A 288,358-nucleotide genomic window follows, 5' to 3' on the forward strand; every position below is an offset into this window, starting at 1 on the left:
CTAAATCGCATACAGCAACCAATTTCCAATGCGTTTTTCACTCGTTTTCTCTCGAAAACAATTTTCGCCTAAACGGAATCCGCTCATTCGAGATCCGAGTCGTCGCGCGAATCCGTACACGCCCGCTGTGCTTTGGCCGGGTACCGTTGACGTTTATCGTTCGTTGTGATCTTTAAACGCAACCGCAACATTATCGTGACTACCATTTGTTACCTTTAAACGTTACGTGTTTCAGCGCGCGTAATGTCGACCGATTCGAAAATGTGAAGCGCTATTCGTTAAATAAATAATAATGTTGTGGTATCCGTTTTGTTTTGCACGCAACACGAATACTTATGATCGAACGAAAAAATGTTAAACGAATTATAACCGACCGGCTAACCATCCTCAAACGATTTTATTACCATGTTAACCTGCTACCGAGCCGTTACGACCAATAAAAAAGCAACGGACTGTAATCATGTACTGAAGGAAGTCGAAACGGGTTAGTTTTTTTCGGGTTTTGGTTCACGGGTCAAGACTTGGTCCACGTGTCTTTTGAGTTTTGGATTTCGATTGGTATCCGGTTTCGAGAGTTAACTAATAATTAATTATTGCTTCTAATAAGTCTGGAAACTAAACAATGTAACATTTCGATCAAAAACAGTTTTTGATGTCTTCAAGATTATTTCGGTTGAACGATTCGAAAAATGATCGTAACTGACACACACGCACACAAATTGATATAATATAAATTTAAAGTGTTATAATATACATATATATGTGTTGCGGAGGAGAATAATAAATTACACTAATCTGTACGTAAATGAATGCAAAACAGATAAAATAATAAAATGACCCAAATCAATATTACGCTTTGAAACAAATTCAAATTCATAAAATTATAAGCGATAATCCACTGTCGTTCAGTATAGTTTTAAAAACCGGCAATACGACAGCGCGCGCGCACTGCGTTTAATTAAGCTAAAAGCATCGTCCAATAGTTTTACAGATTTTCCCGACGTGCCATACGACGGCGGTCCTAAACTCTGGGCTCAAAATACTTGCGGCAGTCTTTTTTTTTTTTACTCCCCTCCATCAAACCACCTTAATAATTTCTCATATTTTGCTCAGATTTTATGTACATCATTATCCACTATCATTTTCCTTGAGCCACTTGTGTAAAAAAAAAATATTTCACCCGGTCTCGAAAACTTTTACAGTGCCTTAGCATTTTCTTCTCGCACTCCTCTCGGTTTCATTTTTAGAGTAATAAAAGAAAGAAAGAAAAATAAACGCCAGTTTCATACTTTATTCAACAGTAAACAATACTTGGTTAAATTTTAAAACTCTCCACGAAAACAATAAAAACGGATATCAGGTATGTAGGAGTTACGTATTATAGACAACTGTCGTACGACTTGTGGAAAATTAAGTTTTTAAGTAAGTCTATGAAAATTATTACACCAACATTAAAATTACTATTTCACACAGCAATTCAATTGTAATATTTATAGTATTTAAAAAACGCGTACGTGTCCCCAACCCCCCATCAAAGAAATTCTGGAAAATTTCTATTCAAATATTTTGTACCTACGTTATTTGTATGAATTTGTTTGACAGTTCTTAGAATTTGTACGACATTAGTATTCGAGCAATATTGAAAATACAGAAGAGAAACATTTGGCAAATTATAATGCAGTATAAAAAAAAAAAATCATCAAAGTATGTTCCTTCATCCAGTGAATTTTAATTTTTAATGTACATATTTAAACGATTTTTATATTATATTATATTATAATATTAACGATTTATTTATTAAACGACTATATTTATTGTTTCCTAATCAGAGTGGTGAGAATAATGGAAAATGGGTATTAAGATTATTACATAGGAGGGGGTTGCATACTAATTATGAAAATGGTCATACAAATTGAGTTCTTGAATCTTTTAATATAAAATATATGAATACTTAATTATTTACATTTGAAGGGGCTGGAGATATATGTCTTATACTATATGTCGTACAAATTCTAAGAACTATCAAACAAATTCATACAAATAACGCACAAAATATTTGAATAGAAATATTCCAGAATTTCTTTGGATGGAGGGTTTAAGACACGTAAGTATTTAAAACGTAACCAGAGACAAATCTAAGGGGTAGGGTTTATGAGGTCAGCTGGCCCATAGTTAATATTTGTTGACAAAATTGGCCTGACCTCTTGAAAACTTCTCATACTTCTCAAGCGTGGCGATTATAGATTGAAGTTAAAACCCCAATTGTTAGCCCCTTCCCCCTAAAAAATACCATTGGTTCAACTTTATAGCATAATTGTATATAATTGTACTGTATGCTGTAAATCACTAAAAATTAAATCCTATAAACATGCCCCTGACTAATATACTCGTAGAAAAATTACCAGAACGTGATTTTGAAATTTTAAAATGTTTATAACTGTTGATTTCGAAAAACACCTCGTTTCATAATATAGTTTACTGCCCTAGAAAAAAAAACCCACTATAGTAAATATATTATAATTGATTGTTCGTTGCATTTAAATCGTAGTTGTTTATTGTCTTTTGAAACCCAAGCGCAGTTCGGAAAACACACTTACTCGACTCGATTCAACAAATAATAAGTAAAACATCACGCCTTACGGATGATTTTCATTTTCTTCGTCCTAAAAATGCTTCCGTTCACAGCCATACGCGAGTAATACATTGCAATTCGTACAACAAACCGTAAGATTTTCTCGTTTCAATACTACATCGTTACCACGAAAACCGAATAACAACAGTAAACGGTCATGCACAATGCCTCTACCGACTAGTTCAGCGGTCGCACGTTCCAGGATATTGTAATATCTGTTCGTTCATCCCAGTCAATACACCCATGCACATATTCCCTCCCAACATATGATTTAAATCACCTCGGCTACGGAATATAATTTCCACGGAAGAAAATTGAACACGTACTTACTTATGCGGTGTACGTGTCGATATCCGTTGCGCGACATGATGTATCGCAACGAATGACGCGATGTTATTAGTGCACAATAATACGAGTGATATGTACTGTAATACGCGTTGTCGGATTTCCGTCCGCGACCGATTTAATCGGCAATTAAGAATAATCTCGATATCGTGTAACGAATCAGGAGGGCAAGACGATACTACGAGATTAGTTGAATAGTAATGTGAAAAATGCTCCAAGCAACGATTCCAACTTATTTGGACTAATTTCTAGCGTGAAATCTAAAATGTGTGGAAATTTGAAATTTAGTTTTTTTTTTTTTACAAAGCAAAAACAATTATATATTTTAATTATTATAGTAAGCATAATTCTTCTGTCAATCGAACTATACCTAGATCGAATAAAGTAGTATTATAACTGTAAAATGTTTTTAAACATATGTTGTTTGACTGACCGTTGCCCACTCGTACTATAATGCAACGTACGATAAATGCAACTGGTGTTACGCGGGTTGTTTCGAGCCGGAGTGTCCGACTGTACTCTGTGCGAACAAGACGCCTTATACTAGACTTGGAAACACGCAGACTTTAATTCTATGGAATCGGATTCTGTCAACTGTATAACTGATAAATGACCAAAAAATAAAAAAAAAACGTTTTTGAATAATTCAATTATTATATTATTAATATTATATATTTACAATTATTGTAAACGTTTCTTATACAGTCGAAAGAAAGCAATACAAAAAATAAATAACATTTAAAATATTATTTTAATAGTTTCATTATCAGTGGGACTGCGTAAAATCTAAAATTTAAACCGTCCGATTTATACAGATTTTTTTTCGAGTTAAAAAGATTTAAATGTCTATAAGAAACTCTATAGGAATCGCGTTCGCTCTTCAGGTTACAAAAGTTTTCGGTTGTTTGTAAATTCCGCTCTAACTATTATAATATGTCCTATTTCAGACATATCATATTTCCGTCATATCTATTATAGATCTAACGGAGTGATCGCAATTTGAATGTCCTCGCGAACCACATGATCAACATCGGTTTTTTTACCTTTTCATTTTTCGAATTTTACATATAAAACTACGAATGATAATTTTCCAATTTTCAATAAATCTTTCTCGTACGAATAGGGATAATACTAAAAATATTATAATACCTAACTGCTGGGTCCAGCCTAAACCAAATGCTTTATGACGTTTTCAAATCTTTATTGCACGTCCGTAGACAGATCGATGTGCATTGAAAATATAAAACGTCTAAATTACTGCGTTGAGCGCATGCAGTGAACGTAATATACTGATAATTGCCTTCTGATCTTAACGGGTGTATTATCGGTATTGTAAATATAATTACTGCACTTGGCAGTGATTCGTATGCCTTTCCGTCGACAAGATAATAATTCTAATTTTTTTTAAATTATTTCTTTTTAAGTAATTTGCATTGATCGTTTTACCAACCGTTACAATTAGAACGAATAACTCTAAACCGATGGAGATCAGTACAATTGGTATTCCACTCGGTTGCGGTGTGATGATATATCATGGTTGTTTATTTTATTTATCGTAATGGCTAAAGATAATAAAATATGTGTGACACGCAATGTTTATCATTTTCATATTTTGGTTATTGTTTTGTTTTTTTTTTTTCTACAAAAATAAATCGTTAAATACATAAAAACTTTATAAGATATATGAATAGCTAACTGCAGAAACGGGACAAGTCCACTTTTCATAATTTTTCAGGAATGATGAAAAACTGAACATGATATGTTCCCTTTCTGCAGTAAAGTGAAATTTCCAAACGCTATATTTAGCGTTTGGATAGTCGGATTTGACTCCTTTCTACAGTAAACGATGTATTTACGCGTACTTAACAAAAAATGATAATAAAATCAAATTTGATAAAAATGGACTTGTCCCGTTTCTGCAGTTAGCGATTCATATGCATTCCAATATTCAGTGATTTACGCTCGTGTAGCTATTTGAATAGTTGAAATGTTACAGCTCTATAACAAAAATCAAATCCACCCCAAACATTTTATTTCTTTTATTTTTATATCGATGTAAATCTACTTATATAAGTAAGTATATATATATTACAGTTATTACCTAAAATCCTTCCACGAATCTCTTTAATCAATTTTGGCTTTGATAAGTTATAACTAGAATTAACTAAGACCCTCACCGTTAAAACGAGTTTTAATTTATTTTGTTATGTTAGAATTATTTTTGTCTGAAATATATTGGTAAAAACTAGAATTATCTAGTGAAAATTCGTTATGTTTATATTGATAGATTAAGCTAGTTTTGTCTAGGAAAATGTAAAAATATAAGTATATATTAGGATAATTATTATAAGCATTTATTATATTATTTATATTAACAGAACAAACTGTTATAAAATTTAGAATTTAATAGTATTTTATTTTTCCTACATAGACAATGATATGTTCCACAAGATATTTTGCATCTGCATCTTACAAAGCCTTGTCTTGATCTCGTTGATGCATTCAAAAATGTCTTTTATTGGCAAATAATGCTTAACTGGCTCTCCATGGGTTACCAGTTTTTTTGTATCACCGAATTTCTAAACATTTAATCGTTACATCCTTCTATATTTAAATTTTTTTAATTGCTGATGTCACATTCTTGACCTCTTTCAGAAGTAAATCATTCATATCTATTGTAATGTCATCATAATGATTGTCTTTTATGCCTTCTACCGATTTCATAAGTTAGTGTCCGAAATGAATTAATATAATTGATGAGTATATTCTGTCAAAGTTATTGTTTTATAGTAATAATAGTGATAGGCAACTGATCGATGTTATCTTAAGTGCTGTGATACCCGGCCGGTCGAAGTTATCGATCAATATTTACAGATCGTTTGCGATTGCATGCATTTTAGGTTGTATGAGTTCAAATATATGCATTTCAGTTAAAAATAATTTTTACCGACTTATTTAAACCCAAATTTAGTTCTAATTTTAGTCAGTGGAAATCATAATAAACAAAAGGGATAACATGATATTAATATACGATTAAGTGGGCCATATTCAACGAAATTTTTTCTACCTGACTTAATGAGAAAAGGTTGTGAATAAAAGGCATTATTAAATTATGGTACTTTAAGATGAACTTGCTCTAATAGTTTTGGACAATTAATTTTATTGTCTAATAATTTGTGGATAAATGATATATCTGTAAACAACCATCTCGATTCTAGTGTTGGAATTTTTAATTTTATAGCGTTTTATTCAGTAAACGTCTTTAGGTTTCTTTAAATTTTTTTTAAGTCCAATTTAAAATGGATTTCAAATTACCAAGTCAAATTCAAGTATAGATCTAACTAGGGAAAAGTAAAGAACAATCAAGCAATTTATGTCATTAAATTGGAATAATTTCTTTTCAAGAATTCTAAATTTCTAATAGTTTTGCTACATGTAAGATAAATGTGCTTGGTAAAGCTTAAATCGTAATAGTAATAAAAATACAATAAAAATATAAACGATGTACATTTGTATAACAAGTAATCAATTAACAAAATCTATCAAAATTATGAAAATTAAATAGATTAGCCAAGACGTCAATAATTAATTTCACCAATCTATAGGTAAACCAAGTTCATAATTCGTTCTTTGTAATGGAATATAAAACATTTTTGCAGGCTTAGTTCGACAATAAGGGACATTAAAATTTAAGCAACTAAGTAATTCAAGACTTTTTATAAAACCATTCAGCTTTTTATGTAGAAAACTCACATCAATCATTTTTCTCCTCACAGCTAGACTAGTCATATTTAATTGCATTAATAACGGTGTATATTATGAGTGAGGTTGACGAGGGATAATATCATATCTGTACGAAATAAACCGAAGAAACTGATTTTGAATCGCTTCAATGCTTTGAGTATAAACAACGCTAATGGGTGACCTTATAACTGAATTTTATTCTAGAGTAGAATACACTAGAGAAGAATAGAAAATTTTTAAAGCATCGGAATTATTAAGATCTTTAAATGTCCTATTTATGAATCCTAATGTAGTAGAAGTTTTATTTATAATGTTTAAATAATACTTGTTGAAAGAAAAAGTTTAATCAAATGTTATGCTTAAATTGCAAATTTCAAAATTTTTTTGAAGTAAAATACTATCAATGATATAATAATGTATAATTAGTGATAAGATCTGGTAAAAGACATTACTTTGCATTTATTAATATTTAATGATAGTTAATTTTGATTACACCAAACCGATAATGTATTTATATCATTTTGAAGGATTACTAAATCAAAATGTGAATTTATTAAAAAAACAATTTTCATATATTCAGTCAAAAGTAATTATCTAGAATTTGGAAAATAATTTATAAATAAAACAAAAAATAAAGTAGCTAAATAATATTCTTGTAAATGTCTGATGGAATATTAAAAGAATCAGAGTGAACATATTTTAATTGAAAAATTTGCCACCTGTCAGTATTTTATGAAGTCAACCAAGACGAAAAAATTTCACGAATTCCGATTGAATGTAGCTTGTTTGAGATTATATGGTGACTTAATTTGTCAAATGCCTTAACAAAAATATCATCTATTCGAAATCCGGATGCAAATATACCTAGTTTATATTTTTGAAAAATTAAAATATTAATAATTGTTACTTTTCCTTTCAAAAAATCATGTTTATCATTACTTAACAGGGAACGAGGTTGGGTATATTTTTTTCAGATACAACGGCTTCAAATAATTTAGGAATAATTAAAATAATAGAAATAGGCCGGTAGTTAATTATATTAGTTTAATATTTTCCTTTATTTAAAGGCTTTAAAAAAATGATTCTTCAATTAGATGGAAAAGAACCACTAGAAAGAGATAAGTTATAAAAATATTAAAAAGGAACGATTAACAGGTATTTACAATCAATAAAGAAACATGATGAAATTCTGTGAAGATTAAGACTCGTTTTATTATTAATATTTTCTAACTTATTATGACATTTGTAATGCTTAAAATACAATAGTTAAGATATTTTATGGTTGAAGAAGTTAATCTAAAAAATCTAATCCGTAAAAAAAATTATCTGAAATAGATAATCTAGAATTTGTTTTAATATAATTTTCAATGTCAAAAAATATTATTTTTACAATCCAAGGTGGATTGATATATACATTTTGCATATAATTCAGAAAACCTATTGTACGAGTAGTTAAATCTAAATTGGTTTGTTTGTACAACATATAAAAAATTTGTTTTATATAAATTAAATTTTTCAAAATTGAACATAATCACATAGTATATTTATAATTAGAAAATATTTTTTTAACCGCAATGACAATCAATAGTTATAAAAACAATATCATAAGACACATTGATCGTGTCATATATTTGTAAATAATAAAACTCGCAATCCCGATTAACAGTACAATGGTCAAATTTTAGAATGTGATATATGTATTAAACGAGTGTACGTTACATGTTCCGAAAACAGCGTATCCTAGAAAGTGTCCACGAAAATCTTGTAAAAAGATAAAATAAATTCTAAATCACATTTTCTTGCTATATTTACGAATACTTTGAAAGTTAAATATTGGTTTATTTGTTCACACCATAGTTTTTACATGTGATATTATAAACTTCCTACAATGAACCCAAAAGGACGAATGTCCTTCCTACGACATCGATATCGACTTCCCGATCAACCATAATTTTGAATCCCATTCTCTATATCTTACATTTTAATATATATCACAGCGCATTATTGCCGTTCGACGATTCAACGTAAAGGAAATATTTATCGCGCGATTCGGTCCTTTCATTATTTTTTCACTATCTCATTAAGTATGTTAATGTGACTTGAATATGTCAGCATTAAACGTGATAAACTTTTACGTGGCCCAATGAAATATAGGCCTAATACATATTTTACTGATACGTTCAACATGGTCCTCAATATTACGTCAATATCGATTTGTTCATATGTTTAATAAAAAATTGACGTAACATTTTTATTGGTGATTTGGTTATATAATTAAACTAATAAAATATAGATAACGATTTATATTATTGGTTATTTTATAATAATGTTACTGCTAATCTTATTGTTTAATATATCAACGAGAAAAATACATGAGCGATTGTCGAAATTTTGATACTCATAGACTTAACTCCTTCGTAAATTATCTAAAACCACTGTCTCTCACCAGTTGCCAAATGATCGTACACTCATTTACCAGCTGAACAATTCTTCGCATTCAAAGCACAATCTAACTGATTTATTTCTTAAGTGTGTATTAACAATATTTTAAGTTATTTTTAATAAATTTAGCAATGAGGGGTTTATGAAAACTTCCAGGAGTTATGGCGTCTCGGATAAAACAAAAAATCATTTAACATTTTTGAAAATTAAAATGTTTAAATGCTTATAAATATTGTGTAAACATCATTTAAATAATTATATGCGACTGTAGAATGAACAGACGATGACAAAATCAAACAGCATACATAAGGACTCCGGTTTATCACCAACGTTAGACGTATCCAGTATAAACGCTTAGTTTATATTTGTTATTATCAGTTTATTTTGTCTATGTTTATTTAATCAAGAGTGTTAATAAATATCAGTAATACCGTAACAAGTATTCTTTATTAATTTTGTTTTCTCTATTAATTTAAACTAAAATATCCTTATATTGTTTAGCCGTGTCAAACTCACCACTCAGCACGCTAAAATACTTTCCAAAAATTTTGTTCCATGAATAAGTACATTCATATTAATGAACTAAGCTGGAATTCAATGGTGGAATAATAGTTAAGTGCATTAAATGTTGCTAAAATACAGTTTCGTTTATTTTCAACGTCTAAAAGTGTTCGCGCCAAATAATGTTTCTTTTTTATAAAATTCAAATTAATTATTGTCAGTCGTCAATGAGAGTGTGCAAAGAAACATCATTTTTCATTTTCATTACCGTAACACCATTAGCTGAACATTATTACGTGACATCTGAACCACATAATTTTCAAGGGTCATACTAAAATGATAAACTCTAGAAGGGATTTTTTTCTTTAAAATGATAATCTCTAGAAGGGTTTTTTCCCAACATGAAAACAATTACCGAATAACCCCGTTTTTAAGAGGAAAAAAGTTTTGAAAGTACCTTAGGTTTACGGCAAAGGTGATAGCTATTTACTCTTTGTCCGCTTACTTATACTTTAAAATTATTAACGGTAAGCGTATTATAAATATGTAATAATATTTTTTTTTTTTACCATTAATAAGTTTCAGACCAGCTGTTCAAATTATGCAAATCCGATCACAGGTCGATGTTGAAGGATACACAAATACAACTTTATTTCACTCGGTGGTTTTACAGTAGTACGTAATAAATTATTTATTTATATTTCTTCGCAGAGATACGAAAACTATCGAGAATAGATTTTTGAACACGTATAGTCATAGAATTATAGTTATAAGAAAAATATCCTTTTTAAGTTATAATAGTTTTCGGTGAATACAAAAGCAATTTGAAAGATTTATTAATAACACCACTTCATACCACTTTACGCTGTAAAACCAAACCTCACCTTTAAAATGGTGTACCTCAAGGTAGTGTTCTTGGACCCATTATATTTATAATATATACCAACGAAATTTGTAATATTAATTTTGATGGGTCGATAGTTACTTATGCTAATGATATCTGTCTTCTATTCTCACACAAATTATGGGATGAGGTATATGAAAAAGCTTGCAGAGGTTTCAATTAGATAATAATCATTTTAAACAATAGAAATCTATCTCTAATCTATCTCTATCTCTAAATGTTGATAAAACTGTGTTAACACCATTTTCCATCAATAAAACAGATTGTAAATTCAATACTATAGCAGTACATGGCTGCGTCAATAATAAAATATGTAATCAGGAAAACTGCAAAATAATTAAAATAGTTGGAAAAATTCGATATTTGGGTGTTATCTTTGATAACAACTTAAAATGGAATTTTCATATTAACAATTTATAAGAAAAGCTATGTTTTATTACATTTAAATTGATCAAACTCAAAAACATGGTACCTAAACAAACAATGAAAATAGTATATTTTGCACTATATCAATCAAATTTCCAATAGAGTCTATTAGTATGGAGTGGCCTTCGGAATAACATATTAAATGCACTAGTAGTTAATCAAAATAATATGACCAGAATTTGCCTAAATAAATTCAATCTAGAAGGATCTACGAAAGCCAACTATAAAAAACTTGGTGTATTGCCAATAAGGTTTTTATATAAAAAAAAATGCTATTCTGTACTTGGTTGAGAAATTTAACTTAGATAATTATCATAAAGAGTTAAGCAATAAAAGAGAATTGAGGAAATTTGATTTGACTATTAATTAATATAAATCTTTATATATAAATACAAATAAATCTTTTGGTCAGTGTTTTGTAGATTATCTTGGAACAACGTTTTTCAATTCTATGCCTTTTGAATTTTTAAAAAAAAAAATATTTGGGGATGAACGAATTAATATTAAAGGCTTGGTATATAAATATTTATTTCTTGAGCTATATAATGAGTTGTTGTAAATTTATTTTATATTCTAAGCTATATAAATATTAATCTATGAGATTTTATTTGTGTATCTTAGACTAATATGTTTATTTTATGTTTCATTTCTTAATATTTCTAAACTATTTGTATATTTAGCTTTATATGTACTTAGAATTTATACGCTGTATCTTGTAAATTCTATATTTATAATAATTGTATCATATATATATATTATTATATATATATATATATATATATATATATATATATATCTTTCGGTTAAAAAAAAAAAAAAATACCGTTTTGTTCGTGCTTGGAATAATTTTTAGAACTACTAATGTGCTAAGATTATTTTTTCGATAACATATGTGTCTTAAAAGTGTTAAATAATATAAAAGTTTCTCCAGTGTTCCCTATTCTAATGAATTCGATTTTTACGAATGTTTTTCACTTTACAGTTGATTGAGTACGATTGTATTCAAATCATGATACATTTATCTGATATTTACGTGTTATCCACGGTTTTTAATATAATTCCGTGAAAGATTTTTTAGATTACGAACAGTAGCGCGCGAAAACTATTGGTTTGGATTTTGTGTTTTTTTTTTTTTTATTATGAAAAACATTTATAAAAGCTTAAGAGAAATCCTATAAATCTCATTAATCAAAATAAATATATCATTATTTGAATTCTGTAGAAATTTTGCAATGTGTATACAGTGCATGTGTACGTACGCGTATGTATCACCTTTAATATTAATATAACTAAATAGTTATTATTTTTTTTAGTGCTAAAATAAATTAGGACAAACAAAAAGCTGTGGTCAAAAATGTAAGTAGATAAAATCTAGAATGTAATTTTAATCACCCCAGATCAAAGCTTCGACATTGAATTAACCAGGTGGTATATTCTAGTTTATGAACAGGAGACTCATATTTTCATGTAATTATTCCAATTCCAATAATTAAGATAATGATGAAAGACAAAAACCACTTCGAATTCACCTCCACTGTGGATTTTTGTGAAATGAAACATACATTTCCGAACTAAATGATAATAAAAATAACAAATGTTTATTTAGATTTTATTTTGTATTAAACAGTAGTTTTATAATAATTCATTGCATGCGTTTATTTAATTATATAATTATAGTGGCCAGATATTATTAATTAAACACGCAAATATTGGTTACATAACTAAGTAAAATAGAAGCCGGAAATTTTCTATGGAAATTCTGAAAACTTATAATGGCAGCATTATACAAAATCAAAAATGAACAATCTTAATTCATTTGGTTATTAAATAACAATAAGTATAAATTTTATTGTTAAGAAATACTGTCCGAGTGATATACATTTTCACCAATTATTTGAACAACATTTACTATGTCGATATGGAACAATATTTTCTTTTAAACCGATCCAGTAGCTAATCTACAGTACTCCAAAGAATAATGTCATTACATTTAATTAAAAACTATTACAACTTCATTACTTTAATGAAAGCATATATAATGGCAATTTAAAAGTTTTCAAAATAAATTACACTCATACTTCAACAGGTTTTTTTTTCAAAAAATGTTTTCGCAACTTTTATGCATTGACTGAACAATTTACACTATTTTAGTTGTTTGTCATTCCTATCGTAAAACTTAAATAGTTGTATTATTTATTTGATTACGGAAATATATTTTTGAAATTACACTGCTAACGCGTAAAATTTCCAATTTATAATTATTTCATTTTTTGATTAACAGACATTTTTATTTTATGTAAATTTTTCGAGGTAAAGAAAGAGAGCATCACTTCTAATAAGTAATATTTTTAATCATAATCAATGTTTGCTCCAAATTAATTTTTTTATACACTATGATTTATACGTTGTATAATGTATATGTGGAGCGAGCCGTTTGCTCAACATATTCATCCTTTTACTTGTATTCGAGTGCATTTACAATACATTAACTGCTGTATAATAAATTGTTTTTACACTTCAGAATGTAGTCATAACAATTCTTGTTCATGACCTTAGAAAATGTTCAGTAACGTAATTTAGGAATATAACTATAGTGAAGATTATTCACTTTGAATATGAACACTTATTCTCCCAGTGTAAGGAATATACGAATATTTGAAACGAAAAATGTTTGTATTTGTATGTACGTATGATAGGATAATAAGGTTTACCATTTGAATTTGCTGTCGTATAGCACTATCGTCTGATTTATCAATCAGCAGTTCATTAAACATTATTATCTACAAAAAATGTTATGTTAATTTTAAATTTTTCGTTATAGGCTTATCACATCAATGTGATCACACAATTGCCAGGTTTTCGTACTATTACGTGTCGAATGACCTGACGCCAAATTATATTGACTTCGGACACCAGTCACGTATAATAAATAATAAAAACTGTTGATCGACTGAAATATATATTGAAATATTTACAAATGAACGAGAAACCTTTAAAATGCAATAGTTTTATGATTTTGTTTATTGAATGATTATGAGCAAAACGTTTGTTTTTTTCGAAATAATAACAATAACCGAACAGAAATGTGTAAACTATTTACTTATTGTAGCGTTTAAATATAGGTAATATAGAATTGAGCAGTTGTTCATAGAACAAAACTAGGTTAAATAAACAATTTATCGATACGAAAAGATTCTAAATACATTTTACATTAGTAAATCAGTTTTAAGTAAGACATTAATTTTCTGTAATATTCGTGCGATCACTAGAAAATATTGTGTTTTATTAGAATTTTAGTCATTTTTTGTATCGCGTGATATAAATACGGCGACGTGAAAACGAAACATTTTTAATCTCAAGTCACAAACTTCGTAACGACTGCAGTGACTGTTATGTGTCCTCCGTACATGTGCTGTAATCGACGTGACAGTTGGGTGGCTACGTAAATAGAAATACGTTCTCTAACGTCTGTCGCATCAAGGGGAGTGGGGAGCCACATACGATTATGGAAAACGATAAAAATAAAATATTCATTTTGGTTCCTTATCGGCGGTCGCACGGTTCGAATAGTGAAAATAATAATCTTTTATTTACCGTCCTTTGGCTCGAGACCAACAGGTCGACCGCCGCCGTTTGGTGTCTCGGGATCCCCTCGCACGTGCGTTCGTGTGCGACGGGTCCGTTACTTTTAGGCCTACGTTTGTGCGACCACTGGTATCCATCTATAAAAATATATCTACCAAACGAGATGGTAAAAACAATGTTATTTTTTTATTGAAATAAACGTCAAAGTTGGCTCGAGCACTTATGGTAAATGCAATACCATGTACTGTGACAGCGCACAAAATAAGAACAACAACAAATATAATAATAACACATTAGCTAAATACCATCTGAATTCTAACAAGTTCAACGACGATTGCTCAACCAATCGGCTCGTAGTATTCGTTGAACACCTGATAACGAAAGGCCCGTTTCCCAATGTTAAAATCCCTTCAAGGCAATCATTACGCCCATAATAAGTGGTAACGATTAGGGGCTTGGTGCGAGACCGATGTTTATTTGTGAGCGATATTAACATAATACTCGTGTGTTGTGTACCGCCGGAAACGGAATCGGCGATAAAAGCAGGAATCCGTCGCGAACGTCTCTTCGACCTCTCTCACGGCGTGCAGACACCGTGTCTTTTTACGCGTTTTCGTAGCATTTTAAAAACGTCGTAATCACTCATTGCAACTGCACTCTGCGCACACACCCGTACGATGTGCCACTACCCGTTTTCGATCCGGACGTACTCTGTGAAAACCCTTCGAAAAGCGTTCCGCGTTTTCATCATTTCCGCGATAACTGCACGTGGGGAAATTTTAAATCGGTCCACTTTGATGTCAGAAAGAAGTCCGCTGTCGTACTTTCGCGCTGAACCAGACGTTTATCCCTGACAAGCACTTCTCCCTTCGCCTTTACACCTCATCAATCGGTGGTCGGTAAGATTTTACGAACAACAAATTACGATCGTTACCCCGTACCCCGTAGTCGATGCTCAACATTGATGCTGAACGACTTGTTCAGGTGGCAAGGGATGAGGGCACGGGGATGTATCGTATACGCCTCGCTTTGAGCTTGACATATAAAACAGATATTTCGTCGGTAGACCAATTTTCCGACCGTCAAATGATTTTCAGTATTGAAAATTACTCTGCGCAACAAATAAAAGTCAAAAAGGTTTACAGTTCATGAGAACGAAAATATATTATTAATAAAAGCGAAATGAAAAATGATTAATCCATCAGGTCTATCGCACACAATTTCGTGAAAAATCCCTGTAATGGTATTGATATACCAAGAAGAGACTCTTGGCTACTTCGTGCGCGTGCAACGTTCATCTGCCAATAAAAACGTATGAGACATAATTTCGCTTGGCACGCGCAAAAAATGAGCCGAATCGCAATCGAAACCATCAAAGCGATATTTAGACGGCAAATATAATCTCGAAAAATTTGCAGCGAAAATGAACGATGAACGAACGGCTCGACGAAAATATCGAGCTCATCTGCCTGCAGCATCAAAATTTTACGAGTGTCTATATTTATTAACAGCGATGGAGCATTGTTGCTGCAACGTTCGCGCGAAAAAGCTCTATAATATCATACACGCACACGCACGCACTTTTGGGTCTAAAATAAATGCATATATATTTATTGTATATTTCAAGGGATGACGTTATGATTTGTCGAAAGTATTTGGCAGGGGAATCCTAAATTATATTCACCCCCGAAACATTCGAACTGCTCTCAATCAATAACCAATAAGCGCATATACACACAAATTGAACACAGAGCGTTACGCCTGCCAACAACTTTTAATAATTTATATTTTTTAAATTTCATTTGTTAATCCTAAAACTCTTCGTGGAACAGTCCAATATTTTTTCATATTTTTTGGAACGCTTGACTTCGATATATCGTTTTAAGAAAATAAATAAAAAAGTTTTCATCAGTCGACAGAAATCTTTCATAACCAAATGGTGTATACTTACATATAAACAGGAACGATTTTTCTGATTCGAAAAGTCGTTCGTAAAAAGTATGAACCGAATACAAACTTAGAGTTTAATGAAGATTTAAAAATAAACATATTCATTGCATTTATAGACTTTGCACGTGTAGCTAGCAAACGTTCGGTTATAATTACATTGTTTTTCCACGTAAATAATGGATAGTATAGTGACGAATTTGAAACGAAACAATTGGTTTTACTACGAAATTTCGTCGACAACAAATGATTATAATTTCTTCTGAATAAAATTACTAGGTAATATAAATATGACAATTAGTAACTGAATTAAATGTAATTATTTATTTATGAATCCCTACCAATAAATCGTAGTACCACGGATTTATTTCATGTATAAAAGTGTAACATTGGCGAAAATTGGATTTTTGGTAAACTAAGAAAAAACGCCTTTATGCCGATTAAAAATTAAATGCAATGACATTTTTTGTTAACCTTTAATTTTAATTATTTTATTTTTTAATAAAACAATTTATATTTATTAGTTATTATTATACTGTACATTTTAAATTTTAAAGATGTTATAGTATTGGTTGTAAACCTAATTTTATATACCAGAATTTACGCGAGTTTTCTTTTAACCCTTTGTTTTGCTATTTAACATATGCCTCGAGTTATAAGACCTGCTTGGACCAAAATATGAAAATCACGGTTTTTATTAGGTCAAAATATCTAAAAACAAAACTCCCATACAAAAAGGAAACTAAATCCAACAGATAAAAACCCTTGGTAAAAAATAGCTACGCAATATATTATGATATGTTTAAAAAGACTTGATATGGAATCAACCATGATCAAAAGTTTAAAAAATATAAAAAAAAAAAAATAAATAAATAAAAAAAATGTCAAACTAATCATACAAATAATTGAAATAGTTCTTGTAAGACTTAATGTGTATGTACGAGATTTAATATCGGTAACATATATTTGGGCTAGTTTAAAAATTGTAAAATAATCATTCGATTATTAAAACTTTAGAAAATGACTTAGTTTCACTTAGGTTTATTACAACGAAAGTAATAATATTAAAATGCCGGACACACCGTCAGGCGAAAGGTTTATCGCAAACGAGAAAAATTCACTGTGAGTACATGACACGGCCTCAAATCGTCGGTAGGTTTTCCCTCGGTGAGGTGGCCGGTCACAGTTGAGGGAAGTGGATCGTGTTTTTTTTTTTAAAAAAAAAAAAAAAGAAGAAAAAAAAAACACGAAACCGAACAGAATATGTTTTTTACGAGTTTATTGTCAAAGCGATTAAAAACAAAACAAGTACGGAATGTGGTCCTCTGGTGACGGTGGTGGAGAGACGCGAGAAAACGTAAGTTGACAATGTGCTTCAACGACAGTCACGAGCAAAAGGTTGGTCACTTGAGGCGACCGGTCGGTACGTTGCCACTAGTTCCGATAACTTTTTCCACCTCTGCCCGGTTTTCCGAGGTAGGGGGGTAATATCGGAAACGGTGCTGTCGTTGCCCTGGTTGTGGCTGGGTAGAGAGCGGGCGCGGCTCCGCGATAGTGGTGTACTTATTGTACCCGCACCACAGCGGGACCGCGTCATACATAAAATAAACAAACACTAGAAGGCGGAACATACGTGCACGTTGTATTCAATATGTTATTAATTTTTTATCTATCATTTGACAGGCTTAATTTTAACCATTTATCGTTACATAATATTGAGAACTCGTGTAGGATGTAATATGTTTTAATATATAGATCATGAGACTATTCAACTTCGTGTGACTCTTTCAGTGAGTACATTTCTTATCGTTAATTGTATTACTTTTTCGATGAAAGCACAATATTCATGTCTTGTACAATTTTTACGAGTCTTAAAGTTAAAAAGCTTATATGTGGATGAACGGATGTTTGTTGACTTGACATAGCTTGGATGACACGGAGACAAAACCAATGTGACGACTGCTTTCGACACACTTTGTTTGATATCAAATAAGGCAGAATAAGTGAAAATGAAGAGCGTCTTGTTTACGTTTGAGTATCATACGATTTCGAAAAGTTAACTTCCTGACAAATTGTGTATAAAAAAATTTTGTTTATATTTGTTAATACAATATACAGAATGTCGTTGAGAGAGAGACTCTTAATAATTCTAATAATATAATAATAATTCTCTTAATAACAAGGGACATTCATATATTTACTTAGATTTAGTTGGATTTATTCTTCTTAATTATTTTTAATGAATTTGCTTTTTATGTAACTTATAATTATTTTTAATTTCTAGTAAAATAAATTATTTTATTTTATTTGTAACAAAAAAATTAATATTATATTTTAGGAATTTCAATTTGCTTATCATGATTTCAACAGTTTTAAAATGTATTATTAGTTACTAAAATTATAATTTATTAAATTGTTGAGTTTACTTTATATTTCTATGACTTACAATGATATGACTGAATACCCCAATTACCTTATCTTAATTGCATAACCTTTAAATGGTTATTGAATAAGATTTTCGGAAGATAAGTTAAATTTGTTAAATCCGGATAGTTCGGATAACCCATGAAATCCGAATTTCCTAAATCCTGGTATGCCCATCACTAATGAGATTCCACGGTTTCCTTGCACTGTAATTGAATCTTACAATAAATATAATTTGTAGATTTCTGTTTTAAAGCTATTAATTTAACTGTTAGTCATAAGCTTGGTCAAAATTAATTTCACGTGCTCAAAGCTTCCATGATAATGATTAGTTTTAATGGTAAACCAATGTCTTGAGTTAAAATAAAACTCTTGTGATTTTCAAAGAAATTAGAGAGAGAGTTAAATTTGAACGATCTGAAAATGTAAAGTGGTCGCGTTTATAATTGTATTGTTATTATTTTTTCTTTATTATTTCCTAGAAATAATGCCTTAGTTGACGAAAATTAATTTAAGCAGGAATTGAGCTATATGTATGTAGTTAATTTAATTTTGAGGTATTAATTAGGCCTAATTGTATACATTTTTATCTCTGAGGTATTTTTATTTTTTCTGAGAAAAAGTGAGTCTGAACTAAAGAAACTTATTTTGTTAAATTAAAATCACTGTAGGTGTGTTTATAATGAAAAAGAACTCGGAAACCTAAAATACGAAAAATAAATATAAATTTACCGAATATTCAAGTAATCTTCCTAACCGATTTTTTTCTCTAAACAACAGAAGTATCACAAGTCGAAAAATAAAAAACAAATTAAACATAATGGCCATGTTATTGTTGTATCTGTATATGGACGCAGTTTCCTGAATCCCTCAACGAAACAATATCGCCGAGACTATAAAAGTGATTCCTTTTACACCGTATTAAAGATAGGGCGATTGAATTGATTCTTCTGCAACTTTTAACCTTCCCCTTATCCTTTCCCCCTTTTTCAATGACGTGTAATAATCACGAACATTGTATTCAGTGACGGATGTCAAGTGATTTAATGTTGGTCAATATATGACGAATCTGATCGCATGATTACAAAAAAATAAATATTTTTCATGGCATCTATGTATTTATTCGGAAATAAAAATCGTTCATCGTGTACTTGTCGAACAAGAACAATATGATTTTCAATTTGAAGAAACATCATGCTGCATATGATATCATTTTTATAATACGATTTTTACGGTACACAGCACAAAACTTTCATAAAATATTCGTGTCTTGTACCTAAAGTAAACGTGTATTTGTACACACCGTGTGTTAGAAACTGTAATTGCCTTCCACAATTTCGTTGTTCGACTAATATTATACTAGCGTCGCAAATTATATTAATTCCATTTCTCCGGTTTTCGAAATTAATTTTATCAAAGATAAAACATCATTGTTCAAAGTTCAAAGGTTCATTGGCGATGAAACGAACGGAATTCGAAACAAAATATGAAATTTTATATTATTAAGTTAATTTATATACATTCATGACGGTGAAAACTTATTAACGGGTGTGTAAATTTATAAATGAAGTGAGAAATAAATATTCATGGCTCAGATTAAAAGAAGTTTAAAATGCTCACAAAATTACAGTATTTTCTGTGAATCTATACATTTTTAAAATTTATGTATTCTTTAAAATTAAAATATTCCGTTTATAAAAATTATTATTAAATTTAATTTAGATAAGAAAAAAATTATCTTGTATGCATTGAGTTGTATAATTGTATGGTTGTATCAGCAGTTTAATAATCTGTAATTAACATTTGATAATAATTACAGTACATTATTTCATACAAATAATTTCCTGTGAGGTAAACGATGGATTTTCGGTCGAATCATCATTTTGTTTGGTAAAATGAAGGATTTGAATGTGGCAGTATTTATAGAATTATATCAGTTGTCAATAAAATTTTCCATAAAACAGTTTGATTTAAGAATTTTATGTGTAAAATTATAGCATGTTTTGTTAATAAATATATTTTTTTTTTAACATTAATTATAATTTTGCATTTTCCAATTGATTTTCTGTAACACGTGTTTCCGTAAGATGTTAGTAACATGTGCGTTTTTATTTGTCTTCACTCATGCGTCCACTGTGCATGCGCTCGATCGGAATCACTATAAATTCTTAATTGACTTGATTCGATGCATAATACAAACGAGAACAATAACTGTACATTATATTTTAAAGTTCTTTGAAAAATGATTATTTTATCGTTAATGTATACTTGTTAATGGTATAGCTACGCGGACTCGAATGTGTTTGCGCTCGAAACATATTAGGGTCTTTCGAATTGAAACATTATTGCAATATTACATTAATTTTAACCATTATTATCAAGAACGAGTTTACCAAGTAATTCACGATAAAACGTACTTTAATTATGCATTTAATTTGCTCGAACGGTCCCGTCGACGTAACATATAATAATGGTTGTATTTTAGTGTTTATTCATTACTGTAACTTTAATTGCATAAACCCACGGTTTTAATTTCTTAAACATCCACCCATCGTTCATCGTATTTAAAACTTAAATTATAAAAAATGACATCGCCTAATTGTAGCAATAGAGACGCACATTACAAGGATCTAAATCGAAATAATGCTTAAAGTAATTCATACATGGCCGGTGAAAAGAAAACGGAAAACGAGACCGAGACGAATTGAAATTGTTTTTATATACACTCGTAAACGTGCGAACGGGTGTGCCGTAACACCCCTTGAAATTTTGTAAATGGGGTCCTAAAATTTAAGCCTATGAGTAAGGAGCCGATAGCTGATGTTGCTTGAATTAAATGTAATTCGTTCTAAAATATTTGGTATAAAATGAATGATGTTTTGTAATAGAAAAATTAAAACTAAATTTTCGTGCAAAAACTTATTATGACAAAATAACAGATGGACTACAAAAGTACAAATCATTAATAATTGAAGCTATCTGAAAAAAAATATAGGAGACTCAAAGAAAACATATTCGTTGGGACTGATATACAGCATTATTATTTGTTAAATTTGCCTACACGTTTCGTTAAGATAAGCCTTAAAATTAATGTAAGCACCCCTTGAAATAGAGGTCTGCGCACGCATAATGTGTATTGCAATTATGACATTGATGGAAATCGGAAAATAAAAAATGTTAAACCTCCCAAGTGTTTTTTTTTTTTTTTTTTTTCATTGAACCGTTTTTGAATTTCAGCATTTCTCCATATGAACCCGTTACCGCGATGGATTACGATAGCGTATACGCCGCTTATACGATAAATTAATTAAATACATTTAATTTATTAACACTCGGTGGTAATTGACGAAGAAGCACAATTAATAATCCTCCAATTACGGACGGTGTAATAACGGAAAACGTATTGTTGTTACCTGGACAGTTGTAAAAAATCAGATGTTCATTAATAAAATTCTCGTTTCCGATATTGGAAATAAGATATAAATGAAAATCGATTGTTATATCTAATGATATATCCACACGTTTTCTATGGTAGCAAGTCGAGTGGCTATCAATCACTCATCTGCTAGGTATGCTTACCGTGATTTATAACAAAAACACGGTGACGTTTATTTGGCAAATGACTGTAATCTCTTAGCCAAACTCTTTACCTTTATTTACCACTAATCTGCTTCGCTCTTTTTTGCATCTTAGTCATACAAGCAGCGAGTTGAGGTTTTAAAATATAATATATGATAATTGGTCTTAAGAGTTATGTTTACTATTCGTTTCAAATGCCGTGAAAAAACTATATTAATAACATAAGCGTTTATTATGATAAATAGCAAAAGTAAATAATTTGATACATTTAATGAAAACTGTTTGAAACTAGTGAACACTTTTCTACGTATACTTACTAATAACTAGGGCTAGGTACTTCATGCCCTTAAAAACCTTAAAATATGCCTGCATATTTGCCCTTAAAAATTAGCATTTATGCTATTAAAATTTACAAAAATGCTAAAATATGCTCTTAAATATGCTCTAAAATATTTTTTTATTTTTCGTAGAAAACATAAAGAAATTACAAATTTATAAATGTACACTTATACTTCATTTCTTCTTTATGCTTGCCTTTAAAGAGAAAAAAATACAAAAATTTCAATTATAAATGCATATTGTTTTAATGATTTAACGATGTTTTAAACCTTACCGAAATGAATTGCACTGCGTCACTAAAATTTGTTTTATATTTTCAAACGTATATGACCGGCGATTATTCGCTAGTAAATTTTTGTACGTTGAAAATGAACGCTCGACATCAACAGATGTTAGTGGAGTGAATTTATAGAACTGTAAATTGTTGACTTGCAAGTTTTCAATATTTTCTATAGAACTGTCTACTCCTTCTAAAATATTGGAAATTTTTTCAATAATTTTAAATCCTTCATTTTTTGACAGAATATTTTCCAATTTTTTGTAAATAGCCTTTTCTTTTTCTCCTTGTGGACTTTATAATTTTTCCTTAACAGTTTTTACGACGGAAATAGACTCAGAGAGCATCATGTTTTGTTTTTCCAAACGTGTAATATAAATCGAAAGAAAACTATAGTTTGAAGAAATAAATGCCAAGTTTGCTTTCAAATCTGGGTTGTTAAAGATATCTTTAGCTTTTTTTATGCTGCTAGCGTCATTTTCATCTAATTTATTAAAAATATTTTTTATTACTTCTTAATTCTCACGATAATATTTAACCGCATCCAACCATGTTTCCCAACGAGTTAAAATCGGTTGTGGTGGCATTGAGATGTCAGGAGCTTCATTTTTAAATATACGAGTTCGAGATGGTGCTATCAAAAATATTTTTTTTGACATTTGATATAAGTTAGTCAACTGTGTTAAAATATGAACATACTTCTTCGGCTACTCGATGAAATCCATGTACTATACATGTTACATGCACCATCTTTGAGTAAAGTGCTTGAATTGCCTTTCCCTATTTCACCATATACAGTGCAGCATCCGACAAAAATAACAAGACGCTATCATGTTGAACGCCTTGTGGCCATAACAAATTCATGGATTTATCAAAAAGTTTAAAAATAGTTTGATGGTTAGCTTTTTCTAATTCTTCTGTATTTATCAAAAATATCTCACCCGGTCCGTCGGTTAGTAAAACTCCTATAATAACATTGACTACGAAGCGTCCTTCGATGTCAGTCGTCTCGTCAATAGATACCCATATTTTGTTATTTGATACGTGATTTCGTATTTTTTCTAAAATATTTTTATAACAGTCTTCTACGTAACCTTTACGAAGAGTAGCTTCCTTTGGAATTTCTTTTCCAGTATACTCTTGTAAAAATTCTCTAAATTTTACATTTTCTAATTTGTATAAAGGAATATTAGCAAATAACATAGCTTCACATAAATCTTTTTTAAACTGACATTTTTAGTTGGCAGATTAAATTCAAGAAGTTATTGACTTTTTTTTGGCTTATCAATGCGATTAACTGACTTGACATGTTTTTCGGTTTTAAGATGTTGTAACACAGTAAAACGTTTTTGAGCACTAACTTTAACTTCACAAAGTTTACAAAATAGTACTGATTCATCAATTAAAAACACAGAACTACCGAATTCTGAAACATATGACTGTAGGCAACTACATGTATTTGTTTTTACTTTGGGCATTTTTAATTTAATCTTCAAAAAAAAAAAATACAATACGAACAAACGAACTATACTGACGCAAGACGAAAACATATTATGATACAAACGAATAAACGAATTGACTTCAACAGACCGTATTCGGCATATTTCTTATCAACCGACATACACTAACAACACACAAATAATTGGGAAAACACATTACACACACACAGTATAGATTAAATAATAATTTATATTTATTTTTATCCAATTTTTCCAATTTCTAGAAAATTCATATTAAATGTTGTATAGTACATATGTATAAAATATTGTTTTCTGCCGAATATTGTTTTAATTTTAATAAAATATGTAAAATATGCTCTTAAAATAGAAATATAACAAAATATGCTCTTATAGGGAAAAAACAGCTGAATATGCAAAATAAAAATGATTACTTTAAACTCCTAGTACAATGAAACACATTTTTATATCACTTAGCTATGTTTAGAATGATTATTGAAAAATATGCAAATTTCTATAAATCCCTAGCCCTACTAATAACCATAAAAACTTCACTTAGAATATCAAAAATTAATTACATCACGTTATTTTAAATATGAGTCAATGTAATCGTTTGTTGAATAATAATATATAATTAAGTTATAAAACCACGCACAACATAGTAAATTAGAAAATATTTGTTTAGTATTATTTTTATTAATCCATATTGTGAAAATATATAAAAAAAAAACTATTTTTCGAAATGTCTCAAAAAAAAAAAAAACATTGCAGTCAACTCGTATAATTTAATTTAATTTAATATAATATAACAAAAAGTAAAATAAAAACTAATAAAAACAATAACAATAAACAAATAGTTTATGTATAGAAATAAATAAATAAGTACTTAACCTGGAGCATTATTATATATGTAAAGTACGACCGGTTTCGAATTAAAAATTCATCATCAGATATATATGAAATAATATATAAAGTATATCCAGTATATGCATTTATTTATTTGTATATTCATATGATTTGATAAATATACTACACAAACATTTTTTTTACAATCATTGACTGTCAATAAATAATTTCAATGAATAACTTCACACAATCCATTAATTTGCATTATTCATCATAATCAGATAAGTTTTCAATTTTGCGTAGGAAAAATAAGCTATTAGCATATGAATTATATATGATGACTTTTTAAAAATATTACATTTTTTCTTTAACAGTATTAAAAGTTTAAAAAACATCAAAAGTTTTATTTAGCATCTCTATGGATTGGAAATTTTTCATACGTGGTATTTTGTAGTGGTCATTTGTTTTATCAATTGATCCATTCTAATTAAGTTGAAATGAATTTTACGAAGAAATAACGAATAAACGGTTTCATTTATACGACGGAGTCGTTTTAAATAAAATCTCTTTTGGATACTTTATTGACATTTGGAAACAACTTCGAACAATTAATAAGATATACTTATTATTTTGTAGACATGATTGTAATGCATCCCAGCATTATTAGACTCTAAAAGCTGTGTCAATGTTTTCCGCATTATTTGATATTACTCAATAGTTTTTTGTAATAAATAATTTATTACAAAAATATTGTACACTAAACAAACTAACTCATCAATAAAAAATTTCTAACGTTAAATTTATTAGTATGTCAGTATTTAAATAGCTTTCTATAATTCGATGTGGGTAGATGAAAACATTTGTAAATGCAATGCGTATACATATCTATAATTCAAGTATGTTTAGTTATTAATTAAAATATTTTTAAAAATATCACAATAAAGTTCAGAAAATTTGTGAATTTTATTTTGCATGTTTGCATTTTTTTCTTGCATATTTTGACTTTTTTTTATAGCACTTTTGTTTGCATATTTCATAATTTAAAATGTATATAAATCCGGTCTTTACTTATAAGTGTTCTTTTTGATGAATATTTTTTTTAAAACTATAAACGTTTAAAATTGTCCACAGTATCAATAAGAAAAAATGGGAATAAGATGAAAAATTTTAAAAGGCAATGTGGAATAATTTGATTTCCGATCACTTTTAAGCAAGTAAGTACTCTAAAACAGTTATTATTAGGATTTTAATTTGAAAAACAAACGAATTAATTCGTGTAACGTAACATCAATACACTGATTAATCTATTCAATCAAATGCGTCCGTATACAAAACAAATAATTACTAGAATTCCGTTGAGCCGTCGAATAAAATAATTAAATTAAACAATCGTATCGACCGACGTCGGTCGGTGCACCTATAGTATGTTATGAATTCGATTGTACTTCACTTTATGAATACGGCTTACGGTATTCGTCGGGTGCCGTACGGGCATGGACCGGGGAACAGATATCTGGTCCGAAAATAATAACCGTCAGCAACGTGCACGTTCTCTTGACGACGTGGTGTTAAATGCGGCCGTTGCGTTACTCTCGCGCATACATTTGTTTATTATTTTTCTTTTTTTGTTACCTACGTAGTAATGGTGCGTACCAGGCGCGTATCCAGGAACTTTTTATTGTGGGGGGGGAGGGTTAGCAAATGTACAACTTACTATTTGTAAAAATATAGCATTTGTTGGAACAATGAAATTAATCAATTTATTGTGTTTAAACAAACACAAAATATTAAACATTAATAATAAAATATATAATATACATGTTATATTTGAATTTCCAAGGTTAAAATAGTTATAACCTAATTATAATGATTGCTTCGATTGATGTAAAGGACGTTAAAGATTGTGTAAACAAAATACTCGATATCGACCGTTGTAATTTTTAACATAAAATGCAAGATTTTCATTTATATGGAATCCCAGGAATACCTAACCTAATCTAGCGGGGCGTAAGCACCTCTTTTCGCCTACCCTAACCTTGCGACGGCCCTGTGTGCTGTCCGCTTTCCAATGGTATCAACGTGCAGTGCGATTATCATCATTTTCCCTCGTATCAACTACAAATCTTCCCCTTCTCTCACTCTCTCTCTTTCTCTCTCTTCTTGAGTTTTTAATTTCTCCCTCATCCGTCCTGCTTTTCAAACCGTGAAACTACGGATGGGCCAAAATGAAAAAATATCGATACTATCGATATTGATTAAATATAAAATTGATCAATTGATATCAATATTTTCCCCAAAATATATCGATATTCTGATATATCACTTATTTTAATTTTTTTTTTTTTACTCTTTTATAGTATATTAAATGTGGGTTTTTATTTTTTAGTGTATTTTTTTAAGTAAAAATAGTTACACCAAATAATAACAATTATAAAGCAAATGTAATGCAATTCTCTATATACATTTATATTATAAATTCATAAATAACTTATTATAAATTATTAAAAATTCTAAGGCTATTGTCGAATGATAAATGAATAACAAACTACAATATAATAACACTAAAAACTGAACTACTAAGTTTTTCTTTATTAAATAATCTAACATGTCTAAATAAAAATAACAATCCATTGTAAATTACAATTTGTAATATGGTAAAATTAACCATCTGGAAAATCCCAATCCCTACTCTCTTCTTCCTAGTATTAATAATTGTTATTTCAGTTTGTTGTATTATACAGTGTGTTCACGCTAAGAGGTACCACGAAATATTTCAGTTGGTTGACCTTGTATTCAAATGGGGTTTTCGGGAAAAGAAAGGGAGTACCGAAATACACAATTTCAGATAAATTTCAAATTTTTAACTTTATCAGTGCGCGCATGCGCAATACAACTTACTTTTTTTTAAATGGTAACACCGTTTTTTTTCTACAGATTCGGGTGGAGAATTTTTTTTTAAACAGTTTTTGTATAAAAAATTTTTTTATAACTGCAAAATTGGCAAAGTTATAGTATGTGGAAATTTAAATTTTCGAATAATCTGTTTTTGACGAAGTTTGAACTAAATTAAACTTAATGTTATTTGAAAATCAAAACAATATTTCCGATATTATTAAATACCTGTTTGTAGACAGATAAGATAAGAAAAAGATCTTTGTCGACATTTGCCAGTAATTAAGGTAGTAAATTCAGTTCGTTATACATTTATTTTATAAATAAATGTTGATAAATTATTTTCACTGACTAGAAATAATTGTTTTAATAATTTGAAACTTGTCTTGTGAAGATACCTATTCGTGTAACATCGTGTTTTTAATCCTAGCTATGCATCACACATTTTTTTGAACAAGTATTTACCTATTATTTTAATCCATTGTTTCACATAAAATAATCTTATTAAAATGAATAATAATGAAAAAGTCGAACTTATATTAATTTTTGGAGAATGTAATCGTAGTTCTCGACAAGCAGCTCGAGTATACGCAGATCGGTATCCAGATAGGTTTCACCCAAATCATAATTATGTCCATAGACTTCTTCGTGGATTAAATGAAAACGGTCAATTTCCTAATAATCCAAATAGACAACGGCAGCCTAGACCAAATGATTTTGATGAAGACACTGAATTACAGGTAATAGCTTACATACGTGCTTATCCACGTTCATCAATAAGACATGTATCTCGACAAATTGGTATATCAGTTGGTGCAGTTCATAAAATTTTGAAAAAAAACAAAATGCATGCGTATAAACCTGAGTTTATCCAACATTTAAGAATTGGAGATCCTGAGCGTAGATTACAATTTTTGGCATGGTTTAGTATTCAATTTGAAATCGACAATTTATTTTATAATCGTATTTTGTGGAGCGATGAATCTAAATTTACAAATAACGGTATAATGAACAAACAAAATAATAGATTTTGGGACGATACAAATCCACACTGGTCTCGAGAAACTAACTTTCAGACAGTTTGGGGTATAAATGTGTGGTGTGGATTAATCGGTGGAAAACTTATAGGTCCTTATTTTTATGACGGAACCCTTACAGGTAGAAGATATCTAGATTTTCTTGCTAATCAGTTACCGTTACTGTTAGAAAACATTCCATTAGCCACTCGGGAAAATATGTATTTTCAACAAGATGGTGCACCAGCGCACAACGCCATCATTGTTCGACAACATTTAAATGAAATTTTTCCTAACAGATGGATTGGTACCCACGGAGTAATTCCATGGCCGGCAAGATCTCCAGACTTGACCCCCTTGGATTATTTTTTATGGGGGCATTTAAAAAATATTGTATATGCGGACCCACCTATTAATGTCCTAGATTTAAAAAATAAAATACGACTGGCTTGTAATAATATAGGAGAAGAACAAATAAATGCTAGCACATCAAGGGAATTTCTAAAACGTTTGGAATCATGTTTGGAACATCAAGGTGGAAACTTCGAACAATTTATTAGATAGAGCTGTAACTGTAAATAAATAAATTTTGATTTAAAATTCATAGTATGTACATTTTTATAATTTTTATTACCTTCAATTGGCTATCTTATTTCACATTAATTAATGGGAAAACTGAGATTAAATTACCATAAAAAAGTGTTTGTTATACATTATCTGTCTACAAACAGGTATTTATTAATATCGGAAATATTGTTTCGATTTTCAAATAACATTAAGTTTAATTTAGTTCAAACTTCGTCAAAAACAGATTATTCGAAAATTTAAATTTCTACATACTATAACTTTGCCAATTTTGCAGTTATAAAAAAACTTTTTATACAAAAACTGTTTAAAAAAAAATTCTCTACCCGAATCTGTAGAAAAAAAACGGTGTTGCCATTTAAAAAAAAGTAAGTTGTATTGCGCATGCGCGCACTGATAAAGTTAAAAATTTGAAATTTATCTGAAATTGTGTATTTCGGTACTCCCTTTCTTTTCCCGAAAACCCCATTTGAATACAAGGTCAACCAACTGAAATATTTCGTGGTACCTCTTAGCGTGAACACACTGTATATCTGTGTTATGATATCTTATAAAATCATATAGAAATAATATGATAATTTGATACCAAAATATGCACAAAAATACAGTGCATCAAAAAAAAAAAAAAATTATGAAAATTTCGAGTTACGAGGTTTTCGTTCGTAGTCGACAATATTAAAATTATTGGATGATATATCGATACTATCATAAATCGAAAATATACGATATCGATATATTGTTTACAAATATTGATATTTTTGGCCCATCCTTACGTGAAACGAACAGTAATCATTGTCAACACCTCCCGGCAGCTTCACACGTATAGCCGTAACGTATACGACATTTTTATAATCCATGTAATAGACGCATAACGAAGTACCTACTTAAATATGGGTCCCGCTTAAGCTTTTATTTTTCAACTACCGCACCCGAAAACTATGCCGTACACAATATACGTAATATACGACGCCGAAACATTCAACGAGTGGTTTTGGACAAAATATCTACGCGTGTCCAATAAGTACATGATAATCAGAAACGTTTAAACGTTTGGTAGTGATAAAATAAAAACGAATATGCTAATTCGACCGTGGGTGTACAATACAGACGGTTACTACTACTAGTGCCTTTACTTTGCTGTTATGTAGGCGTAATTTTAGATTTTCATTTCAGCCGCAGTGAAGCCAATCAATAGCTATATTACTAATATGTAGCCTCCACGAAAGTGCTTAAAACGTATGCGAATTGATTTTCATTAAAAAATGTCTATTCCATATCCGTTCGTCTTACTGATCCTACATAATGGTTAGGTTAGCCTAACCTAACCTAATGGTTTTATTGTTAAGAGTTTTCAAAAGACAAACTTCGAGACCTCGGAATTGCAGAAACTCACGATGTGTTTGTCCATGTTTACGTACATGTCATGTACTACAAATCAACCGTTCTTAATGTAATATCATGTATTAAAACTAATATATTTATGCGAAGAATATTGACAAAAATAATTTTACAATTAGTTACAATATTGTTAAACATTTGCCAATTACTTTATCATCGTAAAATAATCGTTTTATTTGTAATACACATTGTTCATCATAATTCATCATGCACGCAGGTAATTTCATCTTCGTATATATTACATTACATAAGATATAGGTTTACCACAACCAAAGTTTAGTGACATTGTTAAACGCTGATGTTGGAAGTGAAACACAAACAAAACACACTTTGTTCAAAGTACAAGATAAAGTTGGTTAAACAAATGAAATAAAAATATCTCACTTTGTAAATAATGTATTTGTGCCTACCACGGTTAAACATATTTTAAATACTCATTTTTGTTTTTTTCCAAATACCAATTTCACAAAAACTCATCTACTCATACATGCACAATAAACGATAATCTCAGATTTAAGTATTTATTTATTTATTTATTTATTTTTTTTAATAATAAAAAACCCTTTTTTTGCTTTTAAACGATTAAATAAGAAACTAAACAACGTCTTTTCAGTTTTTGCTGATTATCGTAATACAATAACTTTAATCAATGGTGAACATACTGTAGGAAATAAAATTTGTAATCTTGACCTATGTACAAACAAATAAAAAAATCAAGTATATTGACACATTGCACTATACTATAATAGGCTCGTAATACATTTCACTCAAATGGCAGTATTATAAAATTATTTATTGCTTGCTCAAATAAGCTTAATACACTGTGCATAATGTTTGCTTGATCAAACTTTGTTCGATAAACTCGTTTAACTGATACATCGTAGTGTTTCACGTGAGACTAATGAAGCCTTTATTTAATGTATTTTTTAGTATGCAGTGATACTTTAGACAAGTTATTTTTCTAAATTCGCAATAGTTTTTCCAGGTATGATGAAAAACTGTCTAAGTGCCCAACAAATACGCTGTAAGCAGGAATTTTACTTTTCAGATTTGATTAAATTAGTCATAATTCCAAAAATATAATTGGAAACTATTGGAAACTTGAAATTTTTACTCGATTAAAGAAATTTTTCTTCATGTTTGATAACATTTCTAAAAAAAAAAATTAAGTACTTTTGGTTTCAAAATAAAACTTTGAAAATACCTCATTTTTTAAAGTGTTTATTCATTTTTGGATATTAAGATTCGAAAATTGACTATCATCTTACTCATATAATTATCTAATAATGCTAAAGAAATTTCAAAAATTGTATGTCAAGATTTTATTTTATAAGCGTTTAAGTAAATTATTGTATGATTTTTACGGAATTTACTGTTTTTACATCAATTTTCAATTTTAAATGTTAATTAAAAATACTGGTCCATCCAATTACTATGAAACTTTGGATTGAATGTTTTGAATATTTGATTAAAAAATTGTTCTATTTCGTTGAACAAAAAAATGTAAACAGGTTGATAAAAAAAGAAACTCACTGAAAATTAAACTAAAACTGGTAAAATACAACTATACAAACGGTTTATTTGTACTCTGAAGTTTTACTAAGGGATGTTTTACTAAAGAAATTAATTATAACTTCTTTAGAACTCAATACACCCATTACCATTATCCAGTACAAGGACCAAAGTGACGAAAGATGAACTTCCACAGTCATTATTTAAACTATAAATTTATAAATAATACAATAAAAACTCCGTTTTTCTTTACATAATAAATAATGCATATTTACATTTTAATTAACATGAAAAGATTTGAGGGTGCTTATTTTGAAATTGAGGGAAATCTAGCACATCCAGACCCACCAAATCGCGCCCTCAGAGGCGTTCCTAGAATCAAACTGTAGAACTGGTCCACTTATAATTATTTTAGTTTTTATAGGTACACATAATTTCTTCTTTTTTTGTATGCTTTACATAATATTTTTACATTTAATTCCAAAATGTACGATCGTACAATAAAATATAACACAATTTCTCCTACTTGACTTGTTGATAGTATTTAATAATTTTAAAAATTAAAAAATAAGGATGTAAAAAATATTTGTAACAACTGTTTGAAATAGAGGTAGGGGTACACCCACTGATCACACCATTGCCTATGCTGGTCATTCGTTTCCGAGCATCCGTGTCGTTGCGACGGCTGATAGCTAAAACGATGTCGGAAACAAAGTTTACTGTACTGCACAACTTCCGATTCAAACCGTAACAATGATATATCATCGAAAAACGTTACCTACTCGATTGGGAATAATTTTTCATAAATTTCACAAATCTGCTCACTATATTTGCACGGGTTTTCTTTCCTCGCGTGGAGTTGTACGGCCGTAAACGCATATATCCGAGCCACCGTCCAAACGGTCACATGACGAAACGGTCGAGAGTTAGCGAATTCATGTAAGGAGAAAAATTCGATAGTCCACGGCCAATGTTGAGACTTATCTAGATAAATTCGTTTCTATACAAAAAAGGGAATTACATATTTTTATTAACAGTTAATTTTTTTGATAATTAATACTTTGAATTTAAATTGTTAAGTCATCTTAGTGAAAAATTGTATGTTCATAATAATATTATATATTAAGTATTGTTAATTATTAATTTTTACGTTAGAGGCCCGGAACTAGGTGCTCAGATATGGAGTATACCTACATTCATTGTTATACTGTGTTTGTAACTCTTCGACCGTCATTATGCCTTACCTTAGCAAATATTTAAATTACGCCCCTGCTTTTAAATTTAAGTAGGTATTAAAAAAAAATGATCTTTTTTTTATCTAGATAAAAAAGTACTTATCTAATCTCAACACTGTCCACGGCACACGCGTTCTATTTTCACAAGGCTGTCCCTCATTGTCTTGTCTCGGTTTCGACACTACGGCGAATCCGGAAGCCTCCCAAAGGTTACGGTTTAAACGTGCATTTAAGGTACGGGTGCACACGGGGTTCATGTACTTAACGTGCACGTGTTATTATATGTTTCAAGTACACTATAAATATACGTGTACACGAAACGAAATAACATTTGTCAAACAAATTATGACGCTTTAAAGTATATTAGTAAGTATTTACAACGACACGTTGTTTTTATTTATCATGCATTTAAAATAAACAAAAAGCAATAAAAATAACGTTAGAAATAATATTAATGTTAATAATAATCAATTGAACGATACTTATATTTCAATAAATTGTTTTAAACTAACAACTGTGTATCTTAATGCAAAAATACCAGTAAATTTACGTTTTCGGATGACTATGTTACCAGCCGTTGAAAGACAACACGAAAAACGAAATGAGAACTCGTGTAATCGAATTATTTCGGACAAAAAAAGGCAATTATTTAACTTTCGAGAATCTAAAACTAAATAATTCCGACAGAAAAACCATCAATTTCAGAATTTTAAATAGTTTATATTTTTTAAACTCATGCATCATATAGCCATCAAAAAATATATATAAACATTTAAAAATTAATAACATATTTACACGTGTGCTTAAATTAACGTACAAACGTACAACTCTAATGGTACGAACCAATTTACGTGTATCAAAATTACACGAATTACACGTGTAGTTACATACACGCGTAATAGGGACCACTAAATCTACCAGTCACATTACAACTAGTACTATACACGTATGCGCCTACGTATACGTTTGGTAGTTGGAGAAACTTTAGCACCGTAATTGGATACGACTGGTTTTGAAACATTGGATTTAAGTTTAATTGCACCGTCCAAGGAAGGTAATTTGAAAGTTTGAAGGTTCCAATCAAAAACTTTGATGGATTACGTTTATGAATATTGCCAAAGTCAATTGTTGTGCTGACTTAAACAAAATTTCTTCAATTTCTGTTCAACGATCCGTTGTTATGCGTAGCGGTCAAAAACAAATGTATAGTAATAATAATAATAATAATATTAGTAATAATTAGGGCTCGAAAGTTGATGACCTAAAGAACCTTAAAAAATGACCTAAAAAAACATGAATAAATGATCTAAAAATATGACTGGAAAAAATGACCCAACAATTGTCTAATTATAAAATAAAATAACTTTATTAACTAAAAAATGCAAAAAAATGACTTATTTTATATTTTTAAGAAAAAAAACCTTTTATTTTACATCTTGTTAAAAATTGTTATTTAAGTATAGCATAATTAAAATGCAAAAAAAAAAATGACTTATTTTATATTTTTAAGAATAAAAACCTTTTATTTAACATCTTGTTAAAAATTGTTATTTAAATATAAACCATAAATATCCTGAAAAAATATTTAAAACAAAATATAAAATGATCCTAATTAAATAACCTAATCAAATTTATCACATTAAACAATAAGTGTATGTTTGATATTTTCTATAGTAAATAATCTGCGATTGTCCGAAAGTAAATTCTTATACTTTGAGAAACTTCTTTCTACATCTACTGATGTAATTGGTGCAAATTGAAAATAAGCAATATCGGAATTATTGAGGTCGTCTGAAAAGTTTTGGTTCGACACTTTTTCACCATTCAAAATTTTAGAAATTGTCGTCATTGTTTTAAAGCCAGTATTTTTATCCAAAACAGATTTTAATTTATTTTTAATATCTTGTCCTACTCTATTTCCTGCTTGTTGAATTTTATTTTCTACATCTTGTACAATTTTTATCAAGTGGTGAAGACTAAGCCCAAATGTTTCTAACTGAGTTATAGAATCACTCAATGTTCTAAAATTAGAGTAAATGTATATCAAGTCACTTTTCAAATCACAATCGTCCATGAGATCTTGAGCTTTCTCAATCGATGTAGCGTCTTCTCTATTTAAACCAAGTATTATTTCTTTTGAAGTTTCGAAGTGTTCACAATAATAATTTGCGGCACTTAGCCACGTCCCCCATCAAGTTAATATAGGCTGTAGCGGTAAAGAAATATTCGGTGCCTTTTCTCGAAAAAATTGAATACGGGCAGGACACTTTAAAAAAATTTTTTTTACGTTAGATATTAATTGATCAACTTTAGGAAAATATTTACGAACTTCTTCTGCAACCCTGTGTAATCCGTGAACTAAACAAGTGACATGTTTCATTTTAGAGTACATTATTTTTATGCCTTTACCAGCCTTTACCATATATGGCGCTGCATCGCTCAAAAACAGCGAAATATTGTCATATTTAATCCCTTGAGGCCACAAAAGATAAAGTGCTTTATCCAATAATTTAGCAATGCTGGTATGATTAGCTTTTTCCAGTGCTTCTGTGTGAAGTAAAAATATTTTTCCTGGGCATCCAATTTCTAACGTACCGATAATTACATTCGCGATATACCGGCCTTCCACATCTGTGGTTTCGTCGATAGAAATCCACAGTTTTTGATTTTCACAATACTTTTTTATATTGTTCATTGTTTCTTCGTAACATTGGGCATTATACGATTTTCTCAATGTCGATTCGACGGGAATACTCTTGCTTGTTTATTTTTCCAAAAAATTACGAAAAACATCGTTGGATAATTTATTCAACGGAATATTAGCCGATAAAAGGGCTTGACACAAATCATAATTAAATGTACATTTTCTATATGGTTGTGTCAGTAAACTTTGATTTTTTTGATTTTTCAGTTTGTAAATTTTTGCGCTCAATACCGTGTATATGCTTTTGACGTGACACGTGTTGTTCCACAGTGAACTTTTTATCTGCGGCAACCTTAACGTCACATATTTTGCAAAAAAGTATATATCCATCAGTCGAAAAAATATCACTTCCGAATTCTGACACAAACGCACGTAAACGAGCACTAGTCGAAGTTTTATTTTTAGGCATTTTTCAATACAAAAATTCTTAAAACAGGACAACAGAAAACAACACGTTACGTGAAACGTCGAGACGGTCGAATACTAAATTATACTATACAAAATATAGTGGCTACAATATGTTTCAGCTGTTATTGAAAAATAATAATTTTATTGTTTAAAATAATACAGTATAAATATAAATATACGATAAATTATAAATATACCTTATTTCAAACATTGCGAGATAAATAGCTCGACCACGGCCAGTAATTTTAGTGTACCTAGTTATTTTCGTAACACTGACAACAATAAGCTATATTTAAAAGTTAAAATAAGATATTATATTTTATTTTTATGATATTTTCACATTTTATGAAAAAAAAATTTAGCATTAAAATGTACGTAAAAGAAAATTTTGCTATATTATAGAAAAATAACGTATTTGTCGAAAAAAAATGATTTAAAATGTAGGACTGTGATAAAATGATATCAATGAGAAATAATGGCAAAAAATGCAAAAAAATGCAAAATAAAAATTACAGATTATTTTAGAAGACCATCCAAATCGGATTTTTAGCTTGATTGATTAATGACTACATCAATTCAAAAAAAAAAAAATGCAAAATGCATCAACTTCCGAGCCCCAGTAATAATATATCAAAGTAAAAATTGTTCGTTTCGCTTGTTACTCGCGCAATGTGTACCATTCCAATGAATGAATAACGCAAAATAAATTATTATAGATACATTTTTCCATAAGGAACTTTTGAGAATCTTTTTTTTTATTTTTTATTTATTAATTTTTACTGTTTCAACAAATTTTTTGTTTTTACAAGGTTTTTAACAAATAATAAATAAAGTTAAAGTTTACAATTGTGAATATTTGTGTATATTATTTGAAGATTTGTTATTTATCATATTCTATGTATAAGTTATGAAATATAGGATATAAAATAAATATAAATACAGATATAATCGGTAATTTATTTTTATTTGTAGTTATGAGTGTTGAGTGTGTGTTTACGTTTGTTCGGATTCAGATTTAGATGATCCTGAAGTTGGTTCTTGAGATAGGAACATGTCCTGTGGGAGACAAGGTTTCAGTCCGGGTGTTTTTGTTCGTCTTCCGATTTCGTCGCTAAAATCCGGCTAATTTTTGAAGGAATTTTTGGTGCAAGATCTTATCAAAGGCCTGTGCGACGTCGAGGAAGACCGTGGCTGTATATTCTTTTTTTTTCAAATCCCTTTATTATTATTTTGGATATTCTTTGAAGTTGATGACATGTAGAATGTAGGGTTTTGAAACCCAATTAATGGAGTGGAATGATTTTCAGGAAGGGTTTCATTCTGTGGAGCAATATTCGTTCTAGAATTTCGGAGATGGTAGGGAGTAAGCTTATTGATCTGTAGCTTGACGGTGAGTTTTTATTTTTTCCAGGTTTGTGAATCGGTATAATTATAGCTATTTTCCAGGTGTTTGGGAAATATCCAATTCTAAGCATTGAGTTAAGAAGGCTTGCTAGGAACGCTAGGGATTTTAACGTAAGGTTTTTAAGAATTTTATGTGTTATGAGGTCGTGCCCTGGGCTTTTTTTTTGTTTGCAAGCCAGTATATTAACTGTTTTATTTCATTGGGACTGCATGGGCAGATAGAATTTATTTTTATTTGATTATGGTTTTTGTGGGTGGGATCGGTGTCTTGTAATTTGTTTACGTCTTCATTTTCTGATGTAAAGCAGTTTTCAAAGTGGTAGCAAAGACTTTGCATTTTTCTGGATTTGTTTTATAATTTGCTATTCCAATTTTAAGAGGGAAAATCGTATTTCGTTGTTTTAGGATTCTCTTTATGGCTGTACATAGGCTGGCATCTTTTGGGTTTAATTTGGATAGTTAATTTTTGTAGGAGTTGTATCTATGGTTGTCCAATTCTCATTTGACTCTCCTGGTTAGTTGGTTCAGACGTTTTTTGATATTAGTTTCTCTTGTTCTTTGCCATATTCCCCTTGTCTTGTGTTTTTCTTTAAGTAACTTTTGGATATAAAGTGGGAGTTGGGTGGCGTAATTGGTTTGTTTTTTTGTTGGGTTTCTAGGAGCTTACGCGGATTTTATTGCATCTTGAATTGATTCAGTTAGATGTTGTGTATTGCTGTCTATGTCACAGTTGTTTTGAGGGTTTTTTTTGATTTTTATATTTTTATCGAGGTTTTCTCTAAATGTATCCCAATTTATTAGTCGATTTATTAATTTTGGATTTGACACGTTTATTTTGGCTTGTTCGTATAGTGTGGTGATAACTGGTAAGTGATCTGAGTCTAGTTCGTTAATGGCCTGATGATGTTTATCAGTTGAGATATTTGAAATTAGAGCGATGTATAGTATATTAAGTTGTCTGCCAGCACGTTGAAAGTTTGGTTCCTTTGGCGGTGAAATTAAGATTCCTAGCTCAGAGATATATTTTAGTAACATGTTGTCTTTTTAGTTTATTTACAAACAACCCCAGATTTTGTTTTTGGAGTTCAGGTTTCCTAATAGTATTGTTGAGTTATTATTGAAGAGTCCGGATATGTCGTCCTTACGAATTTGTTTATCTGGTGGATTGTAGGCTGAAATTATTTTTATATCATGTTTGTCTGTTGGAACTATTATGGTAGTGACTTCAATATTAATCATTTCATGTGTGCTTGATAGATTTTCTTATTAGAATGGCTACTCCTTCGGATGAGTGAGTCATATTACTGTCTTTTCTATTGGTATTATACCCAGTGTTTTTAAGGGCTCGTTATTTATAAGATGCGTTTCTGTTATGCATGCTATGTCAATTTTATATCGAGATAAGAATTCAATAATTGTTGACTTTTTATTTTTAATACCATTGGCATTCCAGTTAACGAGTTTGATATCTTTTAGTTTAATTGTGTTCATTATTGAGAGGTATAGATAGGTTGTTAGTTACTGAGTGGAAAATGGAGCTTAATGGTCTGTATATTTTGAAGATTTTTTTTCGATAAACTTTATTATTGTGTTTTGTAGATTTTTATTTAAGAATTCAGTTTATGTGTTTTTTTTTTAGTTGTTTTGGGTTGGGTGGGTGTAGTTAGTTTTACCTCTGATTATATCCGCGTATGAGGCCTGATTTGATATATTTTTTTTAGTTTTGTTATTATTACTACTATTTTTGTTAGTGGTATTATTTATTAACGGTATATTGTCGGTTGGAAGCTTGTTTTGAATGTTGAATGATTTTTTTTTTTTTGTTTGATATTTTTAAATTAGGTGCATCCTTTATAATTAGCTGAGTGTGAGCTATTACATTTGACGCAGCGAGGTTGTAGTTTGCAGGATTTGTAAATGTGCCCATATCTTTGGCAGTTGGTACATTGGAGAAGGTCGTTTGATTTTCGCCAGGGCTCTATAGTTATTATGCAATTTAGCATTTTATTAAGTTTAAAGATTTCTTGGGCTTTGGGATTGTTTAATAGTTTTAAAACCAGTAAAGAAGTGGGTGCTTTATCTTTATTAGTTATTCATATAATTGTATGAACAGGGAAATTTAGGTTTTTTGTTCTTCTGTGACCTCCGATTCTATAATTGATATAGGTAAGTTTCTTATTATAGTTGATATGCCTTTTTCTTTTTTTTAGCCTGTATGTGTAGTATTCATATTTTTTTCCATCTAGGAATTTGAAGGAATTTCTAACCTGAAGTCTTCAATTGTTTATAAATTAATTTTTATGTTATTTATTTGAGCTGTAATGGAAAAGTCATAATGAATGACTGTAGATATTAGTTGACGAAACTTCGTAAATTCCGACATCTAAATTACGAATAGTGGTGGTATTTTCAGGAGGTTATCAGTTGATTGTATTTGTTCGTCATGGTTGTTTGGGTTTATATTTTGATCATTAGTCGATGTGCTGATTGTGTCTAATGTATTTGGAGGCGTATCTATTTGGTCTACTTCCATAGAGTCTAATGTAAAATATCGATTTGGTGTGGAAAAAAATGTTGTTCTGGTGTGAGAGCGATCTTGTGCTTTGGCTGTTTTTTTTTTTTTTGGTGATCTAAACTCATTGTCGGAGTTTGGAGACGGAGAGTTTGAATCTTCATTGTTTGAGAGAAATCATGATTTGTTAATGACGAGAGGTGGGACTTTTTTTTCTGTTATATTTATTTGGATTATCGGAAGTGTTTGATTTTAAACTCATTTTATTCGTATTAGTTGTTATATAACGAACTTATAATGATAACGGGTTACCGCCCGTGCGTTTTGGTTTATACTATGCAGTTATGTGTTATTGGATTTTGTATCTAGTGTAATGTTTATACATACCGGTTTGTCGTATTCAATACAGTTGTTTTATTACTGCTATCGAGAGCTATTAAAAACGGTTCGCGTAAATACTTATGGTCTCTACGGTGTCTCGACGCATACTTGAAAATCTTGAAATTGTATGGTTTTAATTTTTTTTTTTTTAACTATTTTTTAGTCTTTATAACCATAATATATTATATTAATGTATACACTCAGTCAAAAAAGTTTCTATACAACTCTTTTCAAAAAAATTTTTTGTAAATATTTTAAAAAGTTCAAAATATTGGGGGTTGGTATTCGTACCATAAATTAATTTACCATGCATATTTTATATTTCAATAATATAAACTATTTTTTAATTAAGATAACATAAATTACAAATTAGAAATATTTAAATAAAAAATACTCCAAAAAGTTTCCATACACTCATAATATAAATTTATTAATTAGGTTAGTTTTTATTCTTTAATTAATAACGTGTTGACCCACCTCTTGCTTATAACATTGATCAAACGATTCTTCATACTATTTACTAATTTTTTAGTGATTTTGGGGTCAATTGCATTCTATTCGGTTAAAATTGCATTTTTTAATTGCTGCTTATTTCGAACATTATGTGTTCTAATTTTTCTTCTTATTTCATCCCATAGATTTTCGATAGGGTTCATATCAGGTGATTGTGGTGGTGTATGAAGTTGTTTAGGAACATTATGTATCAACCATTCTTTAACAAATTTTGACGTGTGTTTTGGATCATTATCTTGTTGAAAGATAAATGAACTTCTCAAACGCAATTTGTCCATATTACATTATAATTATTTCTTAAAATATCTAAATAAATGTATTGATCCATTATACTATCTATAAACACTAAATGTCCTACTCCTGATGCACTTATACACCCTCATACTAATATATTACCACCGTCGTGTTTAACAGTTACGCATAAGTTTTGTGTTTTTAATTGTTCATTTAGTTATCTCTATACTTTTCCTCTATCGTCGTATGAAAATATATTAAATTTTGATTCATCAGAAAAAATTACTAAGTTCCAGAAACTTATAGGCTTATTAATATGAGCTTTAGAGAAATATAGACGTTTCCTTTTATTAACAGCACTTATAAATTATTTCTGCCTAGGAGTACACCTATTATATCCAATTATCTTCAAAACATTTCTCAGTGTTTGTGGTACTACATTTACACCATAGTATTTTTTAATCATATCCACAAGTTTTGGTGCACTTGTCTTGGAATTTTCTACAACTGTTCTTAGAATTGTCCACCGTTGGTTTGAGTTTAATTTTCTAGGACGACCTAAACGAGGCCTATTGCTCAATATTTTAATTTCTTTTTGTCGATTGCTAACATATTGAATCGTCGAGAGTGATTTGTTTACAGCTTTAACAATTTTTCTAAAATGTTGTCCTTCTTTTATTAGTCGAATAATAATTATTTGACTAAGAAATTAATTATTAATGTACGGATTTCGGTAGATGGTTAACATATGTCGTAGTAAAAGAAACGTTAACGTATAATTAACATAGTAAAAAAAAAATATTTAATGTATACAAATATGAAAAATCACAATAAATTGATTTATTAGACTCAGATAGACCTAATAACAACGAGTACACCGATGAGAAAAAAAAAGAGTGTATGAAAACTTTTTGACGAAAATAATTTAATTATAAGGGTTTTCCAAATTAATTTATTTCTCCATAAATATTTTTACCTAAATTTGCCACGGAAATTAAATAATTGATTGTTAAGGAATGATTTGGTTAATAAATAAAAATGCTAATGTTTAATTTAACATTTATTAAAATCATTTTATAAATTAAAATGTAATGTATGGAAATTTTTTTGACTGAGTGTAAGTACATTGTATATATATTTTTAATTATTAATATAGGTGGTTTTTATAGAAGTGACAAACAAGCTTGAGCATTAACGAGTTAATAAGTTAAAAGTTAAGCTAATTTAACGTATTAACTTAACTCATTTCCTTAAAAATTAACTTATTATTTTTTTCATTTATACCAATTAAGTTAATTTTGATTTTCAAGAACAGAAAAATATTTTTGTAAAATACCGCATTCTATAACAAGTTCATGGAATTTGGAAAAATATAAAATAAAAATTTAGAAGAATTTTTAGATGAGACCTTAATATTTATCTCAGTATCAACTTATTAATTGAAGTTATGTTAAGTTAACAATATTTTTTAACTTTTAATTTAATTGAATATGAACTCAATTAACTTAACTTAACTGAGTTAAAAAATATCATTAACTTGCCCAGCCTATGTTACAAACATTAATTGTTAAAGTAGATCTTATATTAATTTAATTTTTTCTACAGCACTTTGATACATACGATTAATGCAACTATAATTGTATAACAATATTAAGTTAGAAGTAAATAAGCAATTGTTATTGTGAAAAACTATTTCGTTCGGAACAGTGCTTAGATTTATGTATTCATAAATAGATTTAATTTGCTTAAAAGTTAGTAAAATAATTTTGATACGTGTAATTTTCACTGAAGTTCTGGAACGAAATCAATCCAAGAAGTAGATACAGTTCTGGTCAGAAATAAAGTCAGTGCTTATCTTGAAAATAGTTTCGGAAAATCTGTGTCGGTATATACAACAACTGGATAAATAATAAATACACAAAATATTAACCTCTACTTTGTAAATATACTCGTGGCACATCACTTATTACAAGTATTTTAGTCTACCGATATAAATTCGGAATAAAATCAAAGAACATTTACGCAAAACGTAACAAAGATTTCTGAAGATTTTCACATCTCATTGACCTAATTTTCTAGTTTTAATCATGTTAGTCTGAATTGCTTGGTCTTAAAATACATTTCGATTACCCATTTTTACGTTCGAATTTACAGCATACAGTCAAAATTTTAAATGAAATGATATTTCAGATACATACACATATATTCTTCTGTGTAATATTTTCTTTTTGTTGCATGAAAAATAATTTGATTTTTTTCACGTGCCCTTTCAAACACTTCGTCATCGATTTAGCTTATGAGACGACGTGAATTACATTCCTACACGAAATGATAGTTTTATAAAATAACCGAACGCTGGATCATGAAATCGTTAAAAAAAAATGTAAACAAAATGCTTGATCTAAATCTTAAACGTGTAATCTTAAATACCACTTGGATCGCGGAACATCAGTGTTTTATATAAGTTAATAGAGAAATATTCAAATACATTCCGCGTTTATTCAAATTATACAAACAGTAGCTATCCTCGAAAATTATTTAATGTTTAAAATAATAATTTATCATGATGAATTATAACTCCACAGAGAATCTTGATTAAAATAATAGGCAATCTAAATTATAATTTGTAAATGTTAAACACTGTAGCTAGTTATTTGTTTTTATTGCTATTTACCTGTGCCTATAATATAACTGTTGTAGTGATCAATTCCAAGTACAATATTAACTTATTAGTGTAGATCATAGCATAGAGATGTAAGCTAATAGAAAATTATTATATTAATATATTACTAAATGTACTTACACTTCCTCAGGAAATAAGCTTACAAACAATAAACTACAAATAAGTATCATCGTATTTGTACCATCAACTAACTAACACTTTATGGCACGTTCATAAAGGGAAATTAAAGTTTTGTATTGTATATTTACCACAAATCGATTCACACAACGTGTCATTTGCAGATTATGTCATGCAATGCTCGACTTAAGGGGGGGGGGGCTATAATCATAACGCTGAGGCAGTTTTGGGGACGTTATTTTTTTTTAAAGTAAATAGAGTCCCTCTTCTTTAATTTTGCCAAGTCGAGCACTGATGTCATTTTGATAGATAAAACTATACTATTCAATTCAACATAACTAGTTAAGCTTCATTTTCAGATATTTAACTGTTAAGTAAAATAAGTCCCTAAATCATGGTTAAGGATATTTTTAAATTTCATTCAACATTCGACCCGGCCATAGTTACGTGCATTTTATTCTATAACCCAAACAAAACCAAATGTAAGTGCATCAGAAATGCTATTAGATCTAAGAATGTATACAATAAAAAGTACTAAACCGCTAACAACTATCTTTTAACATCACCGTACAGTAATAGATAAGAATAAAAAATACATTAGGTATAATAAAACTGGTAACGAACAAATAACAGTTATAGTTATTAAGTGGGAGCAAGACGGAAATTCACTAACACCGCTCTCGATCCATATTAGAATGGTTAATACGATAACATGTTTGAATATTGATTTTATTTAAAAAAATTAAAAACCAATATATTATTCTCCATAATTTTCCAAATAGCAAACGATGAGGTACACTTCATCTGGCACTACAGTTGGCTACTTAACATATTGACATACAATACGGTATATAGTGAGGTACATGTACGTGCATAATACATATATGTATATGTTTACAATAAATAATCGAAATGTGTTGGTTGGGTTGAAATACACATTCGTATCTCGCAATCGCATTGGGGTATCCAACAACCATAATAATATTATCGGAAACAACGAGTCGTCTGGTTAATGTCACTCGTTCAAAATGTGTTATTGAATTTGTTTTGTATGGAAATATTATTGATTTACAGTTTCCTGTTGCTAGTTTAGCGCGAAACGTTCATACCAATAATTACATAATGTGAAATATAATATATTTTTACTACGATCATTCTAAGAGTGAACGAGGTAGAACGTGCAACTTAAAGTATTAGCAGAGAACTGCAAGATTTTGTTGGAAAAACTGAAAACACAATACAGTTTTAACGGATATTGGTGAACATTGGTTTAGAATTTCACAAAAAAAAAAAAAAATTACAAGGTCATTTAAATTGTGTAATTTATCATTCGAAAATCTTTTAATTTTTCTGCCACACTTAACAAAATTTTTTTGTTTTTTTTTATACTAATTCCTTAGGTTTTAATAAATTATATTATTTTGTTTCACGATTTAATTTTATATTAATATTCAATTATAATTAAAATTGCAGGTGAATGTGGTATAGATTTATTATACCTAAATATTAATTATTTTTAATAAAATAAACAAATGTATCCATTACCTATGATGTATCGTATGTCATTCGGGTTTAAAAATTGGGGCTCATGAATAATTTGACCTGATTACTAGAAGTTCATTAGAGTGAAATCATTATCAATAATATAAGATACTTGCAGATGATCTGGATATTCTGGGCGAATCCTTAACAGACGTAGCAAACGCAACTAAAATCTTGAGTAGTGAGGCAAAGAAAATAGGATTACACATTAGTGAAGATAAAACCAAAATAATGGAACTGCTAGAAAGTGATGAAGACCCCAGAGTTACGGAAGATTTAATGTATGAAAAAGTTGAAAACTTTAAGTACCTGGGTGCAACCCTGAGTACGAAAAATTACTGGTAAAAGGAGATAGGTATTCGTATAAGTAAAGCAGAAAAAACATTTTTTGTGTTGACAAAATTTTTTAGGTCCAAATGCCTCTCTAGAAAAACCAAAATTAGGCTGTACACAGCGATAATTAGACCAACTCTCACATACGGTTGTAAAGCGTGGACATCAACCAAGCAAACTGAAAAAAGCTGAGAACGTTTGAGAACAAAATTTGCGGTCCCATCTATAATGAATCAACAGATAGTTGGAGAAGAAAGTACAACAAGGAACTAATCGACATGGTTAATATACCACCAGTAACCAGTTTCATCAAAGGGCAAAGAATACAATGGCTTAGACATATCATGAGAAGGGGGAAAGCGATACTGCCAAACTAGCACTAGAATGGAGACCACACGGAAAGAGACCTCGGGGAAGACCCAGGAAAAGGTGGATCGATATTGTCGAAGAAGATCTAAGAAATATGGGAATAGACGCATGGAGGGAAATGGTGCTTGACAGAGATAGGTGGCGCGAGGTTGTATTGGCGGCTATGACTCTTAGAGAGTTGAATAAGTCAGAAGAAGAAAAAGAAGAAGAAGATACTTGAATGTAATTTAATGACAAAATCCTGTTACTGATCCCTCGAAATTTCTTAACATCATACGTGTAAGTGAAATTGCAAAAAAAAAAAAAATGACTAGATTTGCAAGACCCATAAAGGTAACTAAAAAAACCTCGCAGTTCGATTAACATTATAATAAAGGAAGTAAAGGAAGAATCGATAAGCTCGATAGTAATTTATAAGATCAACTTATAATACAGACATTTGCCTAGTTGTCTTATTTAATTATATACTGGCTTTCAAAAAAATATTTTGTAGAAGATTAAAGAGCATGAATTAAATAAAAATAGAAAAAGTAAAATGTAATAGTATCAACCTCGTATCAATAGTTTATTCTCGTTCGCTTCATGAGTTAGAGAAAAATGTTGATATTATTGTGCGATGATCTTTGATTGTTCAAACTGAACCTTCTCCTAACCTTGGTGCGCGCACGCTAAGTTTCCACTATTTTCACCACGTAAACTTAACGTAAAATTTTTGATTGCATATTTTATAACGTTGATTATTTTTCCCACTGAATAATCCAAACATCTTAGTGTACGAGGAACACTCATGGGGTATCCGACTGTGGCGAGATTGTTATGAGAAACGGTGTGAATGGTAACCCGTCGATTGCTACTATACAGGCTTTGCAGCGATCTGTACGCTTGCGGGGATCGATGTAAAAATAATTAAGGTATGACGACGAAATATAGTTGATTTAATAATGTCGAGTTAAATTTGTCCACATGACTCGACATTTTTTTGCTAAACGCTATTGTGCGAAGACCACAATTCAATTCAAACACGATCCGTCTTCATACACGATTAACATGTGACTCCAGCGTTTTTATCGCGCAACAAGAATTTTAATTTGTTCACCCGCTCTCGTTTTCCCTTATTTGTATTTCAGAAATTCCATCGATGGCTGTAATTTAATACAAGTTGGTATAACACTGTAGTACAGTAAAGGTCAAAAGTCTATATTCATCATGCCATTTCAAAATTATAACATTTCATTCGCTGTATATTGACATGTCATCTTTAAGTTTTTGTTTTTTCGATTTTTTTTTTTATTATGTCCGTTGTAAGCCGTTGCTAATTTAACTAATAGAGACACTTAACCTGAGATAAAATGCGTATATAAACTAGGAACATTTTTTACGCTATCGACGTTCCAAATTAATTTTCATTCGACCGGATAATCGCATTTCATGTGTTAAATTAAAAATTCTTCAATTTAAATGAAATAATAACATGCTACACGGGAGTATTCGCTTTCGTCAAATCATGGACACCTATTGCGTCAAACGTCTTACCGACAAATCCTTGTACGTGATCACGACTCCGATCAGCCGTAGCAGTTAATCCTTGCGGTTGTTCCAAATTTCTCTCGATCATAACAATCGAAATCGTAACGACGGGCTGCGATGCATGATTAGAGTACGGTGTGGTGGGCCAATGGCACGGATTGTGATAGGTTACCGGATTGTATTTCAATCATATCAGACTTACAAGCCACAAATAACAAGGCTATAAAGATCGTAGAATTTTGGAGCAACAAAATCTAAAAGCAAAATTCATATGTTACCTTTTAGTACCGCCCTTTGTTACCATTATCTATTTAGTATATTATTTCATATTTTATTTTATTGTATAAATACCAGTTGACTTTTTGACTAATCGATATATCGTTGTGTTATCTATAGTTTTTATACAATGGTATTCGTACATTTAATTACTTGTTAACATTCCGACTCGAAAAAAAAAGAAAAAAAATTTAATCTCGTTTTTGCCGGTAAGAAATGTAAAGGTTTACGAAGTCCGAAAACTGGAGAGACTTCTTACGCTACCGATGTCGGAAATTAATTAGCGATATCCGCAATACAGTACTATTATGTTGGCTACGAATTCTTTGTTTGCTTGGTACACACCGTTGTAATACGCGAACAAGAGGTTACAATATTTTTGATACACGTTCAATAGTTTAACATCGAATGAAAAAAAGTGTGTGTGTACCATACTTGTGTTTCATATTACGTTTTAAATCATTAAACGCGGTTGTTAATTATTACTGTACAAATGTTATTAACGGTCGTGAATGAAGCAAAATCTTTTACGCACCATTACAGCGATCTACACAATTTGGCATCGTTGAAACGGTTACAATGTACTGTAGAGTATTTAAGTATTTATACAAAAATCTAGCAAAGTAAAAAAAAAAAAAAAAAAACGTTTAAAACCATGAAAATATTAATTTTCTCTAAGTTTAATATGTGAAATATATTATGAGTATTTAACTATTTATACAAAAAATCTGCATTTAAAAAAAAAAAAACTAAGTTCAATATGTACAACGAGATAAAAAGAACATTTTATAAACATTGTTTTCAGTAGATTTCTAAGTAAAGTGTTTTAAGTTCAATATTGCTTGTTTTAAATTTCGTTGTTGCGTTTATCGTGTGCAATATAATATTCAGAATGGGCTTATATAATCATTATTTGGTTGTGATTTCAAACAATTGTTATTAAATATTATTAAATGTTATTAAATATTTAAGGTATTAGATGGATTGATATTTTAGTTGATTTAATATAGTACAGATTTTTTCATCGTAATTTAACATGTTATTTGTTTTTATTTTTTTAACAAATATATCCAATTTTATAAAAGGATTTTAATTGTATCTGTGTAAAAATCTATATGTGTCCATGTACCGCCAAGTAAACATATTCGTTTTAATGTATAATCTACACACCAAGCACTGTAAAGAAAAATTTTCTGCCGATTCATGCCATTTAGTTTAACATCACTTTAATACTGTGATGGCATGTGATCACACAACGTGACGCGTTCTCGACAGGCCTATTTCAAACAGATATTTTAGAGCAACGAGGATACGGATGCAAATATTTTCCAAGTTTTTTTGTCCCCTCGAGTATTCAGTATTGAAAACCAAAATAAAAATCGTATGGGAGAACCCAGTTCCTTCATCTACGAGTTGCTGTAGACTAATACACATTCGTTTTTTACACGAAGCGAAACGTATAACAAATGAAGAAATTCATAAGAAAGCAAGTAAGCAGTCTGAAGAAATCCGACATATCAACAGCTAGTAGTGTTTTAATTCATATTCAATATATATACGAGGGGCAAATGATAAGTAATGCACAATCGTGAATTTTTCGAAAATGAAGAGATATAATTGAAATGAAAAAAATATATATAAAAATACACTTTTTTAGCAAGAAATTAATACCTTTATTTTTTAATATAATCACCATTTACAGAAATATACTTCTCCCAACTTGTGTTTCTTCATACCGTCACTGAAATATGTAGCTGGTCTCTTTTTTATCCAATACTTCACTGCTTCCTTGACTTCTTCGTCCGACGTGAAATGGGTGCCTTTGAGGTCTCTCTTAAGGTCTGGGAAGAAGTGGAAATCACAAGGTGCTAAATCTGGTGAATACAGTGAGTGTTGAAGAACCTCGAATTTCAACTGTTTGAGAGCGGTACTGGTTGCATTTGATGTGTGAGGTCGGGCGTTATCGTGATGCAACAAAATGGTGTCAGTTGATCCATGAACGCGACACACTCGTCTCCTTAATTTTTTCAGTGACTTAATGTATCGGGCTGAGTTTACACTTGTCCCCTTTTCCAAATAATCCGTTAGATAAACTTGATTTCCATCCCAAAATACCGTAAGCATAATCTTTCTTGCAGAAGGCTGAACCTTGAACTTTTTGGGCTGGGGAGAAGTGACATGACGATATTCCATACTCTGTCTTTTTTCCTCTGGATCGTAGTGATGCACCCAAGTTTCGTCACCGGTCACAATTTTTAAGAGAAACTGCTCTCCTTGGTGATAACGATTCAACAATTTTTGGCTACACTCAACTCGAATTTTCTTGTTTTCCTGTGTCAACATTTTCGGTACCCAACGAGCACAAATTTTTTCGATAGCCAAGTTGCTGAGTAATGAACCCGACTCTTTCTTGCGACATCCCAACAATATCAGCTATATAGTTTTGAGTTATTCGACGATCATTTTTGATAAGCTCGTCCACTTGAATTCGATGTTTTTCATTCTTAACAGTTACAGGTCGTCCATCGCGATGTTTATCCAGAATATTCATTTTACCAGGGTCAGTTAATTTACATTTTGATACCCAACGAGATACTGTGCTTCAGTCTACAGTTTTATTAGCGTAAACAGCTTTTAAGTGACGATGAATGTCTATTGGATTAACATTTTCGGTGGTTAAAAATTCAATCACAGCTCGTTGTTTTAATTTCATTGACAATACGTCAGTACTAGGCTCCATTCTGACACACACTGATTAGAAACAAATTGAGTCATGTTCAAATGGGTATTTCTCAGTTATAAACGATAACAATAGCTATATTTGGATCTAATTTTGAAGTCTTTATCTTATTACGATTGTGAGTTATTGGTGATTGTGCATTACTTATTATTTGCCCCTCGTATAACTACTATGGTTGATGTAAAAATTTGCATTGCTATGACAAGTACATTTTCCACCACGAAGAGTTACATATAGGAACATAGGTTAAAAAGCTTTATAAATTGAAAAAGTAAAAAGGAAATAAACAATGATGCTTTAAAATTTGAGTTAAAAATTCTCTAAAAATTAGATTATTTGAACATCTTCTTCATTTAGCGTACAAACTCTCGATTAGCTGCTGAAACAAGGAATAAATACTTTAAGTGGTATAGTCAAAACTTTTCAAGAAAATGTTACCAAGAGTTTTAAAATAATGATGTTTCAAAAAGACTTGTTAAGTTCTGACCCATTTTTGAGTAGTACAAGACCAAATCCACAAAAAAATGTAAGCCTTTTTCATGAAACTTTTTCTTCCATAACTACCGTTAACCACGTACTTTTAACAGAAGATATCGCCGAAGAAGTTGTTAAAAAATACGACGAAATGGATTATGGGAATTTGAACTAATGTGTGTTGTCTTATCATAGAAATAACCAATATTTTTGGCCAGCATTTTTATATAAATACTGCACTGTACGACAGTCAAAACCATGACGTCTCGATTATGTGCAGTCAAAGGTCGTCAGCTGGTCAACAGACAATAATATAATGCCCAAAACACCATGTGGATATATTATAACTACAGAACGTGTATCAGAATACCAATACGTCGACGACAATTACATAAAAAAATAAAAAAGTTGAAGAAAAAAAAAGAAGGAAATATGCTAACGAAAAAGAAAAATGGTAAAATGGCTGTCGATAACTAGGGATGCAGCACGCCAGGGATCCGGAGAAAAATCGTACAATATGGATCATTGATAACTTTACGACGCGTTCACATGAGGTCGCAGAAAATAAACGCTGTTCGAGTACCATTGTCGTTCCATGTGATTGCTTCCGCGTCGTCGATTTACCACAGTAAAAATAATAATAATAATAATAATAATAATAATAATTAATAATAGTAATGCTATAAGACGTTTGCTGGAGATGGGCGAAAGATACATCGAGCTTGCACCGCGATGTCGATAATTAATTGTTTTACCGATGTATAATAATAGCACGTAATCATTATTATTATCTCGCAAGTCTCCCCCGGGTTGAACACGATTTCACATCGCATTAGCTGCGTACTCCGTCGTGTTCTAATTCACCAATCAGTGTCGTGGACACAAAGAAAATAGAGGTTTACTAACAACAGTGGAAAAGCATTCCATAATGGGAGTCACCCACTATTATCTGTATATATATATATACATAAAATAATTAATTGTGTCGTAAGTACCAACATCTCTCGACCGAGAAACGTAGTTTATAAATATGTAAAAAAAAAAGAAGATGAACGTTTCAGTTTAAAAATTCACTTCACTGTTTTAATTTAATAGACTGAAGATAAGTCCATCAATTTTTGTACAGAAAAATACTAATTGAACATGTAAGTAAAACGTGTTACGTTCTGTTTAATATTAACAACTTTAGATTTCAATCGAAACATTAATAATGTCAACTTCAATATCATCTACGCAAAACACTCTTTTTCTGCGTGTCTTTTTTTGGTCAGTTATTCACAAGTATAAGTATAAGATATATTTTATTAATCCGTAAACTCCGAAAAGCGAAATTAAAAATGGAAATAAAATTATGTATGAGTAGATTTAAAATTTAATATTAAAACGTCTACATTTCAAACTCGGGTTCTTGTAAACAAATAGAAAGAAACGTTTACGGGTAAGAACTGTTGTATTATTATACTAGTAGGAATATTTGCAATACAACATTTTTTAATATTATAATTTTTTTTCTTGCAGTCGTTGGTAATGTAGGTGTTAAGGTGTGTACATTGGAAAAATATACTCGCTTTAAGAATATAATTTTTTATGTATTTGACCCAAATCATATTTTTAATTACAATAATTCAAAACATGTATTTACTTATTATTATTATTATGAAATTGAATTAAAGGGATATTATATACTAATTAGTTTTCAATAATTCTATACCGGAATGTAGTTTCTACATATTTGTTATGCTACCGATGAAAAATAAATATGAAAATGTACGGTTTATTGAAGTTATATCTTCATTCGTAATAATATTGTACGGAGATAATTATGCTAGATAATTAAAATAATTGTTCCATCTTCAAAGACAAATTCACTAAGCTGGGTATATATTTCGTATATTCACTGAAATCTATTTTAATTTACGTTTTGTAAGTGTCATACAACATATAATCATGTATATACGTGTTAGCTTGGAATAAATCAGCTGGTGTTAGAATTCTTTTCATTTTTTTTGCCGTAGTCGTACTCGAACCAGCGTCGTTGTCGGGAGCGGAATATTATTGTGCGATCACATAAAACGTTCATCGGCGATATTACACAAAAACCAGACCACATTTGAGTACCGAATTCAAAATCTAAATGTGTTTCAATTATTATCATGTTTGTTTATTTTTTTTTTCAGTGGTGTCATTTGTGTCACTAAACAGTCATCAGTCATTTGAATTATTTAATTTCTTTATAAACTCTTTTTTTTTTTTTTTTTAGTAAATACTCCAATTAACATTTAGTACCCATATATATAATTTAAAAAATATTCAAATGTGTTAGATTACAGTTCTGTTAATCATTCTATGATTATTATTCTTCCGAATACGCAGTTACATATTGTTCTCTGCAAGTCCATATACTTAAAGCCCACTATGAATAAACACGTTATGTATCTACTCACATCGATTATATCATTAGTGTAACGCGTAGCACAGAATATGCCCATTCTCTTATTCTTACACTATAACACTACCTTTATTATATATGATTACAAACCCAACTATCGAAAGAATTGAATCCCGTCCGTCACGAAAATTTGGTAAAATAATACTATATCTATACTAGTATATGTGTAGCAGATTATATATTTACTATCATCCAATTGATTTTATCTGCTTTGCAAAATCGACAACACATACGATGCATATGATATTTTAATTTCGTATGTACGTTAACACTATGGTCAATGCGTGTTACTGAAGTTTATTGCGGTCGAATATCTGAAATATTATCATGCAAGAAGCGAATAAAATTAAAATTGCGTAATATCAAAAGTGTGCCCAGTAGTTCAGATTCTGAGTATTGTAAGAAAGTTATTGGTTTTACCATGACGTGTGGTTTTTTTGTTTTGTTTCGTATTTTTTATTTTATTTTAAAACAGCTCAAGAGAATATTGGTTTCCAGCTGCATCAAATCGTGTCCAGTTTTTATAACATAAAGTTTCACATACGTATATATCACTCCACCGGTTAATGAAAAAAATATAATAAAAATGATTGTTTGAATATTGAATTTTGTCATTACTTGGAATAAAACCATGAAAATCCGCAACATTTTACTTTCAATTTTAATACATGAGGTATTTTCACACACATCCGATCCAAATCCGTTTCTATCCGCCAGGGCATCCGTTTACTCGGAAATATAAACTTGTTATTTTCCAGTGCATATGTTCATACACGTTCGATCCGAGTTCGAACTCAACTCTATCCGACCAAAAAAATATTTTCAGTGACTGATTTTCGTCCGATTTTTCGTCCGACCTCGGTCGGTTTTTGACGAAATAATGCCGGATCGGACATGTATAAACACGTGTCGACTGGTATGTTTAGCATATTACGAAATATATTGACTTACGTTTTTTGTCAATATTCATACGACACTGTCATTACATTTCATCATGGACAATGAAAAATTAATTAAGCCAATAAGAAGTCATACTGAATTGTATGACTTGAGTAATTCTAAGTATAGTGACAGTACTTGGAAAGAAAAAATATGGAAAGGAATTGGAGAAAAATTGAATCAAACAGGTAAAACAATATATTTTAATTATGTTACTTTATATTTTACTTGAAATAACATGGTCATGATTATGAATGCATATATAATTATATTATTAATACTATTAGAACAATAGATCAACAATAAGAAAAACGTACTATTACAATTTTCATTCTTTATCACTAAATTCAGTAATGATAAAAATTCGAATGCAAAATGACTAGATCAACATTTGTTTTATTTGATAACAACATAAAAACTGTTTAAAAATAAGTAAAATGACGGACTCGGCTCGGAACGTTAAAAATCGGATCGGATATGTGTGAATAAATTCTCCCCTGAAACTAATCAAAATACTAAATATCGGAACGAACTAGGATCGTATTTGTGTGAAAGGACCTTATGGAAAATTGGATACAACATTTTCCATATGATTTTCTTTGTAGTCAATAAAATCATTTTCCCGAAAAGTCATAAAAAAGTTTTATAAGCATTAGAAAATTAAATTTTGATGAAATCGGGTACTTCAAAGAATTTCGATAATTAATAAATTAATCATATAGTTTTTATCGTTGCGACTTGAACCATTTACAGAATACCTAATATATATATATTTTTTTTAAATGATATAGAATATTTACAATGTATAATTTTTTTTTTTTTTTTTTACAGTCAAAGTGAGATCAATGGAATATAAATAAAAAACAAAACAAAATGGATTTACACGAGGAGTGTGGTATACTAGTGTGAGAAACTTTTGACGTTAATAAAAGTTATCTAATAATCAAAGTTCAAAAGATAGGTGTCTTTTCAATCGACGAGGGTGATTTTCTGGTAAGGATTTGCTGACTAATAAAAATACTAATAGATTTATATGGTTATTTAGTTTGTTATGAAATGTTTTATAGTAATTTATAACTGTAACTGAGACTGTCTCGATTTTTAAGTCTTTGGGAAGTTTGAGATAATATGGTGCAAAAATGATTTACTGAAGAAAATTTGATTGAAAACACTAGACGGTGCTAAACTTCTTTAGTATTTATCCAAACATTTTATTGAAATTTCGTCATTTTCAAAATATTTTCATAAAATTCTCGTTATTAATAGCTATTTAAAATGTTCGATTAAAAGTTAAAACTACTTTATTAAGAAATTGGGTTCGGCTATAATACCAACGATTGTTATTATAGATGTATAGAATATTAATATTAATGGATCCATTTACTTTCATCCAGAATTGTTTTTTTCAAAGCGATTGTAAATTGGTTTTAAGTTTTAACAGACCAACATATCAATACAGCAATATCGTTCACCCATCCCTATTTATCAGCCCATCGTGAGTGTCATACATTTTAACTATTGTTTTGATGATTCGTGAACGATTTATTTATACATGAACGTAATTTAGCAATATCAAACCATAAAATGAACGTTGGTAGTTATTTATTCAATACGCATCATAGATATTTGATAAAACTACTGCGGTAACCGTTTTGGACCTAATAGTAAATGTATTGCAACGATATAGGTCATTTGAGAACGTCACATTTTATAAATTAACAAATAACGGTTCTATACAACAGATTGCCAAATTTCGATTATCGATAACTCTAATATTAATAATATATGGAAACAGCTAAGGCTGTTTAAAAAAAATGAACTAAAACTGAAAAAGCTTCAGTAAAAGCGAACGTATTGATGTTTCACACAAGTTTATATGGTTTCGAAGTAGGGATTTTGTATCGTTCGTTAAATACCTACCAAGTAGCACAACAATAAGCACAAAACTTCAGTTAAATACGTATAATACAACGGATTAAGTAAAGAATTTTTATGGATATAAATAATGATTTGTACTTTCACGCGTGGTATTTAATTTATTAGGTAGTTATTATGAAGTGGTGGTGCGAATGGCTTGTGCTAGCGTAACACATGCACCACCCTATTTGCGGTACGCGACGGTGCGAATTTATCGTTTTGTATCACTAGAAAACCTTGGAAACCTATTACGACCAACATTTCCATAACAAATGTATGATTCCGATGCACCATAACGTGTATGGTATATTCTCTGGATAGAGATGATATCGATTCGGCTTAAGCAGTGCCGTATTACCCATTAGGCGGAGTAGGCGTCCACCTTAGGGCCTCATTCATTTAAGGGGCCTCGTGAAAAGGGAAAACTATATTTTTTTCTATTTAATAATACATGTATTCTATTAACGAATTTACATGAAAAAAGTCACTATGCAATATAATATATATTATAAGTTATAGGTGTTATATGCAATAGTAATAATTAAATTAATTCGGAACAAATAGAAATAATATAATAATTAATTCATTTTTCTTGCAAATATAAAAATTTAATGAACATGATTTTATTTATTAATTATAGTCGGTTATTGTTAAAGCTGTTAATTTTAATTATTGGGTAGTAATGTTAAAGATATACAAAAAAAATAATTTTGTAGAACCCAATATTTTAATTGCCTAGGGACCCACAAATATTTAATCCGGCACTGGGTTTAAGACTGAAACAGCATCAGAGATTTTTATTTCAACGTTTAATCACACGTTCTTCAATAAACACGTATTACAATACTTATTTTCTGGTAAAATACTTTTATTCCTTGGACCTTTAATTATTGTTTCAGCGTTCTCAAATATTGAGCTCAACTTACACTACCTATTGATATTTTAAATGTTTTTCACATAATTATAAATATTTCCTCTATTAGTATATATATTTGTATATGGTTTCATTTTACATGTAAGTCCGAGATGAATTAATTATAAAACATTTCAATTAAAACAAGAGATAAGTTTAATATTCATGTAAATGATTTATTTTCCGAGTTAAAGTATTCGCTACCATCACAAACGGAAAATCTACCTATATTTCGAAATATTTCAAATAGTTATTGTCATTGAAAAAGCGACTTAATTCACACGGAAAGTAAATAAGATAAACCTCAAATGTAATTACACTTCCGTGTCTAGGTTACGACTAGACGCGTAATCGCTTAAAATGCAAATTTGCGTCACGAACGCGTAACCGTATAATTCGAAAGACTCGTAAATTATTTTGTGAGCACTTAAAATAATTGGATAATTATAAAATAAAAAAATTGTCTCTTTTATTTCAAATGGAAAAAATTAATCAACAGCATCATGTCATTCTGAACCGTTGTACTTATACACTATGGAAGCATTAGTTGTGCAAGAGGTCTGAGAGAAACACGTAAAGAACGGAAAAACTTATAAGACTTATAGTTAGTTTCGCGACAAAAACTTCTAAACTTTTATATTATTGCAATCGTAAGAAATAGCAAAACGATGTGTTATGAAAACAATTATTTAGGTTTACGATGGTACACGTGAAGGTAATTTCCATGAATTACAAACAATTGAATTTTTTTGGGGGGTGATGCTTACAATGTCTAATATGGTATTATATATGTATCAAAAATATTTATTTTGAATTCGCAATTCACCCCGGCGCTTGTCTCCGTTTTCAAATTGCACTGGAAATTAAATTCGTCCCATCACTAAACGATACTAAACGTTTTTTTTTTTTTTTTTTATTCAAATTACGCGAGTAAGCACTATTCCAACACCTTATTGGGAGCGGGAGGGGAAATCGTGAAAAACGATTTCCCCCTCGGGCCGGTCTCAAGACTACGCGTTTCGGTTTCATTAACGGCCGTCACGGCACTGCGCGTTAGAACCGCTTCCCGACGGCACAAAATACCGGTGTATTTGGTATTTCAGAATAATACCGGGCAATATATATTATGGTGTATAGTACGCGGCGTATAACGTCGTTTCATTTTTAGTGTACCATTTTTGCGGTAATAAAATATAGACATCTACGCGAGTGTCTCCGGATACAATAAATACCCCTAGATTTCGGTGGACCGATGACGTGTGGTCGAGTAAGAAATGTGAGGCATTTCCGGGGTTTGTTTTTTATCTCCTAATAATGCGAAAATAACTCCGGAATAAAAAAAAACCGCGGGATCATAATATATAATGTGTATACCAAGAGAGAAAGAGAGAGAGAGAAAGAATTATAACAAATAAATAAATATATGTCAGCAAAAATGATTTGATGGCGATAGCCAGACAATATAATATTATTGTACCCGTGGCGACAAGTTATATGACATATTATTGCATGCATTTCACTGTGTACTTTACGAGAGTGCTGAGGCGACGGGTTTTTGTTTTTATTTGCAATAGGCAATGTTCTGGTATAGTGCATACATTCTATATTACTATTTGTAAATGGGTGCCGGGAAAAGGAAAATCGAAATATCGAAATGAGACGTTCTTAATAAGCCGCCACTTAATATGATTACTGCGAAAGCACTAAATGTTTACTTCTAAAACGTTTGGCGCGGAAAAGAGCCCCAAATAAACCACGTATAGCAGGCTCGAATTTTCAAATGAAATTGAAGAGATGACAGCACTTAATCAGTACACAAGTGTTAGTAGTGTGGTTTCTTTTTTGTTAACAAATGTTCATCAAACACTACTGATCCATAAATGTCTCTCTCTTTCTCTTTCTCTCTCTCTCTCTCTCTCTTGGCTTTACTATTCCTTAAGAATTTTGGCCGCCACCATCACCGTTCTCCAATAATCATGATCCTGGGCTCTATTTTCCCAATTCGTTACTTCAAGTGTAAATCCTTCCTTATTCCATCCATCCATCGCTTACTAGGCCTTCCTCTTGGTCTTTTGCCCATCGGTTGCCATTTGATTGCTGCTCTCGTACTAGTGGTTTATGTTTTTCTGCATATCATAACCTAACTATTTAAGTCTTTGATATTTAATGTGGCTTGTTAACAACGAAACTTCAGTGATTTCTCTCATTTCAGTATTTTTTCTTCTGCACCATCTGTTTAGCTCACTATCAAATACTGAACCAAAAATCTTCCTAAGTATTTTATTTTCAAAAATGAACAGCTTTTTTTCTAATTATATTAGTGGGCTATATTTCACATCCATAAGTTACCATTGATCGTACTATGGCCATGTACAGTCTGATCTTGGTTCTTCTGGAATATATACTGATTCATATGCACTAATATAATATAAAACGAAATAGATGACTGATATAATTCAGCAAAAAGTGTTGAATTTGTATAGGATATGAAAAAAAAATCTTTCGGAGTGATTGTATTTCTTAACTAGATTCTTTCATATGTGAGAGACAAAACAGTTTATTTTATGAAAAAAAAAAAAAGTTTACTTCTTAAAAAAAAAAAAAAAAAACAAATAATTGTTCATAAAAATGTATATAACTATTTAATCCTTCAATATTTCAACAATTATATCTGGCAAATTTTAAAATCCATGGTACTATATTTCAAGATATTTAACACCATCTGTTAATTATTTGTCTTGGGCATTGTCATTCGTCACTCCAATTCTTTACCTTACAGGTATATTATTCTTCTAGGACATATTCTTTGGCATTGGGCTCCAAATTATCCAATACTATTAGAGATGTTGACATTTTTTATCCAGTTGCCGGTCGGATAATATAGACTAATTAAATTAGATAACGAAACTGTTTTTAAAGGCATTTTCATATGGCGAATAAAAACACAAATTGCAACCAACATCACGTTATACTTATTATGGCAACTGTTGGTACATGATAAAAACGAAAATATACCGTGCGCCGCTCAATACAAAGTACTGAAGTGTGAAAGAAATCGTTTTCCGATACATTTTATAAAAAATGTACACAACGTGTTTGTTCAAAAAATCTATTGGAATTTGAACACGCCGATTTGTTGAATGCAAGTAATATATGGCTGAACTATTCTCAGATAAGAACCAAAAACTTTTTGCGGAACAAAAAGAGTTTTTGATAAATCTCGCGGGATGCGTACAGGAATATTTGCTTTCATCGTCATAAAACGTTATTGTTTACACGTGTAAATATTTAAAAAAATAAAAAAAAATAAAAATCAATATAAAACTCATTCGTAACAAAGCAATGTTGTTTTTCACTATAACGCGAACCAACAATATTTTGAACTGTTTGCGTATCAAATAGTTGAAAGATGAAAAAATGCCACTATAGTTTCGCGGTCGAAATTGAAATTCTACAAACTTGACTTCTATAGCCTCCAGTCCCAACATGTACTGAAGTTAGAATTGAATGTGTTAATGTATTTATATATGAACGTAGTGAAATTTTAACGTATCACAACAGTACATTTTTATATTGTTTATACTTGATATTATACGAGTAGTTAGTTACTCTTGATTTGTCAACTTTGTACACTTCTAGCTGTAATGGAAGAAGTTGTATCAACTTGGTTGAGAATGTTATGCACAAATCTTTAACCGAACGACTGTTTTACGTTTTTTTTGCCTTTCAAAGTGATTTTCATAGAAATAATCGAGAAACTACAAAAAAAAATATATATATATATATATTTTTATATAATAACAGGCTAAAAATATGTACCTATTAGATGTTTAATTTTTAAACTTAAGTAATGCAACTTTTAAAAGATAAAAAAAGACCGCGTAAAAAAATTTTAAAACAATATTATCGTAGTAAAATCAATAGTCTCTTTGGTCGTTTCACTTGAAGTAAAAAAAGTAAAAAGTAAATATTTTCTGAAAAAAAATAAAAAAAACCTTAACACTAAACCGTAGTTAACTTGTTTATTTTTAGAAAATAGGTTTTCTTCCTCGGAAAATATATTTTATGTAATGGAATATTTATCTTCGATAATATGACAATATTACCTAGGTATAATATACAAAAACGGCTATAAATTATTAATTTTGTGCCCATCGTTTTTCTAACGGTTTTTTCACGTCGACCACTCGACAAACACCAGTTTACAAGACTAAATATTATTATAAAACGTATTCAGCTAGATGGCTGCGTTATAATATCACCATCGCGTCATCCGAGTTGGACCGTGTATTGTTACTATAAGTATATAGTATATTGTATGGTGTTCACCCAGTGACGGATCCACAGTTACAAAACTATTTCAAGAGGTCACTTATTAGAGCTGAAACTGGATTAGAAATATTATACTTTGTAACAGAAAAATAAAATACGATCGTATAATATGTGTTTCTAAAATTATTCATTACTATCGTTGAAAACATTAACATTTATTTTATTTTATGGAACATTACGTTTTATATGGGGTCCGGAATAGAGACATTATATGTATATATTATATATTTAGAAATTATTAATTTTAACCAGTGGTGTCACTCGGGGGGTGGGAACTGGGACAAGTCTCGGATTAACTTCAATTAGATACAAAAACACTGTTTACCTACGTACGTACAATAGAATGAACATAAGATGATGTGAATTCGAATTTGTAAATAACTGTAATTTTTCCAATTAAAATGAGATTTACGTGAACATATTACCAAACTATACGGCTTTTATTTGTACTGCAGGAGAACTTAATCGACAAACGTATTTTTGCGGAGTCTAAAACAAAAAATTAAAAAACACTATTCGCGCACAACAACCGAAACGTATCCGTTTGGAATGGGAGAGTTTATGAGTTAATCAAAGTTTCTCGGGAACAATATTATACATGAACGGGCGGTCGGGTACTTCTCTTGTACCTCAGGTCACTGACGATATTTTCCACGCGAACGTTTTAGCGCATGGTTATAGAATTACCGAGAGTTTGTTTCAGCTAATTGAAGCGATTGTCATGCGCAGTTATAATTTGACTATATTACATAGCATACGGACAGAACCGATATTACATTGGACTCATTGGGTTCGACTTAGGTTTTCGGTCGAATCGATAGAACTTTCAAGGGAAAAGTTGTCATCGATCTTACCCCGTCGTTCCTGTATAGTAATAGTAATCTGTGTAACCATACAATATATACATACAATATATACAATATATACATACATATTATTGTTGCGAGTAGGTTTCGGGGCGAAAAAAATATGAGGAAATAAGGAACGCCCCCGCATTTTTTTTCCGTTCATTTTTCATTCTCAAAAAAATACGTTTTTTTTTATTAACGCATCCGAAGTGATTTTTTTTTAGATTTTCCCCCATGCACAGTTGTTAGTGATATTAAATTGTAGTTTCGACGTAGCGAATGACTTTTGAGTTTCCGTTAAAAGCTTTGTACTGCTCCCATTGGTAGTGGTTTATAAAATTCTATCGGTGGTATCCAGGGTTCATCAACCATGGTTACGGTGCACGTTGTGCAGGACGATAGGCCACGGCCCCGTGGCACTCAGAGTTGCCCAATTGCGGCCCGAATGCAGGTAGTCGTATTTTATTCCAAATATAAGTATCCCGATTGCGTCAAGACACACATTGGTTCACAAAATGTTTAATATTTATTTTAAAAGTATAATTACAAGATTGCAGTAACAAATAGTAAAATAATAAATTTTTTACAATATAAAAAGATATGAAATACAATTATGTCAGTAAATAGTCAATAAATAGTCGAATATTAAAATAATAAATTGTCTACAATAAAAAAATAGTTAATAGTTGTTGTATAGATCTATGTAAATTACCACGCCGAATATCGATTGTCGTATGAATCGTGATTACGATAGTTGATTACTATGTCAAAATACGTATCGGACGCAATTGGGATATTTATTTGGTTTTGATAATCACTTGAATAGTAATTCCTACCTGCTATGTACGGGCCGCAATCGGGATAGGTGAAAAGGTAAAAAGGTTACTTTGGGCCGCAATCGGGCGACGCCCGTGGCACCACCGTCGATTAAAGACGTTTGAGACGTTAAATCGACGCGTTTATCAACGTACGTAAAGCAACTATGTATGGTGTCCCGCAGGGAAGATCGATCGATCAAGCACAGCGGTTTCTAGATTTCGACGAATTCGGGTCACAGAGAGCATACTCCGGACGTAAAATATTTATCGACTTCTACTCGGTTCAACGTGAATTCAAAACGCACCCGATAACCTCACGCCGGTAGGGTACGCAGGTAGAATCGAGAGTTCACTTTTACACGCATTGGCGTCATCACGGACCGTCGAACACGCTGCATCCTCTTGAAAATCTATTCTCCGTTACGATTTCTTACCGCGTAACCTATCACGATTTAGCAGTTCAGACGTTGCGAACTGATGTCTGATGCGGACCCGCGCGGCAGCCGTCACCAAAACGGCTGTCACCGACCGTGCCCTTATCTCTCTCATCAACCACCAGTCCGCGGCATGCAAATTCGCCGTGACACCCCGTCCCCCCATCCATCACCGGTCAGGGAACGCGAGCGGTCGCGACGACGTCCGCTAAGTACCACCATCTGAACCGTGCTGTTTTTCCGAGACAGTCTACGGAGACACATTTCATTTTGTTTTTTTTCTCATATTTTTTGTCGTCAATAACTATATGTTATTTTGACCACACTTGTGCTCGTTAATTGTCATCCTTATTAATATATCAATTACTCAGTGCGATAATATTGTATTATTTTTTTATTATTATAATATTTTTAATAACGGTGTCCACCGCACTTGCGACACGTGCACATTTAACATCATCATCGAGACACGCGGACCAGAACCGTTGCGATATTGTGCCCATCAAATCTCACGAAAATATATTTACCACTGCGTTTACATATAATATAATATACAAATATATATATATGTCGTAGCCACTTAATGAAATTGATCATTTCATGAAATGGAAACGGCTTTTTAACACTTCGTGAAATACGAAAATATTTCATATTTTTCATGAAACGGTCGTTCCAATTTGACATCGTGTAATTTTTTTCACAATCTGGTCGTTCACTTTGCGTACCGAAAATATATTTTATATTTATCATGGTCTTATAATTATTTTTATCAGTAGATATAAAATGTGTTATAAGTTATAAGTTATAAGTTATAACTATTGATTTAAGCACGAAATTCCTTTATCACAAATTGAATTATACAATAATATCTATTAAATAAAATAAAATAACCATCTGAAATGAGCAGATTATATTTTATTGACTTTGATTTATTATATTAGATTCTTGTTAAAAGTGTATAGTCGGTAAACGGATTGCATTGTGCTCACATATTCACGCATTTTAGATACTTACTTTAAAATAGTTTTGTAGAATCATAATAATATGGAAGATTTTAATCCAAAAAGTGAATTTTACATTCGAATGGACAAGTATTATTTGGACAAACCGGAAAGAAAGCCATATACAAATATGTAGATTGAGAAAATTATGGCCGAAATTACTGATGCTAAATTAAATAATTACCTACAAGATTAATTAATTTGACCATCCATTAATCGTGAGTATCGGTAATTCATTTAAATTAAAAAATACACACTATTTTTTTCACAAAGGTGCAAAGAAAAGACGTGATTATTATATTTTACAAAAATATGATGTATTAACTATGGCTGAGAAGAAATATTTAATTCATAAAACAACTGATGACAAAGATGATATCAAGTAAGATATATTTATATCTATAAAATAAATAAGTAATTCAAAACAAATTGCGTACGAAAACCATATCCGCGATGGTCGCGTCGCAACGGTCCGAGAGCGATCACTGTACTCGAAAAGCTGAGAACGTGTGGTGCCCCGGACCGAAGGCTTGCCAATAAATATGACCAATGTGCGCTACAACAAGTGGAAATCCGACGCTATGGCACAAAGCACGTAAACATTTACACGTATCGTAGCGCACACGTCGATAAAATAAATAAATAAATAATAATGTACAATAATAAGTAATTTATTTATTTTATAGATATGTAGTGTCATACGAAGACTTGTTCAAAAGACTAAGTGATTACCACATACGTATTGGACATGGTGGTGTGGGAAAAATGCATGCGATACTGTCCAATAAATATTCGATTTCAAGACCAGCTATTGAAACTTTTCTATCAATATGCACAATTTGTAATAGTAAGAAAGGGTCAAATCGTAAATTGGTTATCAAACCAATTGTAAGCAACAACTTCAACGAGATAGGTCAAGTTGACTTGGTGAATTTCTAGTCACTACCTGAGGGATAATATAAATAGATTTTAAACTATCAAGACCACCAAACATAATTTATATCTTTATTTCCACTTAAAAGTAAACGAGCTGTTGAAGTAGCATCTAATTTATTCACAATTTTTTTAACTTTTGGTGCACCGAAAGTTTTACAAAGTGATAACGGTAGAGAGTTTGTAAATTCTGTTATTAACGAAATTAAGGAACTTTGATCGGAATGTATTATTGGACATGGGAGACCAAGACATCCTCAGAGTCAGGGAAGTATTGAACGTAACAATAAGGATGTTGAAAATATGCTTCGAGCATGGATGAAGGACAATAAATCTAAAAAATGGTCTATAGGATTAAAGTTCGTCCAATTCCAGAAAAATTCTTCACACCAACGCATAATTGGCCGATCTCCTTACAAAGCATTATTTGGCTGTGAGACTAAGGTTGGGTTAATAACATCTAACTTACTACAAGAAGTTTTAAAAAAATAAACAGCTGAAGAAGATCTTGAAAAATATACAACCGATATGAAGAAGAAATACAAGAACAAATAAATATTAAACGATATTGTAGAATTTGTAAAATTGAATCCACAAAAGATTTTTGTGATTTGTGTAAAACAAATCAAAAAATAGAAGATGAACTGGAAGCAGTGCATATAGGTCAAAAAAAAAGCCGCCGAAAGAATGTTACAAGTATCTAATTATTTATTATGTATGACAATTTGACATAAATAGTAAATAAATTAGATGTGTACAGTAAATTTAAGTATTTTTTTTTTTTTGTTATTTGTTACAGGTTATACGTATATATTATTATAATATATATATATATATATATATATTAGGTTATACGGTTTATTATTCCTACGTTCAATATTAATGACTGCATCGCAATTCCTGTTCCAAAAGTCGATAGAGGGCCTTTAGACCCATCACGCATGATTGCTGTTATAGTTGAGAAAAAAAATGAGATATATAGAGTAGGAACTGAACATCGTTTGATTTAAGGATGGTTAAGTTCTGGAAATATGCAGCGTACCACAACATATTTCATATCTGTTGATCAAGTTGACAAGCAAAACGAATTAACTTTGCGTGAAACAGTTAAAATTATATCTGGAGGTCAAGGATTTTTGAGTTGTATATGTAAAAGTACTTGTCAAACTAAACGTTGTGCTTGTTTTAAAAGTAGTATTAAATGTATTAGCCGTTGCCATAATTCATTAAATTGTTTAAATAAATAATTATTAACTTTACGATAAATTATATTATATATAAATTATTAAAATTATTATATAATTTATTTAATTACCTACATATTACTACACGTATTATTAATTATATCAAAACTAAACTTAATATAATATACTTACCATATTACACAATATAACAAACAAAAATTATTATAAAACTTTAATAAATATGAAATATAATTTCGGTACACAAAATTAACGACCAAATTGTGAAAAAAATTACACGATGTTAAATTGGAACGACCGTTCCATGAAATGGTCAATTTCACTAAGTGGCTACGACATATATATATAAATATAATATTCATATTTATTATCAGTGATAATCGTACTAAATCTCAACACTGATTTAAATTTACTATTCGTATTCATATATTCATTGTTTTCATAAATTGAACGTAGGCAAATAGTCACGAACATTTTACCATTAAACGATACAAGAGCACATTGAATTTTTAATATTCAGTGCATTTAAATTCGACCTGTTAAACGGAACTATGGATATCGTGATGTCATCATAACCTATAGTATTTAGTAAATTTAGAGATAAAACGAAAAATTTATGGAAAAAAAATAGTGGTGCCTTCTTCGGTCCAGTTTTCACCGGTAAAATACGATTGAGAACGTAATTTTTGGTAACACGATTGAGAACACTCAAGTTATTTTTTCGAACGTTGCCAAATGTAATCGATCGATAGTTTGAACACAATAATCTGTTGATATTTATCGGACTTTTATCGGATTAGCTGGATGTTAATCGTAACTTAGATACCAGATACGAGAAAATGACGGTTAAGCTTTGCAGTCGTTACACAAACTAATCGTCAATACGAGTATAATATACTACATAGCATATTTGTTAAAATGGAAAAGAACGAAATTAAAATTATAAGAAGCGAACGAGGTGAAGACCTAATATTATTAAAAAGTAATAAATTTTATAAATTCTACATATTTTAAATTTTTTATTTATATTATTATATATATTACATATTATTTGGCACTTATTTGTATACGATTATAATTATTAATTTATGACTTTTTTCAAGAATATTTATTGTATGTATACTGAATTTTTCAAAAGTCAAATAAATGATATGGCAAACTATGGCAACGTTGTACATAAATTTGTTCTCAATCGTATCGTTTTTTGGGATTTTTTTTAGGTCGGTGGTAAGTTCTATGTTAATTTTAAGTGTTCTCAATCGTTCGGCCAAAAAGGTTAATGTTCTCAATCGTTCGATAGCCGTTTTCACCGTGTTTATATCAGTGTTTCCTGACATGAGGGTTGTGAACACGTTTGTCGTCACGCTCAGTGGTCATTAAGTGTTTTTTTTTTTTTTTAAATATCTATACCAATGGACTTTAATCTTTTTAACTCATGACCCACTTTTCTTATCGTACATTTTTCGTAAGAGTTACCCGTTTCCACCATAGCCCTTTTTCATCAAAAACAAAAAATGTACGGTTCCCGTTACCGTCAAAAGCCATTTCCGCCAAAAAAAAGTTTGGAAGCCATTGGTTTTAATTTTTAAGCAAAATTGAATATATGTTATGGTATGTGTAAAAAATATTTGTAATATATTAATACAATCATAATCTTCGATAATTGTTGATAATCGTCGATAATAACAGTTTAGATATTATATTATCAAAATTAACAGTGCTCAAAATAATATAAAAAAAAAATTAAAAAAAAAAAACAAAAAATATTAAACCATTTAAAAACTACAGAAGACCCAATTACAAAAAAAAAAAAAAAATTCAATGAAATTAGTAGATACACTTTTGTCAAAACTGTTTCCTTTAATTATAAGATTTTTTAAAACCTGACCTATACTTACGAATGAAATATTTTAAAACTTGACATATACTTGTATTATAATTTATATTTTTGGTGACATTTTTAAATATTTAAAAATTACGATATATGTTTTTTCATAACTCTATCGAGACAATATTTGACATATACTTATTTTATACTTTATAAATAGTTAAAAAGAATGGACATATTATAATTAGTGGTGGGCATATCCGGATTTCAAAAATCCGAATTATCCGGATTTCACGGATTATCCGAAGTATCCAGATTATTCAACTCGATTTTGCTGTTCAATGACTCATTTTTATATACTAATAATATTTTAATAATATAACATTTTGTTAAATTTTCATTATAATAAAATAATTTATTTTATCATATATTAAAAATATTTGTAAGTCTGAAGTCACATAAAAAGCAAATCCATAAATCCGGATAATCCGGATTTGGATATCCGGATACTCGGATAATTCAGATATTCGGAATTCATGCCCATCCCTAATTATAATATGAAATTATGTAATATTATAAAAACAAATAATAATAAAATAATAAAAAATACAATATAATTGTGCCTATATTCGACTAATACGAGCATATCATTATTATCTATTTGTACTTGTATTGAAATTTAAAATGAAAGAATATGTAACTATTGTATATGGTTTCCAAACGTCTTTTCACAAAAATATATTTTGGCGGAAACGGGAATCATACCTTTTTTTGTTTTTGGCGAAATAGTGCTATGCGTAAATTAGGGAACTGGATTTTTGGTGGAAACGGACATGCCCTTTTTCGCGACCCAAAAACCAAAAACAAAATTAAAATTGCTTAAATGTATGCCATAGTAGGAGAGCTTTTATAACTGAATGAATTCAAATTTATATTTGTTTAGACATCTAGATTATATTTAATTTGTATTATAAGTAATAATACAAAAAAAAAAAAAAAATCATGTGATATTTGTTCATCATTTTTTTCACACGCAATACTTCCCCACTGAGTTTAATTTCACACAATGTAGTTAAAAGATAAATTACATGTAAATTACTTGTATGAATTATGTGGACTATTCCTATACTTTTATTTTATTTAATTGTTCATTTTTTTTTTTTTTTTGACTTCAATAAAGGTTATTAGTCAATTAGTCAATAGATGTTAAATATTATATGTGTAGGTGTACGGTTTAAAATTTAGATTTACTAATAATATTTGTGATACTTAAGAATGTGATAATTTTCAGAGTTTAGGTTTCGACAAGTGCGTATTTAGGTATATTATGTACACTCCTCCTCCACTACGTGTTAATGATTTTGTGTCACATATTGATTGAAACTCTTTTCTAATTAAATAGGAGTCTATGAGAGAGGAGTGTTATTTCTTATCTTATACAAATATAAAATAAAACAGTTTAATCGAAAATTATTTTATCTGATATTATATGAAATACATAATATAATATATGTAAATATGAATTTTTAAAATCTTTAACAGAAGTCTAATCGTGAGCCACCAGTTGAAGACCACTGTTTCATAAGGATCGAGAGAAAAAACGAAAAATTAATATCCAACTGGAATTTTTTTTTGTTACGACTCGCTATTAGATTTAAATATGAAAACGGGGGAAAAAGGTTTTTTTTTTTATTTAATTTGCTACTGTCTGAGACATAACAGAAATAAAATTAAGTGGTAATACATGGTAATCTATAAAACATACATTTATATTAATCAAATTAAGAAGACTGCGGGAATAATAAAATTAATGTTGGAGTTGAAATGATATGGGTAAAGCAAGAATTAAGGATAAAATTTGAATTGCGAATGAGATAACCTAGGGTGGATAGGAATGAAAAAAGGAGATGTCTACTAGGAGGAAAGAGACAATGAAAAATGATACGGTTGAAATCTATGTGGTGTGGGGTGCATTGAGGAGATGAGTTAAGGAAGAGTTTAAAGGAATGATAGTAGACTGTGGCCAATTTGAAGACGGGTAAATAATGGGAGAATAAGTTTTAAATGTAATAATTTTAATTTACCATTAAAAATCAAGAAAAAAAGAGTCGAGCGTTTTAAATCTAAAGCAATCGGGGTGGAGGAGCCGAGAATAAAAAAAACATATTAATCGCTCACGTACCTGTCGATGGAAATGGCCATTAGTGTAAACACGCTAGCGCATATGGACAGCACTGCCACGAACTGGCTGATCTTGCAGTAGGCCGTGCCGAAAGACCAGTTGCTGGTCAGCATGTAGCTGAAGTTAACGGACACGTTGAGCGTGGACACCATGGCGTCCGCTATGGACAGGTTGACCAGAAAGTAGTTGGTCACGTTTCGCATCCGCTTGTTGGTCATCACGATCCATATGACGATTAAGTTGCCACCCGTGGCCACCATGATCATGGGTACGAACAGCGCGGTCCACGCCAGCTGGTGCCACCACGACAACTCGAACTGGTTGCTGTCGGGCCACGCGGCATCCGCGCCCGTCCCGTTCCCGGTCGAGTTGGCAACGCCACCGCCGCCACCGCCGAAGTCCGACCCGTTCATCGTCCCCGACCCTCTAGAACACGTCAAACACAAACGACACGTTAGTCAGTGTATAGAATGTATAATAGTCATGTTAGTATCATAATATAGGTACCTAAACTGATATATAATCAGTGACATAGACACAATTTTTTTCTATTGTGGGGGGGGGGGTGGTTAACTATAATATTATATAATATAAAATAAAAAAAAATACTTGTATTTGTATTCAAATACTTAGTGAGTATTCGTGAAATACATTTTTATAATAGTATTTTATAAGTATTTTTAATACTTTTTTATTCGAATATTAGTATTAGTATTTTAATACTTTTTCAAAAGTATTTTTTACAAGACTGATGAAAATATTCATAAATGATGTGTAAATATTTTGGTTTTTTCGTATTTTTCTATTGAAAAAGTCGTTTTGTTTTTTGTATGACAGTGAAAATTAATTTTTGAACATTCAAATGATCATTATTTTCAGTAAAATAAAATTTTTATTATTACTTTATGAGTAAAATGTTGAATACATCTCATATGCCGATATTCGAATAAATAAAAAAAACCAATAAACAATAACATTACGGTATTACGTTATTGGTTTTCCTTAAACAGCAACGGAGAGAGTAACGCGTGTGCCTCTGTGTCATCTGAACAGGGTGCATGGACTATAAGTACACGGACTCCGGGCACACAGCGTCTGCGGCTTTTCTCGAATAACGAACTGCGGCCAAGAGCTAATGCGAACGAACGTTCTACGATATCTAACGACTCGCAATCAGGGGCAGAACTAGGGGGTGGAAGACGAGGATTCATCCCCTGTCGTACAATTTTAGAGGGTGTAATTTTTATAATTATTAACAACTAATTTGTTGTATTTAACTTTAACAATAAGTATGATTGTATATTAATTATTAGAAAAATATTCTTGAGAAGAGTATTTCATTATTGGTCTATGATAGGGCGTAATTTTAACATTTTCTCCGGGCGTAAAAATGCCTAGTTTCACCTTTGCTTGCAACGGTCGTCCGGTATAAAGAGACGACTAGGACACTTATGCGGTGTGTGCGTGTGTACAATACCGGCAATCAGTACGCCCACACGCGCCCCGCGACGGGTGAACATTAACGTTGGGATAGTGCGAAACGAGAAAAATAACCAAAAAAATCCCGTTTCAATCGAAACATATACGGTAAACAAATCTTGACGCGTTGCGTTACTTACTGGACCGCCTTCGCGTCACGTCATCACTGTTTCTTGTAGTTTTTCAAAACAACCCATCGGATGAACGCGATTACTTTTTGCCCGTCAATCTCCCCTTAAGTCGACCCGGCCGATATAGAGCCAAACGACAATTCTTTCGAGGCTTTCGAGAAGAAAAAAAATCCTATACATTCTCAAACATCTACGTAATATCCTGCGATTACATTGAATACTTGGTTTTCGCATCTGTACGCAACGGACGCAAAAAAAAAAATCTTCTTCCGTTAAGACACGAATCAATGCTTCCGAATCGGTACGTCGTGCATAAATATTGTACAATAATAATAAGTTGTCGACGATACAACAACAATATCAGTTAGGTTGGGTTAAGTTCGACCCTCGCTACCATTGACTATTATAAACGTTTATTGATTTTTACATTCTTACATTGTTTTTTATATCAAATGACAGAATTACCAATACCGAGTAATTTTCAGAATTATTTTTTTTTTTTCGTTTATTGTTTTATCAACATGATTTAAGTGATATACTTAGGTATACATTTTATTATATGTATATTTAACGCTATTATTTGATTTAAGTTGTGAGTACACGCCTAACTATTACTTTACACCGGATATCGTATCCAGTGCCGGATCTAAATCTCAGGAGACCGGGGGGTTCAAATATCAATTATAGACCCCTAAAAATAAAAAAAATTGTTCAACATAACACATATATTTATTTAATATATTTTGTTGTACTAAATAAATAAAAAATAATAATAGTAATTTATTATTAATTAATATTATTAATATTTATTTATTATTATTTATAATTAAGTACCTTAACTATTAGGTAAATTAAAAAAAAATAACGAAACTGACAATTTTCAATTTTTTTCTAGAGACCCCGGTGCATTCCATGCACATCCGCTAAATCCGGCAATGACCAGGTCACCGCAATATAACTTATAAGATACAATTTTTCTTATCTTATATTAAATTATAAGTTGTAAAGATTGTTACATATTATTAATGTCTACTCATGTAATATGGATATTGCTGAGTAGACATCACGTTAATTTACATGTTATTACATTAAGTCGTGGTAGTTCTGCTACAACGTTCGTCCGAGGTAGCTGAACTCCATAGTCCGTAAGTCTAATTTATATATGTATATTAAATAATAACTAAAACTAAATCAATCTACATTTATTTGTAATATCAAGATCTTTCCTCTTATGCTCCCGAGCTACGGGATAATATATTCATAAGGACTAGAAAACCTTCCCTGAATATCATATATTTAACTGGTCATCCCCGACCACGTTACAAAGTGATTCAAATTTAAATTTCTAGTTACAAATTAGTAAATAAAATACTCTGAAATATTAATTCTATAAATACTAAATGTTATGATCGTACATTTATACTCCAATTTAATTATTATTTCGAACTAAAATTCAAATTATTTCATTTTTATGAGCTGTTATTCTTATATAGTTTACCTTTATGTGCAATTTTGCGAACATTTGACCTTGACTTAAAAGAAGTATTTATTCTTACTGAAACCACTGTTTCTAATATTAAAAAATTACGTAAAAGCATAACTTTTTAGTTTCAAATATTATTTAAAGATTATCTAAAAAATTTTCAACATATATTTATACAAATAAATTGAATATAGAAAATGGTTTAGAAAAACCCTCTTAAATTTGATTTTGTTTTCTGATTTATAGTATTATAATTTATAAGCTAAATTTAACAAATATTTTTTAATACACAAATGATGCACTATTTATATTATTTATATTCTATAAAAAATATCTCATTTTTATATTGATTATTATAAAAATAATACAAAACATTTCAACTCACCCCCCATAATTCAAAATTTTTGAGCATGCCTCTACATATATTTATACATTGACTCAATAGGAAACAAAAATAAACCCTTAATAATGATGTGGGTGGGTTAAGTGGGACGAAATATAAAACACAAAATCCTTCAATCCCCACACATTTTTGTACATAATAATACAATTATACAAAGACCCGTTGGTTTATATAAAATATAAAGCTTATAAAATATATATATTTTGCATGTAGTTATAGCGAAATATTTACACAGCTCAGAGGGTTGTACCGCCGTCCAATCTAGCTTAAACTACAAGACGGTACATTATTTACTGTATATTATATGTAGTTACAGAAAAAAGATTCACCCGAAATTTCCATTGGATTCTTATCCTAGTCATCTATACAAACGCAGACACGACTACACTATTTAATTATAATAACCTAACCAATTAATATTAATTATACATTATTATTTATGTATAATTTTATAAATAACCGATTAATTAATAAAACCATCTGTGTATTGTTGATCTAAAATGTTCTTTTATAATTTCACTGTAAATGACATTGTACTTGGGGTTCAATTTATTTCAGTATAAAATATTTCGAATCTGAACCACAAACAGTTTTTCACATGCTTCGCTGACCTTTGTCAACTCTGTGTAAATATTTTTCTGAAATAGCCATCATTATCATAGCGTTTTACAAAGAGATTCGAATAGTATAATTTTTGGGGATCGCAGCGAGTTAGTCAAGTTTTAAAACGAACCTCCATCAAAACTTTTTCAAGACAGCTGGTCCATCCAAACATAACACTTTTCGAAACATCACATTAAGTACTTCAAATAATATAGCTGAAGATTTCGGGTCACATTCAACTTATTTCACTGATAAAAGTGTACATAACTTCGTTTTAAATTCAAGCTGTTTTTGTTGCTATCACGAAACTTGGTATTACAAGACTGAATAATGTTAAAATATAAGCTAAAAACAATCTTTACTAAACTGGATTGAATACTGCTTTGATTACGAATAATGAAACAGTACAGTATTAAAATTATAACTGATTTAATGTTTTATATATCTACCTAAGTAAAAAGTTTCTAGAGGATAATTTTTAACATTAAAAAAAAAAAAAAAAAAGTCTAGATAATAAATTATAATACAGTACAAAAATTATTTTGATCTATTCTGCTTACTTGAGTTTTCGACCCATCTAATAATATGTTTTAAAATTGAATCCATTATTATAATCGTAATTTAACGTCAAAATCTAATTTTTACGAACATTTAACAATGACGAAATAGTACAAAGGTCAATAGCATCAAATTAAGATATCGTTTGTGTGGAAAATATTTTTACAAACAATACGCGTTCGGAAGTTTATATTTTTCCAATTGAACGTGCAACTTTTAACATCGTATCGATATAAATTACATATAACTGGCGTATACTAAATAAAAAAAAATGAAAAAAAAAACGAGAACAAATATCATTTTTTCCCTTAAAAAAAATGATTTTATAATCGTTTGATGTTGGCTACGAACGAAAACTCTTAGCTCTTATCACGCGGATGTCCATAGTGGTAAAATTTATTTATTGACATCGTTCAAGTGGCAACTTAAAATGGAAAAACACAATCTTTGCGTAAAAAATAACTACGACGTCTTTATTGAATTAATTACGTGTTGAACGAATAATACGAAATACGTTTCGATGCTGCGTTTAACAGGAAAACTGTATAGTAATAATAACATACGGCCTACCACATATTCTTACGTCTTCTTGTTGAACATTACACTTGTAGACAGGCGTACAATAGTGAAGGATTAAAGACAGATGTGGTAGATGAGGCTACAATTATAATGGTGAAGGGTCGACGGGCCGATGACCAATGAGCCGACACAACAATTTATCTTTCGATCATTTTTACATTTTTAATTATGTTCTCGTATCTGTACTTATCTCGCGAACGATACAATTTACCCTTATCATAAAATGAACGATGGATAGATTTTTAAAACATTAGATTACTGCATATAACTATGCCGTTCATGAACTATTTTAAATTTTTAATATTTTCACTAGTTTTTTTTTTTTTTTTTAATATCCAAATATTTTGTTCATAATTTTTCACGAATGTACAAAAAAGATTTTATTTTTTTACGTTTAGTTTATTTGCAGCTCTAATCGTACTATAACTGTTTATAGTATTGTTTGAAACGATTTATTATTACTTGTACACGTAGGGTTACACAGGTAATGGCCGATAAGTTGAATAAATTATAGTGTATGTATGAAAAATTAAATTAATAAAATATACTGGATCATAATTAAACCTTGACACACCTTCGCATAGTACAACATATTAATAAACGCATGCTGTTGTTAACAATAATACACGAGTACACATATTATGACTAAAGTAAATATCAAGACTATTTGGCCGATCAAGTTTCCAATTTAATAATACCTTCAATTATTTCCTCTACCACAACGTAAATTTAACAATGTACCCACGTATAATATACACTCATATATATATATATATATATATATCATATGAGTATATTTTACATTGTATAATACAAACATAATATATTTAAACATATTTGACTTATGGTTAACTCAGTGAATCTACTTAGTAGAGGGTTTAGGAGTTTAATCCATTCACCTTGAAATATTTTTACTTGCATTTTTTTATATTCTTCTATTTGGGAAACTTTAGTGCTTTTCTTAAATCCCTTCATATGGAAACTATAAACCTTCACTAATTTTTAAGTTTCATGTGACAAATATTATGATTTATATGGGATTTATTGAAAAAAAAAATTTGTTTTTATTATTTTAATCCCTTGTTGCTTACTAGAAAAGCTTTATATATTGTTATGATAATGTCAAAAACTAGATCTGAAAATATGATTTAAAAGTGTTATACATTTATTCGTTTCTTATTGAATCGAACTCCAAGGAATACAGTAGCATTATAGTCGAAAAACGAAAAGTAATATAATAACAATTTGAAACGTTGAAAATAATAAGGGTTTCCAATCATAGAATCAATCTACTCGTCATGATAATCTATTAATATGTTCGAATACGACGATATATTATCGCATTCAAGAAACAACTTTGGACTAAGAATCCATGAAAAACCAACAAATGGATACACAAGTTTGTTTGAAAGCGGATGGCTGTCACTGTTTGTCTAAAATTCCTCACGATTTCCTCGATAACTACCGAGTATTGGTGAAAAATGAAAATGAAAAAAAATCGGAAATATAGGGTACGGTACGTCCGTATTCAATTTCCAGTCCAAAGAGGCTCCATGGGATAAAATTATTTGGTAATTGAAAGAGGGAGAAAAAGCACATGAGATATTATATGAAACCAATTTCTGCCTTAAGAAACCTAAAAAATAGTATAAACATTTTTTTCATATATATTTTTGTTCTATTTTTATCATCGCTCTCCAATTATTTCATTTGACCATTTGAAAAATTTACAAAATTAATTTTTTGGATACTGGCTGTTGACGTATATTTAAAATAAAAATGCTCTATACGTAGATATTTATATAGACTATGTGTGATATAATAGTGCAATAATTATGTCGTTCGTTCATTTTGAAGCGGTAAGGAAAGTATTTTTTCCGATCTAATTATTAAAGTAACCAGCTGTTTCTACATAACCGACGAACAATTTTCGTATGCAGTCAGTTACGAAGTACAATGTGAATAGATAAATGTTTTATACTAAAAAACATAAAACATGATGAATGAGTTATGAGAAAAAACACAGTACTAATATTGTGTATAGTTTTATTTAAATTATTTATTTTTTATACTCTATAAACGCGTCTACACTCTACAAGTGGAAACGAACAGCTATTGATTTATTATGTTATTGATTATGTTTATTATTTTGCTTATTTTATTGCACTCGTTAATTATATTACAGTTGACACCAGTGGTTAAAGTGGGGGGAGACAAAGGGGGACGGAATCCCCCTTCTTATTTAAGGTAAGATTATATGTCCTCTTTAATTTAAGTCACCAAAAGTCCGGGTGGACCTTTAATGGCATTGGTCACTAAAATACAATAATGAATAAACAATACTTATTATAATATTACAATATTACATGAAATTCATTTTTTTTGATGAATTTGAGCAAGTGGAAAAAAGAAATAATATGTAGTTATAATAAATAAAGTACTTATATTTATTTGTATTTATATATTACAGTACTAATGTATTTCAATTTATTTTTACTGAGCAGTCATATGTATAGAATTATTTTTCTTTGGGGGAAATTGTTTTTACACCCTATGAAAATAAATTTTTTAAGAACATATATGTATAACAAAAGAGGCTTAGACCTCTTGGGTTTTCTAAAAAAAGTTAGTAAGATTTAGAATTATGTAGGGCAACGCTCCTCAATTTTTGATACATACAGTCCCCCCACAACATTTTTCCCACTTTAACCACTGGTTGACACGTTATCAGTGTTTAATAATTTGAATAATTTCAATACAAAATCAATTTAACATTTTAACTACTAGCTATTGGTTAATCGTAAATGTACATGTATTGATATTGTAAAAAAAAAATGTAATTGATCGGTAGTGGTAATATTTTGTTTTGATGATGGGCGGATCGAGAGAGATTTTTTCGTTAATAATTAAAGGGCCCCGTCAGTGTAATCCTATACTAGCGCCCATGATCAGAATTTTCCTTCCGACATGTCCGAACGCAAGAACCGTAACAACAATTACTACGATATTGTGATGTCCTGCATTGAAAAATAAAAATCTTGGTTGCAATTATCAGAACGTGGTTTGTACTACCGAAATCGTTGGTTGTACCAGTGACAACCACGAGACAAGTTATAACTATAATACATTTTTGGTAAAATGTTGTAGCTGTCGATATTTACTATACCAATATTTTTGTTCCATAATCTTAACATAATTATGATTGACGATACCAATTGGTGTTTGACAGGATCGTTTTTGATAAAAATTACTGAATTTATTTTTTCCATGCAATTGCTGGTCGCTGCGTGGTCAAACGGACGACGGAGATAGTATCGATCGTCTCGTTGATTTCGTCACGACGTAACAACGTTCGCAGAGAACGTTCGATGTAATCGAAATGGCCACGTGATTGGATGCGTTATTGTTATTTCGTTGATCGTCAGACTCGGTAAAAGTTTTAACAAACTAAGTTTTATTAAACCATTGAATTTGTGCTATGCGTTGTTGATTAAATTTCAATAACTGTATGCTTCTTTCTTTTCCAAGCGGAATGCAATAGTAAAAATGCTGCAAATCGATGAGTTACAACCCGCGGGCCATATGTGGCCCTCGAATCCTTTATTTTGGGCCTCTTCCAAAGAAGACTTTATTAAAAAAAAAAAAAAAAAAATCACAATAATAGTATAAAAAATTCGTTATATGATTGTATGCTCTTTATGTTTTTTACTACAAAACGTAGGTATACGTGCAATGAGTAACGTCCAAAATCATGAATAAATTCAGGTCACTACGTTTGTAGGTATCGTGTTTTTATAGCAGCCACAGAAAATTCGATTTCTTGTGTTGGGAGATCGTGGAAGTCATTATTAGCCGGCGATTATTTACTGCAGGTTTTATGGAATAATAATATTTGAGGCCCTTAGTGTTTTTATGAAAGTGTGAATTGGCCCGTCAACTACAAAAGGTTGGACTCCCCTGAGTTACAGGAGGGTCGTTTCGAAAATCAAAAACATTTAAAACAAACGTTTTAAAATGCTTCACTTCTTTGAAACGCATGTGCTCGGCGAATTCTATTTTCGTGAGAGACTTCTATTTTCCAAAGGTTTCATACTTAGAATCTTACCGAAAAATGTTATTTATTAATTATATTATATTAATTTATTGATAGAAATCTTTGTATTACAAATTAAATATATTGGAAAGTGGAGTACAAAGTAAATAAACTCAAACGTTCATGATACTAAAATACTCGTCATTTCTACGTCATTTTAATTCTCAGTATCGTTAATCCAATTTAAATATCAAAGATATACTTTGAACTATTTATACCTCCGAAATTATTTTTATATAAAACATTTTTGCTTTAGAAGTTTCTGGACCTTAAAATTGCAAATTTTTAGAAAAAATAAACTGTTTAAAAATGTAGTTATTATTAATTTCCGTGATCTCAATTTAAGTTTTTCAAATAGTGTTATTTTATAAGTAAATTAAACATAAAAAATTCTACTATTTCGTAAAAATAAGAATTTCCAAAATATTATTTCCTGAAAATTCGTAAATAAATAGAAAAATAATAATAAATAGATGAATTCTAATGAAAATTGTAGCTCTTTTTTTTATCTTCCTCAGTTCATCCACTCTATATTTACGTCATTATTTCAGCATTTCAAAGTTTAAAGTTAATATGAGCTTTTCAATTTACTTTGATTCTAAACTTTTTATAATACAACCTACATTGTTTGAGCGCTTAAAGTTTAAATTGTACAACTAATAACTATTAATTGAATCAGTGTACAATATCCGTGCGTAGGTATTTTAATTACCAATGATTAAAAGTTTTGATCCAAGCAATCGTGGGTTTTATCAAATTTAAAGAAAAATAAAATTAAAACTTGACGGAGAAATTAAATTTGTTGAACTAAAAAAAGAAGTCACCCGACGTGCATAGTTCCTAACAATCTTTCGATTGTGCTCAGTATGTTTGTATAATAAACTTTCAATTCTAAAATTACCATTTGGACACAATGACGGCCAACTTGAAATAAGTGAAGGCAATGAAAACTAATGTTAACATCATATAAATACCGCAATTACGAATAAAAACACGATTTCACTTGATTTCGTTTTGATTAGGAAAATCAAAGGAGAAACGTTCTCGTATATTTTTAACAGATGCTCCGATTGATTAAAAAACGCGTGCCAGTCAACGCGAGTTACTGGACATCCAGCAGAACGATTTGTATCCGAATCGAAATCAGAATTGACGTAAGTCTCTCCGGATAATTAACGCGAACACTTATAACGTCAACTCAAGCACCGCAGCGTTTTTAAGACGTTAACAATGTTTTCGCACTGATTGGCCGCAAAATGATTTGAAATTGAATCCATTGCTTGACGATAAATTCTATTTACGCCCCCCCCCCCCCTCGATGGACTATCCGATATCCGACACAGGGTTCGGTTTGAGAAGACCAAATCGTTCTACGTACGACGTACGTTCAACGATAACCGACATTAATGTTCTGTACGATTTCTAGAACGTGTTTGGCACACGTTCCGAATTTGGCGATGACTAGATACGTATTTTTTTTTATTTTTTTCTGCCGAAAAATTAATTACAATTACAAGATAACAAAAATTAAATTATTTCATTAAGAATAAATTAATAATAGCTGATACGTATACCAACTGAGCTAAGCTCGTGTCTGATGTACGGAGTTCTTATAAACTATAATTCTTATTGCAGTAAGATTATTAAATAAAATACTTAAACAATTAAAAATACGACTTAATTATTTAATATCATTGATGCACTAAACACCAAATATCATTGAACATATTTTAGTAACATATTTAACGTATACACATTAAGATAAGATCTAATAATTAGACATATTGACTTTTTAAAATTTCATTAATACACGTATTCTTATCTAGATCATTAACTATTTTATTAATGGCCTTTTCCATTTGATTTTTATTAACTATACATCGTTGGTATTATTAGATTGGTATTCACAGAAGCTTTTTATTAGACTTCACATTGTTACCTAAATTGTTGAATATACGTACGTCGTTTTGTCCGACCGTTTTCCGCCGTCGAATTGCATATTGCTCTTGGATTCGCGGAAAAGTTGCATCTTATGGATTCGGAACGGTCACGCGTCGTATGTATTCTATGCGCATCCACTCGATATTAATGCCGTGCGCTCTTGTACGAGAGACGTCGGCGAGAATAAATGTCACATTTTTACACGTTCGACCCGGTGGTGCGAAGTCGACAAATGCGCATATCGAACACTTATATCGGTGACGGCCATCGCGAAAGTTTTAAATTAATTTTTTTCCTCTTTATGAAATAATTCTTTGTCATAATATAATAAGATAACGTGTTTGGCTGAGAACGGATACAATATGCGCGTCCAATAATACAAGACAAACATTGTAATGATCGTAACCAAAAAAAAAAAAAAAATTGACAAAACTAGAGCAAATACGTTTTTTAATGTGCAACTATGGTTTTGTTGTTAATCATTTAAAATGAACAAGTTACGTATACTAAACTATACTCGCGAAACATCTTGCAATATTATGTGTTCCTTAATCTTGTCCTGTATTCATGTTTTTTTTTTTTTTTTGGAACAGGTTTTATATACTTAATATTACAATCCCAAAAAAATATAATTGTAAATATCTTTTTACCAGCAGTGAACAATAAAAAGTCACCAAACTTTTGAATTGTATGATGGAGAGAATCTGTAACATTTTTATAGACAATTTTAAAACTTTTTTTTAAGCACAAAAATATTTATGTTAAAAGTTTTTAAAACTTTAAAATGAAATAGTATTAAAAACAAAAAAAAGTTTTAAATTATAAGCATTAGAAATAATTCCTGTCGAGCACAATTTTATTCAATTTACGTTGTTGTTGTTTTTAACAGCTAATTCAAAATTCAAATGTATAGAAAAAAATGTATATTAAGTATGAAATGTTAAGGAAAAATCATATATATATATATATATATATATATATATATATATAAAGTACAGAATATTATAACTATATGTATGCATTTATATAATACGTAAAAATTTGATTTCAATTATGACACATTATTAGACGATGTTTGTGTTGGAATAAATACATTTTGTGGAAATTGTTCATTTGGTTTTTTTGTTTAGGATATTTTGATGAGCTATTTTTTTGAATAATCGTTTTGCCATCAATTTCAGGACTAAAATAAAGTAAGTAAGTAACTTTCCATAAGTGTAACTTATATTAGCAGTGTTATTAAAACTATAAAATTAGAATTAATATGATTTTAAATTATTAAGATTCTAAAAATTTAAATTTATATCATTTATAAAAGTGTAACCATGTTTACAAGTGTGAACTTCAACTAATCAAAAATTTAAATGAAACTATTTACTTAATATTTGAGTTGAAATGTAATCTACTTTTGATTAATTAACGAAAAACTTCCCTCATTAAAAGATATAATACTATAACTATTAGCTTTTACTTTTAACTTAAACATTAATAAAGTACCATTATTGTATTTAGACTTTGACTAAAACTTTATAACAAACAGAAAACAGTGTAAAAATAGTCACATTTAATTTTTTTCCATATTATGTATTTCATAAGATAATTTAAATTATTAGTGATATCAACTGAATTTGTTTGTCATGCGGAATACAATTAAGTGCTAATCGAAGATGATCAACGGTATACTTGTTTACTCATAACTATGGGAGATATAATCACTAAACTCAGTGCCGTAGCAATCAAACATTGCACCCGGGGCGAAACTTCATATTGCGCTCTTATGTATTTGTAATTTAAAAATATTATCCATATTAGATGTTATTTGTCAATGATTGCTTTAATTAATATGAAGGATGTTAAACATTTGGTAAATAAAATATACGACATTGACCGTTGTAATTTTTAACATTAAATGCAAGATTTTCATTTTTGCGCTCTTTCAGAAATTGCGCCCGGGGCGTAGGCACCTCTCGTCACCCTCTTGCTACGGCTCTGACTAAACCAACCAATAATCGACCAACATTTAAGAGAGAAAATAATTATATTTTTATTATTCTAAATAACATTTTGGCATAATGGAACAATTCGATGCCCTCTTGATAAATATTCTAAAAAAGTTGTAAATGTTTTTTTTTTTTTTTTATTTATTCTGCGTTTGGTAATATTGTGTTGAAAGTTATTTTTTGTACTTCGAAATTTATAAGTTATTGTGTTTTTTGCCATATTTAACGTTGATAATGAAAACATATCTGATAGTTTAGTATTAGCATGACAGAGAGTGAGTAGTAATATTATAAATCATTCTTAGTTTTTTTTTAAAAAAAATATATAGGTAGGCATAAAAAATAATAATCTAAGTCAACTATATATTTATATACTTATTGTACCTATAGTAATATAGTCATATGTCTTTAGGTGTATTGTGATGTGTACTATATTTTGAAGTTAAATAACTAGAGGAATTTTTATCACGTTTTTTATAATAATCTTGACATAAATAAAATGTATCGGTTTATTTTAATATACGTACATATTATTAATACCTTTACAAAGACGTCTGTAAATATTTTTTAAAGCAGGAAAACATTGAACCCAAAATGATAAATCAGAGGTAGGATGACCATAACAAGAGCAACATTAATTTTTAAAAAAATATGTAGGTGAGAGATGTGATATTTCTAAATCTGATATACCTACGAGTTATCACATGCTTTTGACATCAATTAAATGTCAACAAAATCTTTTTTAATTTCGATGTAGTTGCCTACGAGTATATCGTATTCAGACTAGAATTTGTTCAGATTAAAGTGATATAATATTTTATATCACTATTTTTCATCCATTATATTCTATTTTGAATGTATTCCTATAAATTTTGTAAATATAGTTAAATTATAATTTAAAATTTTTTTTTATTAATCACATAAAATCTTGGTGTTATTTTTAAATATTATATACAAGTAAAAAGAAAAAAAAATTTGAAAGCGATAGTTAAAAATTAAAAAAAAATCTTTCGTCAGCAATTTTCATATCAAACATTCTAAAAATATTTTTAGCATATTTCAAGTTTGTGGTCTACAGTACGTACTTGATTTATTCCATCTAATTAAAAATGAGAGTTATCTATGTGTCACGTATTTTAGGACTTTAATAATGGTTTATTTAGCCAATTTAGGTCATCAGCATAATATTAAATCCATTTCAAAAAAATGCCATGTGAGTATAGAAAATTATATTTATTGTGTATCGAAAAAATTATTATGAATATCATTATGAATTCAAATGTATATTTTATTGATATTGTTTAACTTTAACCCAAAACTAACAATAATTTACATTTTACTGTCAATAACAATTATAAGACAAAAATTACCTATTTAAATCGAAATTACTATCGAAAACAAACAAATGTCTAGACGCAATGATTCAAATGTATTCACAGAACATTTATAAAACTGGTAGTATAATTATAACTTATGATTAGAAACCAAGTAAATAACTAATAAATAACTGTTCTTTTATTATACGCTTATTTTCATATTATGGTTTGTTTTTGGTTAGCTTATTCTTAAATTAGTTTGTAAAAAACTAGGTGTCATTGCTAATCGAATGAAATATTAAAAATAATTTTTACTCATTACTTTTTGAACACTAAAAAAATTGATTATATTATATAATGCAACAATTTAATAAGTTTTTATTAAATATCTTCTAAACATAATAATGTAACAGTTAGATTGTAAACATTTTAAAATAAAAGCAAAATAAATAAATACATGATATCTATTGGATTGAAATTAGATTATCATAAAATAATATTGTTTGGTTTATGGATTTTGTAGAGAAACGGAATAATTCATTTTTAATTCATTCGATTTAAAAGCTTTATATATATAAGTTCTAATGTTATGTTCTTCTCGTTTGAAATGGTGTTATGTAAATTAAGCAAATACAAATAATATTAAAATCAAAGTAAATTTAACAGCTACTGCAAACAATAATGTTGTTGACGATCTATAAGGTCATGCATTTATGTTGCAGAAAAAAGTAAATCACCGACATAGACCAGAAATCCTACTCAATATTCCTTAGATGTTAATTAACTACTATCAAACATCCACTATTTCATAAAGAACTTGTATTATTGTTTAATGTTGTCGACGGGTTTTTTGTGTGTTTTAAATTTGACCAATTTACTACAAACTCTACTCCACAGGAACACTACAGTAATAATAATAATAATAATAATAAATATCGAAAATACCAAGAGTAAATAACGTAATTGAACAATAGAAATATGCCGAGTTAAACACAGTCAAATTATACCGATAATTATCTTTAAAACTGGAGTAGTTGGAGAAGGATTATTGAGAAAAAATAATACACCTTAGATTTTTGAAAATATGCAAAAAGTGGTCATATTGTCCACGGCACGTACAGTATGGAAGGTTACAGGAGACCCGTAAAATCATAGTCTACGACATTGGATTACCCGTCGTAGACTACACTACCGCCTATAAAAGGTAAGAGAAACAAAAATAATAATAATATAATTAATAATATTAATAATAATAGTTGACTTGTCATTATTTGCACGCCCAGGCGGAATTTTGGCGACAACGACGTATCGTATCATAGAACCCGTAGGACCACTCGAAATATATCATCGGGTGCAGTGACGCGTAAGTGCGCGTGTTACATCCCCAAAAACATTATTAATCATTATGCGCTCACGTAATGCGCATAACGCGAGTGGGCAGGTCGCAGGTTGTGTCCATAAGCCCTGCGCGTGCAGACGGCGGTGCGTAACATCGCACCGAAACATGTCTCCGTCGCCGCCCGCATTATGGAAATTAAGTACCGGCTCGTTTAAATAATCGTAACGTAACGTATTCGTATTTACATATGCGAGGAGAAAAAGGTACGCCGGCGGGGTGCGGCGTGGATTATTATTAAAATTATTGCGGCTGCTACCGTGACGTTTCGGATGCGATGCCGTCGGTGGTTTGCATTACACGAGTACGATAATCGAACGGCACACGCCTGCTTACACGGGGGTAGTACAATTAAACGTTGTTTTGTCGTACAGCGACCGAACGCCCGTTTTGCGATCCGCGGTGTCCTTGTGAACAGCTCGTTACTCTGTACAGCGTCTCAATGCAAAAGGATCCACACGTTTATCTTAAGAGTTACGTGAAGGTTGCGTCCTAGAATTGTTCTTTTCTGTTGAATAAAAGTCATCGAGAGAGACCTGATGGGCAGGAAGTCAATTACCGTACCATAAAAGTACCATGGTTATAATTTACTAGCGTTTACACAGCTAGTTCGGGTGAGTAACATTAACGGTGAGAATTATCACAACTACTTGTTCGACTATCGATCTTTACCGATCAGAAAAATATTTACGCTCTCGAGTGATATGCCGAGTTCCTTGTTATAGGTCAATGGTTAACCGCACGAATAAATACAATAATACCAAAAGCGTACACAGAAAATATTTTCGGGAAAGGTTTTAGATCGTAGATTTTCATAATTATATAATCTATATACCACTATTACTTTATAAAAATATATTTAATAATTTTCCTGAATTTTGGGAGGAGTTTGAACCCCTGAAATCCCCTTGTTCACGCACCTGCCAAGAGCCAAAATGTTCTTAGATACATATTATATTGTTTGATAATTTTTATAAATTTATATTGAAAAAATTAAAATTTATAGTAATAACAAAACAATGAGTAAATTGTAATTTTATAAATTAAACGCGAACCACATCTGACAATGACAAGAGCAACATGTGGCTCGCGAGCCGCAATTTGGCCACCCCAGTAATAGACCATTGGTTTAAATCGTGATTGCGTTTGTGTAAACACAACACTGTCGATGCAATGATATACAGTTGCTCGTCGTTATCTTTCTCTATCTTTCATCGATCAAGTAGGTTTCTGCCGTCGAGTTCAATCATAAAATCTTTAATCTGAAAAACTTAATCTTAATGCAATTTCATACTGGTTGGTTTTTTTTGGATATCTCCACACTCGATATGATCATCTAGGCGCTTGTTCGTTTCCCATTATCGTTCAAATAATTTTATTCTCGAAAAGTTAGTAAACTCGCACCGCACCATTTCGCAGACGATTTTGTTTCTGGTCAAAAATCGTTAGTTATATTTTTACACTTTATCATAATGATTTTCTAGTCGTTTCACTTGCACGAGCGTGAGGGTGTTGCAGGACTGGAGGACTGAGCCACCCGCATACATTTCTCTTTGTCATGTTCTGCCTGAAAATTATAGGTTACTATATGATATGGGCTTCGGTCGACGGTCCACGCTCTGCAGCAAATATATTTATATATACCATGGGGAACGAGCAGATCTACGACGTTACGAATACAACGCAGACCGAAACGTCTCCTCTATCTATGAAGGGATGCCGGACTAATTATGCAAATTCGTGCAAAAGGAATTACAATGAAGCGAAGTCCGAGATATTAGCAAAACTACTAGCAATAGCGAATGGACGGATTCCTTGTCAGGGCGCATGCACTACAGACGTAGCGACGTGAGGGCGAACTCGAAATAACAGAAACATGGATATTATGCCACGGCTGGACTATGATCGGATTGTTTAATTTTCGGAAGTTGCAAAAAGAATTTGATTTAAAACATTTGAACAAATTACGAGTACACCCTTTCTCTTCGTGTATTATTTTGAAATGTTAACTTTTGAGCCGATATGATGAGCGTAAGATTTCTTTTTACTTTTACGCTACGTCATGGAATTTTTCAATTATTACCGAAAGAAAATATTGCTTTGAAAAATACACCAATATAAAATAAGATAAGTGAGTTGTAATATTAATTACTTACGTTTGCGCAATCATTTCTAAACTGCTGATAAAATATGTCAAATAAAAAATTATCTACTAACACCTATAGATTTCCACAATTTTGCATATTTTTCACTAGACGTTACGATATTTTTCTGTCAATAAAATGCGTTAAAAGCATACATGATTTAAATAACGGAAGTTTTTCGAATTTTTCATTTTCAAACAATAATTTCATTTCCCGTTAGAAAATATGTCAAAAAAGGACATTTTAACCGAATCGTAAATATTAATACAAATATTTTTTGTTTTATTATATAACGTAATCGCACAATTTTCCCATTCTAGTCCGACATAACTATCAACTTGATTTCACAATGTGACAGCCCTCGGATCTTGTTTACTATCTTAGTATAAGAAAAAAAAAATAAAAAAAAAAAAAACTCGTATAAAATGGCAAATTAAAGCCTAAAATTTATTGAAAACGAAATAGTTTTTATTTAATTTTATTTTTTACGTAACCATTTTATTTTTTATGAATAACAATTAATTTCCAAATAATTTTTATAGAGGAAGATTTCAACAGGTATGTCAAATCTTAATATGTTTGTAGAACATTATATTTCAGGCCGTATATTTAACCAATTTAATTTGCATAACATATATTACACTTTTATAAAGAAACGGACGAAAACAGCATAATATTTTCCTGATAGTATCTACCAACTTCATTAGATACTTTAGAAGTCTACCCGAGTTACAAACAACAGTTTTTATTTTTGTAACAAAATATAAAGTATTTTTGAAAATTCGCTCACAACAATTACATTATAGTGTTCGAATAAAATCATATACGGTAAAAATAATAATGAAAATTAATTTTAAATCACTTATCTGAACACTTATGTGTATCATATAAATTAAGTTTTGAAGAGTTGGCGCATAAATTTTTTCAACACATTACGTTTCATACCATTCCTTTGTCTGTTTACTAGTATTAATATTTGCGTATAATTTGATGAACCAACAATGCATTTGTAATATTTGTCGTCGTATTCAATGTCTATACATGTCTATATCCAATAATAGATTTTCACTTAATTAACGATAATTTCCTCATCGCTTAAATCCTATTATATTTGCACGGAACAAAAAAAAAAATGATTGCAAGAATTATTCAAAATATTTCAAATTGTATATTTTTATATATACAAAACTTTTGATATTACAGTATTATACAGTAAAACTTACATAAAACTTACAACAAAACTTAGATAACATACATATTAATAACAAAATAGAAATTTACATTATTAATATTATCATATTGAAGTTTATTGAATAATAAAAACCACATAACCTTAGTTTATTCAAATTTTTTTCAACAATAGGAACTAATAATAAGGCGACGGAAGAATAAAGTTATTTTAATGTGAAAATGCAATTGCATTATAACTCAAAGAATATCTATTGTTGTGAAATTTGTTTATCAAAAATAGCGAAAAAGATGATTAGATTTCCATAACGATGAAACTTAAAAAAAAAATTGTTTCTATGAAAATACCTATTTGGTGGTTCAGAATACTTTTCACAATATATTTGGTTCAATCTGCAGGCATAGATAGCCTAGATCTTATCTAATATACTATAATTTCAACTGCCAAACTTATAAGTTTTCTATACTTATTCCATGTTCTCAATTTAAGTGGTGATATATATATAATGAAATAACTATGTTATGTTATGTGAAAGGTAGGCTGTTCAAAACGAATTATGGAACTTCAATATTAAACAAATTTTCATACAGCTGTTTTACATGTAACACAATACAATTTTCATTAATTGATTTAGTAAATTCTACTCACCACTTTTATTTATTTTTTAAATATTATATAATATGAATAAACGTTCTCTCCTTTGTTTTTTTTATTATAATTACATTTTTTTTTCAATTTGAGAACAAAATTATATAAAATTTTAATACATTTTACGGTTCAAATACTTCTTTGTTTTCTAATATACGTCACTAGCACATGCAAATCCCTACTGATATTTTTACGAAAAAGCTTTAATTTTAATTTTAAATATAAATTATGAGTTAAATTTGAAAAAAAAATCAAACATAATTTATATACACATTTTCTAGTGGAAAATTATCTTACTCGAGTATTTTATAGTGATATTATGCACTTAAGTAGGTATAAGAATAATATCACAGAAAATAGAAGCAAAGCTAATAATATTAACCGGTATTCATAAAATTAAATAACATAGGTACCATGCGTTTGACTTAACACTTTATAACTTATGATTATTTAAAGGATATTTTAACAGGTTCTAGGCCAAAATAACGAAACAATTCACCACGAATATAAAAATCGCGAGTTGATAATAGCAAAAATAAAAATAAATGAAAATAAAAATAAAAATAACATAATTATAATTCTTATAAATATAAACCAGAAAATAGATATATTCAGTTTTGGATTATGATTGGTTTCACATTGAGTTAATATTTTTTTTATTGTTTTATGAAAAACTTAATTATTTTATTTCGCAGACATATTGAAAAATAAGTTAGAAATAATGATATTTGAGGTTATTATTGAAAATATATTTTTAACTTTTTTCAATATAAAAAAATGTTTAAAATAAAACAAAACTTTATTAATTCAAATTATGATAACATAAAATGTGGAAATATAGTTTTTAATGTGAATTTAAAAAATTTACTATTTACTCGAGAACAGAGATTTTAGTTTTTCAATCAGTTTAAAGTTAATTTAAATTACATCTTCATTTTGCACATTTTTTGATATTAGAATAGTCATGATTATTTTAATAAATTTAAGAGTATTACTTTTAAAATCCATCATTATTATGTATTAGAATTTGATGTACAGTATAACTTTTAATTTAAACATAACTTGGACTAATATATTATTTATAAAATATATATTTCTCATTATTAATCGTTTATAAATCAGTCATTAGATCAAAACTAGATTACGGATGCTTCTATTCAGGTTCATCAGCTTATTCTCATCGCCGTAAACTTAATCAACTACAAACTTCTTGCATCAGATCTATTCAAAATGTGTATAAAAAAGAAAAAAGTATCGTTTTATTATTCCATATAGCAATACGCTTGCACGGAACAAAAACAAAAAATTTAACACTATAACGTAACGTATAGTAAAAAAAACTAAAAACACAGTTTTAGATGACTTTATATCGATTACATGAACAAATCAAAAACACTATGATTCACTATAGCACTACAATGTATAAGATGATAAGATAAAAAATTTATTTTTTGTCGTGATTATTAATTTTTTTATTTTTTTTTTTTTTATTTAATCCTATCGTAGTCGCTAAGAGTATTAACTTTTGTTTGTCTGTTGACAGCTCTCGACTCTAAATCAAATGAAAGTATTATTGATTGTACAATGATACAGATTTTTTTTTTCGAAAAAACTTTTATTCAATACTCCGGTATACGCGTGTATGATTATAGTTTTTTTTTTACTTTCATTCATGTACCATACATAAAGTCAAAACTTTACGAAAAAAGTCATCTAGACGATATTTGCTTGTTATCCATATTTTATTCCATAATGTGTGTATAGTGTGAAGAACTTCAGATAGATTTTCTGAAATCGAATAATATTGCAAGCTCAGTTTAATGCATATTAATGCGTCTTATTCTTTCATAAGTTTGTCTATAAATCATACTTTCAGTTACGCACACCATTCGGTTATTGTCAACGTTCGTGATTGATATTTTAATTTAAAATCAATGATTGTTCCTCTTATTATTCTACTTTCCATCTATATAATTGAATCATTAAAATTAATCGATTAAATAATGTATCACTAAATGAACTTTCAAACTTAATAAGTATTTTTTTTTCACTCACAACGTATTTCTTGAATAAGTTCATACTGCTTCCCATAACGATAATCTATACTTATATTTAAACTATAACAGAATTTTAAAACCAAGATGATTTTCTTTTGCTGTTCTCTTAAAATGTTTATTTTAATAGGAACATGATTATATTCAACGATGATAATATCTTTAAAAAAAGTACGAGTACTACGTTTTAAGATCTAAAAAAAAATACTATAAGATATTTCGTTGGAGCAATTTCAAAATTAAAAAATGCCCGCTCTTTCTTAAAAATAATTTATTATTTGGAAATCTCTGACAGACTTTTAACAATTTACGTCAACGTGTGATTATTTTATATTCAACTGATATACCTTGTACAAAATTAAAAATAATTCTACTTGTAATCGTTTTTAAATAAAATCTGTGAAATTGTACTTCTAACAAGTCTACTCCTGCAACATGTGGATGTATATTTATATTATTATGTAAGTATGCATCTCTTTTAATACATTTAAGTTGGTATAATTTTTTATAAGATACAAATCTTGCTTCTTGAATCATCATAATTTATATACAAACAATAAAATACAAATAATCCAGCTATGCTATGACTAAATATATTGAAATCTTATTTGTGTAACACTTATGTATCTCGAAACTTAAAACTGTTTAACCAGAAAAATGGAAAATACCTACATACAGAAGTAGAGGGAACTTTTTCATCAAATAATTTACTTAAACAAAAGTTTAGCAGTTTAAAAATAAACAACATATGCATAAGGTTGCTTTTAAATGTATTCGTACGGTAAACTTTTTTTTTATCTGAAATTCTCCCTATACCTATACTAGTATATATACGGCACTTTATCATCCTCCGTCGTAACTGCAGAAGTATAGGTCCACAAGAGTTTCAACATCCCACCTGGGTATGTCAAAATCGATCAATGGCACAACATTTAAAATTATGTTATAAAAACCCATTATTATCGATCACGATGAATATCATTATTTTAGTATTAATTAAAATCGATATTAGAACATATATTGTTAAAAAAAAAACAAGAAAAAAAACCGAAATACATGTTGTTTTTTAGTGGAGGGCATATACAGAAAATTCAACATTCGGAATTATTCGGATTTGTCAAATCGAAATTTAAAAAAATCCGGATTTCACTTGTTATCCAGTCTATCCAAATAATTCAACGCAATTTTGCTGTTCAATGATTCATTTTCATATTCTCATAAATTTAATTCTACAACATAATTTTCGATTATAGGTATATCATATTTCTAACGCGTTTTATCTCAACAATTTAATAACTTTTTGTTTTGATAACTAATAATAAATTATAAAAACTGTAAAAGATATGATGAGTATACTGTAACTCATAAAATATAATTATTATTTGCTGTTAAATTTTCATAGCAATAAAATAAAATAATTAATTTTATCAGAAATGAAAAATAATTATAAACCGGATACTCGGAAAATTCAGATCTTTGGATTTCACGACCATCTCTAGTGGCTGTACAGGAGTACGATCCAGTATTCACAAAACGTAAGCAACACAAGCAAGATGCAACGAACATAATACAAGGTAAAAAACAAAACAAATGCAGCTATCGTCAGGCCTGATGTTTTTGGCTGAAATAGCTTGTCATGTATCAGAGGGCCAATGTAAGGCAACGCAAAGGAAGGGTGTTCAAACAATATATTTGATTCGATTATAATTTATAATTATTGTAGGTGCAAATGAAAAAAAAAATATATTGTTTAACTATTTATTTAGCATATCTAAGATTAACTGGAATAAATATGCAAAGGCATATAAATCCACTCTCTACTTAAAATTAAACGATGGTTTAGATACATTGTCGGTACTTAGAATCATTTTTTTTCTACGACCTTCCATATTATTTATAATCAACTTTGTTATATTCGCTGTATGCTGGTGGGAACGAGTTCATACGAAAACAATCATTTGTAAAGTAATCATTATCACTCATTTTGATACGATTTTATGAGATTAGACTTCGAGAAAAAAATAATCAAAAAAGTCATAAGAAGTCAATCATAATAAAAAATATCTAAAACAAATTATTAATCAAATACTAATAATAATATTGATTATTATGTTAATGATTTACGTTGATAGTAAACCTTGTACTTCATAGGTATAATATATGTCATAGGTAAAGGATATATATAATATATATTATACTATTTTGTTACGATGTAATGCTTACATCGTAAGCAATCATGAATGATGTTTTATAGACATTTTTAATTTTCCTTCGTAGCACATCATTACAACATTGAATAGTGTATTAGTTTAACTACCTGGGCTTATCCAGAAGATATTTTTTTCGTTTTAGATTAGACCAATTACTAATCCCAAATTTTTTCAAGGTAACCAGTGAAAAAATGTATACATCCAGCCTTTTTAGGTTTTGCTTCATAAAAATGCGATTTTCGAAAAGTCTTTTCTTATTGTGATTTTTTAGTAATACATCCATTATACTGTATTAGTAGGTAAATCTAGTAGTACACATCACGATAGAGCAATGATTTGTTCTTTACGAGCGTCTTTGTTATTGTTTTCTATTGCGATCACAAATTCATTGGATTTTCAACAATTTTTTTATTTTATTTTATTTATTTATTTATTATTTTTTTTTTTTTTTTGTAGATTAGACGCAATCACGACAGCATTTGATGGAGGGAAGCGGTGGCTTATTGTAAAAAATCGTCGAGTCAGCTGTTTGATACGTGCCCAAGTTTTCGATTAACAAAACCCACTGCGTTTCACCGTGACATGGCCTCCAATAATACACAATATGTTGACGTGTTCGATATATAGAACAAAGGAGAAAAATATGTCAAGTTACGTTTCAGTATCATGAAAAATATTGGTTTTATTTCGAAGGGATTATACACCAATGGCATGCCAAATGTTATACTTTTATTACAATCTAAATATTTTTACACAATCTTGACGTATTTATTTATTTTATTTTATAATAAAATCAATAACGAATTACATGAAATACTTTTAAATATTATTATACATTAAATAATATTTACATTCAATTGTTACTAATTAATTTCGAACAGAATCCAAATACAGATTAGGAGTTCAAAACTTCATGAGTTTAACGTGTACATATTATAAATATATATATCATACATACATATATATTTTTGATTCAAAAATTATCAGAGATCCCAATATTTTAAATTTTTTCCAAGAGGTTTATCATCTGTCCCAGTTCTTTCTTGGATAGCACTCTCGCAAACACGTGCAATTATATTACCAAACCCCTAATATACGAAATCAACTTCCAATGTTTATTATTTTCCTCTATTACTCATCAACACAAAGACTTCCTAAATCATACTAGTAATAATCATAAACATACTAGTAATAATTATACTAATACCTAATTTTCTAATATTTTCACTAATTGTATACAAGTATCAACTAAATATTCGTTCTACATACCGGAGTTTCACATATCTTTCTCTAATAAACTTTCACCTACTACATCTTCATTCACAGCTGAATGCTTTGCAATTATTGAAATACTATAGTATACTTAATACTATGTCTTCTTTATCACCAATTAAATACCTCATCACCACTGACTCATTTTCCAGCTTTTAGGCTCTTTCTTCCAATGTTTTGAATTCATATATTTCTTCTCTTATGTTTACGATCAGAAAAATTTTATATTTTTTGTTAGAATCAGGCATGGACGTTATATTTTTATGAATTCCACGACATACTGGTATCATAAAAAATAAAATCCCCCGCAAATTATCAAAATCCACTCATATTTCAGATGTCCTTCGATTCTATTCTATAAAATAGAAAGTGACTTTTCTAGTTTTAATACTACTAAACGTACAATTTCAATTGTTTTTAAAAACTCATTATTTAAAATGTGTAATTTGTTACTACTATTCGAGTGACAATGATAATCAATGGCTTAACTGTAAATTATAATATTAATGCATTACACAATACTTGTATTATAATGTTATCAATTCAAAGATTATTTTTCGAGTTGAATTCAAAATATTTTAAACGCACGAAATAAATAAATTAACATAACTCCCACACAATCTTTTATAGAAATCGATCAAATACGTTCGTGTCAGTTAGCGGATATAGTGCGCTCAATGTACTTTATTTAAAAATATAATATTTATCCGAATAATTTTTTAAGCTTCGGTTTATTTTAAGTTGTATTTGCATTATCACACAAACGTCATTAAAATAACCAAGTATAAAAATTATACACATTTATAAATAGAAACAATATCTCAATTACCTTAACCAGTTAGTAAAAAAAAAAAAAAAATTACAACTAATTATTTATTAGAACGTATAAATATAAAATTTAAATTTAAAATATACGTTTTTATCTGAATATAAACCAAACGATTAACATATTAATATAAATTATAATGCAATAACAGGGTAACCAACAATTCAAAAACAGATTGTGTGGGGGGGAAGCAACCTGGTTAGAACAGCCATGACAGGACGACCGCAGGCGTAATAAACAAAAATTAAAAAATGTAGACCCCTTGTCCCCCCTTGACAAATTCCTGCGGACGCCCTTTATCACGGATACTTTTGGATGGTACAACCAGAGATGGAACTAGGAACTTATACGCCCGGGGAAAATGTTGAAATTATGCCCTATCATAGACCAATAATCAAATACTCTTCTCGAGAATTTTTTTCTAATTATTAATATACAATCATACTTATTGAGTTTTAACCAGGGCTTAAATTCTTAAAAAATATATCCGTTTTTCCGTTTTTGGATATTAAAACGTTATTGTACTTTGAAACGTTATACAGTTTTAAAGTTTAACGTTATAGTACGTTGAAACGTTATGTGATTTTTTCTGTTCAACGTTATTTTAATTTTTCGTTTTTTGTTAAACGTTTTCTATATTATATATAAAAGACAAAAAAAGTTTGTATGTCCATTATGCATTCCTTAACCGTTCATTCGATTGTGATGAAATTCGGTACAGAGGCAGATTAGACCAAGGGCAAGGTTTAAGCTACTTTTTACATCCAACGCGGGGATGTTTTCAAACAGGGGTATTCAGATTATTATTATTTTTGTTTATAAATGGTTGCTAATGGTTTTAAATGTTTTAATAATAATGTTTTTTTTTTACTTATAGGTAATAAAAATTAAAATATGTTTATAAATGGTTGCTATAACAAAATTATATAACAAAAAAAAACCATGGACAAAATGTGCGCGTGGGGTCCATAATCTACCGCAGGTAGATTGCCTACCTGGTAATACACTGCTCTCATAATCACACAAACCTAGCAATAATAACGCATTGCCTTGTCCACATAGTAATTTAAAAATAAATATGGAATTAAAGAGTTATCTCAATTCACGATAAACTATCTACTGACTAGCAACTTGAAATTATTTACATTAAATAATACTCCAAATAACACGATTGCATTTTTCACCAATTAAATCGAACATAAATAGAAAATTAGTTGAATAGGTATCTATTTTCTTATCAAGTAGTACATTCAATATTTAAAAATAAACATTCAATAAAATAATTCGGAAGATATAAATTATTGTCAACACAAGTTAGCCAACTTTGAACTGTTCATAACTATAAGATTTAAAAAAAGAAATTATGTTGAGTTCAAAGTAAAAAAAAGCTCAAACGTTTTTCCACATAACGTTATTTGCAATTTTTTTACGTTACAAATACGTTTATTGTTTATTTTTAATCATTAATTATGATTCATGATATATTATTTTTAATGTTATTCGACATTTTTCGTTTTTCGTTTATTGATTACGTTTATTTTTTTTTCATTTTTTTCCCGTTATAACGTTATATATAACGGCTTGAAGCCCTGGTTTTAACCTAATATAAGTATTTAACAAAGTTAAAAATATCAAATTAGTTGTTAATAATTACAAAAATTACACAGTCTAAAATGTTACGCCTAGGGATAATTCCCATCTTCCAACCCCTAGTTCCGCCGCTGAGTACGACTACGGTTTTTTGATGTTCATCCCGATCTAAAGGTGATTACAATGTAAAGTATCGCTAAGAATAATGCGGAACGAGAAACGTAACAGGAGCAGTCCGCCCGACACACCAGCACACGGTGGACCCGATTACGATCTGCGGGTCGGCGAAAACAAACCGTTCCGGGAAAAGTTTGATATGTACCATACAAACCCAGGGGCTGGTTTAAGGGGGTGCTAAGAAGACATTAGTCTCCCTAAGGACTAAGCTAATTATTTTACAAAGCCAAGTATTATGATATATTGATATATAAATAATTATTAAAAAATATCGTCAATCGTCATTGATGAACATGGTACCAATTTTATACATATTTTTAAAAATAAATAGCTAATATTTGTTGTTAATTATATGTGTATACCTAAATTTTTTAAATGGTTTCAGATTAAAATTGATACTAATAGTGTAAATATTTAAAATTTGTTACTATTGTGAAAAAATGATTTACTTATGAGGGACTCAAAAACATATTCTGTAATTTAAAATTTTATATAGATTTAAAAAAAACTAACTAAAATCTTGAACCTCCATTAGCCTGTCCCTTGATGAATGATAAAACCCGCCCCTGTACCAACGGCTTGTCGTGCACCAACACATTTTGGTTATTCGATTACAAATTTTCTATTAAACGATTAAAGAAAAGAAATGAAATATTTTAAATTTTATTCAACCATAACAGTTTGGATAGTTTGCTTTTTCCTTGATCCTCTTATTTTGTCTATTGTTCTGTGAGCATAATCGATATTCTGCAGTTTTCTGCAAGTTACATTTTTCTTGGTTATCAATAATTGTTGTTGATTATCTTTAAGAAAATTAAACACTAAACTATTAGCTTAAAAACACTAATCACTGATTTTTATTTTTTTTATTGAACGTTTAGAGAAAACGAAATGATACAGGTAACTTAATAAAGAGCTTATTTATCACATGACACTATGTCAATAATATAATAATATACTACATGATAAATCATTTAAATTATGTATCTATTAAGAAGGAAATATGACTTTCAGAAGTGATAATTCATGGAATAGGATCTCAAATTATAGATCTTAATAGTTATCACAATTATTTTATTTAAAAATGTATACATACTTGCCGTCATAAAACATAGTGTTATCATTTATATGAAAACCTGTTTACTTATATGTATTGAACTTTTTGGTTGATTTAAATAATTTGTTTTAAACAAATTAATATATTCCGGTAAAACTTAAAACAGGTACTATTTAAGTTAAAAGCAACTTTTCAAATTGTTTCTATAATTATTCTAAGAATTTAAGAATTAATCAACTTGATTAACTGCGATAGTCCATACTATATTTTACAGGTACAACTTTACTGTAGCTTCTAGTTTTAGATGTTTATTTTACAAACTGTAATTTATAGCTATAGAAAATGTTATTTTCTGTAACTTAAATTATATTAATTACACTTCAAATTGTTTATAAATCAAATAGGTATTCGCTTACAGGCTTAATAATGTTTCTAAGGATACAAATATGTAATGACATAGAAAATCAAAAATACATATGATACGATAAAATCGAATTTTACTATTTTAATATTTTCAATTGTCTATACACGTCCACCATGGAAAATATAATACATAAATACATAAATGATCCAAGAAACGGAAAACACAGGATCATTTAAGAAAGGAACAAAAAATAAACATCAATTAGTTTCAGACCAGAAATCAAACAATAAACTTCATCAAATCAAACCAATTTCGATACCGTTTTTGACTTCTCTTTCTTGTAAAAAATGAGGAAAAACAATATATTCACGGATAAAAATTGATCACACAAACATCACTCACGTACACTTAATGACAAAAGAACTGAAACCAATGTGTACATTTTGCAACAATTTGTTAATAATAATAAAAATCTATAAAACATTACGTCCTAGAATATCAAAGCTTAGCCAAAGAAAGAAAAGTTTTTCCACATCCAATGAATGTATTAGATATTTCGATTATTTTTTAAAATATTTTCTTTAAAAAAAAAAAAAACTATATATACATATATTTATATTTGTACATTCGAGTTAAATGTACAATTATTATAATTATTACTTAATTATTTTAATTTGTCTATAATGATAAATATTAATATTATTTAACGTAGAATGTAGATTCCTTCTAAATAGTGACTACAATGTTAAAGCCAAAATAAATAATTAAATAATTAAAAAATATTTTTACTTTCTAATAATTATTCCCATTGAATGTTTAAAATGTTGTAATCAACATGTCACTTCAAAGGATTTTCATTTGATTGTTATATCCGAGTATAAACTATAGGTGATTTCGATACAAATAATATCAAAATATTTTTTATTCATCAATTATGAGTAGGTATAAAACAATTTTTATCATATTCTGTAATTTTATGTTACAATGACAATATGTCATCGAAATATAATTTTGCTTTTTTATTACATGAATTGTTCAAATATTCATTATTCACAGCAGCATAGTTGTAATCATAAAACAATTAATGCTAATATCACATTTTGAGGAATGTAACTCCACTTACTAAACCAATTAGTCTAAAGTAAATTGAATTCTTTTCAATTTATACGCTTACAACATTTTTAATCGAACTTATATTTTTCGTATTTCATTTCTTTAATAATTAAAAGGTTCAAGGTTATTAAAAAAATGAATATCCACAAAATAAGGAATATTTTCGTTCTCATAAATTTAATTTTATTAATTTCAAGTTATTTTAAACAAAAAAAGATTTTAACAAGATTACAGAAGTGACTAATTCAATATTTTGATTTATATCACGTTTTAAAGTAACATATTCTTATCATAATCTATGAAAAAAAAAAATTGTTCAGTATGAAACCGATTCTAAAAAAAATATTTTGAAACACAACCCATGAAGTAAACATATTTTAATTACTAAACTAATACGATATTATAAAATAATATTTTTTTTTTTTACATACCTATATGTTTTATCATTACTCTAAAATTGTTTTAATTTCTTTGATTATACTAAATGTGATCAACAATCTAAACTTGAAAAATGTTAAAATGTTTCTATCAAATTCATCGAGATAATCTATTTTACGTTGATTGTTAGACCAAATGTGTTGTTTGCAAGTGTTCTATACACTAAAACATAGAATTAGTTTAATTATTGAGAATTTGTTATGTATTTTATATTAACGTAAGTTTATTAATAACCATCATCCAACCACGTTATTTTTCTATTTTTTTCAACAAAAGTAATCCGTGCCTATCGTATAATACAATTTTAAAATAAGAACACAGCTTAACCTATGTACATATGGTGTATATGGTGTATATGCCGTAACTACAACCTACTGACCTATGTATCCACCGAATGACAGAACCGATTGAAAATCGATAATATCTTAGCACTAAATAAAACAATCCATTCAAATAGAACAATGACCAGAGTAGTATTTACGCAAAAGCAATAAAGTCATCTGCATAGTAAGGCACGGAATATATACTATGCAAATATGGTTCGGGAATAAAGCATTTCTATGAGTTTTTTCTTTTATTATTTTATGTCATGAAACTTGATTTCAATTTTAATATAGCAAATGTTCTATTTTTTCTAAGTTATAAATACGAATTCCAAATTCGCAAATGCGAATTCGTTCTCTATCGTCAAGATAGATAAGGTAATCCAAACACTGTTATTATTATTAAACAATGATTTTCCCGTTCAAAAAACAGTAAAAAAATAAAAAATATGTTGGTACTGCTACGGGATACTCGTTAGATGTACAAAAAAAATCTCCATACCAGAGAACACAGAAAGAATAAATCTTCCCTGACTGAATCAGAGTTTGTGAATAACGTAAACGCGGAGAGGGGAAATGTGGCAAACACGCTTAGAAAAAAAATCATCGAGTTCGGCTCGTGCTTTGAGGCACACGAGCACGTGTCTCACCTACAAAATTGAAAGAAAAAAGAAGAATTTAAAATTTAATAGATATTGGTATTTCTTCTAACTATCATAATATTGTTGGTAATTGGTATATTATTTTAAAATATTATTAAAAAAAAAGTTTTATGAAATACGGAAGCACAAAACAAACACTAATTATTTTATCATAGATTATAGGGACATGGTAATAATTATTCATTTTTTGTTCATTCTTTTATTTCATTAAGTATTATGTATTTTCATTTAACGATGCTCTTTTTTTATACAATACAAATTTACAATACCTAATTTATTAAATATTTTTTAATTTAATTTAATAAAGTCATCAAAATATTCATGAAAAAAAAAACTGAAAAATCGATTTGGAATTCAAAAATATTACTGATTAACTGAATAATTATATTTATTATTTATTTTTAAACCATAATTTTCTTATTTTTAGATTTTTTGTTATTTTTTGTATAATACACATCATAAGCGTAAATTAAATGTTTTTATACACAAACAATTTTATTATATTTAAAAAATCAACAGGAATTGTAGGTAAATTCAAAGTGGAGATAGTGTAGGGTTGCTATAAATTTATAAAGCGAAACCGGGACTAAACAATCACATTATTGAGTAATATATTTTTTATATAACTTTTAATATATTGAGAGGGCCACTAACGTATACAAGAGGGGGATGTGGCGGTCAGATTCCTCCAAAGCCTTTTGTTAACTGTTATAAAATAATGTTCTTAGTGCGAGGGCGTTAGAAACGTAAAAAAAATTAATGATAAAATAAAAATAATGATTTGTTTGCAAATGATCTCTCCCCCATACAAAAGTTATGTATATGCCACTGGAGAGGACCATTAATGGCCGGCAATATAATATTTAAAAATATTTTTGTAAAATAAAATATATTACATATTTATATGTGTAAATTACAAATAATGTTTTTATTATATATTGTCAATCGATTACGACTAAAAATGTACTTTGAGATAAAATGGTCGAAATTAAAAATTAAACAATACTACATTTCCTCTAAACGTCTAAACCGGAACATATGGACGCCCCGAAAACATTTTTCGGGACGTATGGCAACCCTAAGGTAGTGAAAAAAAAGAAAAATATTTATGCCCTACCTTAAATGAACCCCAAAAGCCGCCACTGGGTAGCAAACATTTCGGCGCCCAGTACTCGTGAACGGTGCAATAGTTGTCGTCGCGGCGCGCGAGGATCGTGACTAGAAAAGTATCGTTAACGGTGAATACACTACGACCTTCGTTTCCCCTTGTTCTCCTAGGGATAACGCAGTAGGAGTGGCTCGTCAGAGGAGACTTTGAGACTGAGTTTCCCCTTGAAAAAAAACAACTACTTGTAGATAGTTAATATTTAAAAATGTATAGAAATATTTTTATTTTTATTGAAAATATGTTATAGCGTTTTCTATATTTATTATTATAAATTTAAGGACACAAAATATAAAACCTATAAATAGTTATTTCGATGGAAACACTATTTTAGTAATTTCGACGACGGTCGCCGTTTCAGTGAAACTGAAGTCCGACAGGTTACGATTGTAACATGTAATGGTTTGGCTTGTTTGTCGGAGGGGGCCAGGGAGAATAACCAGCGTATTATAGACACGCTGTTGAAACTGAATTCACGACAATAATTTCTGTGACATCGCGCCGTCGTTAATCGCTGTACACCGTCATCTGCGAATTCGCAGTTAAAAAAAAATTTGCAGAGTTGAATTAGTTTATAAAAAAAATTATAATTAAATTAAGTTAAAAATATTAACTGAGTATTAAATATTAAGTATTAAGTATTAAGTATAATTAATTTTCCAATAAAAGGGATTTTCTTGTTCATTGTTGCATGATGGAGTTTATGTTAGATAATTTAAGTCTCCCCAGCATATTTACTACGAGCCGCTACTGTAACGTAGCACACGTGAGACGCGAACACTGCGCGTAAATTTTCCGATTCGACGTAACTGTCACGGCGTAATCGATATGCCGATCGAGACTTGTAGAACTTGGTTGCGGAGAGGACGACACAGCAACACGTGGTATGCGAAATGTTGAACTTTTAAAACTGCAAGTGCACGCGTACCGTGACCGTCTCACGATTTCCTAAACGTAAACGCTTTATTTATGCGTATACCGGACACGGTTCGAAAACGATTTTCAGATGATACATTTACACTACCGACCGCTGTCCCGCACTCGAAACGAGGGAATTTTAAATGCCACCATTCGTCGCGTCATATTTGTTTCGAACGAGCTGTTATACATTACGAGTACGTTGATTAACCGCTACCTTCAATTCCTAAGAGTTGCTAACAGGGACCAGACACCGGTAAACGATCTTAAGTGTCCGAGTTTCTCAGGGATTTCTTCGACTGCACGCCGAGCTCGTTCCCCAGGGCAGAAAAGCATAATACCACTTGCATTTTAATGCCTAATGACCGCGGTGGTTCTCGACTACATATATAATTGTATTTCACTCTTGTGTAGCGTAAAAAAGTTTTAACGACAGTATAATACGGTTGGTTAAATTCCATGGACGTTGTGTATGATTAATCGATAGCTCTTAACGAGACTGTTTTAAATAGTTCGAAAAACTTTTAACTTTGAACGATTTATATTTTTGATTTAATGCTGTGCGAATGGAGTTAAAAACGAATACAATGCGAAGTTAAGTTTCGAAGATTAGGTTTTAATGTATTACGCATCATGAATAATCCAACACAGAACGTGTTATATTTTTGAATATTGTTATAGCTTATTTATTGCAAGTTGAACCACAGCTAAATACCGATTTAAAATCAAATGATTAAACCGATATTTGTCAGTGTGCCGAAATACGAAACGTTGTTTTCACGATTTCGCGTTTAACAAGAAATGTTCGTACATAGATACATACTTTATGGTAATAAATAAATGATTATTAAACGTGATGATATAGTCAGTTAGTATCAACAGACGGAACGTATGTAGTTCGAGAGCAGGAAAATATTAAAACCTCAAAAACGTAAAAGTTTTCGTCGTGTTTAAAATTTTAAAACGTTGAAATTCGATGTGCACTCATTTTGTACGACCCGTGATGTTTTTGCACGCACTGTGGTGGACCGATACAATAAACATCGTAAGATCGTGGTTAATAAGGCGTTCGAAAAATAATCGTAATAAAAACGATTTTCAGCGTGACACGCAATATATCATGAAAACACGTATTATAATATCCGCAACATTGGTAACACAATATCACGCTAATACACCGATAAAATACGACGCCATGGCTTTTACGGTAATTTAGGGTTAGAAGGGTGCGTTTCGTGTTTTTATTTGGCACCGAGTGCGATAACACCACCTGATCATCGTACGAGAAATCCACTTGGACCCGTTATTCGGCGTACCCGTGCTGAAAGGTGGACATTAACTAGTTAAAAAGTTAAAGTTAAAAGGGAAATTTTTGTTTAACTTATCTAGTTAGTTTATTTTCTAATGAACTTTTTTACTTAATTAGTTAAATTGGCAGTTGAAATAACTTAGCTTTTCACAGTTGATTTAAAAATTATCAATAAAATTAAAAAAATTTGAAAAGACCTTGTTGCTTAAATATAAAAAATATTTCAATGCTAAAAAATAAACCATGCAAATAAAATGTATATTTAAAGGTTTTTATGTTTTTATTTTATACATATAATTATAAAGGACTAGTTATAAATTATTATTTATTATGCCATCGACCGTTCGGGTGTCCTCTACGAACGCTTTGAAGTGCGTTAAAATGGTTTTTCCGTTGTTCTATCACGAGGAACAAAAATTAATTTGTAAACAATTCTCCATTAGATTTATACGTTGAAATTGTTCACCAAGTAATGTCTTAAAACTATAAATTCGTTAACGTTAATTTTGTATTTCTGTGGTGCGTTGCGAAATACGTATCACATTATCAAATCGATAGTTTTACTACCAAATCGGTTTTATGATCTTAATCCGTTTTAAAAACATTTATATGCTCATCTTCCGCTACAGTTTACTGTACGATAACGCGTGTAATAAAGTTGTCCACATTGTTTACGATAATCTACTATTATGAATGATTTTATAAGCCGTGGCTGATGATTTTTTATTGGCTTTTATAAGTTTCAATATTGATAGTTTAAAAGGGTGAACATGAAACTTAAACATAAATAGCTACACAAATTATATAATTTTTAAGTACAAAATTCACAGTATCGCCAATCTTTTTCATTAATTGAAGCCATCGTTTAAACATTATGAACGATTTAATCGCATCGGAAAAGTAACAATATATTAAGTAATCCATGCTATAAATTATCCTTGTATAATAAATTATATATTGATAATGTTTAAAAAAAACATAATTCACAATATTGGTTTTATTAAAAAAACCAAAAATAATAAATAATATTGAAAAATATTTAAATTATATTAAATAAATAAAATAAAATAAAATTTAATATTTCGTCATTCATATTTACAACAAAAGTATTTTGTTACAGCGTGTTGTGATCTATCGATTCATATCTTTCGTGAAATGTGTGATTTACCAATTGTATGCCAAATGATGTACTAATGCATTCATAATAATGGTTTTCCCATTAAACATTGTTGAAATATCAACGGAATATGGCATTGTACAGTATCATATAGATATTAAGCTTTAACTTGTATGTAATATAGGAGTAAAATATCGCAATATAATTTTTCTAATGGGTTACAATTATGTTACATTGCCACATTTAAAAAAATATTTGTTCGTAACATTGAATAAATACGATTTTATAATATCGTTGAGATATTTAATGATATTTGAATGTCAGCAAATACAAGCATTAGCAATCGCAATAATATGTATGATATATTTAAATAACAAATTTAGTACGTATTGCAGTGAAATATTACATACATATAAAATCAATATAATATTGCACAGTAGGTATAGTATCGTTTCCTTTAAATAAGAAAAAAATAATTTTTAATGAATAATTGTTTATAAAAATATACACGTGTATATCATAAGATTTATAAAAGCCAAATTAAAGTATTTTATGGATTCAAAAGATATTTGTTACGTATTAAAAATAAAGTCTCAGTTTTGATTATTTTTTTTTTTTTTTTTACTTTATTTTTATGAGGTTTTGACGAAATCAGGCAACAGGACCATTAGACCTCTGTGATTTGTGTAATAAGGGTATAGTACCCTAATGGGTTAACTCGTATTGTTTTAGATCATTTGATTAAGAAGCGAGGGTTGGCAGTTTCTTCTCTCTGAACTGTAGTCCAGCCCTCAAGCAAAACCACTTTCCGATTATAATATTCCACAGTGACGGGAAAAGGACTGTTCCGAGAATCTATTTTACTCAAGAATAGAAAAAAATTGAAAATTAAAAATTTAATCTATAATCTTATAGAACTTACCACCCTTGTATGAAATTAAAAGAAATAAATCGTGTACCTACAGGATGATACGTAATAATAGGGGTCTCATTTTTATATTTGAATATAAACATATGTGTTTACGTGAATGAAACAAAATAAATCACGTATTGTTAATATACGTAAACTAAAAAAAGCTTGATCGCGTGAACACGTATCTGAATCAAATTCACGTAAACAGACATTAAGTTAATAGTACACACAATGATACACTATTGATCAAAATTCACACACTAATCAATCTTTGAACTACTTAAATACAGAATAAAAAGACATACGGAAAAATATTGAATATTATATGGTCAATGACACAAAAAGATTGTACGTTCCCATCTATACCGAATGCTATATAAATGTAGAACTATTAGTTAATTTTTATTCTAGTTCATTATTATTCAACAGTTATTTCGTTGACAGAGAACTCGATTTATTTATTCTAAATTTTAAATAACTAAAACACGAATGTCATATCAATCTAGGTAAGTAGTAATTTTTTGAACAACACAATATACAAGAATGCATATTTTTTCTATTAAATAAATGTTATATATATATATATTTTATTTTTATTTTTTTTACTTAAAGAATGTTCATGCGGTACACAAATTAAATAAGGATTGTACTGTTTGCACTGGGCTGGTTGTTTTCTATAACTATTTCTTTTATTCACTCTTCACATACACGTACTTACACAATGTGTGGTCCTTATTTATAGATAAAATTATTTTTTACAGATTTTGAATGTACCACCTTAAAATTTTGTTTGATTGTATAAAATAATAATAAATTGAAAATTTGATTTAATTACTTAAACTCTAAAATTTGCCTCAAGAGGGTTGAAATTTCACTCAGCAGGGTAGATTTTTGTAAGTTCTTCATATCACAATAATTATTGCAAGTTATTAAAAAATGCCTCTAACAAATATTTTGCTCTTATGTTATTATTATTATTATTACCTATTATTTTCTAGGTATTAAGCCATCGTGGTTTTACTATCTAATCAAATTAAGTAAATTAAGTAACTAATTAAGTAATTAAATAGGTAGGTATATAGGTGTAGTAGATTACCTTTGGTGTTCCACTGTATTATAAATTTATAACAAAATAAAATTATCATTGGGATTTTTCAATTAACTATTAGCGTTTTCTCTTCCACACATTATTAAATAACACGTTATAGCGATAAAGCTTGTTTATGATTGTATGTATTTAGTTGTTACGTCGGTCGTTGATCACGATATCGCTATTGTGTTATTTTGTTCATTTTTATTGTTTTTATGTTAGTTGAATGTAGGTATTCATTTATATATTTTCCGTTTTTTTTTTTTTTTTAATTAATATTAAAGTGTTGTAATAATATGACGGACAAAATTAATTTGTGTGAAGAGATTTATTTAATTAAACATACTACACATCAGCTTTTTGGTTGTAAATTACCTTAAAATAAACAAGTTCTAAAGGTTTTATTTCATAATATGCGTGTAGTCAAATTGAGTCTACGAGATAGTGCTCGATTAGTCATAGAAGAGGTTATAATATTTTGGCAAAAAGCTCGTATTCCGAACAGAGAAGTACGTCATTGTATACCAAAATTAGAAGCGATGTACAACGAATGGCGAAATTTGCAAAGAAATGCATCCAGGCGAATTGATACACAAATAAAAAAAGAAAATATCTTTATTGATAAGTTCTAGGACCTTTTTGACATAGCACACTTTGATGCTACGAATATAATGAGTAACGAAATAGATAAACGATTTTTAAATTGTCAACGGCAAAAAGGTCGTCCAGGTATATTAATTGGAATTGATCTTACTTCAAACAAAAGTGAACAAAAAAAGTATATACGCCTTCAAGAATCAGAAAAAAGGAGAAAACGTGCTCATGATGAAATAAAAGTATTGTGTAAGTATTTAGTAATTTATTATTTTTTTTTAATTATACTAAATGTTTACGTACAATGATTTCAGATGAAACGGTCGAGTTTATATCATCAACAGAAAGTGATACCGACGATGAAACATTATATGAACCTACTGAAACCGGTCCTTCTATTAGAAAACGAGCTTTAACACAATTTCTCACTAAAAAACTCGTAGCTGTATTGGATAGATGTAAGGTTAGTGATAGAGACGTAACTTATCTACTTATGGCAACAGCTAAAGCGTTAGGTTAAAATGTCGATAGTTTAGTCATTAATCGTTCGTCAATACATAGAGAACATTCAAAAGTACGTAAAGAACCGGTTGTAAATCTTCATCAAGAGTTTCAAATTAATTTGATAATAGTTCAGTCATATACTTGGATGGAAAATTACTTTCTTCGTTAACTTCAAAAAATCTTGTAGATCGATTACCAGTAATTATTTCAAGTGGAAACCATGAACTACTCGGTGTCTCTAAGTTGTTAGTAGTAACAGGAGAAGAACAGCCTATAAACGTGTATCAATTAATTGAATAATGGGGTCTTAATAATTCAGTTATAGCTGTTTGCTGTGACACTACAGCTTCAAATACTGGTAGATTAAAAGGCGCATGCGTATTATTAGAACAACGTCTTGAAAAATATTTGTTGTACTTTCTTTGTCAACATCATACTAAATATGATGTCAACAAAGAAAGTTAGTGGTTAGTTAGTTAGTTCGTTAACTTCTTAAAAGAAGTTCATAAATTTTATGAACTTGTTTTAAGAAGTGTTTTTGAAGAGAAATTTGGTTCCACCTTTGGGCCCAACATACAACTTTTTAAAAAATTTCATGAAAACTTGAGTAAAATAGATACTGTAATATTTAATCCAGGAATAGAAAATGATGATGTAAGCCTAATATATGCCATAATTTCCAAAAACGTGTATTTGGTTTTGCTTTAACTCATTCTAAAGAAAAACAGTTTAAAGAGGATTACAGAGAGCTGTTAGAACTGTCTATAATTTTTCTTGGTGGAATTCCACATCGCGGAATATTATTTCGAGTTCCTGGAGCATTTTATCACACTCGATGGATGTCTAAAGTAATATATTGCTTGAAAATATATATTTTTAGAAAACAATTTCATATGACCAAAACACAAGAAAACGCGTGTCATGATACTTATATTTTTATTATATCCATTTATATTGAAAAATGGTTTCGTTCACATGTTGCAATTGAAGCCCCGTACCAAGATATTTTATTCATTCAGAGTCTGATTAATTATGAAAATATTAATAAAAAAATATCTAATATTGCATTGAAAAAATTTTGTAGTCATTTGTGGTATCTAAATCCTGAAGCAATGGCATTTTCATTTTTTGATTCAAATATTCCTTTGCTAATGAAAATAAAAATGGTATATTCACTTAAAATTCAAGATGAAAATGAAAATATTATTAAACATTATGTTACCCGATAAATAATTTAATATTGCTAAAAATTTCACAAATTTCTGATTTTATCAACAGTTCATCGATAACATTTTTTGAAAGGCTTAACATTGCTACAGATTTCCTTAACCAAAACCCAGAAAAATAATACAAAAATGTCAACTATCAAAAAGGTATACCTGTACTTAGTCAAGTTAAAGTTTTAAGTGATGCAGCTGAGAGGGGTGTGAAATCAATAACTGATTTCAATAACAAAATTACTAAAGACGAGGAACAAAAACAATTTTTCATGCATACAGTTTACGACTACCGGCTTAAGTATCCTGGCGCGAAACGAAGTACACTTTCAAAACAAATTTGATAATTTAATACAATTTAAAATTTTAGATTATAAGTTCTAATTTAAATAATATACTTCTAAAGTATACTTCTAAGTTCTACAATTTTTCTCCAAGATATGTATTTTTTAAATAAATTCATTGTCTGCAAATAATATGATGTACACATTTTTTATTAATTACAAAAATTGTTGAGGTATATGAAAAGAACAAAATACGGCCTCTTAAAAGAAATTTCAACCTTCTTGAGGCACGTCTTAGGGTTGTACTATCGTTATAAAATTACACAGATATTATTTTTTTATGGTTTAGTTTCAAATTAGAAAGTGGCGCAGTTTAAATATTGATCTTCAATTTTAAGAACCACACTATTATTATTAATAACACACATACTTTGTTAGCATGATGTGTCTCTATAAAATATATATTTCAACTGAAATAACTCAACGTAATACCTATCGTACTTCGATGACTTACAAATCTGTCAGTAAATTTCGCTTTACAAAAGTAAACACCATACCGCGACCATCACTATGTGCACTTGTGTTTAATTTATGTTATTTTATTTATGTCTATATTCTTTTATATTGATATCTTTTGAATATAAAATCAAAATCCATAGAAAACACATTTGACGTATTGTTCGTATACGTCGTAAATCATAGTCGACTTTGATATCGGTTCTATCAATTTATTAAATTTTATAATACGTTCAACTCATTTATGCGTACTTATTTTAGTTTTAACTCAAAAATGCATTTTTATAACTCCTAATCTCGGTAGGTCGAACATCGTTGTAATAACATCAAAATTCGATATTATTAGTTATATACTCCTAAATTCCCACATATAAACAAGACTATATTCAAATTATAAGTGTTTATAAAACGAGTTATGCATGCCCTCAGCATGTTGAAATAAAAATTACAACTCTATGTAAATTTCGATGCATGTGTACTATATTGTGTACTCTTGAGTATTTTTTATCATAAACCATTTATCATACACAAACATACATGTGTAAACCGAAAGTTATAAAAAATTGGATAGGTAATCGCAATTGTATGTAGTGTTGGAACTTAAACATCTTACTTTCGTACTACCGTTAGAAGCATACAAATCCTTATTTATCCAAGTGTCTGAAAACATACGAATTATTTGTATAGAAATCGTGCGAAAAATACTAAGTCCAGTATAAAACTCAAATCGTTTTAAATTTAATTTAATTTTTTATACCGTGGGTTTGGAGATGTATGCCCGAAGACATAAGTGAAACTCGTAGAAGCCCTCTCTCTCTCTCTCTCTCTCTCTTTCTCTCTCTCTCTCTCTTACGGCTGATGATTCAATATGGCTGTATGGGATCATTTTTTTAGGTTATGAAGAATACATTTTAAGATTTAAAAAAAAAAACCTGATTCGTTCCTTATTTAAATATAACTTGAAGTTGATGCTTCCAAATTAACATAAAATAGACACATCTAAAAAGAGAACATAAAATGTGTACTATTCATTATTAAGGAACCGTAGAAAAGAATACATTTACTAAACAATACAGTAAGTTTTTGATACCGTTTTTATGATCTGTATAAGGCTAAGGTCACAAGAGCGTTGGAAAAACGGACGTTACGATGGACATTATAACGTCCGTTCAACGTCTTTGACATCTATTATACGCTACGACGTCCGTCAACAGCACTTATTGGACGTCGTAGTATATTATTAGATTTTATTTACCCAGTCGCATGACCGCTGTTTTCTCGTCGTCGTTGAAAGCTAAGCTATCATATTTTAATAATTTAATAATTTTTTAATAATCATATTTTAAAAATAATATTTACATTTTTAAAATGAATATAGTTACTAATTACCAAAATTGAAAAATTTCCCATTTTTTGGGATGTAAGTAATGAATTGTACAAGGATAGGAATAAAAAAAATATTGAATGGATGAGTGTTGCAAATGTTGTTGTTAAAAATGACAAACTATAACAACCGATGATAGAAATTATAATATTTTATATTTATGTTCAACGCACGTTCGACGTTCGATTAACCAGAGCATATTACGTCCGTTAAAATTATATCCGTTTTTCCAACGGTCATGTGACCCTAACCTAAAATAATAGTTATAAAAACTGGAATTTCTTCATAACAAACCTGGCTAAATATTCTAATTAGGTTAAAGAAACAAAAATAACTTTGAAACTAGTAAAATTATGTATTTTTATAATATTTTATATGATCCCATAAATACTGTATGATTATAGTAACAGGCAATAATCAACATATATTTAATTAAAGTATTGAATTTAAACTGTGTTAATATATAAATTGTACATTATCCATTAAGAAAAACAAACAAGGTATTGTTGGAACGAGAGAGTATTTGTGTTTGTAAAAGTATTAGAAATGCATCACAACAATACCGCATGAATACATTCATGCAAATTAAACTGTCTAAAATAGTATTTCCCATAAGGGTGTGCTTCCAGAACTTGGAAATTATTATTTTAAAAACCATTAAAATTATATAATTAAAAACAATAGACATTTTTTTTTTCTAAAAAAGAAACAAAACTATTTCACATATTGTATTAAAATCCTAATTCTAGATGTACAACACTTAATGTGAAACGTGTACTTTAATAAGTGGGCCAAAACTTCTAATAACTAACGCTTAACCACCATGGAAAAATTTTGAGGATCACTGGTCGAAAAAATTAAATATTTTACGTTCACAGCTCCGAAATCAAAGCGGTTGGGTACAAGATTTTTCGTGCTTGAATTGATGATACAATTGTTTTTATTTTTATCGCACAGGATAAATAATATGCGCAAAATAGTTTAGAACCGTTATGATTGGTTCCAATGGTTTTCCATCAAGGTCTGATCAAAATTGGTGTATTTAAATAATTTCGTGCAGCACACTTTTCGATGCGACATACTTTTCTCCTACTCTGGGATACAATGTTTATTCCTCTCCGTAAATAACGAGCACGAATTATAAACTCATATTAGTTTCAAATTGCACACAGCTCTACTAGTAAATATATGGATTGTGTGCTCAGACGTGTGGTGCGAAGTTCTCCGCAAACAAATTATCATTCACGTGGATGCTCATCATGTTCGTAACTAGAAACACGAGTACGTGCACACACATCCATTTCTGGGACCTGTGAACGCGTGTCATATACCTATACAGCAGTGCCGCGCATCGTGATATTGAAAAGTTTTTCTATTGACACTTGAAATGATTTCTCGAAGATGAAGCTCGACGTTTTCCGACTGTAGTCGTATCTATGTGCGTTCAACCGTTAGCAGTCCTGATGCACCGAACGCGATACGCAGTTCACACGATCGGTGTAAACTTTTAAAATTGTGTTCGAAAAAATGTTAACCCGAAAATACAAAAGTAAAATAAAAATAAATATAAGAGGGATGGTGTAAAGGTGATAGGTAGATTATAATGTATTATGGGTTGATTAACTCCCTTCTTGTTTAAGGGAGGGTTCTCGGACTTACAAAGGTTTGAGATCTGATCAACGCAACTGGATAGTTTGGCAAGCCAAATAAAAAAGCACTTACTTGTTTTTAGTAGATCACACATAATAATCACTCATCATAAAAGACTCTTTCATTAATCTTACGATCTATGTGCATGCACTGATGACTTCAAATCAAAAGCCCAGGAAGAGGGTTGTGTGCTCCCGTTATACAGGGACGTATGGTGAGATGGACCTTGGACCAGTCCTTTGAAAATTTGACCTACTTACGATGTCAATGGTCTTTATTGTTCGATCTGTGTTGTCAGTGCGGGTATCGAAGGGACCGTTATTTATTTTTTAAAATGGTTTAAGATCATATGGTATATATTATTATAAAATATTTGTGCAGTATTTTGCAATCGAATGATACACATCATTACAAAAATTTACAAAGAATTTATCACAACGTGCGCTTCATGCAATTTCCCAACGGAAGGCCACTAATATGGAATTATTAAAAATTGCTGTCACGGAACTGCTCATAATATTAGTTTTCAATTTCAAATTTAAATCACATAATCCGTAACTTGTTCGTATTTTGTATATTTTGTACTACGTGCAGCATTAGTGACAAGTGGTCGTTTTAATCGATTGTATTTAAATTCGATTAATATTAATTGTATTATAATATTACGTAAAAAAATAAATAAAATAAAAATGTTCTTTTGGGATTATCATCATAATATTATTAGTACGGTATGGTTAGTGTATTCATTTTAAATGTCAATAGTCAATTATAGTTTGATGATACAATTGTATCAACTGTATACAAGTACCTATTGTCGAATTAGATGAAACCATGGCACGGCATATATGGCCAGTGGCCATGGAAAACACAAATGGTCGATTGTTGTCGACGGAAGTTAACACACTAAATTATTAGTATTATTATATTAGTAGAGAAGATGAATACAGTGAAATAACTTTTGTTCATATTTATTTATTTATAATGCAATATCTATGAAAGAGGCAAATTGTTCACATTTATTTTTAATGCTAAAATGACTTTATTTATTACAACTATGCGACGATAAATGTCCGATGAAAACGAATCAAATATAATTCTGAGATGCATGGTATTTAATACTTAATCGACGTTCAAGTATCAATACATTTTCGTAATAATAACAAAGGTTATTATTTTTTTGAATGTAGTTTAATTACTCTTCAGGGTTATTGGTAATAAAATATTCAAAATAACAGAATCTGGATTCACTGTAAGAAAAGTTATTATACTATAGAATATTAACAATATAAATACATAAAATATCCTAATAAAATAAGACCAAAATGTACATTATTATACAAAATATTTAAAAAATTTCTCTCGTTTGAATACTTTTAAATAAAACGGTATAGATATTCGCCTGAAATATATTATATAAACCTTTTGTATTTTAACAATAAAAAATAATAAAAATAATATCCATTTTTATTTTGTCTGCAAACACTAAAAGAAAAATCTAAAACGTGTATAATGGTTGTTTTTGACAAAAAAAGTAAACAAAATGAAGTATTTTGAATTCAATTTAAATGTTTTATAAAGTTGTACATAATTATTAAAAGCAAAACAACGTAGAATAAAATGACTGACTGCGAAAATCATACTAATGCGATTCCTTTTTTTGCAAATATAGTAATAATAATAATTTTAAAATATACTACATTATAATGATAAAAGGTTAGTTAAAAGTGATATGTTCAATACTTTATTACAGTATTCTTTGTCAGTGCCAAAAACAATAAAAACAAAAAGGTTATTATTATTATTTTGCGTAAATTTTTGATTATTTTCAAATAATAATGAGATAGGTTTAATGTGAAAGGTTTTGTTGGAAAAATCGTGATCATCATTAAAATAATAAAAGTATATCAATAGCAACAAAGATACGGTCCACTTAATATTAAATAAAAATATATATCATAAAAGAATTATTAACATAATATTTTTTACATTTTTGCTATGAAAAATATCGATGTTTTGTATTAATCTCGTAAATGATAAAATATATTTAATCAACTCAATAAATTTTATTTAATTTTTTTTTACCAACATATTTTAATAAATTTTTTACGATACATTTAAATTATAAAAACATGTTTTTTAACAAAATTCTAAATTAAATTAATTTAAGTTAAATAAAGATGTTATAATATAAAAAGCAAAAAATTATAGAAAAACATTGACTTTTTATTTTGAAAGATAAAATACTAATTAAATTTAGTGAACACAATAGAATTACATTTTTAAATTAAGATTTCACTTAAAACTGTAAAATATCAAAATTCATATTTTAATAATCATTGAGTAAAATTAAGATAAGATTTCATTCAAATTTAAAACACTCTAATGAATGAAGAAATAGTACAAAAGCGAATTAAATAAACATTTTTACACATAAAAAAATCCAAAACATTTTATCATTTAAAATGTAATAATACATTATTTTTTAGGAGGTTTATTCTTTTCCCGAAATTAATTATGTAAAAAATTATTACCAACGTTAAAATTTAATAATAATAGATATACAAAATTATGATTATTTATTCTTCTTAAAAAATAAACGTGTTTCCTTGATTAAAGTAAATTATTAAATTCTTAACTCAACGGAATTAAATCAAAACATCACGGGAACCATAATAAGAGATACATAAGCTTTTAATTAAATTATTTATTGTACCATATATTATTATAATCTTTTGTTATTGTTATAAAAATTTAAATAAATCATTCTATTTTAGGAGTGACATTTTGTCATTTTTCTATTGCTTAGAACAGAAATGATGATTTTGAGGGACGCTTTAATTTTATAAACTAGATAACCAACGATTAAATTATTTTACTCAACTAATTCAGTTTTTTCAGTTTTTTACAATATAGTGTACAGATGCATTATCAATCACAATCTTTCTACATGAAAGTATCTAATCATATTTTGAACAACAGTAGTTGTGGTAAGTTATAGATTTAAGAAACCTTTGGTTCTAAATAGATATATTTCTCTCAAATTTAGGATTAGAATTAAGATTCATGTTAAGAAAATAATTTTCAGATGGATTACTGATTTTGTACATAATGAAGCTATTCATTCTGTACTATACACGACATCAAACTCGTAGTCAGTATAAACATTAAAACTTTACAGAGTACTGCGAGACATTTTGAGAAACAAATCGTAAAAATTATTTTAATGAAACATTAAGTCATAAAATTTCTGTTACAGAGTTTCTAAAATACTCTAAAGTCTAAGTAATGGGCTATGTATCTCTGAATCGGAATTTCGATGAAAATTCAAAATACTACTAGAAGGTGTAAACATATATGTCATGTGCAATCTTAAACAAAGTCTAATGTTTTATATCACAAGAAGTTGTCCATTAACGAGTTGAAAAGTTTTATTTTAGTAAATTTTAATTAACTCAAACCATGAGTTTTTTTTTACTAGCTTTAAACTTTATAAATAAACCTAATTATAAAATACAAGTTATTTTTTTGGCTAAGTGATTTATCCTTTGCTATAAATGATTTTATCATTCAAATAAATAAATTTTATAAATCTTAAGAAAGTAAATTCTATTTTAATTATTTATAAATAACTTAAAAACCATTGAAATCTAGTATAAAACTAATAAATATATAGTGTTCCAATAACTATCCCAAAATATGCTTGATTAGGTATTGAAATCATATTTGAATCGGAATCGATACATTTCGTATAATAAACCATAATGTTGAGTATGAAATTCAAAAGAATAATTAATAAATTAAGCTCAATATTTATTTACATTCATAATTCATTAATTTATTATTGTTATTTTTAAATGTAAAATGAAAGAAATTATAACGAATAATTTCTGTAAAAATAACTACAGTTAATTTTAAAAATATAAATTCCCTGAAAACTTTCTTTATGCTTGTCAGATTGTAACTAAAGTTTGGGTCAATAGCCTGGTTACCTAGTTATACCTCATGTATAAAAAAAAAACATGTCGAAGAGGGAACGTTGTCATTATGAAACGATAGAGTGACTGAATCGAGGGACACAAGCATTTGATAGATTTAAAATTCCTACTCCCATGAAATAAGCAAATTAATGAAATACACTATAATAATATCTAATACATTATAAGAAATAAGTTTATTATATATTATTATATATATTATTTAATACAGTGCATGTTAAATGTTATGTCAAATTTAAATGGTATATTTCCTAGGAAATAATCAAAAATACGCGAAACTTACACACACACACACACACACACATACATACACATCGCAGCTGTCATCCATCAATTATTCAACGGAGAAAAGAAAAATCGTTTCAACTGGAATAAAGGAAGATACGTGGAAAAAAGATGGAGTGTGTCTGGGTACTTCTGCTATAATACACCGGTAGTGGTCCAATAAAAGGCAGAATTTTATTACACGGACCGATGAGCTTTTAAGAGCTTTATTACCGTACGGACTGGTAGCTTCAATAAAAAATATGACAATGAAAAACGCATCATCTATAAACTGTATCCATATTACAACGTTTCAACACGAAAAATATTTGAAAAAAATAAATAAAAAAATCAACGAAATTCCACATACCTAATGGCTCGGATGACATGATACGTTATATAAATACTCGTACAATATAAAAACTGATCACGCGAATTATTAAAGTCATTCGCATTGTTCAAACAACAATAATTGTACTTTATGCTTGACACTTTATTATTTCACATGAATTACATACATAGCACAATATGTACTGAGCTATATGGTGGAAGGAACGTTTTGAATTTAAGACGCGCCGTTTATACGGTCCACTTGGCAAACGCAATTTTCTAAAACCAAGAGTATGATTGAGTAATGTTATAATAATTACTAATACTAACTGTATGCATATAGGTAGTATTTTTCTAACGTCATGATAAACAATTATTATTCAAAATAGGAAAAGTCATCTTCTTTGATATCAGAGGTGAGAAAAATACATGTTTCATATTCGACAACACTTATACGATGGAAACCATTTTCAATAAAAAAAAAATTAATACATATTGTAAAAGCAATTAGCTATAGCTCAAAAGTTTTTTTGTCTAGCAACGTGATTATTTAATAATTCGAGATCTAGATCCAGACCAATCATTTATATTTATATATTTTTCTTTTGATGTAAATATAATGTGTCAATAAGATCCAAATCCATACGTAATGTATTTATTATGTTGTATTTCAAATAATTGTTTCACATTAACGACTTATTACATTACCAAAAGAGTTACATCAATAGTCGTTAAAAAAAAAAGTAATTGAAAGTCTAGAAATACAATTTACCATGTGACCCGTGTAAATAAAATATTTTTTACTCGACATCAAGTCTGCCTATTATTATTATCTACAAAGATCAAAGTACAACATTATTATAATTGTATGCTTGTTTTTACTCCAAAAGGAATTTTCGTAAAGAATTATTAATTAAGGACAACGAAATTTCTAAATTAAGTTAATCTTAATTTTGTATCAAGAATTGATTTTAATTTAAATATGCTTAAATCATCACATATAACATGACCAGTCTAAATCGAAACGAGAAAATAAATTCATACACGGTTTCAATAATTCTAATGATTAAAATTTCAAGAAGTTAAATTATAGTTTGCGATAATATATTTAGTATGATTGATGATTAAATACAAGTTTAAATTACTGAAAATAAATACATAATGTAAAAATATAACACTATGTAAAAAAGTTAATTCAAAAAATTGTAATCGTTATAATTTTATACAGTTCAACCCGAAATTGATTTAAATTAAAAATTCTTTAGCTACTTTTTTAATAATTTCTAAATTAAAATATAAATAGTTCGCAAAAATAAAAAATAAATTATTGAAATAATATATTTAGTGTACCATCCAGGAAGATATAACTCCACGCCATAAATCTATGTTTCATGATATGTCTATATATTGTTAAGATTGAATAAATTAAAGGCTGAAATGTTTAAAACTGTCAAGCAAGATTGATTTGTAAACTTTGTGGAATTTCTTTGGATAAATTCAAAAGCCTATAGAGCTTTAATGGTGTGTACATCAATAATATGGTCTGTGAACAAAAGATCGATGCTACGCGTGGTTATTTCTAAATCCCCGAACAAAGGTTATACATTTCGAATTGTATCCAACAACAATAATATAATCCATTGGAAGCTGATTTCGGTATATCGGCATTTCCAATCAAAATGTGATTTTAGGTCGAACAAATACAAAATAATATTGAAGTACCTACATTTAATAGGTATACCTATTACAGATGTAAATGACAGATAATTAAGTCGAAATTTCACTATTATTAATATTAAACAAGATCTTTCAAAATTACACTTTCAACATCAAATCAAAAAAAAAAAAAAAAAGAAAAAGATGACATGGCACGAGCGGTCATAATTTGTACTTCTCTCGAACGCTTCTATTTATTAACTCCATAACACATAAACTACCTAACTTAACAATTTCATAAGCCTTAGAAATCCATTTAAGGACTAAAACTTAATAGTAATAATCCAATGTATTGCGACGAAAATAAATGAAAACATTTTGAATACTTTTAAAATAATATATATAAGAAAATTTAACGTATCTGTATTTATACTCATATATTAACATTGTGAATCTTTATATAAGAGAAAGAACTTGTTGTAATAACCGAATTTTATTTGGTACTCATTAACTAGTTTAATATAAATCGAACAATTCCAATTCCAATTGTATTGTACATTTTTTTTTTTCATAAAATACCTATTTGATTACATTTAAATTCGATAAGTTGCATGTTTATTTTTTTTTTTTTTTTTTTTTTTTTTTTTACTATGGTCTCTTGTCTTTAACACTTATACGATATCGCCATCAATGAACCATATCTTCAATGATATTCATGTATTATTGAATAGCAACTTTCGTGTCTTTACATGAAACCGTTCCCAGTGTAAATAAGATTTGAAAATACAAACTTTGAACCAACTGTCTGTAAAAATGTCTAAATAAACTTTATCAAATGTTTTCGTTTAAAACTTCATTTACAGACCTCGATTCTTCGATAACTTGTTTATCAACAAATAATTCAATGTTCCCATAATCCTCTACTTGGACTATATATAATTATATCCGAGTATATTGATATTGGTCAAAGAATCCTTATACTTTTACGGAAACAGAATTGTTGAAAAACCATCAGCTACACCTCTTATATTATTATATTTTTATATTATCCATGAGGATCTAGATTTTTCTTTATGGAGTAGGAGTTAATAAAAATAATGAATAGGTACCATGATGGAAAAAATTAGAATCTTATTTCAAAATTCAGTTTTACACACTTTTTATCTAGGCTACAATACGATTGCGCGCGGTCCTTATCAATGGTACCTTTTTAGGTGTACGATTACGCGTGCTAAATTATTTTTGCTTCTAAGCAACGTTGTTAAATATACAAATTATAGGAGCATGGTAAATATCCGATTAGATTCCGATTGTGGTGATCCGTACGTTATTTATTACTTAATATCACCGATACCAGACAAACTTTCCAACACTAAGAAGTAGATTAATTTTATTTTAGATCGTATTTTTATCTTTATTATAAATTCCCTCACGTGTACGAATATGCCTAAACTATGATCTCGCATTGTATGTCTATACGTATTTACTGAAATGTCAGTTGTGTTTGTGTTCGTGTTCGTGTTTTAGCTGTCAACGTATAATTTTCGCATTATTAAAATTTTATAATTAATTTTTTAAATGGAAAATAAAATTTTCATAATAAGTTCAGGAAGGGGGAGTGATTTGTTAGTGGTGAAGAATCACAAATTTTGACACATCAGATAGCAGTCAGATGGAAATAACAGATGGAGGTGCTGTAAAAAACAGTGTACTTGTACAGTCTTAATGACAAGTGACAATAAAATAATGATAGAAATTGCTGGTGAGCATAACCACCTTGTAGATTCTACTCAAAAAATCGAAAACCAAGTTCTAAGGGAAAACTGTAAACGTAAAACTACAAGTTCCATAGCTACCCGGCCAATAAAAATAATTAGAAGTCAACTTATAAATAGCATGAGTACTGAGTTAGAATATAATGATATAAAATCAGTTAGAAAGGCTATGTATATTCAACGAAGAAAAAACTTTCCTCCTTACCCTTCATCTTTAGAAAATGCCATTACGCAACTGAATGAATTACAAAATGAAGATTTTTTAATGTTTAGAGGGAAAAAATTTATACATTTACCCGATTATTGCACTTTTATTTGCTTAACAGCTGAAGAGAATCTTCAATGTTTGACAAGTTGCACAGATATATTTTCGGAAGGAACATTTGACTATGTTCCAAAATTTTTTTTGCAATTATACACCATTCATGGCTATAAAAACGGTGTTTACGTACCTTTGGTATACTTTTTTTTTAAAGGATAAATTTAAAAACACATACATAAATTTATGGAAATATTTAATTAATATATATGAAAAGCAATCACTACTTTTTAAAATTGAAATATTACACATTGATATTGAAATTGGTGCTATTCAAGCAACAAAAGAAGTTTTTCCGGATGTCAAAATTAAAACATGCCGTTTTCACTTAGGACAAGTGGTAGCGCAAAGTAAGTTGAATCAGTATGAATATTTTTAGAAATAATTAATCAAAATCAATTTTCAGATTAATGGCAATACAAAGCTAAGAATGGCATACAACGACCAAAAGAACGATTTACAATTATGGCTTAAATCATTTTTTGGACTTTCTTTCATCGCTCTAAATGATGTGGAGAATGCTTTTGTAGAGCTTATAAGTACGTGTCCAAATATTACAGATGGACAACTATTTTCTGACTATGTTTTGGAGACGTATGTTGAACCTGGTTGTTTATTTCCACCTATTTTATAGGCTGAAACGCCATCACTAAATCCTAGGTATATATTTACTAATAAGCCAAAAAAAAAATATTGTTCACTATATTCATAAATTTTCAGAACTATAAACGGAACTGAAAGTTTCCATAGAACGTATAACGCCCAGTTTACTAGTACTCATCCTCCGACATCTGGACATCTGTTGTTATAAGTACGCTTATGGAAACTTAGGCAGAAACCGTCACTAAATTATCAACCATTTCCAAAGGAAAAATCAAGCCAAAATCAAAGGAAGAACTAAAGATAATCGAATTTGTGAGTAAACAATACGAAGAATATCTAAAAAATAAAACACCAGAAAACTTAGTTAAATATTTAGCCATAATTGAAAATAGGTATCAGAGCTTTAAAATTTAAATTTTTTTCGATATCTATTCGAATATTTTATATTATTTTATTACAACGATTTTTTTATTGAATTAGACTGAGTGTGAATATAAAACATCTGCTATTTTTGTAACTATTTGTACTATTTGTAACTTTTTGTACTATTTAACCTAAACACATATAATTTAATACATACATTTTAACATACAATACACATACAATTTAACCTAACAACATATACGACAAATAACAAATTTTTTATAATTTTTTTAATAATAATAATTATTTTAAATTTTAATAGTAAGTTGGCAACGTTGCATCCAATTTCACGCTCAATCGTACGCTTTAGAATAGTCAAAAACGTGTTCTTTGTTATTCCGGAACCGCGCACAATCGTATGCCCAACAAGGTAAAACGCGCGCAATCGTATTCCACCGTTTATCTACAATCAAATGACTAAACACAAATGGTTATACCTAAACTTATTTATTCCTCTTATTTTCTTTTATAAGGAATATTAAACACAAAATATCAGATTAATTTTTAATTTCTTAAAACCAGTTCTAAATAAATTATAGTTACATATTTATGGTTTTTACAAGTATCAAACCCAATACATTAATATTCCATCAATAACACAATATTAACCAACGTAAACAACAAGGATATATTACTGGCATTAGCCGAATTTCATCCCGGGCTACTGAAAATTTCTGAATTCCGTCCCGGCACTACAGAATAAAAGGCCCGCATGAGATAATTATTTCGGGCCTTTTGCAAGATTAATTTTATATGGCTTTTATATTTTACATATTTTATATTACTGTTATTGTACAGCTGTACTTACAATTATTCATTATAAATACAGTGTGTAAACGCTAATAGGATTCACTCAATATTTTTGCGTAAAGCAATGCAATTTAAATTCTGTCCTTTTAGATGGACTTTATACTTGATATATGGTCTCTGAACTTAAATTTGTTTATTACACTCAGGCGTGCAAAGTGCAACTTTTTTTTTTTCTTAAATGGCAACCCCCACTTTTGAGTGTAATTTTTTTTATTAATTTTAGTGATTCGATAAACTTTATATGTCCAAAATGTATTGAATTACTGCAATTTAACGAAAAGTTTTAGATATTCAATAATGACCGATGACATAATTAATAAAAGTAGCTGATATGAAATGGAAAATTCGAAGTTTTATGATAATAATCAATACACATGGTATCCATGGTAAATGCGTCTCGGCGATAATGACCCCATAAATTACTTATCAATTTGATAACATTGTATTTATAGATAGGGAATTATTCATTAATGGAAGTTTCCATCTATGTATTATATTGATTTATACCACATTCACTACAAGAATGCCAATGGTCGATGTCGGCATTTTTCGTTGAGTGCAGTCAGTTGTTCTTCAGCAGTTCACGCATGTATGCATCGATTATTATTCAGCAGTTTTGAAGACACTTTTTTATTTATCTGTTTTTTCATTATTCCAATATGGTAGGTATTCCATATGAAACGGTGGTTGATGAAAAAGGCAATCCTTTTATAATCGTAGAAGGTGCAAAATTTCGTTGACAGAAACCGTTAGAAAATAATGTGGTTAGGTGGGTGTGCAGTACTCATAAAACCTGTAAATGTTTTTTTGAAAATTGATGAAACGGGCCCAGGTTTAAGTGATCCTTTTTTGATTCATAGCTATGAAAAAGACAATAGGCAAAAATCTACAAAAAGCAAAAAATCCAATAAAACGAAAAACAGTTGACAATCCCTCTGTCTAACTTTCAAAACTTCTCCAGACGGAGTTACAAAAATCCGATTCCCCTAATCTCACTATTCAAGATGTTACATTGATTAGGAAAAACATTGGACGCGCTAGACCTACTAACTTATTGAAACTACCAAATACTTTTTTAGAATTTCATAATACACTGAACGACATGAAATTACAGACAAACGAAAATGAGTCTTGTTTACTTCATAACGATGTTGATAACAATATTGTATGTTTTTCAACTAAGAAAAATATAAAACAAATTTGAATGAATGTTTAACAGTCACGGCCGATGGAACATTATACAGCTGTCCAAACCCTTATCTGTAAGTTTTTGCAATCCATGGGCTATCTAATAATATTTTTACATCTTTGATGTTCTTGCTGTTTCCAAATAAGTTAAAAATATCTTATGATCGGGCGTTTTTTTATTTCTTAGAAAAATGTAAATTTTTGAATTTAAATATTGCTCCCGGTAGTATACGTGTTGACTTCGAACCGACAATTCGTATTGCAATTAAGACTATTTTTCCTTACATTTCGGTAATTGGTTGTCATTTTTATCTGGGCCAAAGCTAGTGGAGTAAAATACAGATTTCGGGATTATGCATAGAATTCCGCAAATATGATTCACAATTAAGTATTATTCTAAGATCGTTTCTTGGGTTGCCACTTTTACCTCCTAATGCAGTTAGTGATTCTATGTATTCGATTTTCTTTCGATTAAACCAAATCATGGCAGGTAACAAAGTTCTGTGACTATTTGCTGGACACATATATTTCAGAGGATGCTCTATTTCCTTCTGTTTGGACAGACTATTCATCTTCTATATCCAGTGGCGTAACTACAGGATGGCAAGGCATGGCAATACCCCGGGGCCCTAGACTTGGGGAACCCCGGAAGGGCCCTTGACCCTCGTAAATACAATTTGTATTATTCAAAAATTATATAACAAATATTTGAATTTTATTTTAAAATTGACGAGACAGGTACTGTTATCGAGACAGAAAAAAGTACAACTAAACAGCCAAAACATACCTATCATATTATATTATTTAAAAACAGATGATGTTTATATTAATATCGTGATGGGTGTATAGAATCCTGAATCTATAATTATTATGCGATAAAAATGACGATTGTTGTAGGTACCACTCGCACAACATACACAATACGCATAAATTAACCACTAATCACTAACTGTAATCGTACGATAATATAGTTATTATTATCGTGATATTAATATAAACATCGTCTGTTTTTCGATTTTTCCATCTACATTCTACACAGCATTTTACATTCGACTGTCGAATTGTCGAGGCTACTGACATAGAACAAGTAATTTGCAATAATTGTTATACCGTATGTTTAAAAAGATTGGAAACACTTTAATTTTTGCTTAAAAATGTATTGTTTATAGTTTATTTTTAATTTATTATTTTCGATATATTGTATTATTTTTGTTTAAATAATTACGAAAATTATATAAATAATAACAATATAACTGTCGACTATACCTAATCATGGAAGAGGAAGATGAAATCAAAATGTTAAGCAGTACGCGTGGAGCAGCCAAAAAACGAAAACAAAAAAAAAAAATTGAAAAATCTAAAGCAAAACTTCCTAAAATTACTAGTTTCTAAAAAGTTACTAATAAAGAAATTGTTGAGAAAATTGGCCCAGAAATTTCTACTAATTTAAGGCACAAAGTTACAAATTTAGATGACCATCCAACTGAAAGTGTCAATGAAAAACCACTAATGGATAATATTGACAATAATGAACCAATAATTTTTAATACAAATGTCAATTTAATAAATACTGAAAATGTGAATATTGCGAATGAATAAGAAAGCTTTGAAATAGATTTACTAAAACCACAATTACTGATTTTAGAGAATACAGATATAGGTAGTTTTCAAAGAAAAACTTTAACAGATCATTTAAAAACTGTGATAATATTTTCTCCATCATGTAGACCAAGTGATCCGTTTCCTCGAGATTCAGTTCAAAATAACAGAAAATTTTCTACAGTTTATTACCTAAGATAAACTAGGCAGGGTTTTATTGAACAGGCTTGGTTATGTTATTCATTAAAATTGAACGCAGTTTATTGTGAACCATATTGGCTTTTTTCAAATATAAGTCAAGATCTGTGGCATAACCGTGATATAAGAGACTGGAAACATTTATCACAAAATATTTCTCAACATGAAAATTCAAAGTCACATTTAATATCTTGTTTTGTATATGACCAATGAAAACAAAACAAATCTTTGAATACTAAATTAAAATTAAAACTCCTACAGTCAAAAAACGTGGATCTTTTAAAGGCTAAAGACAATTTAAAAAATGCTAAAAATAATTTAGAAAAATTTAGAAATGAACATGAAAACGTAAAAGCTAGTGCTCTAAATATTGCTAATAAATAGAATGTCAACCCAGAATTTTCTAATAAAAGAAGAAAAATTACAAAAAAACCATTTTGACGAACTTGCTCAAGATTTTAGGTTTGAAAATAATGAACATTCATTCAAAGTTAACGTGTTCTTTAAAGTTTTGGATGTCGTTTGTTGTCAACTTCATAACCGTTTTGTAAGAATGAATGAAATATGTAATTTATTTAATTTTTTGAGCCTTAGTGTATTAATTTCTCTTCCAGAAAAATATATAATGGAATATTCACAAAAGTTACAATTAAAATATAGTAACAATTTATAAGCTGAACTCCCCCTACAATTAGTTATGCTAGTTTCAATGACTACTATAAAAGAAAAGTTAACCAAGTTAAACTCGATAAAGGAATTTTTAGAGTTCTTAATAAAACAACCATTACTAACTTCAAGTGTTCCAGAAGTAGCAACCACTTTAATATTATTTTTAACATTACCAGTAACATCAGCCAATGCCGAACGATCATTCTCAAAGTTAAAATTAATAAAAAATTACTTAAGAAGCACCCAAGAACAAGAACGCCTCATTGATTTAGCAGTCTTAGCCATAGAATCCAACGAATCAGAATAAATGGACACTAAATAACTGATAAAAACATTTTTTGAGATGAAAGCTAGAAAAAAAAATTTTGAATGGCTATTTTGTAATTTTGACAGTTTTGTACATATGACGTAAATAAATTATATTTATAATAAGTAATGACTGTTATTTTTTTTTTTTTTTTAATTTTGGTAATATAAATATATGGGGGCCAACACTTGATACTGCTCCGGGGACCCAAATTTATAGTTACGCCATTGTCTGTATCCCGTGCAACAAACCACTGCGAGTCATTTCATTAAAGATTCAATAATTATTTTTATACTTCAAAATCAAATATATTTATAAATTTACAGAAGCTTTAAAGGACATACAAACTGAAATTTATAAAAAAATTTGGAGTACTTTGCTAAAATCAAAAATAACATTAGAGAAAGAACAGTTTTTGAATGATGAAATTATGCTTTGGTAAAGTGGTAATTGAAATTGATACCAATTTGTGTGTCAGGTTTTGTTTAAGTTGTTACCAGCCTATTTCCGAAAATCTAAAATATAATCTTATACATTATAGCCGTGATTGTAATTTTATTAAATGTTTATAAAGTCTCTAAAAAAAAATTTATACTAGAAAATTATTAAAAAAAAAAAAAACAGGCATATTAGTAAAACTAATACATTCCCCGTTTAACTCTCAATCTAAAATATATTTTAAAATATGCCAGTCCTAAGCCTGGAGAAAACGTGAAAAGAAACTTTACCAGTGCGCTACATTTGTCATGTTACCTTAGTTATAATAGTTACTACCATTGTTATAGTAGTAGAGAACACACAATAGAATTTGAACGTAGTTGTTTCACCTCCGGGACGCAATTCAGATTCCCGTTTTCACCCTGTACTTTTTCATTTGAAGTAGAATATTTTAATCTCTTAAGTCTTTTTTAAAGTCATGATCCATAAATTCCCGTCGTCGCGACGGTTAGATTATTGTTAATAACCATTTTTTATACTAAACAACGAGCAAAAGTGTTTCCAAATAAACCTGATTACATAATCTAATCAATATCTTCCAATATTTTAATAAAAAGAAAGTATAAATCCTTCTCTTCTCCGAACACCATTTTACCTGTATATTTGAAAAACCTAATTAGGAGATGGGTAATTGAAACATCTCATAATATCTCATTTATAGACTCCATCCAAACCGTAGTGTTCACAATTCTATTAAGAGCATACCTTTGATTTTATTTTACAGCAACATGAAAAATAAAAAAATCGATTCGTTTTACTGTTCTTACCGTTAATTACGGTTTCTCAGCGGTACATTTAGTATTTTTTCTTATTATTATTCTTCATTTGGACGCGTACACCGATGTTTATCTCAATTGTTTTTAGTACCCAAGGTACTCCAAACACTCTTCCTTATTTTCATTATTTTTAGTTTTTCCTTGGTAAATGTATTGTCATAACTAGAGTGCTTATTTGAACTGACGACGACTGCATCAAAACTGTTTAACGTTGATTTACCTGAAAAATAAAAATAAAGTATTAATATACATTTATTGTTACATTTTGAGCTGACAATGAGCTGAAATGGTAAAAAAAACTTAAATATTTCCCTAACCGTGCACTTTATTTTTATTATTTATGACTGTAATTGGTCAAAATCAAAAAACTAGCCATAAATTAAAAAAAAAAAAAATGTTTTATTAAATGTTGGAAAATATGTTCAATATTTTTATAGAAAATGATTTAAAGATTTCCAAAATCAACTCAAGACACGCAAAGTCTAATCAACCTTAGTTGCACCCTCACATCTAAATAGTTTAAGAATTTCCATCAAATTCATAGATATAATGATTTTCAACTTTCAACCACAGTGACTGTATTATAATTTTATGCCAATGATCACGGTCAATTTTAACAAATACATATTGAATAAATTGATATCTTTAAACAAAACATTAAATTCATATACATAAAGTATATAATAAAATTTATAACCGATTATAGATTATAATTTTGTATCCAACAACTCAAACGGACAAACATCTGAAAATTAATTTTCAATTAGTAAAAATTGATGAAAATATATGAGAAATTACATTATATTAAAAAGTTTTACCAAAAAATTTTATAGCGATAGGCATAAAATAGTGTGGTAACAATTTCTATTGGCACTGAATAACCGATATGAGTAATTATTTTTTTTTATAAGTACTTGTGTTTTCTTAATAAATCAAAATCTATCAGATTCGTATCTATCACCCAAATGACTTCTTGTTACTCGCCATATTACTAGTCAGGAAAATGATCGTGGCGCGCATGATAGATACGCTATAACTGCGCTGGATCATATCGCCAGGCCACTAACTATATATCGTAACCATCATGACCGACTTTTGTATATATCAGTAAGTGTCAACATAGGTATTTTTTTTTTCGTCGTGAGTCTTTATGATCATTTTCATTGCATAATTGGCTCTCTGTGATAGGTCATAATTAAGCATGTCCATACGAATAGTACCTGCGTATAATATATTATAATTTTCTCGTTCTGTAAAGTTATGTGGTAGTTCATATTTTCATGGCATCGTTCAATAACGGGAATATTAATAAACTCTTTGGCGTACATATATTCAAATGTACGAATCGTGCGTGTAAATTTAATTTAAGCTTCAAACGTAAAATTGCAATGACCGTTCACCCTACTACTAATGAAGTTGTCGACCATTAATTTCATTATCAATTTTGATTTTCAATGAATTAATAAAGGTAAATAGTGGGTGAGTGGATAATCACTCGAGAGGAAGTTGGAAATATCTATATTATCAATATAAATATGATTTGACCTTATTTTTTTCTTAAATAGTGAGTATCTAAAATTAAATGTTAATCTAGTACTTTTGAACATACGTTACCCAATCATAATCAATAGTAAAAGGAAAAGTTAACTAACATTAAGTAAATAATAATTCAGAATCACATCACCCATAAAATATAGTTGCTTTAAAAAATAAATCCATCTACTCAATGAATACAACCAAAGCCAATTACTCTAACTCCCCACGTGGAAACTACTAACAATGAAGATGAAGAATGTATTATTTAGTATAGCAATAAGATGGTTATAAAAGACTAGCACCAAGTACATAAAATCTTACCAAGATATAAGATAATCAATGCCAAACTTGAATGTAAGCAATACACATAAATATAGAAAAATACACAAAAAATACTCTATAAAGTATCAGAAATACGAATTAGATTAAATCCTTTGATGAAAAACATCAATATAAAATAGAAAAATAATTAATTAGACTTTTTTTTTGCTATATTATTGCTAATAATTGCGAAAACATCCCTATAATATTCATGCCATATAAAATATGTTATAGAAATTAATTTATAAATCAGTAACAGTTTTCTCATATTGCATGATAACAACAAATTCATTATTCTAGTAATTTTTCTAAATATTCATTTGTTCTACGACCTTTGGGTTATTGGCGATTAACTATCAAATATACACTACTTCAACATACTCTCATATATATTCTCAGAAATATACCAAATTGAATTAACAATAAGTAAACATTACAACAATTAAATAGCCAGTAAGATAATGTTGGGGGAATTTTGTTGTTCGTCCTTTCAGTCCTTGAACTGGATAATGGTAATGGGTAAGATAAAAGATAGCATAAGATTAAAAAGTTGTTGTTTTATCTATATTCAGAATTGTATTATTATTGGATGGACTAATTTTGTATAATAAATATTTAAAGTTTAACAATAATTTAAAGACGGTACATTTTGTAAAAATCGTATAATAATTTACTTAAAGGCTTCTAAAATAAAATCCTTAATAACGTTTTTTTTTAATTTTTTTCTGTGTATGAATATGGTAATATTACATTTTTAAGTCAAAATAACTAAAAATAAAAATTTTATTGCTTAAAAATTTTTAAAAAAAAATCAGTATTTTAATAGTTCTATATTTAAACTAAAAGTACTTAACTACTCGTGTTTTAAAAATGTTGTTAAATATGAAAAAAAATTGTTTTTGATATAAAGTAAATACTTCAAGTTTTCAGCCAAATTTATTTTAGAGTTATGACTAAATATCCAATATCTGAAAATTGAAAGTTACATTTACAGCGCATTTTACAGTTTTTATTGGGATTTTCGGTAGATTTTCTTTATACATGGAAATACTATTGAGATTTTTGGAAAATAACTTCTTTAAAATACTACGACTATTTCAAATCTAAAAAATGTCTAAATGAAACCTTGGACCCCAGTATTTTAATCCGAAAAAAAGTGTTTACAGAATAAAAAGGAAAAATAAAAATCACTGTAAAACTATAAGATACTTTCTAAAAATATATATAATATAAATATGTATTTAGCAGTGGTGTAACAGGGAAAAACCTAGGGGGAGGGGGCAATATAATATATTTATTATTACCAAAATTCTGACACCCCTCCCCCTTACCAGTTAAAACATATTTTTATTGTATGTATTTTATACACTATATTTAATTTTTTGATTTTACATAAGTCTTTTAACTCATTTCATGGTTTAGATAAACATAAATTGTAGGTAGCATGTACTAAGTACCAATATTGTTAAATAATATCATATATACATTGATATAAAATTGAGAACCATGTGAACGATCTTGTTATTTTTTCATGTTTATATTTATTTAATTATTTTTTTTCTGTAATTTTGAGCAATAATGCCCCCCTCCTAGCCAAAGGCCCGTGGTATATGCACACATCGCATACATGTATGACACGCCACTGGGTATATTGGTACGTATACACGGATGTACAGCGTATACACATAAGCAGATTTTCGATTTTCGGCGTATAGGTATTTAATGTAAAATATTATTTTACGGGTATACGCTTCTAAAATAACTCGAAAACAAAAAAACTAATAATAATTCAATTGTTCATTGGAAAACATTGTTATGAAACATAGGATTGATTGAAATATTAAGCTGTTGAAGATTAAACTGTACGCTGTGTTTAATGTATTTTGTTAACTGTAGTGAATAACATTGAATAAAATAGTATAAAGTGTAAACATTCAGCCCGTGGTTCTTAAATCTGCATCATACAATTTATAAGGTGCTGCAAATGTATATTTTGTGGTGTTATATTTTATAGTCTTAATAAAAGTTATAAACATGTAGTTACAAAGGATTAGTTACATTTTTTCGAATGTATCAAGAGAAAACAACTGTCGAGCAAAGCAAGAAAATTTATTTTCGGATTAATATCCATATTTTTTAAATGCGTATACCCACAAATATATTTATCAATACACCACTGGTTAAAGGTTAAATATATATAATATATATATATATATATATATATATATATATATATATATATATATATATATATATATACATATATATATATTATAATATTAAAATATGCAATGTTATTTTACATAGTATTGATTGCTAAATACTACATTTGAAAACGTTTCAAATTTTACACAAATTTGAATAACGTAAAACGCTAAATTGTTCATTATGTTTTAATTTTCAATAACGGTAAACGGAACATTTTTTAAACGTTTAAATTTATATATATAACGTTTAAACACTTAAATTGAATAACGTTTAGATTATTTATAGCGTTAAACGCTCAATTGCTTATAACGTTTAAATGTCCCATAATGGTAAACAATATATATTATTTTATATTATTTTAAGCCCTGGTCCATACTTATTGAAAAATAAAATAAAACACAAGCGAAACTTTCAAAACACAGATAGGTGTTAAAAAAGAACTATACAAAAGTCCATTGTAAGTGAATCCGGCATTAGATTAAAAATAATTAAAAAAAACTACAAATATTAAGGATTTACCTGATTTAAATATTACCAAAAAATTTACTTGTAAATTTTGAGCCTGAAATAAAGAAAAAATTTGAGTTTCCCCCTCCCCTAGAAGTAAGTCTAAATACGCCACTGCACAGATAACGACTACATCAGTTTGCATCCAAAAGCGTTCAAAATGTGTTTGTTCCCAAATATATACTACCATATATAGTACTAACATAACCATTGGCGTAAATAGGGAGGGTCTCAAAAAAATGTGTGCCATTTGCGCCTATTAACATAAATTATCAAAAGTAATTAATCTTATGTAAAAAAAAACGTGACTACTTGTACAGGCTTTATTGTTGCAATAGCTTTTATAACTTAACAGATAAATATATACATATAATGTCGCTTTATACGTCTGCGTTCTTGTAGAAATAGATCTTTTGTCATAATAAACCGGGCCTTCATTAAACATTTAATTATTCGTAAAACTAAACTAAATTTTTTGTATTCTAATAGGAACATAAAATTTAGTTTTACAAATAATTAAATGTATAACGAACACCATATCATAGTTGTTGGTAATTTCTTCTTCGTATGTACGTATAGAATATACACGTTGCGCCTATATAAATCAGTACAGTCGTAATGGGTAAAAGTTTCGAACGCGGGGTCGTCGTAACGTACAACAGTGACAAACGAGTTGCTACAACGGAGTGCCTACCTGGGACGCTAAAAGTTTATACAATTGACAGTAAACATTCACTGCGTTTATACGGTGTTATGTTTTTTTTTTTCTTTTCAATTTACCCACTCTAATGGAGAGATAGTATAGCAACCCCGTAAATTTAACCAGTCACGAGCCATCGCGAGTTCGGCTAAAAAAATTTTTTACATTACTGTATAAGGTCGAAGAAAATACATTTTATCAGTTATTATTTTTTGTTTAATTCTTTTGCACTTTTTTTAATTGTAAATCCGCGATTCTAGAGGATTAACACGATACAATCAGTGGCGTATAAATAACTTTCGTAAAGAGGGGGGGTAATTTTCAAACAAATCATTATATTTATATTACCATTATTTTTTTTTTTTACTTTCTTAACGCTCTCACACTAAGAACATTATTTTATAATATTTAAAAAAAGACCTTGGGGGATCTGACCCCCACATCACCCTTTGTATACGCCACTGGATACACTGTACTCTTTTAGTGAACAATGTTTTTCGACTACAAAAGTTCGAGTATGAAGAAAGTAACGCACTGCGTCTTACGGTAAACTGAGTAAACCGAGACGAAAATATTTATTCCCGGCCAATAAAAAGGAAATAATTCATTCGTGTTGTTAGTATTTTGACGTTATCAGTAATTTTATGTCTATGTAAATTCTGTGCTCAAAAGTATTTTAATAAAATGTAATATTTTAAATAAGTTATATTAAATACAATTTGAAATTATTTTATGTCCAAAATACATACTCAAGAATCTAGATTTATTTATTTAAATAACTCAATATACTCGTAAAATATTTGTTTATTTGTATACAGTCATATTGTTATTGAAATAATATAAATATTTCAGTATCCTTATTTTTTTATGAATAATATTGATGTGATTCATATTAGTTATGTGATTTATTATAACTATAATAATATAACTTATTATTTCTAATATTTTTTGTTAAGTTAAAGCTAGTTGGTAATGACTAATGACATTATAATGGTGTGTATATTTCACAATTCAATTCTTCTGTTTTATTTATTTATATTTTTTAATTCCATTTTTAAAAATAATTAAAATTAAATTAATTAACTGCCTAGAAATCATTTAAAATTCAAATATTCATTAATAAATTTAATACATTTGGAAAAATAGAAGCTACATTCAAATATAAAAATATTGAATGATCTATGAAAAATGAAAAAACGTTCTTAGAATTTAATGTTTCTAAGTGAAGAACATAGAAAAATTATAAATATTCTATGGAGAAGTGAATGCTGGCCATTGTACTTTAATTTAATGAAAGTTTGGTTTTGTATAGTATGGTACATATATAACAGAAAATTAATAAAAGATAAATAATGGTAATGAGAAGAAAGGTAGTTGTGACCCATACGGAAACGAGATCGCATGACTATTAATTTAAAGGAGATGGAAAGTTAGTGTAACCTATGACGGTAAAAGGTTTTAAATTTACAATGATGTTATATTATTCAGAAAAACATAAACACAATATTATGCTATTAACCAAGTTCAAGTTGATTAACTATTAGATTATAGATGAGTAATTATATTCATCGGAAAGCATTTAAACTCAAATATGAAATATATGCAATATTTTATATTATGGTATACAACATTTTTTACCATTTCTATGGTTCTGCATTAATATTTTCGAGAAGGGGTTTTTCGGGTCTCGATCACTAAGAACAAAAAAAAAAAGGTTCAAAAATCATAAATTACTTACTACAATGGTAAAGAGAAAAATAACATTAATTTACAACATGTGTTTATAAATAACTCTTAATTTGCATGTATAGTCATAATAATAAAATAATATAATTAATAATTCATAACGTTTACGTATTTTACATAGCATACACTTATTTTTGAGAAAGATTTTAAATCCCCTCCCCATAAAGAATTTGAAAATACTCGACTTCCCATGTTAATACGTCTAAATGAAATTAAATATGTTCAGAAATGTGTAATAAATATTTTATAGAAAACGTACCACAGTCCACGAACACGTGCTACCGCTTTGCACCAGGTAAGATACGCTCAGTGGTGTACGAAGCTCGCATTGCCTCTGGTAAACTTAGAAAAAAACGCTTTTTAACCAATTAAAATTTGATGTCGTGATATTTTTTTAACCTTTAATTTTACTAATTTTTTTAACAATGTATTTTATATTTATTAAATCATTATTACGGTGTTAATTTTAAACTTTGAAAATTTGCTTTTCTGGCTTTATGACTAGCAAATTCATCGATAGTTTCTTCATATAAAAATTTTTTATTTAAATGTCTTTGTGCTATTTTCATAATTCCATCATTAAATTCACACGTAGTGTGTACAAGTAGACAACATCTACGTATTTCAAAAAGTATAACGGAAAAATGTCGATTTGATTGTAGGATAAAAATAGGACTTCTGCATAATTTTGCGCCCCTTTTCAATTTGCGCCCCTGGTGTAGGTACAGTTCATCATACCCTTACTACGTCACTGAATACGCTCTGTACAATATACAAATTGTATAAATTAAAAAAATATCGTTTTTCTCGGAATATTTACTATAATAGACACAATATTATGTTACCGGTCGTAAATTCAGCCACGAGTTATTGCCGTAGCCAATCCTCGTGCGGGAAGTACCCACTTAAAACGGCCATGCGAAATCCAAATGTACGTTGAAATCGCTAAACTCTAACGTAGGTATCGCAAAAAAAACGAAATTAAATCAAAACGGTGCGCCTAAATCCGAATGAACAATAAACCTGTGTTGTGTAATATTTGTTGACTACCCCGTGTCTATCACGGCACTCAACGAGTAGAGCTATTTTTTTTTCATAAACGTTACTTTTACGAACAAGCAAACTTAGATTATAACAATTCGGTGGTGTTCCGGAAAAAAATGTAGTGTCAACAATTTTCATTTCTCGTTTTATTACAAAGCAATTTATTGTTTTTCAATGTTACAAATAAAAATTAAAGTCGTCCCATTTCTTATTTGCAATTAAATTTTCATTTTTTATTTATGAAAATTCCGATCTCTTGACGAGGCAAGTTTTTCCCGACTACTACCGGATCACACTGGTGACTGTTCTTGGTGTTGAACAGTATACCATAGTACCACCATTATCTGTTATACTATTTTTACAAGTCATTCATGCGGCGTTCAGTATCACAGTTGTTTTGTACAACATTTACAGCGTGCTGATGCTTTAAACGAAGATGTACTCAACGGTGAAATATTAGTGAAATTGAAAATAACATACAAGCACTGCAGCATAATATAATAATATATGGTATAGACGGTGCAGTGCGTTATGGTCGAGCCCTCGTGGAAATGAAAATAAAAATGGAAAAACTGCTGAATTTCTCGGCTGTAATAGAAATAAAAACTAACATATTGAAAACGACTTAAGAGATACGGCTTTCGATTATGGTGAAATTCGCAAAGATCTTGACACGTAGTCTTGCAGTTGATATATGCGTGACGTTACGTGAAAAATCCTTCGGAACGTGACCGTTTGTCAATAATACTCGTACGCATTGTAATAGCCGAAAACATTTTCCTATGCACGCTCAATATATATACATACGTCGGTTGGTCTATTTGGCGTGCTATACTTATTTATATGAATTTTTTTTTTCTACAAAAGTTATTTATTTTACAAAAAAATAAATTTAATTTTCATATATTTGAGTCTTGCTGTTTTCTCATTTACATATAATTACGACTTTATTAATACTAGAACGAATGGGCTAGATTACAACCTTAGTTCTATGTAAATCAAACTTTTAACCGAGAGTTCATTAAATTAACACGAAAAGTACTAGCTAGCATTTTATCATACGAATAATATTGAAAAAATGTTTTAATGTAAAATTCATATTTTGTAATCGGAACAATTCTAAATTGTAAAAAATTATGAGAAATCTCGAAATAATCCTAATTCTAGCTCCAACATTCAACAAATAATTTAAAACGTAACTGTTTGATATTTAATAATAGAAATTTTTTAACAGTAGGCATCCCTATGAGAATAAAATCCTATCAACAGCATATGATTAAATAACATGTAATCGAAATCATAAATTAAAGTTTAGAAAAATGAAACGTTTGAACATCTAAAAACGAATTACCCTGTAATACTAACATGCATGCGGGATGTCTACATTGGAGGATATTTCAAGTGAATTATTAAGGAAATGGTCGATAGGCTGATAAAAATCGGGTAAGTGCATAAGACTGATAATCTGTATGGCGTGGACTGACAAAAAAAAATAGTTTTTCATCATTTTTATAGTATTAATTTAATTCTTATATTATCTAATCTATTTATCTAATCTACTTTATAAGCTAACGATACAAAATATCAGTCTTGGATATTTAGTTTTTTTTTTTTTGATAAACTATAATTAATTTAATTACATTTAATTAATTAAATATAATTAATTAGTTATTACTTATTTGATTAGCTTTGGCCGCTTAGTCTTTTTACCTTATGGTTGTCGTCCCAATTTCGTGATTCCAAAATATTATACATCATTGTACTATAATTATAATTATTTCGGTCGACACTATAACTGTTACTACGATATTTTTATAATTTTCCTATGTCTCCAAGCATTATTATTCCCCTGGAATACAATTTATGTCATCTACCGTCCCCCCCTCAAAACTACATAAGAACACATTTTACTTGATTAATCCATAATCAAGAATTTTTTTTAATTTTCTTCACATTTAATGTTTATAATAGTATGTATTTCAGTTATCTGTTTGTTATCATACTTAATATTATGTAGGTTTTAGAAAATTCTAGATTTTCAATGTTAAATAATTGAATTCGTAACATTTTTCTAAAATATAAATTACAAAAATATTAAAATAAAGAAAAAATAAAGATCGATTATTTATATTGTTTTCGTTTCAATTTTTAAATTAATTTCGTTTGGTGGAGTAAATTGAACACTTGTTCGTTTACCAATATCATCCAAACGAAACCTATAGCATGTAAAAATGATTATAATACTAGTTAAAAAAAAAATAAAAAATATTCTTACCTAATCTCACTTTATTGAATAATATAATTTAAAAGAGTGATAAAAGGAATACTCAAATTTCAAAAAAAAAAAAAAAAGGGGGGGTCCGGAACTATGTTCGTTCTCCAATAACAATGTACAATGATTCTACAAACTGATACGATGTTAAACGCTTGATAATACACCCTTCCATAATAAACTAAAATGCATTTGAACGACCGGCCATGCTTCGGCTATAGTTTCATGCTTAATCATATTGACCAATAATGGCCCCATTGTATTAATTGAATATATAAACAATGTACATAATATATAATAATAACAATACATTTAACTAAATTAAATAAATTCCATTTCTTACTCATAAACATAAAAAATATTTCTACAATGAAAATACAGTTTATATTTATTAGTATACAGTATATTTATTATATAAGAAAAAAAGTTTTTATTTATACGTGACCTGCAATAGTCGCGTGATATAAAACCACTAACTACACTAAAATTTCAACTCTAAAATCAGTCAGTTTAATTATAATAATATTTATTCAGTTGATTCGTATTATATTTTATAATTGGATTTACACTTTATACATATTTTATATGATTTATATACGCTAAATAATGAATGTGAAAAGATAAATAATAGTAATACAAGGATGATAATTTAAATTTATTTTATAAACATACAATTACACTAAAACTTTTCAAACACATTGTCATGCATGACAATGAACTTCATATACTTCAATTACAATTGCATAGGTTCTAGAACTTTATAAATTCATACGCACACTCGTATCTCGGTGTTTTGGAATTATATTTTTCACAAAAGGGCGATATCATCTATCTTGGACTAGCCTTATACATAAAACAAAGCCAACGTTTAAGTCGGTGTTAGTATTAAACATTTTTGCTCAAAAGTTTTTTTTATTTGAAAAAAACTGTTCACTTAAGATTAAATCATACGAAATCAGTAATCACTCCCTAGTGAATGTTATTATTATTATCTTATTATTGTTAGTATTTACCTATATTTAAAATTGACTATAAATCATTGCATTGAACCTAACCCAAATAATATTCTCTATAAAATATTGTAATGGTTTCCATTCTTTATGTTTGTACTTTGTTAAAATATTCATAATCAAAAAATTGTCATACAAAAACACGTTTTTACATCACGCTAAAAAATTAGAATCATAATAATCGTTAGTATCCTTAAATTGATCTTCAAATAAATTAAATACAACTAAATAATGCGACTTATTTATAACCCTACTACTACGCAATTTGGAAGCTATAAGATATAAAGGCTCTTGTTTTATTAAAAGAAATACGAACGATTTCGGACGAAATTCAACGTTGTTTTCAAGTTAATTTGAAAAAAACTACCAGAGAAAATCCAAAACCGGCCTTTTCAAAGTACTGCCCGAGTTCGATTTTAGGATCACGTGATATGCATATCATGAAGATTGTGTATTCAGCAAAAAATCCCACAGGGTCAACAGCTGACCGTCATCTACTACGCCTCCGTGGTGCGAGCACAAAGATTGTTTTTTGTACGATCACCATTCCATGCGCGTTCCGCGTCAGTTTGCGATTAGGCGTCGAATGAGAAATGGTGAACTTTCTTTGAGGTCCATTTAATTTGGAAATATATTACATAGAGGAAATATTGGACAAGAACCATAATGAACAGGAATATATATATCTAAAAAAAAATGATTACATTGGGGACTGAAATTCGAGAAAATATTTTTAGGATAATTATTATCAAGAAAGTATTGAGCTGGTAGGATATAAAAAAAACTTGCGATTCGAAAAAGTATGGCATGGATGTACGTTCTTTATTTGTTTGTTCCTGAGTAACAATTTTCCAACATTTAAGTTCCTTTATGGTGCTTTTCAAGTGCAACAATTTCACGTACGTATATTTTCCGATAGTAAAGTTTGTGCGTTAATATTTTCCTTCATCAACTGTTCTCTGCTATACTTGCATAAAATAAAATATTCTCGGCAAATATTGTTCTAAAGCAAATATTTTACCGTAACCTCCTCTGAAAGACGTTCAACTCTCGTGAATCGATGGAACATTTTAAACGTGGTCCGGCGGTTCACGGCCGACCGGCATCGCCAATGAAAGAGTAAGAAAGAGTGAGCGAGAGTGCAACGGCCCTATTAACGCGACGACGACCATAGTGCAGTACAAAGGACGTAATGACGACAATATATTGGCACCACGTTGCAATTATTTAGTGATTTACGTATAACATGGATTCGCGGTGGCAAAAAACACGCTACGTAAAATATGTATAATATAGCATAATTTTTGAGCATAATGTGATGATATTTGAAAAACTACTATTGAGTAATGCAAAGTCTAACCGAAAATGTGGCCATAATAACTATTATCAGTATAACCTGTCCCCCCCCCCAGATAAAAAAATAAAAAATGTTTCCCTTAATCTTCGGGGCTGCACACTAGTTAAGTTAGGTTACGTCCCATAGGTATATACGGAAAAAAGGTCTAATCCGAATTGCGAATCGAGTTTTTTTTTCTTTTGGTACAGACGACTTGCTATTTTTCATATCTATCTGACCTACATAATATTATCGTTCTGTATTCGATAATACTGTCAACTAGTAATCGTATAATTTAGGTTTATAACATTGTAGCATATCAATTTTTATTATTTCCAAACAGTTTTCAATCTTGACAGTACAATGCTATAGTACACGTTAATCGTCGGTTTACTGATGCCAAAATGAACATTTCACCGTTTTTCTGATTTTTCTGTGCCGAAGACATTTGACGAGCATGTATCCAATCAAACGCAAACGTACCCGTATCCAGTACTGATCAGAGAGACGTTCCGGATGGAAAATCGATTATGAACCGGGTAAGGGTCTTAAATACGATGTTGAGTGATCGCCGGGTGCCCGGAACACCTCTCGTGCTACGGACGATTCCGAGTCCGCACGAAAACGGGAAAGAAGACGAAGCTGAGTACAATATTATATTGAGAAAAAAAAACGTCAAATCGCAGTGAACGTGTACTCGGAAGATGTGATTCGGAATAACGGGTGTTGACCGCGACTGGTATCCACTCGTTCGTTGGCGGTAAGAAGACAGCGGTGAGAGAGAGTACAGGCGGTCTCACGTGTCAACGCGACGACGAGTGGAAAACACGACAACGACCGATGACCACCGCGTGTGGAAGACACGGACGCGACACGATGACAGTGTTGGCGACGGCGTCGCGATCGTTTGGCGATTTGCTACGAGTTGACCGGGGCGGCGGCGGCGGAAGAACTTCGCACTGTCCGTCGATGTAATAATAGCCGTCGCCGCCGGACGTGCGAGTGCGAATGCTTTGCGCCGCCTTGTGCGTCACGTACTCCGCGACGGTGGTGCGAAACTTATTCGGTTTCGTTCGTCCTGCACCCCCCGGGGAAACCGGTCAGCGTGCGCAAAAGCGCACCTCTGTCCAGACACCCCGCAGGAAATCGACGGATTTCGTTTGGTTGCGTTACGTTCGCGAGAACGTTGTAAGGTTAATACAATCCATTTTTGTAATTTAAATTATCGCTTAAGCTGATCTCGTTATTTCAGTGGCGTAGCCAAAAAGGGGGGGGGGCTTAGGGTTCTGCAGCCCCCTTGATATGTTAAGAAAATTATATTAATGGTCTATGAAAATCGCTAAAAATGTAAAAATATTTAAAAATGTTTATATTAACACTTCACAGCTATATATCTGTGGTAGTAGGTATTTAATGCATATAATATTGTGCATCGGTCGCAAAAAACTCAACCACCGCTGTAAAAATTGATCAGCTTGCAATGCACGCTTATATGCTTGTACGCGACGGGTAAGAGTCCGTCTAAAACTGTACGTATTCACGTGGAATCGTAACACACCGTTTCCTAGATGTATTTTTTTTATTTCATTTTTATTTTTCAAGGCCCGGAAGGCGTAGCGAAAACCCGACGAGTGCAACGATCCAACGTGATGTACGCATGCATGATATCATCGTCTTCGCGGAGACACGAGTACGACACGCAGACGGGGTAACGCTACCCTGGTGAAAAAACGATTTTTTTATAACACATGTATATACGGTGCCTGCTCGCAATAAATAAACGCAATACGGTTACCGACCGCAGTAAGTACCGAGCACAAAGAACCCAGTGCACCTATACAGAGTCCTGTACATTGATGTGCACTGCGATATGCTCGATATTAGATTTTTCTCCCGAACGGCATGTCGTACTTCAATGAATCGAGAATATTGTCTACCGCGGTTTGTTTTTGTGCTCATACGCTCCTCCGGGTCGAGTGAACTGTTTCTATACGCTACATCGGCAGACAGTTACTGAAGTAAAATTAATAATCATAATGATTATTTCGGGTCAGCGTAATGATCGTTGGCAAATTTCATGTGCTTGTCCTATACCCTCGTTGTCCTTCGGTCGAAACGGATAAATTTTAATTACCAATAACCAAAATGTTTAGATTAAATTGACAAAATCAAATTTTTTATTTTTTTTTTGGTAATCAAATCATCACCATCGTCGCTTCCTGTATGACTAAGTAATAATTTCCAATAAGCATTCAATAGATTCCGTGAAAAATTCCCATCGATATTTACTATTCGATTAAAATTTAATAGAAACAGTGTGAACCCAGACGACGACAGGCGATGGGATAGCATAGTCTCCCACGCGTCTGGTTCAAACGAGAATTAATGTTTTCCGAAATAATTATTCATTTTCGCTCGCTTTTTGCTAAAATAAAGTGCGACAATATCAACATTTTCGTATTATTATGTAATATTAATTATATGTTATTTCTTGTTGTAACAGAATCGATTATTATCGAGAAATGGTATTATGGATCCTTCCATAGATTTGTAGCAATGATTAATGAGTAAAATGAAAAATACACCAGAATAACAAGAAAAACAAACAACGACGACCAATAAATACTAACCTAATATGTTAATAGGTACCTGTAAATGATAGGATTACAAAACGCACAGCCAACCGATTGTTCCGATTGTGCAAAAACTTTATTTTGATACATTAAGGTTTTCAGTAAGTTTAACTCTATAATTTTAAACGATTTTACAAATAGGCATAATTTTATTTTTTTTATATTCAATATAAATCTGCGTTCAAAAATTCAAATCAATTAAAAAAACCATATAATAATTTGAATAATAATAAAAGATACAAGAGTACATATTAAACTTTCTCGCAAAATTATCAACAATGATAATCGTTGAATTGTGTTTAATATTAATAAAAATCCACAATTTTTATTCTTATGATTTTAAGAAATTAAAATATTATTAATAATTATTTAAATTAACTACAGCGGTTAAATAAAAGTTATTTATAGTAATTCAAAAGACCATCCGAAAAACACATTAGATAATTTTAACAACTTTTAACTGCTTAGATACGAAACATTTAATATTTTTTTCTCTCAACATATAACAAATAATTTTGCTAATCTTGATTAATAAGACACATTGAAAAAAAGCTTTAAAAAAATTGGCTGACAGAGAACAGATTGGCTCTTTTCCCGTAGATTATACACTATATTCTATAATATATTAAGCGCGTGTGTTTGGATTTTACGTCATTTTACTCTGATAGTTATCACACGAATATTATTACGAGCCAAATATTGGGATTAATGAGATGAAAACATACAGCTCGACGACTCTGATCTTCGTCTACTTATAGAATAATATAGTTCGATGTCGATGTAGAATGTCATATTGTTTAAAAAAAAAAAAAATTGAACATAAATTATTTCATTGGCGTTATCGAACTCGTGAATTATTATTGTTATTACGCCTGCCAATCCCCGAAATATAATAATCATCATTTCAGCCATTAATTGATTTGTAACTAGACGGTTTAAAAGGTCTTGATCGACGAAAAAAACAGAATGATACGTGAAATATTATTATTATGTAATAATAATATTATTATCATATAACTGCAGATGTGTCTTTTCATTGACGCTTCTGTATCAATTGTCTGCTATGCATTATAGGTAACTGAAAAATAGGTGTTTTGAATATATGCAATAATATGTGCAATATAGTATATCAAATATTCAAACCAAGCATTTATATATATATATATATATATATCAGATATATAATACACGTTTTATATGTATATATTTTATATTCGTGCTCAACCACATACTTTCTTAAATTCTGAGTGAATCGAGGAATGTATTGAGTACGCCCTGATGTATTTTTACTTACACGATTTTGAACAGAAGGATTGCTCCATACGTCACCAAATAAAAAACGAAATAGGAAATCGGTTATAGTTTGTACTTTGAGGGAAGGGTTATTTGTTTTAATTTCTCAACAGTTTTCCAAATAATTGAGAAAAAACCGAGAAAAAATTATAAAAAGAAAAACATAACTACAAACATTATAATGTGTTTGATTACCAAAAAAAAAAAAAACTATAAGTTCGGTTTAAAAATTAAAAGTGTAATATAAGAATGTAAGATCCCTTTTATATATGAATTTAAAATTAATACCTTATAAGCTTATGCATCAGTTACACTAATGAATTGGTTTAAGATAAAGAAATTAAGACTAATTGAAAAATTAATTATGACAGTTAAATTAAATACAATAATATACTGCAGATTCTCCTCGTAGATTACTTCTTACTTCTTCTTTTTCTGGCTTAACCTACTCTACAAGAGTTTTTGACACCATAAGAACTTCATGTCACTTTTTCTGACCATGAATTTTATTTCTTCAATCATTCACTCCTATCCTTTTTAAATATACACTGATTTATAATATTATTTAACATTTTTTTTTTTGAATAATTAATTTTGTTTAAATCATTATTGGTGCATCTGTTTTATATTACCGACCCGATAAATGACACTACAATGAATTAGAGCAGAATATTAATAACTTTTGATTTGGATTTTTATGTACGTGTTTCCTTATGATAAAAATGGCTTTATTCATAAATTTACTAGTTTATTATATAGTATCAATAAATTTGTACAGTTTAAACTTAGCATTAAGTTAAACAATCTCAAATATTTATTTACTATACATTTTTTAGCCAAAACTTTTTAATTTTTAAGTATAAATAATACAAAATCACAATATATTTGAGTTGAAGGAAATAAAAATTGTTAAATTCAAAAAGGAAAATTACCTATAAAAAATTATATTACAATCAAGCTAATTATAAAAATATAAGCCAATAATAATTATCAACGATAGTCATTTTCCACATGAAATGTTTAGTATAAATCTTATTAATCAAGATCTTAACCAAGGGAATGGCCTTTTTTTACGACGAATAAATTATAATGAAAAATTAAAAAACATTCGATTACAAATCATTATATTATCGTTTATTTTTATTTAACTTCAAAAATAATGGCTAATAAGTAACTAGGCTACTGTTATGTTTTAAAGTACTTATGCGATAAATCGTAAGATTAATATTAATATAACATTTGGATAGTTCAAAAGTATTTCTAAATTAATTTTTACAAAAAATTTAAAATAGTAAATTTTAAATCGATTAAAAAATAAAACTAGAAGCATTATGTTCCGCTTTCAATTCACGGTCAAAACTTCCAATGTCCAGAAGTACACACTTATGATGAGCGCTGCTTTTTTCGTGAGTAACTTTATAATTAACGTAAAATAAATCTAATCGTTCGGATCCGTAAAACTTTTAATGAACTTCTTCAGCGAATCGCATCGACGTCCGCACCAGATTTATATAATCACATTTGGTTGTTAAATTAAACAGTTAATATACTATTATATTCAGGAGCGGACCCAGTGTTTTATTTTTGGAGGGGAGCCTTTTGAAAAAATAACCAACTAAAATATACAAAATATAAATTTGAAATGTATCGAATAAAAGTTACTACATTTAAAAGTGATGATTTGAATTGTAGCACACCATCGTGTATCTCATTTATCGTGTTTGACATAATCATTTTAAATTGTGATTCAAAATATTAAGCCATTGGACATTCTTTTTAAAACAATATTTTTTAAGTCATTACACTGCATCCATCAGTTTCTACGCCAACACAAAATTTCAAATTGAGATCAAGGTCTTTTTAAATATCTAATACAATGTAACCAAAAGCAAGTTCTATTAGTTTTGACTCTGCCGATGTAACATCAACCACATTAATGCCGAGGCGTATCGAAGGGAGGGGTCTAAGGGGTCTATAGCCCTCCCCTCATGGGTCGTGATTATGTGCATTTACTATACTAGTATATCGAAATTTAAGTATTTTATAACTTTGGTACAAAATAAATGTTTACGAATAACGGGTGTTGTCTTTGGTACATATGCGTATTACTTCTGCCATGATTATCATTATATTTTTGGTGGTTATCATCAAGGTTGTTGGCGACTGTTGTCTAACACTATAATTTTACGAAAATAATCACTATAGTTTTTATATTATATCGCAGCAATGCTACCACACCAGACCACTGTTCATTTATAATTTTTATAAATTATATTTTAATAAATATTATTAAAATTATTTTAAAATTCTGGAAATACTCGTACATTTATAAACTTGGTGGTGAGAAGCGGGAAAAGTGAATTCTAAAATTCTTTCTTACCTAACCTGCCCAAGAAAATGTTTAGCCCATTTAAAAATCCTGGCAACGCCACTGCATTAATAGATTTATAAGCATCAACAAATTGAATGAATCGTTCATAGACTTTCCCTTCATATTAATATCGTACTGATAAACTGAGTTCGACGTATGACACGTTGGTAATTTCATCGAATATAATAGCAAACACTTCAGATTTTTTATATGATCAATAATTTGGCCATATAAAAATAGATATACGTACATATGTATATTCGTATATATGTACATTATTCTGCTTTCAATTATTTCCATATATCTTAGACCGAATCATTGCATCAACATAAATAGTCAAAAATCATAACTAAATATATAGGTATGATTGCATTAAAACAAATTTGCGTTTTGTGCTGTGCATGTACAATTATTCCATGATTTAGCAATAGGTAGATAATATCTTTTATATCAATCTACTGTTCACTCAATTTATTGATAGCACGATATTAGTTTCTAACCAATGGTTAAGCAATGTTTTATAAACATGATTGATAGTATACCATACCATACCATATCAATAAGAGTCAATAAAAAAATTAGAATATAATTTTATTTTATTCATAGAAATAACCATACATTATTTCAGAAGGGCGCAGCCTTATATATTATATTATAGCCTATTATAAAAATAAGGAGTGCAACCTAACACCCTGACCCTTCTCTCCAAAATGACGCTCCTGTATAGTAATATAATAGATCACATATATTTCAGTCTGAGGGCAAGCCTCTAGCCCCCCACCCCTGAATTCGCCATTGATTGTACATGCACTTTAATAAAAAAAGGTTAAAAAAAAGAATAGAAAACAAGTATGTAATGCATACTTTATATTTTGTCGAATTCCTCCGATAGCAATTGTCATGTCAAATAACCGAATACGCATGTAAATTAACGCATCATCTTTATGATGTTTCGATTAATATTTAAAATACAATATCAACAATTATATGAATATACGTACACTTAGGTTGAAAATCCATCGTAAAAAAAAATAACACAACACAACACCTACAAATATCATAGTATAATAAATAACAAATTTATTGTATGATATTCCATTGTTTCACGTACAGGTTTTAGTACTTTGCAATCAGGTGCATAAGATCAACTACATCGGAGCGATTTACGTGGTGGGAGCCATACTATTGGTAATTATTTCTTACGTAATATCGTTGTGTGCGTTTAAAATAAAAATGTTTCCATTACAATATCTATTGAAAATTTTAAAAATGGCATTTTTGGACTCTTCATCAACAGGCAGCAACCGATTTTTAGCGTTTTGTGTTATCGACTTGGCAGACATTTTACTTTGATCAAAATAATAAAAATTTAGTTAATACTGTACGTCTTATGTTTAGGGAAAAATCGAGTACATACGACACATAAAATACGCGTTATCCTTATCAAGCCTTGGATGTGTTTTCGACTTTTTTCATCTATCATTCTATACTTCTGAGTAAGTACCTGCACCGTTCGCCTATTTCGTAGCACTGCCGACACAATGATTGTGTTTTTAAAAAAATGTTTTTCGAACGCAATTTTTTCAGCTCGAATTTTTTGTTTATCAAGAGCATCGAGTTTATGGCACACCTTCTTAGTGAGTATCGTTCGATAATTAGGAACAAGTTTGGTGACGATCAATAATTGTACAGATACCGATTTCATACGATTGTTATCACTTGTACAAACGTCAAATTTCCAATACGTAATTACGCGTAATTCTCCTCTTGCAGTTTTTCTATACGAAATGGTGTGGATAGTAGGCGTTGTCTGTTTCATGAAACAAAAAGAAGAGTTAGAAAAGAAGAAAGAAAACGATGAGCAGTTGGGCAGATTTCCACCCAGCGGTTCGAGAAATCCGACGAGTACTGTTCTGAACCATCCTTCGACATCTTAGGAACCGTCGTAGAATGCATCACCCTCCGTGTCATCTGCAACTGCTGCACCAGTCCCCGTGATGATTACACCAGTCCGAGGCTTTTCATTAAACAATTCTCATTCACCTTTTCCAAACATTGTAACTTATGCACCTTTTTTTTGCACATTCAAAACATTTAAACGAGAAATTTAAAAAATTAAAGCAAATAAACTTTAGATTCAAAACGATTTTCTAGTAAAAGAAATAATATATATATATACGAGGTTTGATCAAAAAATATTAAAATATTAATATTTTTTTTTTTATGGTATTTTTACGTAATTTTAAATTTTTAGATTCAGTCATGCGGTGAATTTCGTAATGGAAACAATAGAATAACTGTGATGATTGACGCTTGGTTTCAACCTTATCCTAGTTTCATCATCATAATTGATATAAATATTATTAACACAGTCCGGGTATATTTTGATCAAACTTTGTATATATGTATACATATAAATTATTACTAAATCGTCTTGAACCTAACGTTAATTTGCTTCAACTTATTTTCCAACTTCTGACTTAAATGTTTTGAAATTAATTGATTGAATTGCTAGTAATATGATATTTTCTTCTTTGTGCACATAATATACATTACACTATAATACACTAAGTATTAAAAAATTACCCTCATCAATGTAATCCCCCCACTATTGACATAAAAACCAAAAATATATAATACTATAACAATTATTTTTGTTTTATTTTTTATTCAAATATATATATATATATATTAAGGTATAAAAAATATGTAAAATTAAAAACAATTAAGTAAATAGTACATCTATAAGTTACTCAACTTTTCGACGTTAAGTTTATCTAGATCAAAGCTGCCCAATTTATTTTAGAAGCGGGCTATAATTTCAATAACATTTAGCTAGCTTATAATACATTCTTACACTTATGATTCATCGGTATTCTATACACAGATACTTAAATATATAAGTAATCAATTAACATTTAAAATTGTAAAATTTAATAATATCAAAAAAAAAAAACCTTCAGACATATGAAGATACTTGTTAGCTAATCATTTTTCAATACTTGATGATAAATCTAATGTTGATAATGACATCAACTATGAAATATGAAGTGTAATCGATGAACTGCGATATTTATTTTTTACATAGGTTAGAGTAGAAAAAGCTTTTTCGCAAATATGTTGATCCCAGTCAGTTTGAATTCTACAAGAGAAAATCCTATGTTGCAGCGAAGAATTTCTTTGCTACTAATTTTCAAAATTTTATTTATTTTAACTACCCAATTTGTTAGTTAGATAAATATATAAGTAAAACACAGAATAAAAAAAATAATTACAAAATAATATAATAAATTATTTTCCACATCGAAATACCACCGTATTTAATATTAATTACGTATTATTATGATCGTAATATGAGGTGGACGAGGAGCGATTGACTTTGGTCGCTATTTTTATAATATTTAGAATATCAATTTACTCTTTAATTTCGCCTAGCCAATATACAACGACTACGTTGACGGTAAATCACGACCACACATAATCATGAAAATAATATCGATAAATTCGCAACAAATATACACGTACATGCCATACGCCACATTGTGCGTTTTGACAGGTCCGAGTAAGCTCAATTACATTGGTTCTAAGTATAAAAACCACTTTAGAGCATTTTATCGGGACTCGTTGATTCCGGTTAAAACGCAGTGTGGCCTGGCCGTAATCCTTATTAGATACATATGTTTATATAAAATAAAATACACAACATTTTAAAAAATAATAATAATTAAAAATAAAATAGAATGTTGGGGAACAAATTCAAATGCGTTGACTAGCCACTTCGGGACCCGCGGCCCTGGTTTTGGGTATCCTTGATCTAGATACTTTAATTAATTACATTTTAACACACATAAAAAACCATCACTATTTAGTGACCTCAATTACATTGTATAAAAAATGTGTTTTCAATCATTCATTGTATTTTGGAATTATTTTATTAGTGTTTCGATATAATTGAAGCCATACAGGATATTTGTCGGTTCAATCGAAAAATCTTAGTTATGCTTCCTCCAGCTCATTATTTTCCATCAAGGGTATAATAACTAAATATATTTAATTTGGATACGTCGTGTTCGATTTCTGTTAATTTTAGATTTTGAGTGAAACGATAAATGTATTAATTTTACCATTATATGTTTTTTTGTAAAATGTACACGATTTCTACCAAAAATATTGGTATACTATATTCATCAATATACTAAATTACAAAATAAAATAAAAACAATTATAAATATGGAACTGTTAAAAATTATTTTTAAAATGTTATTAAATAAAAATTGTTTTAGTTCTAATAACGTTAGACCTTTTCGATGACCGAAATACTTGTACATAAATAATAGTAATTTAAGGATTTATAATGCGTTTATTTTTTTGAGATACTAATTAAAAATTAAAAGCTCATAAATAATATTTTAAACATTCTTTTTACACCAGCATTAACATTAATAATACGATCAAACACTTATAATTATTACTGGTCTATCTCTTTAAGAATAACTTCACCAGAGATAAAAATAATAGTTGGTACTTAAATATTTTATCACTCAGTAATCGGCAGCTTCTAAAAGATTGACACAAAAATTAGTCGTCTTTGACTGTATTTATATACGAAATGAAACAAAAAAAAAATTATATTAATGAATTCTCTATGTTTCGTACTACATTATATCTTTCATTTTACTTTTTGAATAATACTCTTGTGTCTAATGTCTAACCTAATGGGTTCAGAGTAAAATTAAGAAACTATTAGTCTTATAATACCACATTATGTTTATTAGATACTATATATTAAACACCTTTATAAAGTATACTATTCGAAACGGCATTTATATAATTTCGTTTAATAAACGAATTCTTAAAAGCGGCTGAAATTTGAACATAAATTACACCTTAAGAATACAAAAAATTATTTGATTTGTATTATTTTGTATAATATTACAATTCAAAATAGTTTTTAGTTCAAATCAAAGTTTAACAACAATAGTTCTTAAAAGTTTCAGAAATCAAATACATACAAGTATTGGGTGAATACAACATATAAATAATTTAACACGTAATATACATGTACGTATGTAGGGCCGGATCTAGACACCTGGGGAACATATTCAAATACTCTCAAATCTACAGAACAATAAATATATAGACCAGAGGTTCCTACATTTTTACGACTATGGAATCCTTAGGAAATATTTCACATCTTGCGGAACTAAAATTCCTCCGACTCCTACTTAACCCGATTTTTCTATAACTTAATGAAAAACAAATACTCCTCAAAGTTAATGATCATTATTTATTTCGATCACTGCTCTCAATATTAACTTACATCTGGCGAAACTTTTGATATTGTCCAACAAAATCCTTGGATTCCGTAGAACACGCATTGGGTATCGCTGATGTAGAGTATTATAATTAACTTTAATTTGTTTAAAAAATATGTAAGTGCAAACATTTCTTATTTAAAACCCTTAAAACTTGATTTTCTTTAACTGATCACGGCAAATTCATCAATCACTAAATCAAAGTCAATTATCTTCTTTATTTTTTTTTCAACTGACTCAGTTCATGGTTGAAAACTATCAGTTTAAAATGTAAGTTGTTATTGTTATTTTTCAACTATGATGCGCAACGACATTTCGCAAAAGCATCAAATCTTACCATCTAACGGCATTCTATCGGAGTTTGAAAAAATTCATTCACATTAATTATGCTGAATATTACGGTATCGATTTATTATGTATAATCTATTGTAATCTTTATTACAGTTAAGGCCATTCGAAAATACTTGCCTTTTTTGTATTTTTAGAGGTAAATATTAGTGAAAAAATTTGTCCATGTGAATTACATTTGTTGTCTACAAAGTTAATAATTAAAAAAAAAATTACACCCGGAATTAAGTATCTGACTTCCTCATCCCATAGATTTAGCCCTGTACGTATGTTATAAGCACTTAAAATATGAAAAATTATATTAACACTAAACCATAATACTATATAGAAAACTGAATTGCACATGGAAGGATCCTTCGAATGCGATGATTAATCATTGCTTTTAAAATCATAGAACACAATATTTTCTTTATGTGAGCGTATTAAATAACCACCTGAAATAAAATCCGTAACAAAATAATATCAAACTTTGTTAATGTATTGGTCTCTGATATCCGACCAACTCGAGACTACTTGTCAAAGAATATTAACGTTAAATTATTCTCATATTTTACTTGAGTTTGACATAATTAGTTATATAATTTGTAATATTATTAATGATTTTAATTATACTCATATACACTAATATAATAATATCCATTATAAATATACAAAATATGTATTCGAGTTAATAAAATCGTACTAATATAATTTTAGTGTTTAATAATCAATTTAAAATAAACACGCAAAACATTTTATCAACTTTCGTTTTATAATATATGTTAATTAACTAATTTTAAACTTCTTTGATTATGAACACTTTTTTGTCTTATAAACTCACGTTGAGATTATCATAAAAATAATCGTTAGCAAAATTACTTAAAGTAATTTATATTTTGAGCAAAATGAAAGAGCTAATAGTATTATTTAATTATTATGTTCTCTTTATTCGAAAATTAATTTTCACTAAAAATTAAACACTCATACATATTTCAAAATCACCTCAACAGATTTTGAACCATATACTATTGTACTTAAATTTTACTTAAAATATTTAATTTTTCAAAGTCCCCAGCAGTTTTCAATGAACGGTAAAAAAAAAGTATCAAATTGTTTTACAGTCTCATTATAATTCTATTAATAAGAACCGAGATTCGTTCAATTATGAAAATCATAACGTTTACAATTTAAAAAATAAAATAATGTCTAGTACGGTTAGGAGAGAGTGGGGCAAGTCGAGTATATTAAACATTAGAAATACTTGAAATAATTAAGTCTCCTATTAAATATTATTCAAACATTTAAAACTATTTTGGTAACTAAGAATTCAAATCACAATAAATGGTTATCATATGAGAAAGTGAATATAATTTAATAATAATTATTTATAAATGATTTATACTTATATAATTTAGTCTATCACATGTTTGGGATCAAAAGAAATAGGACTTAAGCACTCCATTTTTAATAGTGCTCGAAATTTTACTATCTAAATTTAATGCAAATTTATATCCTAATTGTACAGTTAAACGTGCATTATGTAATTAGCTAATAATTCCAATGGATGTATATTCAATATAAAATAATTTAGGTACGTGATGTTTAATAAACAAATCATTCCATGTTTAGAAATATTTGTCTCATAAATAGTAATTAACATACCTTGTAATTAATACTACGGGTAAACTTATTATAATTTAATTAAAATAAAATATACTTATTGTACAACTTTAAATATAATTTTCAATTTATTTTTATTGTTAAAATTATTATTCATTATTTTTAGATTTTAGATATATTGAAAAAACAGGTTGGATATAGATACACTTAGATTGAAAGTAAAAATAATTTTTAATGCTCCCTGCAGTAGTTTTACACAAGAAATAAAATAACACTTACTAAATTGTCTCAATATAAACAGTAGTATGCGACATTATACAACGTTTATCAAAGTACATTTAAATTTTATAAAATTGCGAATATAAAAAATGCGAAAAATATTTTATCAAGAGAAGCGTGCAGCTATGGAAACCTCTTAATGGAGAGCAAAGTGTCCTAAAAACGATACATCGGTATTCAGAGCGACAGAAAACTAAATCGCACCTAAAAAGACCAAAACGGGCACGAACCGCGGTTCTAATTAAATTTCCGCGTTTGATTAATAAACCGCTTTTGACCAAGTATCATTGAAACGACTCTGTATATGCTAATGCTCATTCTGGCCATTTGTACATCAACCCGAAGAAAATAATTATACAGCCGTGTTTAGAATAATAACACATCCATGAAGTTTAATTTAATATATTATGTTATTTACGTTATAAATAACAGTCACAACCACCAATGGTAAATACATTTTACAATTATTTAAATTAAATGCTTAAGTAACATCTTGATCGTTATCATTTCCCTGTCATTAACATCAAATTACATTAATGTATAACAATTAAACTTCGAAATACGTATACGTCATAAAACACGTATTTAAAAATGTAGAGAAAAATCAAGAAAGTATAGTGAAACGTAATATGATGACATTTATAACTGGAATAATTATCTCCAGAAAATTTTAATTTTAATCTTTTATACAATCATATTTATGTATACGATTCATTTATTTTTTAGTTTATTTATTTTATTTATTTTTTTTTTTTTTTTTTTTTACTGAGAAATGAGTGGAGTAAATTGAGGGGAGTATTTCCAACATTCATGCCCGTCAATATTATTTAATACAATCGTAATTGTCTACAATTTCTTCGAACAAAAATGATTTTTAGTAATTAAATTCTGGAGATCCGAAAACAATGAATGATAATAAATCAACTGGTTCGTCCACATTAAATAAACACAAAAATTACTAGAATAACAGTATGATATATTTTTGTTTTTAGTTTCAAATGCAAACCATTGCTTAATGTCAAACGTATGTAAATCAGAATATCTGGTCAAAATTATTTAAAACATTTTGTCACTTTATTTTCTCATCCGGCCGATATTATACCTTGTTTTTATTTTATTCGTGTCTCAACCTAATGCAGCTCTCCGTGAAATGCTGGAAATACATTAAAAACACCTCCGATACAGGTGTTATTGTATATTTTACTCCCCATCAAGGAAGCGGTTGACATCACAGATAAAACTAAAATAAACGTTTAACCTTAACTTTACCGTCTGATGTGGTTCTTGGAGAGAGTCCATATTTAGACGACCCAATGCTCTTCGGTTGGTATATTATTATTGTTATTATAATTAGCGTAGAACGGTTTCGATTTTTTGGCATCCGAAAAAACACCGGAACACGGTTGTAATCCCATAATACGTTTTAAAATTTGATTTCAACATTAAGTTATGTTTAAAACGATAGTTATCTAGTAGTTAAATAGATACGTATTTTAATGGTGATATTGGAAAGTATATAGTTATAACAATTTTATTTCAGAATACCCGTTGAAAAAATAACAAAAATATAAATTCACCAGAAAAATGAACAATAATGTTCATTAAGTCACGAAATACATGAAATTTATAATGTTGAGAATTACTATTTTTATAAAATAATCGTAATATAATTAATATAACATAATAAAAACACAATTTATTGAAAATAGTAAAGTAGGTGTGTAAACATATTCTCATATTCTCGTCTTTAGTAAAATTGTGAAATATTGTGGAACGATAAAAATGAAAAATAATAAATCATATGCTTAAAATCAGATTTCTTTTTTGATTATTTACATAGTATTTATATAAATACTTTACAAAACATTAAATTCAAAACTTCAAGAACCTATCTTTTATTCGGCACCCACAATATATTACTTCCACATCCATATTATTGCTATAATCAAAGTAATGGTAGAGCGAAATATTCGTTCGTATCATATTTACAAGTATATCATAGTATAATATATTATATATATATATATGTGTGTGTGTGTGTGTGTGTGTGTGTGTGTGTGTGTGGGAAAATTACCTAAAAATGTCAAAAAATGACTTATAAAGTAATAAACACCAAAAAATGCAAAACAAAAATTAGTTATTCGGATTCACATGCAAATGAAACACATTTGTGATCAGGAGAGTATCGTCTAAAAAGTTCCAAAAAAAAATGCAAAATGCATCAACTTCTGATCCTTAGTTATGAGCAATACAAATATACTTCACAGTAAAATCAAATATTCACTGGCTTTATATAATATTAACTCATTAACACTATAATTAGTATTAGCTCGTAACATCATATCTCTGAAATATTCAAAATCATTAAAATCTTCAACTCAATCGTGAAATTCGAATGTCCAATTAGACCTCTCGATCCTCCCCAATATCATAGTTGTCAAATGTACGGAAATACTCGTAGTTACTATTAACACTCTTCGAGTTATGTGAAGTAAGGATCGAATCACTACATCAATGATGGCACTCAAACACGGGATGAACACGAAGTAAAATGTACAAATCGTGGTGGAAATCCCTCAATTAACGATAAAGGTTGCCAAATCTTCAAAGGTATACTAAACCGCATTAAAAATAAAGCCGGAAAAATCAAATAAATCAAAAACACTCCACTTTAATACCTGTTGCACATCCTGAACCACAAATCTGAAATACCTCCATCTCCAATTCAAATAAAATACCAACATATGTGAAAGCTACAGCCAAAACACTATCAGTTGATCAACCGTTCCACATCATATAACACATCAATGTTTATGATCATAAACCAATACTAAACCCTCTCTTGATTACTTTAACATCCATAACAAATAAAATTACACTCCCTAACATAGCAACTTCAATATTATCTTCCGTTAACCGTATTACGTTACATAATTACAATTACATACAAATATATGTACGTTGTAATAACGTGTAATATGTTGACGCAATATGAGATTAAATAAATATAAAAATAAAATGAACGATTATCCTTCGAAACGGGTCTACATGTCAATGTGTATAAATTAGTAAATATACAATAACATTACCTACGTACGGATTAGTACAATATATTTTTGGGTTACTTGTTGGGTAACAATATTTCACGTTCGATTGTTTAGTCACCAGGAAACACGAATAAAAGGAACAACATGGATTTTCATTTAACATTAAACAACGTGATGACCGTGGGACCAAGGGCAGCGTGTTTATCGCTTGTAGTGCAACATTGTTACTAGTGGCACTTGTACCAGTATCACAACCCGAAAAGGAATTTAGTTCCTATGTTTATAACTAAAAATGTTACCACTCACTCACTCACGAACATAAATTTAAATTTCGTGAATGTCGGTCGTACGACCAAATGCTTTAAATTATCGGTTGTTCGGCAGTGATAAACCAACATGTCGCATAGACATCAGAACTTCGTGCATTTTCATTTATAGCCTTTTACTGGTCGATACAGCGACGATACGATTGGAAACACTTGGCGTTGCGACTCCGTCGGATCACAGACGAAATCGTAGATGAAATCGTGTTCGTAACGGCCAAGCAAAACAACCGATACACGGTGTATGTCGTGCGGAGGTTGTGTTTACACGTTGGGCTCACATTCGACGTTTATTTACCACTGGCTACTACCAGTCGATCATTGCACATGATCTTGATACCGTTTTGAAAGCAAACGAATTCGAAACGTACTCGTTTTGATAAGCGGAGAAGAAAAAAACCCGAACCGTAAGGAACCCCGAAAGATTTCGCGTACGTCTTAAAATAACTTTCCCCTTCCGTCCAAATGGCGATTATCATAGAATAATTTTCTACTTTATCCAAACGTAATGTCGAACTTTCCGCGACCACATTTCCACAATCAACGTTTCAACGGGGGGTTGCTTAGAACTGCGTTAGTGTATATGCAAATTAGTCCAATGGAGGAGAGCGGAAAGTGGATCGACAAGACACAAACATGCTCGGAATAAATTACCGGATCAACAACGAAAATGAATCGTCTCCAGTAGCCAATAGCTATCCCCTATTTTTTTAGTGAACCCTGACACAAAGTGTGTAGTCCGAAACTGAAAGAGATAATATGGATTCGAGAATTGTGTACTTACTAAATACTAATAATTAACACTACTAACTATGAAGTTATTTTTTAGGAAACCAGTTTAAGCAAGACAACTGATGAGAAATTAAATATATCTATTAAATTTTAAACTATATATGTAACATTCAAATAAAATTTTTTAAATATTTTCCAGATTCATACCACACTAAAGTTTATTTTCAGTTTAAAAAATAATACCAGATTGGTAAGTTACCTAATTGTTATGTGCAATTTGATTAATAAAAAAAGAACTACTAAAAATTATAATCATATGGAAGGAGATAGAAAGGAGCTCTGTATCATATTATTGTACATTAAAAAATGTGTAGTACGAATTTTCATGAAAAATAGGAGCTGGCTACAGCCATTAGTTGACGATGGTGATGGTAGGTGTTTGTGGTAGGATTCTTGTAACAACATAAGTGCTATTTTTTAAATACGTGGACGGAGAAATTAGATGGTTTCATTGCTAAGAATCCGGAAACCCCATCCGAGAGGTAGAAACGCTAGTTAACGAGCGCAGCAACAATGATACACAACGCACTACGTAATTTATTTAAATATTAACCATGTTTTTAGCGGAAGAATAATAACGCGATATATCGCATTTTTACCTTTCTTAGAGTGATTCAAAATAGCTTTATCAAATAAATTCACATAAGTGTAACGATTTAACTTTACCTAACGATTTAATAACAAAATATTGATCGCAGAAACGTATCTGAGAAATGCAAAAATATATTTTGTCAAAAAATGTTGCTGGTATAAATTCAATTATTATTTATACAATATTTAATTTAAAAATTTTCCCTTTATAAATGTATTTTTTTTAATTTTTTTTTTTTTGCTTTAATCTATAAATTGTTATGCCATACCGGACCAATGGTTTTTTTTTTATTTTATTCATCTAAAACACGGTCGGTATTTTATTTAATTTATGTTTAATTCGTTCGAATTCAATCCGCAATTTTGCATTGTCTGCGAACTAATTGCACAAACTAAACAAAATTTGATTACAAAAAAATAAAAAAATATATATATAACAATAATCATACAATCAAATGGGTAAAAATATATTGGCAATCTCAAACAGATTCAATACAAATAAATTCGTCGTGAAGAACCATGAAAAAAATGTATAACATTGAAAATAATATTTATGTTACTGTACTCAGTATCAAAAATAACCATGTGCAATGTATTATAATATTTTCGTTTTACCCATCAATTTTTATTCAGGCATTCGTTTCTACTGAATGCCAGTACAAGGTTGTTAATTTTATTTAAATACTATTTATCGATATTTGGTAGCCGCCAAGACTCTGATTTACCAATGATTGTTTGTCGTGATATATTTGTACTAATATATAATATATTTATACGAATCGACATTAAATTTTCCATTATTATTTTATTGTATACGCCAACCATACATCACCGTAACATTCAGTATTTATCAAACATACGGAGTTTATTGATATGGTCGAATCCGAACATATTGAATAATTTGATTATAAACGCAGCAACATGAGCTGTATTGCGGGGTAGTAATATATTTGACTCATAAATTATAAGCACGGTAATCTGCAGAAACTTAACGATCGATAGAACGGTACGATCTTCCTCGGATGCTAATATTTAAATTATGTCTATAATGTTTTAAGAATAAAAATATTAATACAGCAATAAAAAACGCTTAATAAAACATTGAGTCTTTTTTTCTATGCTACGACTTCGCTTTACATCCTTAATTCGTATGCACACGTACCGTAGTCAATTTAGTAACCTGTAATTCGTAATGCATATATAATACAAAGGAATGAAAAAGATCTTACAAAGAATACGGATTCTTATAGTTGAAGTAGTTACTTATTCGGAACGTGTTGTCTTTGAGCCGACATGTATAATATATCGTTTAAAAAAAATATATTTTCCACACGATTTGGGAGCCTGAGTCTTTTAAAAAATATTTCCAGTCCACTATTGGTAAACGATAAAAATTCTCAAAAAAATTCCGAAACTGTACGTAGTGTTACTAATTTGATTTTTAGTTGTAAGTTTATTTATTTATTTATTTTTTTATGTTGCGAAAGGACTACAATTTAAAAAAATATAATTTTTTTTGCTGCACGTGTTCAGAAAAGATATACACATTTTTAACTATAATTATGATGTTTAATTTTCTCTCCTTTGAAAATCGGAAAAAATCAAGATCAAATCAATTGTATCTGTTCGAATTATTCTTTGAGGTTTTTGTCACCAAAAATATAGTATTATGTATGTATACGTTTTATAACATTAAATAGTATTCCAAAAACTATTGATTTTTTGGAAAGAATAATATTTCTATTTGTAATGTACGTAAACGAATACATAAAAAACACTATTGCAAGACTAAGTGAACTGATCCCTTGTTTCTATAAATTATCATTATAATTATAATCATTTTAATGCAAAAAATGTTGGTGACCAAAACGTGACTGATAAAAAAGCTGCAAAAATAATTTATTATTATTAATTTTTTATTCCGATTTTATATTAAACAATTCGACTTAAGCTTATAATTTTTTAAAGTTAATCGCACGCTATACTTGGTTTTTAATGCTTTTACATGATTTTAATCAATATTAATTTTATGTACACACCATTATAGTTGGAGTTTAAAAAAAACTTTTGGGCTATTTTCGATTTAATAACAAGTAAATGAGAAAATAAATTAAGACAAGGTCTTTAACCATACAAAAAAAATATTAAACAACCGCTGTTATCGTGATTTTTAATAATATATATTTTCTGTTATAACTGCAATATTTGTCTTTAGCATTACACTAAATTGTTTATTGTGTTTATATAATTTATGATTTATGTCCCGTTCTATATTAAATATCAACTCTCCAATATTTAAAAATAAAATAACCTAATCAATAATTGATTTGCCGACCATTGAGCACAACAAATTGATAATAGGTTAGTGCACAGACAATTAATTGTCGGAAAATTGAACTAAAAAACTAATTAAACTGATATTTATGTTTTGTTTACTAAATTATTTAGTTAACACATTTCTTTATAATAAATATATCCAAAAGATCAATAAATTGCTTAAAAATACATGTATATTTCCTATACTTTTTTTTATTTCGATTTACGCATAACTTTTAGCAATACTGTTGACTATCTAACACATGAATACACATTAAACATTTTTATAGATTCACCCAGACTTAATGATACATTGACGTATAAATTATTATATATTAAATCATATAGCTACATTTTTAATAATGATAACTGAGTGGTGATTACGAATACACTTGCCGCATTGAAATCAATCACTCTTTGCGCATCGATCATACGAGTATAACTCAACAATTATTTTTCGGTTTTTATCATCAGAGCCTACAGTTAATACGTTACATTCGTTGGCCTGTGGTCAACATTTAGGTAAATGGCTAAATAAAATATACCCCGGGGTGTTGTCTAACTCGAGCTACCTTTCTCGTGATAGCCGTATACCAGACGATTGCGGGACCTCTAAATTACAAGGTGGATATAATTTATCGCCAATTTCCAAGTCGTTAAACTGATTGCTAGTGGCATATTGCTCTCTTTACAAATAGCTCCGATACTTGAGCACGACTGGCTTCATATTTTGTCAAAGAAGATTTCGGCCGTTGACTGTCTAAGCTGTAGCTTAACATTTCTAAATTTAAATCATCGTTACATTATCTCGCTTCGGACGTTCACTAAAGTTTAAAATACATCTTAAAATAAAAAATCCCTGTTTCTTGTTTATTTTTGGAGCTAAGTTTATTCGTGTGTGAATGACTTTGATTATGGTTAAAAATTTAGATTTCTAGAATCCAATCGAATTTTGATGATAAATTTACCGTCTGATAAATCACCATCAAAAATGTCATTTATCATTGGACACGATTTGGTTTAAAATATAAATACGATAAACTGACGCTATAATGCAATATTTTTGTCATAAAATCTATTTTTCAAATAGAAACTAAATTTTACTCCACGTATACATTAATATTATTGTATCGGTTTGTTTTCAATTTTACCTATATATCCACTCGAACTATAAATTAAAACGGTTCCGTAGTATAGTAATATAAATTAAATATTCGATTAATCAAAATTGATAAACAAGTACATAGGTATTTTGAAAATATGTTAAGAGACCGATACTATACTTATATATCATCACGTATATTGTAGAAACTCATTCCAGAATATTTATAATTTATAGTCTGATGAATAAATAAATAATTTTTTAAAAATGAATCTACTAACCCTTCACGTTTTTGAATTTCGTTGATAATTTATTAACCATATCATGAGCCTTAGATACTAAGGCACATGGTTTAAACATCGAAAATAGCATACGGAATAATATTGTTTTGACGAATTATTGAAAAGATTTAATAATATTTAGTATTTACTTTTATATAATTATATTGTTTTATATATAAAAGCCTTATATGATATTATTTTAACTTACAATTGTGAGAAATTTTATTATTCGAATGACAATTAAGCCTTAAATAAGTATACAAAACACATGTTAATAGCATAAGCAAATTCAATGAAATATCACGCCACATTAATTATATTTCGTACTCGTCTAATTAACTTGTATAACAAATAATAATTATATTTTTCATTGTGCTTATAATTAATCTGTACATCTCAAGAAAAAAATCATAAAACAAAAGATGTGATTTAAAGTATATTGTTATTATTATTATTATTATTATTATTTTTTAAAATAAGAAAAATGAATGAATGCCTCCATAAGGAAATTTTAGGCTCTTAACATGTTATTATTACGAAAATATGACCATACACAATGGATTCTATAAAATACGAGCAATAAACACCAATCACTGCTGTAAAATTTATACAATTACAATAAGAAGTCAACACATAAGAAAATATTTTGTTTGATTCTGAAAAGAATATAATCAAATTTCGGTTAATGTTGACTGATTACTTGCATGGTGAAGTCGTAAAAAAACCCTTAAATAGGTTACACTTAAGGTGTTTAACTGATGCTTTCGACAGAATAGTGAGCATTTTTTTTCTCTAACATCGTTAATCGTTATTAAATTATTTTTAATTCTTATTATATTTCTTTATTACTATTTATAATCACAAAATAGCTCTCAATGATGCTTTATTTTTGTATACCTTACAATAATTTTGTCATGCGGATTAACCATAGATATGACGAAAATATAAACGAAAAAAAAATAAATAATCAAAAATCATTTTTTTTTTATGTTGATTTTCAAATACAAATATTGTAATGTATAATTAAACGGACAAATAGTTTATGCATAAAAGTAAATAAATTATTAACTTACAGTATTATTATATTTGTAAAGTACGACCGATTTCGAATTAAAAACTTTTCGTCATATACAAACAATATAAACAGTATATTTTATTGACTTTGTATCTAACCTAATGATGCATTTTTCCATTCAAAATCAATAGTACTTTACAAATATAATAATACTCAAAGCTAAGCATTTGTTTGTTTGTTTATTTCTATACATAAACTACTTGTTTATTTATGTATTAATTTACGAGTATTAACTGTTTACTAATTTTTAATTATTAATGTTTATTTAATTTTTAATATTTTATTACAAATATTGTATTCGAGTAATGTTAATTATGATCATCGTGAAGCGTAGAAAAAACAGACGGTTCTCGGTACCGGTGCCAATATTGCTCCACAAAATTGCACATCGACATGGCAATACAGCTGCATACGAATTGCGTCTCTAAAATCAAAATATACATCGTGATAACCGAGTTACGTTTACAAGAATAATATACATAATAAAGTCTATATATTTGGTGATAAGCTCGATTATTGATAACCGAACTGTAAATCTTTCCTAACCATTTATTGTTGGGAATTAATTATGCACGTGATTTCTCTTATAATATTATAGTATTTTTTTGTTATAATTTTGCAACAATATTAAAAAAATGAAAAATCTTAAAAAAATTAAAGTGTTTAGTAAAAAAACATTAACAATTTTACTGTGCTAATGGATAGAAATTTGGTTTCGAAAAGCTTTTCAAACAGTAGGAAGAATTGCATTTGGCGATAAGCAATTTGGATGAGACATGAACTAACAAAGGTGAAATTTACGTGGGAAAATTGAGGGTATAGCTCGGACGTGTTAATAGCGAAAATCGCAAACGCAACTCAGATGTATTGTGAGAAAACCACGAACGCAATTCGGAAAAATGTATATCTTTTATGACCTTTATCGAATATGTCGGGTAATACGTAGAATATTTTTTATATATACCTCACAGACTTTCGAACCATGTGTATAACATAAAGGCTTTTCTACGATAATACTACGAATTTTGTGGGAGATTCTGATGGACGAGTGTACGATTTATCCCACGCATTTCAACAGGTACAAGGAATACGGGTACGTACACGTACGAGTCGCTGTATGGTATTAATACAGAATAGGGATTTCAAACAATTAATTTTATTATTGGATTTTGAGTGCGTTGCATGAAAAAACCACGCAAAACAGCGCACAAGAGTTCAAAAATGAACGAAATTTGGAAGCAGTATTGCGGAAGCATCATCCTCCACTTTATCGATTCAAATAGAAAAAAAAGATGGTTCAAAAATAAATATAGTTTACCAAAAATTCTAATTTTCTCGGAAATTGTATAAAATTATATATTATTTATATAATAATTATTACAATAATAATCTATATACGTGTACCGATTTAAAGGATGGTCTGCACGTGTCCTGTATTTTTTTATCAAATATTTTTTTATATTCTTATTTTTTAGAAGAAGAAACACTTACACATATAGTAGAAAATATATATAGTAGAAGATTAAACTATTTGATGATTTATGACAAAATATTATATGTTTTATGAAAAATACGATATTTTGTCTACTTCAATGATTATTTTATGGGTAGACCTAATTACATTTTATAATAAATTTTACATACTTATACGTTTTGGGTATTAAACAAAACATTTTTACTATATTTATAAATTATAAAATATTGAATTTTGGTCAACTATTTTCATTTTTGAACCTCCATGCAGAATTCCATGTTAATTTAAATCATATATTGTATAATTCGAATAAATTATTCTCTGTTTACGACTGTACGTACATACGTATGATCATTGATTATGGATATTACTATCTATAACTATATATAACTATCTATCTAGAGGTTAGGTTAGGGTTAGGTTAGGTTAGGTTATCTATAACTATCTATAATCAATGGTATGATACATTGGCAAAAAATACAAATGCAGCACGCAGATAACCATAAACCAGTGGCGTAACTAGTATGATATGCGGAGAGCAAGGCCGGACAATTATTAAACAAAAAAGTTAAAAAATATAGACAATGTAGAACCTTTACTCGACACATTTTAAAACTACCTTTAATTGTTCAAGTATTTTTTTTTATAAAATAAATTATAATTGTATTATTACTTTTGTCATAGGGGTAAGCTCGTAAAATAAAATAAAATAAATAATACCCATGGACTTTGTACATCCGATACGAGCTGTTATAGTTTAGTTTGGTATACGTATCAGCTATTATTAAAGTAATTTATTAAATTAAATTATAATTGATAAGACTGGAATAAATTAATAATAATAATAAAACCAGCATCCTGTTCATTTTACCTGAATAAGACTTTCCCCGTTGATACCACCGGACTGTTATTCTCATCAAGATGATTTCGAGTCAATTCATTGTGAATGCACATCATTTGAATTTCAAATTATTGATGATTGACACTGAATAAAACTTATCGATTTTTCGGCGACCCATTGTCGAAAAACACTGGTATAGACTTTATCAATATAACATTACTTTGACATTTCAATTAATATCGGTTATTTACTTAGAATTTCACACTGATTATGAAATTTGATCGAAAAATATTTCAATAAGCAATAAACAAGTGGGATGAGAGTCATTAAGATAATGCTCAAATGAATGGCACGCAATTAAAATAAAAAGTTAACCGATTACAATAGGTATGTAATTATCAGTGGCGTAGTGTGGGTATCGGCTGCCCGGGGTGGAAGACAATTTTGCTACCCTCTTAATTAGATATTTCAATTTAATGTATACTACACATTATATACATTTATTCTAGAAAACTTTTCAGCAAGAACAGTCATCATTATTTTGAATTATACAGTTTAAATTTTAAATAAAAAAATTTATTTGTTTTACAATCACGTTTATTAGTACAAAAATTCATACTACAAATATTGATATAATAGGTACAAAGGTATAGGCGCAACTAGGGAGGGATTAGCTAGGGGGATTAGCCCCCTATAAATATTCCATGTTATATATGGCATACTGCATACAGCATACTTAACTTACAATAGTGTCACATACCAAAAGACATACTGCAGTAAATCCAAATAAAATACCTGTATTAGCATGGTATAAAGAGTGGGGGTGATTACAGATTATTTTAAGTTTTGATAAGAGGGATGTAGCCTCTCTAGATATTTTACCTTCGTTGCACCTATGTACAAAGGTATTATTTAATCATACGATCGTCGAGGTGAAGCCTAATTTTAAGTAGGTAATAGAACCTACTTATAGATATTTATACTTATTACAACTATCTTATTCCGCCCCAATTTCTTTTATTCTTTTCATTTTTGATGCTAAAATAAAAAAAAAATTTAATGATATAAGTTATATAAGAGTTATAAAAGAAACTATCGAACATTTCAAAAACTAGGTATATTTTACACCATATCTATTTATAGGCAAAAATTTGAAAACCGTAAATATTTGTTCGGAACCCTGGGTTAGCGAGTGTAAAACTCATACATGGTCGGATTTTAATAAATTAAAGCTTGAACAACATATCAGACAGTCCAATGCAAGTAAACGTAGCGGAAAATTCAAATTTTCACAAAGTTATCCAATAATTTTATAACCACTACACGTACTTATTTGCACAAAAATCACAGTTACAAAACAGTGTAAACTAAACAACTGAAGATCCATGAATAAAACTTTCTTTGAATTGTCAAAGCATCATATACTTTCTTAAAGAGACGTAATAAACAATATTGAACTTAATATATATGTAATAGAAGTCATGCTCGCTGATTATAAGTCATAAACAATCCAAGCACAAAATATCATTCAAAGAAAGGGAATTTCCAAATTTGTCACAGAATAAGTAGGTAATGAAAAATTCCGTGCTCTTTTCATTCGGTCCGAATTTATAGTTGCGTTAAAAATATGAAATGGTTCAAATATTTACAAAATATATTTTATTATTTACTGTGAAATTTCGCCGTCCCCTAAAAAGTGCCACCCGGGCCCCCCCACTCCTAACCTTCCATCACTACACCACTGGTAATTATTCACGACCTGATGTACTATTAGTAAAATATTCAATAGAATGCCCACTCGCCGTTATGTTACAGTTAAAAATATCATATTACTAATATCGAATTCGTTCTCATTGTTATAATAAACATACTTTAATAATTTTTAATAAAAAAAAAAAATGTTATTTCACAAATTATGATATATTAACTATGTAAAAAAATGTTGCCTAAAAATTTGATTTATAAATTTCAAAAGATGTTAATTATTTTGATTTACACAAACACTTATGATCTATTGGTCATATATTTTTTTTTTTTTTTGCAATATGTATTACATATATGATAATAATAATTTATATTTAAGAAATCAAAATATACAGTGGACCATTTTTTTAATTTTTTCCCATAACATTTAAAATTTAAAATGCTGCATTTATAATTATTTTTACGAACATTGATGATTGTTCTTATTACTTTTTAAACGTGTTGGTTTTTAAGAATTTTTTCAGTTAACATCAATATTTGAAGTGATGATTTAATTTTGTTTTATTAAAGAAACATACATTATATATTTTAATCATAAACTTTAATACTAAATGTTACTTTTTGAATATTTATATGCATGTAGTTCAGTGGTTTATAGCCATAATAATATCATTGTTAGACGTTAGAATGTTAATAATATAATATTATTATACATGCATTATATTAGCATAAACACTAGACAGTAGTGTAGTGGCGAAATTTGAGCTTTTTAAATGATTTTTTTATTGTAAATACTAATGTTATTCTGTGTAGGTATTATCTCGAGTTTTTTTCATACCACATTGACGGATTGTCATTAAAAAAAAAAAAAAAACATTTTTTCCATTCGAAATTTAAATAAATGTGCAGTGATTCTTATACAATATACTACAAATTGCCTCATTGTTTGCCATCAAATTACTTTATCATATTATTTATTAATTATGTATTAATAATTGTTAGGTATCCATACCATAATAATGAATACTTTATGTTTGTCTCTTGTCTGAAAATAAATCGTTTTAAATATTATTAAATAATGTAACTAAATTTAAAACAACATGACAAGAAACGTGGACTCATTGTGATACAGTTTATTTTATTACATCATTTGAATAGAAAAAATTAAAATTCTAAAATATAAAATATAAAATTATACTATTATATAATTTTCAATCCTGAAAAATTTCAAATCAACCTTAACTTATATTGATTTTGTAGGTTTGACTATCTTAATCAGAAATTAGTTTATAAATAAGTAACTTTGTATGTAATAATTATTTTCGTATATGATAATTACATTGAACTAACCTTTTAATTTTTTTTAAAATGAAAGTCAAATTACAAATGATCGCAATTCATTTGACTATAAAATAAATTTTAGTTTATATATTTATAAATGTAATATTCATTTTAATCACCAATAACTTCTAAAACTAAGAATTCACTTTAAATTTTAATTAATGAATTTAAATCATAAAGATTTGTATTAATTTCTACATATTAAACTATTTATATTACGAGTAAGATATAAAAGTTTTACATTTATTATATTTTTTATTATTTATAATTTATATTTTAATTATTATTTATATTTGTATAATTAGCAGTGAACAAAAATTATATTGAAAATAAAAATGTAAGTATTTTAAAAGTAATGTTAATAATCTTAAAAAAATACTGCACTCGAGTGCTTAAATTGAATCTGTTCGTGAATAAATTTAAAAAAATCTACTTTTATCAATTATGAACAGATATCAATAATCATATTTTATCGTGATTTGGTCATCTAAATGCTAAGAATATTTAGATTATCTTGATAGGATTAGCACTTAAAATACGAAACGTTCAAAACAAAAGTATCATATATATTCATATAACAATTATGTATACGATATACAAATATATATATATAATATATAAGCACAGTTTGCAATTTATAAACTAAAAGAAAATTTGCACTTGATTGATTAGTACATCATATTACAATTTGTCATTTCATCAATTATAAATATTTATATAATAGAACTTAATTATAATATGAGAAAAAGTAGGTTTATATATAAGAGGTGTTGACCATTTTCCCTCTACGCCTGTTATCGAGATTTTAAAAATATACCAGTTGCCCTCACATGTTACTATATACACAATATTACAATATATTACAATATATAGCTCGTAAAATAGGGGAGGTAAATATACAAATCATAAATAAAATATAAAATTTTTTATAAAAATAAATATGCTTGGAAATTGGAATTATAATATATAATATTGTATTTTGTAAAAACTAATAAATAATAATAGCCTATTTGGTGCAAAGCAAGTATTTTACCAAAACGCATAATTTTAGATGCGTCTGAGTGGATAATTATTATCATTTATTATATCTTTATATGTAATTTTATGGTTGTTAGAAATTATTATATGATACAATGTATACCTACGTCTTTGATAAGTACATTTTAGAAGAAGAAATATGGAAAATATTACGGGAGTGTGTAGTAAAAAGGGCAATATTTTGTTAATTTTAAATTATACTTTTTATAAAGATTGCATTACACAAGCTAGTGTAAAATGGCGATGTACATTAAAGTCGTATACGTCAAATCTGTCTTTAATTGAAGACGAAACGGTGCTTTTAAAATCGGTTATCAAAAACAAACATTCACTGCGTAAAAATTTAACAAAAGTAACCATTTCTAATAATTTATAACAGAAAGCTGTGGATGAAGTTTCTAAACGACCATTCAAATTAATACGAAAAGAAATTCAATCAAATGTATATGATATAACATTAAATCGAAGCATTCAAGTTGAGTCCTGAGTACTAAAGGAAGTTGATTTTTGGTTATTTCGCTAATCTTATATACAAGAATGTTCTATGTCCAGTTACCAACATTGTCCATGAATATCACACAGTACAGTTTGAATAACACTAAACCCACATCCAAGCGTTGAATAGATTGAGCGAGTAACTGAAATACGATCAAACGGTTGGCACGCAACATTGTACTATTTTACTCGTACTTTATTTTTATAAATAATTTTATATTTTATTAATGTTTTTTATATTTACTTCCCCTATTTTACGAGCTATATATTTTAATCGTGTATATATTAACATGTGAGGGCAACTGGTACATTTTCCTCTAGGTAAATTTGAGGGGAATTGGTATGAAAAAAGGTACTTTTGGGGGCAACTGGTGCATGCCCTATATAAGGTACTATCAAAAACTGTTAAGTAGTAGATATAAATCCGATATTCATATACATTTTCTAATATGTTCGTAACAAAAGTTTTTCTTTGTAATGAAAAACGCAAAACATTATTTTGATATAATAATGAAAATAATGATCTACATTTCAGTGGTATAGCATTTATTAAGTTATAATGTAATATTTTGGAGATGCACACATATAACTTATCAATAAATACTAAAAATAATAACGAATATTATTTTCAATTGTTGTTAAATGATAATTAACCTATAAAATTTACATTATATTAAAGTTCAAAGCTTATCCATACTGAATTAAATTTAACAAGCAATGAAAAGTTAGGTTAGTCCAATATAATATTATTATTATGCATTCACAAACATAATAAAATTAACTACAATGAAACTTAAGTCATAATATTGTTATAACACTTCTTACATAAATACAATGCAAATACTGTATCTGGTAGTAATATAACTTTATTGAATCACAGTGTTCAACAATTTAATTTTTATCATGATAACGTTTATTAATTATATTTTTATTTTATCCATCTTATATTAATGTAATTGATGTTTTATTAATTATATATATTATTATGTATATCTTATATAATTTAATTTTCGTTTTCTTATATAATATTGTTATTAAAAACAACTCAATTTTCTCAACACAAATTTATTTTATATGAAACATTGCATATTAATAATTTGTGGTTTTGTCATTAGTATTTATTTTTTGTTTTTGTGAAATATTTTATTACAATGTTGAATGTTTATTATAGAAATAAATCAATTAAAATGTAATTATATATTGTTTAAAATTCTAAAAATTATTTTTGGATGAAATTATTTAAATTAAAAAGGTTCGTTTATTAGTTCTCTCTATTTCGAATAAGTCATTTATATTAGCATAATTTTTCGTTCATAAGTTGAAGAAAATTAAGTATACTAATTACCAACTGCAGCGAAAAAAATTCAATAAAATATACGAATCTTTTTACCTACAATTTACATCTGATGAATTCTAAGGGTATTACATTATAAATTTAAAACATGTATACGGAGAACGAACATTTTAACGTATGTGTCAAAGGCGATTTAGTGCAATTCAATCGGAAAAATTGCTCCCTTTGTAGCAGTTAATAATATATTGAGGGACAATAAGGGTACTTGAGAATAAAAAGGACGGTATCGCATTGTGCACTATTTTTTGATGTTTGAGATTAAATTAAAAATATTAACGCATACGTATCATGGATTTTAAACGAATACTCATGTAGTACACTATGTAATTGAAGGATAAAAATGTATCTCGTGGGAAATACTAGATATCGTATTACAGTGCACTTTAATTTTAATCTGTTGGATTTTGATAACTGATACACGGTATATAGTAAATATTATGTCAAGAAATTTGTACCTAATTACAAACTATAAAAAATGATGCCAGTTGTTACTTATGTCAAAATATGACATCTCACGTTGAAAAATTAATATTATTGTTATTTATGAGGTTGAATGTCACGTCGATCCGTAGTTACTACAAAAATGTACAGGAACCTAGTTTGTATAATTCTATATTCTAAACAGTTTGTGCTGATGATCTATTGCTCGTTTTATTTTTATTTCGTGTGTACACATTCGTACTTTAAACCTATAGTATGTGACTGTGTTTAAACAGGCTTCAATGATTGTTTATTAAATTACAAAGTACGTGCGCTTAAAGAAAAAGAGGCATGATACATATATACATTTTTTTAAGAGTTATCAGAAAAAAACATTTTGAACGAATAAAAGCCTATAACTTAATAAGACACTATTCTTTCGTACGGGTAAAAGTCTGTCAGATATTAAGCTATGTAAGTCCTTAATAAAATATCTATCTATAGTCACCTATAGAAAAATTATATTTTACATACTATAAAATACCTAATAGGCAACATTGACATCATATTTTTCAAGTTGCCTAAAAACATATTTTCCCTGAAGAGATATAAATATCTGATTATACAATATCCCAAGAAATATTTTACATAGAATCATAGCTATGTATATATATATGTATTTATAATATCAATAAAAGTATAAAAAAAGTATTAACTGTAAACCATTTTTGATTTTCTGAACATTTAGATCTCGGATCTTGGATTTATAACGCATACACAATCTAAAAAAAATATCTTCGTATGGATATTTTCAAAAGTGTGAGTTTATCAAAAATAATTTCGATTGTGATGATTTATTCGTGCAGAATATGATTGCAATCCGTAAAAAAAAAAAATAATAAATCGTTTTATTAATAATAGACAACACATTAATATAGTAAATTCTTACCGTTTCGTTAATTTTTATCGTTTTGTTCTTTTACATAACATCTAAGTAGATAAATCGAAAAATGATCATTGGTCAACATTCCATTTTGATACAAATTAAACAATTTTTTACACTTTTTAATAAACTTTTTTCATAAAAAATAATATATATAAATATTATACTTTGTAGAAATAATATACATACTGGTGGACGTTTTCCAATTATTTTAATTGTATAAATAATATTGACAATCGGACGAAAATCATGTAAATTGACATGAATTTACTACCGGACTCTTTTATTTTTTTAATTCAAAGAACACAATAGATGATGTATATAAGTAATACTATACGGCACCATTGGAAATAACGAAAAATACACAGGTAACAGAACTGTAATTTTTATGACCTCTGCCAAAATTCTACCTACCTACGTGATGTGTGTATCATACAGAAAAACTTAAAGTATCTATCGTAGTTAGGAAAAACAACAACTGTCGGTACGACAAATAATTATTTATTTTCATTATTCTAATGACATTTAAAACAACAATAAAATTAGAAATAATTTTCGTTAACACATTCGCTTTGAGCGTGTTTTTATTATTATTATTATTATTATTATTATTAACGAGATTATTTAAGTTGTAACAGTATTGCACACAGTTTTATATTTGTGTCCGTGTCAATTTTACATCAACATGAAAGCTCTACAAGTGAAACAATACGATACGATATTAAACATTTAAACGATGATAATATAATATAATATTTGTCATAAAACAAAAAGTAACGTTTTTACTATTCATAAAAACAGGATTTAAGAACCTCATTAAATATGATTTTCAAAAACGTTCTTAAACATTTAAATAAATATTTTTTTCCCCAAACCGAGCAATCAATGTAAGCCAATATCAGTTGAAAAATAAAAGGTATCTCATTCAATTATAGCGAGTGATGATTGGTTTTACGTTAACAATATTCACTAAGCGAATGAGTTAGTGGATTACATGCTATTTATTTTGATTTCACGTATTTTAAGTCCACAAAAAGGCAGTGAGATGGAAATATATAAATACCTCTTTTGTGTTTTTTTTTACGCTTATTCTTATATTTTAGCTGAACATCGTTTATTTATAAAAAAAAATGATTAAGCAAAACGTTATATAATATACATATTTAAAAATTATAGACCCATCGTTCGTATTTTTATAGAAATCAATCATTAAATTAAATTAAAATTTTTATATTAATTGTATTTAATAACATATACTCAAATTAATCATGTTTTTGATTAAAAAATGTATAATTTATCATACATCTTTACATCATATTATATAATTAGAAAAAAGTTTTGAAATGTACACAATACGTAGATTTTTATAGTTCGGATTAATCTTAATATTTAGGTTTGAAGTCAACTAGCTACTTTAAATAACTGTAGATGGTTGAAAACCACGTCTTCTTCAATTGTTTTGCGTGTGTCGAGCTTTTTAAATGAGTATCTGAGTGAACTGCGTACAGGCATGTACCGTTATAGGTATATTTTCGTAATCGACACACGTACCTCGCGCGGAGGAATTGAAGGGAAAAATATAAATATTTCCAGATGAACCAAACCGTTCGCACCGGAGCCCTTTTTTTCCGAGAACACGCGCCGTCAAAACGTTCACCGCGTCCCCGTGGTGCACCTTACCTTGCTACAACCACAGTGCACTGCGTCTCGCGGGTGCCATAGTGCCAGCGCGGTGAAACGGAACTGACGAAAAATTGCGGGCGATGGGCGGGCGGACGGGTTTTGAGATCCGTTGACGAGATACGCGCGGATCCACGCGATCAAAATCGGACGCCGGAGCACAACGGCACTGTCGTGAAAACGTCACGCGGCGCGAAGGCGGTTTAAAAAATAACGACGCGCGTTATCGCGAGACCGAGAAGACGACGACGGAACGAACACACGACCGGTGAGACGGTCTCGCGAACGCAACACGACGACGCGCCGTACAAATGAAAATCGTTCCACCGCGAAACGATGCGCGAACGTTGCACGCGTGGTCCGGGGACGGAGTCTCGTGTTATAATAATATCGCTCACGTGGTGACGGCGCGGCACATCGCGGTGTACTGTACATCGCGTTTCACTGCCTCGAGGAAAAAAAAAAACGGTTGCTGGAACGCGCCCCGCGAGATTTTACGCCGCCGAGCACGCCGCCACCGCCGACGTTTTTTCTCCCCTTCCCTCGTTTCCGGAACCATGGCCAGGTTCAAGGGTACATGGGGCGTTTAGGGCACTTGCTCCCCCCCCAAAAAAAAAAATTGTATGAAACAACTGGTTTTTAAAAAGTAAAATAATACGGTAGACATTGAAACGAAAAGCATCATGACAGTTTTCAAATGTCTTACGAACATATTTAATTCGTACTGTTTTGTCATTACACAGAGGTTTAGTTAATAATAATTTTGTTTAGTCATTATCCACTGTGTACCATACAATTTTGGATCGTATATTTTTCTACGTTCCTGAGAATATTTGGTTTTTGAACACAGTGGTATCATCGGTATTTGTACAATCATATCATTATTATCGATGTGTTGCCGTCAAAAAAATGAAAAATTAAATGAAACCGATTAAAAAAATAAGAAAATAGTACATTCTTCTAACATTTCCTTTTTTTTAAAGAAATTTTAAAATTTCTCGACCAAAGTTATTTTAAAACATATAAATAGGTACACCTATATATGTAATTATGTAAATATTATCGTATACGAGTATATTATATATGAGTATATGTAATTGAATTGGTTTATTTAATTTGTTGTACAATTTAGTCATATCTAATTAATCAACATTAATATGGATTAATATCTTCAAAAATGCTTCATTCATAAACCATAAACATTTACATTCATCCAGTGGCATAGACAGAAAAATATTTTAAGGGGGAGGGCTTTAAATTTTGAATTTTTTCTTGTAATTAAGTACCAACTTTTTCATTTTAATAAGTCAATTAAACATGAGTTGAAATATAAAATTTATTATCATTTAATTTGTTGAAACTGTGAAAATTGTTTGATGGTGATATGATATAACATTATACATATGTCTTAAAATTATTATACATCTTTCAAAATAAGAGACATTTTGGGCGGGATTAAGACACATTAACCCCCATTCCCCTTGACTACGTTACTGCATTCATCATAATAATACTGCGAAACCTCTTTATAATGGATAGCCAAGTGTCCATTATAAAGAGTTGTCCACTATTGAGAAAACCTCTATATAGTATATATAATTATATTATATATATATATAATTTATTATTTATTATCTTATTATCTTTATTTTATCTTTATTATCTTTATTTTTAAGTTTCAAATCCCCCGATCATATTTACACATAATAAAACAGTCAATAATTTTTTGCTATTTTACCTACACAACAAATTTAGTTTTTTAAACGCAATGTTTTTATCAGGAAGTGCTCAAAAAAATAAACCTGTTTCATCACTATTTCATATATTTTTGGTTCATAATCTGAAATTAATGTTTTAAATATTTTGAACCTGTTTTCTATGGCACTTTTATTTCAAAATATTATAGCGTTAGATTAATAATATTAGAACAGAATTTTTGAAGCCAACGATTTATAACCATTTAAAGCTTCAATTTAAAATTTTCTAGACCTACCTCATTTACAACTTCTTATGCTTTTTCTTGGATCAATGCTCAAGAAACAGGTAATTTATATGAAGGGGCTCTACAAAACTATTTAAATGTAACTTTATCTACAAGTGCTGTGTCTAATATCTTCAAAAATCTTCTCTTCATTATTTCATTGCCATTCACAACGAAATATTTATTTGAATTGTACACATATTGTAAAATGTATTCATCTGTATTTTTCTTTAAATAAGATATTTTTTAGATCAATAAATACAAAACATTACAATTATATATTTAAATTTACCTGTGATTTGCTTATGCAAAACCGTTTTGCTAATATTCGTACACTTAGATTTTCCGATTTTTTAGTCTTAGTAATATTAATTTTTTTATTTAAGTTTAATCTTTTTGGTTTACTATTATTCATTTTAACTAACTGATTAGTGAACACATAACCAAACCATTTGTCATTATCAAATAGTAAAACCATTTAGTTAAAATATAAACGAAATCAGGGACGTCATTTGAGGGGAGGGGGTAGACTATAGCAATGCCCCACCCTAAGAAATTGTAAAAAGTCGGCAATTCTTTGTCTGATGATTAAATGCTAAAATCGGTAAATAGCAAATTTTTATTTACTATTTTGTATTGAGAAATCAAATAATATTCTCTTTTAAATACACGTTCACAGTTTATTAAAAGTTGGGAAATACTGGCTTCTCCCCAGTTTATGACGATCGTTGTTACACGGCGTGTAACGAGAACTTTGAATGACTGATAAAGTTATCTTTTGGGATAAAATTAATTCAACAGCGGACGATCCTATAAATAAGGGAATAGGTTTTGGAATTTTTCAAGAATTTCGTGGAAGATTGAATGCTCTGCAAACGTTTTCAACGCCTATAATAATACACAAAAACAGTAAGGAAATTATATATATTGAAATAATAGTCTTGAAAGATTCTTCCGATCTCGTCAAAAATTTCCGTTCTCTCTTAAGATAACAATTATGTACCGTCACCATAGTAACACACCTTCACAACAACAAAAAAATTGATCTTGTGTGATCGTTATTAATATATCTAAATTATTTTGAGTATTATAATTTTTATTAAAAATAAGACTTTTAAGTTTATTACTAGTGCTTTTTTATATGCAAAATTTTACATTCCAGTGGTCGTCAACATTTAACACAAAGGATTTTAATTGATTTTTATTTGAAACGTAATATAATTAGTGTTTGAACATTTAATGAAATATAAGGTTGTGAAATATTTCATTATTTTAAAAAAAATTGTTTTTTTTTTATATATATTTAATTTTATATTTCACATTTTTTTAGGGAGAACATATTAGTAAGACCTATTAGTCATTAAATTAATTTTGTTTTTAATTTTAATTTATTATAAGTTAAATTTTTTTTGTCAAGAAAATAACATGTTAAGATTTAAATACACTAAGACTTAATACTAAGAAATTTCAGTATGTTAAGTTTCAAAAACAATAAAATTTGATAAATATTTAAGGTAAATAATAGGTACTTACTATATATACATACCATATAGATAGTAGATACTAACTCTATTTTTCTATAAATAATTATTACATTAATTATCTGGATATCTAGTCACCATGGCTGTATGACATAAGCGCCAAAAAATGACCTATTGTTTGCGCCAAAATCTGTAGGACATAAGCGCCATTCTAATATTGTTACCTGTTATACCTAACATAAGACATAAGCGCCAAAGGTGCAAAAGTGACATAGCATTTGCGCCAAAATTAATATTTTATATAAGTAGATAGTTATTTAAAAATTAAAAAAAAAATTTAAAAAAAAATGTCGATAATAAATTATAATATACATGCAAATCAATATAAAGTTAATAAATCCGTTGCTATTTTATAAAAAAATGTTGATAATAAATTAAAATATACATGTAAATCAATATAAAGTTAATAAATCCGTGGTCGATCGGTAATATTTTCAGTTACTTTTCTCTTATAATTATTGCGCAAAATATAACACTGAGCATCATGATTGTTCACTATATCGTGTAAATGCTCACCATTAACACGAACAATTGCAGTCATAGGTTTATCCATCTCTATTCTAACAGAACATTTTTTTTTGGTACACCTCAATGACACATTACCACTGGCCATTTCTCTTAAAAATCTATATTTTTGCTCTTTAAATAAAATATACACAACACTTTTGTTCGTAACAGTTTTTATAAAATCCATTTTAACGAATGACGCTTACACGAATGCTTACGAAATAGGTACTAACATATATTATAACAAAAAACTGCTCACACACTATCTATGTGACATTCTATCGTAATCATATAATACATTTGTCAATTAAGATTAAGCGTTTGGAGTTTTTGAACGATATAGTTCTAAATTTAAAATCTGTTATTTAATTTACAGATATCTAGGATTTTGGCGCTTTCATACAATACAATTTTGGCACTTTTGTACGATATGACTTATCGATATTTCTTATCTCATTGGCGCTTATGCCTTCCACCGGTCACCATATATGACCATGATTACTATGTGTAAAGTGACGTTAAAAAGGTTTTAAAATCACGGATAAATGATAATTTTGTATCTTTATTTTACTACCTAGTAGGTATTTAAAAAAACTACAACAAGCAATAAGAAAGTAAGTACCATAGATTTAAAACTGTTTTTAAGTTACCTTGTGATAAAATCATAAAATAAGACTAAAATTTATAACACATACTTGTATCAGTTAAATGAGTTGCATAAGATTTAAAGACATCTTTAATATTTTTAGGGCATTTACAACAATCTAAAATGTAGTTTAGTTGACGAGTTGCATTTTTTACTGTTGTCCAATTGCAGTAGTTACACGACTTTTTAACTACGGTTTAATTACATATTTTTTCACTATATTCTCTAAACACTTTATGTATTTTTGCACTATGTTTACCCGTATTAAATGTTATCCAAACGTATTCAATACACGCATAAACGTTTGAACAGAAATGAGTACAGAGTAAAAATGATAATATTATATTAAATTTGTAAGTGTTAACGAATATTTACATAATATAATAGTAAGAATCGTATGAAAATAACTCTTATACAATTTTCTTGATATAAACTATATTATAACTTGGCTGTATAATTAATGTTATTATTTAATTAGGTAAATTATAATGTTTCATGTTCTTTGTTTATCATCATGAAATCATTATTCATTACTAATTCTTACATGTTTTATTCCGAAAAAATATTTTATTGATAGTCTATCATCCATAAATATTAAATATTTAAATATTTAGGTAACCATAATTTTTTAAATATTATGAAGTCGGTAAATTTAATCAGTTGCTCCACTCTTTCAAAAGTTGAAATGACGCACCTGAACGAAATGTATAAAAGAAATAAAATATTTTTATTATTATATTTAAACATTTTCGATAAGTACATGTCGTATTTTTTTGTCCATTTATGAGAGGTAATTTTTAATTTTGGTACCAGTTTATAGTGTCCATGCCCACTACTAAGAGATTATAACTCCTATTATGTGCATATATTTTTGCCACGGAATTTAAAAGTATCCACTATTCGGAAGGATCCACTGTTGAGAAGTGTCCATTAATAGAGGTTTCACTGTATATTTAATTGACAACGTAGCAACAATTTGCATTAACTATCGTTATAACTTGCCTAATGCAATTCGTGTTCGTACTCGAAGTTGAAAATTCGCGTGGAGAACATAACACTTTTATTATACAACGGTGTACACGTATGATTGCAGAAGTGTCGATATCACCGTTTTTATTTCTAGTTGATTTCTGGTTTAAAATACTAACATTGACAGTATACGTTTACTTAAATGAAATAAATGTATTTTCTACAAACATTTTTAAAGACTCGTCGAGTACAATATGAAACTTATTGTTTGTTCCGGGCCTCCAAAAGTGTAAATCCGACCCCGTCCAGAAAGAACTAAGATTTAACAACGCACCGACGACGACGAAGAACAAACCAATTATATCGTTGTGTTCACATATTATGTTATAGTATCGTGCGCACGGCAAATGATTGACAGACGCCTACCACTGCGCATCGTTTCGATTCGCCCTATACCAGTAGCAATAAACGTTACGCCACGTGTCTGACCAGAACTAAGTCATGGTTATTTCGAATACCCCGGGAAACCCTATTCTGAACGGTAATATTTTAACGGTCACCAATATATGAGCTGTGGAAAAACGTTGATTATCGTTTGGACGATTACACCGCAACGACAACTAACCTATATACACCTAAACTACGGTTTTACTGTACACACATTTAGGTGATCATCGCAAATAAGACGTATAACGCTCGTTGTTCGACCATCGAATCTTTTGCTTTTGGATTAAACAAACAGAACGTGCCACATGCGATGTTAGACTGGTGATAAAAAAATTATCGTTTTACACTTTCTATCGGAGCATATACACGCCTCGTGGTATTATCAATAGCTAGTGAGGTTGTTGGGGTTGGGGTTTCTGGAAACAGACAGTTGATAATTTTTTACATTGTAGCCGATAAGATATTCCAATTCGTTAAGTGTTGACTTTTACGTAGCACAACATTCCTCGTGCCGTCTGCTATACTTGTATACAAATGATTTCGAAATTAAAAAGTTTTGAACGTCGATTGTCGTAAAAAGACAAAAAAAAATATTTGGAGAAAAAATAAAACGATTTTCTCTAATCAATTAATCAGCTTTCGAATTTCTGATATCAAATGCTATTATGAACCGTTAGATCGTCAGGTCTGAAAGAATTTCACCAGATAACTATAAAATACTTACATTTAGTTCGAAATAATACCCGTCCGCTGCACTCTCAACTGCGGCACATCGGTGAATACATAAATATACTTTTGGAAAAGCATAGGTATGGCACCCACACACACGCTCACTAATGATAACTATCGTTAACTACTCACACACTCGCTGGTGACATGCACGCGAATACCTAAGAATATATGTTCCTTAAAAACACGTTTATATCAAATGTTTCTAAAATCATCGATGTGTCCAGGTATAAGATAATAACTGGAATACCATTTAAGAACGTGTTAATTACACAATTCCTACTTTTTTGCTAAAAAAAATCAAAACCGTAGAATAAGTTGGTAGTAAATATATATATAAAAATAAAATTAATAATATACAATGTCCGTGTTTTCCAATTAAGATGACCAACATGTTTTCATCTATAACTTGAATATATTATATGTACCTAAAAGTTTGCCGAAGACAAATGATGGCTCGATTTAAAAAAAATTGTATAACACCAATTATAAATTATAAATATATTATATTTTATTGAATCTTAATGCATGGTGTATATACTTCGTATTTAACTGTTTTACAATAAATATAATCATAATGTTGAAATATTTATTTGTGCAAGTTACATTAAATTATTAAATATGATAACTGTAATATGTGAATAAGCAGAACAAATGGGGTTGGAGGTTTTCGAAAGAAAAATTCGGAAAGATTTTTGGACCATGCAAGGATGGGCAAACCGGGGAAATGGAAGAAACGACATAACCAAGAACTCCAGAACCTTTTTTAACGCCCTAACATCACAAAAGAAATCTCAGTCAGAAGACTGTGATGGGCAGAGCATGTATGGAGGAAACAGGTATCAATTATAAGGAACGTAATCGAAAACAACCCAGCAGGAAAACGACATTTAGGTAGACCTCACTTAAGATAGGGAAATTGTATTATTAAAGGTGTCGGAAGAATAAAAGCTGATTTGCAATGGAGGAAAGCAGCGGAGAAAAGAAATAGATGGAGGGGTATATATTTAGAGGACTGGTATTAAAGGCTGCAACACCCAAAAAAAAAAAAAAAATATTTTTGCATACACCCATCATTTAACCCATCAGTTGTTAGTAGACTATGATCGGATGCGTGATATTTATTTACTATATCGATACCTTGGACCTACGTCAAGTATAAAATCACATGCATATTAACAAGGAAGACGTCTTAAAAAGCACTACCCTTATTTAAAAATTCTGAGAAAACCATTGCGTAATATCGTCTCGATCTACACCGAAATCGGAAATACATTTATTCCCTAATATATACCTATGCAATAGCTTTATTTTAAAGTTAAATACATAATACACTAATGATATGTTGTTCGTATCACCTAGACCACCCAAAATTACCGGGTAAATAACATTTAAATTATTATAATCATCGCATTTTATTCAAGTGGACATTATTATTATTTATTATAATATAACTATTTACTGACTGTATTTACTCTTATAATATCTAAATATTTCAACCATAACGAAAGCTAGTTTCTATATCTGCATAACAGAAATATGTTCACATGTTGTACCTATGAATAATGAAATGGGATCTAAATTGTATAATTAAAAATAACACAAAACCAATATTCTCATAAACAAACGTGTGAATTATTAAACCATTCATAAACAAATGAGTCAGATCAATTATGAGGAAACAAGACAAACATGTTGTCAGCCCCCTCCTTCTACAGTAAAAAATCTAAAAAAAAAATTATGCAAATAATTAGCACGCAATTTAAATGAATTCGCGAGACCTATCTGGAAATTGACACGACACTCCTTCCCCTTCAAAATCAACAAAATCAAAAATTCATGGTGAGGGGCTGGCGACACGTCTCGCTAGCCCCTTCCTCTAGTCAAAATTAACATATTCAAACATTTTTTTTTGCAAATATGTAGCACACAATTCACATAAATTAATTATTAATAATTCTTATATTATAATTAGTATTATGATAAATTAGTAAATATTTCAAATATTTAAATTGTATGTAAATGTTATGGTTTGACTTGAAATTAAACAATATATTGTTTTATATACGTTTTTAATACTGTTGTGCATAAAAATTTCTACTTTTCAAATTTTTCTATGATGTAGAAGGGGGATGTTGAACCTCTTAAACCCCTCAATATCTACTTCCCTATATTACCGTTAACTGTCGGACATGTAAAAATATTTGATAATTAAATATTTTTATACTTCTTATACAATATAGTTGAAAATAATCTAACGAAAAACATCTCACATACAGCGAAATAAGCTTTTCCAGAAAACGATACCAATGCATAGAAAATATTTTATCTTGAGAACAATCCGATTATAGGAACCATTGTAGTAACAACACAGTTATCTCATCAACTATCTGTACGAAGTGTATACAGAATAAACACCCAATAAAAATTAGGCTATGTGAATAAGTAGATTCAATATAAGATCTGAGAAGTAAATATGAATTTTTCATGGTACATTGTACATTATTTGTATCCAATGTTTTCCATGGTGGATGACTTAAACACTAGGAGATGGAAGTATGATCTAGAGAGAAAAAGGTAATGTTGCCACAAGCAAATTTCTAAAAGAAATATAACAAAAATGAGATGGTAATTGCTTACAAAATAGAAATTGATAAACCGTTTAAACGTAATCCTTGATTTAATATATTTTCTCCTATGGATTTATTCGTATTTTAAGGTTATAAGGCTTCTTGTCATTTCAAAATATATATAATTTACTTGTACAAATATTGTGTGACAAGATAAGGATTGACTAATCAACCATAAACATTTATCAATTTCATAAAATGTTCATTTGCTCCATAGGCATGAGCACAGGGACAGCAAGTTGTGCTATTGCAGCCCCTGAACTGTTTAAATAGATTTGTAAGGGCCAAACAGTCTAAACTGAGCCATCGTATAATGCTTGATAAAAATAAGTTGAGGGAAAAATTAAATATTATATACAAAATTTCAACAAAGGTTAAAGGTTAAATTTTGTCTTTTGAACTAAAATTTAAAAAATTAACTAAATAGTTATCTATAGGCTGTTTAAAATATTTTTACCTGCTCATACTTTTTATAGGCTGTATGAAAAGTATGAGCAGGTAAAAATAATCGCTGTCTCTGACTTGAAACTGCGCACGCCTATGGTTTGCTCATAGGTCCTGAAAACAGATACCTAACATTCAGTAATTTTATGTTAACATTGTATTTATTATTATTATTATTATTTATTTATTTACAAAATACAAAATATTACATAAATAACATATTACATAATATAGTCTACAATGTATAATGAGCCTCACTAGACAAGATTTCCATCTTTTATAATATACTGGTTGAATAACCCGGCTTTGGCCGGGAAATATTTTACTATTTCAGATGAGGTTAGGTACCTATGGCATCCTTTCTTGTTGCACGTATAAATAGTAATAAATAAATATATTCAAATATTTCTAACGATCGGTATGGTGGTATGTCATCAGTTACTGAATGAATGATATATCAATTATACATACTACATAGGTTGAAATGTTTTACTATTATAAAGTTATAACCTAAAATAGTATTGTACACGACATTTATTCACCATTCCCATTATAGTAGGGGTATAAAACATTTTTTGAAATATATATTTTGGGTACTCGGTCCCCCGGCGTATGACTTTAAAATATTTTAAAGTTAATTTTATTGTTTATACAATCATATTCATTATGTAGTTATTACTATTTTATTACTATAGTTATATTATATTAAAAATATTGTCCTAATACTCAAATATTCATAAAATGAACATACTTTAAATATATTAAATAAGTATTTCAATTTTATGATCCTATATTATATTAAAATTTTACGAGGAGTTTTTTTTTTTTTTTTTGTTATCCATTCCGCCGAAGAACCTGTTTGTTTTTTTGTAATTTCCCCTCAACTACCGAAAAATAAAATATAGAACAGTTAACTTTATTTCGTTGTTTGTATTCGGCATAAAATAATCACGTACATTTAGTAAATATTGCATATGTAGTACTGCGTAGCAACAATGCACGTAATTCGAAGACAATGTTTTTATTAACAATTTATAAAAACAGCAATAGGCACATAAAAATGATAAATGTATACTTGGTAATACCATCATCGCATACAATACAAAAAGATAAGATAAACATTCCAACACATCACACTACTGGTAGCGTCTCGAAAACTAAATATGTAGCTACATGGTCTTGAAACGTATTTTTTTTTTATTGATTATTCATCTTCTGAAAAATTTTTATATTCTCAAATCCATAAATTTTAACATTCGTCTTTATCTAATCGACGTATATTGATAAGTAGCACAATGCCTGGGACCATAAAAATATTATAATTTATTTCTACATAATATATTATACTAAACTATATATATATATGCATAGTACATAAATGTATGTATTTATTTACTATTATAGGTAGCTTATGAAATTGCATATTATTCGGACAGCTTTTTGTAATAAAATCACAGATTAAAATGAATAGATATTTGAAAATGACGTAGGATCCAGTAGGATCCTGTGTACTACAAAATATACAATTCTGAGAAGCTGTACAAGAGGGATTTTTTAAAAATAGTTCTTTACCTCATATGTAGAACCACTCGAAATCCTCTAATCAACCAACCCATAGTTTGAAGCAGACGATTCACGCCGATTCTACACACACGACACTTATGTTGAACTGTAAGATCGTTCGTTAATGGCGAAACTCTCAGTGACGTAATTGAGAAAAATTCAACAGCCTAACTTAACCTTATATTCGATCAATTTGTTAAATATAATACGATAAAATTTTTGGTCGACTAGATCCAAAAACCCAATATCAACTTATAATTATATAAGTAAATCCTTAATTTAACTTTACTATATACAAATCTTCATGTGACTAGTATTAGCCCTCTCAATCCTTGCCCACCTTACTTTTTATTCTAAAACTAAATTATCGTATTAAATTAACACGTAATAAAAAATACTGAATATTGCGCAGAAATTATATTTTTATTATTTGTATATCTTTTAATTTCGGTTTGTTTATAAGTTATATAGGGCAAAACTTACAAAACAATGACTTTGACGGCCGATCAAATTTCGGGTGAAATTCTTGACGAGTTACCTCTACTCAAGTCTTCATACTAGTTAAACTAGACCATTTCTTAATTTTTGTTATCTATGAAAATATTATTTTTGTACAAACTGATATCATTCCTACACGCAACATTCCCATAAAACAAGTTATTTTTCAAAGGTATTTTTTGCCGTAATAATTCTTGTGACCTATTACTCTATTCCAATTTCGAAGCATAATATAAAATTAAAAATTATTAAACTAATTTAAAATTTGTAAAAAAAAAAAATTACCTATTTTATACAAGTGTGTAAAGTGTAATAAATAAATCTGTTGTATCGTAATGTTTCTTTACAAAAACTCAATTAACATTAATAATTAATTTTAATTATTAAAATAAAGATAACAAATATATTGTTTATTAATGTCACAAAATATTATACCCACTAATACACTGCATCAAATTTTTTCAACCAAATTGTTTTTTGACAGATGAAATACGGAGTGATGGTAAATGCAGTTATACTCCGTTTACGTGTATACAACTGTGATGTCATTCAACACATCATCCAGCCACTTCTATATTGCCTTAGTTATGACAGATTCGACTGATGTTCAGAAAAACTCTCATTAAACTGTTTCGTATTGACCGCTGATTAAGATTTCGAACTCATTTTAACACAATACAATATAATTTGATGAGATGGCGACGTTTAAGCGCTTCTCAGACGAACAACTAACGGAAATATTTTTATTTTTTTTATTTCAACATTAATTTATTCCAGTGAAAACTAAAATGAAAAAGTTAGGAGTGATTTACATAAGAGAAAAAAAAATATTTTGACTTTACATGAAATATATTTAAATAACTACGTGACGTACATCGGACCGGTTGGGCGCTGTATAGACGACCCGGGTTTGGTTATTTCACGTGTACATACGAATATGTACGTCATATGCGAGTTGCTCGCGCTTCACTCAACGCATATTTACATAATAAATAACATACTATTTATAATAATAAAATGGTTTTAAAATTCCTAGTAAAACGAGAGAGTTATAGAGTCTACGATGGAGTGCGTTTTTTATTAATAGGTCTCGATAACAATTTATTATGAGGAAATAAAAAAGCCCCAAATATCTGTTATACCTACTCAGTGTGATATGAAAAAATTTTAATTTTAATTCGAACCCTCAATAAATGTATTTTGGATTGAAAAACATACATCTTTAATTGTTATATACACTGTACTAGTTGCTACTAGCTGCTACACTATACAAATGGTTGCACATAAAAAAGATATTAAGCAAATATTATTTATGTCGTGGGCGTTCTATTAAAAGACACTTGTAGTTTTTTTTTACATTTTTTTGCTAGAATTTAATTGTACACGTTTTCTTATGGACATAAACCACTCAGTTTTTTCCCTGAATCTAACTTATTAAAATAATATTGAAAAAAATTCAGTTTTATATATGATTCGGTTTTTAAGTGTAAAATTTGATGAAAAATGTATAAAAACTGTAACTCGTTGCCTTTAGACTTAATATACAATGCGTATTAAAATACAATAATAATACTTATAAGTTTATAAGAAGCGTAAATGGACTGAAGTGTTTTAGAAAAATACCCATAGTGTTTCTAATAGGTCACCAATTTTACATTTATTTTCGAGTTATCTAAATATTAAAATATTTCAACTAAGAACATTTAAAATAATTTACTTTATTTTTTACGATCAGTAAAATTACAGTATTTAACTCGAGAATACTTGCAATAATATAAATATAATATTTTTAAATAAAATAAAAATAAAAAAATAAAATACTACAATATTTTTAATGTAATATTGAACAATAAATAAGACCACTAGGGCAGTAGTACGTGAGCTGGGGGTTACAACCCTTAAGGGAATCGCCAACTTTTATTAGAGAGTCGCAAATAATTTAATACCAAATGAAAAAGTTATATATTATGTATATTATTTTATAAAACTTTAAATTCAAATTTTAGATTTTAAAAACCTTTAATTTTGTACTATTATTTTATTATCTATATATATATATATATATATATATATTAGGGTGGTTCTTCTTTATAAATACATTTTTTTTTTTTTTAATTAATATTAAAGTGTTGTAATAGTATGACGGATAAAATTAATTTGCGTGAAAAGATTTATTTAATTAACATACTACACATCAGCTTTTTGGTTGTAAATTACCTTAAAATAAACAAGTTCTAAAGGTTTTATTTCATAATATGCGTGTAGTCAAATTGAGTCTACGAGATAGTCCAATTAATAGTTCCAATTAATGATCCTGGACGACCTTTTTAACGTTGACAATTTAAAAATTGTTTATCTCTTTCGTTACTCATTCGTAGCATCAGAGTGTACTATGTCAAAAAGGTCCTAGAACTTATCAATAAAGATATTTTCTTTTTTTTATTTGTGTATCAATTCGCCTGGATGCATTTCTTTGCAAATTTCGCCATTCGTTGTACATCGCTTCTAATTTTGGTATACAATGACGTACTTCTCTGTTCGGAATACCAGCTTTTTGCCAAAATATTATAACCTCTTCTATGACTAATCAAGCACTATCTCGTAGACTCAATTTGACTACACGCATATTATGAAATAAAACCTTTAGAACTTGTTTATTTTAAGGTAATTTACAACCAAAAAGCTTATGTGTAGTATGTTTAATTAAATAAATCTCTTCACACAAATTAATTTTGTCCGTCATATTATTACAACACTTTAATATTAATTAAAAAAAAAAAAAACGGAAAATATATAAATGAATAAATACATTCAACTAACATAAAAACAATAAAAATGAACAAAATAACACAATAGCGATATCGTGATCAACGACCGACGTAACAACTAAATACATACAATCATAAACAAGCTTTATCGCTATAACGTGTTATTTAATAATGTGTGGAAGAGAAAACGCTAATAGTTAATTGACAAATCCCAATGATAATTTTGTTTATAATAAAGTGTAACACCAACGATAATCTACAATACTTACCTACTTAATTTGATTAAATAGTAAAACCAGGATGGCTTAATACCTACAAAGTAATAGGTAATAATAATAACAATAATAACAGAAGAGAAAAATATTTGTTACGTGCATTTTTTAATAACTTGCAATAATTATTGTGGTATGAGGAATTTACGAAAATCCACCCTCCTGAGAGAAATTTCAACTTTCTTGAAGCATGTCTTAGAGTTGAGGTAATTAAATCAAATTTTCAACTTATTATTATTTTATACAATTAAACAAAATTGTAAGGTGGCACATTTCAAAATTTGTAAAAAAATAATTTTATCTATAAAGAAGAAGTACCCTAATATATAAATATACATATATATATATATATTTTTTTTTTGAATAATTAAGTTAAAGAAATATTAAAATTATCTAAATTTAATGTTATAATTTATACTAATACAATTTTTGTATAGATTAAGTATATATTATACACTTACATAGTGTTGGTACAAAGGGGGGGGATCGACCTAATACGATCTAATGGACTCAAATTGGCCCTACACAAGTCTGAAGTGGTAGTGCTGACCCGAAAGAATGTCTACAATCGTCCAGAACTCTACCTACAGGGACACTCCATTCCGGTCACGCCTTCAATGCGGTACCTCGGAATCCAGCTGAACACGAGGCCGTTATTCACAGAACACATTATGAAGGCCTCACGCAAAACCACTAGCCATCGATAAACTGATGCCCAACCTCGGAGTTCTTTCTCTTTGTAATGAAACTATAAAATATAATACCACAAGATATACATATGCCGCGCATTATATGTATATTGTTTGGTGCAGATTTATGAACCATGAGCTGAAAGTCTATACTCTATATTATATTTAATTAATACAATTTATTTTTCAAAATATTATTTACTAAATTTAACTTAAAATACATTAAACTGTAATTAAATTGTAAACTGTACACTGTAATCTTCAACATAAGAATATTTCATTAAAACTTCATAGGTTATAACAATTTTTTCCAATGTACTAGTAACTAAGTTTTATTTGGTTTACGAGTTATATTAAGAGCGTATACTCGCAAAATAATATTATACTTTAGGTATACGCCAAAAATCGAAAATCTGAAGACGAGTATACGTACCAATACACCTCTCATAATAACCATGTAAATGATATTGTTTGTAAAATTGTATACTAAATATTATGAGAAAAACTCAGAGTAATTGGTAATTATCAATGGAATTCAAAATAATTGCTACCTCAGAAGTACTGATCTTTTTATCAGTACTAACCAACCAGATAACACAATTTTTCATAAAAATCTACTAAAATAATTTGGTATAAATGTAGTTTAGTTCCAACGCTATTTTTAGCAATTTTTTTTCAGTTTGTGTGTTTTTGCATGTACCGTAAAATGGGGTAACTCCGGACAGATTTGAACGTTTTTTCAAAAATTAACCTCAATCTATTGTTTCTAAAATTATGAAAAAAATATACCATGTTCTTTAGGTATGTTGAACGTAACAACGTGATTGTTGTGTTAATGTAAGTACAATTTGACAATTATCAAACCGAAATGTCTACACGTTGCACAGCAAGTAGATTGGTATATGTGTATTAGTATTAATTATATATGTACATATATAATAAATATAATTACATAATTTGCATGTTACACACGTGTAATTTGTAAATCTGATTTGGCGATATGTTTTTTAACTGTAACTTATAAAGGAAGTTCAACCGAATTTTTTTTAAAAGTATCATGTAAAAACACATTATTTGAAAAATTAAATTGCTAAAAATAACTTGGGAGCTAAGCTGCATCCGTTACAAATAATTAATTGTTAATTGAACCATTGTGGCATAGCGGCTTATTACAATTTTTTAGTTTGATGTATGTTTGACTGTAACACCGTCAAGAACAAAGCACAACATTTTTCAAAATAGATGCATTACGGGATCCGATGAAAAGCATTTAGAAAAAAAAATTAAATGAAATCAGCGGTGGCGCTCACACACGGAAATGTGCATTAAAAAAATCTCGTAATTTCAAAATGTACACAGTTTATATAACAACGGACTCGGGACTCCTTAAAAATACTTTGTGGGTAAAAAACAATGAAATAACACTTTTGTATCAGCGTGTTGGTCACACTGCCTTCACACTTTATCAGCCGGCGGAACTCGATTATATACGATCCTATGTTTATGATCTTATCTTTGATATTGCGGTCCCGTTCCCGTTTCCCGGCTATTCACGACCGACGAAAAACAACTTAATAAATCAGCAGAACGTCACGTCGACGGTAACGTTCCAACCACCGTGCTCAACGTAACGTACTAGAAATGGGACGGAGGAAAAGTAAAAGAAAGCCGCCAGCCAAGAGGAAAGCCATTGAACCTCTGGACACGCAATTCAACTGTCCGTTTTGTAACCACGAGAAGTCTTGTGAAGTAAAAATGTAAGTCGGTCACCCGAAGCAAATTTCTCATAACGTATCGGATTCCATACCCTCGTCGTGATCTAATCGTCTAGCCTTCGATGCCACCCTTAGACTCCCAGGTTGCATATGTATGGGACTGTATGTATTTAATACCTCGGTAATTATTTCCATGTTTCTGTTTTGAAAATACAGGGACAAAAGTCGAAATGTCGGCAAAGTTTACTGTCGAGTTTGCCTGGAATCATTTCAAACGACCACCAGCTTTTTGTCAGAACCAGTAGATATTTACAATGATTGGGTTGATGCATGTGAAGCAGCTAATTAATAATGGGTTGCTACAATAACCGAATAAAGTAATTTTTATTATTAAAAATTTTCGTTTTACCATTAAAATAAAATTATCCATCCCAGTGATGTCCAACCTTTTTTCCTCGGTGGGCCATTTTGGTTTACAATTATCTTAGAGCGGGCTACAAAACATTAAAGTACGAATAATATCAATATTATTCTAATAATATTTTTTGTTACACATAGTTGGTATATAATGTACATGTTGAATTTGTTTTTAAATATTACTGAAAAGATTACAGATCAAGGTACACACTGTAGGTTAATTAAATATTAATTTGATCAGTACAATTTTTCAAGTCCCTCAGGTTATATCGTGAAATTTCTATTTAAAAATGATCAAAAATCAAATTATTGTTTTTTAAAAAAAAATTTATTTTATAATTATTTTTTACATTTTTTTTATATTTTGTTTCATTTTTAACAAATTGTAATGGACCACAATGACAAACATAAATGTTGCTATTAAAAAAAAAAAAAAGCATTTGTATTGCGCATGCAATAGAGTTGAAAATAACTCTACAAAAGTTAAAAATTTGAAATTTTCCAATATTGTGTACTTCAGTAGCCTCTAGCTATTGCAGCAAACCATATTTCAATCTTAGATTATCAGACTGAGATATTTAATGGTATATTTAAGATAGGACACACTGTATTTTATGATTATTATTATTATTGTTAACAAAAATTTGTTTTTTTTTGTAGCATTATTTATTTAAATTGTATATTTGTCAACACAAAAATATTTCCTGTTTTCCAAATATTTGTGTCTGTATAAAAATATCTGTCAGAAAATGTTTAATCAAAATACGAGACAATATCTATATAACATTTTAAAATTTATAATTTTTACATATGTATAGTATTTAAATATAATTTGTAAATATTATTAAACAAAAATGATAGACAATGCAATAGATTTATAAATATTTTGTAATGATTTCAATGCGTGTTTTAAATTTTTTCCAAAAGTTAATCGAGGTTAAGCCTTTTAAAAGTATAAAAACTATTTAATTATTTATTTAAACACAATGTTTTAATTTTATAAAAAAAAATTTAGATGAAGCAGAATGGAAAATCGACAACAAAAATATCAATACAGCTGAAGAACTATGCAACATTAATTTTTTTACCAATTATTGTAGTCACTCTCTCTTTATTTACATATACAATATCTTAATTTTAAGTTTTCCATGTAAGATTTTACTTGTATCATACAAATTATGATTGCCTTAATTAAGATAACAATATAATATTTAAAACTTAAGTTTTTGTGAATTTTATAACTATAAACTTCTTTACTAAATCTTAATCTAGAACAATTAGAATTAAAATACTTGAGATCTTATTTTAATTTTGTTTATAAATATTATTTATAAGTATGATTTATAACATGATATGGGTTTGATAGAAAATGTACATTTTTTATTTTTTATGAAAACAGCTAAGAGTAGTACTGTTTCTTACCTTCTCAACATTCCCATTGATCAAGTATGTAACCAGGAAAATATTTTAAAGGAGTTAAGTTAATTTTATAACCTAATTATAGTAGAATACTAAACTATTTAAAACTATACATTATAAATCACATTTAATGTTTTTAATATTAATATATTATATAAATACATTAATATAGTCTATAAATTTAATTACCCATCCATAATAATCATTATTTATTTTTAAAAACTATATTTTTTTTAATTAATTTTATATTTCATGAAGTATTTGATAACTGATTAATAATTGCTACAGTCCTACTAGTTATTATTGGCCACTTTTATTCCATAAAAAAAAAATTTGAGGCATTTAAATATTAGGTTACGCTTTGCTATGAATACATGTAAAGTTCCTAATAGGTTAAGATAAATAATTATTTGATGAAAAAACATCTATATTGCAAAGAGGCAACGTATAACTTGCATTTGTTGTCTCATCAAAATAGTTATTATGGATAATAATTCAGAAAAAATTGACATGCTTTATACATATTGGGAATGCCAAAAGAATATACATCATACTCAAGAAACTTATGCTCTTCGTTGTCCGATTAACTATTATTTTAATACAATTACTGAGATAATTTTGAAAATAGGTAAACAGGTACCTATTTCATAAATTGAATTAGGTAGTTATTTTTATTTTTATTATTACGTATTTATTATTATTAATTATGTATTTTATAATCTGTTATACCCGTGCAAATAACATAAAATCAAGTTGCTATAACTCGGCCAATTTTTAATTTAGAAAAGAAATTCAACCACTAAAATTCATTAAAAAAAATAATTTGTGGTCAAAAATAGGTCATGTCATTTAAAAAAAAAAAGTTTTTGTGCGCATGTGCAAAATTGATTGTGACATAAATAGTCTAATTATCAGAAAATGTGTATAATAATAATTATTTGTAAGCCAAAAAAGCAGAATTGAAATATATGAAGCCTGCATAAAGTTATTGAGTGTTTCCACTTATCGTGATGACACTGTATATTATATATAATGTATATATAGTGATGTTACATGAGTATATATTTTTGGCGGAATCGATATATAAATATATTCGGCGCAATTGATAGGTTTTTTACAAGTAAAAAGACTTTTTCGCGGAGTCAATATACGCTCGTCTTCCTCATCACCCAGTGCATCCAGGGCCCCCACATACAATAACGGGCCCCTATACTAAATGTTTGTCCGAACCCTTTATAAAACTTCCAAAAATACAATTTAATATACATATATAACAATTTTAGGAATAATATTTGTTTTTTCATTATACCAATTCGAATTCAATATTCATAAGCATTTTAACATTAATAATGTCTTTTTTATTTTTTCATTACAATATTATTTAAATTAAAAAAAAACAAGTATATTTTTATTTAATTTAAAATATTTTTTTTAAGTAAAAATTTTATTTTGTGGACTCTGAGCTCAACGAACTCGGTAATGATATCGTCAAAATTGATTGCCGAAGCCAATTTATTTTCCATAGATAAAAGAGCAAGTGAGTTTAATCGTTCTTGATTAGTTGTGGATCTTTGCCACGTCTTCAGTGAATTTCCCAAGTTACTGAAAGATCTTTCTGCTACAGCTACAGTCACCAGAATAGTAAAAAATAATCCGAGACTAATACATAATTGTTTGTACATTTTTTGCGTAAATGGAATTTAATAGTACGAGTGGGTGGCATTACATTGTTTTTTTGAAATGTTGAAGAATATATAGTTTTCAGATGTAACATTTCTTGACACATATTTTCAGATAAATCAGATTTGTATTTTTGTACAAGTGATTTTGTTTTTAATTCCAATTCTTCATTAGGCAATTCAAGGTAATAATAATTTAATATCGCTTATAAGCGATAAGGAAGACTCAAACTGCAACCAAGATAATTTCTAGGTAATCATTGGTTAATCCGCATTTTGAACTATCAAAATAAATATATAAAATGTTATTTTACAATGTTATTTAATATAAAATAAGTATTTCTACTAAAATTTCAAGGGGCTGACGGGCCCTTAAAATAGCTGGACCCCTGTACTCTAGATCCATCAGTCCCCCACTTGTGGAGGCCCCGAGTGCATCACTACTCATTTTTTTTTTTTAACAATAAATCATTAACACATGTTATTTTTTGTACTAATTTAATTCAAATTATAATACAATCCTTATCACTTCTTTATTATCACTACAAATTTTCTTCATGTAATTTATTATTCTTAGTTTGTTTTGAAAATTAAGTTATTTGATTTGTAATAATAATCATGATCTTCATATATAAAAAATTTGTATTTTAATAAAAAACTAAATTTACTTTTTATATATTTTGTACATAATTTCATTAGGTATTTTAAACTGATTATGTCTTCATCAGATTCAGGTATATCAACAATTCAATTTTGTAAAATAAATCAAAAACATTCAAAACAATTTATGTTATATATAATATCCTTATTACGTTTATTCATTTGATTTCTTTTAATGTCCCTCGATTTAACTAAAAATAAATCAATCTGTATAATTTTTTAATGTATTTTATAATGATTATATAAATAAAGTTGTTACTGATAATTAATAAATAATTATGTTTAATTATAATATTATTTTCAAAGCAATTCTTGATGACAACACTATAGTGGCCACTGATTTACCAAATGATACAGAAGCAGCTATAAAATATATAAAATCACTGTTGCCCGTAAATGTAAAGGACACATTGAAGTACCCACCTATTGTGTTTATTAATCAAATCTATGATATTATACATAATAAAACATTAATCAATAGAGAATTGGTTAGTAATAATAATTTCAATTATTTTTTTAGAACAAACTTTTAACATGAAGTTTTATTTCATAGGAAATATTACAAAAACAGTGTAAAATACAAAAACTTACAATTGGAACCTGTGATTTTTCTTCGGCTTTTATACTATATGAAGATTATGTTAAGTACATTTTAAATGTTTATCCTGATAAACCTTGTATTACCAAATTTTTAAATTCTATTTTGCCTTCAATTAAATCATTTGGAGTTGAAAAATGTGTATTAAAACAAAAGTTTAAACTTCAACAATATGAACTGACGTAAATTAATGTTTTAAATAAATTAGTCTGTGAATTTGTATAAATCAATAAACCAAAAATGTTTGATTTTTTCAGAGAATTAATTAATTGCGGACTTTTATTAATTAGAAATCAAGAAAGTTATTGGATATCTTTTCCATCATCTGGAAATTTTATTAAGCGTTATATTGAAGGTCGAAAATATATTATTCAAATTATAAAACGTCGAAAGTTTCAGGAGATATTAGAAAGTGTAAGTTATTATTATTTATTAGAAAAATAATAATTTAGTTTTTCATGTTTATTTGAATTAAAATAAAATTAAGTAAATAATTAATTCAATATTCATCATATATATGTACATTATGATATTCTCCATTTTTTTATTGATTTTTATCTGTTTTTGAAATATTATTTTTCAATTTTCTTTCTTTTCGTGAAATCTTATCCCATTATTATTTTTTATATTTACATCAACAAAGTTGTTTAGTTATTTATAATTTTGATAGTACTAAATTTTATATCTTTATTACAGCATGAAACAAAATAAATTATTTTACCATTGTGCAAATTTCGAAAGTAGTATTTTAAGTAATTTTTATCTGAAGATATTTTTATCATAATAATTTCCAAATTGAGATGTGATAAGTTTTTTAATTGTATTTACAATAATCTTCTATTACTTAATTTCTATCGATTTAACTAGTGATATTATCATATAAGTATGTAAGTAATATTATATAAGTTATAATAGTTTTGTGTTCCTTTGTTTAAAGGAACTTCAAACCTCATTCCCAATATAGGCATTAATATTTATTTTTATCTAATTATGTAATATATATTGTATTTATTGTTTTAGGACTTGGAAGCTAGATGTGCTAAAGTATCAAAAATAAATGAACTTGGTTTTAAATACTTTTTACATGATATCAAAGGATCCAATGATATAGTAATGTAATATGAACACAATTTTATTATTAAATACATTTTAATCAAATAATATAACATTTAGAATAAATACAACTTCTGGATGCCTTTTGAGAATTGCTTGAACAAAAACATTTTATGTAATTGGAATGGCTTGGATTTATGAACAATATATTAGATGGTAATACATTATAAAAATAAAATGTACAAACAAATTATTTGAGAAACTCAATATTACTCTATAAACATTATACTGATCCAACCCTGTCTCTTGGTATGAGCCTAAGCTCTGATCCATGTTTGAGAAATACAACACCGGCTGTTTGCTGTGGATTTATACCAATTCCATCATTTGTGATGATTGCGGATGTTTCAGCTGTTACTTTGAACTCTTCAGCTGCAAATTTTAAAACTGCAGTAAATGGAGCTCCCTCTGGCACTTTGAGTATTTTAAATGGTAGCTTTGGATCCGATGTCAGTGTTATCTTAAACGCTACTGTTTGGACAGAATCTCCCATGTTCAGAAATTTATAAAAGCACAAAGTTACAAATTACTTTACACTCAAATTTAAAATTATTAAGATACTTTCACAAAACAAGATTTTTCAACTTGATCATATTTATTTTCTTATCATCGTTGATGTGGTATTCAGGGGTTACCAAAGTGTATTATCATAACCTTACGTGTTACTGAGTTCATATACACGCAAAATGTCCATGTAAACATTTAATACTTGGCAGTTTTAAAAATCTATTCAACAATATTTTAATCATCAAACAATATAATATTCATGTAAATAGCTAAATCAAATTTCTCATTTCGTTATGAGGCGTATTAGTACTAAAAACTATCACCAATTAGTTATTGAATTGAAAAGAAATATTTTGTGATGATGAATTTTACACATATTACTTTAAAGTTTTAATATTTAATAATTAAAATTTTTATATTTATTATGATTAAATTATTTTACGATAGATAAAAAAGAAGTACATTTTTAAAATGAGAGCTCATGTAATGACATTAGCCAACAGCATTATTGGTGTTAGTATTTTAGCTATGCCATTTTGTTATAAAGAGGTAAAATACATTTTATAATTTTTTTATGAACTATGTTAATGTAAAATCAACAATATAATTATCATTTTATTAATGTATGAATGTAGTGTGGAATAGTGTTATCAACTATATTATTGGTTTTGAGCAATTTAATGTCCAGAGCCTCTTGTTATTTTTTATTAAAATCTGCTATTAAATCGAGAACACGCGATTTTGAATTTTTGGGTAAGTAGGTATTTTTGTATAATTAAACAACTTATTTCATTGAGTTTAATAATTATATATTTTTCCTAGCATTTCATTTATTTGGAAAATTGGGGAAAGTCACTGTAGAATTATGCATAATAATGTTTCTTATGGGAACATGTATAGCCTTTTTTGTTGTTATGGGTGATTTAGGACCTCAAATTATTGGTGATACGTTTAACATAAAAAATACAACTGCTCTTCGCCCAAGTATTATGATTGGTAATTATATTAAGAAATTTAGTATTTTATTTGAATTAATTTAATGTTTTGTTATTAAATATTTTTAATTAAATTGGCATTTTATATAATTATATCAAGGTATTACCTTTATATGAATTTTGGTAAAAAGCTCTATTTCTAAATTATTATTTTAAATAATATTTTATTTTTATAGGTTTAGCTGCATTTGTAGTGTTGCCATTGGGATTGTTACGTGATGTTAATAGCTTAAATACAATTTGTACTGCAGCAATAATATTTTATGCTTGTTTAGTATTCAAGGTATATTTTTATATTCTATTAATAATATTTTTTAATTATTTATAATAATTGTTAATTAATTATTTTAATGATTTCAGATTTTTATTGAAGCTTTTGATAAACTTTTTACTTCTGTTTGGTTTTCTGAAATATATTTTTGGCAACCAGCTGGACTTCTCCAATGCTTACCAATATTTTCAATGTCTTTATTTTGTCAAACGTAAGTTTTCAATTACAATTAACTAGCAACAGGCCCGTATTTAAAAATTTGGCACCTTATGCATATAATTTATGCCCCCCCCCCCAAATAAATTTTATTTTTATTTTACATATGACATTATTGGATTATAAAACCAAATAAATAATAATAATATAACACTTATTATTTCGTCCATAATTGAGATTCTTTAATATTAAAATAACTTATAAATGAAAATCGTTTAATACTTTTTTTAATTATAACATAATGACTGAAATAGCTCTTTATGTATGTATTGTTATTTAGATTACTTACTGACTATAATGTATGTATTGTTTTTAACTCATAATATGCAAGCCTGTAACAAAGTCACAACTATTGAATGTTTCTATAATTTAATAACTTTTTATTAAATTATTGTTGTCATAACCATAACCTCCCCCTAACTTTTCAATGTATTCTGTATCTTTTTTTTTGTTTTCAAAATTTTATCTTTTTAAAGTTGTAGATGTAACTCATCGTTTTTTAATATTTAAAATCAATGTAATATTATAAATTTTTTTTTTACTCTATGTTAAATATTTCATTTAATACAATTCTAATGCAAATCTGGTATAAATTATATAAAAATGATTACTAACTATTTAAATTTATTTGAAAAAAATAAATAATTGTTACATTTTATTCCCACACATCAACATTATATCAGGGTTGGTAATATACGCGTTTAAAACGTTTTATACGTTACACGTATAATATCCTACATATAAAACGTATAATTCGGTTTGTTTTTGAAATTCACTCTTAAAAATTAAATATAATTCCTATTTCAGATTAAGTAAGGTTTTTAAATTTTATACTTTGTAAAAATATATTTTACTACTATTTTATATGATATATCTACTTCAGTTTTTCGTTTATAATCTATTATTATAAAATATTAAAAGTGTTACAAATATCCCAAGTACAATGAATTTACTATAAATATGCCAGTGATAAAATAATTATAATTATTAACAATAGATTAATAGCACCACAATTGTTTATTTATAATTTATATTTTCTTATTTTATTGTGTTTAAATTATAAATGCTTTTTTGTTTATAAGAGATTTTATTTTTATTCAGTATAAAACTTATAAAACTACTTGTTTTATACTATACCGTATTATACGTTTTAACCCTGTAATTGATCAGGAATCTATAAAAAATTACTTTTTTTTTACAATTTAAAAATTCTTAATGAATGCAATTATTATGTACATAATTACATATAATTATAAAATTGTATTATTTGTAGACAATTATTTGATATATTCGAGTCAATATCAAATGAATCATTAGATAAATTAAATGCAATAATTCGTTCATCAATGAACATGTGCACTACTGTTTACATCAGTGTTGGGATTCTTGGATATATTGCATACCATGATTCAACATTAACAGGTAAAAATGTATTTTATTTTATTAAATGTATACAATAGTTTGTAATAAATACTCGGAATTTTCTGACCACATACAATTGTTATTGTTTTTTCTATATATTTTTGACTTCCCACAAAACTTGCAAGACCATTTTATCGCACCTTTAGACTTTTTAACTGTTCGACATGTTACTGTTTTTCCTGGTATTAGCATTGTATTACATCCTTTGCAGATATTTCTTTTTATTTCTGGATCAATTTTCAATAAACTTTTTTGAGTAAATCCTTTTAATATAGAATTATATGTTGATGATAAACCAGGACATTGATCAGCCAGAGCAGTACTTAATTGATATAAATAATTTACTCGATTATGATTTATATCAATATTGAATTCTTGTTTTTTATTTTCAATTGTTGTCATATTGTTGTGTTGTTGTACAGTTGCTTATTACCTACAATTTTAAAATATTGATTGCTATCATTTCAATATTTAACTCTTTCCTAGTTAAAAAAAAAAATACATCAAATATTATTATAGTTACCAAATTTAAATGCTTTATTGATTGATTTAATTTTTGCTTACTTCGATAAAGTGGTAATATCTTGTAATCAAATTACTCTATTAATGTAATGTTATTGTGTACATCAGCAAATATGGGAACATATTTAATATTTTTTACTCTTATCAAAATACGATAGTGATAAGGTATTCATGTGATATTTTGATAGTAATATATTAATTTTCAGTGTAGCCAAAAGTATTTTAGACAAATATATTTTTATAAAGTTATTCATCATTTATTTGTTTTATTAGAAATATATTACTCTATTGTTCTGTGTTTACATTTAGGGGCTGACTGGGTATTGAGGGATCCGGGGGAGTCAACTGGACCTATTATTGTTGTTACATTATAATTATTAAATATTTTTAGTTAACTGTGCTCAATTCATCCAAATTTTTATGTTCTAATAGTAAATGATTGGTATTTTACCATTAAAATTTAATATTACATTTTGTATTCAGTTAATTTATATGACACTATCAAGGGCCGAGGAGGCGATTTATCGTTCGGATTAATTATGGCTTAATAAAAACATTAATTTTATTATAGTTTAAGTTTTGAAATTTAGTTTTAACTGTATTATCATGTAAAAACTTGTAATTTAAAAAGGCAATGTATACAAAATATATTATAATAATATATGTGTGTATGCAAGGCCGTATCTGGGGGGAGTCTAGGGTGTCTGGACCCCCTCCCCGAAATGTCTTCAATATTTTACGAAAGTTTAAAATACTTATCTATTTTTAATACCAACATAAATATTTTCAGTCAAAAATGACTTAAGCTCCAATTAATCATTGACTGCTTTTAATGTTATATCATAATATCATATAAAAATATGGTATTAATTTTAATAAAAGAAGATTAAATCATTTTCTGTCTTATTTTTAATCAAATATCAAAAGTTCAAATCAATATTCAATAAAATTACAATATACATGTTTTGAATCCTTCCCGAAAAAAATTTCTAGTTATGGTATTGTGTGTATGTACAACCAGTTAATATAATATTTATTACATAATATGAATCTTATTATATAAAATATATATTTACTATTATCATGATACATATAAATATGTATTAATATAGCGATGCAATATTTCTCAAGCTTGTTAGGATTAGCCTGTGTTCGGATTATCGAGACCTAACATTATATATAAGAGGAGACCTTTTTTTATATTCTGATTTTGTGACGACATAATCAAACATTTTCCAATTCCCCTCTCCCTCCTCTCCGATAAATAAAAAAAAATATCAGGTGAAGTGATTGCACTTATGAGAATATTTAATATACAACTCTGTGAAAAAGTTAAAGAAATGTTAAATAGTGTCATAAAAAATTAGAACTTAAAAGAGACCTGTTATTTTATACATATAAGGATTATTGAATCAATTGTACAAATTCTAAGTATTTGTATAGTATGATTAATTATGTAATATTCATATTATTAATAAATATCATTATATTTTAATAATGTTTATACATAATATATTAAAAAAAATTATTTTAAAATTGTTATTATTAAATAATACAAAATAATTTATTTGATTATATATTAAAATATATATTTAACAGATTAAATGTTGAATTTTAATAAATATTTTACAAAAAATTTGTTATAATATCTTTAGGGAATATTCTCACTAGCTTTTCACAATGTTTATCCAGTGATATAATAAAAATGGGCTTTGTGATGTCTATTGCTGTCAGTTTTCCTTTGGTAATATTTCCATGTCGTTCATCAATATATTCCCTTATTGCTACAAAAGTGAGTATTAATTTAATTTATATTTAAATTAATCTAAGTAAAAATGTTTATTTAAATAAATATAATTTCAATTATTTTTTTATTAGGACTATGTTCTTGTATCAGGAGGAAGACAACATATTGCTGAAACTCCTTTTAAATGCATCACATTTTTCATTGTAATATTTTCTTTATTAACTGGCCTTATAATGCCTAATATTGAAGTTGTGTTAGGACTAATTGGATCTACTATTGGAGTCATGATTAATGTAATGTTTCCTTCCATGTTTTTGGTGCGAGTTTCCAATAAAAATCTTAAAGAAAGATTTTGGGCAAGAGTAAGTTTATAACTAACAAATATTTCTAAAGGCTTTGCATCCAAATAATTTTTATTTTACATTAAATTTTTGGTAATATCAAATTACTCAAATTTAGTTTTTTCTTAAGGTTAGATAATAATTATATATAATGTGTTTTATTTTGAATTGATCTTAAAATTAATTTGAATGTAAAGTCTGGATATTTAAATTATATAATAATAAATATTTCTGTATATAATAAACATATTCAATTTATATTAATTATAATTCTATTATTTTCAGTTTATTTTTTTTGTAGGTATTTTTATTATGGTAATGGGAACTTTGGCTAATATTTATGCTATACAACAATCACTTTCAACTACAAAACAAGTCAATAAAGATATTATTTCTGCTGATTTAATAGCTCACACATTAAATAAACAACAGTTAAACAATAATAGTAAGTACATATATTTTCTTTATTTTTTTCATAATCAAATCTAGAAAATCATATATCTATTTTTAGTAACAACTTGTTTTTTGTAATACTTATCTAATAAATTATAATTCAAATATAATTTGAAATAATTATTTATTATTAAATTATGCTTTTGATTCATACTACATTATATGAGTGTAATTTATTATATTATATTTTCTAAATAATTATTTAGTATATTTTATAATTATTTACAAATGATTTAATTTAAACTAGATTTTAATCAATTAATATTGGATATAATAATATTTTATCTTTCAAATAGCATTTAAATTAATAGTAATATTTTATACTATTTTTTTTTTTTTTTTTAAACTTTTATATAAAAAAAAAATGATCTTATTTATTTAAACTAATATAAAAATTTCTTATACTTTTGTACAAAATAATGTTTTAGAAGTGGAGTCTTTGGATTTAAAATCTGAAGATAAACTTGAAGTTATTAAACCAAAGTCAAAACCATTTGAAGAAATACGAATTGAACCTCCTATCCCTGTAGAACCTGTTATGAAATCTAATGTTGTAAAACAAGAAAAAGCAGTAAAAGTCGATAATGGAAATTCTATAAGTAAAGATGCAATCAAAAGAGAAGATGAAGAATTAGAAAAAAGACCAGAAATTGAATTGCTTGAAAAATTAAAAAGTCATGAAAATGAGGAGAAAAAAATATTAGCTGAATCAAAACAAATTTTAGAAGAATTAAAAGATGCTCGCCAAGTACAATTTGAAAAAAATAAAAGGAAATCCAGGAAACATTTAGAAGACTTAAATGCAATAAATAATAAAGATGGAGATAAAAAAAATGTTGCTTCTTTGGATGAAAAAAATAATAAAACTGAAGGAGTAGTTAAAGATAAATTGCCCCCTTTCCCTTTAGTATTGAAAGAAGCTAACAAATCTAATAAAACCAAAATGGAATTGAATAGAGACAAGCGAGATTTGACATCTACAGTAGTTGATGATGAAAAAGAAGAAAACTGTAAAAAAAATGAAAAAGTTGTTAATAAAAATATTGTAGGAGTTGAAAATAAAAAAAATAAAGAAAATTATGTTGAAGATGTAATAGTGAAACATTAAATATTGAACATATCCATTTCTTCTATTTACCATTATGGTTGATCTCTATAATTTGCAATACTATATTTATAATATTTAAGTATTGAAATATGTACTTACCATAATTAAACAAGCTGCAATATTTTTTACCTCTTATGGAAGAATTTATGTTACTTTTAACATAATAAGTATGTTTTAATTATTTTTTCATTTATTAATTGAAAAGTTCCTATATGGTAAACTAATTATATATTTTTAATTACTTTATGTTACTAAACTTGTATTATATTCAAGAATAAATTCTCATATTGATACAGAAAAAATGTTTCTTTGAGTATTTTATTGAAATAACTGTATTTTCAATTATGTAACTATCATAAATCTATGTTATTTTTAATTATTTATGTTCATATGATTTTAATTTAATGTTCATGCATATATTAATTAGAAATGACCTGTTGTGTTTTTACATTATATAAGCTTTACTTAAGTGGAAATAACCTAAATCTAAAAAAAAAAACTGGTATTATGGGTGTTGCCTATTATGTTATACAATTATTAAATTATATTAGTATTATGTAAATATATATATATTTATTGATTTTTATTTTTTAATTAATTTTACAATATAATAAAAATGTATAAAATACATTTTATTTATGAAAATTAATTTGTTATTAAGTTAATAACATAAAATGTAATATGACTTATGTGCCTTATCAGTTCATGATTACATATATTTTATTTATTAATTGGTCTATTTTCTGTTTTAATCTTGTATTTTTTTAAGTATTTGAGTTATAATAAATAATAAATTTAAAATTTAAATTGAAATTATATTTTTTAATTTATTAAACCATATGTATGCATATTAATTACTGTTATAAATAATACTGAATATTGATTTTTATTATATAAAATTATTACCAACTCTTGCTGGGAGAAATGATACTGTTGAAACTTACTTGAAATTTTACGAGGCATGGAAATTAAAGCATAATTATTTTGGAAGATGATACTTTTGTTATTATTCTTGTTTCTATCAGTGACATGCTTTGAATTTTAAAAGGAGGGAGGAGATATACTTTCAAATTATAACTTAGTTTTTCAGAACAAAAGACATTTTAATGAATAATATATAATAGTTATGACACCCTCATCTATATTGTGAGATCATGAGAACTTTGTGTTTACATTTTATGGTTGTTTTTTATAATTTCTAATTTTTTTTGTTCCTAAGTTCCGAAAATGTATTATATTATAATGTTGATAACTACTTAGGCTAATATTTTGTAAACATTTTTCCATTTAGTTTTTGTTTTGTTGTTTAAAAGTATAATATTTTTTCAAGAGAAACTGTTATTACCTTTAATTTTTTTGGATGAAAATTTACATTAATACCTACATTTCATTTTTGAACACTAAATACCAAAATAAGTGACTATCACATTGTTGTATTATTGAATCATTCCTCATGAAATGTGCTCAATACAAATGTAATTTCTTAATTTGATTACTTCAGAATTTCATCATTAAATAGACAATAGTTGTACTAACAATTAAATATAATTGTCAGTAATGTAAGTTATTATAAGTATTTTGTTAACAGTAATGTAGAAATTGTGCATTTAAGCTTATTTTTCAGTATTTTAATTGACGGTAAAAAAATAGTCCGATTATTTTTTCAAATATTGAAGTTTACCCATACATACAAGTAATAGGGTGGAGCCACATTTTTTGGGAGATAAAAAATTCCGGATGAAAACCTTTTTTTGAGTAATAATAAACCCACTATTTTTAATTTCCCATTTGAGCATTCTATTATATATGTACGTATTAGCTTATCATAGAATATATTATTATTTACGTTATATAAATATTGGTATGTTATTAATTATTACATTATATATTAGTACATTTATAATAATTCCACTTGCATAAACGATCATTTATTTTTTTACACATGATAATATAAAACATTTTTCTTTATGACGAATTTTGTGTTTTTTATAACTGTTTCATTTTCATCAGGTTAAAGTTGGAGATGCAGTTTTGTTTGTTACTTAAAAACTGAAGAAGGGGAAATAATTGTTCTTAAAATAGAGTCTGACATAAATATACTGCATTGTCGAACGTATTATACAAGCTTAAAAGTGTTGAATCATTTCTGTTGAACAAATATTCATAATATTTGACATGAATTATTATATTTAAATAATTTCATCGCGATTGGTCTGCAACGAATCAATAATATGTGAAATATACGTGAATCATGTCACAAAGTCATTTTAAGTTCGAACGAAAATCAAGTGGTGTGTCGAGAAAACTAAAACAGGCAGGAAACGTATATAAAATACGAGAGTTCGAATTGGAAAAGGTAAATATATCTTATTAAATATATTTGTGGATTTAATTTTTATTATTTTTATTCTTGTTTTGGCACATGTGACCTTATTCTAAAATATTAGATTCAATAGGTAAATTTTCTCTGTACTTAATATTATATAGTAGGTACTTAGTATACTACTTACTACTTACCTTCGTGACTACGTGTTAATATAAATATTTATTTCTCAATTGGATTATTAACTACTGCACAGATACGTATAAAGTTAACTAAATATTAATTATATATCCACCTAAACGAGCTCTACTGAAAAATGTTTGTAATAAATTGGATTGAAAATTGTACAACATTTTGTAAGTTCTAACTGCTAATAGCAATAGCTGTTATGCAAAAATAAAGTTATAACTATTAACAATAATTTTAAGTTAAAAATATCAAGTCTTCAATTCAAATTAGTAAGTCCGTTTTGTACGTAAAATTGTTTTCAATAAATTTATTATTATTACTAATTATTTTATGAGTTATGAAATGTTTGTAACTATATAATTCAAAAAAAAAAAAAATCACTGTAATTTATAGGTTTATATAAAGTTTATAAAAAGATTTTATATAAGGATTAAATAAAGTTTTTATCAACTAGGTTAAATGTATCTGAAGTTTCCATAACCTATTAAGAATCGAACATTTTAATACATTTATATTAACAAACATAATGACATTTTATCAAATATATAATCAGATATATATCTATTTATCATACTATTTAATACATATTATAAATATACGTATTATTTTGAAATTAAATTAGATAATATACTAATATATGATCTAAGGATATACCAATACGAGTATACTATGTACCTGAAACAAATAACATTTCAATATGCATTGATAAAAAGATTAAATAAAGAAACAAAATAACAACATTTTTATAACGAACTGTTTAAACATTTTAATTCTTTTCCTCGTATGTTCGTATAATTACTTTCTAATCACAAATGAACACTTACAGGGGTGTGCTTAATGAGAGTTTTGGGTGTTCAACCTCCCCCCGCCAGAAACTTTATTAAAATTAAAGAAAAAAATTATTTAATATAAAACAATCTAAGTTTAATATCAAAAATATTTTCCAGGGCTACTTATATAATCCTTTGTCGACCTATCTAGTACTATAAAATTAGTTAGTTGAAAATTATTATCTTGTGAATTAAATACATTTGAAATACGTGGTACTAGAAAAATATTGAACCCTCTCCGAAAAAAATTTGTAGTCACACCCCTGGACACTTGTATAACTTACGATAATATATATATATATATATATATTCATATTTTTTCAACTAGGTACGTAAAAATCGTCAATATTCGTAATTATTGTAAATATTACAATTTACAATTCAATACGTATAAAAGACAGTATATGAAATACAGGGCTGGATTTAGTGCAAGTGTCGTATAAGCCCAGATATAATTTGCCGATCCTTCTTGTTTCTGTCTTTCCGTACTACGAAAAAAAAGGCAAATTTGAATTATTGAAAATTTGCTTTAACGTATTGAAAATAAAATTATAAGAAAAATGTTATTAAATAATAATTATTGAAATAAAGTTTACAAACAACATCATGAATAAAATACACACATTTTTACATTTTTTTAAAAATAACATTGTTTAAAAAGATTTTTCGACGACATACGCATATAATATTATTAATATGATTAATAGTATTATATATACTATTATATTATTAGTAATGATATTTAATATTTTATGAATAAATAAAAATAAAAGTTATATACCTAAAACCATAATAATTTTTAATACACGATCAAAACTAAATTACAAAAACCAAAATATAACAAATATATTTATAGTTTTTTTCAATATAATAAATTAACCATTCTTTAAATTTTACATCCCTAGGCCAAATACTCCAACTACTACTTACCAAATATTACCAAATACTACTTGTCGTATTATTTAATATTCTAATATTATTCCTAAAATGGTATTAAATATGTATAAATATAAAATATTTCGTTTTATTCGAAATCAACGAACAAGAACAACCAAGTAATGGATCTCTCTAAATTATTTTATTTTTTCGCCAACATTTTTATTAGAATTAGATGTTAGAATTATACTATTAAAGAAAATTATTTTTATCATTGGTACGACTCTCAATGGAAAGTTGCGAAACAACTTTGCTGACCCTTATAATACACATCACTACGTGCCGTAATATGTTAGTCGTGATGCAAGAGTCTCATGGGCGCAGCTAAAATTTGAATTGGGGGGGGGGCAAAAACATAAAGCGATTAGTCTTAAACTCGTAATTCAAATAATATACAGATAGACCATTGGATAACATATAAAACGTCAAAACGATTACACGTGTAGATAACACTCAGTCCCACTAAACTATTTTTAGACTTATATCTTATTTAATTTTTGATTTTAATGTAAAACTTACACATTTGGTATAAACAAATAGAATTCAGTTTGAGGCGCAGGGGAGGAAGTGTTCTCCTATCCCATCCTCGCTACGCTCATGAAGAGTGTTCATTTTCACCGATATTGTCGTCGACGATGATGAACGATATCATTTAATATTCGCAGTGGCGTAATTGAGAATGTTTCATGAGGGGGGATCAAAATAAATTTGTATGGCAAATTTGCGGGGGCAATGCTTGTGAAATTCAGTATCACAATTTAATTTGATATTTTTTAATACAATAATAATATCTTCAGCAAGGCTTACTGATTCTCTTAAATCAATTTTTTCTTTTTGTAGCAACTTACACAATGGTAATCCAAAAGAAAAAACCAATTGGAAAAATATTTTATTATAAAATAAAATAAATTATATTTATTAATTACTATTTACTTGTATAACTTGTAAGGATACAAGAAATTCTGAATCAATAGTTTTTAATAGTATATTAGCTTGCAGTTGATTCATTCCAATTAGGAATATTTTCTGTACCTATGATTCAACTACGAATGCAAATAGTTTAATAAAATCTGTTATCGCATCATAATGCTACACCCATCGTGTAGCACACAATCTTTATAAAGTTTTAACCTTAGGATCCTCATTACTATTTTCAATGTTGGTTAAAAGAACATTTTGACGATTTGGTGTATTAAAAAAAAACATAGACGTTTACGGATAAACATTTATAACCTGTTTTTTTTTTAGTTTCGTAATAATTTATAAGTTTGTATTTGAGTTATTTGTATGTTTAAGACAATATATAAATACAGCTCATGGGGGATCTATCCCCCATATCCCCCCCCCCCGTAATTACGCCTCTGAATATTCATACACAGTTTGTACGTATACAGTTCGTAGTTCTTAACCTAACGTGAATGTGTATCCTTTTTAAATAATTTAAATGAGTAACAATAAAAAAAATTATTATATATTGGGTTCATCCTATGTTAGAAGTTAGATATTTGGAAGGTACATTTTAAATAAATTTTAATAAATCATAGTTTTTTTCTAAATAAAAAAAACACTTCGTTACATTTGTTCTTTTTTTTATCCTGTCATTATAGTCGGTAGATCAATTGGTGAAATGTTGAATAATTATTTTAAGTTTTTTTTACGAAAATAATAAACAAATCAATAAAAATTGTTATAACTATCGATTTACAAACGATATTATCGGTCGTGTATGAAAACTGATCATCTGTTTGCGTTGAAATCGAAACGATAAAATATCGTCCGACACACGTTCGTCGAACAGCAAGCTGTCCACACCGGGTACCGTCGTATTACGAAACGATATTTTTATCGCATCAGCGGCGTCGACGCATAAACCGTCCATTTAAAAACGGGAAGTATCCATAGGTTCGCACCGTACGTGTCGAACGCTCCGTACGAAACAGATCGATTTATGATAGTGCGTTCATCGTATCCGCAGCAATCGGATTGCCACTGCCATTTGCAATCGGATTTTTAATAATAAAATTATTAATCGCATTTCCGTATGACGTCGTTCGCACCGGTCGGAAAAAAGCTGCTCCTCCGAGAGATTTCATCAGCATTACCGCTGGGCCGACGCGTACCATTCGTCAACTGCGTGTCTCAGTGAAAGTACCTGTATAACTTACTAAATACAAACAATTCTAAAATCCGTTTCATACGATACATACGAAGCGAACCTGTAAACGCTTACCTTAAAACTGCACGGTTTTACTTCTACCAACGATAACATCGTTTAACATTTAACTCGTCGGATGTTTACGGTTGTTGTTGTTGATATTGACATTCTACCGTTGCGCGTCCCCAGATAGACCTGACCGAGACGTTCGACATCGTGCAGATCGTCGGCGAGGGATGGTTCGGCAAGATACTGTTGGTCGAGCACCGTGGCACGGACAACGAGATGGTGCTGAAATCGTTGCCCAAGAACTACACAGCTGTGAAGGACTTCTACCGCGAGTTCCATTTCAGCTATCACCTGAGCGCGCACCGCAACATCGTGTCCACGTTCGACGTGGCATTCCAGACGGCCGGCTTCTACGTGTTCGCGCAGGAGTACGCGCCGCTGGGCGACCTCACGTCCAACATATCCGACAACGGTATCGGGGAGCTGCACAGCAAATGCGTCGCGAAACAGGTCGGTCGGGATGATTCCCAAGTGTAGCTCAACTAGAGCTCAAACATTGGAGGTGTTAAAATCGCTGAAAATTAAATTAAATGGCATTTAACTGTAATTACTATGGATTATATAGATCTGAAAAAAAAACAGGAGTGCTAAAAATCCTAATGCGCCTATGCATGCGTGGTCGTGGACGTAGTAGTCTTGGCGAGATTATTAGTATAAGACGGGAATAACGTGATTCGAAACCTCCTTGCGTTCAACTTGAATTTTCAAAGGGAAGGAGAACATTTCCTGGGAAAAATATCCTAACCTGGGAAAAATAATTTAAACATTTTATTTTACAACAGATAAAACAATCAAAATTAAACTATTAAATCAAACTTAATAAGGACGTCTGTGTTTTTATGAAAAAATATTGTAAAACATTATAAAATTATAAAAACATTTTAAACTATGATTTCGGATGAAAATTTTTGAATAAAAGCAAATTTTGTTAGGATACCACTGAGTTTCTGTGGGGGCTGTAGCATGCAAATACTATGCCCATGTGTGTGATTCATGTAAGTCGGATGTGAAAATCGAGAATCGAGTTCGGGTCATTAACGGTTAGACAGGTGCACAGTCTAGAAAATATCAAGTTGTTCTCCGCCGTACGAATCGATCAGTACATATTTACTATGATTGTACAGATGAAAACGCCACCAAAAACGTCGTGGATATATTTTTTTTCCACGAAATTTTCATGATAGTTAGGACTCGTATAGGTCGCAATTTAAATAATGGATAATATGTGAACGCATGTGCGCGCGTCTACATATATAACCTGTATAACCCGACTGTCGATCTTCCACGTGGTTACAAGTTTGGCCACAATTTTGTATACCACTATTTTTACCGATCTTTTTTATTGGTATAACGTATGAATGTACGCGGATGCAGTTGCAGTTCATCCGTAAACGCTAATGCCTTGCCAATGGGCAAGTAAACTTAGTATCAACAATTGCCGTCGGCCGGTCTGTAGCAGTGGTGGTCCTACGAGGAGGGGATCACCGCCTCCTTGGTCTATATTATATTACAACAAAAACCTGATAATATATCTATATTTTAAATTATTTTAAGTATTTTATTATAAGTCCGAAAAAGAACTTTTATTTTGTAATATTACATGAAATACATTTTTAAATTTAACAAACCATTTTTTTTATGACTACTATTTTTAAGGATTTTATTTGATATGAAAAATGTTTCACCTCTTCCCTCTTTGGAATTTGTCAAGGACCACCACTGGTTTATAGTGTTTTTACGTTATACTATGAAAACTTTATGTGTATACACGTACATATATATTTCTTAAGAAGCCTGCACGGCTCAATAGGTCATAATGATACTCGGCGTGCAGAATGTGCTATTTTTTGTTTTAGAATTTGTTTTGACTGAGCGATCTATATTTATACGTTTAAACTGCGATAAATCGATACGTAACTCGGCGTGTACATGTATTATTACGAAGTTACGTTGTACGTTGTTCAGGTATAATTTCATGCGTGATGGTTGCACAGGAAATTCCGGTAAAACTAAGACATTTTGGGTGCGATAACATTGAGGCAATTTTTTAGCAATATTTACACGAGTCTATACATACAACATAACATTCACAGTATCGTCTGCTGTGTATTATACTGTTTTTAATTATTAACATATGTTCAATGTTGCACGTATTGTCAATTATAATATTCACTTTGTGACGCGATCAATATTTTGTGTTATATACGCATACCTTTGTTTGTATATTATATAGCTGGTTTCTGCGATCCAGTACATACACAGTTACGACCTGGTCCACAGAGACATCAAACTGGACAATATTTTAGTTTTTAAAAGCGACTTTTCCAGAATAAAGCTATGCGATTTCGGCGAGACAAGAAAAAACGGCAGCTGGGTAACGCGTCGAAACGAATGGATTCCGTACATGCCTCCCGAAATCCTGGCCATAGATACCGAACACAAATACAAGTATGTCGACGACGTCTATAACTGTTACGTGATGATATACGCGCAATTTTATATTATTATTATAATGTTATATATTATAATCAATCTTTCTTTATTTAGAGTAGAAACTTCACATGACGTTTGGCAGTTTTCGGTCGTACTGTTCGTGTGTTTGACGGGCTGCTTGCCGTGGCAGAAAGCCAGTTCTGAGGATCCGAGGTTTGTCAGTTACGTTTATTGGTTGTCTAGCAACGGCATAATGAGTCCGTTCCGGAGGCCTAAACTGTTCAAGATGTTGACGTCCAACGCCCAAAGAATGTTTCGAAAGTTCCTACAACCCAATGTACAGACCAGGCCTAGTGTATTGGACGAAATACAAAATTTTATTGACGAACGGTGGCTGTCTAAATACATGTTGGACAAAAGTAAAGGTATTTTCACCTAAAATTATTTTTATTACATTTAAGTGAAATATTTGTTAAATATTCTCTATGCTGCATAATGGAAGGAATTGAAGTTTTACCGCGCAACAAAAATGTACTTCAAAATAAAACAATATTATAATAGAGCACCTATAATTTTTTTTTTATCATATTTGTTTAAATTGACAACATATAGTGATAAATATGTTATAATTGAATCTAGAACAAAATATCCTGTACTAAAATATCCAAGTCAAAACATCCAAGGTTAAAATATCTAACGGATAAAATATCCAGGGATAAAATAAATAATGTATTGGACAAAATATCCAAATAAAAAAATTATAAAAATCTGTATATCTATACATAATTTTTTTATTTTTTATTTTTATTTTTTATTTAGATGCATTGCTCATTTTTTAAAACAAAATTAACATTATTTAATATTTTATAATATAGTAATAAAATAATATTAGTAAAAATTAAACTACGAAAATAGCTGTATAATTTGTTTTATTTAAATACATTATTGTTCATTTTTAGATCACATTTTAATAACATTTAACATTAATAATACTTTATAATACAGTTATAAAATAATAATAATAAAAATAACATGTTGTGTTATATAATAATTATATCTTTAGTTTCATGTAGTGCATTATAACGTAACATAGTTTAATTTTTACTGATATTATTTTATTACTATATTATAAAATATTAAATAATGTTAATTTTGATTTAAAAATGAACAATGGATCTAAATAAAAAATAAATGAAAAAATAAAAAAATTATGTACAGATACACAGATTTTTATTATTTTTTTATTTGGATATTTTGTCCTATATATTAATTATTTTATCCCTGAATATTTTAACCATGGATGTTTTAACTTGGATATTTTAGTATAGGATATTTTGTCCTTGGATATTTTGTCCGAGATTCGAGCATTATATTGAACTATAAGATATTTTCTTAAGTTGGGAAATTTAAATGACCGCCTGCTATCAGCCAAAATATTTTTATATTTAGAAAAGGAACGTTCTACGTTTACGGAACTTATTGGTGCAAACTTAAAAAGTGGTAGGTAACTACTACTAATATCTGCAGGCAATCCTTCCATAGATTCATTTTTTTCCATTTATAATTTTCGATATTTTTTGTAGTTGATAAAATTCAACCTTTTTCTCCAAAACTTTTTTTAATTTTGTCATCAATTGCCTTAGCATGTGCAAATCCTTCAATTTTTTTAGAATGTATATTTTCTTTTGTAGTTTTAATTATTTTAATGGATTCAGTAAGTGCCATACATTGGATTTCAAGCCAAGTGATGGATGAAGAAATAAATCCATAATTTTTATAAATTAAAAAATTTACTCCTTCGTATAAATAATTGTCAAATATGCACTTATAAATAAAAAACGGTCAAATATGCAAAACAACTATAAATTTTAAATATGAACTTGTATTGCTATGAAACAAATTTCTATATAACTTAGCTATGTTTTTGATGATTATTTAAAAACATGCAAACTCCTAGAAGTCCCAAGCCCTAGTTATAATGAAAATATATTTACAAAATAAAATTAATAAAATAACTAAAATAACGATATTTAATGCGGGTTCATAATGTTCAATAATATAATTTTTTAATATTTTTTTTAATATCATATAATCACATTTGTTTACATAAATAATCAAATGATTCCAATGGAAAAATCTGTCAATTACCTAAATCTCACTATTGACCAAAGATTAATTTGGGCTGATCACATCAAAGCTCAAATAACTTCGCTTAACCTCAGGCTTGACAAATTAAAATCACTCCTCCGATCCAAAACCTTTCTTATTAATGAACTACTAATTTACAAATTTTACGTCTCGCAATGACATATGGAATTCAACTGTGGGGTATCTCGAAAAACTCAAACCTAATCAAATTTCAAGCGTTCCAATCAATAACTCTTCATGCCCTCTCCAATGCTCCCTAGCACTTTAGTAACCGCACCCTACACCATAACTTTAACTTACCACCAATATTCTCATTTGCCTTTTATCATTATAAAAAATTCCATAAAAACACCTTTAACCACTCTAACCCTCTAATATCTGAACTCTCTTCTTGCACAATACTTGACAGCCCTCTCCGTCGTCTTAAATGTAAATGGCCGTGCGATTTATTAAATAATACTTAGTACCTACTGAACAATTTTACCTCCCCTCTAAGTTCATAATTTGGAAGCAGTGTCACTGGTCGCACCCTTCCCTCGTGCCTGTCACGTCTAGTAATATTGTCATCATATTTACTTATTGGTTTTTTATATATACAGATTGTTAATGTCTTTTTAAAAAAATTTAAAAAAATAAAAAAATATAATCATATAAGAATGAACGACTGTTGGTAGAGTCAGGGCCAGCTCAAGGTATAGGCAAGCTAGGCACCTGCTTACAGCGGCACTTTAGTAGTGGCGGCATTTTCAAAATTGACTTGTACATTTTTTTTAGTCAATTAACAATTAATTTAATTATAAAATAAAATATTTTTTTCGGTATTTTGTAATTACAATTCCAACATTTAATTATTAATTGAAGCATTGAATTAATCATTATTTACTTTTACATTCTTTGTCTAGTAATTTATATTGTATAAAATAAATAAATCCAAAAAAACTTAATAATTTAATATTTCCTAATACTAAAAACAGGTATTTATATTGAACGTCCGTACTGTGAATAAAATAGCTAGGTAATGATTATTCTAAATCATTGTTACTTTGGTTACTAACAGTTTTGATATAAATTTATAAACATGAGATAAACTTATATTTTAAAACCAGAAAATAATAACAAATAATTATTTTCGTTTTTATCTAAATTTTGATGTCTTTTTTTTTTTTTTTTTTTTTTTACGGAAAATCTCCACCTCTTTTTTCCCCCCCCCCCCCCGTTAAATCTATTTGTTTTTAAAATATAATTTTGCTTTAATAATTTTGATTAATATTATAATAGTTTCATTTAAATATGAGTTTGATAAACGAACATTCTAGTTCGTCTAAAAAAGAAAAACATATTTTTAATTTAGAGGAATTCGGTAAGACAACACTTACGAACGTCATTATTTATTTGTATGCATTTACTTCTTCTTCGAGTGCCATATTCGTTAACGAACGTTAGCAATCATGTTAGCAATTTGATCTTTATTAATGGCTGTTCTGAATAAAGATATTGTTGATGTATTGAACCATTTTCGGAGGTTGTCCAACCAAGACATTTGAGGTCTTCCACAGCTCCTTTTTCCTACTATTTTACCCTGAATTATTAATTGTAGTAAATTATATTTTTCTGAATGTCGCATAACATGTCCTAGATACTGAAGTTTTCGTGATTTTATTGTTTTCACTATTTCAAGTTCTTTATTCATTCTTTCTAGTACATTGATATTTTTTGTGTGATCGCACCAACTAATTTTTTATATTCGGCGGTATATCCACATCTCAAATGCTTGAATTCGATTAATCGAAACTTTTGATAGAGTCCAAGTCTCTACTCCGTAAAGAAGTACGGTGAATACATAGCAACGAATCATTCTAATTCGGATATTCATGCTAATTTGATAACTACAGAAAATATTTTTCATTTTCACAAAAACCGCTCTGGCCTTTTCTATATGGCATTTTATTTCGTGAGAATGATCCCAGTCATCTATTAATGACTGTCCAAGATAAGTTATTTTTTGTACTTTATCTAAGGGGACATTTTTGAGTCTAAGGACATTTGTCGGATATTGTTCTTTATCAATTACCATATATTCGGTTTTTCGGGCATTTAAATTTAGGTCTAAGTTCTCATTAGCTGTTACTACTTTATTTAATATCGTTTGTAGGTCTTCTATGCTGCTAGCTATCAGTACAGTGTCATCTGCATATCTCAGGTTGTTAATAACCTTCCTATTTATGATAAAACCTTCTTCCGTATCTTCCAATGCTTCTGACATAATTTCTTCTGAATATAGATTGAAAAATATTGGCGAAAGGATACATCCTTGTCGAACTCCTCTCCTAATTCTGAAGTCATTAAAGAGTGTATTGTTTATTCTGATTTTAGCTTGTTTATGCCAATATAAGTTTGTTATGAATTGTAGGTCTATTCCATCTATACCAATTTTTCGTAGAATTTTAATCAGTTTTTCATGCTTCACTTTGTCAAATGCTTTCTCGACATCGATAAACCACAAATATACTTTTTGATTGATATCACGGTATCGTTGTACAAGTATTTATATGCTAAATAAAGATTCTTTAGTTCCAAGTCCGTTACGGAACCCAAATTGTTCTTGACTCATATGTTTCTCTGCTGTTTTGTAAATTCTGGCGTGAATAATTTTCAAGAATATTTTTAGTGTGTGGCTCATAAGACTGATTGTTCTATATTCATTGCATTTCTTTGCATTTGGCTTTTTAGGTATTGCTACAAATGTGGATTGTAGCCAGTCATTTGGTATATGACCAGTGTCGTATATAGTATTGAATAGTTCTGTTAAACGTGTGATGCAAGTGGAATTGGTCAAAGTCTTAAATAATTCTGTTGGTAGTTTATCAGGACCTTCTGCTTTTCTGTTTTTTGATTTATTTATGGCATTCTGCACTTCGGTTACCAATATCAGCTGTCCACTACCATCGAACGTTATTTTGTATTTTTCTGGTCGTATATCGTGGAAAAGTTCTTTTTCTTAATATTGTTGCCATATCTCAAATTTATTCTCTAGATTTGTTATTAGATTCCCATCTATATCTGTTAAAGTGCTTTCAGCGGATTTTGATACTATTTTAGCTGTTCCTTTAATTTTTTATGTAAATTGAAACTATCACCAACCATCATATAATTTTCATTTTCTTTACATTCATTTGTTTTGCGAAATGTTGTTCTTTTGCAGTTCTTATTTCTCTTTTTATTTGTTTGTGGATTTGTTTATATTGTTGGTCATTTATATTTTATTACGATCTTCTTTCATTCATTAAGTTAAAAATCTTGTCAGTCATCCATAGTTTTTTTTTTGTTTTGGTAATCTGTCCTAGTTTATTTTTGGCAACTTCTGTAATGGATTTTTTAAATGATTGCCATGTTTTTTCGATGCAGACTTCCGGTTTTTCCGTGTTGGTTGTTTTATTCTCTTAAGTTTAACTTTGAATTATTTGAATATTTCTCCTGGGGGGGGGGGGGGGGCATTTACACTAGCATTTCATAAATTGAGAGAATATTGTATCAAAACTATTTTTCATTTATTACTTGTTACACTATTTTCATGATTCATTAGTTTTACTCATGAATTCGTTTTTATTATAATATTTTAATTACGTTTATACATCTATAAAAAAACGAAATAATCAAATAAAGAAGAAAAAATGGAAATAATAGCATTTTGGGATATCACAATAGTATATAATATATAATTGACAAACACTGAAGTATATATTTAAATTCGAAATTTGTGATCGACACTGCTTATTCTGCTTACAGCTATTTCAGACGATATTGACGAGCTAAGTCCGTCTCTGTACAGTTATCAAACAGATCAGGAGGAGAACAAGAAATTCTTGCTGGCCTTTTCCAACTGTGGCATCGAGACTGTCGTCGTTGATAGAGCGACGAAGAAAGAACGCATCAAACAGTGGATCCAGTCAAGTGTCATCGAAGAGGAAGAAGAAGATGATGACTCTAGCGAAGAAGCTAGTAAGTTGAGTTTATCACGCAGAAGTAGCAGTGATACAGAAGAAAACGAATTGTATGCGTTAGCCAAACGTGATGTATAGACTTTTACTAAAATGGGTTTCCTACAAAAATTCAAGTATAATACATATTGGTATATAAAAGACTGTATAAAATATATTGTGTACATATTTTTATATCTACAACATTAATACAACCCAATCGTAGCAAACTTTTTCTTAGAATGTATTGGTAAATAATTTTACTCATATCGTTACAACGGTAAAATACATTTTATAAATTGTATAAATCTCTGGCCATCTATATAAACTAAACACATAATATTAACAATTAGTATATTATTGACTAATAGTTAGCTAAATCGTTATAATATTCTTAATTTATTCAATACAATTAATATCTAAAACATTTATATTGACTAAAAATATTTGTTTATTCCATTAAAATTAACAAAAATAATTTAATGAAAATATTTATTTATAAATATATTATATACATTTTTTTAACTCTTTATTTCGATTATATTTTTTATTTGTTTTATCCTATACAAACGCTCATATTTAATTTATAAAAGTACATTGCACCAGCTGTAAATAATATTATCTTGCGGTAGTAAGAGAGTAAATAAATTATACTATATTGATGCTTTTCTGAGTGTATAGAAACAGGTGTAATACCTTATGTTGAACAAATTGAACATCGAATGTTGATTGAAAAGTTAAAGTGAGCAGTGATGCATACCGAAATCATCTTCCAAGTAAAATAATTATTCAATATTACAAGTCTTACTATATTTCTGCATAGAGTTCTAAAAGATTCCCCAATTTATAAAGTTGTTATAAGCACATGACTCTCTCCAAAAAATCTTGTGCGCTACTGATGATGGGTATATGCAAATAGTTTAGTATTAGGTATATTGAATATTAAGTATAACTGTAAAAGTACTTAAAAATATAAATGTAATATTAGTATAACCAATAAGTTGTATACATATAAACATAAAGAAAAACAAAATAACATTAAGCAAAAGATAGTAGGTACATATATTTAAACAATTATAATACTCTTAAATTAGACAAATTGAGTGAATTGTTGGAATTTTTTTTGCCAATATATTTTAACATGGAGGTCAATGTTGAAGGTAAGTGAATTTTTTTAACTTAATAATTTTTAAAGTACGTGAGGTTACGCAATTTTAGTTTGATTTTAATTTGTGTAAGTATTATACATATTTAAAAAAGGTTTAATTAATAATTTAATAATATTAACTACAAAACAAAATATATTTAAATTTATTTTATTTGAATAACTTTTTTTGCCTCTATCTGCCTATAGAGTTCTCAAAATATTTTGTTTTATTTTGCTTCTTCTAACAATAATATTAAGAGAATAAATTTCACAAATTAAAATGTAATCAATTTTTCAAGAAAAAGGTTAAGTTTTTGTGACTTAAATATAAAAATTAGATGTATGCTGTCGCTGGTTTTTTTTGTAGACATTATCAAACTCTACAAATTTTCTCTAGAACTTAATAATATTTATCTCATCGTTCAGGAAGCGGTCGTAAGAAACATTTTCGTTCGACGTTTTTTCTCCGACTTACTGTGAAAATTTGACTACCATGAAAAAGTCTTTTCATTTTTCGGGTTAATATATAACTATGACACTCACAATTAATGTGGCTTTCTATTCGTAAAATAATTTCCAAATCGGTTCAGTTAATCCACTATACAACCTCATAAATCTTACCTCTTTATAATAGTATATATGTAGTAGTATAAATATAAATAGATTTCAAATAGCAATTAATGTTTAATAATTAGATTAAAAGGATTTATATGGATATATTCAGGCTAAAAAGTTAAACATAAAAAGCTTAATTTTTAAAAAAAAATTTAATTTTTGCAAGCTAAATTAATATTTAGGACAACTGTGCGTCGCTAGTGAGCATGTGCACAATGCTTTGATGCTTCATAAGATATTATTAGTAAATCACAGATCAGGAATCATCTATTTTTAAACTTTTTTAAAACCATTTAAAGTTCGTTCAAAACAGTTAAATAAAAACTTGACATCATAAAAAAAAAAAAATATGTAAAATAACAACTCTGTTTAAGTATACATTATTCCAAAAATTATGTCTGAAATACAAACTAATTTTTTGTATATACTTTATAGTTGTAAGACTAATAGTGTAACTATATTTAATATTTTAGTTTATTGAAAATTAGACTCAAATAAAAGTTTTAACACGAAAGTTTTTCGATTTCCTCAGTAGTGTTTAGAACAAAAAAAAAGAATAAGAAAGCATAAAGAATTAATATTAATATTAATTTTAAATTTCTTTGAGATTGTTAAAAATATATACAGATTTTTTAATTACTTCAATTGTTTTTTTTCAACGTGTATCAGTGACAATCTTTACAAATATAATTTAACTTCCTGTACATTTAAATAATAGTTTTTTTTATTAATATCTAGTCCCAATATCTATTGTGAAGTATAAGCAATATGAAAAATATTTATAAAATTGTAAAAGTTTATCTTATGATGACATTAATTGTTTCTATGAATATTAATGGTTTTATTTGTTTTGTACTTCAACATTTGAAGGGTAATCAATTGATTTTGAACCATACATATGAATCTAGTAATAATTATTTTTTCATACATTATTTGATGAATACAATACCATATAAATATTTACAATCAATAATATGTTTGAATAAATAAAAAGTATTTTAATAATGTAAAAAACTAATCACCGTGTAGGTGCTCGAATTACTAACTCTATAGTATGACTCATCAAAATATTTTCTATAGGACTCGGTTATATAATTCAAATGTATTCGGGTATACGAACATAGTAATAAAATTTATTGATCGTTGTTTGGTATGATTAGAATAATTCAATCTTTGTTTGACAAGCAACGTATTTTTGCAGTTAAAAATCAGAATTACGAGTATAACAGCTCTTAGTGATTCAAATTGTATTTAATTGCATTTTCAATCTAATTATTTAAATTAGATTTTATAGTTACATATTATAATATTTTACATAAAAACATGTGTATGCATGTAAATTGGTGAGTAATAAAAATATTGTGTATTATTTTGAAAACATTGAAATTGTGGAAAACAAAATAGGATAGGTTTCTTTAAGAATAAAGCTGGATGAAAGTTTTTTTTTTTAATATATATATTTTATTACAGGAAAATGTTTAAATCTTAGCATCATTGTGTTTTAACATAACATATTAGTTACTTATACTTACGACTTGTATTCAAGATTCAATAGATTTTGCTAGAACAATCAACAAAGCACAAGGTCAAACATTGGATAAAGTAGGTATGTATTTAAACCGACCTGTATATGGTAATGGTGAACTTTATGTCGTCATGTTCAGAGTTAGATCTTTTGAAAAGTTAAAAGTACAAATTATACCAAACAAAAAAAAAAAAAAAAAAACAAAGAAATATATATACGTATAGTTTATAAAGAAATTCTACAATAATAATACACAAAGTCATTGAAATTTTCATTTGCTTATACATTTTTTGTATCAAATGAAATTTTAGCAGCTTTCCCGTATGTAAATGTCTTGTGTTTATCTAAAAATTTAATTAAAACTTAAAACATTTAAATATTTCAATTATATGTTTTTCCTAAACCTTAATTGCACATTATTATAACAATATTTATAATTTATATTTATTTAATAAATTATTTATTTATTTAATTATTCAACAATCAGTTTTTTTTACCATAACCAAGCATCAATGGGTAATTCAGCTAGTACCTTATGAAAATACGTGCAAAACTTACAATGTTACTTCTGTAATAATAATCACATTAATCATCCGTTACATTATATAGTTGTATAGTAAGAATAAACGAGGTTCGGGCATAGTCTTCAGTGTCCCATCATTCTGTACTTATATTTGATCCATGGCTATTAATTATATTCTGTATTGTATACATTTCCTACTGTTATACTCAAGTGTTTTCTATCTTGGTTCCAACATTTACTCATCAAACACCTTTCATATATGATATATTATATTATATATATAGATATATAAATTATATTATACGCCGTATTTCATTTTAAATATTTATTATATTATTTTTGTAGAAACTTTAGCGTAGTAACCGTGGTAAATAACTGTACACTCTGGCATTTAGAAGCCAATTATTATATTTTAGTATTACAATACTAAAAAATAATATTTTGATTTTTATCACTTGTGATAATTATTTATGACTTTATTATAAAATATTGGTAATGTAACATACAATTTCATTAAATATACGTATAACATGCCAGTAATTAATTTTTTAGTTTTGCGGAACAAGCCTAGAAAAAAATAATACATTGAAATGTAACAGTTACTTTTATTTTAATTATATATATATATAATATATATAATATATATATAAATTATTTCATAATTTAATATCCAAATTGTATTTTAGAGATCAAATAAAATAAAAGAATTATGTTTTACTAGATGTAGGAACAATAAAGAACCTAAGAACAATAATAAAACTACCATAAAATATAGTAAAAAACGTATTGTTATGAATCACAATAACAAATAATTAAAGTTTTAATGTAGGTTCTATTTTTTAAATTTTTAAGATATACATTTTAAATTTAAATACCATCGATTAAAATATATGTTGAACATTATATATTTAATCAATGAATATAACTTAAATGCAGTACAGACTTATTAAAACTTCTTATTAAATTAAAGTTTTTCAGTTTTAAAGAAGTTCCAATTGAATTAAAAATGTATTGTTGACCAAATATATATTTTTATATTTTACTTTCGGTAATCAAATATTGAATAACTATACAAAAATAGTCAAACATTTTCAATAGACAAAATTAAGCCGAATGAGTTTTATAATAACAAGTACATAGTTAATATCCTAGCCCTTGTATTTTCCGAAATCTAAATAATATTTGTATTATATTTTTATCATATAGCAGAGATAACATGAGGAATGAGTGTTTGAAGGGATGGTCCTAGTGACCTCATATCCTAAGAAAAAGAAGATAGCATAATAAGAAAAGCAAAATTTTAACATATAAACTTAATCAGACCAAAATTATTAAATTTATATCAAAATTAAAAAGTTGATGGTTGGCACATTTTAAGTTTATTCCATGTTTTTAATCATAAGTTATTATTCACTTTATATAAAAAATATTCTTGATATTGAACATATTTAAATGTTTTAAATATATATATTTCTAATTATTAAAAAATACTAGTGAAAACTACTTAGAAAATTACTAGTGTTTATTTTGAATTGAATTTATTATACTTTAATAAACGTTATTTTTGTCCGTATTTAAGTTTACAGGTAAACAACCGACTTGACATTAATTTAATTTATATTCATTAAACAGAGTTTTATTGACAATAAATTATTTGACAAAGAGGTATTAGGTATGAAAAAAAGGTCTTGAAGTAAAATTATGGTTTGAACGATTTTTAACCTTAAACTACCTTCCTAGGTACATAATATGTATGTAGGAAGCAAAGTAGATTTGTGGGAGTGAGTGAAGAGGCGATCGCTTACTCCTTGGGCTTTTAAATTGCTCAACGGTCAAGTTTTTATAATATATATCATTATTATCATTATATTTCATTTATAAATCGATTATAAATATTCCTATTCGCTCTCCCTTAAATTCTTAAATAATCTTTAGATTTTTCCCTGGTAGGAAGTACATTTTGACTGAAATCCTGCAATTTGATTTCTGAATATTAAATCGTCTATTGTACAATTGTCGCACACGCTGAAAAAATTGATCCTATAACATTTACATATATTATACCATGCGTTTATAATTTTTTTATGTACTGCACAAGTTAAGCAATCCACTAGTAAAAGGTATAATATGTACAATGATACAATATGAAGTACACTTAACATACTATATTATGAACCATGGGAAGATACGTAAAATATCTCATTTCCTTTTGGACTTTGTTTATAAAATATTTTTATTCTGCATAGTCTACTAGTGGTTTATAGGATGCACGTATCGCTTCGATGTAAATCTATAGTATAGCTTTATAGTTTATTAAATGCACACGTTTTGATTGTTATTTCAGTAATATATCCTGCACTGGACAAGGGTCACCCTACGGAATTACGTAATAATCTATACGATAGGAAAATAATCGTTAAAATCGGTTAATAGCGTACTCGATGTACTTATTGCTTGTATTATGGGTCTAATCAAGCGCTTCAGCGCAGACAATGCCGCACCGAAGCGAATGAAAAACCGATACAAAGACAAAAGTTGATGAGTTAAAATTGGTTAAAAATAAGTAAAATATATTTTCTAATCGGTTTAAAAGTTAATATCCATACAATTTGTAACTCAGTTCTAATAAATTTAATATTAATCATAAGTTATGAATCGTACTAGTTATTAGAGATAGATTGCATTAAAATCACTAAATTGTACATAAAAAACAACAAGAATGGTACTATTTTTTCTATTCAATTTTATATGGTTATATAGAGTACTGAAAACCAACAATTTTATACTTAAGTATAAATATATTATGATACACATTGCATGGGAACCTGATACTGTAAAAAACTCGGCATTATCTTTTCATACCCTCGATGAATACTAATAATACAACATACAAGGTAGAATAGATAGAGTTTATAAATTATAATCATCGTTTTCAGTGATGAAAATATAATTTCGTTCGAAAAATTCGTCTTATATTAATCGTTTAAAAATTTAAAAAAACAAAAAAATACTTTTTTAATTTAAACTATTTCTTAGATATATGTGTACTGTCACGTAAAATTTTAAAGACTCTGTGAACTTTATATTTATCGTATGTATCCGCTTACATTATATATACGCGCCGTGCTCTATCCCAGTGTAACGAGCTTTCTTACTATTCGGCAAAACGCCCATAACTTTTACACTTTTACAGCTGTACATAAATACAAAAAAAAAAAGCCCGTCTGGCAAACATGATCGCAACTTTGTTCACATAATGGTGATGAATTATGCACTTAAATATTTGCGTCAAAACACTAAGATACAATCATGTAACAATATACATAATGGATCGAAAAATAGACAACAAACTTATTATATTTTAAATATTAATTTTCGTTGTTGAACATAAAACTTCTACTACAGCGTCCATCGACTTTAGCAGTGTTTTACTTTTTATAGTTATTTTTAACTCTAGGTGTGTACATAATATTAACATATTATGCACAAATTATATTAACAGTTAAACTGAAGATATATTTTTAATTTTCAATACGTTTACTGCGAAAAACAAATCGACAATCGACAATAATTATTCATAATATTATAACATTTGTCCGTTCCAACACTTGCATGTACTAACGATTTTGTTTTTAATCTTAAAATATGAGTTATTTAAGAACATTATAATTATATTATGTTTATATTATGTATTATTGACAGTAGCGCAAAGTATTTATTTCCAATTGAAATAAAATAAATTTTAGTACTTATAAGTGTTCATTGTGTATTATTTCTATTTTCTACTATTACTATTCCATCATAGGAGTACGGATGTTGTGTTTGAAAATAAAAAAATAGTGTTATAACGATATGATAACGTATTTTATAACAGTTTTGAAGCAACCTTTTGTGATATGCGAACATTTGTGATCTGGGGAAAAAAAGAAAACGCGTAAGACAAGTGACGAGGATAAAACGTGAATATATCAATAAAAACACGTTGCTTACACCTTAAATTAAAAACGAAACGAACTCGTATGGCCAGGTAAGCTGAGTAAATAATGTTTATAATGAGACAACGGGGTCGAAAAATAAATTCAAAATTCAGACCACGCAGCCGTGCCCCTGATCAGAGGGGTGAGCGCACCATCGCTGCAAACGTTGGTACGATTGAGAGAGGTCTCACCCAGAAATCCCTCCCACCCCCGGCGAATCGACTCGCCAGGCGTCGTCTTCGCGGCGTCCCTAAAACGCGCCCAGCGACCTCGTGCGCGTAGGGCTTATCACCCTGACCGTAGCAACAGCAGTCCAGTCGTAATCGTGTTTTAATTTTTTATTTTTCGTCGGGTACATCCCTGTTCGCCGCGAACGGGCGCTCGCGCGCGCGCGCGTTTATAAATACACTAGCGCGCGCGCGAAAGTTTGTAAACACATATTCAGTGTATAACAGTCGCGTACACGTACACGTTCACGCACGCACGCACACACAGACACACACACACACACACACACACACACACGCGCATACACACACGCATATACAAATTCGTAACACACACATTCGCGCGCGAGCAAGTGCATTTCACGTCCGATTGTTCCGCCGGAAATATGAATGGCGCTAAATGCGCCGCGTGCATCGCCGCCGTTTTGTTCGTACTTTTCGCTTTCGTCGTTAAAGGTATTTGTCACACATTATTTAGAATTTTATTTAGCGGATAATCTCGCACAGCTTATGTTGTTAAACACGCGTCTGCTACGCCCACGATTGCCACTAATGCATTTTCTATTAATAGTGTACTGTGTAATGTAGGTACAAACTTTATTATATTTCGTTACGAAACGATAAATTGTAATATACTAACGTAACACGTAGGATCGCACCCGCTTCTTGTCCAAAACTACGTACTTATTCGATTTGTACCTTTTACTTATTATTTTTATTATCGTTTGTTACATTATAAATCGATTTGTTATATCGTGCGAATCGTGTCCGTCGCGATCCGTAGGGGCAGTGCCGTCGTAAGCTTTTGCGAGGTCCTAGGCAAATGCAGTACAATTTCCTTAGACCTTAATATACTTAACTATTCTAACTTGACAAATTTTGGGCCTCGAATTAATTTTAAGTGCGGAGGCCCTAGGCAATCGCCTAAGTTGCTTGCTCGACGAAGACAATGTGTAAAGGAGCCAACATAATATAGTACGTATACAAACGCATCGTATAAAAACAACAACGGTCATGTTATCGATTTCTTTCCCCCCAAAATATTTGCAAATTCGATATATTACGGTTTATTGCCCGACGTGTCGACACGATTTTTCGTCGTCTGGATCGCGCTCGTGTTGTAATATTCGTAAAGAAATTCTTATTGCTTGTCATACTGCACGAGCAAATGACGATGACATTACTTGCAGCCGGTCTCGGTGTCAAATCGATTTTAACATGTTACCGAAATAATATTATTATGGCTCATTACCATGGCGATTCGGTGCCACACACGCATTGAAATAACAAGATACGACCGCGTACATATATAATATATTGCATTGTGTTTAATATGACGTCTCGAATTTAATATATATTGTTATAAACTTAAGAAGCAATATACTATACTACGTTTATAAATGATATCATGCGTACACTCTTATTCCGTTATTGTTGTTGTCATTATACGCACGTTCAACGCATTTACTATAAATTGTAATACATAATATGCGATATGCTAACAATATGTGCATAAAGTAATTCATCCGATTGGATATATTTACACGTATCGTTGAATCGTACTGGTCGTACTAATAAGGTTAGCGCGTGCTGTCGATATACGCGCTACCCTGTACAGGGTGATTGTTCTCCGCACATTTTCCTCAAAAAATCCATGGGTTTTTTGAATAAGTAACTATTTTCATGTACTTTAAAATTATCGTTACATACACCCATCTAAAATGTCAATGCATTACTTTACTATTCTATCTGAACATGAAAATCTTTATTATACGATCTGCGGTATTTAAAATAATAAGAATATTATACAATATGTGCAAATAGGTTAAATGATAGCAAAAATAGATCGACGTATTAGATAACATTAAAGAGCCAGCAAGTGGCGTCTATCGACAATACATGCATCTCGAATCTTAAAATATTTAATAATAATTACCAACCGGCTCGAGATTCGTAACACGACATTTACGTAACAGAACGTTTCTTTATAACATTAAAATATACGTTAACATTTAAAAAATATAAATTAAATTATTCTAATGTAAGAATAATCAAATCAATCAAAAAAAACACATATTGATCGATTGAGAAAGTGAATGCTAGACGTAGAAAAAAAACCACTCTGTATCTATATAATAAGCATACACTACTACCGAGGGTGGCAATAAAAAACGATTAATGTAAAATACGTATCTGGTTTTATTACATACGCAAAGGGAATTATATGTTTTTCTAACATGCTGTCGTTCTATACAATACGACTACGTCATTAAAATCGAAAATTTTCATAGACGAAACAGCAATGCATTTGTATACATTCACAATTGTGTCTCGTGCTGCGAGTCGCATGTTTCCCGACGGAATCCGAAGATGAAGATTTTTTTTTTTTTTTCGTTTTAACCGCTTGTTCCGATTTTACGGCGCCAAACGTTATTGATTCGGTTTGTTTTCGAGTGGTTTATACGCGAAAGTATACGTGTCAAAGTTCTTTCGGGTGGGTTTTATCGCGTAATTTATCAGCGGATTCACCCTAGAAACTGGTTTTTTATAAACACCGCTCGCCGTAAAGCCGTACAAATGCAATTCGTATTCCTATACCGGAATCGGAAAACATCGCAATACATACTATATATGGGGCACTTGGAGAGTATTATATAAGGTCTCTGTTATAAGCTTGAAATGACCCTAATTCTCGTTCACCAGAATATATATACATACGAGTATACTACCTTATTATTATTATTATCATCATATAACAGATTATTATTTTATACTTAATGGATCGATTACATTCATTCCTATAAAATAACGGCAAGCAAGAAATAGATGTATACATAGGAAGTATAAATAATAAATAATTTTAATTATAACAATATTCACGTTAATATATGTTGGAAAGGGGCATTTTTTGTGAACAAAACTACAAACTGGCAACATTTGAGATTCTTTGATAATAAACCGCATTGTAAATGTCGTAGAACAAGTTTATAATGTTAATTATTTTTTCGTACCAACACGTTTTGTAAACTTAATACCACGCAATTACTGGATACCTAAAAGTGGATTAAAATGTATTAAAATATAAATGCCATAACTTTTTTTTATTAAATGACAAATCAGCCGGATTTAATAAATTACAACAGAACACATATCAACTGTCAATATCGAGTGCTATGTTTTTTACGATGTCTGTTATTATGTGTATAATACATAATATACTTTTATTTACAGAATCTATTTTTCTACTTTCAACTATTGTGAAATAGGATTTTTAAGAAAAATTACAGTAAAATCAAAAACATATATATTATTTTTAACACGATGTAAATCAAAAAATTAAAATTATACTATTGATTTTATCAATACAGTTTGTATTACATAAGTTTTCTAATAATGTGTTTAATAATCAATCATCAAATGACGAAACGTATTTTACTGGTGGTATTTACCCAGTTAGTAATTATTAATAAGTGATAACTGCAGTAAGCTTCTATAAATTTTAAAAATAAATATTTTTGTTTGATAGATTATTAATCATAATTTGATGATATTAATAATAAAGTTGACAACTCTACATTATAATAATTTGTAACTTATACAACACAATAGAAGAAATAATTTCATGCTGCACTTTTTGTATACAATGGAATATATTTTCATATTTATTGTAAAATAAAAATGTTTAGAAATTCCAACTATGGTACAAATAGTATTCATAAAAAAAATAAGAGAGAACAATTCATTAAAAATGTTATTTTTATAAACTAATATTAATTTATAATATTAAAAGTTGTTTATACTTATCGATTAAATATGATAAAACCTTCAAAAAAATTTATATTTAATTTTGATATTTTTAAGTATTTATTTTCAATGAGATGAGATCAATGTTACCATCTTATTTAATTTTCCTTGATATCTATCAAAGGTAAATAGAAAACATTTTCTCACTATCAAGTGAAAATATAAAATAATATCCGGAATTAATTTTTCACTAGAAACAGACATGTATAAGGTATTTCTCTTCACGTATCACATTATTTCATCATACCAATATGTAGTAATAATTTTTCTTATCAATAATTGTAATATATACATTTTAATATATATTTTTCAAATTTTTCAAGATAAAAATAATTTTTTTATTTACTTTAAGAATCAAAATTATATAATTAAATTCCGGTAAGGTATCGGTACCAAATGTTTATTCATTATCGTGTTAATTTTAGTTGTTTTCATTTTTATTAATTTAAAAATTTAAAATTGATGCATTCAAAAAAACATTCCTTAGCGAAGTTTAATGTAAATACTGGGCCTATCTTTAAGAAAAAATTGATTATAAGTTTGATAACAGCAAAAAAATATAAAATAATCATTTATAGTGTATTTGACTGTATTTTAAACATTTTAATTTAAAAAAAAAAATATGCATTTTGTTTAATTATACATTTAAAATATTAGAGTTACATCTATAAAGCTAAATATAAAAAATCAATTATTATATAATTAGTACAAATCACACGTGTAGAAATGTATTACTTATTTAATTTTATAAGATTTAGGTAATATTTTGCAATATGACGTAAATGGTACATGGTACGTATAGTGTAGGTATCATCTTTAATATTTTGATTTTAATATTATTTGATTACTTTGTACGCAAAAAACTTTTCATAACACTGAAATAATTATTTGGAGTACAATTTTGAAGGTGTCAAGACCACATATTCATGACATAATAGCATAACTATTATAAAGTCATAAATAACAAAATATAATAATTTATAATATATTAGTTTTTTTTATTGAAATAGATAGATAAAAATATTATTAAATTTAAATTATTAATGTGATTACATTATCCTTAAATATATTCTATTTTCCACTTATAGAATTGCAGTATATAATTACATGTTAAGGAAAAAATATTATTAAATACGATAACATAAGGTTTTAGGTACTTTAAAACGTATGAATATTTTATTAAGGTTAGAAAAAGTTTTGGGTGGGTACAATTAATAACTAAAAGTTTGTTTTTACAAACAAGTTGTTAAATTTAACCAATACCTATACCAATACGTGTTGAGTATGCAGTCATGAATAATTTTAATTTTAATTTTAATTTATACTGTACGAATATTCAGTGTTGAATTCATAAATTAATGTTTTTAATATATATAAACATATATAAAAATATAAACAAATATATATAATATTCATAAATGCGTTTGAATAATATTCTACGAGTAATTATTCTAATAAGCTATTTTATATTGTTCATTGAAAATTAACTATAGGTTTTCGTTATATTTTAATGTATTTATTTATGCAAAATAAAAAGGATATATTTTAAATTGATATTAATTGGTCACATGACATATTATAAAATATTTTATACAAGAAGCCAAAAGTTTCTCGTTTTTATTACATACTTACCTAAAATGTGTAATATATATATATATTATATATATACACACAATGTATAACAAATTTTACTATACTGCAATGAACTAGTACAGTGAATTTCAAATTTGTTGAAATTATTTGTTTAAGAACTACACGCATTTTATAGTTGATTACATTAAAAATTAAAAGTGTTAATGTCCATAATATTTCGAATGAAATTAATTAGAAAGTTTCTATGTAATTCTTTTGTGTATCAAATAATATTATGATATACCTGCCTGATAATATTGTACACAGAGTGTATAAATAAGTACCTACATATAACAAATTAAATAATAGACTATATGGTCCAGTTACTTTTGATATTATGTCTAATTAGATATCAAATTATTAATAAAACAAACAGTTATTAACTCAAGAACAATTAATTATGTGTTAAAAAGCGATACCGTTTATTAATAACCGTTAATTTTTTAGCCACTGGTTATAACTGGTACTTGAGATCAGTCAACCAGAACATTTATTTATATGCTATGAAAAAATATGATTTTTTTATGTAAAATAAGTAATAAAAACGTGAGAGAGGAATATAAAAATAATATACATCATTCAGCTTTGGATTTCATACGTATAGTGAAATTATATTGAATATTCTTGCAAAATACAATTTATGATTTTTACCACAAATAGACGAACTGTATGTACGAAAGAACAGAATATCAAATTGACCACGGGAAATTTTACAATTATAATAGTTTTTTTATTTTTATTATTTATTTATTATTTAATTTTATTATTATTTATTTTATTATTTTTAAATTATAATATTTTGAATTTAAAAGCAGTTATAAATAATTATAAAATAATTCTGGTTTGAAAGTCATATTATGACACAAAGATGTGTAGCAAAATTATATCTAAAACAATAAAAATGTAAGTGATTATTTTTCTTAGAAGTCTTGGATTACATTTTTTTTTTTTTTAACAGATTATGATTTCAATAATGTTTAACTAGAGTTAGAAACAATGGGTGTATGTTAAAAATACTGCTCAACAAACTAAACGATCGTTTAAAATTTTAAAATATTTCCTAAATTATAACAATATATTAAATAATTAAAATGTATTTATTTTATAATTACTTTCCTGTAGAATTTTCCACTATTTTTGAAAATATTATTAATATGTATACTCTCAAAATATAAGGCGTTTCAAACGACAAAAACCATATGACTTAATATAAAATATTAGACTAAGGTCGGGACCTCTCCACTGGGAGTGAAACCCAAACATTTTTTTGTATACATTTACTAAAATATTATTCATTAATATTTATTATTTATTTACACCTCTAAAATATATTGTTAAAGATCATTAATCATTATAATAAAAAAAAGCCGTCGAGTGGTTTTATCGGACGCATGTAAACTCCCCTAAACTTAAAATTGAAACTGCCCTATAACAAACTTCTATTTAACGTCATTTTATGTTTAACAAAATATTTTTGCAAACCTTGGTCTCCATTGTAAATTGTGAGTAAATTTATCTCTGTACAATGAATATGTTTCTAAATAACGAATAAACTGTTAAAAAACAAACCTGTTTTTTGAAGAACATACTAATGCATTTTACCACTATAAAATTTGAAATATTATTATTTTAAAACCCTATAATTTGAAAAGGTGGATCATACCATAGATGTTCATAATACATGTACGCGAAGGTAAATGTAGTCGTAAAGACGGCCAATAAAATCAAACTAATAATAAATTCAATAGCAATATGTTTCAAGGGAACTTACAATGTTTACATACGTATGATTCAGTAGCAAAATATTTTTAGGGGAGTTTACATACGTATAATTCAGTAGAAAAAATGCTTTTAGGAGAATTTACTTTTTAAACTTTTTAAACTTTTTACACTTTTTAAAGGAGTTTACAATTGCCCGTTTTATCAACCAAAAAAATGTTTACTAAAATTATTAATTTTAAAACTTATTATTCTTGTATACTAAAATCTGTACTTTAAGTAATAAATAGCGATCATTAAAACATTTAAGAGTTTTTATTCTATTTCTCAAAAATTATTTACGTAGATATATTAAAAAAAAACATTGTAAGAATAAATAATAATATACTCAACCAACTTAGGATTATTAAATAAGGACCGATAAAGTAAAAAAAGTAAATTATATAAGTACTAATGAATAAGTTTTATACCAATTAATGAAAAGAAACAAAATTCGTACTATATTTCCACTGATTATCCGCTAATAGAACTAATTATTTTGTCTGGTTGGTTTCATTCAGAATATTTTCCAGGATTTTATTAAACACCTTTAAATAGGTGAATTATATTTTACATTTTTTAAACTACTTTTCTAAAAATTGGAAAATATTATCAAAATTTATTGACTATATGAAAATTAATTAATTTTACTGCTTACTTCCCACACTTATAAGGTAGATAAATTTTATATAAACATATACTCATAAGTAATGTTGATCTTAATAATATTGACTAAAACATCGAATTATTAAAATAAATATAATTTAATTCGCTAAAAATACTTGAAATGGCATAATGTAATAATTGTAATACAAATAAAATAATAAATATTACGAAACTCATAGTCAGTACTCTGTAAACATTTAATTATAAGCTAAAAATATATAAAATATATTTTTAACTATCCAACGTCACTTTTATGTTCCATAAAATATCAACTAAGTTACTATTAAGTTATTATTAGTTAGCTGACTAGTTTTCTCCATACACTATACGTTTTTGTGATCTGTAAGTCTAAATCATTTTAAGCACCCAAATTTTAGGTGAGTTCATCGAAGTTCCCCAAAGTTCTGTTAATATGAATGTTAAAATTCTCATACACTTCATAAACAAACTGTCCCTACGATATGTTATGATGACTATTAAAATTCATTATAAATAATAAATTCAATGATCACCATCAGTGTTGCTCTGAAAAATAAATACATTTTTCTTGAAACTGTTGTAAATATTATACAAATAACGTTTTTTGTACAGGTACAAAGTCTATAATATGCTACAAGTGCAATTCAAAATACGATCCGAGATGTGGAGATCCATTCAACCCATACACAATCGGTTTAGTTGATTGCAACTTAACGGAAGTGCCTAGTCATTTGCAGGGAAAAGAACCGGTGATATGCCGAAAAACCGTCCAACGCAGTTAGTATATATTATTTCATAGTTAGCGTTTATTATTAAAACGTTTGTAAATGCACCTTTCGTGACGAAAAGTGTAATGATATTTCCATTAGAAATCATTTGCCTAGAAGCGATTTGTAAAAAAAACTGGTTGTTTTTATTCCGTACCAATACAATATGTGTGTATTAAACAAACTAACATTTCGTAGTTCGTTCACGGATTTATACCGGGTTCGCGATATTTCATTCTAACTAATCGATTTATCGTGTTTAGTGAAAATGTACGGTTATAACCGATTTCCATTAAAAATATGCGCTAAATTATTAATATTTTCGACTTTTCGTTTGACGCAATATTTATTATTAGCAATTCGCAATCTCAATCTATTACGTATGATATAATAATTTCCATTGTTTTTTATTATTTTTTTTTTCTTCAACAGTCCACAGCAATATTCGAATAGTTCGGGATTGTGGTTACGTGGAAGATCCTGTGCACGATGACCAGGACTGTTATAGTAGGCTTGGATCCCACGACATCGACGTGACCCATTGCTCGTGTACCTCTGACATGTGCAATGGTTCAACAAACATCATCTCAAACGGGTCTTCGTATACGATATTCGTCACGATAATAGCAACTGCTGCCGTTTATACAGCAATGGGTTTCTTCCTTAATATACAGCATTAGACGAGATGTTTTCGAAAAAACGCGAACATATTTTACGAGAACAAAGAAAAAAAACTAAAATAAGCGCTTTATTATTATTACCATTATAGCCCAAACAGACTACTGTACTGAAGGTGTCGCTCGACAATAAAAAGGAAATAAATCAATTTTTTTTTTTTAATTATGACACTTTATAACTATATACAATATATTGTTTTATATAATTTATTTATTTATTTATTTATTTATTTATTTACTTATTAATACGGACAAAAGTCCAATTCACAATATATTTGTATGGATTACAGTAATATAATATAATTTAAAATAATAAGATATATAATATACTTAATTTTCAATAAACTTTTTCAAAACATTTTCAAAATATGATGTATTCTGAGATATATACGTTAAAAGTGACGGACACCATAAATACCATACTAAATAATGCATAATATTATAATATTAACCGCACGTCGACATCTAGTCTGGAATTTATCTCCTACTGTCTTCGAGCGATACCTTCATTTATTGATATATATATATATATATATTGTTAAATTAAAAATTCAATAAATATATATTTTATTCTATTTTCTTTCCGTTGAATGCGTGCGTGTTTTTTAATAGCTCAATTAAGTAAACATTTATTTTGCACCATAACATATGTATAAAAACAATGTTATGAATTTATATTAAATCTCGTAATACTATATTTATTATAATACTTATCTTTGTTTTTAAGATAAATTATTAAAGCCGTTTTATTAAACTGTTTATTTTCGTATTACACTTAAAGATCAGTTATGGTACGTAATTTCACTTACAACACGCGAATTATATTTTTATATTACATTATTGTAGTTTATGTTAGAAAATCGTTTTGGCTAAACCGTATTTTTAATTAGAGAAAAGCCGAATTGAAAACCGACAATGAACTGTACACGATAACAATCGTAATATGTGCATATGCAAAGCCCAAAATATTTGATTTTGACTTACTGTTACTCGTGTTAAGCATTTTTTCTTTAAATATAAACTATTATTATTTATATTAAAATGTTTATGTTATTTAATAAATATTAAATGTTAACATTATTTTCCTCGAGTTGGTGGCATATTTTATAACCATACTGTCATATGTATAATTAATAGTTATTAAATAGCAATTTTTACAAACAAAATATTATGAAATAATTAAAACTACATTTGGTCATATAACATAACCCTGTATAATAAATACAAGCGATGAAGCAAATGTTTGATTTGATAAACTAGAGAAAAATATCTATAAATTAAAACTCATTGCTTTTGAAAATAATATTAGTAAAAGTCCAAATTAACTAATGATAATTTGTGGTGGCAATTGAACGCTGAACATATGAAGAAATGTTACATTTTTTTTACATTTATACATTTACCTATAGGTATAACAATTCGTTATGATCTATATTTATTTAAAATTATGCATGATTATTCTTATGCATCTCAGCGTAGTGACTTGACTTCATATTTATATTGTTTTTTAAAAAGATTATACGTAATAAAATTAAATATAATCATAATTATCATAAAACACATATTATATTTACATATTAATTAATGTTTCTCAATCACTATTGTATCAATAAAAATAAATACTATTTAAAAATATTATATTTTATGTTTTTTTTTTTTTTTTTATATATAATTTGATTAACCAAAGATTAAAATAATACTACAGATATGACATAATTAAGTAAATTTATATTAAATAAAAATGTAAGGTACAATATGCTAAAGTATTTTACTATATAATAATTATTGTTTTATTTTATTAATTATTTTAAATAAAAATGTACAATATTAATTATTTTAAATGTTGTACATATTTATTTGTAAATATCTATAATCGCTTCACTAATAAATTTAGTTTTCCTATCAAATATAGTAATCCAGGATAATCCAAAGTGATATGTAAGTAGACATATTTCCGTAGATATTTTAGAATAAGTTTTTAGAAGTTGTTTTAATATAGTTCAATAGAAGGAGTCATATTAATTATTTATAATAAAATGTATATTTTCATCCTTTATCCAACTGAGAAAAATAACTATTGAATATTTAATTTTTATACAATAACAAAGTATATAATATTTGTTACAATTTATTAAGAACATTTTAATATATGGCACTTAAAAATCGAATTATTGATTTAATAACTAGTATAAGAGTAACCGATAGTTATTTTAACTATTGTAATAATCTAGTATAAATTAGATAATTACGTAGACTTATTAACTAATTAGTTAATATTAATCCCGCTTACCCTCTTTTATAAACTTATATTTGTTTAAATATGAAATCAATGATTCGATTTTCGATTACGAAACATTAAAATTTTCATATTAACTTGTATATTTTGTAATTTTTTTAAAAATTTATTATATAAAAGTGATTTTTTTTGATTAAAGGATAAAAATATAAAAATAATAGATAATATTTTAGCAGCTAAAACAAAATTTTAAGTAACCTTAGTATATACGATTGTATTAAAGATTGTCGCATAATCACAGAACATGGCGAAACTCCGAGACCCGAAATAGAAAATTTTTTTATCAAAAAATTAAACATGTTATTCTAAGAAAATCATATAAACTATAGTTATCAAACCAATTATAACAAAATACTTAAAAAAAAAAATAGTAAAATTGTTTCACGGTCAATATTTTTAAAACAATGAATTTTATTGTCATTTTATTGTCCACAAAACAAATGTATATTTTATTTTTTTATTGATTATTGATTTGATCTTTTGATTACTGGTTTCCTTAGATCATGTACTACAGACAGAGCCACTGTGTATTTTTTTGTTTCCGATATCAGCGGCGAGTCTCTTCGTTATGTGTTTAAAGAGTGTATGCGTAATGTGATTCCTTGTACAATTATCGGCACGGTTTGGCACGCCCGCCGTACATCCAGCACCTAATTGAGAGACCTGTCTCGCTTATATTGGCAACAACTTTATTCCATTAATTGAATGGGAATAGCTCCATTTTTAGTGTATGATCCAAGCTGATTTCCGATATGTTTGGAATTATGAATAATAATCTTACATCATATACTATGGGTGAATTACATTCCCGTTTAGTCGATGGAATAAAGTTGCTGCTAATACAAGCCACGGGTCTCTTGATTAGGTGCATTGATTGGTCGGCGTTCTTCCGGTCGACGAGGGCGTGCCAAACCTTTCTGATAATTTGACGAGGAATCGCATCGCGCATGCGCACTTTAAACACATAATCAAGAGACTTGTCGCTAATATCAGCAATAAAATCTATCTATAGTATATAGCCTAAGATAATTATTTAAATAAACACTGATAAACCCTTTCATGCTGTGTATCAGGTCCTGTCATTTTGTAGCTATTGGCCAATGCTACACGCAATTTGACGTGATCCTGCAGGGAATGTGAGAATTCTTGATACGTTCGTATACCTAACTCTTCGTTAAATATAACAAACTCAAGCAAAAAATTAATTCAAATTCTACTTTTTTCTAATGTCACTCTGTACGAGTTAAATCAAATAGTTTAACTCTTGCTCACAATTAAATTGTATCTACTAAAAATATTTATCTACTATTTTTTTTTTTTTTTTTATTCTTCGAACCTCGTTTACAGTTGATGGTTTTTTCTCAGATATTTCCAAAAAGTATATGCATTTAATTTTTATTCTGAAAATTTATCGAATTCAATTTTCCGTGAAATAATTGAACACTACACTTAACGTTCGTATTGAGTCAAGTAACATACCTATAAGTAGATGTAACTGGCGCAGTTGAATACCCTAAAAACAATTAGAAAATTATGTTGTGTTCAGGCCACGCTTATAAACATTGATCTAACGTGCGATCTGTTTGGCTGAAACGGTCATATTAATTGATATTCGTTGCTACCAATTATTCAACGGCCACGTGCTGAGTTTAATATTTTAAGAAATTTGTCGGGTGAAGTGTGCACTCGCAGACCCTGAATTTTTTCATTTTCAATATTTGGCTATTGGCCTAGGCGTCACTGATACACAGCCTTACCACCTTGGCCATCAGTTTTCCAATCTTTAACATTGTACATGCACCGTGGCTAATCAGTAATCACTGCTAATCATAAATGTTTGGCGTGGTGGTGGGAAAAAATTGGCCTCTTTAATTGCTTGCAAACCCTCAAAAAAAAAAAAAAACTGAAATGGCGCCCCTAAAGTTTGTGCCCAATCTCCAGCTACGGATCCCCTACACGCCGGTCCGTCGGAGGCTCAGGTCAAACGGGCTTACCAGCGGAACTGGAAGCACGTGATGAAATTCGAGAACCAATCGCATAGCGCCGCTGTAACGGCCTCGCGGCAGTTTCTAGGGCGGGCCGCGGACGACGGCAGCGAGATGTCCGCCACGCGCTTCCTGACATCGTCGAACTGCGCCTCCAACGCGTACAGACTGGCGTACATGGCCGTGAACGAGCTGCCGGGCGGCATGTCCATTACCTCAAACAGACGCACGTTCACTTGGGCCATGATCGACCGCAACTCGGCAGTGAACCGTTTCCGGTGCGCGTATGAGACGTCGGTGGCCGTGGACAGCTGGTTCAGCTGTTTGCGCGCGGCCGCGTTGATTTTCATGAGCGCCTCCAATATGAAGAGCCGGTTGTTTTTTACGGACACCCGCGCGCGATCATCGGCCACGACGTCGAAGCCGTCGCCGCCGGTTCCGCTGTCGCTCAAGATATCGTGGCCACCGTCGATCAAGATCTCTTCGTTACCGCTGCTCTCCGCCGAAAACGTACTGGAACCGCGCCCAATCGATTCCGTTGAAGCGTCCTTGCGACACAAATTCTTTCTCACCAGCGACAAGACCCGCGGACGATCAGCCCGAACTTTTTTCGTCGCTAATGGTTGATTCATTGTTTTTTCGGCCATCGCAATCGATTATAACCGTAAGCACTTGCGCGGGGATAGATATTGACGGTGACGGTATATTGTATTTATAGTTCGAACACGACGCGTCACGTGTAATTTGGCGGAATAAAAAATTGTAGTCACAAATTTGTTTTTATTTATTCATTTACCATACGATTTACCAAAACGTGTTGTTATTGTTATATTGTAGCCAGGAGGATAAACGTTTTACCGATTATTCCAATTATTATATATAATAAACAAACATTTTATAAAATAGAGTAAAAACACAAGTACCTGATAATTATATTGACTATTTTAATACATTTGTATAAATTAGATAGTTTGATGTACAACAGAAACGTTCATTAATACGATAATGCGACACCGTTAACTAGTTTTCTTAATATCCGAGTACCCACGGTTAATTAATAAACTCTGAATTTTAGAAAATCAGAAAACATCAAAACTTGATCTTATCATTAACTGTAAGATCATTAGTCATTACCTACCTGTAATTCACAATACAAATGTATACAGTTTTATTTTTCATGTTTGGATTTTTGGTATTTTTTTTTCAGTTTGGTTCAACTTATTTTAATTATTAATAGCTTATTTAGATGGCTATTGACTCAAACTCGTTTTTTAAAGGAAAGAATAAAGTTGATTTATCGAATTAATATATTTACGAAACATTGAACTATAACATTTCGTAAACTTTTACTCTTTACATTTACTATTGATTTATAATGGGTATAAAATATAGGTTACATTTTCACTTAGGTGTCTGCATTGGCTGTATAATTGAAGTCGTTAAATTGTATATTAAAGAATACATTTGTAATACCACATCGGTATAGATGTATCATAATCAAAGTGGTTAGATATTTTAATTATAAAAATAAAAGAAAACATCCTTAAAAACTTTTCAATCTACTTTCACATTATGTTTTTAATAATTCTTAGAAGCTTAAAATACAGGTAATTTAGGATTATTTTTATTGCAATGACCAGTTTACAAATAAAATAATATGTTAACTCTTCTCAAAGCAATAAAAATAAATTTAGATGAAGTATAGTGAGTGTAGTAGAAATTTTCAGTATTTTAGTAGATGTTAGGCTGTAAAAGTATGTATAAGACGTATACATTAATTTATTATAGGTATTTATTACTTTATTATTTTATAAACTATAGTAAAATTATTAACTAATTTATAATAATGCAATAATTATAAGATACAATAAATATTTTGAAAATGATTTGTTTTTGTGTCAATCGACATGTGCACGGAACTTACCCACCGTATTTCCTAGCTTTACAGCACCATAAAAAGTGCAATGAAACCATTTCACTGATGTCTGAGTAGTATTATTTCATCTTGAACCTTTAAGTAATCCTCCAGTATAATTATAAAGCATTATAATTCTCTGGAAAAAATACATAAATTACAAGAGTGAAATGGTGGAAAAAATATACTAATTTAAAACGTATATAAAAACATATACCATTGTACTTTAACGTAGTACACGGAGTAAAACAAATGTTCACTTTTCCATACGGTGTCCACTAATTTAAAGTAGGTGCCGAGATAAGAATAACCATAATTCATTTTCATTTTAACAATAGTATTAATATATTATGATTCAGCAATCATACTCGCCGTGTTATTTATTGACAAATGTTTACTAGAAACGGTAAATATATTTACTAACATTTCCAATGTCATTATTTTAATAATTCCATATTATTGTTTAATGAATTGAATGTTATTTTACATAAAGTCTCAGTTTTTCAAAAATCTAGTACATAGCCCAATCAAACCTGTAATTATATCCACAATTAATACATATTTCGTGCGAGATAATGATTTAATACATGTTAGTGTTGATGATTTTTCTGTGCATCGATCTAAACGTGTTTAGAACGAATAATTAGACGTTCTGTAAATATAAATATACGTATCTACATAATATATATACTTACGTCTTGTTAAAATGTTCAAATTAAAATCTCAATAGTATATTATTATAAATACTTAGTATGTTTACGCGTTTTACTCGAATGTGTTGATTCTTAGGTAAGATATTCCATGTATTATTATTTATTATGTAGTTATTATCGTATTAATAACGTGATCTACAGAAATTAATACTGAATCTCAGCACTCGTGTGTTGGAAGTGGAAATAGAAATTAATATAATACGTATATTCAATCAAAATATCATCGCACAATACTAGTGAACAATTTGTTAACACATTATTATTTGTATCATTATAGACTACAGAATGTTTAGATTTTTTTCTTTTATTGGCCATCGTTTTCGATGAATATTCACCGGCAAACATGTAACCATCCTTTCAAAAACGTTTATTAATTTCTAATAACCACATCGATACTCGATTAATAAAAATTGACATCTGTATGCCGTTTTTTCTTGGTATATACGCATTGCTTTCGTACATAAACACGTCCGAAAGTCGTATTATTTACTATAATATAAATATCATAAAACGAAAAAAAAATTTAAATTCCGTTTTCACTCTCGCACGCCCGTGTGCCAATCGTATTTGTTACGCGGTATACAGGGTAAGTTAAAAACATGTTGTTAATTTATCACGGTTTCCGGTTCGGATTGTATTCAAACTCTATGAGCCAATTAGATAGCTCAACCCAACAATGTGTGTACGGATCGTTGACAACATTCGAAGTGCTTTTTATTAATTTAATTAATTTAAATTAAAAGTTATAACATCCAAAGAGGCATGATTACTGTTTGTAAGTAAATAACATAACATTTTTATATTTATATACTAAAATGATTAATAAGTACATGATTTTTTAGCAGAGAATGAAAAAAAAAAATCAATATTTTTTTAATAAATTATATTTAGTGGTAAGCCAGTAGGCACCTACAACAGTACTGAACAATCAGTAAAATAATTTTTTTAAACTGAATTAAGACACAGGGGGGATTGTGCTTAGAATTAATAAGTATACTTTCAGATCAATTTATTGTAAAAATTCAGAACAGTAAATAACTCTATTTACGGTTTTATGAAGAAATTTATGATGAGAAAATTATCGTCTGGTTTTTAATGATCTTGAACAAGTAAAATTGGCTACTTCGTTCATATTTTGATCACCCATCTTGGTTTTATATGCACATAGAAACGTAAAATAATACTTCTCCTGATTTTTTCTAACTTAAAATTCAATAACCAGTTTATTTAGATTCTACATTACCATGTCGGGTTCAACACTCAACCTATGCCTAATACTATGACTACTGTCAAGAATCGACATGAAACGGTGATTATCCAAACTAATTTGTAAAGGGTGACTTGGTTTTTTTTTTAGGGTCGGATGAGTCGAGTTAGACGGTCGGATCCGGAGTATCGACACTCCGGTAGTGCACCTATGTATTACGTGCAAACAAAACGATAAACGATCAGGAGGAATATGATTGTAGAAGAATTACAAGTCTTAGGAATATTGGTGTATATTTTAGGGTATGGAAGAAGTGGGTCGAAATGTGTCTCCAAGCACTACGTACGCGACGTGATGAGAAGACCGCCTGTCCTCGGATAGGTCGTTGCCCCGAGTACCCTGTAAACATCATCCACTGGACCAGTCGGTATCAGAACACGTGACAGGTAGTAATGTGGTGTACAACTGTATTTTAATACCGTACGGGAAAGACAAATCGCGGTGCCGAACGACGTAAACAAGAACGGAACGTCTTGTCTCCGTACGGATGTGGGCCACGGCCGTAGCAGCGCTTCGTCAAACGTATGCAGAGCAGATCCGCTAAGTCGCCCCCCCCCTCTCACCACTGGTATCGCGGCGCCGGGCGAACGCTTTCCCCGACAACCGGGGCAATAAAACTCACGCGCACGCGCTGCGCTCGACACCCAAATGCCGCCGGATCTCCAAACGCGCGGGCCACGACCGGTTTGGTTAACCGGTCGTCGGGAGCACAGGAAAACCCTATCCGGTCGCGTTCGACGGCAGTGATGGCGGTGCACACGTCGCGACACCTGCACGACAACGACACGGAAGACATCCGCGACCACGTTGTACACGTCGCAAATCATATCGCACCGACACGCAGCGCTGGTCCATCGGTTCACGTGCGACCAGACACGTATTGTTGTGGTGCGCGTGACAAACGACCACGTGGGACGCTACGCCAGTGATCGCCGGCGCTATACGTACACACACAGTAAGTGCGCACACGCGTTATTAGAATATAATCATGCGATCGGTTCTACAGCGGTAGCCGGCTGACGTATATTCTAATATTTATTATCTATTTCTGTCATTCTTAACGATCTATGTAGCACCTGTACGGAAATGATCACCGCAATGTCATAACACACAACTGTACATCCAGGGGCGGTTTCAGAGGGGGGCTAGAGCCTTGCCCCCAAGCCTGTATTTCTAAAAATATTATATTGATAAGAAAAAATTACAAACAGATAAACAAAAAAAAAACATAATACTATACTATTGAAAAACATGTATAAAAACTACTTTATAAAAATAGAAGACTGAAATTTGTGTGGTAAAAATTGTTGTTTTTGTATTTGTTATTAAGTTTTGTGAAAATTATAACTTAGCATCCCTTCCCCTTCCCCCGAACAAGTCTCTGGAACCGCCACTGTGTCGGTATAGGACATCTCGGCGTGGCCATCTCGGCGTAGCCATTTCGGCATAAACCATTTTGGCGTGAACCCATTTCGGCGTAGATCCATTTCGGCGTGCATTCAGTTCTTTTAAACTTAAATCTTTTAATTTGATTTTTAAATCAGAACTAACAACTATATCCGAGGCAGCCAACAGACGACTTAATTTACAAATGGGTGTGCAGCATCCAACTTTATGAACATTAATTTCTCGTTTAAGAAAAGTACAATCTGGTCGTGATACATTCTATAATCAATTTTAAACTGGAAAAAGTCCCCCACGGAAAAAAAGAAGTATATCGATGTAGATAAAAGAATAAAAAAAAACTTGTAAATAATTATAACAATCGTGACATCATTAATTTTTTAAGGGGGGATAGCCCATAATATTAGTTATCATTAGTTTATTTTAATTTTATTTATATTAAGTTAGATATATAGAGGGATAATCATTATTATCATTATTATTGTTGGCCGATGCCGTATCGCATAATATAATTTACACAAATATCATTTATGTAGCGTGTTCAGAATCATATACTATACCGGCATACAACACGTTTATAATAAAAATCAAATTAAAGAATATAAGTCTAAAAGAATTGAATGCACGCCGAAATGGCCTCGCCGAGATGTCCGGGTCCGCCACAGTGTAAATCATCAACACAAACCCGAACACGTGCGAGCCGTTCGCATAGTGTGTACGCGCGCGCCACGCGATATAATTAGTATGTTTCTCGTCCCGATGTAGCGCCGTCGCGTAATAACAACACGTGTACTACAGCCGATAACAGTAACGTGTAGCACAGACGACTCGGTACGATTTTTAACGAGCAGCTGCTGCTGCGGAAACAAGGCGAAGAAGAAGGAAGACCGATTTTTCGCGTACTTTCGCTACAAGCGGTGTGCTCGCGGGGAGCTAGTGGGAGGGGTGTGAGAGGCGAATCTCCGGGTCGCGTGCCCGTCTCCGCGGTGTTGGCGCGCGCAAACGTCAGTCCGCCCGCGACAGCCCGTCCGCACTATGTTCGTCCCCGCGCTTTGCACCAACGCGCGCATTGGTACCGTCACCACCGCCGTCGGTGCGCCGTAGTGACATTATGACTGTACGCGGGATAGCCGACGTCGACGTCACGATCATGGCACCACCGCTCCAGAAGGCCTCGACGTCGGCCGCGGAAGACGTGGTGGCCGTGGTTTCCGGGCGCACGGCCACCGGTACCCGGAGAAGTGTCCGCTCGCCGCCGGAAACCGTGGGACGCGAGAACTGGAGGTTGGCGCAGCACCAGGCTAATGTCAATAACAATAACTCCGCTTCGGAGGGCGCCGCAGGTGGGTGCTGCACCGCACGTAAATCGCGTGTTCGGCTTATGCCGATTTTCCATCACCGTTTAAAATACTCTTAGTCTCAAACGTTCAAACGTCTTATGATATTCTAGTACTCAATTGCAAGCTTTTCGTAACAACGTTTCGTTTTCCAACCATAAACGTACAATAAATCAGTCAACAACCAGATAAATCAATCCAATTATACGTGGGGCTTGGAATATTATAATTATTAGAAATCCGTAATTTTTTTTCTAATAAACGACTTACCGATATCGAGTACGATGAAGGTTTTTATGAAGATTTCTCTAATCCTTTTCCACCATTAAACCGTTGTATTTTATATTTTCCATAGTGCAGTAAACGCGAGTTAACATCTTGAATATTACATTGTACGCTATGGGTCCAAAGAAATAAACTGAAACAGATTGTTTTCGTACAAACTGTAAAATCAAAGCAATAATTTAAATGGGTTATTGTAAAAAAAAAAAGAATAATGCACGACATATTTGTAATAATGAATGTGATATTATTATTTAATTTCTTGATAGACCATGGCAAGTTCTACGATGACTTCAATGCACTATTTATAAATTGTAATTATTTGGATTGCTTTTTTATCGCTCATTATACAATAACATACCTCGATTATTTAAGAAAAATTTTTCAAGATCATTTTTCCAGATTTTGATTTTTCATTATTTTTTTGAAAATTTTTCAATAAATTTTAATTTGTTGATTGGATAAATTGTATAGACACATGCGGCCTCTAAAATGCAATTCATCACTTTATAGTCTTCAGTTACGAATACTTTAATTGAACTGTGTAATATTATAAATACTGCTGAAACCTGATTCATATTGAAATTTATTATTATTATTATTATTAGAATCTGAGAAAATATCTATCGGTAAGTATTTAAATTAAGGATTTGTGATATTTTTTTAAAATAATGGCATGAAGTTAATTTGAGAAGAAGCCACTAATTGAAGGCACTTAATTAATAATACAAATATATATATAGATATATATAGATATATAACTATATAAACTTACATACGAATCTCAAATTCTATGTTAACTAGTAATTATTTGAAGTGAAAACCCAATATGAATATATATATTAGTATTAATATTAATTATTTATACATCGACCATTTTAATTCGTTGAGTGATTATTTTGATTACATATTTATAGTACCTATATAATTTGCGTAAATATCTATAATCGCTTACCTATTTATAATTTTAGTATGAGAATTTATATTATGTTTGCTGATTGAACTACACGAATGTCATTCAGAAATATTTTAACGTAAAGTTAAACTTGTAACATTTTAAATTCTAAACGAAATAAAAATGTTTTTGATTTTGCATCAGTGACGCAACCAGGAGAGTCTCTGGGGCTGGACCCCTACCCTTGAATTGTGCTGTATCTTTCTAAAATAATAATGTTTAACAATATTGAATAATTGATTCGAAGATTTATTTAAGAAATTCCACATCAGAAAGAATCAATGTATAAGCTACTCTCGATGTCCACTACGAAGTTAGTGTAACACCTGAAGAAGTAATATAACATTTAAACTATACAAAACATTGTTTAGATTTCAATTTATAATCTTGTACATACATTTTATCTTTTTTTTACATAATACATTTAATTATCATTAAATGTTACATTATAATTACAATATTTACATTAATCAAACCATAAAATAATAATTAAATTTGCTGGCTACTTTAAAATAATTGAATTTTTGGACCCCCCCCCCTTAAAAAAAATCCTGGTTGTGCTACTGTTTTGCATTGATATTTTTTTTTCTATAAACACTTATTCGAAGATCAAACAGAACATCTGTTCTAACAGATTTAGGAAACTAATATTATACCTGTTACTTAGGATACATTGAACCAGTAATTTTTCAATTTTCTCAATAATTTTTCCGACATGAAAAAAAAATACTAAGTAAAAAGCTTAAAACTGTAATCACTTTTTTTTTAATAAATCAAATACATTTAAACCTTAATATTTAAAAATTTAATCCCTATAACTCCATTTTACTCAATTTAACTAGAATTATAATTTTAAAAGATTTGGCTCTGCCATTATTTATTTTTTATATTTTTAATTATTTGTATACAAAGAAGAAAGTTTAATGTCGTATAAACTATCAGAGGCATATCTACAAAGTATAAGTGTAGCAATTTTGTTTTTCTATAGTTTCAGCAATCACTGCATCAGTTATTTCCTATCTAATACGATTTATGTTATATGAGTATACAATTACATATTCCTATGATTTTCTTTTAAAAGATCTTTAGGGAAAAAATGTAATTTAGATCATCTTCTAGGTAAATTCGAATTATACTTATTTAAATTGAATCGCATTCAACTCAGAAACAGGTTATCATCAATCTTCAAGAACACTGTTGGAATAAAAAATGTAATTTTTAATGAGTGATATATTTTTTACAATACAAAAAAGTATATAAAATATATAAAATAATACAAATATCTCTATTTACATACAGTTTTTGTTACAACCATAATTTTGTCGAATATACAAATCCATTTTCTAGTATAATATTCTGATTCGAACGATTCATTATTACGTATATTAGTCTTTAAAAATACATTATAATTAGATTTACATAATATATCAATAGTGGTATTTTTAAAAGTATAGATATCACCTTTTTAATCCTACGTTTAGTTCGACCGTCATCTGTGTTTTACCCGAATGCAATTTGACCATTTGAATTTAGGTAAAAAGTACAATTTAACAATCCTTTTGGGTATAAATTTATGTTTATTGATTAAATACATAGTTATATTTGTCAACCTTATACTGTAATATTGAACATATTATAATATACGTATTATCTATACATATATTATAAATTGGCTATCATCACACTTTAAATCCACCCAATAGTTAACATAACAATAATTTTTTTTATTAAAAAAAAAGGACTTACATATAGATAAGTGTACTGTATAAATATAAATTGTATTATTTTCTGTGTCTTTAATTTTTATTTAAATAGTGTTTTAGTAATTCCATTAGATGAATGGTTAACCAGATGGGTCATCATTTATTTGCTTCTAAATTTAATGTGCATACACGAATTCCAAAATCAAGATCTAATCAACGTTCATGATTATTATTATAATCATATAGTATAATTAATATACATAATTTAATTCTAGTGTTAAGATATATTATAATCTAAATATTTATTACTGATTTTATATTTTATTCATTGTGTAAAAAATTTGGTATTTATTACATAAACGTGTACATGATATGTATTTCACGCTTCAAATAATTATAAAAAAAACTCGTAAAAAAATATTTCTGGTAAACTTTATAATATTCAATTAAGAATTCAGTAACACATTTGTTTGTATTTTTTGTATGAACCATATATCGTAAATGAAATGTTAATTTTTAACAACATAAATAATGATTTGTAGAAGAACTATAACAGTAGTTATAATGTACAGATTACGTTATCAATACAAATCGTTAACATAATACATGAGTAAACCACTACCCATTATCTTTTAATCACTAGATATCTCTCACATCAATGTAAAGTAAGAAAGTAAAAATTTAAGGACTGGAACGAAAAGTACAATTGCATCAGCAGATTACTTGTATTTCCGGAAAAAATACGTTGGAATAGGCTTAATAACACAGAGAAATTATTATTGTTATTGTATCAAACTTTTGGACTGACGTAGGTATACGCTTATACATCATGTGCATTGTATACATTATTTTAAATGAACCTACATTATAATGATATAATAATTAGTGAAAATACAATAGATGTTTTCTGATATAATCAACATAGAATAAGAAAAAAACCACAGTGCTATAAACTTGTATTATGTGCTGTTAAAATAGTATATACATATTAAGGTTTAGATTTTAATGCTTAAAAAATGATTCATAATCTTCTTCACCCAACAACTCGCAATATAATTCTTTAAATGTATATTTAATATTGTATACTGTATATTTTATATGGATTAAAATTGTATATATATAAAAAAAAAAATTACTAATTATTGGAAATATTATGTTTCGATGTCCTTTAATATTAAACAAAACAATTATATATATATCTGTTAACTTATTTATGCATATTTTTAGATTTTCATTCGTTGAAAATGCATTATATGCATTATTACTTAATTATACGTAATTGCCGTTTCATATTCTCAAATAAAAATTGCCAACTATAAATTTATATTTTCATCTACTAATTATTGTATGAGCTTTTATATTGCATATTCTTGTATTTATAAATTAATGCAAACAATTATACTAAAATTCAAAACAACATATATATTGTATTTTAATCAGTAATCATCTAGAAATACTTCTCACTTTCAGAGTTACATTTTCGTACAACATAAAAACTGGAAGAATCTTATATTAATATATGTATAAATAAATGGTAATATTTATATATAAGTAGTTAAATGATAAAAATATACTTTATTTAAACTAATATATTTTCAAACTAAACAAATTATGAATAGGTTTTCTTTACCATAGTTGGTATATTATATATAATTCAACAATTGAAAAATATAGGTAATTATGATTATGACAATTTATTTATTATGGTCTAGTTAATCTCTGTTTATGGTTAAACATTATTCTATATGACTTATATTTTACCACGTAGTCTACATACAACGACAGAACTAGGTACCAACCTGTCTAATGCATAGTTTAATGTCATCACAAATTTTATACTGACAGCATTGTATGTATTTAGTTACAAGTAATCTGGAACGACTGAAACACACGCAATTATTTGGATGTTAGTTCTGAAAAGGAAAACCAAGCACTTATTGCTGCTAGTGTCATTATTACTATGATATACTTGTACTATTTTATAGTTTTTAAATGGAATAAACAACTTCAGCGCTTACACTCATTATTCTATGAGGATTAAACCTATTTTAACTACAAATAAAAATTTACTTAAATATATTTTTTCTAAATCCTGAATTACGGAATCCTTTTAGATAAATTTATTTTGACTGTCGTAAGAATAGATAAAAATGAATTATTAAATAAGACTAGAATTTTGATAATAGTATTTGAATTATGACAAATTTAAAATATATTACTAACAATGCGAGTTTATTGGTTTTAAAACGTTTTTGAATATTTAAAATATCTCAACAGTTCACGAACAAGTTTTCATGAAATTGGATATTCAAATATATTTACTTTCAAAATATTATTCTTCGATTTCTCAGTAGTTTCATAGGAGTAATAAAAACTCTAAAAATAATGTTGCATTTATTTACTGAGTTAAAATTTTATTTCTGTTTCCTGTGAAAATATATAACAATTTAATAAACATTATATAGCAGACAGTACTCAGACCGGACAAATCTTTGTTAAAAATATTTTTCCGATTGCGACGTCTCCACCTTTTAAAAAACTCATCGGTCTATCTAATTATTTTATCTCATAAAACAGATTTTATAATGTGTAGCTTGTTATTTTTAATTTAGTTCTTACTATTTTACTATCAATATTTAAATACTTAAAACGTATCCACAATATCCGACGAATTACATTAATATAATTTATTTTTTTAGTGCATAGTATATGTGAACTAACAGAACAAGATAGTCTAGATGATAATTTTTCACCTATAAATCGTAAATTAGTGCAAAGATCATCTAAAATGTGTAGAGGTTTAGAAGAACCAAAACTCAAAAGCAGTCGAACCCTAATAAACCTCTTAACAAGTAAAGGGTCTGACATGCTTCTACACACTGAATCTTTGTAAGTACATGATAAACGATAATCGCTAACGGCTTGCATTTGACAAATTGTGGTATAAATATATATTTTTGGTGTTTTTTACAGTCACCATTTTTGGGTGTCACTCAGTTCATTATACGGTATAATGCTGGTTATCCTTATGTTTGCCATTTGTTTAATAGAAGTAATGGACAATCCTGTACAATTATTATCAATTCAAGGAATTTACCTCATGTACTTGTACTTGGGAAGTATAGCCGTGATTATATGCATTTACATATGGGTGTTAATCGATTCGTGTGTTAGCTTAACGTCAGACGAATCTGAAATCGTTACATCTGGCTCATCATCACCAGGCGTCTTTACATTAAATCGCTTTAATTCTTTGAAGCAATTCAGCTCTTTAAAGCGAGCACATATATCACGTTCGAAAACTTCAGATACCAGTTTCTATTTGAGAGTCGGAGCTTTGGGTAAGTTTAACAATAGTGTTAATTATATTGGAAAAAATGTTATTGAATTTATATAATATGATTTTTTTCTTATTAATTGATAACATAAATTATGTTTGCTGTATAATATATAATTATTTTATAATCTTATTCAAATTTACCAATGAATAAATTTATTTGAACATATTTTTTAATTCCTCGTATTTTTAAATTATATTAATTTAATAACATTTATACATTAACAATGAATTGTTTTTAGTGTTTGGCTTAGGAACGCTCGTATTCAATGGCTTAGAAATGGCCATGTACTCAATGATGGATATAAGCTGTCTAAACGATGTCATATTCGTGCATCCTGTTCTACACGGACTATTTACATTTTTACAAATGCATTTTCTTTTCATAAACTCACAGGTAATTTTATCTTCACTAATTCGTTATCATCGTTAATAAATATTTAACTTAAATTGGTTTTAAAATACTTATTTATAAAATACAATTGCAATTACTTTTAAATATAACGAAATTCATATCGCAAATGTAGGAAGTTTAGAACTATAAAATTAATCATAAATAACAATAGTTACCTAATAAATATTAAGTATATTATGTACATTGAAAGAAGAAAGTAGAATAAAATAATGGAAAAGATATAGAGAGGAAAAAGAAAATTAATTTTAGATGAAAACAAATGTATTATTATAGGTTGTGTCCAATTAATTTAATTTAATGGACTCAAACATATGAAAACCTGAATCTTATTTTTAAGTTACCTATAAAATTTTAATTTATTTAAATTAATTTATAAGCAGAGACTGTATAGTATGTATGAATACATATGACTTAGATTCCTCAAACACGTCACCGGCTTCATCAATCAATGCACGATGGATATAAGTTAGGCAAAATAGAAGTAAATATAAATAAATAAAACTGATATAAGTATGATAAAATGTAGAAGATGAAGATAGAGGTTATATAGAATACAGAAAATAAAGTACATTTATTATTATTATTTTAATAATTCCCTTTTAAGAAATTGAGTTGTTTTACTTTATATCATTGGAGATTTTAGAACGTGACATTATAATAAATTAATTTTGTTCATACGATTCTTAAATCCGTTTACGTTATATATATGCATATATATATATATATATATTTCAACCATGATCCATGACGGTGAACATCGTGTACAGGAATCACGCACCACTTGTTAAAAGATTAAAGTAACATCATGTATAGTCTAAGAAAAATAAATGATCTGTTTTATTGTTAGAAATTGCCTAAATAGTTTACAACATGTGTATTATGAGATGTTTACGCAATATAATTGTTCCAACAACATTCAACACGTTTTCTATAATATACAGCGTAGTTTTTAGTTTAAATATAAACTAAATTAAAATCATTTTAACAACTGTTACTGTAAAATCCTTTCACTGTGATCAAACAGTTATAAAGTAGTAAAATAGAAAATGTATCTTAACTCACCATGTATATGTTTAGGTATTGGTAGAAAAGTTTGGCCTTGCGGCCAGATTCGGATTCATGCATTTAGCTGCTACAAACATTGCTTTATGGGTGCGATTAGTAATCTGGGAAAGTGGTATTGAATGGATTTACTTCATCCATTTAGCACAAACATCGAACATTATAGGTATGCCGACAACGACTTATGAATCTGACATTCCTACACCCTTACAGCTGCGAGGATTTCCCAGGTTTATCACAACAAGACACACACGAGATATTAATGCAGGTACCTAAATATTTATATTGAGTAATTATACATAAATGATAAAAAATATAAAACATTATAATTCCCACACTGTAAACAGCAAAAACATAACTTGCTAAATTATAAACGTACACACAGAATAATATTATGTATAAACTAAATCAGAGGCGTTCTCAGAATTATTTATTGGTGGAGAGGTTAAAATGCACTGCACTCGTTTGCGCACATTCAAAATTTTTTACCTGAAAATAAATAACTCGTTTGCGTACAACGACACATCCACACATATAACACGTAAAGTTTCAGTAGGTATGGACTATGGATATTGATGGTACATTGGTGACTAGTGTGTTGGTGACGTAAACTTTAATATGACGTAGAAATTTCTAATATTTTTGAATCTCGGTGAGGAAAACAATGTTTTAATATTGATAATTATAAATTTAGTGAATACCGTGTTTTAATGAGTGAATATTCAAATTTTAGATGCACTAAGAAAAAATGTCCTGTGAGTGTTATTGTTAATAACTCAAACTAAATAATAAAAGTAACAAACTCTCATAATCACGAGGAGTAAAATAATCAACGATAATAAGCAAACGAGTTCTGACATTAGGGATTTTCGTCACAGGTAGCCAAAATATATGTGCGCAATCCAATTGTGCATTTTTGCGCAAACGAGTTGTAAAAAAGGTAAATGTGCGCAAACAAGTTGTAACCATTAAAATGTATTAAAAGGTGAGCCGTGAGGACCAAGCCTCGCACCCCCTTTTTTGTATAAAAACAACATATATTAAATGAAAATTAAAAAATATTATATTCTTAATTAAAATATTAAATTTATAAAATAATATCGAGTTTTCTTGATTTTTGAGCTATTATATCAAGAACTTCTTTGCCATCAATTGGAATTTCCCTGTGGACATTCAACGATGCTAAGCCATTAAGACGATTCTATGAATGACATCAAATTTTCAAAAATATGAAGTTATGATAATTCATTTTTAATTTTTTAAAAAAAAATTTGATATACTTGAATTACTTCATGTCATTTTGATCAAAAATAAAAAATACAAGCAATCATCGGTCGTAACTCGTCAATGCACTATATAAATCGCAAAAAAAACAATTAATAAACAGAAATATGTCATCACTTGTGTAATCGATGGTATAATGAGATCATTGATTTTATAATATATATAATGTATATTATAAAATCAATGGTGAGACTAATTTATTGTTTACATTTTACATCGATATAATATGAGATTACAGATATTAATCTGTAATTGTGGTCTGTAATCTGTTATTTGTATAACAATTGCATATTCGCATAGAAAATTATATAGAGTTAAAAAATACGAGTATTTATTTATTTAATTTTCATCAAAATATAAAATATCACTTATCAGTTAATCATGAAAATCCATCTTACTTAAAAAAAAAGGGCAATAGGGCCATCCATCCCCCATATCCCTCTTCGTAAGAACGTACATGAACTAAATTAATTTGTATAACATTTTCATATATAAATTATTTATATTAAGTTTGTGTACAATACCTTTCTCTACACGATTTACAAAGTTCAGGCAATTTATTTTCATTTAATGAAAAATCATTACTAATCTATATATATATATATATATATATATTATACGTTTACTATTAACATAAGTTAAAATATATATATAAAAACGATTTACTTTCATATTACACACGCAGCATATATACATGTATTTACCTGGTTTAGTTTTTTCTTTAATTTTTATTAACATTAAAGTAAATGATATTTACAATACTTGGTATAAGCGGTCCCAAAAAAAACACTATATTTATACAAACAGCTTTAAAATAAATATATAAAATCAATTCTCTATAATTCTATGAGATGTAGCCAATAAAACGTGTCGATCAAACCTTTAAGTTTGATTAAATCCTATACATAAAGCTAATCGTTTAGTTCTAAGCCGATAACGTGTAAATTATTAATATGCATATGAGTGTAAGACTCGTATATGCCTTTGGCATTTGCCTTATTTCAAAATGTCGAATAATATAGCAATTCTAGTATAATTATGATCTCGTTTGTTGTGCGTTGCAGATTATAACGGGACATTGAAAAATACAGTCTACCAGCCGGTGTCCGAAAATCATGTGGCACAAGTAGTAACACTCCATCAATGTCTAAACACCAATTCGCTGGGTCAATTGTTGACTTCATCCATGCCATATCTTTACCCGTTCATCGTTCAGTTTAGGTAAGATACCTAATGTATTTTTTTGGTACTCAACGGTCAACGGCGCAGATCTTTAAAAAACCTACTCAATTATATGCACGATAGCCGATAGCTATAAAGACATAAAGTTAATTGTGATTAAAGAGGATAATCAGAATCGTATCTCTTAAACTACTGGAAAGTAGAAATTCATATACTCCTTTAAACTAAAAATATCTAACACTTACACATGCGTGTAATCTATTGGGACAAGAGAAGATAAAATCGCCTATATTAATCTGAATATAAGTGTAAACCCATATTTGAGTATACGTGAATAGAACGGCTATCAAACATTTAAAACTTATACGAAACACAACGAAAAAAAAAATTATTCAACTTTGTCCTCGGAAATTAACTAAAATGTATGCCGCTCCGACCGTGTGCAATGCACACAAATATGGTACATATGTAGCTAAACGAATTACAAAGGATGCGAAAACAAAATATCGATATTAGACACGCGTTTTTACTATTATTTTTATTCACACAACTAAATACTTGTTGAAATAGATATTAGCCGTAATATATTATTTGTCCGAGCATATAGGAACTGTTCAGCATCTCATAATGCAATTACGTTAACTAATAATAATCTGAATAAATTCCATCTGTCACTAACTCCAATAACGTTGTATTCCCGTCAAAACTCTCGTTGCACTCAAAACAATGAACACAATGAATAAGACCGGACGTCTCGAATTGATTTCGATTTCTCGAACATTGTTTTATTTGTTTCCCTTAAGAACCGACTATTTATACATCTATATATGTCGTACACGTACCCCATGTTGTATTTGTGTATAGTTTGATAGCTGCCGGAGTGACGTACGTGATGGGACAGAACGTGGGCGTTTTTCAAACAAAACAGTCGAAACGAGAGCCGAAGCCGTTGACGATGTCCAAGGACCAGAAGGACGCTCAACTGAGTCGGCTGTACGTGTCTCAGGGCACGAGCTTCTCGGGCGCCAACAAGGGCTTGTTCCTCGGCTTGTTGACATTGGTCATGGTGATCGTGGTGGTTATCATATTTCTGGTGGTCAAAGATGACACGGACTTCGCGTCGGACACGCTGTTCTGGATGACGTCCACCACGCTGGCCGCAATTTTGTCAACTGGCACGCTCTTGGGCTGCGTAGGCCTATATCAGGTGCGCAAGCTCTGCCACAACGGCAACCGGCTGGCCACATTGGACTCCATGTTGGCCACGGTGTCCAGCGCCGGCATCATCCTGTACGCGACGTTCAGCATAATGGTGGGCGCTGTCGGCGCAGCGACCTCAACGCCTGGCAGCTCAGAACAAAAAGTGGACACCATGTTGACCGCCGTCAACGTGCTGCAACTCGTGCAAGTAGCCGTCCAGAGCTCACTGACAGCAGAAACGTACAGGAGGAGCTCTTGGTCCAGGCATCAATTATTCACCAAACCAGGGCGTCAGGTACAGTTGATACGATCAATAACTATAATATAACATACTGGCAACTACAGAAGTAGACGCGTTCCTTTTTCGAACATAGACAATTTTAGATATTTTTATTTATTTTTTAGATAATTTTTTAAAGACGAACATACAATAGGTTTACCTACGTTATAATTGCGCTTTATCGTAACATCGACTGATTACGATTGTTTTTCTGAACTACGAACTTCGTTTTTTAACAATATTTCTAACTATAAATAATGCATCCAAACCTTTCCCGTGTAACGCTCAATCCGTTAATGAAAACCGAAATAAAATCCACTCCGTCGCTGAGAAAAATCGAGCACATGCGCAGTAAACGACTTTATCTTATACTACATACAAAAACAGTACTACAGCAGCAAGAATTCTAATGATGTATATTATATTACTTTTACAGTGATCAACGTACTTCTCCTCTTCTTCTCCTGACTTATATTACTCCACAAAGGTATTTCCCACCATCACAACTTCACGCCACTTCTTTCGACCCTAAATTATATTTTTCCAACTGTCTACTCCTATTTTTCAAGATTCTCCATCACATTCATCCTTCTTTTTTCTATTATCATGGCCTTTTTTTTTGTTTCCAGGACATAATTCCTTGAACTATGTTATTATCATTTCCGTGAGTTCTATTTCCAAGCTATTGAAACTTCTGACCTCTAATAGCTAATATCTAGTAACTTTTAACTAAAGGCATCTCTGTTCCCTCCAATAGCTCTTTATTGAACAACTTCATTATAACCAGTGTTAACAGCTAAAGTTGGCCCACCTATCATCCATTAAATCCTATTTTTAAACATACTGTGTCTTTGTTCTGTTGTGTTCATACCTAGTCGTCTTGGTTCGCATCCATAAGTCAGTATGACTTACTATTGAGTTTATTCTAATATTCAGTGTAAGTACTTATACGAAATAAATTATAAAATATAATTAAATTTCAATGTTATTTTAAAAAATAACAGCTGTCAGCAGCATTTTAAAACGATGTCCCTTAATTTATCTAATTAGATGACAAAAACGTTCAATTAATTTTACAATACATTAAAATAACCTATTTTGTTGTTTGTGCCGACAGATTATCACCTATTTGTTGTGTAGCAATATTGCTTTGTGGATGTTTGATTCGTTCATTACGCAGAGCTGGATAAGTCAAGAACGGCAATTACGTTTTATGGGGTTACTGTCCTGGGGACTCTTGTCCAGGATATCATTGCCACTAGTAGTTTTTTATAGGTTCCATTCGGGAATACTTTTGTTACAAATTTGGCAAAATTCATACAAATGATATCTATGCCTGAAATTTTTATGTTTGTAGTTTTAATAATTTATGATGTGCAATATTATATTTATTTTCGTTGAAATAAACGTACTGTTTCTTATAATTTGTTATTAAAAAAGTATTGTTTTTTTAACCTAATGTTTTTTGATAAACTTATACTAGCATCAAAAAATTATACTGGAAATATTTGAATAACGTAATTTTACCATACCTATAGTACAATTTATGTATTACAGTTGAAAGGTGATCTTAAACGCTAATTCAATGAAGTTGGGTTAATTTTTAAATTTCATACTAGAAAAATAAATAATTAGTTTGTCCTTTGAGAATCAATCAAATAACACATAAGTCAAAAACACAAAATTGGTAGCCAAATAATTTAACTGCAAACTTAATATTTATTTAAGAGTATGATAAGAAAGCATTTTCATTAAATTAAGAAAACAGATTCTATAAGTATCCTCACAGAGGTTGATAATCGGCGTTAAAAAATGTTCGATTATAGATACAGAAAAACATCTAAAAATTCGAAAAATTATATTTTTAAAATATATTTGTGTTTTTGGTTATCGATTGATGAGCCACAATTATTTTTATTAAATCACATAAAATCTAAAGGACAAGTTTTGGTAGAAAATAGAAAGTATAAATAGTTAAATAATATCCTCAATCCAATAACAACGAAAATACATAAAGAAATTCATTAACAAATGAAGAGGTATCATTTATATGAAATTTTTGATTTATTGTAGAAAAATTATAAGAAATTCAAGTTTCTCAGCTTTTTTTATATACCTCTAAATAACATAATTTAGTTTCATATCATGCAATTTGTAGTTTCTTTCAATAAATACTTTTTTCAGAAATCAGATAAAAAAAACCAATAATTTTTAAACCAGTATATTTCAGCTGTTTTTATTTAATTTATTTGAATGAAAATTTTAAGTTCTAAAAATACGTTTTGATTACAAGATAATATAATGTTATTACATAATTAAATATATTTTTAAATTCATCAACAATTTAATTTAAAATTTTTGGTACAATTAACAATTATGTTTTTTTTTTTTTACATAAAAATTAAATTAGGATTTAATAATAAGTTTAAATAACAAAATAAAAGTTACATATCATATAGGGGAATATTTTAAAAATATAATTTTTATTACAAATTAATGTAATGTTTATTACAATTAAATTACTATTAATATTTAACATTTATAAATCTGTACAGATTTACTATAAAAGTTTAATATGACATGAAGAAAAGTCTTAACGATCAAACCTTTTACAAATAACAATTTATAAATCAAATTCATCTACGATGATAACAAAGCTACATTAATTTCTTTTACCATTTTAACTCGATTGAGCATTTTTTCAAGTGATTCTTTATTCAATGCACATGTTGAATACCACACAGGACTATCAGGTACACAAGATCTTTCAGGTGTTAAGTAAAACAAATCATTTCTTGTTTTAACACTTTCTGGGCTGTTGAATAAAAAAAAAATGTACATATATTCATCTATATAACAATATTATATAAGCACTTTCATTCAAAATTGCTTTAAAAACTGTATAATAACCATTTAGATAAGTAGAATTCATACAGTTTTACAGGGCATCTCAATGGATTTTCTTCATTTTCGTGCTGCTCATATACTTTTTTCTTACGAGAATTGGGAGAGTCTATAGATAAACAAAACAGTTAAAGATATTTTAGTTTTATTTTTAATTACTTTACCTCTACTCATTATTAGTAAAGTAATATAGAGTATTCTCTCGATATCCATGGATTTTTGTCTGGTTTTTCGATTATCTGAGGTTAGTTATACAATTATGTCTCATCGATATTATAAAAACTCTGTAGATAATTTAATAGATTCATTTTTGTAAACAACTGTTATTATGTAGCGAAGTATAAATATACAACTATGTATGTACTTATTACAAATAAGCCACATAAGGTATTTACAAATGTATGGTTAATAATTGTCAATTGTTCAGTTATCAGTTGCTATTAAAGACATTTTGGATTAATTAAAAAGTAACTTTATTTTAGTATTTTGTACTTTTTATTGTCACTTGATAGAGAATACAAAATAAAAATATCTATTCTACGAGTAGTACAAAAAATAGTAAAACAATATGACGCAGTGTTATGGAAAGTGGTCCTATTCATTAAATAAATATGTATATTACGTAACTGTAGAAAATATTTATTAGCATTATTGTGATTTTTAAAATAAAAAAAAAATGACCCAACTTCCTTTTTTACATTGCTTTAAGGTCTCGTTATCTGCGTAACTTTGCTGGAATGTAACCTCCACGGATAACGAGAAATTACTGTATAATATTTATCATACATACCAATAGAAGCTTGTGGAGGGTAAAAGCGCAACAATACATTTCTATAAGTTCCTGGTGCTTTAACTCCAGATGTTGATGGCTGGTTAGGATTTCTTTTCCAATGTTTCATAATATGTGAAAATGACAATTGCATATGCTCTTCAACACTCTAAATAATAATACATACAATATTTTTAATTCATGATAATAATGATAAATGGTTATATATGTCTTACAGTTAAATTAAAATGTTTGGTATTGAAAAATATTAATGTACACAATAATACATAAGGAGAATGTGCTCCTAGTTGTTTACTTTCCCAAAGATACTCTTCTTCAACACGTGTAACAATAAATTCTGTAATGAAACATTTATTATTATACAAAAGTAATATTTTAAAAATTATTTAAATTACTTGTATCGTTATAGATCTCAGGGAATTTTTTAGCTGTTTCATTTAAAGTGTTAGTAAATTGTTCATATGAAATATCAGTAAATATATTGTCAATACGTCCATTTTCAAATAAATATTGTTGAACGCCTAAACAAAGATAGTAAATCGTGTCTGGTGCATATTCATTTCCATTTGGTTTGCGTACTTCTTTCACAAACAAACATAAACAATAATTCAGTTCACTAGCAGTTAACTGTAGAAGATCTAACTTAAATATGTTTGTTTTTTTTACAGTACAAACATTACTAGATAATGTCTTTTCAAATTCTATACTTTTCATACAAGCCCACTGCCGCCAGGCATTAACTCCTAATGTGTACTTAAGGCACATGTTTGCATCTGGCTTGATTATATCAGCTTGATTTATAGATATAGGCATGGAATAAAGAGGATTTTGCATTCCTTGTTGTAATAACCCTTCAGATGATTGGAAACATGAAGTTTGTGGATATTCAGTTTTACGAGAACGTTTTGAATTTGAGCTACGCTGAGATTGTGAGCGAGGTCCTCGTTTCCTTGGAGGACGACAAAGAATATCTTGAGGTGAAGATATCATGTTTTCTTGAGTTATATCTTTAAAATATTAGATTTTTTCTTAATAATATAATTTTTTTTAACTTAAAACAATAAACATACTTTCTATTGGATCAGGTGTTTGAGGCATAATAGTAGAAGACACCAAATTTGCTTCAACGTCATCAATCATTTGATTATTAGATGTAATGGTAGATATCTCATCTGGCCCTTCAAGACTTTCTGTATCTGCTCCTGCCATATTTAAAGCCATTGCAAGAACATCATCTCCAAAAGAATTATGATTTCGAGCACTTGATGAAACAACTTTTGTATCATCATTGTAATCTAGAAAACATATTTTATACAAAAAAATTTAATTTACAATTCAAAATAGATTTATTACTATTGTTTGATATATCATTTTCACTATCAGATGATGAACTGTTGGCATTTTTTTCAACATCAGCTACCATTCCTGCCATCAACAAGAGTTCTGCTTCAAATGGATCATCTGGTGTTTCTTCTCTTATTTTCTAGAAATGTAATATTCAATTAAATGTATTTTGACATAATTAATTAAATATTTTGGATTACTTTAATATCCTTCATGATTCCTTTAGTAGTATTTTTAGTGGTAGGAATAAAAATTGGAATTGGCAAAGGTATAGGGAATGGCACCGGTACTGGATAAGGCATAACATACATATGCACAGGCATTGGAATGTAAACTGGTACTGGAACTGGTATTATCACTCCTTTACTACCGGTCTGATCTGAAAAAAATAAATAAGTATAAATAAGTAATCACACCGTTTTATAAAAACTTATAAAACTGATGTTTTCTACCTGTTTGTACTTCTTTATCAACTTTACATGGTACATTTTTATCTATGTAACTTATTTTTCTACAAACTTTATTTTTTGCTTTAGAAGTTTTTAGCAAAGAATTGTGTACTCCATCACTCTAAAAAATACATACAATTTAATAATGGTTACTTGATACAAAAATTTTATAAATTATATATAATTTTCATTTACATCAGATAAGTTATCTTCTTCTTTACGAGCTGACTGCCTAGTGGATACTCGTAAAATTGATGATTGTTTTTCTAATAAAATTACATTAAAACCAAAATTATTTATTAAAGTAAATACTTATTTGTTTATTAATTAAATCAATTTTCATTTCTTTGCATACTTACCATTTCTATTTTTTGATTTAGATTTTTTCTTTTTGTTGGATTGAAACAAATTAAAACAATTTTGAGAACAAAACCTGTAGGTAATTCCGTTATGAACATTTTTATAGCGTGCTTGAGTTAATAAACCACACTTATCACAAGTAACTCTAAAAATAATTATAATATAAACCGTACATATTTAATTTAATTAACTAATGGTAAGGATTATATTATTCTAGACTAAAAATTATGTAATTAATAATACTTTTTTGACTTTGATTGTGGTAATTCTTGTTGCCGATATATACAGTTTAAAGAACATGTAAACACTGTATTGTTAGAAAAAATATTTTTGGAAGAAATCATGTCAAAACTGAACTTTTTTATCTACAAAAAAAAAAAAAAAATTGAGACATATTTTAAAAATTCAACAACATACTACTTTTGAGAGTATTTTGTTGTATTAGTTAAAGCTATTTAAGAAATAAGTCCAAGATAAAATAACGACCAAGGATACCATCAGATTAATTATTTCTGTCTAGTCCAGTATTTAACTTGCATAATTCATTCTTGATGTCATTATCTTATTTTAATTGCAGACAATTTGAAAAAAATAATAAATTATTGCACTTCAAATGCATTTTTTGAGCTATTACTTAAATTTGCTTGATTTATCAAAAAAAAAAAAAAAAAAATCAATTCTAAGTAGTTAAACTTTTATATTATTTTCAAGATTATTTTTCAATAATAAGAAAATTGTTTTTTTTTTAAAAAAAAAGTCTAATTTTTAATTAAATAAAATATGAAACTTTTGGTGCAGACTGCAGATATACAATTAAAAAATTTGATCATAGAAAAAAAAATATAATTATTAAAGAACCAATATATTCCAGGCTTTGTTCAGAATTAGTTACTTTTACTAAGTGTTCTATAAAATACTTCATGTAGTTTACAATACAGTTTAGTCTTACCCAAATAAAATTAACTTACTTTACATATAGAACAAGAAACGGTTCTCTTTTTTGTGATAATGAATTTGTTTAAACATTCATTTGAACAAAATTTGAATTTAGTGTTTGTATTACTAATTATTTGAATTTCATTTGTTGATGAATTAATTTTATAAAAGCAAACATTACACTTATCTGTAATAAAATAAAATAAATATACTAAAAACTGATAATAGTATAAATTTAAGACAAACAGAAAGACATATTTATGAAACAGTGGAGAAATTAACCCAAAATTCAGGATTTAAGATAATCTTTGAATTTTATTAAAATTAAAATAAACACATACTAAATTACTGTCAATAATTTATGACTAAACCAAAAAAAATTTAAAACTAAATAGAAAAAATTTTAAATAAAACTTGTAACAATTTTGACCTAATAATAATAATAACCCAAAATTGTTAATGAGTATTAAATGTATAGCAAATTCATTCATAATAGAGTATATTGTAAATCTATCTACCCTAGTCCTCGTTATTTTGTTAATTTAATGTATATTTAGTTTTGTTTTTTCATCAATAAACCAATGCCAAATATATAAAAAAAATTCAAGATAGTAGTTACTAGTTATAGTGAAAATATAAATGTACTAATTTTGGATTATTTTTATTTTGTTTCCTAAATCTAAACATTTTGGAATATTTACATAATTATCAGAACTTTGGAAATTGACATATTTTGAGCAAGATTTATGATTCTCACTCATCCTTAGTATAAATGTTTGAGACTATATTTGATTTAAAGACAATCTTAAATAAAGAATTTACCAATGACTTGAGTAACATCATTTGTCTCATAATCAACAACAGAACTATCTGGTTCAGCATGCTTTTTCCTTGATTCATAATCTTTAGTTTTACAAAATGATGAACAGAACTCCTTCAATAGAAACATCATAAACAAATATACGAAAAATGTTGTATATTTTATAAAATATTATTACCTCAAAATTACTATTGAGTAATTCTTTTTGACAAAACTGGCATAAACTTAACTTATTTTCATAATTTTCTGAACAAGCAGTCCCACAAAATAGTAATATTTTCCCAGAAATAAATCGAGAATATTTTCCAAAATCAATTTCTGATTTAATAATTTTCTGGCAGTGAACACAATGTGAATTCAAAATTGTATTTTGATAATGAGCTGTAAAAAAACAATAATGTAATCTATAATAAAATAGGTAGTTTTAAGTGAGTAAACTTATTTTAATAAATAAATAATATTCACCAAGACAGTCGACTGAACAAAAATATTTTGTTTGCCAAGAATAACTCTTATCTTCAATTTCTGAAATTACTAATAGACATTGCTGGCATTTCTTTTCAAGAATGCATTGATTAAATTGTCTACGATAATTCTCCACACAATCTTCTTGACATAAATAAATAGACTTTTGGCTTTTCACAATAAATTTACATAAGCGGAACTGTATAAAAAATTACAAAAATTGTAAATTTATGTAGATTTATAAAGGCAATAAATTTTAATAAAAAAAAAAAATACCCTGTTACATTGACAGCAAACTTTTTTTAGCGGAGAAGATAATTCTTCAACTAAATCAATAACCTTTTCATCAATAATATCTAAAGGCTTGATGATTTCTTTAGCTATTTCCTTTAACACAAAGATAAATTAAATTAACATTTATGTTATTTTTTAATACCATTTATGATAATAATAGGTTTTTTTCAATTACTCTGATTTGATTTTCAGCTTTTTTAGCAGCTTGACGTTGTGGTCTAGTGTTTATTTTCAGGGGTCTTTCACTTGAGTCACTTGAAACATTTGATTCTTGAAATATTTCAGAACTTAATTCTATATTACTGTTTTCTATATGTTCTTTGCTTATAGAATTATTTTCTGAAATGTTATTATCTTCATTGATAACTATTTCATTTTTAGGTATTTCTTCATTATTAAATTCATTTGAATCATTATTTTCAATTGATTTTAACATATCAATTGAAGACAAATCTGTGAAATAATTTCACTAAAACTAGATATTTTCATAGTAAAAAAATTAAAAATAAGAAACTTTAATTTACCAGTCATATTATCTTCTTCGGTTATAAAATTAGTAACTTCATGGTCAATAACATCACTAGCAGGATGGATTTCCATGATTTCATTTTGAACATCAGGAACAGACATAACAGACGTACTATGCATAGTCCCAGTTGCATCTAAACCCATTTGATCTAGAGTATTTTCAATGACGATATCTAATAGTTTATCAACAGTTGGATTTTCAACATTCACAACTTCTACCTCTTCATTAATTTTAACATTGTTTTCGGTCAAAATTAAGCAATTAGATTTAACACAACTTTCAATGGGTACAATAATATCCATAGAGTTATTAATACAAACATCAGGAATTATATGTTCCACATGATCAGGATCAGTTTTATCGCTGTGGCTTGATTCAAGCGATTCAACACATGGGATCAACTCTGGATCCACTGTCGCTTCAATGTTGACATTTAAATTTTCAGACATGGCCCAAGATAGTCGTTGATTTTTTAGACGGTGTCAAATATGTAATATAAAAAAATATCCATTCGAAGGCAATAAAATAAAAGAATAAAAATTAAAAAATGTTAAAAGAAACAACTCTTTGATTAAAATCAATTAATATAATTAAATACTAAAATTCTAAAAAATCGAATTTCTTATCTTTAAAAATATCTGAAAAATTTAATTAAAAAGATAACATTATACCTAGAAAACATGAAATTAAGTACATCTTCTTTTGCAGTACAGCAATTTATATATCATACAGTACATTATCTATTTTGTGGTACAAGATCTTTGGTTTAAGTTATAAAACTAATGAGATAACAGCTATCATTTTTATAATTTACAGCACGGTCTTATCTGGAGTACTGTGGTTTACACATATAGTAATTTATTATATTTTATTATATTTTATTTATTATATTACACTATGGGTTTACAGCATTTAACATTAATAGGAATACTATATGATATTACTATAATATAATAATAATATCTATATCCATGATATTTATATAACATTGTTATATGATAGCACGGATAATACCACAGAACAATAATACGATAGGTACCTAATTACATTTTTTTAAGTTGATTCATTTGATTACAGATTGACAATTTTCAAAGCACAATCAACGCAATCTTACTTAATAATTATTTAATAATTAGTATGATAATTAAAGGTAGAAATAAAAATCAATCAATATATAAGTAGCACATTTTCAATAGTAAACTTTTTTTTACAAATTTTTTAAAAATTATAATCCAAAGAACAATTTAAAAAGTTTCAAATTTCTGATTTCTTTTTAAAATGTTTACTTAGCCTAATTGATTGAATTTTTCTCTACATTGTCTGACCTAAGTGAAAACGACAGTCTTTACATGCTATTTCTGGAAAAATTTCTGAAATTGCCGAGTGTATAGCTTGTTCAAAATCAGAGTAAATTATACGTGGTGTAAAAGTCAAATCAATTCACTAATTTTATCTAATAAATCGGAAAATGCATTTTTATATATTTCTGTAGTTTTGCCTGTTAATAAAAAAAATAACTAGTGGTGAATAATTTTTTTTTTAGCTCCATGAATAATGAATAATTGATAAAATGGATTGGGACAGTTATTAAAAGTATCATCAACATATAAAACATCATATTCAGTTAAATAGTTCAGATTAGTCTTTATAGAAAACGCTGCAATATTTTTTTCTGAATTATTTATAAGTAAAAATATTTCATTTCGATTTGTTTTACTCTCACCTAAATTTGTTAGAGCCAAATGAAGTTCATCTACATTTGTAGGCAACTTGGAAGTAATACTTGACCGTACATAGTGAATATTTTTTCTTATACGTATGGTGTCTATCTATCAATATCCCCTTCACATAATTCTCGATGTATAATTATAATTATTTTTGTATATATACACAGCTTTTCACACGGATCATCCAGAGCCTTGTGTTTTAATTTATTGCTTAATTTTTGTCGAATTAAAATATTTACATTATCTTTTTCATGGCTGTGATTTAAAACGCTCAAAAAATTTCACTATTTTCATTTAATTTAAAATACGAATTTCACATTCGTTTTGTGCATGCCCATCTCTGAGTATTATTATTTAAAACCTTGTTGAAATTAAATTTATAACCATTAATTATGTATAATTTTTTTTTTCACTGTACATTACATTAACTTTCATTTTTATCATTTGTCGTTGGTCGTTTGTCGTGTTTCTGAATACTGACTGACGGTCGGAAACTACAAATAATTCAATGTTCTTTTCACAGCATACGTGCAGCTATGCAGGTTGTCGAAAACTCAAAATTTTACGCACGCAATTCGATTGTTGACTAAAAGTCCTCATATTTTTTAGCACGCAATTCGGATGCAGCCTAAATAATATAATAATTTTATAGTAGGCATAAAATTTATTTTTTATATACTTTAATTTATTTATAAATCATTTTCACTGAGAATGCGAAAAAATCAATTTGGTTTTATTTAGAATCACTGTAAAAATATTGTTCTCCCCTTAAATATTTCAGAGGGACTATTTCCTCTTTGAATTACCCCTTAAATACGGCTCTGAGCCTCATTCACACAAACATTTTTAATGGGGTTCATTATTTTTATGAAAAATAAAAAAATAAAAACTAAAATAAATAATTAATTATACGAATATAAACCCAATAAACCTTTTCATTAATAATATAAAAATTAAACATTAGTCTAAGTATGTTTATGTATTATAAAAGTTCTAATCAGGAGGTTTAATTTGTGAATACCAAGTGAAATAAATTTATAAATAATGAATGCATGTATTATAATGTAGTAGATCCAACTATTCGTCTGGTTGTTTAGTCCTATCGTTGGCCGATTATTTAAGGACGTTAAGGAAATACATTTATACTCAACTATTAAAATTACTAAATTAATTTATTAATTCACCATCTTTATCATTACATTACACGAATATTAAAATATTTCTGAACTTAAAAATAAAACTTCAATTTTAACAGTTCAATAAGAAATAATGAATAACAATAGTTGGTAAAAAAATGTTATTTCAAAAGCAAGTAAATGGAAAGTCGTCAAAATTATATTACGGTTATCGAAAGTGACTACGTACAGAGTATCCGCAGGGGGGGCAAGTAGGGGCATCTGCGCCCCTTGGCTTTTTCATGGGTCAATTATCACAACCATTATGTAGTATAAAATATCACAAAATAAATATTTTTTGAAACGTTGAGTACCACGGTCGACACTTAGTCGACAAATGTTATGCGGATATTATGATAGGTGAATTACATATTTTTTTCACTGTTGCGCCCTCTTAAGTCATCGGTTTTCAACGTACTGTTTCGACTTTTATATGTGAATATTTAAAGTTGGTAAATACTAAATAGTTTAGTAATTGATAGTTCTTTATTTATTTTATAGAAGCTAGAAACATTTAATTTTATAAGTAACCTAAAATTATCAAATAAATGGTTTTATTTTATTTATATAAAATAAATGGATTTATTGATTTAAAGTTGCACATTAATTAATTAAAATGAATACTGTAAAATTAAGTTCTAACATTCTAACCATACACAAAATTAATAATTAAATTGTGTACATTCCCTACCTATATGATAGAAAACGTCAAAAACAATAAGATACTTTATCACTAATTAGATAATAAAACAAAAATTAAAAAATTTAAATACCTTGCCCCCCTTGACTACATACCTCATATGAGACACGGAGAAAAAGTAAAATACCGTACGGTCGGCACTGATTGAATAATTCGATGCTCTGGAAGAAACAAATTAATTTCAACGATTTGATATATCACGTTTTTAATTTTTTGATGAACCAGTGATTTCTAGAATTTTAAAAGGAAATTTATTTTTTAAATCATAAGGTTGTGTTCGGCTGCAAATATTTTTATTAGACAAAATTACTATAGATTATATAATTTTATTTTATTTTTCACTTGTATTTTCTTTGTTTAAAAAGTATGGAGAAAGAAAGTAGCAAACTGGAAAGTAATCCTCGAATACCGTCGGCTGTATTTGTGGTTTGTATATACAAAAACGTTTTTAATTTACCTTATAATTAAAATATTTTTTAAAAGTGATTTCATTATTTTATTCAGGATGATGTTGACAAGTTTATGGAAAAATCAGAAAATAGTAGTGTTGAAGAAGTACTCAAAAGATTAGATGAACAGCATAGCAAATATAAATTTTTTGAATATAATTTAATAACTAAAAGAAAAAGGTACTACACAGTTACATTTTAACATTAATTTAATTCTAATTATATTCCTTCCAAGGTAGGGGACTTTGCTGAAAAATCCATTAAAACTACATATGTAAATCATTTACTATTAGTTAAATAACTGTTTAGTAATCCAAACATAATATTTCTGATGATTAATGCTTATAGAATTTCCTTTTTGCACATCTTATTGTGCTACAGTTAACAGTCATATTTATCTTATTCTGTGCTTATCCATTAAATTAAAACCAAGCATAAGTTACCTGACACTTATTTAAGGTAGAAAACTACTATTTAAATGGTTTATAGCACTAGTGTCTAATGAGCTATGCATATTATTGTCATGAACCTTGACTGGCTATTATAAAGTGTTGTTATCTTCTGTGTTATAATACCTATTACCCCGTTTAGTACCTAAGCATATACATGCATAAACCTGTATTTCAGGTGTACCTATAATACTTTTGGGCCCTATCTTAACAAAATGTTAGTGTATCTATTTAATAAATTATATTGTACAAATAATTAAATATAACTTCAATGGTCCCCACATACTGCCGCGGTGGCGGTGACAATATTAAAATCGCAGACCTAAACACATTGTAACAGTGGTGATTTTTATCCAGTATAAACATAATATATTTATATATTACCATTGATTATAAATATTTATAATCAATGACATTACATACAATAATTTTATAGTTAATTAATTAATTCCTATGTCATAAATAAATTGATGATTTATCTATATAGTATGTTAGTAGATACTATATTGAGTACTTATACTATTTATATATCATATTCATTATATATATATATAATATTTTATTGATTATTTTTAATTAAGTTAAATGGTATATTAAACTATAACTTGAATAGTTTCTAGGAAATAATTAGTCGACTAATGTACACCATATATATTAGATAGTATAGGTACCATTAGTATATATTTGATAAGTCAATTGAAAATACTGCTGAGCAGTGACGGTGAAATCAAGCATGCTGCGGTTTTTAAAATATCGCAGCAACAATATTTTACCGCGGCCAAATTACTGCAGCAGTGTGCGGACTCCCATTACAATACGTGTGTACAAATTTAACGCCACCGCTACAGTGTATGGGGACCTCAATGTGGTATATTGATCCCAATGAATATGTTTTACTTGAATCTTAAATATTTTTCTCAGCTTCAATTATTCTTAATTTGTACTTTTATAGTCAATTGTAGTAGTTTTATTTTTTTTTTTATTATGAAATATTATATTTTACCAAATATTGTAGAATAAATTATAATTTGAGAAACATTAGTCAAAATACATGCCTCTTACTCTGAAATTTAAATTGTAGGGCTCCATTTACTTTTCAGGTGGTGCCCAGCAGCCCTGTGCAACTAAGTTATGGATTTATATTACTTTAGAGATCTAATATCCTATGGCATAATTCAATTAATATTCATTTTTAATTGTAATTAGTTGCCATTATATTTTTCTATTAAATAAAAATTTATATTTAAACTTTTTTTCTATATAGATTACAATCACAATTGCCAGATTTAGAAAATACATTGGATATGATCAAAACAATGAAAGCTCATAAAGGAAAACAGTTAAAAACAGATTTCTTATTATCCGATGATGTTTACGCTAAAGCACATATACCAGGAACTGATAATGTGTACCTCTGGCTTGGTGTAATTAAAATTATTTTTAGTTATCAATTAACTAAAAAACCAAAAAAAATTCTTACAATATCAATTTTATTTTAAGGCTAATGTCATGCTAGAATATAATCTTGAAGATGCTACTGAACTCATTTCAAGAAATATACAATTAGCTACTAATAATATGGGACAGGTTGATGATGATCTCGATTTTCTAAGGTATTTTTAATTTAAAATAGTAAATATTTATAAAATTTATTTAACGCAGAAGTTTAACTGTCATTTGTTATTTATATTAGGGATCAGTTTACTACAACAGAAGTTAATATGGCCAGAGTTTATAACTGGGATGTAAAACGACGTCAAGCAGCTAAAGCTAAACAATGAAAATTATAAATACAGAAATATTGGAAACTAATAAATGCTTCTTTTTCAAAAATTAATTTAACTTTTTATTAATTACGATATGAATTCATGTTTTATTTTAGTAAAAAATTTCATTGTTGCTTGTATCAAAGTTTATAATTCTGTCATATTTTTTTTTTTTATTTAACTATAAATATTAATATAATAACATAATCGTGGTACACAATTGTTTTATACCTATTAATAAAAATATTTATAATACATATTTACAACTTTTTAATTATATTTTCAAGGTTAAAATTCAGGATATAATTCAGAAATTTAATTTCAATAAAAAAGAAAAAAGATAACTCAAATACATTTAAATACAATGAGATATTGTGAGTACTAATTCATCTAATGCATAATCTTCAGTAAGTGTTAACTTGTTCAAAGGTTGAACTAAAGATTTTAAAATCTTACGATTTTCTGGTTCAATTTTTGTTATTAATTGTCCGATTTGCAAAGCTATGGAACTTGATACTTCAGTTTTAATCATTCTAAAAAATATATGATTTTATAAATACAAAATTTTTCAATAATAAAAGATTAATTATTGCTAAGTAACCAATAGAAAATATAATTCAAAATATTAAATTTATTATTAAAACCTATAATTAACCAACAAAGTAATATAGTAATATGTTTAATACTTATAAATTACCTTTCTTCAATAGTCTTTTCGGAGAAATATGATACTCGCTCACATAATGATATGATATATGTTACTGCTTTTTCAGAAGTCATTTTATTTACTTTTTCATCAAATTTTAAATAGTCTAGTAGAGTTAAGCTATCTAGCATAACTGTAGGTACTGAATCATTTATCTTGGATCCTTCTATTAACCAATTCAATAATTGTTTCAATGTGTTTTTGCCTTCTAAAATTTAAATTAAAAAAAGTTTATTCTTTCAAAATAATTTCAAGAACTAATACCTTTTTGTAGAATGAAATCTGCAAGTAAATGACTCACAAGTACATTATGAGCTTCTTCCCACCGTTTTGCTTTTAGGTAACAAATTGTTGCTTCTAAATACCTTAACATTTAAAAATAAATAAATATTGTTTAATACTAAAATCCCTAAAGAATTTTCAATTAAAAACATTAAATAAGAATTTTAAGTAAAATAAATGATTTTAAAAAATAGTTAACAATATATAATATTTTACTTTTTATATGTTGCAGCTAAAATAGCCTTAGCATTGTAAATTAATTCATGTTCAATGTTTAATTTTTCAACTACAAATTTTTCTTTCTCTGAAAGAATAATGTCTTCAATATCACCTTCAGGGAGATCAACATTTCTTCCAATTACCTCTTCAACTGAGCTTTCTCTTCTACAATATCATAATTATTCTATTAATTTACTCATTCATTGTAATGTAATTTAAATATATTACAATTGATCATCTTTGATATGTAGTAGAATGAATACAGCCCAATGCCATAGTCCATGTGATACTAATTGTGAAGCAAAATTTGAATGTAACTGATTAGCATATGTATCCGTCATTTGTGTATAGCCTAGAGACTGTAATGTATTATACAAAAGCCAGCTAAAACTATAATCTAAAGGATCTTGCGTATGTGAAAGAGGATTTACAATTTTGTAAATTTCATACGCTGAATTTGTATAGAGTTTCATTAAATGGTAACAAACATCAAATGTTGCAAATATATCATTATTATCTATTGTACAACCATTATGTGAATAGTATGGTTTACATGCATATGGGTCATCGCTTTCGAATGAACTTTCGTAAGCATCCAATGCATCACTAATAGTACCAGATGGAGGCTGTATGTACCTATAATTAAATTTAACATCAAGTAGTAAAAATTCAATGCAATAATAAATCGTAATTTACTAAAATTACCACAAGTGCAGAGCAAAAGCTCTAATCCAATCTAAATTTTCACAAACATTTACTATTCCTTGGTTAGAATCGAATAAAGGTTGACCAGATATCAAGGTGTACAGTTTAAGATGGTCAATATCTATGAATAAATCAGCTTTACTATTGAACCATTGCCAAAGTTGTCGTTGAATGCAACATCTAACAGAATTTTCACTGCCTAATTGTGCTAATAGCATAGCTAAATTGAATTCATCTGAAATAAAAATACATTTGTATAAAAAAAAAAACAGGAATTTAATAATTACTCACTATTAGAAATAGCTAAATCGCAAGCTTCCATAATTTTGTGGGCTGAAACCAGTCTTAACATTTTTTTGGATATAGAATCATTAGTACATTTAAGATCTTCCATCTTCTCCAATATAGTTTCTAGCCAATCAGACACAGCTTGACGTCTAGCCATATTGTATACATGTTCTTGAGGGCAGTCTTTTGTAAATAAATTTTCAGGATCGCCCCATAACGCTTTAATCAATTCCCATACATGTGCATAGCATTTTTCTTCAGGAAGTTCCGAAAATTGTGCTAATAAATAACAATGTGAATGTAATGCATCTACTCCAGAAGTTGGATAAAAATATGGAAAGTTTTTTTCAACATCACAATTACTATTTGTCATACAAATTTGTAGATGTTCTGTTAATAATTCCTAAATAAAAAAAAAATTAAATTAATATTTAATATAAATATAAATATATAATGAATTTATCTTAAATGATTTACAATGAATGTCTCAGTTGGAAGAGGAGTTAAAATTTGTATTTTTTGAACAACTGTGGGAGAATAATCATCTTTTCCACGTCCAGACAATTCTGTTGCTAAGTAACTTATGTCTATTCCTTTTGATGACATAAAACTTTCTTTAGATTTTGTATTCAGTGAAATGAATGATAAATTGTATGACCACGGAATTTTTAGTGATGAAGTATCTAGCAATGCCAATTTACTAGATTCACAAGAGTTATTTAATTTCACTTCAAATGGTATACGAATACTGGAACCATATTTTAGGTTGAACCGTTGAGCTTGAAGCTGCAATAAAAAATAACCAATTAATTGTTTGATAAAATATAATAATTTAGTATTACTATATATTTAACTATACTATAACTATTATATATTACTACTTTTATAAATTTAATTTTATTAATAATTTAGTAATAATAAATGTATAAGAATAAAAATCTAGATAATGCATATAACATGGTAGCCATATTTATGATTTACTAATTAAAATTAAACCTTGTCTATTTATATTTTATAATTCATAAATAAACACAAAATTCCATCATTACTAATATTATATGTGCATCATTACACTTATTATTTATTACTTAATAACTTATTATTGCTATTTTTTTAATACTTTTTTAAATGTTAAATAAATATAAAAAAATACTTACAGGAGCAGTTAAAACTGGTTTTAAAACTTCAATCACTTGAACTTTTTTTTCTATAAAATGTTAGAAAAATAATTAGGAAAATAAAATAAGTTTAACTAACAATTCAAATTTAAATGTTAAACTCTGAACAATATATATAATCTTAAGAGTTAGTTTCATTTTTAGCATTCTTAAATTGTATGATTTAATAAAAAAATATAACCATATCAAGAGTTCCAATAATTCACAATAAATAATAACATTTTTAGATGCACTATATCTTAAAATTGAAATTACTGAAACAAATAAATATCTAGTACTATAATTAATTATAAAAAATAATATTTATAAAAACATAATTTACCTAATATTATCAAAACATGTTTTTAGTTAAGATAAATTTTATCTTTAAGATTTAATATAAAAATTTAAATTGAAGGATTATAGAAAGTGTCATAAATATTTGTAGACTACATATACTTAATTAATTTATATTACTTTGTTTTGAAATGAAACATTTTGGAGACACTTGATTATCTGTTGGAGTGATAATGGACTTAGACTTGGAAAATCCATCATAATGTTTAGGACTAATTATATACTCTGGAATGGTTTCCAAAATTTTTTCCAACTTATCTTCAAATTTATCTTTTTGTTCTGTAAAAATATATTAATAAAATAGTTTATGATTCTATTCAACATTAACTAATTATATTTTACCATAAGTATCATCTTGTTCCATTGGCTCAAATTCATTATAAAAAATGTCATCAAATGAAGCTTTCATACATTGAATCTTATGTGGCTGTAAATTCATATGTTGTGACAATTGAGCAGTTACACTGATGCTATTTTCTTTATTGTTATCTAAAAGAATAATATATGTCTACATTAAACAATAATTATTTAAATAAAATAATTATATAAATTTGTGTGAAACTGGTTAATACCATTATAATGCATAATGCGTGAATCATTAGATAGTTGATTAATTGTTGAAAGTTGCATATTTGGTTTCAATAAATACTGATTAGGTGATTGAGTCCTGTCGAGACCAACAGAAAGATCTAATAATGGTTTCATAACCTATGGAAATGTGTTTGAATAAAAGGTTAAATTAACATTCATATTTTCAAAAACTTATACAAACATTTGGTTTTGGGCTTAGATTTTCTGCTGGTTTTGTAAGTTTAGGTTTTTGTGAAATTGGTTTTGGAAGAGTTTTAGATTCAATATTATTAACCACTACATTTTCTTCGTCTTCATCATCTGAGTCGATAAGAGCATACTTTGAGAAATGGTCAACATTAAAGACCCAAGACCCTGTATCTGAACGATAATCAACAAATTGAGAGTTTAATTTAGCACATGCCCTTTGAAGTTTTATAACAAAGTTTGTAGCAGCAATTCGATCAGGATTTGTGATTGGTTGCTTAGTTGTTTTATCATTAGGCCAGACACGATCCAGAGTAACAGTAGCTTTTCTATTTAATCCCTCGCCTAATGGAGGTTTATTTTCATCATCTTGATAAATTATAATTTCTCTATGTCTTATGTGAACTGAAATTACAATTTAATAATTATTTGATTATTTTTTAACTGAAAAAATTCATTTTTACTCAAGCAATTTAAAAAAAAAAAAGTGTATTATTTTATTTTATTTCATAACTAAACAATATTTGTTTATAAATATATATATACATATATATATTAATCCTGCATAATTTGTTTGTTTATTACAACTGAATGTACAATTTTAACTTCATATTTTACAACAGAATTTTTTTTCTTAATTTTATGAATTTTTCTAGAGTACTTCTTAAGAATTTAAGAATGATTTCAGTCAAAAATATACACTTAATAATATTATGTAGAAATGATTAATAAGTATAAAAATAATTTAGTAAAACATAGATAAACTGAGAAAATAAATATTTTATCAAATTAATTATGTAATAAATTCTATAAAATTTGTAATATTTCTTACCTATAGAGTCTAAGTCTAACCCGGCAACATTAAAACGATCAGGAAAAAAAACATTTCCATAATCATATCGACCTATAGTAAATCCATCAACAAAACATGATCCATCTTCATTAACCAATTCAGCCAGTTCATTCATAGGTGGAATAGTATAATATCCAATGCGTCTTAACTTCATTCCAGTAGGATGATCTTCAGCTTCAGGAGTATTAGGATCAATCAAAGGATCTTGATTATCAATAACAGAATCTAAAATATTTTCAACAAAATATAATTATAACAATCAAATTGTGTTATTTATTTTCCCTTCTTTCCTGATTACTAATTTAAGCCATTGAATTATAAACATTAGCCGACACTGGTGACAATGAGTTTATATAGTAGTAGAGTAACATAAGAGCTAGTCTTTTGTAACGCATTATTTGATTACAGATTTGATCTAGCAATGCCGGGCAAAATTGAACTGCAGTACTTATCAGTGACTGCAGTTAAACTATGCATTAATTCTAGGCTTAGTTTATTATTTTTTAAAAAATAATTTATTTAAAAAATTAGAAATCATTTGGAAATTAGATACAGGTACAATGTTAAACCAGTAATATTTAAAGTTAAAAAAAAAAAAATAAAAACCTAATAAATATTAAGTTTGAAATTAATAAACTTCATATGAATTTCATATATATTAACTAATATCAACTAATCTTTTTATTAAATTCAAAGAAACAATTTACATACTAAAATGTACTTTTGCTTACCATTAATATTATTTTTCAGAGTATCATTGACTTCTGTCTCTTTTGAAGTATTCAAACTAACTTGCTGATTGCTTTGTAATTGAGCAATTGTATTATTTTCTTCATTAATAGATAAATCAAGTTTTTGTGAATTTTTTTCAGGCGAACTTTGTTTATTTGAAAAATATAACTCTAATCTGAAAATATATCATAAATAAATGAAATATTATTTATAAAATTAATGAATTATATATTACTTTGCAAGAGGTTTAGTATGCATAATCATACTATTTCCACTATTTAATTTACTACAGTCATTAGAGTCTTTTTTTAAAATTAATTTTTTGCAGCCTGATCTTGGTGAAAAAACATTAAGCAATAAAGAATTATCTATGATTTTATTCTCTCGATTTTTCATTGATGGAGGAGATTCTTCAAGTCCATCAAATAAAGATTTACGATTAAATTGTGGGAAATTTCTACGAACTTGGGGTGCACTTTTTGGTGTTGGTATTGGAGAAACCTTATAACTACCAAACTTCTCAAGTGTTACATTTTGTGTTCGCACAAGAGATGAATCATCTACTTTAGACACATCCTATTAAAAAAAAAAAAGATAGTACCATAAATAAACAACAAAATAACTTTTATCTTAATTGTAGGTACCTTATAAAATCTTTTAAACAAAGGTGAATCACCATATGGCATTGCTTTTAATGCATCTAGTTGTAATTGAATTTGATTACTTTGTGACACTTGATTTGTAGCTAATTGAACATTGTTTGTACTAAAAAGAAAATAATAAAAGTAGAACATTTAGCTGTACACGTGTTTTTAGAGATAAAGTGATCTTGATTTTATTACTTTCCAAAAAGTCCAATTCCACCAGCTTGTTGATTAGTACCAAAAAATGAAGATCCTGTACCAAAATTATTAGTATTAGTTGAACCAAAAATTCCTGTTCCTTGTGTTCCTTGTCCAAATAATCCTCCAGGTTTTGCAGCATTATTAAATACACCTAAAGTAAAATATTATTTTATACATTTAAAAAAGAACAGAAAATAATAAAATAATTTATAGCTCCTCAAATATTCAATTTAATTAAATTATAAAAATAAAATAGTGGATTTTATCAGAAAAAATGGTTAAAACTACAAGTATTCCAAAAACAATGAAAAGTCCAAAAAAAGGAAAAATGAAATTATTGTTCAATAAAATAATTGTAAGGATAAGATAATGATTTGAATGAATAAAAATGAATTATTGTTTATTATTTTGAGATTTACAAAATATTTTTGATTATTAGTTAAAAGTAAACCCAAAAATGTTTAAATTTAACAGATTTTTAAAACCCAATACTTTATCAAATTTAGAATAATTCCAAATATACAGTAATTTTACTTACCAGTTTGTTGGTTTGCTGGTTGATTAAATAATGTTGTAGTTGGTGTCTTGTTAAATGCATTAGAACCAAACAAACTACCAGTAGCTGGTTGAGCTGCTGATGTAGCTCCAAAAGCATTGTTCGTTCCAAAAGCTGGAGTAGTCATTTGAAAACCAGTATTTGCAGGTTTACTTCCAAAAAGACCATTAGCACTAGTAGATGTATTAGTTCCAAAACCAAAACCAGTAGTTGTTTGTGTTCCTCCAATACCAAATCCTGGTTTATTCTGACCAAATAAATTATTCTAAATCAAAAAATAAAAAGTAATGTATGTAGTGCATTTAACTTGAGTAATAAAAATAAGATAA

The 288,358-nt window shown here is 28.4% G+C and overlaps 14 protein-coding genes and 1 pseudogene across 23 annotated transcripts in view; 11 read left to right on the forward strand and 4 right to left on the reverse strand.

The window, feature by feature from the left end:
* The first annotated feature begins 45,436 nt into the window (after positions 1-45,436).
* LOC112683342 lies at positions 45,437-47,109 on the forward strand. Its single transcript, XM_025554348.1, has 3 exons — positions 45,437-45,524; positions 46,703-46,925; positions 46,995-47,109. The coding sequence occupies exons 1-3, from the start codon at positions 45,437-45,439 to the stop codon at positions 47,107-47,109; spliced, it is 426 nt and encodes a 141-aa protein (XP_025410133.1).
* Positions 47,110-55,746: 8,637 nt separating this feature from the next.
* On the forward strand, positions 55,747-66,893 carry LOC112683344 (KRAB-A domain-containing protein 2-like). Its single transcript, XM_025554349.1, has 3 exons — positions 55,747-55,879; positions 66,228-66,336; positions 66,641-66,893. The coding sequence occupies exons 1-3, from the start codon at positions 55,747-55,749 to the stop codon at positions 66,891-66,893; spliced, it is 495 nt and encodes a 164-aa protein (XP_025410134.1).
* A 4,823-nt stretch (positions 66,894-71,716) lies between these two features.
* LOC112683369 (tachykinin-like peptides receptor 99D) lies at positions 71,717-179,962 on the reverse strand. 5 transcript variants are annotated; one of them, XM_025554378.1, is made up of 4 exons: positions 179,555-179,962; positions 132,211-132,439; positions 105,266-105,479; positions 71,717-72,525 (listed from the first exon to the last, which is right to left on the reverse strand). In XM_025554378.1, exon 4 carries the CDS (start codon positions 72,510-72,512, stop codon positions 72,084-72,086), a length of 429 nt encoding a protein of 142 aa, XP_025410163.1. In that variant the 5' UTR covers positions 72,513-72,525; positions 105,266-105,479; positions 132,211-132,439; positions 179,555-179,962; the 3' UTR covers positions 71,717-72,083. The 5 variants fall into 5 exon arrangements, with proteins under 5 accessions (XP_025410163.1, XP_025410160.1, XP_025410162.1 ...); XM_025554375.1 differs by lacking the exon at positions 105,266-105,479; XM_025554377.1 differs by lacking the exon at positions 105,266-105,479 and having other exon boundaries at positions 179,426-179,962.
* Positions 111,035-111,801, forward strand: LOC112683371. The gene is made up of 2 exons (XM_025554380.1): positions 111,035-111,503; positions 111,569-111,801. The coding sequence occupies exons 1-2, from the start codon at positions 111,332-111,334 to the stop codon at positions 111,772-111,774; spliced, it is 378 nt and encodes a 125-aa protein (XP_025410165.1). The 5' UTR covers positions 111,035-111,331; the 3' UTR covers positions 111,775-111,801.
* LOC112683345 lies at positions 125,579-126,165 on the forward strand (annotated as a pseudogene).
* A 16,786-nt stretch (positions 179,963-196,748) lies between the features above and the next one.
* LOC112683336 (transcription elongation factor 1 homolog) lies at positions 196,749-198,592 on the forward strand. The gene is made up of 3 exons (XM_025554339.1): positions 196,749-196,995; positions 197,170-197,330; positions 198,386-198,592. Exons 1-2 carry the CDS (start codon positions 196,880-196,882, stop codon positions 197,300-197,302), a joined length of 249 nt encoding a protein of 82 aa, XP_025410124.1. The 5' UTR covers positions 196,749-196,879; the 3' UTR covers positions 197,303-197,330; positions 198,386-198,592.
* A 2,492-nt stretch (positions 198,593-201,084) lies between these two features.
* On the forward strand, positions 201,085-202,995 carry LOC112683310 (serine/threonine-protein kinase 19-like). Of its 2 annotated transcripts, none has more exons than XM_025554283.1 (6): positions 201,085-201,202; positions 201,435-201,616; positions 201,682-201,908; positions 201,984-202,140; positions 202,747-202,841; positions 202,900-202,995. In XM_025554283.1, the coding sequence occupies exons 1-6, from the start codon at positions 201,184-201,186 to the stop codon at positions 202,937-202,939; spliced, it is 720 nt and encodes a 239-aa protein (XP_025410068.1). In that variant the 5' UTR covers positions 201,085-201,183; the 3' UTR covers positions 202,940-202,995. The 2 variants fall into 2 exon arrangements, with proteins under 2 accessions (XP_025410068.1, XP_025410067.1); XM_025554282.1 differs by having other exon boundaries at positions 202,747-202,836.
* Positions 202,996-203,015: 20 nt separating this feature from the next.
* LOC112683312 (ubiquitin-fold modifier 1) lies at positions 203,016-203,428 on the reverse strand. Its single transcript, XM_025554284.1, has one exon. The coding sequence runs from the start codon at positions 203,330-203,332 to the stop codon at positions 203,063-203,065; it is 270 nt and encodes an 89-aa protein (XP_025410069.1). The 5' UTR covers positions 203,333-203,428; the 3' UTR covers positions 203,016-203,062.
* A 252-nt stretch (positions 203,429-203,680) lies between these two features.
* Positions 203,681-210,479, forward strand: LOC112683309 (putative sodium-coupled neutral amino acid transporter 10). The gene is made up of 10 exons (XM_025554281.1): positions 203,681-203,895; positions 203,982-204,099; positions 204,169-204,342; positions 204,518-204,624; positions 204,702-204,823; positions 206,102-206,250; positions 208,428-208,564; positions 208,651-208,881; positions 209,146-209,305; positions 209,742-210,479. The coding sequence occupies exons 1-10, from the start codon at positions 203,818-203,820 to the stop codon at positions 210,419-210,421; spliced, it is 1,956 nt and encodes a 651-aa protein (XP_025410066.1). The 5' UTR covers positions 203,681-203,817; the 3' UTR covers positions 210,422-210,479.
* Positions 210,480-212,519: 2,040 nt separating this feature from the next.
* On the forward strand, positions 212,520-225,838 carry LOC112683313 (serine/threonine-protein kinase SBK1). Its single transcript, XM_025554285.1, has 5 exons — positions 212,520-212,777; positions 217,044-217,373; positions 219,157-219,371; positions 219,471-219,781; positions 225,291-225,838. Exons 1-5 carry the CDS (start codon positions 212,673-212,675, stop codon positions 225,581-225,583), a joined length of 1,254 nt encoding a protein of 417 aa, XP_025410070.1. The 5' UTR covers positions 212,520-212,672; the 3' UTR covers positions 225,584-225,838.
* Positions 225,839-233,638: 7,800 nt separating this feature from the next.
* On the forward strand, positions 233,639-242,979 carry LOC112683339 (protein quiver-like). Its single transcript, XM_025554345.1, has 3 exons — positions 233,639-233,951; positions 241,947-242,111; positions 242,534-242,979. Exons 1-3 carry the CDS (start codon positions 233,882-233,884, stop codon positions 242,779-242,781), a joined length of 483 nt encoding a protein of 160 aa, XP_025410130.1. The 5' UTR covers positions 233,639-233,881; the 3' UTR covers positions 242,782-242,979.
* Positions 242,980-251,598: 8,619 nt separating this feature from the next.
* LOC112683338 (proton channel OtopLc-like) lies at positions 251,599-266,798 on the forward strand. 2 transcript variants are annotated; one of them, XM_025554344.1, is made up of 8 exons: positions 251,599-251,909; positions 259,335-259,524; positions 259,609-259,976; positions 260,215-260,369; positions 261,465-261,717; positions 263,798-263,954; positions 264,780-265,410; positions 266,513-266,798. In XM_025554344.1, coding segments are annotated over exons 1-8 (1,965 nt in total). In that variant the 5' UTR covers positions 251,599-251,908; the 3' UTR covers positions 266,723-266,798. The 2 variants fall into 2 exon arrangements, with proteins under 2 accessions (XP_025410129.1, XP_025410128.1); XM_025554343.1 differs by lacking the exon at positions 251,599-251,909 and adding an exon at positions 252,949-253,701.
* Positions 266,799-267,928: 1,130 nt separating this feature from the next.
* On the reverse strand, positions 267,929-274,844 carry LOC112683355 (zinc finger MYM-type protein 3). Of its 2 annotated transcripts, none has more exons than XM_025554358.1 (19): positions 274,282-274,844; positions 273,933-274,096; positions 273,740-273,850; positions 273,464-273,662; positions 273,177-273,379; positions 273,001-273,112; positions 272,211-272,365; positions 271,486-271,607; positions 271,242-271,387; positions 271,078-271,148; positions 270,886-271,003; positions 270,634-270,812; positions 270,443-270,572; positions 270,160-270,384; positions 269,485-270,096; positions 269,305-269,426; positions 269,090-269,237; positions 268,306-268,408; positions 267,929-268,210 (listed from the first exon to the last, which is right to left on the reverse strand). In XM_025554358.1, the coding sequence occupies exons 1-19, from the start codon at positions 274,733-274,735 to the stop codon at positions 268,036-268,038; spliced, it is 3,549 nt and encodes a 1,182-aa protein (XP_025410143.1). In that variant the 5' UTR covers positions 274,736-274,844; the 3' UTR covers positions 267,929-268,035. The 2 variants fall into 2 exon arrangements, with proteins under 2 accessions (XP_025410143.1, XP_025410142.1); XM_025554357.1 differs by having other exon boundaries at positions 273,933-274,210.
* A 3,304-nt stretch (positions 274,845-278,148) lies between these two features.
* LOC112683315 (prefoldin subunit 3) lies at positions 278,149-280,623 on the forward strand. The gene is made up of 5 exons (XM_025554290.1): positions 278,149-278,314; positions 278,393-278,517; positions 280,051-280,210; positions 280,287-280,399; positions 280,480-280,623. The coding sequence occupies exons 1-5, from the start codon at positions 278,255-278,257 to the stop codon at positions 280,565-280,567; spliced, it is 546 nt and encodes a 181-aa protein (XP_025410075.1). The 5' UTR covers positions 278,149-278,254; the 3' UTR covers positions 280,568-280,623.
* Positions 280,624-280,809: 186 nt separating this feature from the next.
* The window catches only part of LOC112683314 (nuclear pore complex protein Nup98-Nup96), an 11,691-nt gene continuing 4,142 nt past the window's right edge, over positions 280,810-288,358 (reverse strand). For all 3 annotated transcript variants that reach the window (XM_025554289.1, XM_025554288.1, XM_025554287.1), the window contains exons 8-26: positions 288,012-288,294; positions 287,471-287,624; positions 287,273-287,393; positions 286,864-287,204; positions 286,628-286,803; positions 285,876-286,121; positions 285,039-285,448; positions 284,839-284,974; positions 284,609-284,755; positions 284,387-284,545; positions 283,910-283,959; positions 283,230-283,538; positions 282,756-283,155; positions 282,465-282,699; positions 281,988-282,395; positions 281,757-281,924; positions 281,523-281,623; positions 281,250-281,466; positions 280,810-281,085 (exon numbers count right to left, since the gene is read on the reverse strand). In XM_025554289.1, the coding sequence (XP_025410074.1) occupies positions 280,908-281,085; positions 281,250-281,466; positions 281,523-281,623; positions 281,757-281,924; positions 281,988-282,395; positions 282,465-282,699; positions 282,756-283,155; positions 283,230-283,538; positions 283,910-283,959; positions 284,387-284,545; positions 284,609-284,755; positions 284,839-284,974; positions 285,039-285,448; positions 285,876-286,121; positions 286,628-286,803; positions 286,864-287,204; positions 287,273-287,393; positions 287,471-287,624; positions 288,012-288,294 (4,239 nt within the window). In that variant the 3' untranslated portion in view covers positions 280,810-280,907. The remainder of the gene's footprint in view (positions 281,086-281,249; positions 281,467-281,522; positions 281,624-281,756; positions 281,925-281,987; positions 282,396-282,464; positions 282,700-282,755; positions 283,156-283,229; positions 283,539-283,909; positions 283,960-284,386; positions 284,546-284,608; positions 284,756-284,838; positions 284,975-285,038; positions 285,449-285,875; positions 286,122-286,627; positions 286,804-286,863; positions 287,205-287,272; positions 287,394-287,470; positions 287,625-288,011; positions 288,295-288,358) is intronic.

This window comes from Sipha flava, unplaced genomic scaffold (genome assembly GCF_003268045.1).
Source record: "Sipha flava isolate LNK unplaced genomic scaffold, YSA_version1 224_pilon_pilon, whole genome shotgun sequence".
Lineage (NCBI taxonomy): Eukaryota > Metazoa > Arthropoda > Insecta > Hemiptera > Aphididae > Sipha > Sipha flava.

Coding starts and splice junctions, on each gene's coding strand:
- LOC112683338 (XM_025554343.1), top strand. CDS start 253,470: ATGACTGTACGCGGGATAGCCGACGTCGACGTCACGATCATGGCACCA. Junction 253,702..259,334: donor CGCTTCGGAGGGCGCCGCAG/GTGGGTGCTGCA, acceptor TTATTTTTTTAG/TGCATAGTATATGTGAACTA. Junction 260,370..261,464: donor TTCTTTTCATAAACTCACAG/GTAATTTTATCT, acceptor GTATATGTTTAG/GTATTGGTAGAAAAGTTTGG.
- LOC112683339 (XM_025554345.1), top strand. CDS start 233,882: ATGAATGGCGCTAAATGCGCCGCGTGCATCGCCGCCGTTTTGTTCGTA. Junction 233,952..241,946: donor TTTCGCTTTCGTCGTTAAAG/GTATTTGTCACA, acceptor TTTTTTGTACAG/GTACAAAGTCTATAATATGC. Junction 242,112..242,533: donor CCGAAAAACCGTCCAACGCA/GTTAGTATATAT, acceptor TTTCTTCAACAG/TCCACAGCAATATTCGAATA.
- LOC112683342 (XM_025554348.1), top strand. CDS start 45,437: ATGGTTAAGGATATTTTTAAATTTCATTCAACATTCGACCCGGCCATA. Junction 45,525..46,702: donor TAACCCAAACAAAACCAAAT/GTAAGTGCATCA, acceptor AGATACTTGCAG/ATGATCTGGATATTCTGGGC. Junction 46,926..46,994: donor CTGAGTACGAAAAATTACTG/GTAAAAGGAGAT, acceptor AAAATTTTTTAG/GTCCAAATGCCTCTCTAGAA.
- LOC112683336 (XM_025554339.1), top strand. CDS start 196,880: ATGGGACGGAGGAAAAGTAAAAGAAAGCCGCCAGCCAAGAGGAAAGCC. Junction 196,996..197,169: donor AAGTCTTGTGAAGTAAAAAT/GTAAGTCGGTCA, acceptor TTGAAAATACAG/GGACAAAAGTCGAAATGTCG.
- LOC112683355 (XM_025554357.1), bottom strand. CDS start 274,735: ATGTCTGAAAATTTAAATGTCAACATTGAAGCGACAGTGGATCCAGAG. Junction 273,851..273,932: donor AAGCTGAAAATCAAATCAGA/GTAATTGAAAAA, acceptor TTTGTGTTAAAG/GAAATAGCTAAAGAAATCAT. Junction 270,573..270,633: donor GAATCATGAAGGATATTAAA/GTAATCCAAAAT, acceptor TTACATTTCTAG/AAAATAAGAGAAGAAACACC.
- LOC112683371 (XM_025554380.1), top strand. CDS start 111,332: ATGAGTAACGAAATAGATAAACGATTTTTAAATTGTCAACGGCAAAAA. Junction 111,504..111,568: donor TGATGAAATAAAAGTATTGT/GTAAGTATTTAG, acceptor CAATGATTTCAG/ATGAAACGGTCGAGTTTATA.
- LOC112683369 (XM_025554379.1), bottom strand. CDS start 72,512: ATGAACGGGTCGGACTTCGGCGGTGGCGGCGGTGGCGTTGCCAACTCG.
- LOC112683315 (XM_025554290.1), top strand. CDS start 278,255: ATGGAGAAAGAAAGTAGCAAACTGGAAAGTAATCCTCGAATACCGTCG. Junction 278,315..278,392: donor TACCGTCGGCTGTATTTGTG/GTTTGTATATAC, acceptor TATTTTATTCAG/GATGATGTTGACAAGTTTAT. Junction 280,211..280,286: donor ATGTGTACCTCTGGCTTGGT/GTAATTAAAATT, acceptor TTTTATTTTAAG/GCTAATGTCATGCTAGAATA.
- LOC112683344 (XM_025554349.1), top strand. CDS start 55,747: ATGGACAATGAAAAATTAATTAAGCCAATAAGAAGTCATACTGAATTG. Junction 55,880..66,227: donor AGAAAAATTGAATCAAACAG/GTAAAACAATAT, acceptor TTTTTCACAAAG/GTGCAAAGAAAAGACGTGAT. Junction 66,337..66,640: donor GATGACAAAGATGATATCAA/GTAAGATATATT, acceptor TTTATTTTATAG/ATATGTAGTGTCATACGAAG.
- LOC112683312 (XM_025554284.1), bottom strand. CDS start 203,332: ATGGGAGATTCTGTCCAAACAGTAGCGTTTAAGATAACACTGACATCG.
- LOC112683309 (XM_025554281.1), top strand. CDS start 203,818: ATGAGAGCTCATGTAATGACATTAGCCAACAGCATTATTGGTGTTAGT. Junction 204,100..204,168: donor ACGCGATTTTGAATTTTTGG/GTAAGTAGGTAT, acceptor TATTTTTCCTAG/CATTTCATTTATTTGGAAAA. Junction 208,565..208,650: donor ATTCCCTTATTGCTACAAAA/GTGAGTATTAAT, acceptor TTTTTTTATTAG/GACTATGTTCTTGTATCAGG.
- LOC112683313 (XM_025554285.1), top strand. CDS start 212,673: ATGTCACAAAGTCATTTTAAGTTCGAACGAAAATCAAGTGGTGTGTCG. Junction 212,778..217,043: donor GAGAGTTCGAATTGGAAAAG/GTAAATATATCT, acceptor GCGCGTCCCCAG/ATAGACCTGACCGAGACGTT. Junction 219,372..219,470: donor GATACCGAACACAAATACAA/GTATGTCGACGA, acceptor TTCTTTATTTAG/AGTAGAAACTTCACATGACG.
- LOC112683310 (XM_025554282.1), top strand. Junction 201,617..201,681: donor CATTAATCAATAGAGAATTG/GTTAGTAATAAT, acceptor TTTATTTCATAG/GAAATATTACAAAAACAGTG. Junction 202,837..202,899: donor TCAAAGGATCCAATGATATA/GTAATGTAATAT, acceptor TATAACATTTAG/AATAAATACAACTTCTGGAT.